Source organism: Stegostoma tigrinum, chromosome 16, assembly GCF_030684315.1.
Source record: "Stegostoma tigrinum isolate sSteTig4 chromosome 16, sSteTig4.hap1, whole genome shotgun sequence".
Lineage (NCBI taxonomy): Eukaryota > Metazoa > Chordata > Chondrichthyes > Orectolobiformes > Stegostomatidae > Stegostoma > Stegostoma tigrinum.
Genome location: NC_081369.1, coordinates 37577797 through 37866154, shown reverse-complemented (window position 1 = coordinate 37866154; position 288358 = coordinate 37577797). Strand labels below are relative to the sequence as shown.

The window sequence follows — 288358 nt, the reverse complement described above, 5'->3', positions numbered from 1 at the left end:
TTCCACTATAACTTTGTCCCCTGTCGCCCAGCCAGTTCTCTATCCATCTAGCTAGTACACCCTGGACTCCATGCAACTTCACTTTCTCCATCAACCTACCATGGGGAACCTCATCAAACGCCTTACTGGAGTCCATGCATATGACAACTACATCCCTTCCCTCATCTATCAACTTTGTCACTTCTTCAAAGAATTTTATCAAGGTGATAAGACATGGCCTTCCCTGCACAAAACCATGCTGCCTATCACTAATAAGCCCATTTTCTTCCAAATGTAAATAGGTCCTATCCCTCAGTATCTTCTCCAGCAGCTTCCCCACCACTGGCGTCAGGCTCACCGGTCCATAATTACCTGGATTATCCTTGCTACCCTTCTTAAACAAGGAGACAACATTAGCAATTCTTCAGTCCTCCGGGACCTCACCAGTGCTCAAGGATGTTGCAAAGATATCTGTAAGGCCTCAGCTATTTCCTCTCTTTCTTCCCTCAGTAACCTGGGATAGATCCCATCCAGACGTGGGGACTTTTCCACCCTAATGCCTTTTAGAATACCCAACACTTCCCCCTCTCCTTACACCAACTTGACCTAGAGTAATCAAATGTCTATCCCTAACCTCAACATCTGTCATGTCCTTAGTGAATACTGACACAATGTACTCAGGAAGAATCTCACTAATTTTCTCTGACTCCTCACATAACTTCCCTCCTTTGTCCTTGAGTGGGCCAACCCTTTTTCTAGTTACCCTCGTGCTCCTTATGTATGTATAAGAGGCTTTGGAATTTTCCTCACCCCTGTTTGCTAAAGATATTTCATGACACCTTTTAGCCCTCTTAATTCCAACTTTCAGATTGGTCCTACTTTCCCGATATTTGTCCAAAGCTTCGTCTGTTTTCATTCATCTAGATCTTATGTATGTTTCCTTTTTCCTCTTTGCTAGCCTCACAATTTCACCTGTCATCCATGGTTCCCTAATCTTGCCTTTTCTATCCCTCATTTTCACAGAGACATGTCTGTCCTGCACTCTAATCAACCTCTCTTTAAAAGCCTCCCACATATCAAATGTGAATTTACCCTCAAACAGCTGCTCCCAATCCACATTCCCCAGCTCCTGTTGAATTTTGCTACAGTTGGCCTTCCCCCCAGTTTAGCATTTGTCCACGAGTATTCTAAAACTTATGGAATTATGATCACTATTCCCAAAGTAGTCCCCAACTGAAATTTCAACCACTTGGCCAGGCATATTCCCCAATACCAGGTCCAATATGGCCCCTTCCCAAGTTGAACTATTTACATACTGCTCCAGAAAACCCTCCTGGATGCTCCTTACAAATTCTGCTCCCTCTAAACCCCTAAGACTGAATGAATCCCAGTCAATGTTGGGAAAATTAAAATCTCCCATCACCACCACACTGTTGCTCCTACATCTTTCCATTATTTGTCTACAGTATGATTCATATTCCGAGAAGTTCAGCATGGACTATTCTGGCTAGAGAGTGTGAACAATGCTCACAACTCTTTTTAATAGTGCATTGTTACATCAGAATGACTGACTGATTATTGGAATGAATGAGCAAAAGCAAGAAATAAGTTCACCTGGCCAAGAGGAGAAAACCAGAAGCCAGTGAATTGCATATCTTTTAGAATCATAGAGAGTCATAGAATCATATAGCACAAAAAAGACACCTTCAGCCCACTGAGCCTGTGCCAATTTATCTACATTAATCTCATTTTCCAGCACTTGGCTTATAGCCTTGAATGTTTTGATATTTCAAATGGTCATCCACCTACTTTTTACAGGTTGTGAGATTTCCTACCTCAACTATCCTCCCAGTCAGTGCATTCCAGATTCCCACCACCTTCTAAGTGAAAAAGATTTTCCTCAAATGCCCTCCTACCTCCTGCCCCTCACTTAACATCATGCCTGCTTTTTTGGCCCTCTGACTAAGAGAAACAGTAGCTTTCTATCCATTTCATCCATGCCTCTCATAATCTTATGTACCTTAATTAGGAGCCCTCTCAACCTTTCCTGTTCTAAATAAAACAAGCCAACATATCCAGCCTCTCTTTGTCCCTAAAATGCTCCAGCCCAAGCAACATCTTGGTGAATTGCATCTGCATGCCTCCAATGCAATCACATCCTTTCTCTAGTGTAGTGACCAAAACTGCACATAGTTCTCCAAACGTGGCCAAATCAAAGTTCTGCACTGCTCCAAAATAACCTCACTGATCTCCTAATCTATGCCTTCACTGACGAAGGCGAGTGTTCAAAATGCCTTCTTAACTACCCAGTAACCTGTCCTGCCAATTTCAAGGATCTGTGGACAAATACCCCAAGATCCCAAGTAGAACAGTGGCTTAGTGGTTATCACTGCAGCCTCACAGCACCAGGACCTGGGTTCAATTCAATCCTGGGGCAACTGTCTGTGTGAAGTTTGCACATTCCCCCCGTGCCTGTGTGGGTTTCCTCCAGGTGCTCCCACAGCCCAAAGATGTGCAGGTTAGGTGGATTGTCCATGCTAAATTGCTTATAGTGTCCAGGGATGTGTAACTTACGTGGGTTATAAGGGGATGGGTCTGGGTGGGATGCTGTAAGGGTCGACTTGTTGGGTCAAAGGGCCTGTTTCCAAACTGTAAGGGGTTCTATGTAAAATCCATCTATTCATCTGAGCTTTCTCCTATCCTTCTATTCAGTGAGTCCACCCTTGTCTTGTTACTTCTTGCAAAGTGTATTATATCACACTTTTCTGAGGATGGGTCACCGGACCCTGAAGCATTAACTCTGATACTTTTTCACAGATGCTACCAGACCTGCTGAGCTTTTCCAGCAATTTCTGTGTTTGAATGCTCAACACCGAGTTGACCACTATGGCCGGAACGATCATCTTATGAGATGGAAGGCTGACACTAAGACCACTATCCTAATACACAAGAATGATCTACCATCCTATCATTAAATGATACAGTGATGTAGACTTTGTGATTTATATATATTTATATATGCATATTTTATGCATTGCCATGAAGGACTCTCCTTGTCAACCTCTCCCTTCACCTGAGGCATGGCAACCCTTAAGGTTAAACTGTTATCAGTCATACCTTTTTCTGACAACAGCTCTACGGTGATTTTACCTTTTAACTTTACTTCTTTAGCCATGGTGATTTATTTTAAAATAGTTTGAGGATGTTAACTTTAGGGCTAATGGGGGTTTATTTATAATGTAGGAGCTTTACAACTGAACAGGATACACAAACTCCAGCATAGAAGGTCAGGATTTTTTCTTAAACTTAAGTGAAACATACATTGGTTGAATAAAAGAGTTCTTAATTTTTCAGTTTTGCACAGTTCTCCAGAAGTCTTTGAACAAAGATGAATTTACAGAACAATGCCCAGAAAAGTGGCAAAGACAAATTAGATTACCTTGTTTAATGATAGTCCTGGACCAGAGGGGAGTTTGGATAAAATCCTGAAGAGTTTATTTGAAGCTTAGAAGATTTAAACTCAGGCATATGACAGCTCCATGAAAAGGCAGACAGGGATTAGATTTAATTTGATTTATTATTGTCACATGTACCTAGGTACAGTGATAAGTTTTTGCATGCAGGACAGGCAGATTGTACTGTACAAAGTGCAAAGGGTAATAAAGCAGAATGAAGAATGCAATGTTACAGGTATAGAGAAGGTGAACAGAGAGCGTGATCAACATTAAATTTAATTGTGAGATATCCATTCAGAAGTCTAATAACAGTGGGTGAAAAACAATTGTTTTTGAATCTATTTGTACATGTATATACACTTTTATATCATCTGCCTAACAGAAGAGGGTGCAAGAATGTATAGCTGGGATGGGATTATGTTGTCTGCTTTCCTGAGGCAGCAGGAAGTACGGATGGAGTCAATGGATGGAAGGATGTTTTGCAGGATGGTCTGGGCTGTGTTCACAATTCTCTGTAATTTCTTGCAGTCTTAGAAAGAGAAGTTGCCAAATCATGTTGTGATACATCCAGATAGAATGCTTTCTATGGTGCATCTACAAAAATTGGTAAGAGTTCTTGTGGATATGCTGAATTTCTTTAGCTTCTTGAAGAAGTGGAGACATTGTTGTGCTTTCTTGACCATTGCATTGACATGGATGGACCAGGATAGATAGTTGGTGATCATTACTCCCAGGAACTTGCAGCTGTTGACCATTTCCACCTCAGCACCATTGTTACAGACAAGGGCATGCCCTGCACTCTGCTTCCTGAAATTAATGACCAGCTGCTTCATTTTGTTGACATTGACGGAAAGATTGTCGTCTTTACACCATGCTGCTAAGCACTCTATCTCTTTCCTGTAGTCTGTCTTATTGTTGTTTGAGATCCGCCTTAGCACAGTGGTGTCATCAGCAAACTTGTAAGTGGAGTTGGGGTGGAACTTGTCTACACAGTCATTAGTACACAGCCTTGTGGAGCACTGGTGTTGAGGATTATCATGGAGGAGATGTTGTCACCTATTCTTATTGATTGCAGACTGTGGGTCAGAAAGTCAAGGTATCTCAGTACAGAGTGGGGAGCCAAGACCTAGGTCTTCGAGTTTAGAGATGAGTTTGTTTGGAATTTTGGTGTTGAAGATGGAACTGTAGCAATAAGTATGAATCTGATGTAGATATCCTTGTTACCACAGTTGAACAAAGCCTGTCACGTTGTTAGAAAAGAAAGTAGAGCATCTCACCCTCACCCAGGCCCATTCCCCTATAAGCCACCTAATCCACACATCCCTGAACACTGTGGGCAATTTAGCATGGCCAATCCACCCAGCCTGCACATCTTTGGACTGTGGGAGGAAACCCACGCAGACATGGGGAGAATGTGCAAACTCCGCACAGATGGTCACTTGAGGGTAGATTCAAACCCAGCTGGCGCTGTGAAGCTGCAGTGCGAACCATCGAGCCACTGTGCTGCTCCTAAACCACGTTGCATGTCAAAGTTTGGTCTTTCATATTTTATCTTAATTTCTTTGGCTCATTGAATTTTAGTTTTATGTTATGCTACAACTAAATCTGCAGCATTGCTTTCTTAAATTTGAGAGAGAGATCTTGTTAAAACCAAAGTTGATCTACTAAGCCAAGTTTCAGTGTGGGTTCCAACTTGGCCAGTAAATACTATCAGCTGATATCATAACAATAACGTACACAGGGAAAAACTAAACACATGATTGTGTGAATTTCTGTATTATCAGGTTTCAATCGTCTTTTGGATAGAGCTGTCCACGACAGAGTGTCTCTAGGACCCTGTAGACTCCTTGACCAGTATGCACATCAGCTAACCCAGGTGGCTTTGGGTGTATCAGTGGAAAAAAAAGTACACAGCACAAGGTAACAGTAAGTGAAATAGATCGCAACTTTATTCGAAGACAGACGAGGTAAGAATAAAACTTGTACAGTTTTAATTTTAACAACTTTATTCCTAAGTGTTTAATTCTTCAGAAATTTGGAATACTTCCCAGATACTTGTAGCTTTTACCAGTTAGTTCAATGCTCTGGTTCGTTTCTCTGTCTTCACATGTCTCTGTCTCTGTCTCTGGGCAGCTGGAGATTTGGGGTTCCCCCAAGCTTTTTCAGGGCCTGGTTCTTATACTTTCCTGGCTACCATCTCAAATTTTCCAAGGACTTGACCAAACAGGGTCATCAAGTTAATTTTTTTATCACCTTGAAGTGCTGTTAATGGTTGTTGATTCCTTGCTGACAGTGAACCCTTTGTGGCTGCTTTGGAGCCTAGAAGTCTGTTTTTTTTTAACCAGAATATACACTTGTTTCCATTTTAACTGTTTCCATTTTAGATTAGATTCCCTACAGTGTGGAAACAAGCCCTTCGGCCCAACAAGTCCACACCACCCCTTGAAGCATCCCACCCAGACCTATCCCCCTATAACCCACACACCCCTGAACACTATGGGCAATTTAGCCTGGCCAATCCACCGAGCCTGCACATCTTTGGACTGTGGGAGGAAACCAGAGCACCCGGAGGAAACCCACGCAGACACGGGGAGAATGTGCAAACTCCACACCCTGGTCCACATCTCCTTCACTCCCAACTTTGCCGCCCCGATCTCCACAGCCTCATGGCACCTTCCCCTGCAATCGCAGAAGGTGTAACACTTGTCTATTTGCTTCCTCCCTTCTCAGTATTCAAGTGCCCAAACACACTTTCCAGGTGAAGTAGCAGTTTACCCGCTTCCCACAATCTAGTCCACTGCATTTGCTGTTCACAATGTGGCCTTCTGTACATTGGGGAAATGAAGCGTAGACTGTGTGACCACTTTGCGGAACACCAACGTTCTGTCCACAAAAAAGGCCCTGAGCTTCCACTTGCCCACCTCTTCAATACACCACTTTTTTCACTGGCGAATATTTCCGTCTTAGGCTTGCTACAGTGCTGCTTTGGAAGAACAGCACTTCATTTTCCACAAGGGAACCCTGCAACCTTTTGAACTCAATACCAGGTTCAACAATTTCAGGGCTTGAGCGCCTTTCCCCATGCTTTTCCCCACCCACACACTAAGCCTTGTCATTACACAGCCTTCTACCACACAATCCATTCTCAGTCATTCATTCCCCTAAACTGACCTTTAAGCACACAAACAAATTTGCTGGAAAATCTCAGCAGGTCTGGCAGTGTCTGTGATTTAACAGAGTTAATATTTCGGGTCTGGTGACCCTTCTGTATTTGTTCCTGATTTACAGCATCCACAGTTCTTTCTGTTTTTATGACCTTGAACCACTCCTTTGTCTGTGCAACTCTTTTTCTCTCTCTTTGGGCTCTATTTTCACCTATCGTTTACTCTCAATCCTCCCACTCCCACCCTATCTTCTGGATAAAAACCAAACTTTTCCTAGCTACCATCAGTTCTGAAGAAAGGTCACAGGATCCTAAACATTATCTCTGATTTCTCTCCACTGCTGCTGTCAGATCCGCTGAAATTTTCCAGCAATTTCTGTTTTTATTTCAGATTTCCAGCATTCGCAGTTCTTTCAGTTTTTTGGTCTTTTGTCTTATTGAGGCATGTCTGCCCCATGGATCTAATGTTTTTGTTTGTCAGGAAATGTTGAACTGCTCTTTCACACTTGCTAACATGTTCTGGTACTATTCTGGTTTTCAATGGTCTGGACTTGAGTGTTGCAAGGACCTGTCTTTCGGCAGAATTGCCTATGTGTCTCTATATCTCTTGGCTCAGGTGTTTCCAAAATACCTTGCTTTTTGGCCACTTTCTGTGCCCCATTTATTTCAGTTTCTAGCTTTTATTGATTTTTATGTTACTTGAGCAGGCACAACAGTTCGGTGTAGTCGCTGTTACAGGAATGCCTTTGGTGCCTGTGTATCTCATCCAGTTGGAAAAGCCAGCATCTGGATGCAGGGAGATGCCAGGATCCCATTCATCCATTTCAACCTGCTGTGTAATGGCCAACCAAAATAGTGCAATTTAAATGTTCTTTTTTCCCTTGGGGCCCACTTCACTGACCTAAAACTCCCGTGGGATCCACCCATTTTTGTTCTTTTTTTCTACTTTTTACAAAATAATTTTAGATTCGGTTTTAGTTGTTGGTTGGCTTGCTGTGCTGATTGGTTTTCATGCAAACGTTTTGCCTCCCTTCACTCCCAACTCCCTCCAATTCTGACATCGTCAGTGCTCGTAGCCTCCATTGAAGTGCTGTCGTTCTGTCCCGCTCAGAGTGTAAATGGCCCAGTCTGTCATGGTGGGCAATCTTGTTTCCAGTTTTGTACCACAGTGGTATGTAGATGGGGTCTCTTTCAACATTATTTTAAATTGCATCGGTGGTTGAAAACCAGGCCTCCAGTAATTCTTGTGCTTGTTTTTGTCTCACTTGTCCTAGTACTGTAACTTTATCCCTGTTAAGTGATGTCCTTCTATGTCAGAGTGTATTGAAATGAGGGAGAATTCGTCGTGCAATTTTGCTGCAAGTTGGTGTTCATGTATCCTGGTGTTGCGTTTCTGCCTGTCTATCCTATGTAGTGTTTCTCACTGTTGCTGTATGGTATTTTATATATCATATTTGTCCTGCTCATTGTGGGTATGAGATCTTTCAGCTTTGGGAGTGACTGGCGAAGTGTTGCTGTTGGCTTGTATGCTATCCTTATTCCAAGTGGACTTAGGGGTCTTGTGGTCAGTTCTGATGTGTCTCTAACATACGGTAGGGTGGCCAGTGTGCACAGTGACTTCTTGGTGTTGTTTGTTTGCCAGGCATCAGCATGTAAAGCTGTTAGGATAACCATTGTTTGCTAAGACTCTGTATATGTGTTCCTGTTCATTTTTGCACATCTCCGGGCTGTTGCAGTGAGTTAGCATTTGTTTAAATAGAGTCTTGACACAGCTCTGTTTCAGGGTGCTGGGATGGCTACTGTTGTAAATCGGGATTGGTTTTGTTTCAGGCTGTCTAAATCATGCTGGCTTAATTATTTGATAAATTGATTTGACTAATAGTTTTAAACTATATGTGTTGGTCTGATGGTATTTATTTTTCATTTATTTGGAAACACTGGAGAATGGGATCTGCATGAAATGTAATGAACAATATTTCAGAATTTTGGGTCCATTATTAAATATGGGTATGTAATCTTTTTGTGACACGTGTTATTGTACAGGTTTTGACTCACGGACAACTTAGTCTGTTTATAGAAATTGCCTTTTAAACATAAACACACATCTTGGGTAAACGCCAAACCAGAAGAAATTGCTAGAAGGGTGGAAGGGTCAGAAAAGAAAAGAGGTTACAATTTATATCTCATAGTTTGTTTTATTATCAGATGGAAGACAATGGATTACGTGAATTTAGAAAATATTATATTTTCCTTTTAAAAAGTTTGGTTGGTACTTGGAGCCTTCAGCCAATTATATAAAGTGCAGGGATGCACAAAATAGTTATGACATTACAGTGGCAGAAAACAGTTTTAACTGGTAAACTAATGGATTAGAGTTAGCCTTGAAAGCAAGACATAGGTGCTTCAAAGTTAATAGGAGGTTAACAAAAACAACATATGAGATGTAACTCTCCTCATATTGTGATTAGATATATAATAGGCACTAATGAAGATGCTCAAAATTAAACCAGCTTAAAATAATCAATTTATGTATCAGCTGAGACCAAAACAGTTGATACATTTTTGATTAATAATTTCCAGGGATAGGCAATTTATGATGGACGAGCCTGATAACAAAACAGACTGAAAGCAGGAAAATATTGTTATTCGAACCATGGTCTAATACATATTCATAAATATAGGGCTGAACCAAAGATGCATTAGATATATTTGTACAATACTCAAAGCAAGGAGGACACCAGCTTGCTCACAAGACAGCCGCATAATCTTAGCAAAGGCAGGAGGAGTCAGACAGCAATTTAAGCCTCATTTTGTCATATTTATTCATTTTCCCAGAACATAGTGCTTTATCTTTCTTCTGCAGTTCATTGCTGATGGCAAAAACCTGTGAATCATTTGAGGCTGCAGAAACAAAAGCCTTTGCAGGCCAAATTATCATATCAATTAATCAAATTAAACCTTCGCTGTTATTTACAAACTGAGTCTGCAGTTTCAATGCACACCATTAAATATGCCTTGTAGGAATCTTTGGTAATGACACCAGTTTCCAACACATTTCATAAAATAATTATCTGTCAAAGTTTTACGAAGCAATGATTATATACTTCGGTGCTCTGTAAAGCAGAAGCTTTTTTGAATTATTTTCTGTCTTAGTACTATCAGTTGATGTATTCCTTTCACTTGATGATAATTTAATAATTGTACTTCAACTCCTTGATTACACAAAATTAAAAAGACAGATAGTAAGAGTTTCAAATTGGAAATTTCATAGAACTATCACAGGCACTGACTTCTGACTTTCAAGGTTTCCATTGCCATCATGGCATCTATGCAGAGCATACTGGCAACCAGTAGCACACAGCTGCATCAGGTACAGTAGCCACATAGGGGGAGGATACAACCAAGGTGTTAGACCCATCTGCCTGCCTCACCCTTTTGTGGTTATGTCTACACCCTAGTGTTCCAGAAGAAGAGGCACGTGGTGCCCACTGAAACTTTTCAGATCAAATATGACTGGTGGAGACTGCAGCAGTTATTGTGCATTAGCTCGTCCCGCAATGAAATGTAATTTAAATTTAATTTATAACATTTAATTTTGCTGCAGTGCTGCTTAAGGACTTGAAATTTGTTAACTTGATTTGATGTGTTGATATGGACAGAGGAGCTAAACTCCACAAGAGGGGAAAGTGTGACAGCCATTGACATCAAAGTAGCATTTACTTGAATGTGGAATTAAGGAGGCTCAGCAAGAATACGTCAGTGTGAAAATTTTCCACTGTTTGCAGTTGAATCTAGCTCAAAGGAGAATGTTTGAGGTTTTTGGAGCTGAGTTACCTCAGTCCCAGAATATCTCAGGATATTACATACTGTTCAATCACATTCCTGATTTGTGCTTTGTTTATGCTGCATAGGCTTTGGTTGATCTAGGAAGTGCAGGATTCACTGCAGGATTCTTAGCCTCTGACCTGCTGTTGTAGCCAGAGTATTGTTATGGCCAGTCCAGTTCAGTTCCTTGACAACAATAATCCCAGGATGTTGCTAATGGAGGACTCAATAACTTTAATAGCATTGACTATCAAAAGGAGATGGTTAGATTCTCTCTTGTTTGAGATGTTTGTTGCCTACTGTGAGTATATCACAAATGTTGCCTCGACACTCTGATCCTGTGAATGAATAAAGGAAAATAAATGTAAGAGAAAAGTCCTAGTAGCTAACTACTCTGTCACCTTGCTGCTTATCAGCCCAAGTGTGGATATTGTGTAAGCCGTGCTGCATATGGAAAGGGACTGCTTCAGTGGAGTTGAGGCCAAAATGCCTACTCCTACTTTTTGTGTTCAGGATCTGAGGATTAATGAATTGTGTTGAATATTGTGTAATCATCACTGAACAACCCCACATCTGACCTTATGACGAGGGGATAGACTTTGTTGAAGAGCCTGAAGATAGTTGGGCCTAAGGCGCTACAATGAACTCTTGAAAAGGATTCCAATCCTTCAATGTGCAGCTGATGTGATATATAGTTTATTGTGCAGGTCAATGCCTTGTATTTTGACAAACAGTCATTCTGTCTTTGTTTTGTAGTAGTCCACTGTGTCATCTGCAATCCTGTTTTCCTTCAAGACCCAACCATCATTTGGTCAAAGATAGCAGGAACTGCAGAGGCTGGAGAATCTGAGATAACAAGATGTAGAGCTGGATGAACACAGCAGGCCAAGCAGCATTCGAGGATCTGACACTGTCTGGCCTACTGTGTTCATCCAGCTCTACACCTTGTGCACATCATTTGGTCAAAATGTTTTGTTTTTAAATTATTTTCTGCCGAGAAAGTTCATTTATTTTGTTCTTAATTGATGTGCATTTTCATGTGTCTGTGTCTGTGTGTGTGTTTGGGATTACTTAGGTAAATATTTATGACTTAGTATTTCAAATTAAGTGGTAATCAGCTTTACATTGTCACTGAGTAAGTTCTGTTTCCGCAATAATCAATAATTCTGTTGTCCCTTCAAAAACTTGGATGTTGGCATTCTTAATTTAAACCTAATATTGATAGAATATATAATTGGCAATATTAGTAACTGCATAAAGTATTTGATTATATGTTATGATTAATCAAGCAGCAGGGCCAGCAAGAGATAGCACCCCCCACCCCCAACCTGATTACAGCATAAAATTGGAAGCATGTGAGATAACGCAAAGCAGAAAAAGGAATTGGAAGTGTGGTAATGATAATTGAAAAGGATAGAAAGAAGGATGAGAAAAGAACTGGCTCCAGTCCACGACACACAAGGAAGTTATTTAAATTTATGTTGAAAAGATATCTGAACAGAGGAGATAGGCAAAAGAAAACTGGTATGAAAAGGCTGTAGGCAGGAAGTAGGCAGGACTCAAGAATTTTCTGCCATGCTTTCTGAGAAGGCATCTGCAGATTATAAACTGGCAAATAAAGACAATTTGCAGACCATACGAGTTGGTCACTGAGGCTGACAGGCATTATTTTCAGCATTTCCAGAAGCAGCCTGGGCAAACTTACTTAGAACTTGAGAAGGTGAAGCAAATTATCGTTGATTGTCAGATGTGGGCACTAGTGCTAGAAGCGTGAAATAATTCTCCTATAGCATTTTTAAAAAATCACTCTCTCCAATCGTAAAAAATGTTTTTAACTGCCAGACAAGCATCTGAGATGGCTGATATTTATGAACTTGTATACTTATCAATCACCCCAAACCCAAGAAGGGAGGAAGGGTGAAAAGTAGGTAAATAGCTAGGGATGAGAAGAGACAGCTGGGGATGCCGCAGGCTTTATACTCCAGGCCTGATTCGAAGATACTGAATGTGAAAGTGATATTTGAATACCCAAGTTTTTCTATTATGGCATTCATGCAAATTGCTGTCAGTCTGGAGTAAACGCATCAGATTTATTGGGGTGCACCCAATCACTGCAGAGAAATGAACCTTGACCAAGACTGTGACAGGCCAAGTTGAAGTTCTGACCACAGCTGGGGGGCTAATTCCAAACAATGCAGAGTTACAGAGTTACAGAGAATCCTTTACGGAAGGATCAGTGACTCCTGGAGGAGTGCATTGCCAAAGTGAAGCAGAAACTGCTCCCTCACCATTGCGTGTAAAAACCTGTTCAAGTATGAGGCACTGTCTTTTGTTGTACATAGTGTGGTTTGACCTATTCCCTAAAGCTGTGCTGTTTCAGTCACCCAAGCCATCTTCCACTTCATTTGCAAACCTAAAATAGACTGGAGTCCAGAGGCGCTCCATGCACAAAACTCTGGAGAAATGGGGGTCATAAGAACATGCCCAACATCTCCCTCATTCTGATGAACACTTGTATGTAGCTGTATCAAGCTGCATGTAGGCCAGTGGTATGTAAATGCTAAGTGTCACCACATACTGAGGTTCTATGTGTCCTCAGTGTTGTGAAGGATGGGACTTGCCTCGTTGCCACAGAATGCTCCTCGAATTTGGACCGTTCTGTACCATCTGTACCAGATAAATTTGCAGAGAAAAGCACCTTTGACCACAAGCCCATCAGGAAGTGGTCAGCACATAGTGTCCTTAAGACTCTGAGGGAAAAGGAGATGGTGGATCCTATCACATGGTTCCCTGAGCAGACTGTCAAAGCCATTTGGCAGAACACCTCATCACCAGAACTTTCCAACAAGCACCAAGACATTGCCTGGTTGGTGGTGAGAAAAGCACTACCTGTGAAATCCTTCATGTGTGCCCGTTCGGTCTGCACAACCACAGCCTTCGAAGCAACTGTGGGGATTTAAGACTGTCATACATCTCCTGCTGGAATGTGCCTTTGCAAAAAGAAGTGTGGAGAAAGATACACTGGTTTTTGTCAAGGTTCATCCTGAGCAGTTCCGTGATGCGGGACTCTGCGGTTTACATTCTGTGCGTGCACTGAAATAAACATCAACTGCACCTAGAGGACCACCAGCTCAGTGAAAGACACTTCTTGGTCTGTCTGAATCTTTGTGGTCTTCCAGAATAAAGAGTTGACCCTGACTGAGTGCTGCAGACTGGCACATTCTAAGGTCCAGGACTATGTGCTGAGGGACACACTAACGCTTGGGACAGCTGCCACCGAGGTGCAATTGGGAAAGACCGCTGTCTGAGATCTTCCTACTGAAGTTTTTGGACCTGCCTAGCGCCTGAAATGTTATGTAAGAGAAGTCTTAATTTTTTTTGATAGAGTTAAACTCCAACATTTGTTTGTTTCCTTGATATTCAACTGCACAGAAGTATGTTTGTGACTATGTGTGTGTGTATATATGCTATATTATATAGGATATATATACACACAAAGATATTTTTATGAATAAAATATATTTTTGAATAAAAAAGCAGTAACTCCTCATTCCTGAAATGAGGGAAGTAAGCTTATCGTCACACTCAGTGATTCATGAGATACCCAAGCAGTTTTGATGGTGAGAAACATGACTTTTAATGATATTATTGGCAGAGAGTTATGGTGTAACATAGTTAAAGTCATCAGCATATCACCTTCAGAAACAAGAGGCTTTAAAACGGTATCCCTCTGAACATGGTTCCTGACTTTGGATTGGTGGGGGTGTGGTTGGTAGAGACAGAAACCTTAATAAGGTTTAAGAAGTATTTAGATGTGTGCTTGTGATGGCATGTTGTACAAGACTATGGGCCAAATGCTGGTAAATCAAGATAGAATAGTCAGGTGAGAGCAGCGTGGTGGCTCAATGGTTAGTGACCCTTAGCACCAGGGATCCAGGTTTGAGTCTTGAGTGACTGTCTGTGTGGATTTTGCATGTTCTCCTCATGTCTGCACGGGTTTCTTCAGGGTAGGTGGATTAGCCATGGTTAATGCAGGGTCACGGGGATAGAATGTGATGCTGTTCAGAGGGTAGTGCAGACTTGGACCCAATGGCCTCTTTCTGCACTGTAGTGATTCTATGGTTCTATGATAATCAGACATTCAAAACGAGGATCTTACTCTGGAATATTGTCATGACTGGGACAAAGGGCTAGAATTTCTTTTGTTTGCCTTCTGGGATTCACTTAATGTTTCTATTTGTTTTAATCCTTTTTAATTAGTTTATGGAAAAGAATTCTATTGAAACATCTTTTCTTCCCAAACACTCTAACTCCCCACCCCTGTCTAGATTGCTGGATGGACCATCGCATGATTGGAGCCAGGACCAATTTACATATAGCACCACTGCAGCGGAGATAACAGAAGCAGTGCTGCAAAACATCCAACATTGAGGCACTTAACGACCTGGAAGTAATAGCCTTATAAAACCAACTCCTCTCCACAAACCTAGCGACTCCCAGCAATTCTGAGTCATGGGATCTGCCAGTCTCTGGTCCACCCATAAAACCGCTATCATCAATGCTTACAAAAATGAGACCCAGGAACAATTAAGCCGGAAGTGTGTGCCATTTCTGATTGTAAAACAACAACTGTGCTCAGAAGAGAAAAGGCAGGCCTACAGGCAACTGAAGGCTGACGTCCAAAAACAAACCCATGACAAAAAGAACAAGTGGTGGGTGGGGAAAACACCGGAGGCCCGATGAATGGCTGACAACCATTACATGTCAGGTTTACTCTGTGCTATCAAGACCGCATATGGACCCAACACCCAAGGCCCCACCCCACTGCTGGCCAAGGACAAAGTGACTCTTATCAAAGATAATGAAGCCATCAAAAACAGTGGGGAGGAGAAGCTCAGACCTCCTCAACCTGGTACCTGTTGTTGATCCAATTGTCCCTGAACAGACCCCATTGCATACTACATGCCATGAGGTCAGCAACACCCCAGCCTTACATGAAATAGAGAAGGTCACCCACCAGCTTAAGAACAACAAGGCTTCTAGAGCATACAATATTCCTGCTGAAGCACTGAAGTGCACCTGTTGTAGCTACGTGCCCTTGTCTGCCCAGTCTGGAAGGAGGAGAGCATCTTGGGAGAGCTCCGAGATGCCACGGTCATGAGTATTTTCAAAGAAAGGGAAAAAGCCCAACAGTGGTGATTGCAGGGCAATCTCCTTCCTGTTGACCATTAAAAAACTTAGGCAAGGTCCTTCTCAACTGTCTCCTCCCTATGGCTGAGGAACTCCTCCCAGAGTCACAGTGTGGTTTTCAGCCACTGAGGGGCACAATGGACATGATTTTCACCGCGTGACTGATGCAGAGTATTAGAGAAAGAAACTTACCCCTGTACGTAGCCTTTGACACTGTCACCATATTATAGAGTGTCCTTCTCTGCTTTGGTTGCACCCCATAAAGTTTGTCTCCATCATTTGCCTGCTCCAAGATGACATGGAAATCACGGTAGTGACAAATGGCTTCAACACTGACCCATTCCCTGTTCATACTGGTGTCAAGCAGGGCTACGTCAGCACCTCAACACTGTTCTAGATCTGTGTTGTTGCAATGCTGCACCTCACCGCCGACAAGCTCCCTGCTGAAGTGGAGCTAACCTACAGAACCTGTGGGAAATTATTCAACCTCTGCCACCTTCAAGCCAGAACCAAAGTTACCCCCATTAATGTCAATGTCAATTAGCTGCAGTACACAGATGATGCTTGTGTATGTGCAATCTCAGAGGACACAGTCCAGACCATCGTCATTATCTTTATGGAGGTATATGAAAGCATGGGTTTTGCCCTGAACATCTGCAAGACAAAGGTCCACCATCAACCTGGCCTGGTATTGTGGAGCATACCCCCATCCATCAAGGTCCACAGGGAGGCTTCAGAGAACATTGTGCACTTCCAATACCTCGAAAGTGCCCTGTTGGCCAATGTAGCTATTGATGAAGGGATCTGGCATCACCTCCAGCGTGCTAGTGCAGCCTTCAGCCTTCTGAGGAAAAGGGTGTTCAAGGGCCATAACATCAGATCCGACACCAAGATCGTGATTTACAGAGCTGCAATGGCTCGCGCCCTCCTATATGGCTCTGAGGTGTGGACTGTCTACAGCAGACACCTGAAGGCACTGGATCAGTATCACCAACACTGCCTGGACAAGATCCTGCAAATCTGCTGGGAAGAAAAACACACCAACACCAGGGCCCTTGACCAGGCCAACATCCCCAGCATCGAGGCGCTGACCACCCTTAATTGGCCACGATGGGCTGGGCACACCATCTGCATGACTGATACAAGACTCCCCGGCAGGTGCTCTACTCCCAGCTTTGAAAGGGCAGGGTAGCCCCAGGTGGACAGAGGAAACACTGCAGTGATATTCTCTAAGGCCTCACTGGTGAAGTGCAGCATTCTAACAGACACTTGGGAATCACTGGCCCAAGAACATTCAAAATGGAGGAGAAGCATCTGGGAAGGCGTTGAGCACCTTGAGACTTGCCATCGGGGGAAAAAATGGAAGCCACATGAAAACAGCAAAGGGAGCATGCTGCCACAATCATGTAACACCAACCATTTCCCATGACCAACTTCTGTTCCAAGTGTAACAATCGCCTCATCAGTCTGTACAATCACCTACGGACTCACAATGAGAGTGGAACAGAGTCATCCTGTTCTGTGGGGGACCTCCAATGATAATTATTGTGAATTCATTTTGCATACACCCTTCTGAGTGTGAGAGCATGAGAGAGAGAGAGAGAAAACTTGCGTTCTCAAAGATCCCTGTGTATTGTGACACTACTCTGTGTGTGGCAGGACACTGACTGAAAGTCACCTTGAACATTTCATGTAATTTCCTTTTTCTTTCAAGTGCTCCACTACTTGGCCGAAGTGTCTTTTTCAAAATTAGTCTCTGCAGTGAAAGTTATTAATTTATTTTCTTTTAATTGATTTGTGTGTGTTGGGTTTGTTTTGAGCAGGGTAGATATTTTCTCTGTTTCAAACTGTATTTTAATCAGCTTTACATCTTTGCCAAATAAGACCTTCTTTCACAATAAATCAGTAATTTTTTGAGCCTAGAAGAAACCTTGTTGATACTGTTTTTTGAAAATCTAACCCTAATATGGATAAATTAAACAATTGACTATAATGCTAACTGGGTAGAATTAATGCCGTAACTCGTGAAGAGGTGAGACGAGAGGGAGAAAGACAGTGCACTTCACCAGCTTTTAACTGTGCTAATGCAATGAGTGCAAGGCCTTCTAATGATGCTCACGTCTCATGAATAGAAAAATGAGGTTTATCTCTGAATTGTAGGTGTGAAATGTGACCAGCACAGATTGTTGCAAGGTATATGCTGGGGAATGTGGTCTATTGAGCAGCGTGTAGCTGTTGATGCATTTAATAAAATGGGACATTTGAAGATTCACTCACTCATGTAGACCATTCAAATGGAGTCACTAATCTTCTTAAACAGTGCATCCAGGTGCTGAGCCTAGCCTTCTGACAATGACAACCGCAATTACCAGATATTACACAGTTTGTTTGCCGGGTTTTCTGACACACAGTATTATTAGGTCACATGTTTCCTCGTCTCTACCTTCTCCATCAAAGCCTGTAGTGCAGCTTTGGAAAATCTTGGACCTTGTTTGTTGTCAAGTTGTGCTAGTTACCTGACTTTCTCATTATGTAATTACTTCTCAAATGATTTCCAAGATCAGGCAGTAAAATGCACCTTTTCTTCAAGGTGTACAGTCTGGTTTTGAAGTACTTTAGGATAGCTTTAACACATGCTGATCTTGTATGATTTTATGATCTTTTATTCAGGCATGTAGCCAGTCAACAGTGTGTTTGAATAATGACTGTGTGCTGCAACATTTAGCAGGCAGCATGAATTAAATTTCTAACTTGTACAGAAAGCAGGTGAATCTGACATCCCAAAACCTTTGATTAGGGCAGAGTGGTTGACGTTATCTACATGAGCTTTAGTAAAGCCTTTGATAAGGTTCCGCATGGTAGACCAATTATTTAAAGTTAGATAACGTGGAATTCAGGGAGAACTTGCCTATTGGACACAAATTAGTTGGACAGTAAGTGACAGAGGGCGATGGTGGCGGATTGTTTTTCAAACCGAGGCCTGTGTCCAGTGGGGTTCCACAGGGATCGGTGCTAGGTCCACTTTCATTTCTCATGCTATAAAATGATTTGGATGAGAATTTAGGAGGCCTGGTTAATAAATTTGCAGGTGACATTGAAATTTGGTGGTAGCGTTGACAGTGAAGAAGGTTCTCTAAGATTTCAAAGACATGTTGACTAATTGGGCCGGACGGCTGAGGAGTGGCAGATGGAGTTTAGTTTGGATAAATGCGAGGTATTGCACTTTGGTAAAACAAACAAGGACAAGATTTACACAGTTAATGGTAGGGCCCTTTGTAATGTTCAACAAAGAGATCTAGTGGTTCAGGTATATAGTTTGTTGAAAGTTGTGTCGAAGGTAGACAGAGTGTTTAGCACACTTGCCTTCATTGTTCAGACTGTTGAATCTGAGTTGGGACGTCATGCTATGGTTGTACAGGATGTTGGTGAGGTCACTGTTAGATTACTGTGTACATTTCTGGTTACTTTGCGATAGGAAAGATATTAAACTGGAGAGGGTTCAGTAAAGATTTACAGGATGCTGCCAGGACTGGAGTGTTTGAGTAATAAGGAGAGGCTGGGACTTTAATCACTGGAGTGTAAGAAGTTGAGGCGTGACCTCATTGAGGTTTATAAAATCATGAGGGGCATGGATAAGGTGAACAGCAAAGATCTTTTCCCTAGAGTGGGGAGAGGGGGGAATTCAAAACTAGGGGGCATATTTTTTAAGGTGAGAGCAGAAAGATTTAAAAGGGACCCGAGGGTAATTTTTTCACATACGTGGTGGATTGTATGTGGAACAAACTGCCAGAGGAAGTGAGAGATACAGGTAGAGTTTAAAAAAATTTAAAAGGCATCCGGATAGGTACACAAATAGGAAAGCTTTAGAGGGATATGGCCCAAACACAGGCAAGTGGGACTAGCTTAATTTGGGACACTTGCTCAGCATGGATGAGTTGGACCAAAGGGTTTGTTTCCATGCTTTATGCTTCTGATTCTATGATTCTGTCCCATTTTTGAAGGCTTTTGTAATTTATGTTCATTAATTGTTAGTTTCATAATCATATTTATAGACCTTGAAAGGAACATATGGTATCAATATTATACTCACTGTTCTTTTTCAGTCTGAGCCATTGCGATTACTGTTCACTAGAACTGTTGGGTTGGAATCTTGTGCTTTCTGAGGGGCAGTCTTGGAGATGGGAAATGTATTTAATTAGTTGGTGGTATAGTCAGATCTGCTGTCACTCTGCTTCCATTAGAATTAAATTCTGGGAGGAAGACCTACAATTGACCTACACACAACACTGCCAATTCAGGTACTAAAGTGGCCAATTAAAGAATATTGTAGGCCAACTGTCACTGGGATTAATCCATTTGCAGGTGGCTTGTTGCATGTGGAATTAGCCTGTGCGCAGCCTGTCACTGCAATGAGACAAGAGGCGATTCCTTGATCAAACAATCATCAAGGGACTGGACATCAGGGAGGCAGGTTCCTGCTGGTAAGTCTTCCTGTTCTGCCTCCTTCCATGCCTGTGACTCCCAATCTTATCCTTGCACATTACCAATTACCACATCTGATCATTTGGCATGGTCTTTCATCCTTTGTACCTCTGGACTCTGTTGGGATCCTTTCAGTTATCATGATCTACTCCATGGTGCTGCTGGATGCAAGTATTGCTGGCCTTTGAAGGGAAGCTCTTAATGGGTATGACTTCTGCCTCTGGAATCCTAATTCCAGGGAAGGCCCACTAGTGGCCTTAACAGTGCCTGATGGGCATGTGGCACAGCAGGCGTACCCTGGGTAAACAGTATGTTTCTGTACCAGCTCCTTAGCAAGCAGTGAAGTCCCCCTGTACCTCAACAAACGTCTGTATTTGGTAACATCTTCCCTTATTTGAGCCCCTGAATACCTTTTGATACAAGATAGAATTGTACTTCAACCAGCTTTTTGTACAATGACCAAAACATATCCTATAGTGCAAAACAAAATGTTATGGCTTCCTTACGTCTCCATCAGATGTGTCAGCCCTTTTAAATATTTCCTTTAACAGAAGTAAGCTTTGTGCCCAGATCTGTTTTGACTGATTTGCATGTCCTAGGGGGATATGAACTATAACAGTGATATTTGTTCCAAGATTAATGCAATTTTGAAACTATGAACATGGATCTAAGCCATAAATCTGGATTTGGTATATTTGATTCAGCTGAGATAAAATTGAGCTTTTGTCAGTTCAAGATTTGATATATTATTTATTTTTATTTTTAATAAAATCTATGCTTTTACTGATGGAATGTAATAGATGACTTATATGGCATTTCTGTTTCAAAACCTCATGAGATTATTGGATTCCCCGAACCTGACTCAAAGCCTTGGAAAAGACAGTACTATAGTGAGTGCATTTTTCTAAAATCAATTTGAACAGAGTTTTGGGAAGAAAATATACAGCAAAACCAACAAACCTTTGCTGAGAGGGTACATCAGGAGAATATTTGCTACTAGACTGAAAAGGGTAGGTTTTTCAATTGGTAATGCCAAGTTTCCAGGCATAAAGTAGACATTACCAACTGAAAAACAAGGTAGTCAGGACATAATTTAGAAAGAACATAAATTTCTGTTATTCTCATTCATGTAGTACTTATTCACATTCTCGGCTGCTGAATGTGGTTGTCTAGAATAGCTGACTACAAATGTAAATGACGAGATTTTGAGTGTTTTATCTGTAGGTTGCCATTTTCAGTCTTACATTTTCTTTTCTTTTTCTGCTGTTCTGTAATGTATGAGAGCGGGATTCTATTTAGACTGAAGGGTTTTTTAAAGTTAAAATTCACCATGTTTTCACTGTGATTTTCAAGACTGGAACTGGGCCTCAAAGATTGGCCAGTTTGGCCATGTCCTATACTTAGAAAGCTGCAAGAATTTAAAGGAACCTCATCAATTTTACCCATCAGTCATTGCTGCCTTGGAGCTTGCAACTTCAAAATTTCAACTTGTGACATCACTGAGGGTTGTGGCCCTCACTTTGGGAAACTCAGCTTTCAGTGATACTGAATGAAGGAAGGAATAATGTATAATACTTATCAGACCTCCAGGCCTGAACTTCCTACTTAACTTAGTCCTGGGTGTGGTCTTCACATGTTCCAGATCATTAAGAACCAGACATCCCTAACCTGTTCTTCCTCTCACCATCCCTTCCTCCCACCCCAAGCCGCACCTCCACTTCCTACCTACTAACCTCATCCCACATCCTTGACCTGTCCGTCTTCCCTGGACTGACCTATCCCCTCCCTACCTCCCCACCTATACTCTCCTCTCTACCTATCTTCTTTACTCTCCATCTTTGGTCCGCCTCCCCCTCTCTCCCTATTTATTCCAGAACCCTCACCCCATCCCCCTCTCTGATGAAGGGTCTAGGCCCGAAACGTCAGCTTTTGTGCTCCTAAGATGCTGCTTGGCCTGCTGTGTTCATCCAGCTCCACACTTTATTATCATGAAGTTTAAGAATGCATTTTTATGCTCATTATTTTCAACACTATTGGATAACATGATTCATATTTTCAGAAAGAAATCTTTCTTTTCTTGAGAGGTTGTTCATGTGTGTGTGGCAAACAAAATTTGAACTTTGAAAGAAAATCTAAATATTGATGCGCAAAGTGAATTGTTTAATTAACAGTCATTATGGATACGACCTTTGTACTGATTTTGGAGTTAATTCAGAGAATTCCAATAAGCTATTTGTGTGCCTCTTGTTCCATATCAAAATGTATAATTTCCTTTTTTATGCCCCTCAACACAATTAGTTGGGAAAATCAGGATGGAGTATTCATTGCAAAATAGCCCTTGGTCAGCCACTGGGAGGCGCATGAGAGCTGTAAAGGTGACTCGATCTTGTTTTCTCTCTCCAGTGAAGAACTCCCCCTAATGGGAGAGAGGAGAATCAATTCAATCAGAATTTGCCATTTTCTGCTATTGTGACTTAAAAGCTTCTGATAAAATATAATTTCTAAAATCTGTAAATATTTTGTTTTCTGATTAGTCTGAAACATACCAGCTAGATAACAGAAATATATAAAGCACAGAAATATTTAAAGATTTAATATGATAATAAGAACTGTATCTCTTATTTAAAGATCAGGAGCACTCTCATAAAAGTGAACTATACACTGAGCTAAGCAATCTAATAATGTTAATGAGAGGAATTTGGAATTAGGGTATAATTGCAATTCCTTGAAGTGATAAATTATTAAATCAATTTATTGATTGTGCTCGTGATAATAAACAAAGCAATGCACGATAAGGATTTAACATTGTAAACTCAGAAAAGATCAAGGGAAGTGTATTGAGCAACAGGTTACAACATTACAACCTTGAGTTTTGTTATGAAACATATAAAATATATCATTCTGTGCAAATAGAGACAGTACCCAAGGTTTGTATCCTTAAATTTAAAGAACAAATCATGGTTTCACTTTTGGAGTGTAGAAAATGCTCTCAAGGAAGACAATTGCTGCTCTTCTTGCCAAATCCAATCAGCAAAATTTAGTGTATTCAGCTGAAATCCATACGACTGTATATCAGAATTTCAATGCCTGAGACCATTCTGGGCCCTTTGGGATGGGAGGCAGGACAACTGGAAAAATGCCCAATCTTCTCCCAGCGGTATGACAGATTGACAGCACCAGGAAGATTGGTGGCTCCCATTCCTTCCCAGGTGCTAATTGAGCTAATTAAGAACCATCCTGTCTTCATGGGCATTTTGTTCATATTGGGAGAGCTTGATGCTGTTTGGGGAGACAGTTGGGTGAAACTGAGTAGCTTCCTGGGGGTTGGTCCATGGACAGTTGAGAAGTTACTCCAGCAGGAATTGGCTTGTTCGATTACTGCTGCTGGCACTCAAGTGACTTTATTCAGCATGGGGGTGACAGACAGACAGCCACCAGCTAACACAGCTTACCCATCTTTGAGCATGCCCGGCCATTCAGACACCCTTTTCCTGTAGCCATAGCATCAGGTGTTACTTCTGCTTACAGTGCTGCTAAAGCTAGCCCTCTAGTCCAGCAACTGTTGGACAGCGGACTTGGTGACAGACTTGTTATTGACTAGGACTGGCAAAATACCACCATTTGGTCCTGCTACTGGAGACAGGACTTCACCACTGACAGCAAAATCCAGACAGGAGCAGATTGGATTAGATTCCCTACAGTGTGGAAACAGGCCATTCGGCCCAACAAGTCCACACCGCCTCTTGAAGCATCCCACCCAGACCCATTCACCTATAATCCACACACCCTTGAACACTATAGGCAATTTAGCACGGCTAATCCACCTAGCCTGCACATCTTTAGACTGTAGGAGGAAACCAGAGCACCCGGAGGAAACTCACACAGACACGGGAGAATGTGCAAACTCCACACAGACAGTCATCCGAGGCTGGAATCGAACCTGGGTCCCTGGAGCTGTGAGGCTGCAGTGCTAACCACTGAGCCACTGTCTCGCCCAATACCTTTGCCTTAAACAGTTTAAAACCTTTTGAGCAAGACATTCTTGGCCACATCCACTCTTCTTCCAAGAGACTCTGACAAACAACAGAAAGCAAAGTCAGAGACCATGAGGGAGTCTGCTCCAGTGTAGATGCTGTTGTATTGGGCTCTGCGAGGTTAAGGCATAGTGTTACTATCAATCCTCCTTTCTGCTTTATTAAAATAAATAAATTAAACACCATGCTGACAGAGATCCACAGGGTACCATGTACAAACCCAATGGACACATACCAATTCAATTTAGACATAATTTGGGAGGGGGGTGAGTGTTGGAATAGTGATGCACCCATGTCCTTTCAGTACCCAGCCAGTTGCTGAAAACCGCAAATGCACCAGTAGATAATGCATGCTCCATTTCCAGAGACGTACGCTGGTGTGTATGATACCATCAAAGAGAAGCAGGCTGTCAGGCCAGTGAGCCCCTCCATGGCACTGTACTTGGGCCCAATATTGGTCACACTGGCCAGGAGCAGACCTATGGGGAGATTGTCTCAATCTGCACCATGTACCCAAAAATCAGGAATGTAGGGCTGAATTGCAATCAAAATTTTACAGTGGCTCCTTCTAAAAAAATATTTAAGAAGAGCTGAAGACTAGAGTAATCAAAGTCCATGGACTCCTCAAGACTGCAAAAATTACAGATGACCAGAGAGTCCATGACTCAAAACCCATTGGTGCACTGAGCTGCTTGTGCAACGTCTCCACCCCAGATCCGCAGAGGTAAGATTGATGCACAGACAACCCTCCATTGGGGACTTCTGCCTCCACTGGATGGCAAGGTGTAACGCCAGGTGTGCCTAGACAGTGGACGAATGTAAGTAAGTGAAGGGTGAGAAGCCAAAGCCTAAAGAGGAAAGCCCTGTTTTCCAAATGGAAGGACACTGAGAAAGTTCCTTGTGAGAGCTAAATTTGTGGGCATGGCACCTGGACAGATGGCCTGGGGCTAAAAAGTGCGCGTCAGTTCAGACAGAAGATCACTGCATGCTTGAGTTTTCTCAATAGGTTGGGTGCTGTCAGAGCTGAGTACTTGGTTTTAAGGCTCTGAATGGCTTTGGCTGTGCACTGGATACAAACTGACATCTGCTCAGTCGTGTAATATAGTCTGCTCCACCATGCAGCATGTCCCCAAGTCTTGTCACCCCCAGCAACCTGAACACTGGACAGTGGAGGGAAGATACCTGAATAGAATTTCTCTTTCATCAACTTCTCCTCTTGACAGGAGAGAGCACTGACATGAAGCAACCATGCTCCAAACTCAGATAACGTCCTGGTAAAGGACAGGCAACTCCCATAATGAGTTACAAGAATCAGGTTGATTTATAAACAGGAGCTGCTCACAACTGAAACTGTCAACCTGATAGAAGAAATACAGTGCCAGGGCACGCTACCCATTGAGATGACTTGATCTAAAAATCTGAAGGTGGCAAGTTGCTGCTTAAGTGTGAAGGCACACTGATCTCTGATTGTCCACCTTAAGCATAAGTCTCAGTACCTCAGTGACCCAAGTACTGCCATTTTTACCAGCAATTTCTGAGACCCTCCTCTACATTGTGGTGATAAACTCTGGGAGAGAGATCAAAGTGACTAACCATTATCACAACATGGCAGTGATCGGTTAGTTTATGACCAGCACGACTCCTATCGGACAACATGGAGCAGTCTTATCCAGTGCCCAAGGTATGTGGTAACTTTGGCCTCCAGCTCAGAGGGGCTAAACCAAACCCTCAAGTAGAGGAGATGGGTTATGCTCTAGGTAAAACAACTGAGCTCTCCTGCCAGGGATTTTACCCATCACTGGTCAACTAGAAGTCCAGGATACTCTCCCAGTATGTAACAAATTACACTTCATCGTTCGGGATGAGAACAATGTCAGTGGTATAAACCGGAACGATGACCTCCCTTCTAGGGCTGTGCAGACACAAACCAACAGCCTTCTGTGCAAGGAGCATAGAAATTGCTTCACGCAAATTGAATATAACTGGCCAGACAAGGGGAACTCTGACAAGTTCTATCCCTAAAGCAAAGGAGTGCCATCAAGACCTGTTAAACGTAATTTAGCACTCTGCTGTGATGTATAGAATTTGGATCCAGGTGGTAAATTGCATCCTGAACCCGAGCATTCACAGAGTCCCAAATAAATGTTCGTGATCCACCCTGTCAAATGCCTTCCCCTGATCAAGGCTGAAGAGGGAGCTGACAGACCCATCCTCTGGAAAAGATGGATATTGTCATTTACCGTCCAGACTGAGACAGAATTGAAGTGGTAGAGGTGGACCATGTGGTCCAGTAAGGCGCTAAGGCAAGAAGACATTGCCCTGGCAAAAATGTTGGAATCCATGTCATCAATTTTTGAGAAGATGGAGATCTCCCCTCATTGCCAGCAGAGCTAGAATGGACCTTCACCGTGAGTTGGGTATCTCACTGGCGTTAAACATTTAAACATTCATCCATGACCTGTGTATTGTGATCTCCCAGAGCATCCTAGACTTCCATATGGAACTCCATGGCCTACCATATCAAGGCTGCCTGTAAGCACCTATGCAGTAGTCTCAAAACATTTACAACACAGAAAGAGACCATTTGGCCCATTGTCTCTGCACCAGTCAACAAAGATCTGTCTCTACTAATTCCATTTTCCAGCTTTTGGCCCATTGTTTTGGTGGCTCAGTCAATACAAGTGAATTTCTAAATACTGCTTAAGTGTAACAGAAGTTTCTGGCTCAACCACTTTCAGGCAGTGTGTTCCAAACTGCCACCACCCTCTCGGTGAAACATTTCTTAACTCTCCTACCCCTTACCTTAAATCTATGACCCCTGGTCACTGACCCCTCTACTTATGGACATTGTGCCTTTCTATCTACCCTATCTATGGCCCTCATAATCTTATGTGCCTCTTTCAAGTCGTCTGTCAAAACCTCACTCTAAGGAAAGCAAATTGAACCTATCTTCCCTCGTAGCTCAGACCTTCCAAGTCCAGGCAACATTCTGATGAATCTTCTCTGCACCCACTTTAGTACAGTCACATCCTTCCTATAACGTGGTGACCAGAAAGCACACAGTACTCCAGTTGTTGCCAAACCAGTGTTTTATACTGTTGCAGCAAAACCTCCTTGGTGTATGCCATAACTGATAAAGGCAAGTATCCAATGTGCCTTCTTTACCATTTTATCTACCAATCCTGCCATCTTCAAGGCTGTGTGGATCTGCACACTGTGGTCCCACTGATATTCAGTACTTTCCAGGATACTACCATTCAAAGTGTAATTCCTTGCCTTATTAGCCTTCTATGTGTATTACTTCATACTTTCCTGGGTTGAATTCCATTTGCCACTGCGTTGTTCACCAAACTGGTCCGCTTACAGTTTTCTTCCTCACTGTTTACCGCCCTACCAGTTTTCGTGCAATCTTTTTGATTGATTTTATTCTCGTCCATTCAAGGAGAAGAGTACAGGAGTCCTGTAAAAAGTGTATAATGTCACACAAGGCACCATCTTAGGTACAAAGTACCTAGATACAGAATCTTAAGAACAAGATAGAAAGATGGAAACAAGTTAAAAGTTTAACACAGCAATAATTATAGTATAGCATAAAATATATGAAATAAAGTTAAAAGTTGCACGTTGAAGACAGTCTTGATTTTAAGTAGAAAATAATGGAATAAAGATGAAAGTTCAAACATTACAGTCTTCCTTAAGTGCTTAGCTACTGTGGGCCCAGAAGTCCACGCTGGGCCGAGAGACTGCCACGTACCACCAAAAGACCACTGTTCTGTGCCAAGAGTCCACCAGGCCATGCTGAGAGTCTGCTAGACCATGCTGAAAGTCCACCTCGCTGGGTCAGGAGGCTGTCTCACTGGATCTGCGCTGAGTCAGAGGCCAGGAGAAGAAAGTGGAAGGGGAGAAAACACATGAAAGAGAAGAAAACAGAGGGGATAAAAAGGAAATGGGCTCAATTGGAAGTATCCTGCTCCATCACCATCTTGAATATGTACTATGTACAAACTTCTTGATCATACCCCCCCCCTCCATTCAAGTCAAAATTGTTAATGTACACCACAAAAAGCAAGGGCCCAGCACTGAGCTCTGCAGAAGCCTATTGGAAACAGACTGCAAGCCACAGAATCATTCCTCAGCCATCACTCTTTGATTCTTGCCTTTTCTGCCAGTTTTGAATACAAAATGTCTCTTTGCCTTGGATCTTGTGGGCTGTTTCTTTCTTGACTATTATACCATGAGAAACCCTCTCAAAAGTCTTGTTAAAGTCCACATAAACTATATCAAATGCATTACCTTCATCAACACTCCTGGTAACCACCTTAACAAAGATTGATCATATTTGTCAAACATGATCTTCCTGAATGAGTTGGTGCATCTAGATGCTTGGTGCCCCCTAGGCTGATCTGTGGCATGTCCTTCCACAGAACCTTGTAAGCATCCTCACTGGATGGATCCAGGGAGAATAGAGCAGTGTAGTTGGCTCAGACTTGAGTGTTGATGCTATTCAGAACTGAGACAAGAGATCCATCAGCAGCCATCAGCTCTTTGTGCGCCTGGTTGATCGACACTCAATTTCTTTTTACTAGTGAGTAGAAGAGGAAACCACAATGTAAATTTTGCAGGAACTCTATCCACAACCTGATATACGCATCTTGGGACCTAATAAATAATAATTAGCATTTGATATTTGTCAAAGACAATACCATGTGAATTAGCTTTTGAAACCTGCACTCCTGTAGAAGCTGAGGACCCTGAAATGTTGGTGAACGTGCGTATCAATATTGGCCATTGGGCAATTGCACAATTTATTTGTAGGTGGAAGGACTCAGAAAAATTGTCTATTAATGCAGAATAGAAAAAAATTGTCCAGCTAAAGCACTCCTTAATGACTGAATACTGTAGCACTCTGACTACTACCAGATCTATCCAGACACAACACAATCATTACTCAAATACTTTAATGCTCTTTTTATGGGGGCTGTAGTTCAATATTAAAGCTTCCCGGGAATGCCAGAAACCAAGGACAGGCTGATGTGGTATACTGCTGCTCATCACACACCAGCGTACGTTAGCAGAGTGAAAATCTGATAGCTTCTTGACAGTGATGGAGTTTGCAAAAGCAGCAGACAATGCTGTAATAGTTGCTGCTCGCATGTCTTTCTTATGGAGAAGTGAAGCCTTTTTGTGTACTTTTTCTAGAGGACTGGAAGTACAGTGCTGTTAGCATTTAAATTGTCAGAAGATTAACCTTTGTTGTGAGCCAGTGCCTTTTATTTGCCCTACCAGTATCTGAACATCTGTTTGGTCCTTTAAAATTATTGTTGCTCCTGTTTGTTTTGCCAGAACACATGTGGAGATAAATAGGGTATTGACAGAAGTCCATTAAGAGTTTAGAACAGTCTAGGACAACTTAACACACTTTGAAATTATCTAGGTACAAAAGCTGCTGAAAGCAGCTACAAAAAACACTTTAATTATCACTGGAATGAGATACCTTCTGACTTCTACCACCCAACCTTTGCAAATAGAAACACAAGCAGATCCAAAATACAAAACATTTGCACAAAATACAGGAAAAGGCAGTGGTTCACAACAACGCCACCTAGTAAACTCATTAATGTGGATGCCATCTCTTTCCAGTGTAAGTCAGGACACCTAGGTTCAGGTCTGCATAAAAGCGAGAACCAGCGGACAATAAATAGTATATCACTGATTTAACTCTAATTATCATTTTGATCTCAAGACGACCTCTTTTCAGGTGCAAATGGGGTGGTTGGGAAATGAAAATTAACCACTCTCTCGTATCTGCAATTACAGGGCCAGGTATTGCAACAAGCTGTGAAATTCCTGCTCTTTTGGCCTTATACATGATAGACAGTTTATTCCCACGGCTGCTCTGCTTTTGATCCAGTGGCTTGGCAGCCCAGAAATACAGAGGTTGAATCGTCCTTTAACTTTCTGCTCTGCCCAGATGAGAGGCAGAGATTAGAACCTTGCGTCTGAGGTTGTAGCACATTAGTACACCACAATCCTCAAATACTGGCTGCTGTTATTTATCATTCTGGTGCATTCAGCTTTTCATGAAAGCACCATGAGAATAATGAAGACTGAATAGAAATTCTATGCTTATGACTACAGAATGTTATGAAGCCAACTTACATTGAGATTATTCCTGCAGTTATTGCAGTGAAATTCCTCTCAGCAAAATACTGTAGAATGATTGCCCTTCAGTTTCCATTAACTGAATTTCTTTTGTTGGGATAAGGGAGTCAGGTTTTAGACTGGAAATGCTGACAGCCATTTCCGAGATGGTGGTCTTTTGGAATCAAGCCATATGAGCAACTTTTATTGCAATTTCAAGGGGATTCTCTTAATTCATGTTGAGAATTATCAAATGTTCATAACTTCTGATCAGAAGAATCTTTCTCTCCATTTTTGATATACTGTCACTGTATTTAACTTAAGGAGGATTTTGCAAATATAACTATGACAAAGAAACCTATTCTTCAGAGTTTATATGATCAATGTCATCCAGCTAAAGAGAGAAAAAAATAATAATAAGGGGGAAAACATTAACAGGAAAAGGCCATTCAGTCCTTCGTGCCTTTCTGCATCTGTCAACTGCTTGCTTGCTCAAAGTAGACACAAAGAATCAGTTGGTTGCCTGTTTGAAAGCAATAAATGAGTGGCTGGAAGCTTCTGGTACTATTGGGATGGAAGAGTGGAGAGTGCTATGGATGTCTAAATCCTCCTGGCCCCACATTTACAATTCTACTTCTTCCTAACACTGTGCCATTCAAATACTACAGGGGTACTTAATACATTACAAAATTCCCAACAGTATTCCTGGCTCTGTGTGTGTGTATGTGTGAGAGAGATGGTAGTGGTGGTGGTTGAGGAGGAGTGGGATCTAATGGCTTCCATGATGCTAATCAAATGCCCACTTAAGTGCCTCATCTTGCCAGTAGTATTCACTCAGTGGCAGCCAGGAACCTGTCCACAAAGAAGCCTAGAAAGCAAAGCATAATCACTTCCAGAGAGTGGTCACTTTGTGGTCACGACAGCAACTCAGTGCCAAGTTTTTATGCTGCCGTGGGATGTGGGCATTGTTGGCTGTTCAGTATTTATTGCCCATCCCTAGTTGTTTTTGAGAAGATGATGGTAATCTGACTTCTTGAACCGCTTCAGTCTGTCTGTTGTGGGTACAAAGACAATGTTGTTTGGGAGGGAATTCCAGGATTTTGACTCAACAACAGTGAAGGAATGACGACATATTTCCAAGTCAGCAGTGTGAGTAGCTTGGAGGAGAACTTGCAGCTGGTGGTGCTTCTTTGTATCTGCTGCTCTTGTGCTTTTCAATGGAAGTGGATGTGGTTTTGGAAGATGCTGTCAAAGAATCTGTGACGAATTTCTGCAATGCAGCTTGTAGATGTTACACATTGCTGCTACTGAGTGTCACTGTTGGAGGGATTGTATATTCATGGAAGTGGTACTGACTAAGTGGGCCAACTTCTCCTGAATAACATCAATCTTCTTGAGTGTTGTTGGAGCTGCATTTATCAAGGCGAGTGGAGAATATTCCATCACACTCCTGACTTGTGCCTTATAGATGGTGGACAGGCTTTGGGGAGTCAGGAGGTGAGTTACTCGCTGCAGTATTCCTAGTCTCTGACCTGCTCTTGTAACCAGTGTTTATATGATGCGATCAGTTGAGTTTCTGGTCAATGATACCTTCCAGAATGTTGATAGTGGGGTATTCAGTGATAGTAACAATGTTGAATATCAAGGGGTAATGGTTAGACTGTCCCTTATTGGAGATGGTTATTGCCTGTCATTTGTGTAGTGTGAATGTTACTTGCCACTGCATTGTCCAGATATTGTCCAGATCTTGTTACATTTGAAGATGGATGGCTTCAGTATCTGAGGAGTCATGAATGATGCTGAATATTGTGCAATCATCATCAAACATCCCGACTTCTGACCTTATGATGAAGGGACAGTTAATCATGAAGCAGCTGATCAGAGGGAGTCTGCTGAAACCCACCTCCTTACACATTCTGTCTTCCACCCCACAACCCAGGATCGCCTCCTCTGTGATCCTGAGTCTCACTGGCAGCAGCCATCACCTTCCTGGCAGGCAAGACTTCCAAAAATTCTGAAATTTGGGACATACAGGAAGATACACTGTTTTAGCATCTATTGTTTCACTAAAGCCAACATAAAATTACTCATGGTCTTGAGGAAGATCTAAATGATAGCCAAATAATTGTGACTAGTTTGAGTGACGAAATACATCCAAACATTTGCAGTGAGTAGTATGAGAGAACAAGATGTAGAGCTGGATGAACACAGCAGGCTAAGCCGCATCAGAGGAGCAGGAAGGCTGACATTTCAGCTCTGGGCCCTTCTTCAGAAAATGATGCAGTAAGTACTACCAAGGCTGTGACCTGACTGGTGTTTTGTAGAGTTTTAGCAAGACCTCTCTGCTGTTATAGTCTATACTACTTAGGTTAGTAGAGAAGTTATTCCATTTGCCTTCTTAACCTCCTGTACATAATCTCTCTATTGTAAAGGAGCTGGAGAGAACTTCTCACAATATTCCAGTGTGACATTTCCTGAAATTCCCTTTTGTCCCACTAGCCCCTCTCTACTTTTATCTACAGCATAAAATGCATCACTTTTCCTCCTTTTCAGTTCCAAAGTGGAGTCATATTGGACTCAAAACAATAACCACGTTTATTTGTCCACAGATGCCACCAGACTCACTGAGTTTCCTTGGAACTTCCTATTTACATTTAGATCTCTAGCATTCCCAATACTTTAGATTTGTGTTATCTGCTACCTTCAAGGATCTGTGGACATGCACTCCCAAATACATTGTACAATTTTCAGTATCCTACAATTTATTATGTCTTCACCCGCCTTGTTTTTCCTCTCCAAATGCATTACCTACCCTTCTCCAGACTGAATTAAATTTATCATTTTTCTGCCCTGTGCTCCGTACAGCTGTAGTTTTTGTAGACCAGCAGAGAAGTGCATGGTTTAAATCTCAGAGATTCATTGAAAGGAGTTTAATATATAAATGTTATGAATGCCATGAGCATGGATAATTTTAAAAAGATTCAAACTTCCAGAAAAAGTGATGCAAGAAGACTCTATATTTTTGAACATTACTGAAAGAAATGATGAAAAGTATTATTAACTGAACGCTATCTTTGTTGGCAACTCATATTTAAAACTAGCAAATTGAATTTCCCTTCACTTTCTTATTTCTTAGCCCAACTGACAAGACACACTAAAACCAAAAGAACTGCAGATGTTGTAAACCAGAAAGAAAAATAGAAATTGCTGGAAAAGGTCAGCAGTTCTGGCAGCATCTGTGGAGAGAAATAAGAGATGATACTTTGGGTCGAGTGACCCGTCCTCAGAACAGTTCACTTAATCAGAAACATTAACTCTGATTTCTTTCCACAGATGCTGCCTGAACTGCTGAGCTTCTCCAGTAATTTCTCTTTAGTGACAGAACACATTTCACAGTTATACTTTACATTGTCCTTTACACACACTTCCAATTTTCCTACAACTAAATAAACATGATTTTTAGCTTCCAAGAGTTTGTTCCCATTCTCTCATAGCCTGGTATCTTGCAACTTTAGAACATTCTTTCATTGTGAAATTTTCTCTTCCTAGAGGCTTAGCCTGTAGCCCAAGTTACAGAATTCTTTCAGCTTTGCCTGCAACTTTCCACAAATTTGATTCCTTGAATTCAAACATGAGCTTCCATCCAAATTCCTGCGTGGTGAACCAGAGACATTTTCTTGGTTGCAGTTCCTCCCTTTTTCTGGAGCCACACAGACTCCAAAACACACACTTTGTCATTTGATGATATTCTAGGAAAATATGGAACCAGATTCTTTACAGTATCTTCTTTTGCATCCTTTCCCAAGACAATGTGAAGCACATCAGCCTTGCATCTTGGCAGAAATGTGAATTTGCTTTCCTTAGGAAAAGCTCCCTTCGCTTTTAGAAACAAATGGTTAGTTTAAAGTATCAGTATTTACAACCTGATAATTTTAGAGACTTTAGAGATAATTTGGAGACTTATTGGCCAAGACCTAACATAAATTTCACTTAGTGTGGGGTCAGGCATCTTCAGCAGTAACCAACTGAGGATGTTCCTCATCCACATTCTGTCTCACACGTACTCATGTGCATTGTAGGTCATGTCTCTAAATAATTTTTATGCTGTACTGATATAGATACACAGATAGAGCAAACGTCATCACAGCAACAAGCCTATGAACTGCTGACTGAGTTTTTGTTAAGCTACGTACGTGTCAGAGCTGTCAATGTAAAGACTTTTAGATAGAATTCATTGTATTTTGACAAATTTATACAAGCAGTAATTTTACTTTTTGTTGTGAACTCATGCCAATAGCAATGCATATTGTAAATCTGAAGTCTGTTTTGCAAGATTTGAAAGTGGTAATGTAGCACAAACCTGAATTTCAGAAATATGGTCCCAATTCAAGGCTCCCACTGGGGAATGCAATTATAATGGATTTCCACGGGTTATCACTTCAACTTACTTTAAAACATTTATAATAATATCAGTAATGAAACATCTTCTAAGCACTAAACTGTAGAAAAGAGTACATTATTCACACTTGATTCTTGCTGAAACATGCTGAAATATTTATTTAAGTGCACGTGCAAATATCATCTGCGAATGTACAGAAAGCTGCAAAGGCAAATTGGTCACTAAGTCCAATGCAAGTAGTTTTTAAGAATTTCTGTTGTGTGTAAAGTTGGCAAACTACTGTTGCAATATGTACACAATGCATTGCTTTTAAGCACAATGTGAATTGTTTGGTTTTCTACATAAAGATTTTAAAAACTCAGTCAATACATGTATACAATGCTGTAAAAAAGTATTTTTGGCTTATAATATCTGACATTTGTATGATACTGAAAGGCACTTTTGCAATACACTTACAAATTAAGACTGCAAACATTTTTGAACAATACTAAAATATATTTCTGAAATATGCATTGCACCCAAAAGTAAATTACCTAAATATTTTACAATATGAAATAAAATCAAACAGAATAAAGCACCTTTGATCTAAAATTTGCAGAACAGCTGTAACATACTCCAAATGTCTGCATCATAACTTCAGTGCATACATTATGTCTCCTTGATCAAGGAGTTCGTCGACAACATCAAATATCTTTTCTTGCACCTGAGTTTGTATTCTAAATGAATAAGCATTTAATTTTAAAACTTACACATAAGAAAAAGTCATAATATAAAATTTCAATTCACCGTAACAGCATATTGAGTTTCCAACAGGTAACTTTCCAATTATTTTGACTGAGAAAGACGTTGTTCACATTACAAAAATAGCACCAATTACTGTTTATGTTGTTCAGAGGTGATGTAAAGTCCACTTTTCTCATGAAGGAACAGCAAATATTTAGATGATATTTGCATCAACAGTGTCTGTGTGTATGTAATATACTAACTCAGAATTTTGGGTTTGCAGTGATTTAAAGCTTCATCACGATTAAATCACTAAGAATGCTGAAGACACTGAAAGTCTGCGGAGGGATATAGATAGTCTAAGTGAGTGTGCAAAGGTCTGGCAGATGGACTACAATGTTGATAAGTGTGAGGTCGTCCGTTTTGATAGGAATAACAGCAAAATGGACTATATTTTAAATGGTAAAAAATTGCAGCACGCTGCTGTGCAAAGGAACTTGGGTGTCCTTGTGCATGAATCGCTGAAGGTGGGATTGCAGGTGCAGCAGGTGATTAAAAAGGCAAATAGAATTTTGTCTGCCATTGCTTGAAGGATGGAGTTTAAATACAGGGAGGCTATGCTGCAGCTGTACAGGGTCCTGGTGAGGCCACACCTGGAGTACTGTGTGCAGTTTTGGTCTCCTTGCTTGAGAAGAGATATACTAGCATTGGAGGGATTGCAGAGGAGGCTCACTTGGTTGATTCCAGAGTTGAGAGGGTTGGATTATGAGGACAGACTGAGCAGACTAGGATTATACTCATTGGAATTGAGAAGAATGAGGGGAAACCTTATAGAAACATATAAGATTATGAAGGGAATAGATAAGGTGGAGGCAGGGAGGTTGTTTCCACCAGCAGGTGAAACTAGGACTAGAGGGCGTCGCCTCAAAATAAAGGGAATCAGATGTAGGACTGAGTTCGGGAGGAACTTCTTTACCCAAAGGGTTGTGAATCTGTGGAATTCCCTTTACAGTGAAGTGGTTGAAGCTACCTCACCGAATGATTTTTAAGGCAAGCCTAGATAAATTTTTGAAAGGTAAAGGAATTAAGGGTTAGGGTGAGCGGGCGGCTAAGTGGAGCTGAGTCTCAAAGATCAGCCATGATCTTATGAAATGATGGAACAGGCTCGAGGGGCCAGATGGCCTACTCCTCTTCCTAGTTCTTATGTTCCTAAATATAGAAAGGAGTACCAAAGTAACATCAACAGTTTCAGTAGGTGAAATGTACTCAAACAGACATATAAAAAGTATCATAATAGTTATCTCTTCAGTGGATTGATGTTGGTTAATACATTGCACTAATAATGAGTACAGGTGGCATTTACTTCAACAAGTTAATTTTCACCCATGTTCTCATAGAATTTTATGAAATCTTTTCTCTGGTATTGCTTTTTTTGGCAGATGCCTGATTTACTCTTTGCACTGGTTTGAGGCATGCTTGATGAACCAAAGGGAATATTTAGGTAGAGAAAAAAGATATTACAGTACTTCTGTGCAGTACTGCAAGCTGATCGCTGTTATATATAACCAAGATGTTGAATACATATGGAATTTTTTGTATAAAATGAACTTGAAATTCAGCTTGGACAAGAATTTGACCTACACTGAGCAAAAGGCCTGTATGGAGCTGACAGTGCAATGATTATGCTGGATACATATGCAGACAAACAATATTTTCAGAAGGTAGTTGAAGGAAGAAACAAAATCCAAGATGGCGGCGGTGCAATAAAGTACAGGAAGGCCTCAGTAAAAACTGACAAAGGTCAGACAGTCACAGAAGCTGACAATGATGACAGCACAATGATACCAAGTTAGCTTGATTACTTAGACTGATTGAATAGAAACGGAAAACGAGAAACATTTAGCAATTATGTAAATGAAATGCTGAACAATGTCTTACAAAACTTAAATAGATTTCAAACACTTTGTATCCAAATCTACATTTTTAGCATGCAATAAATTTTGTCAATCATTTTAAAAACTAGGGATTTCCATTGTTCCTTTGAACACATCCCAAATTTTTAATCACTTATAATAATAATCATGTAGCCATTTTAACAAACTATGTCTTATTTTTGAACAAAAATAGGTAGGATTCTAAGTGTTTCAGACAATGGAAAATAACTAAAAATGAAACTATTCCTTTATCAGACCCAATGAAAATGGATACAGTTTTAAAGATTGGCATTTTGAAGTAACGCATTTTATCAGTACTCTTGTAATACTCTGATGTTTAAGGCAATTACCCATCAGAACGCAATCTGTCCATGGCAATTACATTTTCTCATTATCAAAGTCATAATAGGTACGTGCCAAAGCAGTTGAATCAAAGTATTTCACAGAGACATTTACATAGGAACATTCCAGCTATACGCAGGAACAATGTTGAAGAAGTATAAGGACTTGATGATCTTTTCCTCAATTCTCTGGAATCCGATTCAGTTATCAATAGCACCATAAGTCTATTGCATAAATTCACTCTGCGGTGTCTTTTCTTAAAGGAATCTTGAAGCTGGTAATTTTTTGTCCAAATAATTGGCTGAGAAGATTACTCTGTGATTCTGCTGTCCGATAATTGTGTGATTCAGTAGGCTTTACATTCTGCATCAATCTATGTTTTCTAATTGAACTGCTCACAGACTGAGCTCCTCCTTTTGAATAAAGCAGCGGTTTTGAGATTAACTCTTTTTTGTGCCTGTATTCCCCATTGAATGATCGCATTTCCAGCTGTTTAGATGGACAGTAATTAATTCCATTTTTTTTGGATTGAGAACTATTTGTCCATGGTTTTGCCCTGGAGATCAACTGGTTACTTTTTGTCTCATCTCTGGAAGCGATAATACCTTGATTATCTTGTGGAATGTCAGTTTTCCTCATGCTGTCAGTTCTCATCTGTTTTCTCTTTCTGCTTCCTTCATCTGCAGTTATCCTGTAATTACTACTGTTTTTGATACTACATGTCTTGTGTTCTTTTCGCTTTTTGTGACTAAGTTTTGCCTCTAAGTCTATGACCTGTTTTTCTGAAGGCTTATTGTTACTGGAATTATGCTTTGCACTATCAGTAGCTGTTATTTTGATGTGGTTACTGCAAGACATTTTCTCCAAATCACTTGTTTGATTAGAACTGTCATATAATTCATCTTGCTTTGTCTTCTCATGTGTCATATGGTCACTTTGAACACCATGAATATGTGGTTTAAAAACACACATGTTCACTGAACTCATACGAGATGTCATATTGTAAAGTTGACTATGCTCATCTGGCTCGGGTGGAATGTCTAAATCAACAAAATCATTAGATAATGGATGACTAACAGCTGGGGAGAGACATGGTGGAGAAGAAGCAATATTTGATTCTGACTGCTCCAATTGTTCCAGAAACTCAGAAAAGTTACTGTCAATATCCCTATGTTTTGGTGTTAAATCATTTTGCTCTGTTGCTGTGTCATTTACTATGTCTGGTAAAAAATCTGGAGGCTCATTCTCTGATCCTTCACAAAAGCCACGAGTGGAAGGTGTAGTCAGGATACTATCTTCTGCATTAATTTCTGTCAGACCATCATGATTGACCTTCTGTTTTTTATGTGGTGGCAAAGAAATATTTGCACAGGACTGAGTTAGACTACCCTGTGTATCAGGAGTTCCGTCTTGCACAGGAAGATGTGGTCTCATCACTCCTCTAAATTTATGGGTCTTACTTCCTCCTGCTAGGTGCTTTTCCATGTGTCTATCATACTGTTCTTTTTTTGAAAATGTATAGTTACAAGTACTGCAGATAAAAGATTTTTTAATGACATGCATAACATCAGCACACAGCTCACATGTATATAGTGTTGTATGTTTAACTTCAGGTTCTTCTAGTACTTTGTGCTCATCTTTAAGATGGGTTCTAAGCTCCTTATTTTCCAAATAGAAAATGGGACATTTATAACATAGGTAAATTTTCTGCAAACTGTGAACAACTAAATGTCGCTGAAGTTTGAATGGTTTAGGAAATTGTTTTCCACAATGATGGCAATCTCTTGAAGGATCCTTGCAATCAGGGTGCATGGAAATGTTCTTTTGTGTTGGGTCAGTTTGCTGCATAAGCTCTGGATTTGAAGAACTAGACAGTTTCAGCGCACTTGTAAAATTCAGTTTATTTTTATCACACGTCTCATTTCGCTCTTTGGTTTTCCATGTTTGATCCTGATTTGCTTTTGGGAACTTGGTTTCTTTAATAAGAGACTTGGCCACTGAATCAACTGTTTTTGTTGACTTCCCATGCTTTTTATTCAGGAGTGTGTTGAAAAAACTTGTCATTGCACTGTCTTCACTGAAACAGCTGGGGAACCTAATCACTGATTTCTGAGCTTGTCCTTTCCGGGCAAACTGAGTGGCATGCTCACGCAAGTGCTCATTGTACATCCACACATCAGAGATTTCTTTCAGGCACATGCCACAGGTCCATACTCCTGCTTTATTTTTAGCATGCTTTTCTTTCAGGTGATCCCTCAGCTGTTCTCTGGAACTAAACTTTCGCTGAACACACATATAACATGTTGGAGGAGGAGAAGGATTATGAGAAAGTTTGTGAAAGTCAAGTTCTCCCAGAGTGAGAAACCACTGAAAGCAAACTTTACACTTATATTGCTTATCTTTGGATTTGATACCAATGTCACTACGATTCTTTGCCATTTTCCCTTCCTCTGATCTAACCTTGGATAATTTTGAATCCTGGCTTGTTTTCTCACTTGTACTTTCTGTAACATTCGAAATAGAAGACTCATTTTCAGTTGAACCAAATAAATGCGTTTCAGAAATTTCATAATTGTGGTCTAAGACTTGAATGTCATCAGCATCTAAACTTTTCAGAATGCACTCATCAGAACTCAAGCTATCATAAGGTTCTAACATCTGAGAAGATAACGATTCTGATAATTCCTGTTGACTCCGACTAACCGAAATCTGATTGTGTACTTCTGGTGCTTTCTCTGTGGACGCAGCAAATGAGGTAATGTCGCTGTGTGTTGAGTTGCTTATTACTTCTGGTGGATTGCTCCATATTGTTGAATTAAGAACAGCTTCAGATGCAGTTTCGATTTTGTTTTGATACAGCAAATCCATTATATTATTGCAATCATTTTCAGAAATTTCTGTATTTTTGAGATCATCTTGACTTTTGTATTCATGTGTTTCACCTTTAAATCTTTTAAGTTTGTCACAGGCAGAAATACTTTCATTGGATACAATTCTGCTTTCATGATTTGCATGCAACATAAGGGTATCATTGAATGAAATGGTTTTATAATGATCTGGTCTTTGGACATCATGAAGATCATTGCTGTAGGACACAGGAACTTGTCCAGTATCTTGCATCATGAAATTTGCAGAAAACATTCCAAATGTATCTGATTCTATGTCCACTTTACATTTTTTGTTTCTTTTTCCATAAACCCTTTGACATTTTTTTTTGACAAGTGTGTTTCCTTCTGGAAATATTTGTGAAATCGCATCACTCATATTTGAAAGACATTGTGATTCTGAATGTGGATGAATTACCTCTACAACAGGTAGTTCAAGGCCAGTAGAATATGGTTCATCCCAAGGTTTTGATACTGTGATAGTTTGCATTTCACCAAAGGAGTTTTCATTGTTGCTCCTACTTGTTATTGTAACATTGTCCATTACATGCAGACCCATCTCTGTTACCGGAGGACTATTCACCTGTTTGGGAACCGAACTGTCAGATATTGAAGGGATAATGTGTTCAACATGTTGGCGTTCAATGGTTTTTTGCAGTGAATTTACTTCTTTTTCATTTGTTTCTGGCTCTGTTTTTATACGGCTGTCATTTTGAGTGCTTTTATTTACGGAACACTTTCCGGTAACATTAATCTGAGATTCAAACCCACCATTCCACTCTTTTTTATATTGTTTTTCTTTCAATAAAACACTGATTAGGTTACATTCTTTCTCTTCTACAATTATTGTTTCATTATTTGAAAGTTTTTCTCGTGATATCCATTCTTTTGATGTGATACACATTTTGATTGTTTGGCTTGTTGATAATGCATCTTCTGTCTGCTCTTGGATCACTGAACTGTCATGTGATTTTGCCATTACTTGAAGCTGTAGAATAGGACTGTTCTCATTATCCTGTTCCTCACAACTGCTGTTTTGTTGTCCAAATTGTTTAACTGGATGCACAAAATCTGGACCAGTAACATTTTTGAAACATATCTCTGGATCATCTACCCCAATGTTGCTATTGTTTTCTTTTGTGAGATTAAGTATGCTACGGTTGTGTTCCTTTTCTTGCCAAGTACTATTTTTTGTGTCTATTGAATGTAATTTTGTTGAGTATCCAATGTTTTTTATAGATTTTGAGGGCAATTTAACTAGGTGCTTTATTTCAACGTTTTCTTTGCATGCTATCATAGCAGGTTGCTCACTAGATTGTAGCAGACAAGGTTTCTTTTCCTTTATGCTGTCATTGTGTATTTCATTCAAGTTAACAGCTACTTTGCTAAGATGTTGATTTTCTTTGCAATGTAAAACAGTTTTATTTGATGTGAATGTGGGGCTACTTCCCTTGATTTGTATATCACTTTCCTTATGTACAGAATTATCTGAAATATATGATGCATCTTTGTCCACTATGTAGATTTTCTTTTCTGATGTACAATGCAAGACATTTTTTAGATTTTGTTTCCAAACCGAATTTGAATCCTCTTCGGTAATACCATTTGCTTGAATTATGTTTGTTTTTTCTTGACTTAATACATTATCTTTTAAATGATGCTTGATGGCTTTGTGTCTTACTAAGCCTTGTTTAGATCTGAAAGATGCTGAACATATATTGCACATTAAGACAGTTGGTAGATTATTCTCTACTGCAGATGGCAAAAACATATCTAATTTCTCTAAATTGGTTCTTGAAGTATTTCCTGAAAAAGGAAAGTTAGCCACCAAATCTAAATGCTCACTGCTGGGAAAATCAGTCAGTGTCTTAGACAACAAGAAACTGCTCAGTGCATTGTCATCCCTGCACAAATCATCCTTTTCACCATTGTCATCACTTTCCAAAATATTCATGACTGGCTGTAATCTTTCCTCACTAAGATTAAATAATCCTGTGTTCCCACTGGCATCATTTTCTTGAACAACTTCACCTAGAAGCTCATTGGAAATTTCCACTAATTGATTAGGAGTCTTGCCATTTGAGCAGTCTTTCAGTTGTTTATTATTAATCGTAACTCTGGGTGTATCATGCTTCTGTTGATCAGTAACTGCGCGATCACATTTATTGTCTTCAGTTAACATTTCTGAATTGATCAGCATGCGGTCATGGTCAGTGAATAAATTGCCTTCTTCCTGTTTAATTCCATCAGGAAACAATTCACCTTTGTATACTGGTATGTTTTCTTCAAGCTTTAAAGGATTTTTTCCCGTATGACAGACTATCTCGGTATTTGAATCATTGCCTGATTCTCTTTTGGCAGAGTTGCTACCATTATTGCTGTCTGAGTGTCCTCTTAAGCTTTCCTCAGTAAGAGAACCAACAAGGAGTGAACAGTTCACATTTAAATCTTGAACATTCTTTGAAGAAGATGGTAGCTCAAGCATCTGGCCTTGAAAAGAAGAAAGTGCATTTTGACTGTGTTGTGGGTGCAAAGTCTCATCACAAGAATACTTAGAATGCTCTTGACTTTCTGCCAAATCACTTGAATCATTTGAAAGTGTGCATGGATTATTGATTTCCAAATGTACACTGCAAGCTGGACCTGATGTGGGAGATTTACTTAACATTTCAGATATAGTACAGTTATTAGATCTGCTTAGTATACAAGTGGGCAGATGAGTAAGCATTGATGCAGCTTGTTCAGGAAATCTGTTATCACTTCTAGTATCTTTTCCAGAAAATGATTGATTGTCTTTGCCAGCACTACTTTCGTCCAGATCCTTTGTGGTATAATCACTGGTTGTTATGGTGCTTGGCAATTCTTCATTTCTTTTAGCTAGTTGGATTATTTCATTAGAAATATGTTCTCCTGTTGAAGCACTTCTTAAAGCAGAGTGATCATCATGACCTTGTTTCTCTGTTGGTTTATATTCAAAGTCACGTTTAATTAAATTTTCCCGTGGTTCAGTTATACAATGAAGGGATTTTTCCTTTGTTGCTTCGAAATTGCATGGCAGATGCAGTAATGACAATGATTCTCTACATCTCTCATCCCAAGGAAAAAAATGGTTTTTAGAATTGATTGACAGTTTTTGCTGCTCACGTTTATTATTTTGCAGAAGTTCAATATTAGAATGATTTCCTGGTAAACTCAGAGACAGCTGTCCTGAAACGCTTTTCCTTCCAGAATAAATGGAATCTACTTCAGAAGACTGCATCAAATTACAAACCTCAGGCAAATGGTTAACTTTGCTAAACTTTGCTAAATTCTGATCAGTTGATGGCAATGTTTCATTTGTGCAGAACTGAAACATTTGCTTTTTCATTGGATCAGTAATACCTAATGTAGATTTGCATTGAGGGATGTTATCTGTGGGAAAATGTTTCACCAATTTATTCTTATTACAGTTATTTTCATCAGAATCTGACTTGGGTAGAGGACAGTTTGGCTGATTGAATTGCAATGTTTTTTGCAAAATGTCTACACACTGTTTCCCATTTTCTGCTGATTGCCTTAGAACGTCACTAGTTAAAACAGCAGAAGTTATTTTTTCTGTTTTTGCCTGCCCTTTGAAAGTCGGTAACACAGAGCTTTGATCAGGATTTTGTGAATTGCCTGCATCTTCACTTAACTGTTTCCCGTCCATCGTTGCTGGGTTTTCATTCACCATTTTCAGTGCTAAAAAACTGCACTGGTTTTCTGTAAGGTCAAGTTTGCCAATAACATCATCTTTGGTTTCTGGAATTTTCTTTAAATTCTGTGATCTAGAGATCTGTGGTGTTAATAGTTGATTTGCAACCGTAGAGTGTATTTCACTTTGAGCACATTCCTGAGAATTTGAATTTTCTTTGACCTTCTCAGCCTCTGTTTCAGCAATGTTTCCAGACACACATAGTACACTTGGCAAACAATCTCGATTCTTAGTGTCAGTATCAGTATCCAAGGACTGACATTCACTATTATTTATGGTTTGTACATGCATCAATTTGTCTTTAGCATTAATGGCATTTTGTGTATTGTGAGTGCTGTTGAAGACTTGTTCATTTTGCTCAGAATTGTTGTTACTGTCTGAAACCGGATTTCTTATAGTATCTAGTACTGGGCAACAAGGCACCATCATTAATTGTTCATTACATGGAACTGTTCTGTCAACAAGGAGTTGCAGTTGCTGCAAGGGGTTTTCAGTTGAATCTTGGGAAACATGTACAATTTTCTTTGTACAAATATATTGTTCAGTAGAGCTTGTTACAACAAATGATGAATTGCCATTACTATTTCCCCTTCCTTTATATTTCGTTGGTGGAGAACTTGTAGAAGAAGTAGTTGGATTTGTAATATTCAATGGTGGTTCAGCTTCTTCAGATTCTGAGAGCAAGGCAGATGTTTTGGTTTTGCCATTTAACTGGTTGCTGGTAGTACACTGTTGGTTGTGGTTTGAAAGTAAATTGTCTTGTGAATCATCAACGTGAACAGAACTGATATCATTTTCTGCTCCACTGGCAATTGCTTTCGTGGAAGGTGAGGGCGCAGTGTTGTTCAATGTCAGCAAACTTTTATTGTGCTTTTGCTCTGGATTTTTCTCTGCAACATTATGTTCAGAAAAAACACACTGAGAAGAAAGCTTGAACGACTTGTCATGGTCTGGAGTGCTACAATTGGAGCAGTTTTCATTTTTGCTGAGAATATGACATGCTCCTTCCCTATCTGGACTTTTTTCCAATGAATTGTTGCCTAAAACAGTATCTGACATTATTGCAAGACTTGCAATTAGATTTTCTGTGTAATGCTGGTTTTCTATTTTTTCTTCTGATTTTTCTGAGTAATTTCCAGAAGAGACATTACTTTCTCCTAGATCATTGTGTTTTGACTTGTTTTCTTCTGCATTTTCTGAATCTTGAAGGCCATTTGGAAAGCAGGATTGATTATCTTTAGGAGGAGAACATGGATTTTGACAAACTTTATCAGGTGTCTGGAAGTTTGGCTCAGCATCCAAAGACACAATCTGGAAAGAGCAAGTCCAAGTGTTTTCATTATCTTCAATACTCCCAACAGTACTATGTTCTGCAGAGTTAGAGACATTAGATATTTTATCAGTATTTCCACTGCTAAAATTATTATTTGGAATATAAATATTCTTTCTACTGCCATTATCTTGTTCTGGCTGCAGAGGTGTAGGCAGAGCAGTTGGATCTTTCAAATTTACATGCATGTACTGTTCAGAGCTGACTTGGGCAACAGAAATTTCATTGCTACTTTTAGGAGTCTGAAGCTGATTTTCCAACTCTGTCACTAACCTTTTTATTTCTAGATCATCATCTGTTAAAGTGAAGGAATTATTTTGATCATTAACTCTCTCATTTAAAAGTGGCAGAGTTTCAATGGGAGATGTTCCTTCAGTATGGGGAAAACTTTTATTCTGTACTGATTCCATAGAGAGATCCTCAAAATGTGAAATCTCTTCAGGTAAAATTGTGGTCATATCTTGCAATAAATTCCAATCCTTGTGCTCTAGCAGTGGCGGATATTGCAGATTATAGTCTGCTCTGCGGTCTTCTGTACCACAAGAAAATCCATAATAGTTTTCTTTATTGACTGAAGCATCTGTGTATAGCTGACTATCAAAGCTTGATATTGAGATGTCTCCAAATATCGCTGCTGTACTACAAGGAACAGGAGACTTAGCTTTGGCTTGGTATTTTTCTCTTGAGTATGGATTTATGTACTTCTTGACATGATTTTTCTGTAAGTAATTGTCACTACCTTCATTTTGATAGAAAAATATATCTTCCAGATGTGTAGAACCACCAGGCAGAGATTCTGAAAAAATGTCGGAATGGTGCTGATTTTCTAAATCTTTGTGCCCACAGTAAATTGTATTCATGCTGTTCTCAGCAGTATGATTTTCAATATTAAACCCAGATGAATTATCACAAAAACATTCAGCATTTGGCTCATAGATGACTATGGATCCACCCAGAGTGCTTTTCATTTTCTTGTTGATATCTGTTAATTGATCCTTCATGTCTGCTGTAGCTTCAGTGATTTGTATTGAACTGTTTTGACTTGCACTGGCTTTAGGATATTCAGTAATATTGTCTTCACATGAAGAGAAATTTTCCATAAGCCTCTGATCAAATACTTCAGTACTTGATGCTAAAGAAGCAGTATTTGTCATTCCAACATTTTTTTCAAAGGACTTGCCAGTTTGTGGTCTGCTTGCAGCATAGCAAAGCTCCATATGATTTGTGTTAGAACCTATTGTGTTCTGGTCCTCCATCTCCCCCTTTTGTGATGTGTGTGACTCACTGCAATAACCCAAATGCATCAAGCTACGTCTGGTTCTATGAGATCTTGGTCCTGAAAGTAAAAACTTTGCAGAACCAAATTTCTTTGCACCTCTTGAATGGGCTGAATCATTAATAAGACTGTCTTTTGCTGCTTTGCCTGTACAAGTGACTGTTACATTTAATTTGGATTGCATGGTGTGATTAGTACTGGAAATAAGAGTTGACTGTTCATTTTCAACAATATTTTTGCCTTTCTCACTATCTGCACTATCTGAGTCTGTTCTTTCAATGCTATTAGGGCTGTTAGTATTTTCACTTAAACTGCTAGTGATGTTGCTGCAGTCACTGCTAGTATAAGCTCTGCTGCTTCTCCTTCTGAACCTACTGCCATTGTATCCCTTTTTTTGATTGTAACCCTCTGTTTCTATGCTACATTCTGAGGTTTTTCTGATTTTAATGTATCTCCAGGATTCTTCGGCCTCAACTTGTCCACACTTGCTTTTATGTTCCTTTGCAATGCTGTATTGAGCCTGTCGATTTAAGCTTGGAGTTGGATATTTGCTGCGTTGAGGTTCTGTTTCTTGGTCTGAATCTGAAATATAGTCATATTCTCCCAAATTACTTTTGAGTCGAGGTTGAATCAACTGCTCAGTTATTTGCGGAACCTGCAATTTCTTGTTAGCTTTCACGTGTAACTTATGCAGCTTGTTCTTCTGCTGTACAATCTTGTGAATCAATTCCTTGCTCCAAGTTCTGCTACCTGATTTTCTTTTCTTAATATCCTTTACAGCAGATCTACATAACCTGGAGTTACTATTCAAAGGAACAACTTTGAAAGGAATTGGGTGAATGGTGGCTGGATTGTCAGAGTTACTTTTGTGCTTGTCTCTTTCTGTATTCTTTCGCAGACTTTGTGCTGGCTGAGATAAAGCCTCTCTTATTCTGCGATGAAGTGATGCATCAGTACTAAGTTTCCTTCCTCCTCTTGGTTTTCCGACTTTTTCACCAGTTTTGTTGTACTTGGAGGGATCAAAAGAAGCCTCGCGAGAGAAGTTCTTAATACGGAACTTATCCACCTTTTTGGTGTATGACCGGGATGAAAGAACTGTCGCCGAACCTTTTTCCTCACTTTTCCTGTTAGAATATTTGTTTCTCTCCTTTTTCTGGATGGTTCTATCCGCTATCCCATTATTGTGTATCATTTTCATTTGTACAGCCTGTTTATCTTCTGTTTCTGTAGACACGGTGTTAATTTTGTTTTCTAGTTTTACACAGTCTTTGGTCTTGAAAGATGATCCACTTACTGTGCTTTTTGTTGTAGAAAGCTCATCGTCTGCAAAAGCTTCAATGAAACTGCTGTCAATTTCAGCATTATCAGATTGATAATCAAGACCATTCAGAGTTTCATTGATTAAACTATCAAGTTTTGCATCATCAATCTCTAAATCAGAAGCTGTTAATGATATTGAACTGGATCCTGTTCCAGTAAAAATGTTAAACTTAAATGGGTCATCCTTTGGGTCACTTGCAGCTTCACTGTCTGATAGCAAGTCACAAGGCTTGCTTAAGCAAAGTAAAGGCTGATGTGGATCTACTCCACTACGGATTGAATGAAGTGCTGCTGTTTTTATTGATTCTGTTTGGAGCCTTCTACTGTCCACTATTCTGGGTATTTCATGCAGCTCTGTGTGACAAGCTGAATGAAGTCCACAATATTGACGGTGATCAAGAAATGAAGCAACATTGCTAAAATTTTGATCACACTGTTTGCATGTAAGAAGTACATCAAGTTGGTCAAGATTTGCACTGCTGAGTGAATTAGCTAAAAGCTGCTGCTCTAAGAAGGACTGCGATTCAGTATCAAAGGCAGTTGTGCATCGATTGCTCTCAGCATTCTGCTGTGACAATGAGTTGTCCTGGATGTATAATACATGATTATCTTTGGTTACCCTGGCATGATCAGCTGAAGAAAATGTGAATGCTCTGTGTGGATCACATTGCAAAAGGTCAGCATTAATTTGCTCAGATGAACTGAAGTTCTTCCCATCTTTAGTGTGATGGTGCTGATGATAGAGATTGGATAGTGTCGCTACAGTGGGTAACTGACCTTCTTCTGAATTGGAGTTCAGAGGACTGTTGGCACTGTACACAGTAGACACTGGAGAAAGAGATGAGCACGTGCTAATAGATCCAGGATTGAGAACAGGTGAAGATGGTGGTGACTGGTATGGAGAGGCTGATGCTGAGTTAAGTTTTGATATTGATAATGCTGTGTGATTACCAGCTCTTGTAGGCGCTGGTACAGCTGGTTGGTTCAAACCACAGAACGTGTTTGCATTTTCTGATTCACATAGAGATGGGTTAGAATTAACTAGACCGTTCTGAAATGAAAAAGCAGAAGCTGTGTTCAGGTTTTGTCTGCTCCCATCACTTCTAGCATTGTGAAGTTCTTCATTATGGGCATGGGTCTTATGATGAAAATTTACTGAATTACAAACAGGTACATTTTTCTGCATTTTTTTGCATTCTTGCCACTCTGAGCTGTCAGGTGTAAAAGCAAGCTGCTGGCTACTGAGTTGTCTTGAAAGTTCTATTCTATTTTGGTTTGGCAGCACAGATGTAAGGTGAATTTGCTGCCATGGAAACCTGGAAATACTATTTTTTGGGACATGCTGCCTGTGGTCAGCAAATGATAAATTAGTAACAGATTGACATGGATATGAAAATTGGTTTGCAGCTGATGAAGAGTAAGGTGCAGAACTTTGGTCCTTTGTCGGCAACATCTTGTTATTTCCTTCCCAAATTTGTGATGCCCTGGGATGACTGTGGATTTTATTTGAAATGTTCTTGTCAAAAGGCACTAAGCCACCAGGAACACTGCAGTTAGAAGAACCACCATAAATTTTATCCTGAAAGTGCATTTGGGGTAAAGAACTATGGGTTGTATTTCTCCTCAGGGCTTTTCCTTGAGTGACCAGTCTTTCAGTGTTTCGGTTGCCCTTTAAAGATAAGCACCTTTTATTTGTAGAAACAAATCCAACACCATTATTGTGCAAATTGACTGTGTCTGATGTACAAATTGTTTGGTTTTCTTGGAAAGTGCTGTGACTTTGCTCAATAGCACCAGTCGAGGTCGATATAGCACCAGTCGAGGTCGATATAGCACCAGTAGAGGTCGATATAGCACCAGCAGAAGATGATACAGTATCAATTGAAGATGATACAGCATCAGTTGAAGATATAATACCATTTATATCACTTGGATGATCTGTTCTTCCTTTGTAATGAGACAAAGGTGACTGAAGTTGAGTACCTTGAATAGATGGATGCATAAACTTTGTCTGATGGGAAGTCTGTGTGTAGCTTCTCCCATCTGATGGTGTATCATACCGACCATTCCTTAAAGATTCCTGTTGACCATCAGTTGAAAGCTGAAATATAAACCCACCATGTGCTATTTGGCTGTTAGGCAATGGGATATCTAAGTAATCTTGTTGAAAGTGACTTTGGCTGTTGTGTTCATTATTGAATGGTTCAGAAGCTGTCTCCTGCAACTGTGGGATTGGATACTGAAACTGAATTGATCTAAAGCTCCGTGTATTAGATCTGTTGCTTTCTGCAGTTACAGGAAAAGTGCTTTGTTTAAAAGAGGGCATTCCATAGACAGTACATGGAAATGTCCTGTCTGGACAATGCCAGTCCACTGAAAAAGGTGAGAAATTTGATTTATTTCTGTTTCCATGGAATTCTGGGCATGGTACTTGGCTATTGGAATTTGAACTATCTCTGGAAACATTACTGTTTACCTGTGATTGTGTTTTTAATGGTTGATGCTGACATGTGACCACTGTAGTGTGTGAGGTATAACTTGTGGAAGTATGGTTTGCAGAATCCTCCTGAAAACGTCGGCTGTAGCTAAGGTCTTCTTGATGGAGCTCTGCTTCTCTTTCTGGTATCCTGGGCACATTAAAACGATAGCTTCCTGTTACATGTTCTCTGTTTCCTTCTAGCTTCCTTGTTGATGTAACCTTTTGTTGTGGATATGCTATCCCAATGGTAGGGTTTGATCGTGAGTTAACAATATTAAGTTTATAAAGGTGAGGAGGCCCTTTCCCATACTTTTTAATTTTGTCTCTTCCTTTGTTTTTCCCGGTAGGTGATTGTGGACTACTTTTACCATTTGAACCACTGGATAAAGACCATGTTCTTTCACCTGAAAACTTTGGTCTGTTTTGAAGAGACTTAAAGTCAATTTTACCAGCCTGCTGTGGCCTAATCACAGCCTCTCTCTGGTTGTGGCTTTCCTTGTTCTTTTTGTGGAGATGGGAACTGTTTAAACAAGTATTATTCAACACTGTCTTGCAGCTTTCAGATATGCTATTGTTACTGCTGTTTAGTTTATCAGGATCTTTTTCACTGAAATGTTCAAAAACATCCTCCTTTTGCTGCTGTTTGGATTTAGCGTCTGAATTTTTAATTGCATAAACATGCTGTGCGTCTCCCGTCATGATATCAAAACCACAGCACCTCTGCACTAATTGGCTCTAGCTTCTTTTAGAGGCATGGCCAGTTATTCTTCTAAAATGGTAACATTCTGTAAGCCAAATATGGCTGAATCACTTTAAAACTCATATGTAGGGATAAATAGCTTTTAAGATTGAGCTCCATATCTTCTGTCATTACAGTCACATGCATCTGAAAAAGAAGAGAACATGTAGCATTTCAGTACATGAAACATATACTGAGTGTTTACAGCTGAAATGGTTAATAATATTCAAATGTAAAACTGATCTCTCAGCACTAAAATTGCTCTGATATACATTGAAGACTCAGCCTCACTACATTAAAATCTGTCATTATTTTTTGTCAGGTTCCATTAACTAACATAAGATCACAATGATGAAATATCATGATAATTAGGAATCTGAAAAAAAACATTTTAGCAGAATTGCCGAAACACTGTTATTTGTCTTTAAAGGGCATGCACACTTCAACATTATGTGACTGTGAGAGCAGCATTGTCCTGGTTTATTTGACGTAAAATCATGTCCAACTTCTCTGCAAAAGGTGTATGCAGAAACATCGCCACATGTAAGTTTTCTCATCGTTTGCACCACTTTGAGACACACTTGTCTGAAACATAATTATGCCCCACAAAAATTGTATCTTGGGCATGTTTCTCTGAGTTTTACACTTGTGTATATTTATACCCATCTGTAGAATATATTGCAGCAATTTGCCAAGGTTCTTCCCACATGAACATCCAACTCTATCTCTGTATCTTAAGATGGTGAGACTATAATGGGAACTGCAGATGCCGGAGAACTCGAGATAACAAAGTGTGGAGCTGGATGAGCACAGCAGGCCAAGCAGCATCCTGGGAGCACAAAAGGGCCTAGACCCTTCATCGGAAAAGGGGGATGGGGAGAGGGTTCTGAAATAAATAGTGAGAGAGGGGGAGGCGGATCGAAGATGGGTAGAGGAGAAGATTGGTGGAGTGGGGAGGTGGGGAGGGGATAGGTCAGTCCGGGGAGGACGGACAGGTCAAGGGGGCGGGATGAGGTTAGTAGGTAGGAAATGGAGGTGCGGCTTGAGGTGGGAGGAGGGGATAGATGAGAGAAGAACAGGTTAGGGAGGCAGGGACGAGCTGGGCTGCTTTTGTGATGCAGTGGGGGAAGGGGAGTTTTGGAAGCTGGTGAAATCCACATTGATACCATTGGGCTGCAAGGTCCCCAAGTGGAATATGAGTTGCTGTTCCTGCAACCTTCAGGTGGCATCATTATGGCACTGCAGGAGGCCCAGGATGGACATGTTGTCTAAAGAATGGGAGGGGGAGTTGAAATGGTTCGCGATGGGAGGTGCTGTTGTTTATTGCGAACCGAGCGGAGGTGTTCTGCAAAGCGGTCCCCAAGCCTCCGCTTGGTTTCTCCAATGTAGGGGAAGCCACACCGGGTACAGCGGATGCAGTATACCACATTGGCGGATGTGCAAGTGAACATCTGCTTGATGTGGAAAGTCATCTTGGGGCCTGGGATGGGGGTGAGGGAGGTGGTGTGGGGGCAGGTGTAGCATTTCCTGCGGTTGCAGGGGAAAGTGCCGGGTGTGGTGGGGTTGGAGGGGTGTAAATCCCCCCTCCCCCCCCCCCCCCCGCATCCCAAAACCAGCCCAGCTCGCCCTAAACTGTTCTTCCTCTGACTTATCCCCTCCTCCCACCTCAAGCCGCACCTCCATTTCCTACCTACTAAGCTCATCCCACCCTGTTGACCTGTCTGTCCTCCCCGGACTGACCTATCCCCTCCCTACCTCCCCACCCATACTCTCCTCTCCAACTATCTTCTCCTCTACCCATCTTCAGTCCGCCTCCATCTCTCCCTATTTATTCAGAATCCTCTCCCCATCCCCCTCTCTGATGATACATGTGCCCTCAGAAGCTTTTCTTTTTCATTTCTGTCCCACTATTTGCATGATGAAGGGCAGTTCTTGATTGGCAGTGTTTGACCTGGCACAGGTTGCCTTTAAATATGCTGCTGGCAGTGGAAATCTACAAATGTCTCGGCAATGTGAAGTACTTTTGCTGCTGGTGAGTGCGTGACAGCATGTGCAGAGTTCATTAGAGACACAGAATACATACATAACAGTGTACAGTTGGATGCAAAACCTCACTGGGGCTTACTTACCACACCAGTTAGTGCACCCACCTAGCCATCCACTCATTTGACATCTCACACATTCACTAATATTCATCTTGGATCATTAGACCCATTATACAGTAACCAGTCCCTGCCTTCTTTTAACTCTACAACATCATGACTAGTTCCCCAACAGATGCATTGTTTTGCATTTCTAATAAGGCCGGGATAAGAAGACCCAGCAGGAAATACAGAGCAGAGTTGAGGCATGGAAAATTCAGACAGAGCCACAATCTGATAATAATTGCCATTCCTCAGAAGATCCTAACCTGTGCTTCTTCAAATAAAACACAGTGGGCTTATTGAAATTATGAGAATTTTGGATTAAATAAGTATTATGTATAAATAACTTCAACAAAATAAACTTGGGGTGTTTGGCTAGCAGTGAAATTGTGTTTCAACTGCTTAAGCATAATTGATTATTTTTAATTTTTTTCTTCCCCGTGTTCAGCAGTGACTAATACTGTACTGAAAAGTAGTTTAATTTTTATAGTGATCACCAGCGTTTGTTTTTGATCTCAACTGGTTTGACTGGAAAAGCATTGGAAAAAGAAAAAGAATGAAAGAGAAAACTGAAACTGTGGTCAAGCAGACTTCTCTGCAGTCGCTGGTCATGAAGCAGAATTGCTCCTGCCTTAGGAAGGGAGTGATTTCATATTTCTTTGCTTTGAGAAGACGGCTCAGTAAGAAGATCAGCAAGAAATACGGAAATGTAAAATAAATTCACATATACATACAACTTAATTGAACTTTCTGAAGCAACTCCCATTCAAAATGGTATAGTTACGTTTATGAATGTAAATGAGGACACCTACAGGACACTGCAGAGATGACAACAACTAGAAATAGAGAACAGACAAATTATATTTGTTTTACAAAAATCATAGAATGGTTATAGTAGAAATGAGTTAATTTGGCCCCTTGCGTCCACGCCAACATTGAGTTAGTTGGTAAGCCCCATACCTTGCCTTTTCTCTGTAAGTCTGCAATATTTTTCACTAGCTAATTAGCCAATTCATTTAGTATGCCATGTTTAAATCTACTTTTGTTTTACTTTTTTAAAGCCTACAAAACACATTCAGTTTTTTAAAGCCAGAAATATGCCACAATTTTATTCAATAATTTGAAATGATGAATAACTCATTCTCATTGCTACTCTTGATTTATATAAAAAGTTCATGATTTTATGTTTCCAGTGCAATTTATATTACATGTCTGAAGCATACCTCTACCCTCCCACCCCACCCCACCCCACTCACCCCTAGCTTCTGCACTTCTTGCGTGGATTTTAAAAGTCAGCACTTTCTATTGCCATCAAAATCATAGTTGGTGAGATGGAGTTGTGGGAAAAAATAACATACATCTGAACATTCTTCACTACCAACTCTTCCTTCTTTTCCAAGGATGTTGATGCATATTACATTTGGCTGAAGACAAGCCTGCAATGAAAACACTTAAGGCATAAAATTCTAAGTATCTATTGCAGTCAGACTTTACAAGAATAAAAAAAATACTCTTTCTGAAAACCACATTCAAAATATTTAATTCCTTTCAACTAGTTTATCCGTTGTGATTGTAAACATGTCATTCAAATTCTAAAGCGTTGATAGAAGTAAGTATTCACATTTGTAGCCCCATCATCTCCAAGCAACTGGAGCTGTCAAACTATGAATTGACAAGTACTGTACAGTGACGATGAAAGATTGATTTGAAATAACAGGCTCTATTTTGTTTGAGCTTCAGACTGTTCAAAAGACAAACATTTAAAAAGCAGGAGGTTTAAACACCTCGAAAGTTAGAATGGGATCTGAATGCATTTACAGCCTGATTGTCCTACCATCAAGTTTAACCACTTTTCATGGATGCACACCTACTTTGGACAATCCCAAAGGTTACCTGACCTCTCCCTAAGGGTGCCTTACTTTGCCTAATGGTATACCTGAGACAAACATTTAAAAAGCAGGAGGTTTAAACACCTCGAAAGTTACAATGGGATCTGAATGCATTTACAGCCTGATTGTCCTACCATCAAGTTTAACCACTTTTCATGGATGCACACCTACTTTGGACAATCCCAAAGGTTACCTGACCTCTCCCTAAGGGTGCCTTACTTTGCCTAATGGTATACCTGACCTTTCCAAGAGGTAAACTTATACTCTATCTCTCCAAATAACTCCAGTAGCTTTACAGCTTTTCTTCATTCAGCTAAAGGCTATGAGTCATGTTTTACCATTCCTAATGAAACTGGTTTTGTTTGACAGTCACTGCCCTTTTCACACCTATCTGTTTCTATGAACCATGATTGTATAAAGTAACATCTGCCCCATCACATACTCCCCAATCCCCTGTAGAAAATGATGGGTGCCACTTTTTGTAAGCCAGAGACCCTCATCATACACACGAAAATTTAGACATTAAGAAAATAAGAAACAGACAATCAATGAGAATTGTCAAATTTGAGAGTTCAGTTATAAAATCACTCATGCTCACAAGAATGATACGATGACTGATTTGACTCCTATGTTCTGTTGTGAGAGATTGCCTGGAGGAGGTTGCCTCATGTCATTTCTGCTCGTCGCCAAACAAAACACAAACTCATTTTGATGTCAAGCAAAGCTTAAGAGCTCAGAAATCTAGGACTATCTGCAAACATTTTATACAGAGGCAGAGTTAATCCATTTAAAATATACTGAGCAGAGGCAGAGGTCTATGCATTGTTATACACACGCTGCATTCAAAATGCATCAGTTCAAATCCATATTAACTTATTGTTTACCCAGTAATTTAAGAGTTCATTGTCACTTAATCTAACAAGGAACCAATAACATTTCATTTTTCATGCTCCCATAAAATGTGCCACTTCGTTTTATCAAAACTTTTGAATTCTACATATCTAAACCTTAACATACTATCCATATATACTAATCAACAACACAATGTTTGTAAGATCACAATCATCTCTCAGACTTGTGCAAGATTGTGTGAAAATGAAACACAGTCCATGTGGATACTTTGGAAACTTATGAATTTGAATGGTAAATTCATTTTGAATTAATTACTTACCTAAAAACTGCAGTTTTTTTTGATTCAGTGCTTTTTGCTTAACCACTTCTATTAATGATCAAACACAAGCCTTTTCTGAAGAAGTTTATCAATTAGGTATCACAACAGGTAGTGTTTTTATTTAAAGTAATCCTCCAGCTGAATCTAACAATAAATTTGCATGGAAGAATACTTACAATATATGACAGTCATAAGTTCCTAATCTTTTGAGAATTTAACTCAAAGATGCATGAAAACAGTCCATCATTTGTTACATCACAATAGACAGGATTCCACACTTCACTGAATTTTTCCAAAGTTTATGGAGTATGAACATATCCTCAAACACAGATATTCTTCAGATACTTTCCTTTGGCTTTAGTCAGGTGCAAAGAAAAACCTAAGTTCAGTTAACAGATACCTCAAAAATAGCAGTATACATGCTCTCATTATTCAGATGCTACAGGCTACATTTTCGCTCTTGAATCAAAAGTGCAGGTTTGGGAAATTACCAAATTTCCCAATGTGCCCGGATTTTTGAACCTTTGTCTGGGGGGTTTGGTGACAACTGATGCGTGGTCTTCCACCCCAGAAAGAGTTTGGAAACAGCCAGTGTGTCAATGCAGTGGCCTGGTTAAAAGGGTCACCTCAGTGTTCTTTGTCGCAGCTACAATAAAAACTAGAAAATTAAAAAAAACCTTCTCATCCTTATTACACAATTTCTATGTTTCATTCATGCCAACTCATGCCCTCTGCATCTTCCCTCATACCTTCTATGTCAACCTCTGCCCCTCTGTCCCACTTATAGCTTTTAATAGCTTCTTTGCCAACTTAGTACCAACTCATTCTAACACGTACTGCTCCATCTTTGCAAAATAGCCCCCAAGCCAACTCCACCATGGGCAGACCTCAGGAGTTGAGGTGAGATGAAATAAAGTTTTAAGATTCTTTGTAACCTTCAGTATTTAAACACAAAACTTCATGATAACTCATTCATTGCATTTAAGTTGCTTCAATTGCTAAATCTCTTATAGAAGGTAAACTCTTCCATGACATATTTAATCCCTATTGAAAAAACACATTTGTATTTATAGACCCCGACGAAGTCTTTATAACTAGTTGGAGATCCCTCTGTGATAATCATATGTTGAAAAATCAGTCTTGCAGAATTAATTTTACAATTAAAGATTCCAGTTTATGTAAACAGACAGCTGATAAAATTGCAAATAGCCATAGCATGTTGTTTTATTTTTCAAGAAAACTTAAAAGGCTTGATAGCTTGACAGTTTGATTGACAGTATCTACTTGTTACACAGTTTCACAATCTACAATTATCTACCACAGAAAGGTACTTGGCCTATCCCAAAAGTCACCATGCATCTTTCATAAGGGTACCTTACCTCTCCTAAAGGGCACCTTATTTCTTACTTTAGGGTACCTTACCACTTAGAATAGAATAGCCTTTATTGTCGCATATACTCAATGCGTACCGTGAAAGGTTTATATGTGCTAATTATACCTCCCAATTAGATACAAAAGTACGTAGGCACAGCCTCTTTAGTTGCAGTTGGTTCTGATACAATGTGATAGTTGTGACCTTGCGCTATAGAAAATTGCGCAATAACCGCAATTTTGTAAAATTTGTGAAATGCGAAGTTTCCCTACCTGTGTTGGCTATAACGTGATTGCATCCCCATCTTAAAGTATGGAGATGGAATCACGTTATAGCCAACACAGGTAGAGAAAATTCACATTTTACAAAAAGCATTCTCCTATTCTTCAATCACATTATAGCCAATTTGCATTGAAGAAACATGCATTATATAAGAACCAACTGTACAAGATTTTAGACAATATATGAAATGTCCAGCGTTGCCAAAGTAAAAGTTCAATACAATAGACCAACACTGGCTCCAAACTTCCAATCCACATTCGGTCCTGGCTGTAGACTGTGCCAGCAACACACCACGCTGAGAGGCTGGAAGGTCACCACGCCATGCTGGGAAGCCATTATGGGAGGAGGCTGCTGTGCCAGGTCAGAAGGTTGCCACGCTACGCCAGGTGGCTGATGCGACATGTCACCGTGCCATGCCAGAGGCCACTAAGCCAGACCAGGAGGACAGCATTCCACAACAGGAGACCACTGTGCTGAGTGGGAGGATGCCACGCCATGAGGCGACTGCACTATGTCAAGAGCCATCACCGCAGGCCGGGAATCATTGCTCGCTGCAGGCCAGCAGTCATCAGAGGCCATGAGAGAAGAAGAAAGAAAAAGCACCAAGAGGAAGGCAAAGAAGAAGAAGAACGGGAAGAGTGGATGAGCTCCAGCTGGAGCATCCTCCTCCGCCACCACCTTGCAACACTTCACTCCAAATGTTCCCTATCATTCCAAATAATTCCAGCAAATTTAGGTATTTCTCTCAAATGTCTAAATTCCCATACATTGTGTCTGAGACATTCCAATAATAGAATTTCAACTGTTTGAAGGCACTTTTAAATGTGCGTGTTCCTCAATGAGCAACAGATGTCTGAAGTGTGACTTGTCCTTATTTCCCCATCTGGTGCAAATGATGGGTGCCAAGTGCAGGAAATGAATAGCTACATTTGAGTCTCCTGCACCATTTTAGTTAGGATGCAGAGCTATTCCAGCTTCATGTAAATTCAGGCTGAGGTGTGAATGTGATAAGAGCATAGAGTGAATATCTAAACTAGATGCATTTAATAACCAAGGTGAGCAAGCTGCCTTTTTTTTAAACAAGCAAACCACAAGATGGACATTCAGTGACTGAAATATATATTTCATAATGTAAAAATCTGCAACCAAATTAATTGATGTTTTGTTTGTAAATTATAGATGTATTTCACATTAGATCTGAATAATTGACAACAGAAAACAATTTTAAAACTACAATTGCCAACAGTAATGAAGTTTTAATATGACTTTGCAATAAGATTCAATCCTAGTTTCAGGATGTTTAAACTGGTTCACTGTTTGTTTGGACTTCAACCCCTGACATTTTCACGCGTTCATTTTTGAAGTGGTGATTGTGTCGTTTAGGGTTTTTTTTTTCTACAATGAATAAATTCATCATTTAGGTTTAACAGTTTAAGTGTTTAGAAATTCATTTGTAGCCTGCTTTTGTCCATACCTCTGGTTTTGTGGAGTAGCAATCCCACTATGGAATAAGTGATACACTCTCTTTTAATACCGGACAGGTAAACAGAAGTCAACTAAGCCTCAACTGCACAACTGCACTTATAATGATAAAACAAAAAGAGATTGGACATAAATGAATAACTGCTAACACAGGACACTAGTTAGTTCAACGTTTTCCTTTACTTACAGAAGATATTTTTATGATATATCCACAATAATTGAAGTAACTAAGCTTTGTTGATGCTTCACATTTTGCAAACTCCCAAAGAAAGAACTGGCTAATATGGACAAAATCTCACTTGCATTTTTATAAATAATAGAATTAATGATATGTTCTGTTTAAGATCACTGAAATCATTTGAGTGTTTAGCATTTTATACATGTTTTAGGATACAGAATAAACAGATCTCATTCTATTTCTTGCATTTCAACCTTAAGTCTTCTTGATAGTTAAAACAGTGAGAAGTTAAACTAGATATATGTTGTGAAAATGCTATAGCATATCACACTTAATATCGGACAAATTTAGTTCTTAATAATTTTAGTGGCTGACCAATTTGCTTTATCTTAATTATACTGAAAAGCATGAATTATCTGACATCACTACAAGAACATTGACTACATCCAGCTGAAGTTGTTAGTAACTTCATGAATTCATCAATAATGTGTTGCATAAACATGTAAAAATTGAGTTGTTCATTCATAAATATCCGTTGAATAAGTATATTTTTAATTCATTGCTGTTCATTAACAGAAAAGTTGGAAATGCATATAAAGAAGTTTTTAATGTTTGTAGTACACTTTCGATACCAATTATAGGCATTTTGATCTGAGGCCATGACAATGTCATGTTCACTGTATATTAAATTGTTCCCCAAATGGCTTCTGGCCTGTGCATCTGTTGTTCACAAGACCAATTATATAAGTAGACTAATTAAGCTTCTGTCTCCTGTCATGCCAGATATGCCTAAATAGCACAGCCATCACTCACCTAAATGAATGCTGAAAATGTTTTTATTCCTTTTAGTTATTCTTGGCTTTTACGGGGACTCAGGTTTTCTGAAATACTGGCTGTACCTATAGTGTTTATTTTATCAAAAGTGAAAGGTGTTTATTTACCTGCTTTATGGGATAGTAATCGAACACATTCACCTTAAGAATGTTTCATCAGCAAGATTTGCTTATTTTAGCAAGGATAATTGTAACCGAGCTATTGTATTAGTATCCCCTTGGAATTTCAGGTTATGGAGAACAGGAGCAAGGTCAGATGAATACCCCAACAGACAGGTGGCTAAGACCTGTCCTTGTGCTATAAATCTGAATTATATCTGAAATTCCTTGCAATTGGAGACAATGAGCAGATTTTAAGGTTTTTACATAGTAGTTGGATGATGACATCTGACTGTCCACCTTATGTCCTTTGAGCAGGACTGAGCCATTTTCATAGCCTGGTCTCATTCTATAGTACTGCAATTCCATCACAGGCAGTTAGCTATTAAGGATAAGTGAGGGAAAATAGGAAATCTTGTCATTCTTCTTTGTATTTATAAGTCGGAGGTAATCATACACCATCCGTTGATACCTGAAAATTGCTCAGGAATCCTAACCTGACAGCCTGAAAACAAGGATGAAAATTACCTTTATCAATCCTGAAGGAGACTACTATAGACCCTAATGCCATTTAGGGAAGGCAGTCGTGCCTGCACATGACCCACAGTAATGTAGTTGGCTCTTAACTACCCTCTGAAATAGCCTAGCAAACCTCAATCATAAAGTTTTTAAAAACGTATTTGATTGATGTGGGTGTTACTGGTTGGGCCAGCGTTTATCACCCATCCCCGACTGCCCTTGAGAAGCTGGTGGTGAGTTGCCTTTTTGAACTGCCGCATTCCACCTGCTGTGGGTTGGCCCACAGTCTTTAGGGAGAGAATTCTGGGATTTTGACCCAGTGATGTCAAAGGAACAGCGAAATATTTCCAAGACAGAATGGTGAGTGGCTTGGAAGGGAACTTGAAGGTCTGGTGTTCCCATGTATCTGCTGCCCTTGTCCTTCTAGATGGCAGTGTTTCTGGGTTTGGAAGGCGCTATCCCTGGATCTTTGGTGAATTTCTGCAGTGCAGAAATAGTAGATAGTACACATTGCTACAAATGAGCATCAATGGTGGAGTGAGCGGATGCTTGTGGATTTTGTGCCAATCAAATAGGCTGCTTTGACCTGGATGGTGTCAAACTTCTTTAGTGCTGTTTGGACTGCATTCATCTAGGCAAGTGGGGGGTATTCTGTCACATTCCTGACTGGTACCTTGTAAATGGTGGACAGGCTTTGAAAAGTCAGGAGGAGAATTACTTGCTGCAGTATTTCTAGCCTCTGACCTGTTCTTGTAGCGATTGCATTTATGTGGTGAGTCCAGCTGAGTTTCTGATCAGTGATAACTCCCAGGATGTTGATAGTGGTGGATTTGATGATAGTTACACCATTTAATGTTAAGGGATGGTGGTTAGATTGACTCTTACCGGTGATGGTCATTGCCTGACATTTGTGTGGCATGAATGTTACTTGCCTTGTCAGCCCAAGCCTGGTTATTATCCAGATCTTGGTGTCAAATCAAAAGGGGGATGTTCATTGATGATTTCACAATGGACAGCACCACTTGCAAAACCTTAGATTTCAGAGTTGATGAGCAGGTGATGCGTTGAAATTTGTATCTAACAGCTGAATTCTTCTCAATCTTCTGTGTGCTTGTATTTGCACTTCAGCCCCGTACAATTGATCTTAGGACCTCCAGTGCAGAGGGTGTGGGCAAGCCAATGGATCTCCTCCTGGGTAAAGTCAACTTTGCCATTCACAGGTACAGGCAACAGGGAATGAGCGGCATCATAGTTTCTGATTGCCTGCCCCTGTTCTGTAGCTACATTCAAGCTCGAGTGTAGTTGGCGATGGAACACATGGTGTTCATAGGTTCTTGTGATGCTTTTAGAGAAAGGTGGGTATTGCAATGGGTAGAGTATTATAACGTCCCTTCCATCTCCATTTTGAGGTAGACCTCTCCCTCTCTCCTTACCTATCCTTCCCCTTTACTGCGATGGCATTGCGATTCGTGAGAGCTGCATGTAAATTGAATCGATAAAAACATGGATGACTTAACGTTGGTGGTTAATAGCTGAAAGTTGCCATGGGTTTTTTTGGTGGTGGGAACAGACTTCCTGATATAAAAAGGAGATAAAGAAAACAAAAACCAAAAAAGGAAAAATATAAGAGCTGTGTTCTTGCCCCAGGGAGACCTCTCTATTCTCGAGTTTCCCACTTTCCATCAGGAGTCTAAGATGGAAGGCATTGCAGGTAGCAGTCCTGTAAACCGTATATTAAGATGGCTGACAGACTCCCAACCCAACTATTTATTGGAGGCTGTGGGCTATTGATATGTTGGTTGTGGGCAGTTGCATCCTGTTTTAGTTACTTCAAAAACCTTTCTGTTCTTTTGCGTGCCCTTCAGCCCCACGCTCCTGTTCTTTGGGCACTTGATGAGGTGGTGTGTGGGCAGGTTGCAGGACCTCTCCATGGGCCTGCTCCTGGGCCCAGCCATCAACAGGTCCAGGCAGCGGTCTGTGGAGGCGATTGTAATTTGTGACTGCCTGCCCCTTTTCCGTGGCTACATTTGTGCCCAGGTGTCCCTGAAGATGGAGCATGTGTTGTCCACTAAGAGCCTCGAGGCTTTCAACAAAAGATGAGAATCACAGGAGCTAGAATCATTTATCTCTCCCTGCACACCATTTTGATTTAACCCAGCCCATGTTTTTCCCTGCCTTCTGCTTTTATTGCTGTTGTTGCACTGTCTCTGTGAAATATTTTGTGATATATGTATAAGAAAATGCATTTGGCTTCAGGACTTCTGATTCCTACACCTCTGCCCCTGGTTTTCTAGGCCCCGTCACCATGTAGCATGCTTACAAAAAGGTTGCAAGGTCAGGTGCCATTCCCACTCAACATAATCATGGTGATATGCATGAAACAGCTGGGCTCTCAACCATTGTTTCTAGCACTGAAACATAAGAAAGGCTGTTTTACTTTTGAGGGTGGAGTGGGTGGAGAACCTGGTGTTCAACAAGAGACTCACCGTGGACATAACCTATTTCCTGATGGATCCACTTGAAGCCACTGCAATTATATCTACCTTCCCGCTGCTTATTGTCTGTGAGCTTCTCCTCTCCCAGTTAGGCCAATTGGCAGAGGTGAGATTAAGGATAATAGCCATCTTGCTTGGTGTAAGGGAGAGCAGCCTTCCAGCAAAGGATAAAAAGTTGAGTTCTTCCTCAATGAGGCATTGACTTCTGGCTCAGAAGGAAAACATGGAAACTGAAGCTAATGTTAAATGATAAATTTGCAATACAATTCTTGTATATCTCTGACAGTCTGTACTATACAATTCAAGACATGGTAACAATGAAGGCAACGTGAACTTAAGCAGTCTGTGTCCACATGAAGCAAAACCTGGACAATATCCAGGCTTGGGCTGATATGTAACAAGGAATGAGGAATGACCATCCATGATAACAGCAAATCTAACCTCCACCCCTTGATATTTAATGGTACTACTAATGCTGAGTTCCTTATAATCAACATCTTGGAGTTTACCATAGACCACAATTAGAGCTGGACTAGCCAGATAAATACTGTACCTTTGTGAGCAGGTGAGAGGATAAGAATTATGTCAGAATAGCTCATCTCCAGTCTTCCCCATGCCCATCTACTCTCTACAAGGCAAAGGTCAGGAGTGTGATGGAATACTCCCCACTTGCCTCAGATGTGTACAGCTCCAACAACACTCAGGAAGCTTGACACCATCTAGGACAAAACAACCCATTTGACTGGCATCCCAACCACCACATCCAGCATTCATTCCGTTTACCTTCTCCAGTAGCATTTTGCAAACATATGCCCTTCATCTGGAAGTTTAAGGCCGACACAAATAGGATTACTACCATCTCCAAGTTTCACTTAAAGCCAAACATCATCCTCACTGGGAACTATATTACCATCTCTTCAGTGTTGTTGGGTCAACATCCTGGAATTGCCTTCTTACCAGAACTGAGTGTTCCTCTACTTCAAAGACTGCAAGGCTCAAAGCTCAAGAAATGCTAACCCAGCCAGTGAAATCCACATCCCATGAACAAATCAACATATTATGGTAAAGAGATCCAGAAATCAATTCCATGATAATAAATAAAACATGACAGCTAACCTTAAACTTTGTGCATCGTTACATGTTTTCAAACAATATCTTGCCAAATCGCTGTACTTGTACAGCATAATTATATTCACATGGATACTGTTTTGCAGTTGTTTTGTTTGCCAGAGCTAGTCAGTTCATTTGTTTTCGAATTGGAAGCATGTCGGAATGGAAAAGACAATTTTGTTGACTCTCTAATGTGTATGGAACTATTGGTAGCACTCATGCCAATTGGACCTCACTGTGTAGATACTTTCCACTTTATGAATGTGAAGATGGTATGTCCACAGAAGTCATCACATTCATTGTTCTGCTATTAGCCATTGCCTAGTATTAACAATCAAGGATGTAATGGCATTTGTGCGCATAATCATATTTTGTACCATTTCAAATTAATTTTTTGATGTTTTATAGTATTAATGAAATTGAAGTTTATGAATCATAAAATATGTAGTATTGTGTGCTGTGTATTTTGCTCAATTTGCTTCTTTTTCAAAACTGCATCTTTGCATACCAAAGGGTTTCTCCTTCCAAGTGGTTTGGAGTGGGAGGAAGATGCTTTTATGGATATGAGGTTACATTCAGAGACAGCATCTGTGCCAGCTCCTGTAATTCCCTGCTCTGGGAAAATCCTTTGAGAAGCTTGGCAATTTGTGTGACAGCAGACTCTCAGGCAGCTCTGAGGTTGCTGATTACCTGAGGAAGAAGAACCTAGAGATATAAAAGGAATATAGTGGAACTTGGGAAAGGTCTGTGCCATCTGTTTGACCAGACCACCTTATTTGATTGTGTGAACGTGCAGCACCTTGTCACCTTCTGTTAGCAATGCAATCGATGCTTGTTGCATGCCACATTTTCTGGGCACTGGATATGATTCAATGACAGTTTGTTGAGAACACAGGCCATAACGCAAACTGTCCTGCGTGCTCTATCTGGAACACTAAATTTAGAGTGAAGTGCATTAGAGTGTATTTAAGATCATAAAATCAAGCCACACATTTCCACATTTACCTTGGCAACCAAACACAGGATAGCAAATTTCTTGCACACCTGCTGCCAAGTTTGAGGCGCAGGTGAAAGAGTATTTACTCTCTTTGTCTGCACTCTGCCTGCTCCATATTGGAAGTTAGTCAACATTTTATAAAGTTACACTTCCGCGCCAATGCCAATGAATAGTGCAATTCTCTTAACGTGTCTGCATTCAATCATTACCCTAGCCCCCCTCCTCCCCACACACATCCACCACTACTACAGCACGAAGCCACTTTAGGAATGATCTTTAAGAACTGCTACTTTTGGACAATCCAACTCCTAAAGTTATGGCAATCAAAATTCCAGATGTTCAACATGTCAAGATCACATTCATTACCCCAACTGCACAGTTCCTAAAATTCAGAAAGACAGTGTGAAGAAAATGACTCATATACATTCAAGTAAAGTGCAATGCAACATGTACTGCAGTGTGACAACCATGTTTTTACCAAGATAGTCACAGTACTGAAATTTTTGATCCTAACGTCCGGAATTGGGAAATATGTTCAATTAATATTGTTTGGAGTAATTCAACAAAGAACAGAATTCTTGATGATTATTATGTAGTGAAATACTTTCACAGACTAAAAGTAGCATCATAAAAATTATAGTAACGCTCATTTGTCACGTTTAAGTAAACATTTACAACCACTGTACCAGAGTGCCTTTACTTTGGATTGTTTTTGAAGAAGCATTAATAATGATGTATTATGACATATATAGTTCATAAAGATGTCTAGAACAAAAATAATAGAAATAAAAATACTGGAAAAGAAAATGTTTCATTTAAAGCAAACATATGGTTAAATTGATTTTGGCCTTTTGGCTCATTCTGAAGGGAGTTTAGTGAATGATCTAAAAGTTTTTGCCCTTTACTTTTTATCTAAACCAATTTATCTCTGCAAACATAGGAATGAAACTGTACCACAACAGAGCCATTTGATTATAATCTCAATTGTACATACCTTATTAGGTAAAATATCAGCAAACTCATGATCAAAGGAGTCCTTAAATTAGTAAACTCAAGTGAAGTACATGAATTTTGGAAGACTACCCAACTGAAACAAAAAAACTTACTAAAATCGCTGCAGCCTAAAGTGGCAATTTAGCAAGCTACCAAGATAACAGTACAGACATGGGAAAAGAAACCATTGCAGTTATTACTGGATAGACTGGAATTGAACCAGCTGAGTGCAGTCCCACTAATCTAAATGACAATAAATTAACCAAATATTCTGTAGAATGTAACTGTTGGGCATAAGAATAACCATTGGTTGCAATACGTTCAGATAAAAAAAAGCAAGCCCCAAACAAGCATTTTGTAATTTTCATTGAAATGTCATTGCTGGTTCTATTTGTGAAAACAGCAAACCACTTCCTAATTTCCAACATGTTGCAAAAAGAATTAATACACATTTTAAATGTGCCCCTCATGAGCACAGAGCTGAAATGAAATGCTTCCTTTGTAGAGAGAGGAGGTCATAACATGCCTTGTGCATTGCTTCTAAAGATTATTTTATCAGAGATTTAATAGAACTAAGTAATGCAAAATTCAGTTACTTTTATGAAGTAAATGACTTTTTGATGAGATTCCACAAGAAGTATATAATGTATATTTTTCTTCTTTCTGCAAAAGTCATATCGGTGGAATTGCAATTCATTCTGAACACACTCAATCACTTTTTATGAATAAAATGCCTATACAAATTACTTGCACTGAAAAGTACCACATTAAAAGATAAATCAATTTCAATTTAAATGAATACTCTGTTTCAGTAATCTTCAAATAATAATCAAATATTTACTTTAATTTTATTTGAAAAAGGATGATTTCATCTGACCATCAATTTGTTTCATGCTGTGGAAAATAGAACACTTTCCCTGCTTCTTCATGTTCTGATGCAATCAAACTTTTTTACACTTCCTCAACAATGCTTTTTTAAGTGAGGAAAACAAATTGCAATTGCATTAACATAATGGTCTGGATTTTATAGTAAGCAAGAAGGTACAGAGGTAAATCAAGTGAGAAATACTTCAAGAATTAACTAAAAATGTTGAACAAAAATATACTCTGCAGAAAAACAAAACTCAGCAAGAAAGATTCAATTGTAGCTTGTTATGCAAGATAAGGTTATTTGGATTCAAAGAAGAGGATTATAATATATTACAGAAAAGTGGTATGTGTGAGCATTGGGAGTGTTTTTAACCAGAGAAGAGCTATCAAAATGTAAGCAAAAAGAGAAAACATAGAATATGAGACAAAGCTGTCCAGGACTATAGAAAGATTATCAAAGCTTTTACAATGACTCAAGCAGGTAAAATAAATATCAGTCCCTTAGTGGCAGAGACAAGAGTATTCTGAGGAAGGGTCAAAGGACCCGAAACATTAACTCTGATTATTTCTTCACAAATGCTGCCTGATCTGAATACAGCTTTTCCAGCAACTTCTGTTTTTGTTCCTGATTTACAGCACCAACAGTTCATCTGGCTTTTACAAGGGAAACCATGGTAATGAAGAAAAATTTTGTGTCTGTCTTCAAAGTAGAAGACACAACCGACATTCCACAAATAGAAGGCACCTAAAAAGCTAAAAAGTATGGGTAATCTGAGATAATTTCATATTGCCAAAGAAAAAGCATTGAGGAAATTTTCAGACTACAGCATGACAAATGGCCTGTATCACAGGATTGTCAAAGACAGCTGTAGAGATAGCGAAAATACTAGTTAGGATTTTCCAAAATTCCTTGGAATTTTGAATGGTCTCAGCTGATTGAAAATTAGCAAATCTGACACCATTATCTCAGAAAGGAGGGCTTGAGAAAATGTCGAACTGCATGCCAGTTAGACCAATATCAATTATCTGGAAATTCTGGAATCTGTTGTTAATGATTACTTAACTATGCATCTTGGAACTCACAGTATGATCAGAAAAATATCACTGTGGTTTTATCAAAAAAAAAATCATTTTACAAATTTATTAGAGATTTTTGAAGGTGTCACTAGTAGTATAGATAAATGGAAATCAGTAAATATTGCATATCAAGATCTCAAAATTGAATTTGTTGAGGCGCCACACAAAAAAAAACGTTAGTACACAATAGTTCATGGAATTTAAGGGTCACTTATGAGCATACAATGAGGATTGTTTAATGGTTCAGAAGGGCAGAGCAGGAACAAGCAGATATTTTCAAATTAGCAGTCCCGTAATTGTATGTGCCAAAAGGATTAGTGTGTTTTAATTCTGTAGCAAGTTGCAGTGACTTAGATGAAAAGACTAAGAGTAATGTACCTATTTGCTGTCTGTACAAAGCTATCTGTGCATCTGAGCAGTGAGGAGGACCAGTGAAGCTATAAATGTTGTATACAAGTGAGTGGACAGCAAAGAGGTAGATAGAGTGTAATTTAGGCAAGTATGACGTTATTCACTTTAGTGTTATGAATAGAGAACCAAAACCTTGTTAAATGTTGATGTTCAGGGGCTTTGGACTTTCACATATTTGAAAGAGGAATACAGGAAGTTAGCAAGCAAATACAGCAAACAATTGGAAAAGTGAACAGCATTTTGGCCATTAATGCAAATGCATTGCAGTACAAAAATAATGAAACATTGCTATGATTGTGCAGGACTTTGAGGAGGCTAAACTGAAGTATGTTTTGATCTCATACTTAGGGAAGGGAGGTTTATCCCAAGAAGCTCAGTAAATTGAGCCTGTACTCTCCAGACTTTAGATGAATCAGAAATGATCTCATTAAAACAGACAAGACATTAGATTGTGTCCCTTAGCTGGGGAGTCTAGAACATGTCTTGGGACATGAGTCTTGGGATCCAGTTTCAGGATATGAGGTCAATCATTTAGGACTTGTATGAGGAGAAAGCTTTTCACTCAAAAAGTTTGTGAATCTTTTGAGTGCTGTACCCCAGAAGGTTGTGTATGCTACATTAACGAATTTATTTAAGGCTGACGTAAAAAGATTTCTATCCTCTCATGGAAACAAGGAACACAGGGAATATATAAGAAACTGGAGATTGGCAATGAGCAGCTCTGGTCATATTGAATGGTACAGCAGATTCAAGAGAGAAGTGGCCTACTCCTGGTTCTGTTTTTCACATTAGGAAGAAAGGTTGCCTACTATTGACATCAAAGAAATTTTTTTTAAAAGAGAGATCTATCTGTATACGAAGAACCTTAACTTTCTTGGCCTTCAATTAATTGTAGTGTAGATCATGGGAATTTGCAGAATCAAGCTGTAGTGATTTAATCAAGCTGCTCAAGTAGGCAATCACATCATTAAAGAATTTTCATGGACAGCTAGCCAGGAAATGAAAAGCACAAACTATCAAATCAGTTTTTAAAAATAACACAAAAAAATTGAGATTGCCTAACATAGAAGATAAGTTAATGGGGAGAAAACAAAAATGGTCTTAACTACACCACAACCGTCAGGTCATGCAACAAAAATAACTTGTACCAATACAGTGTTTTTAACATAGTAAAGCATCCCAAGGCTTTTCAAAGAATATTATCAAACAACATTTGACACCGAATCTCATGAGGAGACATTAGGATTGATAACAAAAGCTTGGCCAAAGAGATGCGTTTTAAGAAACATCTTCAAGGAGAAAATATGTCAGAGAGGTGAAGAGGATTAGGAAGAGCATTCCAGAACTCAGAGACTTAGTAGAAGGTGCTCCTGATGGAGTGATGAGAACCCTGGAGTCTCTAAAAACCTGAATTTGAGAAGGGCAGATATCTCGAAGGGTTATGTGGCTTAAATAATTTATAGTCTTGGATAGGGGAGAGACCAGGGAGGGATTTGAAAACAGAGATCAGAGTATTTAAATTAGTGCATTGCTTAACTGGGAGCCATGAGGTCAGTGGGCACTGGGTAATGACTAATTGGAACTAAGTGCAAGTCGGACACAGCTATCAACATTTTGGATGATCATAAGTTTACAGATGTTTAAAAGTGAGAAATGTATCAGGAGTTCATTGGAATATTTAAGTTAAGAGATAGCAAAAGCTTATGGAGGTTTTTAGCACTGGATGCACTGAAACAAGTCACATCTGCAATGTTGTATGTTGGAAATAAGCAATCTTAGTGTAGGTGCAGATTTATGCTCAGAAGCAGATCTTGAGTTCAAATATAATACCAAAGTTAAAAACAGTCTGGTACAGCCTCATAGAGTTGCCAAGGGGAGGGATGGAGTCAGTAGTTAGGGTGTGAAAATTTGTGGCAGACACTGAAGTCAGTGATAATAAAATGTGAGGCTGGATGAACACAGCAGGCCCAGCAGCATCTCAGGAGCACAAAAGCTGACGTTTCGGGCCGAGACCCCTCTCTGATGAAGGGTCTAGGTCCGAAACGTCAGCTTTTGTGCTCCTGAGATGCTGCTGGGCCTGCTGTGTTCATCCAGCCTCACATTTTATTATCTTGGATTCTCCAGCATCTGCAGTCCCCATTTTTCACTGAAGTCAATGACCTATGTTTTCCCAATATTTAGTTATTCAATGAAAATCTATTATTCATTCAATGACAACTTATTTTGATAGATTTTATCACTATATTTGGGAACACCTAAAGATAATATTCACTGATATTTGGTCTTGATAAATAATGTTATGACATCTGGACAAACCACAGCAGATGTTGACCAGAAACATTCAGGATTAATTAAAATAAACCCTATTTTGATGTCATTTTCATATGTGTGTTTTATCATAGCCACTTTGAAGCTGTTGTGATCAAACTCAAATGGTCTGGCAGTCAATGAATTTTGATTTATAACATACTACCTATATGAATTCGACTAATGTAAAAACATTTTTAATGATTATTATATTTGCATAGGATCAGTGTCAACCACAATTCCATTGTTAGAATAAAATCTAGATTATCAGATCTAAAAAAAACTGCACACAAAAGACATTGAATAATCATGAAGTTCTCTTAAGCCATCTGGAAAAATAGCACCATGTAGCCATGAAGTATTGCTTTACTGTATGGATTCATCCCTGTCAGTAAACAGACCAAAGATTAAATGAAAATCATGTATTGCTTCTTTTCTTTCTGTTTCCTTGGGGAGACCTAAATTAGATGTTGTGAGAAAAAGTATCACTTTAAACCTCTTCTCCCAATGTGATTACTCTGCTATTAAGTACCCTTATCATTGCCAGCAATAAATCTCACTTAATAACTTTATGTTGAGATGTCGATAAATTATAACTGTGTTTTTCAGCTGATTGTAAATACAAGACACGACCCCTCAGAAGTATTACATTCTCCACTATCCTGTAACATTCATCATTCTTTTGACATGGCAGACTGCCTGAGTCACAAGAATTACTGGCCTTCTTACAGCACTTCTGCTGCATGCTTCAGAAAATCAGAACTGCAATGGCATGACCTCCATAATCCACAAATGTCTAATTGTAAAACAAAACAAATCATCCATTAAGATATGCAAAATGTGCTGAGCAGGTCAGGGACAATTATGATTATGGCTGGACAGTGCCTGCAAGGTACATTCATTGAAGCACCAACACTTCATAATACCAGTTTCGTATCATTACTGTTTTGTTGAACTAAAATAATCCACCCATCTCCAAATTTTCAGTAAATAGGAATGAAAATACTATTCCTCATCTTTTGCTTCAATAGAAAAGTATAATTTTTATTCTATTACCATCAAAATTGACAAAAGAATGAAAATCAGACACTTTTTTTAAAAAAAAGAAACAAAGTTATGCAGTCTCTCTTTTGGGTGCTTCTTTATGTGCTGGTATACTAGAGCTCCATTAAAAAAGGCACTTAGGGAATTTCAGCCATATACTTCACAACCTATATATCCTCTAAGGTGCTACAACCTCTCAGAACTTATGTTCTTTCAAATTTGGCCTTATGCCCTTACAATATCAACTTCTTTCATAACTTTGAAATTTTCTCCCTAAATAGCTTTGCCGCTCCTTTCATCTTCAAGATGGCACTTAACTTCTTTGGCCAAGCTTGTAGTCAACTGTCCTAATACATCCTTTGATCTTTGCCTGATTACATTCCTTGAAACTTTTTTACTACATTAAAGAGAGTTTATAAATCCAAACTGTTGCTAATCTGCACCTGCATCTTTGCCACTATCATGTTAAGATTGGCCTATGAGTTGCTCCACATCAACCTGGATTGGCTCAACCTCCTTTTTCCTCTTGATCTCCCAGATCATACAGTGCAAACTGTAAACATAGAATCAACAGAATCACATCTGAAATAACTCCACAGAGGCCAGTATCCCGTCAGTAAGTCACCGTTTATTTACACGTGGCCAGCCCTTGACCCCTAGCACAGCCTCGTTAGAGTCAACATTCAGAGTGAACAGAATCTCTAACACTCCTGTTTTATCCGTTAGCCAGGGGTCCCTGTTTGGGCTATAATCTGGTCCAGTCAGGGAACTCTATTCTGGAAAGTCCAGCTGGCTTGCTGTCATTATAATCACTACAACATTCACAAATTTAAACCTTGCAATAGAGCACAGGTGTATCAAAAACTGTATTGGGGAAGTATTATTCGGGAGGGGGGGCAAAACATTATTATAACACATTTGTGTAAAGCTTCAAATATTTTTACTTAATTTTCTTTTCAAGTATTTAAATCAGAGGCTGTGTTAGGGAAGGTGCAGTAGAGCCGGAGATAAGCTGAAGAAAATGAAAATCCGGTTTAAATGCATCAAGACCAAACACTTTCAAATGATCAAAACAAATCAGATCAAGGGTTCATAAGATAATTACAGATTAGGAAAGCAAATCAGTCCAACTTAATTATTTCATCTGAGAAGAGACTAAACTCTCATCTGACTGCTCTTCCAATTGCTTCTTCAATGATTCTATGGTTTTCTCTTCCACAACTCTGTCGAGGTATCCATTCGATGTACCAATCACTTTTTCTGAAGAACTTGCTAACATAACTCTTCAAATTGCTTTTCACTAACTTCAACTGAATTTATTGTTGACATTATCCTTTATTAATTTGTGTGTCATGTGGCAAGTGCTTTGGACAGAATCTAATAGGGGTCTGGGCAATGCGAACTATGGCAAGGCCCAGGCCCACACAGGGAGCAATTTAGACTATCTTTTAAATATTCTTAATCTGTTCAAACAAATTTGTCACACTTTGGAGCAGATGGGACATGAACGCAGGTTTCTGACCCTGAGATATAGCAAGCGGCATGGCTTCTTGCTAGGCAGTGACAGGTTGCCAATTAAAGGAGATTATTCCTTGTTAAACACCTCATTATTATTCAGCTTTCTATTTTATCAAACTTACCAAACAAAAACCTCAACGTAAAACCAGAACATATCCCTCTAAACACTTTATATTCATATACCCATCTAGATGCCTTTTAAATGTTATAATTTTACCAGCCTCCACCACTTCCTCTGGCAGCTCATTCCATACACGCACCACCCTCTTGTGTGAAAATGTTGCCTCTAAGTTCCCTTTAAATCTTACCCTTCTTACCTTAAACCTATGCCCTCTAACTCCCTCACCCTGGTGAAAAGACCTTGTATATTTACCCTATCCATGCCCCTCATAGTTGTATGAACCTCTATAAGGTCACCCCTCAGCTTCCTACGCTCCAGAGAAAACAGTCCCAGCCTATTCAGCCTCTCCCTAGCTCTCAAATCCTCCAACCCTGACAACATCCTTGTAAATCTTTTCTGAACCCTTTCAAGTATCACAACATCCTTCCTACAGCAGGGAGACTAGAACTGCATGCAGTATTCCAATAGTGCCTAAACAATGTTCGGTACAGCCCTAGCATGACCTCCTAATTCCTATACACAATGTGCTCACCAATAAAGGCAAGCATACCAAATGTCTTCTTTCCTATCCTATCTCCCTGTGACTCCACTTTCAAGGAACTATGGGCACTGGCCACATGCACCCAGTATCCACAAACATTGACATATGCACCCTGTATCCACAACCTTCATGACACATTTCCGATTAACATACAGAACGGTTCTGCACTTCACTGTTTTACCTTAGACTCTACCTGCCACTATCAATGCAATGCTATAGGAAAAACACTGCACACTCAGGGACTGACTGGACCAGGATGCATCTTTGGTTTGTTTGTACGCTGTCACTATATTAACTCACTGATCCTACCTGGATGCTCACAGCACCTCTACCTTGCATTGTCTTGCTTCATCCCACTGCATCCCAATGTAGAGGAAGCCACACCGGGTGCAATGGATACAATATTTTGTTGCGAACCGAGCGGAGGCGTCAAATTACTCAAATTACTTCCGTCTTGCTGTTCAGTGCAGGCACAAAAGGAAGAAGCTTGTTGCGGTTATCAGCAGGACTCAGACAAGTCAATGGGGATAGCTTCCCCTCAGGGGTCCAGCACATTAAGTCAAGGATCCCTCCGATTCTGGTATAGGGGCTTGGAATCGGCTAGGCAACCAAACACTGTGGTCAAATCATGTTCTTCACATAAGGGTGAGATGCTGAATGTCAGGAAGTCCACTATCAGTCTTGATTCTTTCTGTCCTACTGTCTGTTGCTTTCCTCCTGGAATGAGAGAGGTTTGGGTATCAGGGAGATGAAAGTAGGTGGCGTAGCAATTACTTTCAGTAGTGATGGGGAGGTGTCCTGAGTGAATGAACAGGCAATGCAGAAGACATGCAGATTTAGTTGTATCAGAGTTTGGTGTGGATGACAGTGAGTTAAGATGTTGCAAGCAATAGTGAGAGTGTTAGAGCTTGGTGGGATGTTGGTACAGGAAGAGAGATATCATGAGTACAAGTTACGGGACAAAAGATGGTGTCACTTCTGCTGGCAAAGTGGAGAAGTCATTGATGTTCTTTCTACCATGCTGTACATTCCACCAGGTGGCTGAGGTTGTATTAACCTGGGTGGCAACCTGAAACTTGGCTGGTATAGCCTGGTATCCTGGCCTCCATTTCTCATGCCAGGGGAAGACATCCTTCAGGTCCCTGCCAGACAACTCTTTCCAGGGTTCCTGAGGATCAGTCCTTTCCCCCATACTCTTCCTCATTTACGTACTACTCCTTGATGAGTTCATCTGCACACTTGTGGTTATTATCTATACGTATACTGATGTTGTTCAGATCTGTAAGCCTGCATTTCCCTATTAAGCCTTCAACTCCCTTTGTGGACAGATTCATCACATGTCAAGACATGGATTAGCCTCAGCTTAGTTAAAAAAAAGGGAAGGTTTTAACAATCATGTTTGGCTTCAGCCCACAGTCCTGTGTCCTACCAATGTTTCCATTTCTATACCTGTCTCATGATGCATGAGGGGAGGACAAACCTCAGGAAATGAATGATGCCTTGAAAGCCCCTTTCCTGTCTTCAAGGCAGAGCCTAGCATCTGGAAGACAGTTGTTTGAGCATCCAGTAAATTTTCAAAGTTTTTTAACATTGATTTTTGTTATGTGGATTCATTTAAATATCATCACCAAAGGTGCTTCAGAAAGTTGATGCCTTGAGAGATGAAAGCATACTGTTAGAAGGCGGACCTCTTATATAACCTATCCAAACAGGGAATGGACAATGCTCTCCAAACTCCCAACTTAGTTAAAAGCATTAGGTTCATTGCCTAAAGAAAACTAAGGTGACTAAGAAACAATAAAAAATAAAGATTGAAAACGAAAAAGATACATTGGAAAGATCGCTTATAATTTTTTTGCAAAATTTTGCCTCTGCATTGACTTGTAATTTTCTTCAGCATTATCCCGGAAGTATATGTTACATCATTAAACAGATCAATGAATTTTCATGGTGTCACGGTGACTCTGCATAACTTTAAAATAGCAGACATGAAGTCCTGCACCCTTCTCTGATGGATTCCAGTTTTGCTGGTGGTTGGAAATCCAAACTCAGTAGGACCATTTAAACTGAGTACTGAGTTCAAACAGACCCCATCTTCACTGTAACAAGTGCCTTTTCCCACAGCGTGGGTGCAACAAATTTATGGATGAAAAATAAATGCTATTTGAGTGGCACGGTGGCTCAGTGGTTAGCACTGCAGCCTCACAGCTCCAGGGACCCGGGTTCGATTCCAGCCTCGGGCGACTGTGTGTGGAGTTTTCACATTCTCCCCTTGTCTGCGTGGGTTTCCTCCGGGAGCTCCAGTTTCCTCCCACAGTCCAAAGATGCGCAGGCTAGGTGGATTGGCCATGCTAAATTACCTGTAGTGTTCAAGGGTGTGTGGATTATGGGTGAGTGGGTCTGGGTGGGATGCTTCAAGGGGCGGTGTGGACTTGTTGGGCTGAATGGCCTGTTCCCACACTGTAGGTAATCTAATCTAATCTATTGAAGGTCAGATGACATATGTCATACAGTGATGCTGTGAAGTTTTGCAATCCTAAATTTTTCACTTATGAGAAAGAAACACTCCATATAGGCGAGTGTTGGAAAAAATAAACCTCAGTTCTAGCAGTTACAATAGCTTTTGTTTTAAACCATTACCCCAAGGGCTAACATTATACTATCATTAATGGTGTGGCATTTTCTACAATTTACAATTATTCCAACAGGAGGTGATAAATAATTATAAGTTGAACTGCCGTTATTAAAAGATTATTTGTTACGAATGAGGGGCTTATGAATATTATTTTGTTTGTCTGATGAGGAACTAAGTACTTGATAGGCTTTTAAAGATTTTGATTGGGTATTCATGAATGGAAATATTTATAATACCTAAAACCATAATAGATACTTAGGTACTTATTTTGTTTCAACTCACATCAGGTATGCCTATGGTGGATATTGGGTGAGTTGACATAGGAGGTGTAAGGGGGAAGGGTACTGGATGGGGTACATGGGGTGTCGATTGTGTTGGCATAGAAGCAAAAGGCCTCATGATGATGTGGAGATTCATGCGTTGGCATAGACAATACACAGGGCCATGGCTTTGAGATGGATGGAGCATAGGAATTGGTTGGGATTATCCGAGCACAAGATGATCTCATGTTAAAAAGTCCCAGAGAACTGAGGCACTTTGGCACTTGGCAGCTGCTATGGTCACCTCCAATCTGTATCCAGAGCTGATCCAGGTTCTTTCTGGCAAGTTAGGTTCACCCTGCTGGGACACCTTCTGACTCAAGGTACCCATGCTGGGATCAAATATCTCGCCCACAGTTCCTATATTTATGGAGATTTTCAAGCATGTGTGTACTTAGGATGTAGGAAGAAACTAAAAAAAAACATAATTTATGATATGGGGTGTTGTGAAAGCCAATTGTGAAGTTAAATGAAAACCCAAACAGGTTGCTGTAAAGTTGCACACTTGTACCATTGCCCACAAATATAGCTTCCACTGAAGTTATTTCATTTAAAGATATAATTTTCTTATCTGAACCTTTCTGAACATGTTCCATTGAGGTTTTAACAGAACTCATTACAAAGTGGAAACTTCATTTTCTCTGCTATCTTCATGTCTCAGCTATCTCTCACGAGAAGAAAAATTTCTCTGCGTCTTCCTTGTTAGATCCACTGAATTTTATATGTCTCAATATGATTACCTCTCATTATTACTGAGTTCTAATAACTATAAACCGAAGCTGCCTAACCTTCGTGCACGAAAAAAAACACCTTCATCTCAGGAATCAAAGTGTACCTAGGGCACTGCTGATGAATTCTGTGCACAAGTCAATACAAATTTAACTGTGCACGTTCTGCTTAATGTTCACATTCACAGTCAAAATCTTGAATTGACATCAGTAGTATTATCAAATCTAATAGATTGGGTGGGTAAGGGTTTTTTTAAATTCTCGATAATTGGAAAACATGTTTTACACACTGTTATGCAAACAATTCTAAGAAACCGAAAGATCCATCAAAACTGTTTTTACATTTAATACTAAATACAGTAATCAAATGGTGTAATCTCTTCCAAGTTTAAAATTCCTCAGGCTGTTCATCCCTGGTTCCAATTTTAAACCCATCACTAAAATAGTTGCTTTGACATCGATCATCCTGGGAATTCCCAAATGTGATTTTGAATATTGAATTATTGAATTGGATTTGATTAGATTTATTGTCACATGTTCTCACATGAGTACAGTGAAAAGTTTATAGTCACTGCGATACAGCGCCATCTAAAATACAAAGGTACCTAGGTACAGATGAAATTCCTAGGAACCAAATCAGACAAGTGAAAAATTAACTAGTCCAACTTTATAGGTCATAGGAATGCATCAGAAAAATAGAGTTCAGAATATCAGTCTTTCTGACTCAGTCCATGCTGGCAAGGAAGACCTCCATTGCACTGGATCCACCAATGTAGCAGTCGCCTCACTTTAGGCACCATCTCTTCACCACTGGGCCCACTTCACTGACTCGCATCAAGGGTCCCTGGCTCCACTGTCAGTCCAGACCGCTGCCAGGCCACAATCCCGCTTGGGCTGCAGATGTCCCCTTGCCGGTGCTGAGTCTCTGCTGCCAGTGCTGCTGTCCCTGGTCACTGGAGGAACTTTGCTATCACTGCCACTGGCCCAAAACACCAGGAGAATGAACTCACTGCCACTGGCCCCAAACAATGGGAGCACGACCTCACTGTCCCTTCCACAGGCCCTGAATGGCAGGAGAACACACTCACTGCCACCAGCCTCCTATCACTGGGAGAATCTATTCTGCAAGCAGCCTGCTCCCACTGCTAGTTTAGTGTTGCTGACCAACCCACAACAGAAAAGAAGAAAGAAAGACCAAAGAAAACAGAAAATAAAGCAGAAGAGAAGAACAGAAGCAAAAGTAAAACAAAGAAGGAGAGCAGATTGTAGCAGGCAGGCCCTGGAAAATAGTCTACATGCAGCTCTGTTAACTGGCCACCATCTTGCAAACCTTAAAATCGCAAACCATCTCACAATTCTTACAGAATTATTACAGCATAGGAAGTGTCATTCAACATACTCTGTCTACACTGGCTGGCCGAAAAACGAAATCCACCACTTTCTCCCCATAAAACACTGTTGGGCATGGACCTTCAAAGCCTACGCAACAAATAAAATTGAACAGAGAATGTTGTCTGATTTTCTGATAGTGCATTCCAGATCCTCATATGCTAAATGTGTAAAAAATGTTCTTTGTAATGCCACCTTGCTTCTAAAGCCAATTACCTTCAAGCAGTATAATAAAATGTGAGGCTGGATGAACACAGCAGGCCAAGCAGCATCTCAGGAGCACAAAAGCTGACGTTTCGGGCCTAGACCCTTCATCAGAGAGGGGGATGGGGAGAGGGAACTGGAATAAATAGGGAGCGAGGGGGAGGCGGACCGAACATGGAGAGTAAAGAAGATAGGTGGAGAGAGTATAGGTGGGGAGGTAGGGAGGGGATAGGTCAGTCCAGGGAAGATGGACAGGTCAAGGAGGTGGGATGAGGTTAGTAGGTAGCTGGGGGTGCGGCTTGGGGTGGGAGGAAGGGATGGGTGAGAGGAAGAACCGGTTAGGGAGGCAGAGACAGGTTGGACTGGTTTTGGGATGCAGTGGGTGGGGGGGAAGAGCTGGGCTGGTTGTGTGGTGCAGTGGGGGGAGGGGACGAACTGGGCTGGTTTAGGGATGCAGTAGGGGAAGGGGAGATTTTGAAACTGGTGAAGTCCACATTGATACCATATGGCTGCAGGGTTCCCAGGCGGAATATGAGTTGCTGTTCCTGCAACCTTCGGGTGGCATCATTGTGGCACTGCAGGAGGCCCATGATGGACATGTCATCAAGAGAATGGGAGGGGGAGTGGAAATGGTTTGCGACTGGGAGGTGCAGTTGTTTGTTGCGAACTGAGCGGAGGTGTTCTGCAAAGCGGTCCCCAAGCCTCCGCTTGGTTTCCCCAATGTAGAGGAAGCCGCATCGGGTACAGTGGATGCAGTATACCACATTGGCAGATGTGCAGGTGAACCTCTGCTTAATGTGGAATGTCATCTTAGGGCCTGGGATGGGGGTGAGGGAGGAGGTGTGGGGACAGGTGTAGCATTTCCTGCGGTTGCAGGGGAAGGTGCCGGGTGTGGTGGGGTTGGAGGGCAGTGTGGAGCGAACAAGGGAGTCACGGAGAGAGTGGTCTCTCCGGAAAGCTGACAGGGGAGGGGATGGAAAAATGTCTTGGGTGGTGGGGTCGGATTGTAAATGGCGGAAGTGTCGGAGGATAATGCGTTGTATCCGGAGGTTGGTAGGGTGGTGTGTGAGAACGAGGGGGATCCTGTTGGGTCGGTTGTGGCGGGGGCGGGGTGTGAGGGATGTGTTGTGGGAAATACGGGAGACGCGGTCAAGGGCGTTCTCGATCACTGTGGGGGGAAAGTTGCGGTCCTTGAAGAACTTGGACATCTGGGATGTGCGGGAGTGGAATGTCTTATCGTGGGAGCAGATGCGGCGGAGGCGGAGGAATTGGGAATAGGGGATGGAATTTTTGCAGGAGGGTGGGTGGGAGGAGGTGTATTCCAGGTAGCTGTGGGAGTCGGTGGGCTTGAAATGGACATCAGTTACAAGCTGGTTGCCTGAGATGCAACTTTCCCCCCACAGTGATCGAGAACGCCCTTGACCGCGTCTCCCGTATTTCCTCTACATTGGGGAAACCAAGCGGAGGCTTGGGGACCGCTTTGCAGAACACCTCCGCTCAGTTCGCAACAAACAACTGCACCTCCCAGTCGCAAACCATTTCCACTCCCCCTCCCATTCTCTAGATGACATGTCCATCATGGGCCTCCTGCAGTGCCACAATGATGCCACCCGAAGGTTGCAGGAACAGCAACTCATATTCCGCCTGGGAACCCTGCAGCCATATGGTATCAATGTGGACTTCACCAGTTTCAAAATCTCCCCTTCCCCAACTGCATCCCTAAACCAGCCCAGTTCGTCCCCTCCCCCCACTGCACCACACAACCAGCCCAGCTCTTCCCCCCCCCACCCACTGCATCCCAAAACCAGTCCAACCTGTCTCTGCCTCCCTAACCGGTTCTTCCTCTCACCCATCCCTTCCTCCCACACCAAGCCGCACCCCCAGCTACCTACTAACTTCATCCCACTTCCTTGACCTGTCCGTCTTCCCTGGACTGACCTATCCCCTCCCTACCTCCCCACCTACACTCTCTCCACCTATCTTCTTTACTCTCCATGTTCGGTCCGCCTCCCCCTCTCTCCCTATTTATTCCAGTTCCCTCTCCCCATCCCCCTCTCTGATGAAGGGTCTAGGCCCGAAACGTCAGCTTTTGTGCTCCTGAGATGCTGCTTGGCCTGCTGTGTTCATCCAACCTCACATTTTATTATCTTGGAATTCTCCAGCATCTGCAGTTCCCATTATCTCTGATACCTTCAAGCAGTGCCCTCTTGCTCTTGGCTCTTGCATGAGCAGGAACAGCCTATATCCTGTCTACTCTTTTCAGACCCCTTGACATTGAACACTTCTCCAAATCACCTCTCAGTCTTCTCTTATTCGAAGAAAATAGCCACAGCTTACCTAGGTTCATAACTGAAGTTCATCGTGAAAACCATTTTTTGTAATTTTTTTCTGCACTTTTCCCCAAGGCCTTCAAATATTTCCTAATGTACAGCAGCCAGAACAGGATGTAATACTCCAGATGAAGCGGAATAAACGTATTAAACAAGTTTAACAGAACCTTCTTGCTCTTGAACTCTCTGCTGATGACTTTTTGATAAATACTGTATCCTTTGTTAGCCACTGACTTGACAATTTGTCCAACCTTTGATAAATTACGCACATTTACATTGTCATACCTCACTGGAGTAGCACTCTGGAAATCAAGCCCTGCTATTCCTGAAGTCAGCGCAAAAGTTAATCAGATTAATCCCCAATTTACCTGTCATCTAGACCTAGGTTGTCAGAAAGCATGTCCAGGTTCTTATTCTTAATAAAAAATACTATCCATTAAAAGTAATTATATTCTAGGCACAGGTAAACAGCTATGAAACGTCAGTGTATGTCTCTGTTAATGAAACCATAAAGTACATTTAAACACCACTTTATACTCACAGACAGACATACACACACACGCTCTCTATCACACAGATTATAAACAGTAAAAAAAATCATAATAATATAGAAAGTACATTGAAACACCACTTTATACTCACACACACACACACACACACACACACACACACACACAGATTATAGTCAGTAAAAGAATAATATAGATTATGGATTGACAGCACACTGGAAAAGCAGATTTGCTGGTTTCCTTTTAAAAAACAGTCTTTGACCTGACAACTAAAAGTCACAGCTGAAAGAACTGTTGATGGAAAGGTAAACAGGTTTTCTTCAGATCTGAAATGGTTTATTGCACAAAAGAGACAGTTCCATGGCTGGTGGAAATGTAACGGTTTTTTAGTATGTTGTTGCCAGCCCAAAGCTATTTAGTTACCTGAGAGACAATTACATGGTTATTGGCAGCCTTTCTAATCATCACTAGCCACTGGTCCACAAATCAATCAGATTCCTTTGCCAACCAGAGCTCCTTCAGTACAGAATCCCTTGATTCTTGTTTGTCTGCAAACACTGCTGTAATCCAATGTGTACAGACTGTGTTCACAATGAGCATCAAATTACTTGGCTTTCAAACCATGCAGGAATTCTTGCTTCTTAATAAAAGTGCTTTTCTCACTTCATTCTAATCAAAGACCTCCCCAGCCCTGGCTATACTCTCTTATACCTGCTTCTACTGGGCAGAAGATATATAAGTTTGAATATACGTACAAACAGATTCAAAAGCAGCTTCTTCACGGTTGTTAGCAGAGTTTTGGATAGACCTCTCAAATGTTAATTCTGAGCTCTTGCTGCACCTTCTCTGTGGCTGTAACACCATATTCTACACTCTATTCTGCTAGCCTGATGCACTTTATATGGTACAATCTGCCTGCACAGCACATAAAACAACACTTTTTACTGTATCTCAGTACATGTGAGAACAATAAATCAAATTCAGACTCAAAATTAAAAGTCAGAAATCAAAGAGACATGAACTTTACAATGTCCAGGTCCCTCTGCTCCTCAACTCTTTCCTGAAACTCTTTTTGAATAGTACCCTTTAGTTTATTTTCTCTCCACGTTCTACTTGTCAAACTAAATCACTTCACACTTCTTTGCATTTAATTTCATCTGTTAATTGTCTACCCATTCCATAAATATGTTTGAGCTTCGAGCTTATAAAAACGTTCTACTCTATTTGTCTCATGATTCACATGCTTTCAAGTTTCATACCATCTACAAACTTGAAATTGTGATGTTACACCAAGGCAAGTACTTAAAACATATATCAGGAAAAACATGGGTTTCAATGCATATTTCAACTTCTGACCCATGGGGTTATGGGCTGGGATGGATGGAAATGAGATCACTAGAGTTGTTCAAAAGACTGGTGGAGAGGTGCTTAGTTACAAGATTAGGTTGAAGGACTAAAAATGTTGTCCTTGAAGCACAAATGAGCTTGAATGGGAATTTTAAAAGTGTGTGCGATATTATGACAGGCTTAAATGAGACAGGATTAGAAAACTCTTCTCAGGTCAACTGATTGTTCAAAAACTGGTAGACCCTGATTTAAGATTTTGCGTAAGTGAAACAGAAGTACATGAGGAAGAACTTTTTTTGTATATAATGTGTGGTGTGATGAAATCCTTTACTTGCATTTATTTGTTTACACTGAGCAAACCAGCAATTCACAATTGGTAATATTTACAGAACAGATAGTTCCAAGAGTTGCTAGGTGGTAACATTCAATTCTACCTACAATGGGGAAGGGCTCTTTATAAGGTTTTCAATAGGTCACTCAGGGCAATTCATGGGTGACTGAAGAGAAAAGTTCAAAGGTTACAGGCCATGAGTGGGAGAAGGAGTGAAAAATCAAACAAACAGATAAAGACTCCATCTTTTGTGTTAGCTGTACTGCCAGGAAAACAGCTGAACTACAGATTCTGTGGAAGGGTCTTAGTGAGGAGTCAAAAGCAATGAGTGGCTGAATGAGTGGTCAAATTGCACGAAGTAGTTCTTGGCAGTTATCTGCCATGAGAAAGAAGGGAGGTCACTGGCTCTGTGTTGGGAGATGCATAAGGAGGTGGTGGGGCGGGGGTGGGGGTGGGGTGGAAACCTGTGAACGTTATTACTTAAGTGCAATTAATGTGGGAGTTGAAACGCTAAAAATCCATAATTGTCTGATCCAACTGAGCAAGACTGGCATTGAGGGAAAGCTAGGTGAAGCTTGGTGAAGCTAGCCATCAGTTAAGAGCTAGAGTTATGCTTGTGACCAATTACTGGAATACATTTTTAAAATGTAGTGGAACAGAGACCCAGGAAGAGAGGGTTATGGATCAGAAACAGGACAGTCATTGAAGTGGTCAATGATGGAGTGGCTCTTAAGAAGGAGTTTCGAGGCCTGATCAACCAAAATGATGAATTGTAATTCCTTCTGAAGTTTATTGACATTTGCTGTCCAACTATGTCAACAATGTCTGGGAGGAATTGCTAAGAAAAACTGGGATCAGTCTTGATTGCACTTACTATTCGACATGTGACCAAGGGATGTTTGGCCATATTTACCACATGTTAATTCTGGATATTAGAAATAAATTGTACATGCTTTGTAAATGATATTAATGTTTGAACATTGCTTATTGTTGTTTGCTGAGCTCATAGAATGTTGTGGACTTATTCTCTTAGTAAGTCCCTTGGATCTTACACTTCATCTACTTCTGACATCATCAGTACTAGTCCTTAGAGTCACAACAGAGCTAACAATGTTGCACTCAATGTATGCAAATGTGGTGAGAGCAGAAATAATCAAAGGTTCCAAAAGGATTTTGGATGAGTACTTGAAGGAAATAAACTTTCAGGACCGTGGCAATTGAAGGACAGAATAAAACTGAATGAATTCTCCATAGGGAGTTAGCATGGACTCAAAGGACTGAATGGCCAGCTTCTGCACATAAATGACTTCACTACAAACATTCATCAAGTTTGAAAAATCTTCCATTAACCTCAACTGTCTTTTTACTATCATTTAGGAAATTTCATGTCCGTGTTCCCTTAACTCTTTGAGCTATAATTTTGCTTACAAATCCAACACGCAGCACTTTTACAAGTTCATGTACATTATCAATAACATTACCACCATAAAACCTCTCTGCTGCCTCTTCAAAAATACTTCAGCAAATTAGCTATTTGTCTTTAATGAATGGAATTTGGAACCGGAGGAATATTAGCTCAATTTTTACTACCTATCTGATCAACCATACTACAAAATGTCCAAACTATTTTTGCACATAGTAAATGAATGAAAATTATACATTTGCAAAGATTTTAAAAATAGCTAAACATTTCACATGCAATACTGTTGCACATCTTCAACAAAGTAGTAAAACATATGAGCATCAATTTGTTGCACAATCTTAATGTAATGAAAGGATTGGAGCAGCAAAATGTATTTACATCCAAATGAAAGAAAAGCTACACAGGCATTGACTAAATGCTTGAAGTAGTTGGGCCATTGCTAGGCTGGTTAAATGTAGAGTTGAATTGCCAGCAGACTCTTCCGCCAGCCAAACTTTGGCTCGGCTGTGAAAAATAGCACAGCATTGCGAGTGTCATTTCAAAGCCAACTGTTAAAACTTCCGTTAATCATACTGGCATTCAGTTAACTGTGAAACCATTTAGTGCACGCCACAGCTACAAGTTCTGCTTGATGCGGCAATTAAGGTCAACAACCAGAAATATGCATCAAGTTGAAGTAAATATAAGGGTTTGCAAGGAACTAAAATTATATTAGGAAATCATTCATACAGAACCCAGAACAAAGACGTTAGTGCAGACTCACAGATTCACTGCAGAAATAGCACCAAATTCCAACCTGTCAAAACTTCAGCAATTAGAAATATTTAAGTCCTGCTGTGCATTCCTCATTTTTACCTTGGGTTCTAGTGTACTCGGACAGAGTCCATGAGAAATAAAGGTCCAGTGTTAAAAGGAAGGAAAAAATATGAATGATTGTTTATTGATTCATCCGAATGGTGTAAGGTTCCATTTATTCTAGACATTCCACAGTCATCACTTTGCAAAGCAAAATTAACCTGATCTGCTGGTACAAACAATTAGTTTGTTAATTAACTGAACAGCAAGACAGTATGCATGCATTGCCTAAAAATTGTTCAGTATTGCTTGCCAAGAATCTTTCAGAATTTCAAAGATGTTTTTCCTGGTTTCATTAGCAACTTCTTTAAAAGGCGCATATTTTTTAAAATTCTTAGAACAATTATATTACATCATCTGAATATATAATCAAATATTTGCCCTCACAATAGTCTCATAAAATCAAACATAAAAGGTTCAAGTTAAGACTAAGAAAATTCAGAGAGCAGATTCCAATAGTTATGAAAGGTGACCAATGTGTTTCTTCTGAAGCAAATTTGTTACCATTACTTCTTATGAGACATAAGGATGCCATTTTAAAATTATTTCTGAAAGTCTCTTATCTAGATTAACTAAGATAGTATCTCAGGTCAATGACCCGTCTGTTTCTCCCTTCATATATACTGCCAGACTGGCTGAGAACTTGCAGCATTTTCAGTTTTTGTTTCAGATTTCTGACATCTGTTTTTTTTTAAATAATCTGGATTAATTGACATAAATAACATGAAACAATTTTTCAAAAGTAACATCATCTTTCAAATTGCTTGTGACTTTTTTTTACATTGGATTAGTCTCATCAGTTGTGCAACAGTATTATTTCAGCTTGTCTGTGATCTCATAAAACATAAATGAACATGCATATAATGCTAGTGGATTGCAATCTGGATGATTTTCAACATCAAGCACAAAGACACCAGTGTATCTTAATTGATATCTTAACATGTTTGCAGATGGCGTGATGGTGGCACTGAAAATTTGTGTGGAGAAATCTTAACTGAAGTTCAAAAGTCAGCTAAATGCTAAAGCTTTAGTTGAAGGCTGATAGGACAGGCCTAAGTTCTCTTTAAAGTCATTAAAATATCATTTAAAGCCATTTATCAAATTCTCAAACTTATTTGTAGCTACCCTGTTGCCCTGTTGAGGGGTTTTTACACCACTTGATTAAATTCAATTTGGGTGACTAAGTTAGACACTCACAATAAGATAAAATGTGCAATATCTTTGTCTTACCTCTACCTAAGATTTCTGAAATGTTGCCAGTACTCTGCAACCTTAAATATGCTGCTGTGAAAACAGAAATTGTAATTACATATCCTAAGGTCGATTTTGTGGCAAATCTGGGAGTAATAATTGCTTTACAAAGTTAAATTGGCATAGGATTTTAAAACTTCAGTTCCTTTCTCTGATGCCATTGAAAAAGTCTCAATATAACCTGTTTTCTTTAGAACAGTTTGGCATTTTCATAGCTTGGAGTTCATTCATTGCTATTTTTGTATCTGGTATTTAAAGAAATATTATCTTAAAACTGCTATCATGGGTTCTTGTATTCCCTAGGAGGCACTCAGTACAGCACAAAGGTGTGGTTGAACATTGTGTGTAAATACTGAATACTGTATATAAAGAAATCTTTGATGAATGACACTAATTTTGTGTGTGCTCCTTTCACAGTAAGTAGCCCACACACCCTTTTACTGTTCACTCAACTGTAATGAAATGCAAATAGAATACAGCTTTACATTATTGGGTAGGAGTTGTATTTTCATAAAGCCAATATCAATGTTGGCAGAGCAAACATGCCAGATGAAAGCTGTCTTGTATACCATCAAAAACAGACAGCACACTTCTGAACCACTTCTGAACCCTTTACAGCTATGCCTGTCTCTATGAGAAAAACTCCTAAATTGAAGACTATGAAATGTCACACTTCAACTTGCATTTAATCATGGATATTCCTTTACCTAGAACAAACTGCAGAATTTTGTAAACTTTATAAATATTGCAATTAAGAATACATCAGACATTTTCCAACTGTCAAAACAGATTTACACAGAATCACAAATATATAATAAACATTTAAATTAATTTGTGTTAGATTATTGACTGTATTCTTTTTGGTTCTACCTCAAAACATTTGGTGCCTTTGCTTAGAAGCAAACTGATATCTGAAATGTAGTTATGAAGTGCATCTTTTTCAGACAGTCATGCAGTTGGTCATTAGAAATGTCAAAAATCTAACTCAAAACACCATGGGAATGGTATATCCCTTTTTTCATTCTTAGCTTGTACTTTACAATGAGGTAGTTAGAATGATAGGCCGTAGTACTGAATATTAAATGGTAGTGGTCACAATATCATTTCTCTTCTCTACAATTACTGGATTGGATTGGATCGGATTGTATTTACAATAGTAATAATATCAACTTATTTTCTGAATTTTCAGTGCCATCATTTTTCTAATTTTAACTGTAAACGACAATGGAATTGTATTCCAGTTGTGCTTATAAATAATGAATAAAATTTCTGTACATTCTGATTAATGGCTTAGAGATGTCAATGTGCTTTAGGTTTCATTTATGTTCATTTTGTACTTTAATGTATTCATTTATATTTCTTTTAGTCATGTCTTCAAAAGTTTTAGTACTTAAACATTTTTGGATTTGGATATTCTACGTAAGCTGGGGTTTGCTGCATATTCTTAAACAGATCACAATGTTTTTCAAAGAAATATTGGCATGCTATGAGCAGACAAAACACAAGAACTGAATTGGATATTTATTGGACAAATTCTTTTCACCACTTGTACTTTATTTGCATAGTATTAGAAGTGATTTAAAATAAACACTAAATATCTATTGACGTAAACAAGACATCTGGATGTCAAACAATCAGTGCAAAAATATTAAGCAATGACTCTTTTTATTGTAACACAAAACCACAATATTATAGACTACAACCACTATACATTCCAAAAGATTATCCGAAACCACTACCACAGAAATTTCCCCTACCTTTAACCATTGTAGACTGAAGGCTAACAAAACTGCAGTGAGTTTCAACACTCACATTTGACTGCCTCTGGCCATCTACACCCAGAGATTGCAAGTCATATTGCTTCATGTCCACATGCTTATTCAACATGAATGATTCTTAATTCACAAATTTCTCAAGTCTGTCACTACTTCTTTCATCTCTGATGGCTTAGTTTTCGAGATTGTTATATTAACACTAGAGCCTAAGTAATCTTAAAATGTCCAAATCTTTCATTCTCTTTCTATTTGCTTCAGAAATTCTGTTAATCCTGCCTAAAATTATTTCATGTTGTTCAAAAAATAACTTAAAAGTTTCAAGAAGATTTGTAGCTCATGTTGTGGATAAAGTTGTAGACATCCTCGCTGAGCCGGCATGTTTGATTGCAGACGTTTCGTCACCCTGCTAGGTGACATCGTCTGTGCACCTCCGGTGAAGAAAAATATCTCAGTTAACAATGATGTGATATTATCATTTTATGGCTGATACATGGTCAATATTGTTCTCATACTTGCAGACAAATTCTCAAATCTTCTGATGTGAATATAATTCCCATAATAAGGTACAAAATTTCACAAATCGAAAGAATTTTGGCCAAAAGTGCTTAAGTACTCATAAATTATTGTTCCAACATCATAAGAAAATATAATTTTTACTGCAGAAGTGAGTAACTTAGTGGATTAAATAATTGATTTCAAAGCTAAATCTCTAATATTATAAAAGTGATCCTTTTCAAACTAAAAGATATCAAGAGATAGTTCCTTATATCATGTGCTTCATTGTCCTTCTGGACTATGTTCCAGCTGTTATTAATAACATTTAACTTCTTTATTGTTCAATGAATGATTCACCATTCATTAACTATCTACCCACAACTTCACTATTTAAAAAAAAGCTTCAAGAAAAATTAAATGGCATGTTGAATGTATATTTTAATACATTTCTTTCAATTCTTAAAAGAGGAGGATATTGAACAAATTTTCAACAGAGTTTTTAAAAGAAAGACTTTATTCTTGGAATTTGTAAAAGTACATACAAATCAAATTTGACATTATATAAAGGTGCAAACTAAATCATGTTCTTCCAATGCTGTTTATTATTCACTACGTTCATAATTACAGTTAATATCTGGAAGATTCATTTCACATCACATAGAACCAGAGGATTTTTACTCACTTTCCAATCCGTTTCTCCCTTTTCCCTTCCAGTTTAGTGATGGTGATGATGCATTTCTTCATGGATTCTGACATGTTGTTGGCAAAAAGCATACTGTTATCCACTTCCAGCAATTATGGGCCAATCCAGTTCCAGAGTTGAACACAACTTAGTCGGTTAACCATCGGCTTCTGGGTGCTTTATTCATTTTGAAGGAAATGACAGCTCTTCCAGCGTTAGAGATTTGTTCAGTCTTTCTGTCTTGCTGTCAGCTAAGGCAGAGGATAGGGAGGATTGGGAGGCTGTGTTGTCAGTGGGGTTCTTGTAATAAAATCCAGCATGAAAAGATTTATTGATTCTCAATATGTCAGACTTAGTTACCCAAGCATCTTCTTATTTCAGACTGTTTGTGAAAGAGGTCACTTCGTGTAGTTTTAGGAGAAAGAAACACAAGCACTTCACATCTTGTTCCATAGAGTGAACTGTAGATTGGAAGATGATTTTGGAGGCCTCTGAGGCAAACAGTGAAGCCTCTGGTTCCTCACACCTTGGAGACTCTTATTGATGTTGTAGCAGGACCAAATTGTGCACATTTTCTTGGAATAGGGGAATGTCCCCATCATCTCTTCGTCACCTTCTGGATATTTTTGAAGATTAAGAACCACTTGATGTTGACCTTGATTGCCTCCCACCAGTGCAATGTGAACTTATAGAAGGGTTTCATAGTTAGATATAGTGATTCCTTTTAAGTTTTTTTCCAGTTTTTTGGGTCGCAGTTTCACATTCAGCTTCTGTGCTCCACATTTGGTCTTCTAGTAAGTGACAGTCCAACAGTAGGAGGTAGTGGTCAGAGAAGACACCAGCTTAATATCTGTGTATGTGACTGTGAATGCTTGGGACATGAGCAGAACACCTATCTTGGAACATCAGGCCTCAACCAAGCGGAGCTAAGTCTGCAGTATTGCTGCAGACAGCACACAGCTTGGCATCCTTTAACATTTCCATCAGGGATGTGAAAGAGGTGTGTGCCATAAGCCCTGCTGGATTGTCCAGCTTCAGTCATGAAGCAGGTGAAGTCTCCACCTAGAATGACTGACCTAGACATCACCGCCATGGCTGACAAAGGACGTCAGGAAATGTATCAAAGAGAAAGAGACAGCCTATAAAGTGGCCAAGAGCACTGGGAAATCAGAAGATTGGGAAGGCTACAAAATCAAACAGAGGATAACAAAGTGAGAAATATGGAAGGAGAGGATCAAATACAAAGGTAAGCCAGCCAGTAATATTAGAAATGATAGTAAAAGTTTCTTTCAATACAGAAGAAAGAAACGAGAGGCAGAAGTAGACATTGGGCCGCTCCAAATTGATGCTGGAAGGCTAGTGATGGGAGATAAGGAAATAGCTGAAAAACTTAAAAAGTACTTTGCGTCAGTCCTCACAGTGGAAGACATGAGTAGTATCCCAACAATTAAGGAGAGTCTGGGGCAGAGTTGAGTATAGAAGGCATTACAAAAGAGAAAGTGCTAGAACAGCTAAAAGCTAAAAATTGATAAATCTCCTGGCCTCGATGGGCTACATCCTAGAGTTCTGAGGGAGGTGGCTGAGAAAATAGCCGAGGCTTTGGTTGTGATCTTTCAAAAGTCACTGGAGTCAGGGAAAGTACTAGATGATTGGAAAATTGCTGTTGTAACCCCCTTGTTTAAGAAAGGATCAAGGCAAAAGATGGAAAATTACAGGCCGATTAGCCTAACCTCGGTAGTTGGTAAAATTCTAGAATCCATCGTTAAGGATGAGATTTCTAAATTCTTGGAAGTGCACGGTCGGATTAGAACAAATCAGCATGGATTTAGTAAGGGGAGGCCATGCCTGACAAACCTGTTAGAATTCTTTGAAGAGGTAACAAGTAGGTTAGACCAGGGAAACCCAGTGGATGTTATCTATCTAGACTTCCAAAAGGCCTTTGATAAGGTGCCTCACGGGAGGCTGCTAAGTAAGGTGAGGGCCCATGGTGTTCGAGGTGAGCTACTGGCTTGGATTGAGGATTGGTTGTCTGACAGAAGGCAGAGAGTTGGGATAAAAGGCTCTTTTTTGGAATGGTAACTGGTGACAAGTGGTGTCCTGCAGGGTTCAGTGTTGGGGCCACAGCTGTTCACTTTAAATAATAATAATCTGGATGAAGAGACTGGGGGCATTCTGGCGAAGTTTGCCGATGATACAAAGATAGGTGGACAGGCAGGTAGCACTGAGGAGGTGGGGAGGCCGCAGAAAGATTTAGACAGTTTAGGAGAGTGGTCCAGGAAATGGCTGATGAAATTCAATGTGAGCAAATGTGAGGTCTTGCACTTTGGAAAAAAGAATACAGGCAGGGACTATTTTCTAAACGGTGAGAAAATTCATAGAGCCGAAGGACAGGGATCTGGGAGTGCTAGTCCAGGATTCTCTAAAGGTTAACTTGCAGGTTGAGTCTGTGATTAAGAAAGCGAATGTAATGTTGTCATTTATCTCAAGAGGGTTGGAATATAAAAGCAGCAATGTTCTTCTCGGACATTATAAAGTTCTAGTTAGGCCCCATTTAGAATACTGTGTCCAATTTTGGGCCCCACACCTCAGGAAGGACATACTGGCACTGGATTGTGTCCAGTGAAGATTCACACGGATGATCCCTGGAATGGTAGGCCTAACATTGGATGAACGGCTGAGGATCCTGGGATTGTATTCCTTTAAGTTTAGAAAGTTGAGCGGAGCTCTAATAGAAGCTTACAAGAAAATGCATGGCTTAGAAAGGGTGGATGTTTTGAGGTGGCATGGTGGCTCAGTGGTTAGCACTGCAGCCTCACGTCACCAGGGGCCCGGGTTCAATTCTAACCTCGGGCAACTGTCTGTGTGGAGTTTGCACATTCTCCCCGTGTCTGCGTGGGTTTCTTCCGGATGCTCCGGTTTCCTCCCACAGTTCAAAGATGTGCAGGCTAGGTGGATCAGCCATGCTAAATTGCCCGTAGTGTTCAGGGGTGTGTGGTATAGGGGGATAGGTCTGGGTGGGATACGTCAAGGGGCAGTGTGGACTAGTTGGGCCGAAGGGTCTGTTTCCACACTGTAGGTAACCAGAATGCCCCCAGTCTCTTCATCCAGATCATTATTATTTAAAGTGAACAGCTGTGGCCCCAACACTGAACCCTGTGGGACACCACTTGTCACCAGTTACCATTCCGAGAAAGAGGCTTTTATCCCAACTGCCTGCCTTCTGCCAGACAACCAATCCTCAATCCAAGCCAGTAGCTCACCTCTCATAAAGTTGTTTCCGTTAGGCGGGGAGACCAGGACCCGTAGGCACAGCCTTAGAATTAGAGGAGATCAATTTAACATGGAAATGAGGAGACATTTCTTCAGCCAGAGAGTGGTGGGCCTGTGGAATTCATTGCCACAGAGCGCAGTGGTGGCCAGAACGTTAAATGTCTTCAAGGCGGAGATTGATAAATTCTTGATCTCGCAAAGAATTAAGGGCTACGGGGAGTGTACGGGTAAGTGGAGTTGAAATGCCCATCGGCCATGATTAAATGGCAGAGTGGACTTGATGGGCCTAATGGCCTTACTTCCATTCCTATGTTTTATGGTCTTATAAACACACAAATAGATAAAGACAGACAGTACATAAACAGTCTTGGCCACAGGATTTGATGGTTGTTTTCTTTCTCTTTTTAATTCTTTTGTATTGACATGAAATTGTTTGCACACTGACACTCTCTTTCTTTCACTGATTGGGAATTCATAACTTTCACTGTCTTTGAAAGTGTTTTGAAATTCTTTCCTTCAATAGGGTGTTTGCAGAGAAAGAGGCATAGAAGACAATTAGCTGTTGCTGCAGATTTTCTAGGTCCTCCACACAGGAGTGAACGACACAGAGACAGAGATTTTTTGATGCTATCTCTTTGTAGGTTAGGTGGTTCTCTGCTGGACCAGCCCTACACACAATCCTTGGTCTTCTGATCAAGAGTTAACAAAAATGTTGTCAAGCAATTTTCCCTTAATTCCCTCTGTGGTGTCTGTTTCTGCTCTCACAGGAACATGCAACATTGTGTATAACTCACAGTGTGCTGCAGTAAACATCAATTTTATAACTGTAGCCATCCCTTTGTAGAGACTTCTTGATTTAAAGCAGTGTCTTTCTTTTATAGTTCACAATCTCAGAAGATGCCATTTTTACAGCAGGGAATAATACGGTAAATACCATTTCGCAAGAGTGACATAGAAATTTGTGTACTTTTAAACTTTTATTTTGACTAAATGCTTAAATGGGAAATTTCATGCCTTGTATAACTGAACACTTTCCTGAACTGATTTGTTATTTATTCAAGGTTTTTGAGAAGATATGTTATTTATTGTTATGTCTTTGGATATACTTTCTTGGTTCTTTTGTCAGTGATTCTTAAATCATGTTCTCTTATTACACAAGTCATGGTGGTAATAAAATATGTATTATTCATTCTCAAAGTAGCCTACTTTCAATGGCAAATTCTTTCATGAACCCTGAAATAGTTTTAAAAATGGGCTGAACAACAGACTTAAAATGGCCACAGCAATCACCTGACCACAGAGCTTGGCCAGGCTTCACCCTACACCTCTCCCCTCACCCCCATCCCAGGCCCCAAGAAGAACTTCCCACATCAAAGAGATGTTCATCTGCACATGTGCTAATGTGGTATACTGTATTCGCTGTTGCCGATATGGCCTCCTCTACATCAGGGAAACCAAACGGAGGTTTGGGGACCACTTTGCAGAACACCTACACTTGGTTCGCAATAAACAACTGCACCTCCCAGTCGTGAATCATTTCAACTGACCCTCCCACTCCTTGGACAATATGTCCATCCTGGGCCACCTCCAATGCCACAATGATGCCACCCAAAGGTTGCAGGAACAGCACCTCATATTTTGCTTGGGAACCCTGTAGCCCAATTGTATCAATGTGGACTTCATAAGCTTCAAAATCTCCCCTCCCCCAACTGCATCCCAAAATCAGCCCAGTTCGTTCCCGCCTCCCTAAACTGTCCGTCCTTCCTCCCACCTATCCACTCCTCCCATCTCAAGCCCCACTCCCACCTCCTACCTACCAGCCTCATCCCACCTCCTTGACCGGTCCGTACTCCCTGGACCGACCTATCCCCACCCTGCCTCTCCACCTACACTAAGCTTTTGTGCTCCTAAGATGCTGCTTGGCCTGCTGTGTTCATCCAGCTCCACACTGTGTTATCTCGGATTCTCCAGCATCTGCAGTTCCCATTATCTACACTCGCCTTTACTGGCTCCATCCCAGCCTCTTTGACTTGTCTGCCTCCTCTCCACCCATCTGCTCCTTTATCCATCTTCCATCTGACTTCCCATCTCTCTCTCTCTTTATTTCAGAGTCCCTTTCCCCTCCCCCATTTCTGAAGAAGGATCCAGACCCAAAACGTCAGCCTTCCTGCACCTCTGATGCTGCTTGACCTGCTGTATTCATCCGACTCTACACCTTGTTATCTCACAATTGAAATATTTGATGCTTCTGATCATTCAAGACACCAGTTAAACAACTGTAGTTTCAAAGTAATCTTACACCTTATGGGCAGCACAGTGGCTCAGTGGTTAGCACTCCAGCCTCACAGCACCAGGGACCCAGGTTCGAATCTACCCACGGGTAACTATCTGCGCAAAGTTTGCATATTCTCCCCGTGTCTGCATGGGTTTCCTCCGGGTGCTCTGGTTTCCTCCCACAGTCCAAGGATGGGTCTGGTTGGAATGCTGCGGGGGTGGTGTGGACTTGTTGGGCTGAAGGGCCTGTTTCCACACTGTAGGAAATCTAATCTAATAATGAAATCTCTAGGATATCCTTGTCATGACTATGGGAAACTGAAATAACTCCATAGAGGCTGGTATCCAGTTGCCAAGTGCCATTCATTTACATGTGCATAGTATTAAACACTGGTCCAGCTTCGTCAGAGCAAACAAAACCTCTGATACTAAAATGTGAGGCTGGATGAACACAGCAGGCCAAGCAGCATCTCAGGAGCACAAAAGCTGAAGTTTCGGGCCTAGACCCTTCATCAGAGAGGGGGATGGGGAGAGGGAACTGGAATAAATAGGGAGAGAGGGGGAGGCGGATCGAAGATGGAGAGTAAAGAAGATAGGTGGAGAAAGTGTAGGTGGGGAGGTAGGGAGGGGATAGGTCAGTCCAGGGAAGACGGACAGGTCAAGGAGGTGGGATGAGGTTAGTAGGTAGCTGGGGGTGCGGCTTGGGGTGGGAGGAAGGGATGGGTGAGAGGAAGAACCGGTTAGGGAGGCAGAGACAGGTTGGACTGGTTTTGGGATGCAGTGGGTGGGGGGGAAGAGCTGGGCTGGTTGTGTGGTGCATTGGAGGGAGGGGATGAACTGGGCTGGTTTAGGGATGCAGTAGGGGAAGGGGAGATTTTGAAACTGGTGAAGTCCACATTGATACCATTAGGCTGCAGGGTTCCCAGGCGGAATATGAGTTGCTGTTCCTGCAACCTTCGGGTGGCATCATTGTGGCAGTGCAGGAGGCCCATGATGGACATATCATCAAGAGAATGGGAGGGGAATTGGAAATGGTTTGTGACTGGGAGGTGCAGTTGTTTGTTGCGAACTGAGCAGAGGTGTTCTGCAAAGCGGTCCCCAAGCCTCCGCTTGGTTTCCCCAATGTAGAGGAAGCCGCACCGGGTACAGTGGATGCAGTATACCACATTGGCAGATGTGCAGGTGAACCTCTGCTTAATGTGGAATGTCATCTTGGGGCCTGGGATGCTGCTTGGCCTGCTGTGTTCATCCAGCCTCACATTTTATTATCTTGGAATCTCTAGCATCTGCAGTTCCCATTATCTCTAAAACCTCTGATACTCTTGTTTGCATTTGTCAGTCTGGGCTTCCTGATTGGACGAGGTTAACAGCCCAAATCAGGGAATGCATATTCTATTAAGTCCACCTGGCTGACTTTGTTACAATCACTACGTTCCTTCCCCTGTAAGTCTGGGGACATAAGGCTGTTTTTTTCTCTTGTAGCCTCTCCTGGGACGTTTTCACACTGGGTTAAGTTCCTCCAACTCAGCCTTGGATACAGACAGCATATACCGAATTGTAGCCTACCTCTTGCATCCCTAGTGTCTCAGAAGAAATTCATCCTCCTCTTCAGACAGTAAAGGTGTCAAGGCTGCAACATCAGCTGGGCCCTTCTCAGACCGACAGCCTTTATGGATGTTCTGAGAGACCGGGTATGTTTTGTTCCTGCCCCGTTTGAGATTTTGCAGCATTTTGTTCGCATGCTTGTTCAGGACCACCTCACCTACCCAAACTTTCTATTTCATGGGACCTGACCTCATGTCAACCATGCCTCTTCCTCACGCAGGGCCATTTCTGTGGTTTTGGCACCAAACTTTGTTCCCTGAAGGAAAGTGTCTCTCTCATTTAGAGGAGTTTTGTATCTGGCATTGTCATTCCTGATGCAATTTCACACCCCTCCCCTCCATTGTCCTGGAAGATCCTGGCAGGGGCTGTTCTCCCCATTAGCAGCTCTGCTGGAACGAGCCCTGTAGTTGCATGAGGGATGGTCCGCTAATCTAATATGAACCAGGACAGTTTGGTATCAAGTGAAGCTGGAGGCTGTTTCTTTAAGCCTGCCTTCAGTGTTTGGACTCTTTCCACTGGACCACTGGATGATGGATGGTACAGAGTTGTCCTTATAGTCCAAGTGCCATTTGACTTTAGGAAATACTTGAATTCTCTGCTGGTAAATAGTGGCCCATTGTCTGTGATCAACATTTCCGGGAGCCCATGTATTGCAAAAGATGCTTGTACCTTTTCTATTGTCGCCCCTGTTTTTGACATATGAACTCTATGCATGTCCAACCACTTTGAGTGGGCGCCCACGATGACCAAGAATGTTGAGCCCATAAAACAACTTGCATAGTTGTCGTGTAACTGAATCCAGAGTTTACCTGGTCATTTTCATGAATTTGGGGGAGCTGTTGGCAATAATTTTTGTCCTTATTGGCACTCTGGGCAGTGCCCCACTAATGTGACTATGTATGCATTCAGTCCTTGCCACCAGACAAAATTTCTCGCTAATGTCTTGATTTTGGACACCCCTGAATGATTGTGGTGGAATTAATCCAGTATCTGGCAGCAAGCTTTGCTCGGTGCAATCACTCTTGCTCCCCGCAATAAAATGCCATCCTCTACTGTGATCAGATCTCTCCATGTCCAGAAATGTTTCAGTTCAGGTTGTGATGACTTCTGTTTCCACCCCCCCTCCCCCGCACCAGCTGTCTGAATTTTGCCAGGACCTATCTTTTTATGTCCACGGTCTGATATTGTCAGCAGTGACTGGGTGTCCAAAAAGGTTAAAAACCAGAATAATCTCTTCCAGTGATTTATCTGCCATTGGGAGGTGGCTCCAGGCATCCACATTTGCTACTTGGCCTTCCAGACGGTGTTCCAACTTGTAATTGTATGCACTGAGAATAAGGAAATACCACCGAATTTGACCCAAAGTTACGGGTAGCAGAGCCTTTTCAGCTTTCAGTAGCACCAGCAGGGGTTTGTAGTCTGTTACTATTACAAATTACATCCGTAAAGGTATTGGTGGAACTTTTTTACACCAAAGATGACTGCCAAACTTTCCTTCTCCAGCCGGGTGCATTTGCACTCTGTATCAACCAAAGTCTGGGAGGCATAAGGTACTGGGCTTTCCTCTCCATTGGGCCATCTGTGAGCCAACACAAGCCTGTTCCATATGGCAGGCATGCATATCAGTGTCTGATCTCACTTAGGATCATTGTGGGCCGACACCTTAGACAATGATAGCTGCTTCTTCACTTCCCTAAAGGCTACACCTTGGTTATGAGACCATTTCTAAGGCTGACCCTTTTTCAATAGCAGATGTAAGGGTGCCCGGATGGAGGCCAGTTTACGTATGAATTTCCATAATAATTCACCAAGCCAAGAAATAATCTCAGCTCAGTACAGACTTGGGAACTGGGCCACTTTTGATTGCCCTCACTTTATCTTCCCCAACTCAAAGATGACTGTTGTGAGCAAATTTTTTCAGGAACATATTTTTTTCTATTGTCACCACTGAAATAACTCCACAGAGGCTGGTACCTGTCACCAAGTCACCCTTGTATTTACATGTGCATTGTATTTGATACTGGTCTGGCTTCCTCAATCAGTTGTCAGCCAGAGCTTCCTGATTGGACTAGGTTAACAGTCTTAATCAGGTAACTCATATTTCATGAGGTTCACCAGACCTCATGAAATCACTGCAGAAGCATGTGCTAGAATTCAAACCCCTTGTTTTCATGAGCTGTCACATTTGTATATGAGACCCATTTAATCACTAAAATGGATAATTTGTCTGACTTCAACAACATCCAGGGTGAAACAAACATACTTATCACTTGTTAAAAGATAATAAATTACTAATATACAAACATAAATGATATCCCCTTTAAATCTCAACACACATGAGCCTTTATTTACAAATAGGATAGATAAAACAGACAGTTGTGCAGAAACAGTACAGGTGGAAGACATGGTCAGAAAGGAACAAATTCTATGAATCAAGAGTAGAAATTGCAAGAGTGGGATAAGCTACACATCTCACAGTTCTTTTGATTTTTCGTCATGATTGCTATGTTGGAAAAGGAGGCATCAGCCCACTGTGCCTGTACCATTTCTATAACTTAGTGCCAATCTTTGGCCTTAACCCTCTAAAACATTTCTATCCAAACAATTAGCCAATGCCCTCTTGAATACCTCAATCAAATCTGCCACCAACATATTTCCAGGCAGTGCATTCCCATACCCTAACTACTGTGCTGTGTAAGAAAGTATTTTTCTTTATCACCTTTGCTTTGATTGAGCATCATTTTAAACCTCCATCCTCATATTACTTTTTTCTTTAATGAATAGGAACAACTTTTTTCTTTTATGAATGGGAACAGCTTTTTTCTTTTATGAATGGGAACAGCTTTTCTTTGCCTACTTTGTCCAGCCCACTCATGATTTTACTTAGCCTGCTTATGATATCATGTGGTTGTCAACTGTGGTGATCCTCAATTTGATAACTGGTCGGTTGAACCTCAGGATCTTCTGAGTTAGAAGGTCTTTTCAGAATCCTTGGGTGTAACTTCTTTTTCGCTTACAGTCGGGGGTGGGGGGGTTGTAGAGACATGTATAGGCGTATTGCCTTTCTGGAGGTTTCAGTGAAATGCTTCTCTCTCAGTTCTGTGACAAATGAAAAGTTAACTATCCAAAAGCTGTGCTGTTTCTGATGAAGGGTCTAGGCCCGAAACGTCAACTTTTGTGCTCCTGAGATGCTGCTTGGCCTGCTGTGTTCATCCAGCTTCACACTTTGTTATCCTGTTACTGTGCAGTTTTTTTTAAACCCAGCTATTCTCATTAAAATGTTACATGACTTTGTGTAGCCAATAAGCAACATTTCAATTTCAGTTCTCATTTTCATATTCCAAATAAAACATAAATAGTCTTTATAAACTAAAGACTTTAAATTATATATTATTTTTATCATTCTTTCATAATGGTCACTGTCTCTTCTTATCTTTGTGTGTTTGCATTTACATTTTAAGTCCTATCTTTATATTTTTGTGAGCGCTGACAAATAACCAAACTGCCCTTTCCTTCACTCAAGAAAACCTTATATCAACTCCACAGAGATACAGTACCCATTGGGCGACTACACTTTAATAGAAAGTGGTATAGCCTTGTGCTAAAAGGACATAAATCTTTATCATAGTTAACAAGGGAGTTTGATCCAGTCACAATTCAAAGCATTTTTATTCTTTCTTCTTTGGTGTTGGAGTAGGAAGAACAACATATTCCAAGTTTAATTTTTTAAGTGATAGCATTAATTTTAGTTACATTACTTACACAAAAGTCAATCCTTGGAAATTATTTGATAAATCATGGTGAAGTACTATGATATTTTTTACTACAAGGGGGCAGACTCCAAGTCTACCTCAGCCAAATGGCAAACAAATCGCATGCTGTTGGCATTAAACCGATCCATGAGCCTGCCTATTGAGCTCATTGGTCCCCCAGCTATGCTATGTGCTCCTGCATTTGACATTAGGATAATCTGCCAAAATAAACTATAATTATAGATAAATTTTGGCTCTAAGTGCAAACTTTTGGGCAGCATAACTTGAAATGTGTGCATTTGTTGCAGGGTGGGTTGAGAAGTTCCATAAAGGACTTTATGTAATATGAACATTCTTTCTAACTTTGTAGCTGTCACAACCGCATATTCATAGATTGGTACAGTGGTAATAAGTTGAACTTATAAATAGAAATGTTGTCTTTCAGCACACAGAGGGTGACTCAAAACAGTACAAATACTGACTGTAAGAAAATTACTGGTATTAGCCCAAGGTGTCAAAGTGAAATGTCTTAATTTTAAAATGGAGAATTCTTCAATAAATTAAACAAAAACTAAAGAAACAACATTCAAAGATTTTGAATATCATTTGTACAATCTTTTAATGTTTCAAATTTATCTTTTTTAAAATTTTCCTCTATATATTTTTTCATTTGAAGTCAAAGAATAAATCTCAACTATCTTGTAACTGATGTCAGTCTCCATCTCAGGCAACCAGCTTGTAACTGATGTCCATTTCAAGCCCACCGACTCCCACAGCTACCTGGAATACACCTCCTCCCACCCACCCTCCTGCAAAAATTCCATCCCCTATTCCCAATTCCTCCGCCTCCGCCGCATCTGCTCCCACGATAAGACATTCCACTCCCGCACATCCCAGATGTCCAAGTTCTTCAAGGACCGCAACTTTCCCCCCACAGTGATCGAGAACGCCCTTGACCGCATCTCCCGTATTTCCCGCAACACATCCCTCACACCCCGCCCCCGCCACAACCGCCCCAAGAGGATCCCCCTCGTTCTCACACACCACCCTACCAACCTCCGGATACAACGCATTATCCTCCGACACTTCCGCCATTTACAATCCGACCCCACCACCCAAGACATTTTTCCATCCCCTCCCCTGTCAGCTTTCCGGAGAGACCACTCTCTCCGTGACTCCCTTGTTCGCTCCACACTGCCCTCCAACTCCACCACACCCGGCACCTTCCCCTGCAACCGCAGGAAATGCTACACTTGTCCCCACACCTCCTCCCTCACCCCCATTCCAGGCCCCAAGATGACATTCCACATTAAGCAGAGGTTCACCTGCACATCTGCCAATGTGGTATACTGCATCCACTGTACCCGGTGCGGCTTCCTCTACATTGGGGAAACCAAGCGGAGGCTTGGGGACCACTTTGCAGAACACCTCCGCTCAGTTCGCAACAAACAACTGCACCTCCCAGTCGCAAACCATTTCCACTCCCCCTCCCATTCTCTAGATGACATGTCCATCATGGGCCTCCTGCACTGCCACAATGATGCCACCCGAAGGTTGCAGGAACAGCAACTCATATTCCGCCTGGGAACCCTGCAGCCATATGGTATCAATGTGGACTTCACCAGTTTCAAAATCTCCCCTTCTCCTACTGCATCCCTAAACCAGCCCAGTTCGTCCCCTCCCCCCACTGCACCACACAGCCAGCCCAGCTCTTCCCCCCCACCCACTGCATCCCAAAACCAGTCCAACCTGTCTCTGCCTCCCTAACCGGTTCTTCCTCTCACCCATCCCTTCCTCCCACCCCAAGCCGCACCCCCAGCTACCTACTAACCTCATCCCATCTCCTTGACCTGTCCGTCTTCCCTGGACTGACCTATCCCCTCCCTACCTCCCCACCTACACTCTCTCCACCTATCTTCTTTACTCTCCATGTTCGGTCCGCCTCCCCCTCTCTCCCTATTTATTCCAGTTCCCTCTCCCCATCCCCCTCTCTGATGAAGGGTCTAGGCCCGAAACGTCAGCTTTTGTGCTCCTGAGATGCTGCTTGGCCTGCTGTGTTCATCCAGCCTCACATTTTATTATTTTCTTGCTGGGGCTGTTAATTATTACAGTATTTGGATGAATGCTTCTTGAAAAGGTAATGTTAATTAAAAGATGTAAGAGCCAATAACAACAATGCCTGAAAAGTGTTATCAGACCATAAGAAGTAGGAGCATGAATTAGTGACAATAAAGTTAATTCATTCATTTACTCATTCATTCAGATTTAGGCCATTCAGCCCATCAAGTCTGCGATGTTATTTGATCATGATTGATGCTTGTTAACCCCGTTCTCCTGCTTTCTCCCCATAAACTTTGATCCCCTTACTAATCAAAAACATATCTATCACTCTCTTAAATAATTCAATGACTTGGCCTCCACAACCTTCAGTGATTATGAATTCCACAAATTTGCTACCTTCTGGCTGAAGAAGTTCCTTTTCATCTCAGTTCTGAAGGGTTGTCCCTTCATTCTGAGGCTGTGTCAAGGGGAACGTGGGATCTGTTGAGAGGGAGGAACTGATGGAAATCAGTATTAGTAGGAAAATGGTGTCCAGAAAATTGGCAAAAAATCTCCAGGGCCTAATAATCTACATTTCCACTGAAGGAAGTGACCCTAGAAATGATGGATGCATTGTTGGTCGTTTCAAGATTTTACAGACTCTGCACAGTTCCTTTGGATGGAGGGTAACTAATGTAACCTCACCATTTTAAAAAGGAGGGAGAGAGAAAATAGAGAACTATAGATCAGTTAGTGTGACAATGGTGGTAGGAAAATGCTAGAGTCCGTAAATGATTCAATAACAGATTACTTGGGAAACAGCGACAGATTTGGACAGAGTCAACATGGATTTATGAAAGTAAAGATTCTTGACAGATCAACTGGAATTTTTCGAGGATATAACTAGTAGAATCGATAAGGGGAAGCTAATGGATGTGGTGTACTTGGATTTTGGGAAGGCATTTAACAAGTTCCACATAAAAGATTAATATGTAAAATTAAAGTGCATGGGATTGGGTCATGCAGTCAAATGGATAGAAAACTGGCTGGTAAACAGGAAACAAAGAATAGGTGTACATGGATCTTTTTCCAATTGGCAACCAGTGGCTAGTGGGCACCCGCAGGGATCAGTGCTTGAACCCTGGCTATTCACAATATATATGTAGATGATTTAGATGAGGAAGCTAAACGTAATATCTCCAAGTTTGCAGATGACACAAATGGGAAGAAGGGTAAACTATGAGGAAGATGCAGAAATGCTACAGTGCAATTTTGACAAGTTGGTGAATACATGGCAGATGCAGTATAATTTGGATAAATGTGAAGTTTTCCACTTTGGTAGCAAACTTAGGAAGGCAGATTATTATTCGTATGGTAATATTTTGAAAGGGGAGGGTACAACAAGACCTAGGTGTGCTCAAACACCAGTCATTGAAAATAAGTATGCAGATACAGCAGATGGTGAAGCCAAATAGTACAATGATCTTCATAGCAAGGGGTTTTTTAAATACAGGAGTGTGGATGTCTTGCTGCAATTGTATTGGGCCTGGCTGAGACTAGACCTACAGTGTTGTGAGCAGTTTGATCTCCTTAGCTGAAGGAGGATGTTCTGGCTATTGAGGGAGTGCAACAAAGGTTTACCAGATTGATTTCTGGGATGGCAAGACTGATGTATGAAGATGGATTGGATCAGTTCAGACTGTATTCACTGGAGTTTACAAGACTGAGGGCAATCCTTTTGAAACATATAAAATTCTATCTTGACTAGTCAGGGTAAGCACAGGAAGGATGTTCCCAATAACCAGGAGTAACAGTTTAAGGATGTAGGCTAGGCTGCTTAGGACTGAGACGAGGAGAAATTTCTTCATGGAGACTGGTGACCCCTGTAATTCTCTGCCACAGAAAGTGGTTGGGGCTAAAACACTGATATAGCTCTTGGGGCTAAAAGGATCAAAGAAGAAAGCGGGAACAGAACACTGAGTTGTATGATCAACCATGCTCAAATTGGATGGCAGAACAGGCTTGAAGGTGCAAGTGGAATATTCCTGCACTTATTTTCTACGCTGTTTTTATTTGCTTTTGATTAATATTGAACATAAAAATCTCTGTTGGATTTTCTGATGTCTGCACTGACTACATCCAAAGACGATGCTGGGAATTCTGTGCTCACATTTTCCTGGAAGAACACTAGTTATAAATCAGAGCAATCTGTTCCTAGGAAAACTTTGCATTAATAATTCCATTAGTGCCTTTTAGCTGCTCAATTCCTTGTTAAAATAATGAGGTTTTCAAGGTTGCTGTTTGTTGCTGAAACTTTTCATCCAGATCTGTAGCACCAAGTGACTGTTCATAACCTAAGATTTGTTAGTATGGCTATATCTTTAAATTTAAGTTAATTGACAGGCATAATTTGACTTGTTTTGAAGACTCCTTGATGGTAAGTCTGGGTGGTTTGCTTGTTAGAGCTTAGAGGAAGGTTTAGATTGACTTACAGGGTTAAAAGGTGCAAGGTGTAGTTGGAACAGTGGTGGTGGTCATTTAACTCACGTTAGGCAGACTCTGAGTCTTGTAACATTTTGTAGTTATCGCCTTGTATTCAATTGTGCTACAAACTATTCATTTACTTCTAAAATGTGGAGTTAAGGTCAAGAACAGTTAATTACATTTCTACCTGGATGCAACATTAATGTGTTTTACCGTGGCAGAGAGGTCAGAGGAAAGCTTCTTGAAGATTTGCCTACAGGCTTCCCTGCAAGTCAATGAATCATAGAGAGACAGCGGTTCTGTGTAGTCAGCTAAAAGAAAGACTGTGTTGTCTTGTTAGCTATCAGAGCCAGATACAGGAAGGAAATGGTCTAAATTGAACAGAAGCTTCGTCTGCCCTTCAAAGGATACTGGGAGACTTATCCTGGTATGGTCGGGGAGAATTCTAATCAAAACAGGCTCTTGTCCTGTTGATGGACTTAAGAAACTCTTAAAAACTGAGGAAAGCACATTGAGCAGTCACTTGAAGTTATTATTCCTTGAGTAATGCACATCCATTGGAAGCTGATTGCAATGGTGCATTGTTTGTTATGAGACCTGTAATTCTATGGAGAGCATAACATGTAGCAAGTATGAAGGAAAATGTTCCTTTCTGTAGTTTAAAGTTTAAGGCACCTATAAAAGAAATTAGTGTATAGACAAAAGCATTTTTAGTCACTTATCTCAGTAAAACATCTAAAACGTGAATTTTTTAGTGTCGTTCTTTTTCAGCTCATAATTGGAAGATGGAATCTGTTTTGAAAGTGATTGGTCTGTTGGTGATTGTGATGGTCTTCAAAGACAGGCTGACATTTCTAAGATATCTTTATTTTGTTTCACAGCTGTATAAAACTCTAGTTAGGTCACATTTAAAGTATTATGTATACTCTGATTGCCATACTATAGGAGGCCTTATAGAGGGTGCAAAAGAGGTTTACCAGGATGTTTCCTGGATTGGAATGCATTAGCTATAAGAAGAGGATGAACAAATGTGGATTATTTTAAGTTGAATATCTGAGGCTGACAGTATAAAATTATGAAGGCATGGATTGAGTGAATACTTGGAGTCTTTTTCACAGGGTGGAAATGTCAATACAAGGAAGCATAGATTTGAGGTGACGGGAAAAGTTTAAAGGAAGTTTTTACAAAGCGGGTGGTTGGTGCGGGCAGTGTGCTGCTAGGGGAGATGGCAGAAACAGATATGGTAGCAATGTTTAAGAGGCATTTAGGCAGACAGAAACACAGAAAGGGAACAGTAAGATACAGACTATGGGAGGCAGATGCGATTAGTTTAGAATAGCATCTTGGTCAGCACTGACATGGTGGGCTGAAGGGTTTATTCCTGTGCTGTACTGTTCTGTGCTTGCACTTATTTCAGATTATGATTAGCTATTTATATGTTGTAAGCTTATGTTAATTACTGTACCACAAATCTTCCACTTCGCAAAATGGAAACTCAGACAAGGGAAAACAAACACATGAACATTGATATTTCCTTGCGGATACTTAACTGTGTGCAGCCTATATAGACGTTGTTTCCAGAAAAACCTGCATATTATGCAGTTTGGCGAGCAGGAGTACAAGAGTTATGTCAAACAAATGTGTTCTTTTTAAAGACAGCTCCGTCAACCCCTTTACTCATCCACTGAAGGAGAGCTTACTTCTGGCTCTCATGTCCCTTTGTACAGTCATTCTCCTTGTCCCGAGACCCAATTCTTTAAGAATCGATGGGAACACTTTGGTGACATGCCTTTCACTCACACTATCACAGTCTGTTCCTTATATCGATAGTAGCTTAAATCCTTTTCAAAGTTCATGGGTCATAGGACAAGCCTATTGTGACTGTAGCATTTCATCAAAGATGGTGTCAAGACTGTCCAATTAACAGGAATAGCCGTGAGAGAGAAGAAGACAGCTGTTTGGACCAATCACCTTCCACCAGCTCTACAAGCTGGTAACCGATGTCCTTCGGAGATAATGGGAACTGCAGATGCTGGAGAATCCAAGATAACAAAGCGTGGGGCTGGATGAACACAGCAGGCCAAGCAGCATCTCAGGACCACAAAAGCTGACGTTTCGGGCCTAGACCCTTCATCAGAGAGGGGGATGGGGAGAGGGTTCTGGAATAAATAAGGAGAGAGGGGGAGGCGGACCGAAGATGGATAGAGGAGAAGATAGGTGGAGAAGAGAGTATACTTCGGGAGGATATAGGTCAGTCCAGGGAGGACGGACAGGTTAAGGAGGCAGGATGAGGTTAGTAGGTGGGAAATGGAGGTGCAGGGGAGGGTATAGGTCAGAGGAAGAACAGGTTAGGCAGGCGGGGACAAGCTGGGCTGGTTTTGGGATGCAGTGGGGGGAGGGGACGAACTGGGCTGGTTTTGGGATGCAGTAGGGGAAGGGGAGATTTTGAAACTGGTGAAGTCCACATTGATACCATTGGGCTGCAGGGTTCCCAGGCAGAATCTGAGTTGCTGTTCCTGCAACCTTCAGGTGGCATCATTGTGACACTGCAGGAGGCCCATGATGGACATGTCATCTGAGGAATGGGAGGGGGAGTTAAAATGGTTTGTCACTGGGAGGTGCAGTTGTTTATTGCGAACTGAGCGGAGGTGTTCTGCAAAGCAGTCGGCAAGCCTCCGCTTGGTTTCCCTGATGTAGAGGAGGCCACACCGGGTACAGTGGATACAGTATACCACATTGGTAGATGTGCAGGTGAGCATCTGCTTAATATGGAAAGTCATCTTGGGGCCTGGAATGGGGGTGAGAGAGGAGGTGTGGGGGCAAGTGTAGAACTTGCTGCGGTTGCAGGGGAAGGTGCCGGGTGTGGTGGAGTTGGAGGGGAGTGTGGAGCGGACAAGGGAGTCATGAAGAGAGTGGTCTCTCCGGAAAGCAGACAGGGGTGGGGATGGAAAAATGTCTTGGGTGGTGGGGTCGGATTGTAGATGGTGGAAATGTCGGAGGATGATGCGTTGTATCCGGAGGTTGGTGGGGTGGTATGTGAGGATGAGGGGGATTCTCTTAGGGTGGTTATTGCGGGGGCGGGGTGTGAGGGATGTGTTGTGGGAAATGTGGGAGACACAGTCGAGGGTGTTCTCGATCACTGCGGGGGGAGGTTGCGGTCCTTGAAGAACGCAGACATCTGGGATGTGCGGGAGTGGAATGCCTCATCCTGGGAGCAGATGTGGCTGAGGCGAAGGAATTGGGAATAGGGGATGGAATTTCTGCAGGAGGGTGGGTGGGAGGAGGTGTATTCTAGGTAGCTGTGGGAGTTGGTGGGCTTGAAATGGACACCGGTTTCTAGCTGGTTGCCTGAGATGGAGACTGAGAGGCCCAGGAAGGTGAGGGATGTGTTGGAGATGGCCCAGGTGACCTTGAGGTTGGGGTGGAAGGTGTTGGTGAATTGGATGAACTGTTCGAGCTCCTCTTGGGAGCAAGAGGCGGCGCCGATACAGTCATCAATGTACCGGAGGAAGCGGTGGGGTTTGAGGCCTGTGTAGGTCCGGAAGAGGGACTGTTCCATGTAACCTACAAAGAAGCAGGCATAGCTTGGGCTCATGCGGGTACCCATGGCCACCCCCTTTGTCTGTAGGAAGTGGGAGGAATCGAAAGAAAAGTTGTTGAGGGTGAGGATGAGTTCGGCATGGGAGGGATCGAAAGAAAAGTTGTTGGGTTAAGGATGAGTTCGGCCTTACTTTGATGTCCATACTTTGTGAGAGGCTAAGATATGGCTCATAAGCCACCTGCAAACAGTAGCACCTCAGTTGCTCTGCAGCATCTGTCAGAAAGAATTATCCATGAGATAAGGTGTGATTGAGAGACAGAGGGAGCGATGGAAACCATGCAGAGTGTGCTATTATAGCCTGAGCATGTCTGTGCATTTGAAATAGCAGATTTGCTGGGGAACTGTGGACGTTACATCTGTCAATTTGCACCTGAATATTTTCTTAACCTTCTTAACTTTGCAGACTGTGGGTATGTTTAAATCAACAAAGGAAATGTACTGTTTACTCATTCTTGGATTATAAAACGTGAAATTCCTTTTTGTCCCATTCCTCCTTCCATGCCTTCTTCATGACATAGACAATTCTTTCTTGCAGATGGCTGTTAGGAACTGAGAAGCCAGCAGACACAGGTGGCTTTCTCATTTCCCAGAGATACTTGCACAGCTAATTCCTTGGGATTGCCCCAATTTCATTGCTGTAACTTTGAAGGAAGTCTGGATAAATCCTGTTCCTATTTGAAATCAGGTTTTTTGTTGAACTTAAAATTGGTATAGTGGAAGAAACACCAAGAAATTTCTTAATATGAACGTCTTACACAGGAAAGAGACAAAAAAAATTGGGAAATATTGTCACTAATAGGAATGCTCAGCTCTGATTCAAAGTAGTTTACATAAAATTAAGCATTTATTGTTTGAAAGGAATCGTTATGAAAAATACCATTGCTCTTTCATAACTGTTTTATGAGCATAAAGAGCTAAGACAAACTGTAATCTATTAATTTGTTGCATATTACCATCAGTCAATTGTTTGTCACATCTGTTTGCATTCAAGCGGTCATTGCCCTATTTATCAAACTTGTTTTGCTGAAGATTACAAAATAACTATAATTCAGGTAACTTATACTGTATGAAATCATATTATCAATTTATTACAGTTGGTCATTGTTAAGCTTCTTAAAAGTAAAGTGATGTTGAAGTCTTTAACTGTATTAATATTTTGTAGTGATTAAAACAGTCACTTGATAGGATTATCAACAAATAAATGGATTTGTGCTGCAATCAAGTCAACATTTTAACAGTTTCCTCTTTTGTGACATTAGATGTTAAAAAGGCTCTAAAAGCAACCTTTGAATTTACAATTGGTCTACCAGATTCTACAAGATCAAACCTATCATTTTAAGCAACAGGAGATCAAGCAAAATTTCCTTAAACAACCATGCCACTGTGGTCCAAGTGCTCAAATATATGCAATGCTATCTAAACGTAAATAACAAATTTAGCACAACTTCACAATAGAAGCACCAACTTCCCACTGGAAATTGTTCAATATATACATTTAATACTCACAAATGCACTTTAAAGTATTGGTAAATAAACATTGACTGTTAAAACTAACACAAGAATCCTGTATAAATTTATCTTCCTGAGGTTTTTGTACTAATAGCATATTCTCTCTGGTAGAAAACAGCGCCAAGCATTTCACAGTCAAAAAAGTTAACTTCAGTGTTGTCTTCCCTTGACATATCTGTAGGCCTTGGTGAAGCCTGTTTCACTCACATCAGTCACATAAAAGCACATAATAGCACTGCTTTCAAGAGATCCTAGAGATATATAATATTAAAGATATTCAGTATTCTTAACAAATTTTTATTGCTTTATTAATCTGCTCTTGTGATGTTACAACTGCATATGTTGGCATACAAAGTCAACAAAGACCAACTGTATTTTGTGTTTTACATGAAGACAGACATTTACTACAATGCGTAAAGCAGTAATACAGTCATTCCAAATATTGTATATGGAACTGATAGTGAACATTGTGAACTTCTGGGCACCATGCTACAGGAAAGTCATGAAAGATAAAAAGACTGTTCAGAGTTGATGAGGGCTTTCCAAAGTGAGGGTTGGAAACCCAAGTGGGATTGCAAGCTAAACTTTTGAGGTCATGAGTTTGAGGTAGCAGTGAACCCTGTGTAGTTCCAATCCAGTTACAAGAGCTGTGCTCATCTTCAAACAGGCATCCACACTAAAAGGCACCTTCCTCAGCCAGTCAGGTCTTATTGGGGATTCATGACAATTTTCTAACCTTCAGAAAGGGTCACAGCAGGAAACAGTTTGAGAAGCACTTATAACAAAGTTAATACCATAAAAGGGAAATTGTAATCATAAAGACAGTCTTGAGATGTACAGGGCAATTTCAGTGATTCAGTGGAGAAATTTTAAACTTGATAGTCTAAAAGGAATTGGGAGGAAAGACTTACTCTGGTTCGGGAGTTAGCAACAAAAGGGTCACTCAGTTAGAAAATGATGAGAAAGGTCAAAACCAACTAATTTACAGTACAGGTTTTTGAACTATAAGATGGCTGTACACAGGAAATGGTTAAGACAGAGAGAAATATTTTTTCAAAGGAAAACATGGGTAAATTATGACAGAGGAGAAGAAAGAGAGTTTGAGGGTAGCAAAGCAGTTTTGGATTGTTTGGTTGAAGAATTGTCAGAAGCACAATGGCCTGTGGTCCTCCGCTTCATATCCTGTTGCATATCAAAATAAGAATTTACAAAGGGATTAAAAAAAAGTTCTTTTCCAAAAGTACAGTTTAAATAATCGAACTCCAGGCTGATATTTCAGATTTCACAACTGGCGGTCAACCTGACAGGTGTACTCTGAAAAATTACTGATTGTTTTATTTGTGAATGGTCCCTCTGAGTTTGCAAATTCAGCTCAACAGGAAAGTAGAAAAACAGAACCAATTTCATAAATTTCTTTGCCAGAAATTAATTATTTGCAGCAAAAACTCAAGTTGACTCTTAGAATTCCACAGAACTACCACTGGTTAATTGCTTAAGAGCCTTTACTGTTAGCAAGTCTAGAAAGTCCCCGATGGACCTTCTCACCCAGCACTTTATTGCTGAGAAAATGGGATAAGTCTCAGAGTCAGCTCTGTGGGAAAACTGTAACCACTGCACTGCATACACTTTGCTTTGGGTGCAGTGCATAGCAAAATATAAAAAGCTCTCCTCCAACACACCATTAAGGTATCGTTGGGTACAAGAAGATTTCTCAGTAGGCCATCCTTGAGAGAGGGACAAAACTTACAATGTGTGAACTGTGACATGAATCTGAGATAAAGGCTAATGGAAACAAATGCATTCTTGGAGCACCACTCCTTGTGGGTTACCTTAGGACAGGCAGCACCAACAGCTGTGACTTGTGTAGTATTCTGCAATAATACTAAGGTAGTGCTTTGAGAACAAATTTCACCCCCTCAGACATTTTAAACATCTTTAAGAGTGCCCATTTTCAAACTTCAGAATTTAAATATGTGAAATTCTGAAATTTTGTTTTATAATTAAGCATTTATTTAAAAAGACCAAGGTTGTTCTGCTCTACACAAAACTATCATCTTCTTTTTCAGTTACACAAATAACAGCCATTAAGTGTTTAGATGATACAGCATAATTATCATATTTTCATCTGCCTGAAGGTCATCCTTTGAGAATCAGCAGAGATATTTACCTATGTTGCTATGGTTACTTTCTGTCTTACATCTTACACAGTCCACACTTCAGCCAAATCAATATTCCCTTTGATATATTGGAACAATCTTCACGTTGTTGAAATGATTGAATGATTTTGGGTGAAGACTTGAAGAAAAATTATAGTTTGATGTATCTGGGGTTAGTGGTGGCAAATTATATGTGCATGAAAATGGAAGTTAAACAACAGATTAACTCTTGCTGGAGTTACTGCAAGAAGTGCAGTGGAACATTACATCATAGAACAGTATTGTTGAAAGTGAAAGGATGTTGTGAGATTGGCTTTCTAATATAGTGGGGAAACTTGGCAACATCAAGGTGAGAACAATGGCTGGACACAAACAAGATGCAGATACTGTGATGACTGTTTAGAGAAAGGTCAAAATGTCAGCTACAGTATTAAAGGTAACAGATCCATGTTACTTAGGAGGACTATGATGGATCTACTTAGACTTAGTGATCCATTAGTTCACAGAATTACAGGCTGTCAAAAAATTACTTATCATTTAAATCCGGTAAATGATACAATTTACTCTTCTCCACTGAATGTTGCTCTGGATTGTGGGGCTGTGTTGGAGCTGGTACAAGGAAGCTATAGATAACAAAGTGTGGAGCTGGATGAACACAGCAGGCCAAGCAGCATCTTAGGAGCACAAAAGTTGATGTTTTGGGCCTAGACCCTTCATCAGAAAGGGTCTAGCCCCGAAACGTCAACTTGTGTGCTCCTAAGATGCTGCTTGGCCTGCTGTGTTCATCTAGCTCCACACTTTGTTATCTTGGATTCTCCAGCATCTACAGTTCCCATTATCTTTGATCACAAGGAAGGTATAGTTTTGGTTACGATCATTAAACTAAGTTAAGAGGTGATCATTACCAGTTGAGGCATGTTTGAAAGTCTCTGTTGGTTGTGAGTTCTTCATCTATTATGCACTGCCCTATTATTTTCTTCCTAGTGTAGTTACTCCATCTCTTGTTTCTCTGTTAGGAATTTAAACAGCTATACTTTCCGTAGTTTGAGACAGGAGGTCTGTTCATCTGTCCAAATCATTGTTATTGCTTCTTAATGTACAATTTTAGAAGTACAACTGCATTGAGTGACATAATTATTTTTAACACCAAATGCTACTGCAGAATACAGACTATTCATCACAGCAACTGGAACACAAAAGTCAAATGGCAATGATTTAGCAGCAATTATTAAGATGTGGTTTCACGGAGACAAGAAGTGGAAATTGAATCTCCACGGGTACTCTGATTTGGAAGGATAGCAGGAAGGAAAAAGAGGTGGTGTAGTTTTGTAAGTAAAGCAAGAGATCAATGCTATAGTGAGTAATTATATCAGCTGGAGACCAAGACGCAGAATCAGTTTGGGTAGAAGTAAGAAACAGGAAGGGACAGAAGTCCCGGTGGGAGTAAAAAAAAAGGCCCCCGAACAGTATTCCTGCAATGGGGCACAGTATAAATGAGAAAATACTGGGAACTTGTAATAGAAGTACAGCAATGATCTTGGGTAATTTAAAATGTGTATAGACGAATTAATCAAAGGTAGCTTTGACGGAGAATTCATTCAGTTTATGTAAAAGAGGTTGTTTATTTAAGCAATATGTTGTAGAATTAACCAGGGGGCAGGCGATTCTGGATTTGATATTGTTTAATTAGGTGGAATTAATTAATTATCTCATCATAAAGGATCCTCTGGGGAAGAGTCATCATAACATGCCAGAATATCAAAATATCAAGTTGAAAGATGAGAAACTGGACTGCCACACTAGCATAACAAGGTGTAGAGCTGGATGAACACAGCAGGCCAAACAGCATCAGAGGAGCAGGAAGGTTGAAGCTGCTTGGCCTGCTGTGTTCATCCAGCTCGACACCTGGTTATCTCAGATTCTCCAGCATCTGCAGTTCCTACTATCTCTGCCACACTAGCATTGTGGAGTTAAACAAAGGTAATTGCATAGGCATTAAGGCATATTTGGCCCGAGTGGGCTGGATTGGAAGCCTAAAAGCTAGGACAGTTGATCAGCAATGGCAAATGTTCAAGGAGATACTCAATTGCTCCAGACTAAAATATATTCAGGAAAGGGAAGAAAAAAGAAATTTTAAGAGGGTAAAAAACATTAATCATTCAGCAAGGAAGTTAAAGATACTGAAAAGACAAAAACTAAGATATATTATGTTGCAAAGGCAAGTGGCAAGCTGGAAGGCTGGGAAACCTTTAAAAGATCAACAAAGCATTACTTAAAAAGTAATGAAAAGAGCACAGGTAAATTAATGAAAGAAATTAAATCAAAATATAAACATCGACAGCAAAATTTTAAACAAGTTTATGAAAAGGAAGAGCGTAGCTAAAGTGAACAGAATAGAATAACCTTTATTGTAACATGCAGTTAAATGAGTGCAGTTTGTAATGTCACCACTTTGGTGCCAACTTAGGTACAGGGTATCTATGTACAGAATACTTAGGTGTTTGTTATAGATTATACAATGAAGCAGAAATAAAAGTTCAGCATTAGAACGAAGAATAGAGAAGTTCTCTTCTTAAACTTTTAGTCGACACACCAAGTCCCTGGAACCTGCCTGGACCCATTCCAAACCACCCCCACCCACCTATCAATGCCGGCCTGGCCTGAGACTCACTGGATTTTCTTCTCCCATGGACTCACCTCTAGGATTTGCCGTGCTTTCCACTCTCATGCCGGCTTGGCCTGGGACTCACCTCCAAGACTCCCCTAGACTCTCCACTTCCAAGGACTTGCCTCTGGGCCTTGCCCAACCCACATACCCATCTTTTTGCCAAGCCTGGACTCTCTGCTCCCACACCAGGGGGTTGTCTCCAGAACTTGTCACGACCTCCAGTCTGCTCCATTCATCTCCACTAAATTAAAGCTAGAAGTTTGAAAAAAAAGAGGGAAGGAGAAAGAAAAAGAAAGGACAGAGCAGAGGAGCTCTGATTGGAGCATCTTACTCTGCCACCATCTTGTTGAATGTTGGTCACTTGGAGATTGAGACTTGGTAGTTAATAGTGGGGGAAAACCGAGTGGTGGCTTCATTACATCAATATTTTGTTTCATGGTGGAGGACATTAATACCATCTCAGTAGTAACTGGTAAAGTAGAGGTAAGGGAAAGAAAGGAACTTAGAGCAATTATCATCACTAGGGCAAAAAGACAATGCAAACTATTGGGATTGAATGAAGACAAGTCTCCAAGGCCTAATAACTTACATCTTACGGTCTCAAAGAAAGTGACAATAGAAATAATGGCTTCACTGATTATAAAATTCCAAAATTTTGAGGACGTGTTCAGTGGTTTGGACATTTACTAATATAATACCATTATTCAAAAAGGGATGGAATGAGTAAGTGGGAAGCTATAAACCAGTCAGTTTCACATGTGTCATTGGTGTAGTGATTGTGACAAGGTCAGCCAAGAGGTGAGCTCCCTGATTGGACCAGATTAACATGCCCAATCAGGGAGCCCTGGCTGACAGATAAGAACAGGAGTGTCAGACATCATGAAACACTGAGAGTTAGCTATGAGGGAGGTGGATCAACATCAAGGACCGTCCACATGCAAATAAAGGGTCACTTGGTGATGGAATACCAGCCACTGTGGAGTTATTTCAATTGGGAAATTGTTAGAATCGATTATTAATGAAGTAATAACAGAACAATAGGAAAGTCAAAATGCAATCCAGCAGAGTCATCAAGGTTTTACAAAGATGAAATCATGTTTGACTAATTTGCTAGAGTTCTTTGAGTATGTAACAAGCAAGGTGGATAATGGGGATCCTGTAGTTGTAGTATATTTGGATCTCCAGAGGAATTTGATAAAGTGCTGCACACAGGTTAGAACACATGGAACTTGATAACTTGCATAGAGGATTGGTTAACAAACAGAAAGCAGAAAGTCAGGATAGATTGTTTTTTTCTGGTTGGGAAGATATAACTAGTGGCACACCACGGGGGTGGGGTCCTCAGGCCCCAACAATTCACAATTGATATTAATGACTTGAATGTGGGGATAAAACGTACTGTAGCCAAATTTGCAGATGATACTAAAATAGGTGTGAAACTAAATTGCAAAGAACAAGTAAGGAATTTACATATGGATATGAGATAACAAAGTGTAATGCTGGATGAACACAGCAGGCCAAGCAGCATCTTAGGAGCATAAAAGCTGACGTGGTTAAGGTGGTATATGAAGTTTAGAAGTTGATAAGTGACACGATCCATTTTGATTAGAGGAATAGAAAAGCAATTTATTACATAAGTGGTGAAAAACTTAAGAGTTCTTCAGTGTAGAGGGATCTGGGTTCCCTTGTCCATGAATCGCAGAAGACTAGTATGCAGGTACAACAGGTAATAAGGAAGGCTGATGGAAATTTGGCTTTTATTGCAAAAGCAAGAAGTTGTAAAGTAGGGAACTGTTGCTGCAACTGTACAAGGCATTAGTGAGACCACACCTGAAATATTATATACAACTTTGGCCCACTTACCTGAGCAGGGATGTTGTTGCATTAGAGACAATCCAGAAGAGGCTTCCTAGATTAATTCCAGAGATATGAAGTTCATCTTATGATGAGAGATTCAGCAGTTTATGCCAATAGTCCATGAGATTTAGAAGAACGGGAGGAGATCCAATTTAGATATATAAGTAAACATAGAGACAATGTTTCCTAATGTGAGGCAACTTAGAATGAGAGGCCATTGCTCCAGGTTAAGGGGTAGCAGATTTAAAAGTGAGAAGAGGAGAAATTACCTCTCTCAGAGGGGCATGAATATGTGGAATTCATTGCCTCACATTACGGTGGATGCCAGCACATTGAGTTCATTTAAGGTAGGAGAGAGGCAGATCTGAGGTTGAAGGATAATGGACAGCAGGCAGGAAAGTAAAGTTGACCCTAAGATGAGATCAACCATGATCAAAGTAAATGGTGGAGCTGGCTTGAGGGGCTCAATTACCTACTCGTATTCCTAGTTTAAATAAACAACCAATACTATCTAAATTATATCTAAATCTTATTAAGATCCAACTTCTTAGCGCAGCTTTAAAGCTCTATACCTGGGTCAATCCAGTTGTAGAACAGTATTTGATCACGTCGTCCCTGCCTTACTTTGACAACATTTAAAAGAAAAGCTTACATTAGCAATTATAATATGCAACCAGAGAAAGGAAGAGCACCCATATTGAATTTCATGAGAGAGCATGGCCAGGATCCAATTTTAACATTAATCTAACTCATCAAGGAGATGTGGCAATATTATTTCAAGTTTCCACAAAGTATCTGTTAAGCTGCCATGCTAGGTGCCATTCAAGCTAATACATTAAGAACAGTTAAATAGGAACAAGAGCACAGATTAATTTGGACCAGAGTGGTAGGCATACCTCAGTGCTCACCTAAATCCCTTAGCTCCCAATTTTCATTACTGGGTAAGATATGCAGAGGGGGAGAATTCCTGGATCTGCCAATCAGAAATCCAGAAGTGGCTGCCCACTCTTCCAATTTTCATTCCTGAGTGGGCTGTTTTGGAAGTGAGGCTGGACAACCACAGAAGAATAGAAAAGGCAATCAAGTTCCTGAGATGGGATGGGTGGAAAGCCTGCTTAGAGACTCTTCAAAGTTTGAAACAAAAAAGCATGATGTCTTTTCTGCTTTTACCTCCTCCCTCTTCATGCCCCATCAATGCCAACCCCTGCCACCTAATATGTTGTGGTCACTTCTATGCATACACCCTGTCCGTGCCAAACTACTCCCCTGCATCATAAGCATCCCTTGGGAGGCTTGTACACAGAAAATAATTTTTTTTGCAGATTAATGATTTCACTGTTGGAAAAAGACACATTTTCTTTGGTACAACAAAACACATTCAATACATTGAAATTACTTCAACGGACCCCTTCTGAAAACAAACATTTCCATTTTGTGAGCAGTTGGAGCTGTTTGTCAAATGTTATCTTAATAGGCATACCATGGTGAAAATGTTAATTTGGGAAAATAGTCGTGTAACACCAATCAAATAATGGCCATGTCAACAGGATTGCTGAGATATCTTGTCCTTTTTTAACTCCACACATATTTGGACAGTTCCATGACAGTTTTGGCAGTTCCTTGACAGCTTTGGCAGTCCCGATCATCATCCTAATCATCAGCAAATTGATGGAGGGGATCGTTGACCGTCAAGCAGCATTTGCTCAGCAATAACCAGCTCATTGATGCTTAGTTTGGATTTTGCCAAGGCCACACAGCTCCTAATGAGATTGATGGAGTATGATATCAAGAAACTCCAGCAAAACTAGAGTCACTGGGAATCAGGGGAAAACTCTGCTGTTCAGTGTCATACCTAGTACAAAAAAAATGAATGTGGATGTTAGAAGTCAATTACTTTAGATGCAGGACATCACTGCAGGAATTTCTCAGGGTAGCGTCCTGGGCCCAACCATCCTCAGGTGCTTCCTCAATCACCTTCCTTCTAGCATAAGTTCAGAGGAGGGAATGTTTATTGATGATTGTGTGATATTCAACAGCATTTGTTAATCATCAGACGCTAAAGTAGCCCAGGACAACATCCGAGCTTGGGCTGATATTCGGCAAGTAACACTCTTGCCACAAGGTGCTTGATAATGACAATCTCCAAACACAGAGTATTCAGTCATTCCCACTTGACCTTCAATGATATTATCATGAGTGAAATACTACTGTCAATACCCTGGGGGTCAACATTAACTAGAAACTAAACTGGACTAGCCATATAAGAGCGATGACTACAACAACAGCTGAGTAGGTTGGAACTGTGATTTCTGTGACAAGTAACTCATCTCCCCAAGTGTGACTCAACACGACCAAACAAAGTCATAAAACTGCTGAAAGGTACCTGCCCCCAACCAAAAGCTAGTGTACCCCCCTCAAAGGTGTCTGGGCAGTGTACCTCTAATTTTTTTTGCTTTTGTGTGGATGTCCAGGTTCTGTGCATCGCAGCAACTTACGGAATTGGAAGTCACTGCTGAGATCTGTGGCAGCCCGAGGAATCATGCAGCCACACAGCTTTGAGGGAAGGTGATCCATAGGTTACTTTACCTTGCCAAAAGTGTACCCTTGCTATCCAAAAGAAATGCACTGAGAACAGAGCTGCTCTTGGTTGGAATAATCAGCACACTTCAACAGCCATATCCTATGGACTCCAATATCTGACTTCTTTGAAAGCAGTTGATTATTTAACTGGCAAGCTGCTTTAGGAATCACACAAGCACCAGCTATGGGCCATATCTAATCCTTCCTCTGTGAACATTAGAGATGATATGTTTGGGGAACAGGACTTGGCAAGACTTCTTGCTTTATCATCACAGTGGAAAGACTCTGCAGCATGGCAAAAAATCTCGGCATTATAAGGCACTCCTCTTTTCATATTAGATGACACTATGGCATTAAGAGATGTATTCTGTCTTGTTTTTTTCTTGAAGAGAGGTTCCGTGTCATAGGAAACAAGCTGTCTATTTGAAGCCAAGAAAATAAAGAGTTTGTAAGGTCTTAGGTTGTTTTGAAGTTAGAACAACAGAAGCAGCATGAATGGAGTCAGGCTCCCACTGAATTGGGTTTTAGTTTAGCTTTCAGCAGTTGTTGGGGTTTTAAAGTTGGCTGTGGAAGCTGTTACGTCTCTCTCTGGTACAGCTAAAAGCTTGTGTTCTGTTTCTACTGCCAGAATTGCATGCGAGACAATTTATTTTACTGACTATGCCTTTGCCAAGGGTGTGTCTATGAGATGTTAATAAATTGGGACAGGTTGCTGTTTAGTAATTAAATAATCTATTATTCCGTTAATTTTTCCAATAGAGTTGTTACAACACTTCTTACTTTTGTTTGTATTTTAAGGTGGGGGGTAAGAATAAAGTGTGTTTCACTGTAAGCCAAGTAGTGTGACCAATCAAATTAATTCTGGAACACACTACCTTACACTTGCCTTTAACTGAGATATAATTTTGGTCGGGACTATCTCCTTGATTCATTTCCAGGGGATTTGGTCTGGTTCATAACAATACAGCAGCACTAACATAAAAATAATTACATTCACTGCTGTTTAACAGATGATCTCTTGAGATTTGGGGAGAAAATTGAAATTGAAGTAGTAAGGACAATGTCTTTTATGTCATTGATATGATCCTACCATTAAAAAAACTGCCCAAGGAAACAGGGAATTATTTAATGAAGGTTGACTTTAGTAACTAAAATATACTTGAAATACAAAGCTGACAAACTGTTGGCAAGATAATGTTTAAAGACAGATGAATTGTGGGAAAACCTAGGTAGACAATCAGCAGAAATCTTGAGAAAAATCCCAACACAAGTGATTTCAGTGTTTCCCTAACCAAATGGGTAACGAATGCAGTGATTTTCTCATCTTGAGAGGCATCTTTATTTATATGAGACATGATACAATATCATAGTTAGCTCAAATTCACTCCAGTTGCTAGGTTACTTACAATTTCTGGTTGCATTCTTGCCAGTTAATTTTTTTTCAGGCTGAAATGACTTCTTGGCTGATGCAGTCACAAACTCGAACCAAAACAGCTAGTTTATTAGTTTGGAGCAACTTAAGACCACTTAGCTGTAAAGCACATGGAGCTATTTAGAAGCTGTTTTTACTGGCTTCAAATGTTCTTTCTTCAATGCAGGCAAAAAATTTAATGGCCTCTTCAGTTTGCTAAGGTACTGAGGCTATTCACAATTGCTGCGAGTATAATCTTGCACCATTGTTTTCAGTCCCTGTTTCTCATGCCTCTACTGCAAGCAGAACTAACTATTTAATTGCACTTCCATTTGTTTGCATCCCCACCCTTGAGATTGGCTGCTACTCTCAACGGCTATATTGTTTGGCTACAGTAACTACGTGGTGCTCTCATCATGCCACTTATGTTCAAGTCCTTGAGACAGCTGAAACAGCCCCCGGTTAGGCCAAATACTAACCCACATTTACTCCTCACAAGTGAAGGAGGCACACAACAGAACCTAGAAGCTCATTTGAAGATCTCCCTCTGGGCAGACAGTGACATCAGCAATGACACTGCCATCAATGTAATTGGCAAAGAGTGGTGTACAACATTAATACAGCGAGGGTAAATTCCAGGATAGACTCTGTACCTAGCAGAGTATTTCAGTGATTTCTGTATGGTTTCTCTTTCTTTCTAATTAAATCTCACTCTCACAGTCAGCATTGAACTGATACTCATCTTGCATCGCATCCCTGTTGCTTGTTGTATTGGAATCAGCAATTAATGACAGTAATGCTGATGTTGAGCAAGTTAACAGCTTCATTTGATTTGTATATTTATCAGATGATCTGATCACTTCTTCCATTGCTGTTTGTGGACATCTGCTGTATTTGAATTGACTGCTATATTTCTTGCATCACATCACTAGTACATTTTAAAAACACTTCATTGGATATAAAATTGTTTGAGATGTCCTGAAGTTGTGAAGGGTGGTGTATAAATACAAGATTTCCTCTTTTCCCCATCTATTTCCATTAGAAGTTGCTTAACTCTCAGTCTGCCCAACAATTATAACAAACCACGAATCAACATTTTGTTGCACGTGCAATTTTGAACCAACTACCACCAGATTCTTAGTTATAAACAGGTCAGTGAGAATTAGTTTGACATCACTGAGACTGGGATTTTTGTTTTCTAAGTGTGAGGACAGGCAAGCAACCCCACCCCCTCCAATGACAAACCCCACTGGATCAAGTGCCGATCAAGCACTTAGGTTCGGACCTGCGGCTTTCTTGACCAATCGGATGCCATAGGAGGTAAGTCCTAATCTGCCACAAGCTACTAGGCCATCAGAGGTTGGTAGCCACTAAAACTGCCGAAAGACATTGGAAGCTGAGGCTGCACAGCTATGAAGACCAGGACCAGTGAGAAGGTAGAATTTATCGGGCAGGTGATTGCAGGGTGGGGAGTCATGAGAGAGGCAATTAGGGTATTACAGAAAAGACCGGAGCACAGGTAGAGCAATAGCCACCCTCCTGTCTCCCCATCCATGTTCCCAATTTACTCCAAATGTGGGCAAGTAGGGCCCTTCCCTACACCTTGGCATTAAAACCTCCCGTATTCTCTGTCAGGAAGGCAGCCTCCTTCCTTGCCTGCTTTGAAGACAGCTATTGGGCTAATGACAGATTAAAAGGCTGTTAAGTAGTTGTCAATTGATCAGCTAAGTGCTTTTACAAAGGATTGGCAATTTCACTATGGACCTTCCCGCTGATACTTAATAGCTAAGGTCATGGGAAGGGGACTGTGTTTCTCTGGTGCCAACCGGCCTAAGTATTATTTGCCGTCCCACCACCTGACTGTCATTTTTATGGACAGAAGAAGTGTCCCAAATCTATCTCTAGAATCCTGGTGCAGTTTCATAGTGGCAGCGTTATTAAAGCACAGGCTAATATGTCTTGATCTCAACTTCAGAATAACACATTGTACCACAGATATGCTCTCTTTTCTTCACTTCTACCACTCACACTACTCTGAATGGCATCAACATTCAATGACAATCTGTGGCAAATAGATTGGTAGTTTAGCAATGAATCATTAGGGTTTTCGTGATTATTTTTAAGTTTGAGCTCTGAATTCTAAATACCAAACCCGATGTCCTACCACCAACAAGATTCATTAGCAGGACTTTGGAAAGATTAAGATAGAAACAGGAAGTGCTGTAAATATTCCGGAATTTCAATTTTGAAGAAAACTCAATTTCAACTCAAAACATTAATTCTGCTCCTCTACAGGGATATTGTGGGAAAAGCTGAGTATTGTTTCCAGCACTTACTGCTTTCATTTCAGATTTTGATGAGCACAAGTATTTTTAATTTAGGAATAGTGAGATTTGGCTTAGTGGCAATTTTTGCAGCCTGCTAGCTCACATTGAAAGGTACTCATTGCTTGATCAAGGATCCAGCATTCAGGAGTGGAGATAGGGGTTGGTGTAGGGAGCAGATGAGACCTAACTACAGATTTCTATCAATGTAAACACCTTTCAGCCATTTGTTCCCCTTGGGATGCAATGCTATGAGAATCTAACATGTCAGGTGGGTGTCATATCAAAGTGTAAAAACAGAATTTGGTGGAGATGCTGCAGGAATGGCAGCATCTGTGGATAGAAAGCAAAGTTAACATTTTGACTCTGGTGGTCCTTCATCAGAAGGGTCACTAGACCTGAAACATTAACTCTGCTTTCTCTCCACAGATGCTGCCAGACCTGCTTAGTTTCTCCAATAATTTCTGATTTTGGTTCAGACTTCCAGTGTCCACAGTTATTGGTTTTATTATATAAATGCTAGGTTCATCTAAGTCTCCAGCCATTTTATTGCTGAAAATGATGAAACTAATGCAAGGCTCACAGAAAGTACTGATCTCCTGTGTAGCATTTAAATATGTCACTAGATGGGACTTGATTGAATACTCAATAACATGACCATTATTTCACAGAAACAGTTTCCATAATACGTGCTATTTTACAGTAAACATTTTAAACAGCTATAGCAAAATTTCAAGGTACCTAAACAAAATAATCAAGTAACAATTCTGTTCAAATTTAAGGTGCAGATTGCACAATGCCAAAGACAGCAAAACCATTAGCAGTCACTGACTTTACTTCACCAAAACTGGCAACAATTTTGGGAAACCACGTGCATGAAATACCTTGGAACTACAGGACATGTTGTCAGAGATTTCGTACATTCAGGCAAATGCACTATTGAGTTCGGCCCTAGACTAAAATAAATGCAAAATCTATGAATTGGTTAATACTATTAGTATTGTAAAAGGTTTTGGAAAAGTCACTACTTGTTAAGTAAAATGTAACTGGAATCTTGCTAGCAGACTGGCTTCATTACGAACTAATTACTTCACCGATCCTAAAAAATTATACTTATAATTGGAATATCAAATGTTTGCGATTTGATTTTTTAAAAATCCCATTTTTAAAAAGAACATGATTCATTCATTTATGTGATTTATGCATTCAACCATATATGATATTTTACCCAGTTCCTAAATTTAATCATAATCATTTATTTTGCTATCTGTAAAATTACTAAATTACATATTACTACAGCATGGTTAAAACTTAGTCGCATTTCAACAAGAACATGCAACAGTTCAGTTCTTTAATTTAACCAGTACCATTGTTCCTTTGAGTGTACCAGTAAACAATGTTTTTTACAACCTCCATGGAGACCTGAGAACTGTCTAACAATATGTTTGTGTTTTTGCTTAAGTATTGTTAAGGCCATCTTAGAACCTCTACATTCCAGGATTTAATATTTTTTGGGACATAAAGGTTTTGAAATAAGAATTTAAAACAGATTAAAAATCCACTCAAAACCCTGGTGGAATTTCACTTCTTGCTTAAGGGCTATATTTGTATCCAAGATTTTCAGTTTAATGAAGCAAGCCAGCGTCACATCTGGAATAGGACTTTGCTTGATATTTAAGAGACTCACTCATTTTCTGAAGTGCAACTTAGTAACTAATTTTTGAAATTTTAGCACAAGTGATCCCAATAACAAACTGGAAAGTATACTTGGTTCTGCTCGGCCCAGACAAGCAACATCTTTATTCAATCCAACATTAGCACTTGTCAAGAGAGGTAGAGAATGTTACTTAGCTCAATAAAATATTTTATTTTTGCCTAAGATAATTATAGCTATGCATAGTTCCAGAAGTGAAAATTCCTAATTACCATTAGGAAATACGTTAAAGTTGTGCAGATAATTCAAAGTGCCTGGTGAGGTGTCACGTTCAGAGGTAATATGAATTGGAGGTACAGCTGTCATACAGTAGTGCCAACTATCCAATCCCTACTCCTTGGAAGAATATTTCACAGGTGGGAGTACTGAATTTACCCTGTAGCAAAACTATTCTGGGAATTCCTTCTCATACTAAACTCAAAGATTCCCCTTGCTTATTCACATATTCTATATCACCTATGCACAGATAATTACATCATTTAAGAGTAGAGTGTAGACCTGCAAGCTATAAAACAAGTATGCTTTTCCTAGAATGTCTGGATGTTATTTCAGAGACAGTGTGAACTGTAAAAATTGCTTCTAGGTGAGGGAAAATAAACAATGCTTTGCTGCTATTCATTTCAAATTTTTCCTTGGCTGCTTCAGGATTTTAGTTATTAAAACATGATTTGTTGCATTTTATTCACCACATTCAACGGATATCACAGATGTGTTTATAATTTATTTCTGAATGTAAAAGCCAGCTTTTTTGGACTTCCATTATTTAACAATTTCTATCTTGGCAGTGGTATCAAGAAACATAAGTAATCTGGAAACAGAAACATATTAGCTAACTTTCATCAATTTAAAAAAACATTTAGTAAATATTTGTTTGTTGAGTTTCTATGCATTACTCAAACAAATCAGTTCTCAGTTATTCAGTGTTCTCACCATTTCATCAATATTTATGGCAAACACAACACATGGAGCTGACGTTTTTGGCCAAGACCCTTCATCCCGAAACGCCAGCTTTCCTGATCCCTAAGATGCTGCTTGGCCTGCTGTGCTCATCCAGCTCTACACCTTGTTATCTCAGATTCTCCAGCATCTGCAGTTCTTACTATCCCCTATAACACACGGAGCAGCAATTTTATAATGTGTTGTGGAAAATGTGCTAATAAGACAGCTAAAAAACTTGATCTGCCTTGTTCATGTTTGAATCCATCTTATTTTTTAAAAGACATATTCCTGTGTTAACCCCTTACATCACATTCCAATCATACTTATAAAAACAAGAAAGGGTTATAGTTGTTGCAAACTTCATTATTGAAGAAAGTAAGTTTCAAAAGATTCATGTCAACAAAATAATCCCTGGAGCCAATTCCAGAGACTTAGAAAATTATTCTAGTTCAGAAGCAACTCAAGTCAAAATTAATAATCATCAGAAATTCCATAAAGGTCAGTCATCCAAATTGGATTCCTATTCATTCAGAATCCAGAAATTTTGAATCAAAATACGCTCTTGTAAATATTTCATGTAGCTTGGAAGGCCAACAATACCTTTCATTACACAAATCCTAGTTTAAAAATGAATTTTTCCAATGGAAATCATCGCGTATGGGAATCCTTTAAACCAACTCCATACAAACTCTTCAAGACAGAAACAATTTATAAAGAATGGCTTTGACAAAAACCACAATGATGATCAGTTTTTGAAGTCATAATTACCATGTTGACATTTCTTTGAGTAGACTTTTTTATATCTTTAGAAACAAAACAAAAGTATTTGGATATGGAACCATGCAGCATAATTTCTCCACTGGTCCGTTAGGACCTCATAGCATTCTGTTTTCAACAATGAATTGCCCAACATTCATCTGAAGTACCAAACTCCCATTGTGACACCATTCCACGAGTGTTATTTGATCTCTGAATGAAAGCTGGATCACTGAGTTATACAGCACAGTAACAGACCCTTCAGTCCAACACATTTGTGCCAACCAGACATCCCCATCTGACCTAGTCCCACGTGCCAGCATTTGGTCCACATCCCTCTAACCCGTTCCCATTCATATAACCATTCAGACGCCTTTTAAATGTAAATTGTACCCACCTCCACCACTTCCTCTGGCAGATTGTTCCATACACCCACCACCCTTTGTGTGATTGAGTTACCCAAAGATTTTTAAATCTTTGACCTGTCACCTTCGACCCATAATTCCCACCCTAAGACAAAGATGTTGGGTATTCACCCTATCCACACCCCTCATGATTTTATAAACTCTTATAAGGTCAACCCTAGGTCTCTAATGCTCCAGGGAAAAAAGCCATAGCCTATTCAACCTCTCCCTATTGTTCAAACCCTCCTCTCCCAGCAACATTCTTGTAAATCTTCTCTGCGTCATCTCAGATTTAACAACATCCTTCCCATTGAAGGGTGACCAGATTTGTACGCTGTATTCCAAAAGTGGCCTCACCAAAGTCCTGTACAGCCGCAACACGACATCCCAACTCCTAAACTCGGTGTTACAATCAATAAAAGCAAATGTGCCAAATGCCTTCTTCACCACCCTGTCTACCTGTGACTCCACTTTCAAGGAATTATGCACCTGTACCTCAAAGTTTCTCTGTTCGGTTATACTCCCCAGGGCCCTATCATTAACTGTGCAAGTCCTGCCCTGGTGTGCCTTACCAAAATGCAACACCTCATTTATCTAGATTAAACTCCATCTGCCACTCCTTGGCCCATTGGCCCATCTGATCAAGGCCTTGTTATAGTCTGATATAATCTTCTTCACTGTCTACTGTACACCTGTTCTGATGTCATCTGCAGACTTACTAACCATACCTCTATATGCATATCCCAATCATTTATATGAATGATAAAAAGCAATGGACCCAGCACTGATCCTTGTGGCACACAACTGGTCACAGGCCACCAGTCCAAAACATAACCCTCCACCACTCTCTCCTACCGTCAAGCCAGTTTTGTATACATTTGGCTATTCTATCCAATTTGCATCACATTTATATATCAGTTGGTTAACAAGGCATTCAGCATGCTTGCCTTCATTGTTCAGACCTTGCGTTATGTTGAGGTTGTACAAGATATTGTAAAGGTGTTTTCTTAATTATTGTGTCCAGTTCTGGCCACCCTGTTATAGGAAGCATATTATTAAGCTGGAGAGGGTTCAAAAGAAATTTACCAGGATATTGCTGGGAATGCAGGGTTTGAGTTAAAAGGAGAGGCGAGAGAGGCTGGCAGTTTTTTCACTGGAGTGTAGGAGATTGAGGGGACAAATTTTTAAGGTGAGAGGAGAAAAATTTAAGAAAGACATGAGGGGAAATTCTTTTTACATGGACACTGTATGGAATGAACTTCCAGAAAAAGTGATGGATGCAGGTACAGTCACAATGGGGCTTTAGAAGACATTTAGATAAGTACATGAATAAGAAATGTTTGAAGGGAAATGGACCAAGTACAGGTAGGCGGAATGAGTTTAGTTTGGGATTGTGGTCAGCATGGACTGGTTGGACTGAAGGGTCTGTTTCATGCTGTATGACACTATGGCTCAGATCCCACATGATCTAACTTTACTAACCAGCCTACCATGTGGAACTTTGTTGAACGCTTTGCTGAAGTCCATATAGATAACGTCTGCTGCTCTGCCTTCAATCTTCTTTGTCACCTCTTCAAAAATCTTGATAAATAAATAAAGAAGCAGAGAAGTAAGATAATTAATTAATTTCCTTCTAGGAATGAACAATGCCTGATTAAATTATCTTACGTTAATCAGTTTGGACTAAAATGAAATTAATTCTCAAATAGGTAACCTCAAGCTAATATGTGAATGAATTATCTGTTTAATGCTAAAGTGTGAAGGAAGAAGCTAGACCACAAGTCTTGACTTTAATTTGTGATTAGCAACCAAAGTCAAACTCAAGAGGATTTAATAAACATGTATAAGTGTAATCATTTACGCAGTTGTGTAGAAAATTATTAATGGACAAGTATACTTAATAAATTGCGTATTAAAAGTTATTCAGACCTATTCAGTCTATTGAATCTTATACATGATATGTATTATATATAGCAGTCCGCAGTTATAAATTGGTGAGGCTCCAGAAGGCTATTCAGCCTTTCGAGTCCGCACCAATTCTGTGAGCATTTTAACTTTGTGGAACACTGGTTTTTCTCTATAACCATGAACACTATTTAAATAAAAACAAGCCAGCACCACCATTCAAGTAAATTGGCCTTCTTCACATTTTCAGATAGTACAAATCAGATTTCAGCTACATGCTACGTGGAAAAGTTTTTTCTCATTTCACATTTGCTTCTTTTGTGAACCTTTTTATTCACGTGCTCTGGTTCTTGATGTCTTCTTAAGGAGGAACAGCTTCTCCCTATCTATTCTGTCCAGAATCACATGGTTTTTAAAACTTCAATTAAAGCTGTTTTCAGTCTTCTCGCTTCAAAGAAAACAGTCCCAACTTCTCCAATCTTTTCTCATCCCTGGAATCGTTATTGCAAACTTTTGCTGCACTCTCCAAAATATTCACATTCTTCTTATAGTGTGGTGCCCAGTAAAATCACCACGTCCCAGGGAACCATAGGGTGGCTCCCTTATTACAGAGACACAACTGGTGGTGGTTCAACCTCCAGGCCACCATGCCTCAGGTGAGGGATAAGGTTGAGACGGAGAAACCTTCATGGTAATTCCAGCCAGTGCAGGAAATGACCTGTGATTACTTTGTATCACAAACCAGCCATCCAGCCAACAAAGCCAACTGACTGCATATAGTACTCCAGACCACTATGATCTTCAAGATACACTGTAGATGTTTTCCAAAGATTCATAGATAGCGCCTTCCAAATCTACAAACTCTCAGGTGAGGGATAAGGTTGAGATGGAGAAACCTTCATGGTAATTCCAGCCAGTGCAGGAAATGACCTGTGATTACTTTGTATCACAAACCAGCCATCCAGCCAACAAAGCCAACTGACTGCATATAGTACTCCAGACCACTATGATCTTCAAGATACACTGTAGATGTTTTCCAAAGATTCATAGATAGCGCCTTCCAAATCTACAAACTCTTTCATCTTGAAAGGTAAGGGTAGCAGACATGTGGGCACATCACACCTACAAGTTCCGCTCCAACCTACTCTCATCTGACTTGGAAATATATTACTGCTTCTTCACTGTCACGGGGTCAAAATCCTGGAATTCACTCCCAAAAGGCATTTTGGGCCTACCTACAGCACATGGACTGCAGTGATTTAAGACAGCAGCTCAACATCACTTTCTCAAGGGCAACTAGGAATGAGCAATAATTGCTGGCCAGCCAGCAACTCTGACATCTGAATGAATAAAAGAAACTTAAAAGTGATATCTAAGGGAAAAATGCTGCCGACAAATCCGCCAGGGAAATTCAGATTAAAACCAAAGTTGACCTTTATAAAGTCAATGATATTGTATACGTTTGAGTTGGTCATGAAAGTTCTTTGTGAAAGGTTGCAGAAAGGGTAAAAATTGCTGAACAGAAAAGAATGAGTACTTCTTGGTAGAGAAATGTCAGGATGAATATACCATTGTGAAGCCAGGGAACAATGGTCAGAATATTACCATTTCTAATGTTCATCAACAATTTGGATTCAGGCAGCAACTGATCAAATTTATAGACAATACCAAACCAGAAGGGTGCAATGGATTCAGAGGGGGTAGCCCAGACATTACACAATGAATTAAACAAAATATGAGTATGCTGAATGGTAACTAATTAAAACCAAAGAAAATAAATGAATGACACAGTACATTTATAAAAATAAATACTTGTCTTTAATTAACAGCTTTCACAAACGGAAAATGTGCAGTCGTTGTTGTAATATGGGAAACCTGGTCACCAATTTACGCACAAGCTCCCCTACTCAACAAAGTGGTAACTACCAGACAATTTGTTTTATGATGCTGGTTGAGTGATAAATATTGATAATGTCACCAAGGATAAATCACTTCCTTATCTTTGAAATAGTGATAAATAATTTCTGTATAGTAATGGAAGAGTAACTTGATTAGGTATCAGAATAAAGAAATATGTTATGAAGAAATAGTGGATGGTCTTTAGCAAAATTGTTTGCCAAAATATGTAAGTTAACTGCTATATATGTGTAAAAATAGGGGTTTTGCAAATATAGATATTATTGGATGGTACAATTGTTTAATAAGGCAGTAGAACAGACAGATTGCACAATTGGAGTTGATGAAGGGTCTAGGCCTGAAACGTCAGCTTTTGTGCTCCTGAGATGCTGCTGGGCCTGCTGTGTTCATCCAGCCTCACATTTTATAAAACAATGAATTAGGTTTTTTTGTCACTAAATACTTTTGAAGGCTGATTGCTGAAGAACTTCAAGCTTTTCTCCATGGCTTGATAAAATAACACGATTTTATTGAGCATCTTGTACTAAAAAGCAACCTCTATTGAGCAATGAAGTTTTCAATAATGAACATCAGAGTGATTTATCTCCCACCAAAAAAAATGACAGGGTATAAAAGATAAGGTTTGGAAGGGCTCAATTTACAGCTGGTGGTGAAGAGGAGTACTGTCAAGAACAGATTCATGCTGATGTTGGTCTAAAACCTATGGGCAGTTTTGAGATGTTGAGAAGAAGCAACGTACAAAAAAGAAAATAAGGAAAGGAACAGGAGAGCTTTCTGTTCATGTCAACTCTCCTGCCCAATCTCAACTAGTACAATGCTACCTGTCACAGTCATATGTTTTGCTGTTAGAGCAGTCAGGTGTGTCATGTCTTGAAAACCAATTAAACTCTATGTTACCACCATAGATAGGTTTTACATAAGACTTCCTGTCAGAGAGATGCAAAAGATGATAAGTATACCTAAACATTTCATTAGATTTGGGTCTAGACTACAAACAAATAGTACATACATATAGTGTTTCTGATGTTCTGCTCCTGAACTGGAAAACAAAATTGCATCGGCCACTCAGACGAATGGATTATCACAAAATGAGAAAGAACAGAATATCACCCAATTGTACCTAAAGGATCAGCCAGAATTAATTTTGAAAAACATATCTTAGAAATCTAAAATCTTTGGAATACCAAAAAGTAAGAGATGTACCAAGATTTTCAAATATTTGGAAAATAATACTCAACAATTATCTCGTGTTTACACACTGAGTATACACCAAAACAAGCTTCAGAGTTTTTTCTAAGATATTTCAATGAAAACAAATGATCACATTTGAGACTAAACTGAGAGAAAGTCCTGTTACATTACCTGAGTCTCAATATTTTTTACATCATATCTCACTTGTTGCCAACAGTAAACACATCAGAAACATATTGAGCTCAGTCATTTGACTCATAAATAATTAATTTGCATCAAGATCCAAAGCTTAATGACAGTATTTATAAAAACAATACTATGCAATGTAAACTAAATTAAAGAGATTAAACAAACATTTACAATATCATTTTTTATGGCACAGCATAATGATGATGGATATAATCATTTTAGAAAATAATAAGAATATTGCATCACAGGCCCCTACTAAATGTCCGTAAAATTATTTCTTCCTACTTTTAAACAAACACTGAAAGTATCTATTAAGTGGAACTGGAACCATTGAACAAGCAGCCAAGCTCAGGTTGTGAAGGAAAAGAATAGTTACAGTAGAAAACTTTGAGCAGAGTTTTCCAAGCCTAAATTAGTCTACAATGCATCCAATTACAGTGGTGGAAAGTTTTGATTCAAAACCACCTTCTCTTCCAAGCTTGCCACATGTACAATGGGTGGAATTTCCTCAATGTCTGAACAATGTGTGCAAATGTGAGTAAGATGGCAGAATTCACCAAGAATGAGAAAATGTGATTCTTGATATTGAGGAAAAGAAGTCCAAATTTCCCCTTAAGGTTTCAGCAGCTGGATGATAATTTCACCCACAAGCAGTGACGGCCTTTTGCATGTGTTAGCATTTCATTGTTACCTAATCTCACTTAAGTTATATGTAGGTTGCCAGCCCCCAAGTATTGGTGAGAAACTAGATGGTGCCAATTCCTTATTTTAAAGTCAGAGCTGTAACCTGGCAGCTGCGGCTTGCTGGCATCCACTCCAGACGACTATGTTGACCAGTATTTCCCAAAACCGCAATCTGTCAGGCAGCACATTCCAGACCGCTCCCAATCTCTGGGTGGAAAACTAAATCCTCACATCCCCTCTAAAGCTCTTGCCAGTCACCCTAAAAGTGTGTGCTCCCCCTCATTATTGACCCTTCAAAAAACAGGAACAACTGCCTTCTCTCCACCCTGTCCATGCCCCTCATATCTGTCTATACCTCTGTCAGGTCCCATCTCAATCTTCTCTATGCCAAAGAAACAACTTGAGCTTATCTAGCATGAGCAAAGCACCAGCTTAGCCACGTTATCATGGCATCACATGAACTAACGTATAGCATAGTTCAGCACTTCTTGACTACCCTTTGGAACTCACTGACAACTTATACTGCAATGTTGTTGCCTTTGCAGTCATATTTAGGCATGCATCAGGACAGGGTACATCTCAGGTCTCTTAGCTTGCTTTTAGCACTCGCTCACTTTGCACTTACTTTGACATTCATGACATCTCTCCCTTGCCATGCCGTTTAGCACAGGCAGAAAGCCAGGTAGCTTGTCATACTTAGCAGCACTGAACAGTCAAGGGAGTGGACATCTCTATATATATGGCACTGTGCTATGTCTAAGTCACACCTATAACTTGGACCAGAGGCTTATGTGACAAACACACTTCATGCGATTCAACGAAAGTGTACATGTCTGCAGATCCAAGGGGGTAGTCCTTAGTCTAGCACAGGAGTACTATCATCTGCCCTCTGCCAGGAAAGATGGTGAGGTGTCTGGAGTGAGTGAGTAGGAAGTGCAAAAGGCATGAAGAGTTAGTAATCTAGGAGATGGAGATAGGTGAGAGCCACTGAGGGAAGATGCTACATACAGTTTAATTGCCTGCATGAGAGTAATAAATCATGGACCTTGGTGAAGAGTTGGTGCAATAACAGAGTTTGAGAGAGTGTGAGTAGCAGGAAAAAGATCGTGGCACTTAGCTTGCAGAGCATTGAAGGACATTAGCCCATTCATGGCTAGAGGTTCCTCCAGACTGTGGATACAATCTAAAGGCCTACTTCAGACCAAGTTGGCAGTGCCTGATGCTGAAGTCTCATCTAGCTGTCATGGGGGAAAGGCCATGCTGTGGAAATGTCAGTGTTGGACAAGGTCAAAAATCACATGACATCAGGGTATAGTCCAACAAGCTTATTTGAAAAACAAACTTTTGGAGCTCGATGCAACAGTACAAAATCACTGAGCAGAGGCTGATAGCCAAGTTCCATACCCACGAGGATGGCCTCAATTGTGATCCTGGGCTCATGTTGCACTACAGGTGACCCAACCACATTGTGTACTCGCACACACACTCACACACACCCTCTCACACAAACACACTCACATAGACCCTCTCTCATATACACACTCTCTTACACACATACACTCACTCTATCTCCCTGACACACACACACACGCGCGCGCGCACATACACAGTCACAGATGCAAACATGATTTATTTCATCCAAGATGTTTGTGTAGTTGCAGATGCATTGTTAAGATAAAAAAAAACCTAATCCCAGTTTAAAATACAGACAGATTCTAAGCAAGACCTTACACCTAAACTGCATTCTGACCTGAGATGTTACCTCTGGTACACATTGGTAAAACCTTTAATTATCTTGGACAATGACGTGAAAGGAACCTGGATTTTGCATTTTAATCAGGAGTCTCCTTCCTAACCGTATTAAGATATAAAAAAAGGCAGCCTGTTTTAGGGTTGTTACCTTTCTGCTTATAAATTCTCTATCTTACATTCTTTCTCTCTCACACTATGCCTGAGGAAGGGGTAGAACTCCAAAAGCTTGTGTTTTCAAATAAAACCGTTGGACTATAACCTGAGGTCATGTGATTTTTCAGGTGGGGAGATAAAGGGTAGCTCTCTTCTGTATCACCCATCTACCAGGAACTCCAGATCACGGTACACAAGATGCCAACTTGCCTCTCTCAGCCTTTTCATTTGGAATTGCACAGCAAGACACTAGGGGCAGTTCATAGCCTGCAGCAATTGGAATGATGTGCAACTGGGGTTTAAATATAGGATTCACAGTGTGAATGTCATATCATTTCAGCAATGGTGAGTATTCTCACTGCCCCGAGCACAAGCCTGTGCACAAGTGGTACCACTGAGGCAAAATATATATTTCATAAGGTGAGCAGCAGAGAAATGCATGGAAAATCACCAGGACTCAGAGAGAGAAGCCTTCCATGAAACGCCCTAAAACTGAAACTTAGGTAAAATATGGGAAATTTCAACCCTATCTATACCAAATTACTCAATTACTTGATCTCAAAATATTACTTTCTGAAAGATGGGTATTTGATTTGCACTTGAATGAATTCACACCATATGCTTCCATTGTCTTTCAACAGCATCTGTTCACAAATAAATAATTTGTTTACTGAAGTACTGGGCTGGAAGATACCAAGATAGGAGCAAGGGGAGGCTATTCATTGTAAAAAGTCTGATCCACTGTTCAATTAGATCATGGCTGAACATCTGCCTCAAACATATTTTCCCACATTATCCCCATACTCCTTCATGCCGTTAGTATCCAGAAAACAATTGATTTCTGTCTTAAATATGCTCACTGCTTAAGCTTCCACAGTCCTGTAAGAGAGAGAAACTCCTCCTCATTTCAATTTTAATCTGGGTTCTAAACTCAACAGCCAGAGGAAACATTCTATCTACATCCATCCCATCATGCTGTGAAGATGGGATGATCTGTAAGTTTCACTGCAATCACCTCTCATTTTTCAAAACTCTAGAAAGTATAGGCATAATTTCATCAATCTCTCCTCATAAAATAATCACACCAACTCAGGAATTAGTATAGTGAACCTCTGTTGCACTTCCACTATGAAAAGTAAAATCCCTCCTTAGATAAAAAGACCAAAATTGTACACAATACTCCAGGTGCAGTTTCACCAAAGAACTACTATACAAAGCTAATGCGTTATCTTTACTTCAATTTTCAAAACCCCTATTGCAACAAAAGTCAACATACTATTTGTTTTCCTAATTGCTTGCTAGAACTACATGATAACTTCTAAAGAGTTACTAACAAGGACACTTCGGTCCTAATGTACAACAACACTTCGTAACCTCCAACTCGAAGAAATATTCTGTTTTATAATAACGTGAAACACTTCATACTTATTCACACCGCATAACTTTCATGCCCAACTTGCTTTGTATCATTAACAAGGCTGGAAATATTGTGTTTGATCCCCACAACCAAACAAGTCTGTAGGCTGTGAACAGTTGTAGTCTAAGCACTGATTTGTTCGGTACCCTACTCATAACAATGTGCCATCCTGAGAATAACTCATTTATTCTAATTCTGTGATTTTTATTTGTCAGTTAATTAATTCTCTATCTATGTCAGTGCTTTATGATGAATCTCATATGTGTTGTTGTTGTTCACCAAACTTCTGTGTGGAATCCGATCAAAAGTCTTTTGAAAATCCAAATGCACCACATCCGCTGTTTCTCCACTGGGGTCAGTTTAACTCATTTGGCTGGCCAGTTGATTTGCGAAGCAGTGTGATGCCAAGTGTGAGTTCAATCCCTGCACTGTCTGACCATGAAGAACTCACTTTCTCAACCTCTCCCCTTACCTGAGATGAGATGGCCCTCAGGTTCAATCACTACTGACTGTCTCTCTCTAATGAGAGTGCGGCCGTATGATCCAGTAAAACTATGGCGACACACTGATACTGGTGTCAAATATGATTTCCCCTTCACTAATCCATTCTGATGCTCATTATTCTCTAAGCATCTAGCTAGTACGTACACTGTAATAGATTCTAATAGTTTCCTGACTGCTGACAAGAAACAATTGTCCATTTTCCTTCTACCTTCCTTGTCAAATAGTGGGCCTAAAGTTGCCACTCTATCTGACTGTTCCATGCTACACAGAATTTTGAAAGATACTGCCAATGTATTCACTACATCTACAGCTACCCATTTAACATTCTGGGACAGAGCTTTTATGGTCCAGGAGAATTTATCAACTTTTAATTTTGATTTTTTTTAATAAAGTCCTGCTATTTGCATGTGCAACCTTCATGAATTTACATATCCATGCATGACCTACTGGAGACAGTTTCACTAATTTGAGTCCAGTCATTAACGAACCATTATTTCTGAGCCCACCAGAACTTATCAGTTGCTGAGAGATTAATTGGGATCACATCTTACATGAAGGCTACCCAGCAAACACTACTGGATTTCTCAGGAGTCTCCAAGGCAAACTGCACTTACACCGGTAAGGGCATTGTCACTGAAAGCCAACCACCCTCCTCCCCCCATTCTCCCTCCCACACAACTAACCCCCGATCCACAACTTCTGAAATCTTTCTTCCAAGATCCCCTGAAGAACCTGCACCATAATCACTTGTAAAGTCCAATGGTGGCTACATGTGCTTGAAGATCATTTGATTTCTTTGAACATCCCAAACAAAATTGAAGGTGGTTTCTTGTCCATTTTCCAATTAGCAAGCAGGTCATTCCAACAGAATCCCAGGCAATCTTTTCTCAGCCTAGCTTTGAACTTACTACCAATCAATCACAGGCCACTTTCTTTGGCTAGTCCTATTATTCTCAACCAATTCATCATGGTCTACATTTCTCCTACCTTAGATATACAAATGTAGCAACTGCATTGCTTCTCAACCTTTATTTTGATTTCATCCTTTCAAAAGCTGAAATATCCTTTCTTTATCAAAATCAAATTCTAACATACAAATTCTAATGTGAATGCATCAATTATTTATAAAGAGGAAGGCTTACCTCAGTTCATAATGGACTTTTGAAGATGTAACATAGTTTTATTTTGAAAGGAACAAACTGGTTCTGAAATTTACTCAATTCCATTTCATGACATTTAATTAATTATTCAATAACATTTCATTCTATTTTCCATCAAAAAAATGCCAGAGCAGGGAGAATTCTTGGCTGAATTCCTTGGATTACTCTGGAATACTTACTTTTAAATTACATGTTTTCAAATTGTTTCTAGGTTTAGAAATAAAAACACATCTATATTACTTATTACCTTTCGTAATTCCTCATATCCCTTGCAACAGTGATCTGGCTGGTTGAAAGAGGTTGAGGTTAGAAAGTTACATATCACAAAGTGATGTTTCATAGTCTCAATTTTTAGAAAACATTTTTCTGTTCATTGATTTTCTAATAGCTCCACTGGTGATCTAAAGTACCTGTGCTACGTGATTATTAATTCACATCCAGTCAGTGAACCTGAGTAGGTCGTTCGGAACAGTGTTAGGTGTGGAGTATAATGATAACTGGAAAACACAACAATGTCCACTCCTACCTGTACTCAATTCCACTTACTTCTTTTAATGAACAACACTCAGAAATAGCAAACATGGCTGATTTATATTTGGTCCTCACAATCATGAATTCAGGCACCCTTGTTACCATTCAGTTCATAACCAATTCAATCACTGGTTTATCAAACATACGGCCTTCCTGACCTGCAGTGCTTACTTACAGTTTGTGTAAATTTGAGCCATAGGGCAGTGTGTTTCATTGATCTGAAGGCCCACTGTTATTTGAAGCAACTCATTTTATCAGATTTGTAAATTTGGTTGTTAATAAGGTTTAGATCTAGACAGGGTTGTCAATTACCTGCAACTTAATTCACAGACAAACATCATTGTTTGAAGTACCACCTTCATGAAAATATATTTGGAAAATCATTTGTTTACAGACAGTAAATAACAAACTGTTTGTAAGCCAATGTAAAGTTTTCAGGCTTTTCTATCTTTGGAAACAATAAAAACCTTCCTCAACAATATTCTTAGATAAGTATTACATGAAAACTTATATGATTTAGAAATATTAATCCAGACAACTAACAGAGTCTACTGCAATCAGCAACAATTTCAGTGGCAGGAGCTTTGAAAAGAGATTTGGGCTCACCATGAGGGGATTGTGCAAATGACAGCTAGATCATCATGGAGCAGGGGGAACTCCAAAGAGAGCTGGGCCACCACTTGAAGGGGGGGAGGTGTGGTGGTGTGGCTGCAGTTGCAGTTGGAGACCATTGTGAGGGAGTGTGGAATGGGAGTCAGGCCACAATGAAGGAAAGAGGAGGGTCAGTGAATGAGAATCGACCCTATGCCTTAACAACATCAACAGATGCTCAAGTGCTATCTGTTTCTGGTACTGAGTGACAGGGAGAGTTCTGCCTGCCCACGAGAGGGAATTTTACCAATGATAGAAACCAGCTTCAGCTATGCTTCCTGCCAATAGAAATTCAAAAGTCTTATAAAAGTCAATTTTTCTGGGCATCACCATCTTGGCAACAGCAGATCCATGCTCTACTGAGATGGACCAGCCTTTCAGCACCAGCAGAGGTGGAAAGTTTTGTTTATTCAAAGAGGGGCAAAACAGGCAGGAAAGACCCCAGACCCGGTGATGATTGTTAAGGGAGGGGAGATACAGAGAGGTGGCAAAGAGAGGGAATTGCAGCATTAAAGGAGTAGCTGCCTGCTGGATGAGCAAGTGGCTGGGAGATGGGTGTATGGGTTCCCGCCCCAAAATCCTTTCCACAAAACAAGCTGAGAGAAGGCAAGCAGTTTTGAGCCCATTTTTTTGTGAATTCCACAGGGGCCAAAGTAAATGCTATTTAATCTAACACCTTTGCTCAGCCAGATCCCGCCACCCTTCCCTACTGTTCAGGTCTTGGGACTAGCCTTTTTCTCAATAGAATTACCTCTAAATGAAAGGGGAAGAACATATGTTTGATCAGTTAGCCATTAGAATAGCTATTTTTAGAAAAAGAAATCTGGATTTATGAACCTCAAATATCACTGTCCACTCTGGTGGGATTCAACCCCATGTCCTGAGAGAATTACAGATAGTAACAACTGCCAGTGCTGGAGTCAGAGATAACACAGTGTGGAGCTGGAGGAGCACAGCAAGTCAGGCAGCATCAGAGAAGCAGGAAAGTTGACATTTTGGGTCAGGACACTTCTTCAGAAGAAAGAAGGGTCCCAACCTGAAACGTCAACTTTCTTGCTTCTCTGATGCTGCCTGGCCTTTCATGTTCCTCCAACTCCTCATTGTGTTATCCCAAGAGAATTAGCCTAAATCTCTGGCTTACAGGTCTGGTGACAAGCAACACCTCTCTGTTCTACTGATTGACACTCTTTAATGGCCATTTTTATTAGTTATTCATTTAAATGCATCAAGTGAAATTCATTGCTTTGGTATTGCTTAAAGTTTTCTTGATATTCCTGTTCACTGTTATGGAACAGTATTTGCTATGTAATGAGAGAAAAAATGAAATGTGCAAAACAGGTTGGGCAGTCCTGATTTGGAGCTGTTCTGTGACCTTTACAAAGTAACAGGCCACCTTTCAATTGCTTTAATGTAATTTTGAGACCTTATAAAGTGGAGAAATGCACCAGCGGTGTGGTGCTTATTAAAACCTGGCAACCAAGAGATTTGGGTTCCAGAAGAGTAATATCAAAATACTTTGTTTGTGGTAGTAGTTGTGCTATTCCAAATTCCACATGAATAATTTGCAGCACAAGGCTACCTTTATGACATGATCAGCCTTCCCTTCACAGACCTACAGTCTTGCTGGCTGGTTTGACTTGTGGGTCAGATGATAATGTGTCAACCTGTGTGGACATGGTGCAGTGGAATGCTTTTCTCTTCATTTAGGTGTCTGTCCTATCTACTACACTGTCCATTCAGCCAATAGTTAGAATCACCTCCATGATATTTAATTTCCAATTTGCTAATAAATCTTTGTTCCACTGCTATTTGTGGATAAATCTTGCTATGGAAAGATTGAAAGTTAAAAAAAAGGTCGATAAGGCCAAAATAATTGCAATGCCATTTTAAAAAATACAATGTTTCCTGAAAGAAGCAGGATAATTAATTATCTTATACATCATCACTGAATCAGAAATGGCGCAACAAATTTTAGTTTGCATATTGCAGGAAATAAACTAATGTTGCTCTTATTAATTCAGCTACTCCGTTAAATGCAGAATGACGTAAAATTTACAGTAAAATGAGTCAATTCTGTTAATAATAGTAGTTTTAAAGTCAAAAGTCATGTGACACCAGGTTATAGTCCAACAGGTTTATTTGAAATCCTCAGGTGAAGTGAGAGAGAAGCACACAGAACACAGAAATTATGGGCAAAGAGATCAAAAGATCTTCTGGGTAAATTGTTTTGATCTCTCTACCTTAATTAGTTTGTACAGTTTTGGATTACTTATTACTTTGGCTAGACCCTTGGCATGTGACGCTTATACCTATAATGTTATTCCATTTCGTTTGTCTCCAACACCATCTTATTTTTTATTTTTTGCAATTATCTCTCTGCCTCATTTGATCAGATTATAGGTCATCCCTTCCCTTGTTATTCAGCTGTTGACACTTTACTTGCACCGTCTAACACTTCTGATCACCTGTAGAGATTTATTAGCAGCCATTTGTATGATCTTTTGATCTCTGTGTCCATAAATTTTGTGCCTATGTGTTTCACACTCACTTCACCTGGCAAAGCGGCTACATTTTGAAATCTTGTGATTTCAAATAAACCTGTTGGACTACAACCTGGTGTCGTGCAACTTTTGACTTTGTCCACCCCAATCCAACTCCAGCATCTCCGCATAATAGCCTATTGGTTTATAATATAGCCGATTGGTACTGAGAGATTTGGATCTGCTAAACTTTGATTCAAGTTCACAGCTTTTAACTTATTCTAACTGTTTAATTCATTACTGATTATGATTATGTGAGCAAGTGTCGTGGTCATAAACATTTATTAAACATCAGTCTACCTGAGGAATTTAACAGCAATTTCTGAACAGCAAGGGCAAATATTTGCTGACATTCACAATAACATTTGACCTGGGATTACAAATATCATAGTTAATAGACTGGATTGTTAAAATTGATAACCACATAATTTAGTTGAATTGCTGTAAGAAAGCATAAATTTTTCTGGGTAAGTCACAATAGTCAATTATTCCAGTAGAGGGAATGCAGCAGAGTTAGGTGAGTACCGAACTCACTTTAAGGAGAGAAAACAATGGCTCATATTCATTGGATATGCTGCAAATTGGTTACAAATTTTGTTTAGCAAGCCATGATCCAATTAGCAGTAACATACAGTTATCCAATAATTGGAATCCTTAGCTAACTAAATATGTAGTTAACAAAGTAAACAAGACACAGCTGTGGAGGGAGATAATGGGAACTGCAGATGGTGGAGAATCTGAGATAACAAAGTGTGAAGCAGGATGAACACAGCAGGCCAAGCAGCATCTTAGGAGCACAAAAGCTGACGTTTCGGGCCTAGACCCTTCATCAGGGAGTCCTCTGATGAAGGGCCTAGGCCCAAAACATCAGCTTTTGTGCTCCTAATATCCTGCTTGGCCTGCTGTGTTCATCCTGCTTCACACTTTGTTATCACAACTGTGGAGGGAGAGGGTTTAAGGATATTGGAGGACAGACATCATTTAGTCAAGTATCTGAAGATGTGGCATTCAGCTTTGAGTTCAAAGAACTGTACTGTGTCTAAACAGAAAATGGGGTATTGTATAGTGGAACACTGCAGCAGGCCTGGAAGTGATGTACGCGTGAAAGTGAGATGATTTACTGAAATGGAGTTGGGTTGTGACCAGGACCAGGAGCTAAGTATGCAGGCCGTGTCCTGCAGCGACAGCAGATTGAGCACGGGCTGGAGCGACGGCGAGAGCAGTGCTGGTGAGGAGACAGTGGTCAGCCTAACGATTGGTGTGCTGCCTATACCATTGTGGAAATGGGACATGTGACTTGGGACTCTAAGATCTGGACTTGTTTTTCTCTTGCTTACCTATTGGCTCTGTTAAACCTTTAAATTTTGGTTTTTGTAACCAAGTGGGCACCAGTTAATGGTGACTTTATGCACTTTTTGCTGTATTGCTATACTTAGTATGTGTGAGGAATAAATAAATCTAAATGTAAAGTATCACTTGAGGCATAGACAAAAGTACAGAATATCATTCATTGCTCAAAATTGTAGAAGTAAAAATATGATTATATTTTAATGTTTAAGTTGAACCAACTCTGTGGCTGACAAGTTTTATCAAGTGTCTTTTGGCCATGACAGACCATTTTGTCTTTTACAGGCTACAGTCAACTTAAGTATACTAACAAAGGTACAGAACAACAAGACCATAATTCTTTGTTGTCATATATAATGGGTTCAACTGCATTGATTTATTCAAGCAGCAATTTAGTTCTAGAGAGCATTTGTAGAGTGAGATCACATGTTAATGCTTCACATTGAGCAAGTTCCAATGCCCTTGCTGATTGGCTTAGCTGTTGTGTAAACAATGTTAGGAAATGCTAAAATGGATTCAATTATAAGTCAAGTTAATGGACTGGATTGTTAAATGCAACCTCAGCCTTATACTCCAACATGATGATAACCTGAAAAGTAATTTTTCTGCAATACATCCAGTAATAATAATCAGGGCAAGCACCTTCCCGTTGTGCGTAGACACCGCATAGAGTCAGAGTCACACACCATGGAAACAGACCCTTCAGTCCAACTCAGCCATGCCAACCAGGTTTACTAAACTGAACTAGTCCCATTTGCCTGCAATGGCCCAAATCCTTCTAAACCATTCCTATCCAAAAGATTTCAAATGTTGGAATTGTCCTTGCCTCCACCACTTTGTCTGGCAGCTAGTTCAATACATGCACCACCTTCTGTGTGAAAGTGTTGGCCCTAAGGTCTCTTTTGAATCTTTCCCCTCTCACCTTAAACCTATGCCCTCTAGTTTTAGACCCCCCTCCTCCTCTGGCGGGGGGGCGGGGGGAGAAACCTGGGCTATTCACCTTACGTATACCTCTCATGATTTTATGAACCTCTACAAGGTCATCCTCTCAAGCCTTCTATGCTCCAGGGAAAGAAGTCCCAGCCTACCACGTCCTTGTAACTCGAGCCCTCCAGTCTCAGCAACATCCTTGTCAATCTTTTTTTGTCCCCTTTCCAGATTAACAACATTCTTCCTATAGCAGGGCAATGAGAACTGTACACAGTATTTCAAATGTAGCCTTAGACAAGGGAAGGCCTCTTCCTCAAAGAAACTTGCATTTGTGTAGCGGCTTTTACTAACTCTTGACATTCATAAACACCTATGGCTAAGACAGTGTATTTACAGCAATGCAGGAAATATGTGTGCACACAGTTCCCACAAACTGCAATGTTACAACAGATAATCTGTTATAACAATATTTGTTGAAGAATCATTATTATTCAGCACACTGAGATGAACATTTTGTTTCCTTTCTGAACAAATCATCAGATCTTTTAATCTGATGGAGCAGGTGAGGCATTTATTTAAATATCTCATCTGAAAATGCTCACATCTCGACATTGTAGCACTACCTTCATACTGAAGGGACAGTTTGGAATACATGGTCAGAACTCTAGTCAGGGACTTTAGCCACATACTGTTTAACAATGAATTTAGAGCAGGTCATTTAGTGTACTGAGCCTGCTCTGCCATACAATGAGATCATGGTTGCTGTGAATGTGGCCTCACGTCCATGTTCCCAGCTACCCCAAATACCATTTTATACCTTGCTTGTCAAGAAATCATCATCTGCTGCCTTAAGAATATTCAATGACCCTGTCTCACCTGCTCAAGACCATTCCCAGTCAAGGTAACCTTCTCTGACTGTTTCTACTGCACTGATATTCCAAAAATTGTAAATCGTTGAATAGATGTGGTCTCACCAATGTTCTGAACAACTCTAGCAAAATATCCCCACTTTTATACTCCTAGCTCCTTCAAAAAAAATTCATTTACCTTCCTAATCATTCACTATACCTACATACTACATTTTTGTGACTCAGGTTTGTGTGCTACTGAGCAAAGGCTGGCACTTCTTTTTTATATAGAGAGTTACGACTACACAATCTTCATGTCAGCAAGTCCTGTCAGTGCAGTTTTATTTCTGCAGAAACTTCTACAAAGATGGATATTCCAGCATCATACATGCTAATACAGAAAACCAGCAAATGTCAAAAACACCTTCAGAACTGGCTATAATGCAACTCATAAATAGCTGCAATATGTCAATAAATAATAGTTACATTGCAAAGGAACACAGCATATTAAAACAAAACCTATGGTGCAGCACTTCATCTTTTCTGTTAGAACAGGAAATGGAAATAAAAATTAAGCATGCTTTCCTGTAGTGGTTAATGTAGGCATTTCCTAAGACAGGAGTAAGTGAAGGGGCAAAATTTATTTCTGTTGGGTTCCGCACTATTCTCCAGAAAAAAAAAAGATTTTTGATGCTTTAGTTATATTTTCCAGAACTGTGGAACATCCTGTAATTCTGCCTTCGTAGCCATGACTGACAGATATTTCAATTATGAACATATAGTCATCAAAACTCAATACAACATTATACGCTCCAATTCCTTCCATTGGGAATTAACCACAGATTCAGATACATATATCAAAACTTGTAGAATGCATCCAGAAGCCATATTATTCAAAATTTCTATCATGCTTACCACTTTCACTCCATAATTTTTTTAATAATATATGTTTTATCCTTTTGACACAAGTTCTACTGCACTGATTCTTACTGATTAGTTTCCAAAACTGCATAACTCATCCGCTCGTCCGGCGTTCTATTATAAGTAGATATAATGTGTAAAACAAGGCTATGAACAGGAATTAAAAGAGATAGTTGGCATGCATGCAACATCCATACAATATTTGCTTGAAATTAATCACAATGTGAGAAAGAATGAGATTTCCATTACCCTGTGGCAACTATGTATGGAAGGAAGGGTACATGTATTTCCTCAACAATGATTACTTGACAGTGATTTTCAACCATTAAGTGTGAATGCTGGCAGTTTGGGGATCTTTATGCCCAGCTGTTTCTATACTTTAGTCTACTGGACAATTTCAAAATAAAGTTTGAAGCTTGTATGGTTACATTTACCACACAACAGACTTGTGAGGAAAGCTATAAGTCATGGAATAAAAGAGAGAGTAGCAATGTGGATTCTGGTCATGGGAAACAAAACAAAGCATAATGGTTAATGCATATTTTTTGAACTGGAAGCAAGTGTGAGGTGGAGTTCCCCAGGGGCTGGTATTGGGAAGGTGACTGGCATAAAGTCAGAATACTTAGAGAGATGATTCTGACATGATGGGCCTACACCATGGCAATTCGATGATTTCAGGCATAGGGCAATTCCTCAGGTACAAACCGGAGTGAACATTTCACATTTGATAGCTATAAAATTGCACATTACATTGCATAATTTGCCACTGTTGGTGATGCAGTAGGAAATTTTATTTCCACTTCTTGATTGATCCAAATGTACAGAGTTAAGTGCAAACAAGGAAATATGGTTAAATTCAATTGAAATAGACCACTTGATTGAATGATCACATGGTAGATTAATCAATTAATTGTTTAAAAGAAATCAAGTTTCCCTGGATAAACAAAATAAATTGTTTTTTTTCCTTGAAAGCGTGGCTTTATCACTATTTTCTGTTTAGAAACAAAGTAGGATTGTCACAAATTTCAAAATAGTTTAGCTCTGTCTATTGTTGTCATTTTCCCTTTAAAATCATATCTCTTAAACTGTTAAGAAAGTACTAGGAGATGAAACAAATATTTTAATAAGAAAGACTTTCATACAATTAATTTCTTAACTTAAATTCGTTCAAATTGTAAATGGTACGCTGAGTTCATGTATTAGTTGTTATATATTTGATGAAGGATTCAAGTTTCAATTTCCTTATAATGAAACTGTGAACAAAAGAAAACAAAGGACAAAGTATCAGCATTTCAGATGTAATGGGAACTGCAGATGCTGGAGAATGCCAAGATAATAAAATGTGAGGCTGGATGAACACAGCAGGCCAAGCAGCATCTCAGGAGCACAAAAGCTGACGTTTCGGGCCTAGACCCTTCATCAGAGAGGGGGATGGGGAGAGGGAACTGGAATAAATAGGGAGAGAGGGGGAGGCGGACCGAAGATGGAGAGTAAAGAAGATAGGTGGAGAGAGTATAGGTGGGGAGGTAGGGAGGGGATAGGTCAGTCCAGGGAAGACAGACAGGTCAAGGAGGTGGGATGAGGTTAGTAGGTAGCTGGGGGTGCGGCTTGGGGTGGGAGGAAGGGATGGGTGAGAGGAAGAACCGGTTAGGGAGGCAGAGACAGGTTGGACTGGTTTTGGGATGCAGTGGGTGGGGGGGGGGGAAGAGCTGGGCTGGTTGTGTGGTGCAGTGGGGGGAGGGGAGATTTTGAAACTGGTGAAGTCCACATTGATACCATATGGCTGCAGGGTTCCCAGGCGGAATATGAGTTGCTGTTCCTGCAACCTTTTCAGATGTTATCAGTAAGACCATAAGACATAGGAGCAGAAGTAGGCCATTCTCTCCATCGCATCTGCACCACCGTTCAGAGAGATCATGGCTGATCTGATAATCCTCAGCTCCACCTTCCCGCCTTTTCCCCTGTAACCCAATGTGCACTTAAAATAAACAAGGCCTTTCTGTTTTCTTTCAGCCTTCTGTGTAGGAGACAATTAAACTTAATATGTTGCATTAAGAGAATTTATACCTGTTTCATTTTGACACAGTAGTAGTAGCTTGCAGACATTATGCAAGATATGAGACATAAACCATGGCCACTTCACGACTCTTATTCAAATGGTAATGTCTGTCTGGACTTCTTCATATTGTGCAGTCCTGCTAAATGATTAGCATGGAAACACTCAAAAGTTCTATTTTCTCCTGTTACAAAATAAGTTGAACTGATATGTCCTTGCGGCAAGTGAAAAACTGCCTTTGCTCCTAGCTCTGGATTTTGATCACATTGGTGAGAAGATGGTTTAAGGAAACAATGTAATGGGTATTTGAGGATGAGTAAATTGACTGGGGGGAGTAGTGGTTGTAATGAGATCAACCAGGTGGGTATCGTGGGATATGAGTTCCTTGATTGAGTGTGTGAATCTGGTCCAATCAGATATAAACAGAAATATCAAAGGTTCTATTCACTCTGAGGGAACTGGATCAGTGTCAAGGACCTTCGACTTGTAAATAAAGGGTGACTTGGTGACAGGATACCGGCCTCTGTGGAGTTATTTCAATGGCGATGAGAGAAAAAAGTGCTCTTGAAGAAATTCCCTCATAACAGTCATCTTTGAGTTGGGCCAAGCATTTCAGACATAATGCCATTATTTGGGAAGCTTGACTGATTTGATCCTGCTGTTGAGCCCAGTACAAGGAAAGAAAAATGTAATTCTCCCGATGGCTTGTGGCCCCACTGCTTTCACGCCTAACATTTCCTGAGGTACCAGATACTAAAAATTTCAAGAGTTGATGGGTTTTAATTAAGGAATATTACAACTGAAGCTGCCTCTAATTCTGAGATGCTATTGGTTTTGGTTGGCGTTTCGAGAATCAGGGGAATCCTTGTCGGGATTTTTGATGAGGTTAAGACGACTGGCAAAGGCACAAGTGGACTACAAACAGGTACCACGACTGGTTTTGACATTAGAAAACGCAGCAAGTAGAGCACACGAGTTACAGGGCATGCTCGTGGAAGTGGATAACCTCACCAGGCCAACTGAGCTTGGGGGACACCACATGAATGAAGGCAATTGCATGGCCTCCCTCAGGACATAAGCTGAACAGAGGGATGTTAAGTCACCCCACAGCAAAACTCCAAAACAAAACCATGCCTTGGCCAAATGGTTAACTATTTTCTCCAGGATCCAGGTCAGTAAGCCATCTTAGTTGCTGCTGTTATGTGAACTTGAGACAGCAGGAGAGTCCTAGGCCTAAACTGAGTAAGGAAACTCAGAGGCTAATATCCAGGAGTGCACACATTCTGGAAAGTCTACCTACATCTTGCTTGGAACAGTTAAATTGCTGAGCAACATCCAAATCAGAACTGATCAAAATAAGTACCTGATAAATAGTCACTTGGTTCCAATGGTAGCTGGTACAAGCACAGCTTTATCAGTCTTGCAAAAAATGTGCTCTGGACTCCAACTCTCAAGTTTGTATAAGACTTCGGCTAGACTGAGAACCTATACTGGGAACCTTTAACAGATTAGGATCAGCCTTTGAAATGGTCTCATAGCCAAGACATAGCCTTTAGGGAAGTGAGGAAGCAGTTATCATCACTTAAAATGTTGGCACATTATGACCCAAAGCAAGATCAAGTGTGAAGCCTCCCTGCTTTGCATCAGGACAGTGTTGGCTTACAGATGGTTCAGTGGAGATCACCTAACTGTATATGTTTCCTGGACCTTGGCTGATGCAGAATACAAATATGCCCAGATAGAGAAGGAAAGTTTGGTGATCATCTTTCCTGTGAGAAAGTTCCACCAATACCTTCATGGATGTTAAGTTTGTAATAGTAACAGACCACAAACCCTTGCTAGGGCTGCTCAGAGAGGACAAGGCTGGGCTACTCATAGATTCAGGTAAAATTCAGCGGTGGGTTGTCACTCTAAGTGTATACACTTACACATTGAAAAACTGTACAGGAGGCCAAATAGCAAATGCGGATCCCTCGAGCCTTCTCCTACTGCCAGACAAACCACCAGTGGTGCCATCACTGGAAGTGTCTGTCTTTGTTTTAAACTTCTTGAACATCCTTCCAGTCAAGGCTGATAATATCGGATTGAGGATGCAAAATGGTCCAGGCCAGGCAAAACTAAAACAGCTGGCTGTGATGGGGGAAACAAAAGTGCCATCACAACCAGACCGGAAACCTTTCTGGAGCCCGTGAGACCAGATCACCATAGAGGATGGTACTTTATTAAAGGGAACAAGAGTGACTGTCCTGAACAAACGTTGCCACCAGATATTGGCTGAACTCCACCAGGGACATGCAGGACACCAAAATGAGGATGTCAGTGAAAAGTTATGTCTGGTTGCTAGGATTTGATGCAGACATAGCCATGTTGGTGGGATAGTGCCCAGAGTGCCAACAAGGACAGAAATTACCACCTGCAGCACCCCCCGTCTACATTTGCAGGGATGGCCAGGTAAATGTTGGACTGGCTTATGCATCAACTATGCTGACCCTTTCATGGGCTCAATGTTCTTAGTCATTGTGGACACCCACTCAACATAGCTGGACCTTGATAGAGTTTATTTGTTAGAATGACAGAAAAGGTGCAAACATATTTTGCAATATACAGGCTCCTGGAAGTGCTGGTCACAGACACCAGGCCATCATTTACCAGCAGCGCATCCGAGTATTTCTAAATGTCAAATGGCATTCATCACATTAGAATAGCTCCATACCATCCATTGTTCAGTGGTCTGATGGAAAGAGCAGTCCAAACTTTAAAGACAGGCTTGAATAAACAGCCTACAACTTCACTTGATACCAAACTGTCCCAGTTGCTATTGGATTATCAGACCACGCCTCATGCAACTATCACGATTGCTGCAGCAGAATTGCTAATGGGGAGAAGACTCTGCACCAAGTTAAATTTGATCTTCCCAGACATTTGGAGAGAGGATGAAATGCATCAGGAACGCTAATGCTGGACATAAGACTCCTCTAAGAGAGAGAGACTTTATTTCAGGGGATGAAAATTAGTGCTGAAACCACAGAAATGGCTCTGCGTGGGTAAGAGGCATGGTTGACACGAGTCAGGTCCCATGACATAGAACGTTTGGGTAGGTGAGGCAGTCATGAACAAGCATTTGAACCATATGAAAGCTGCAAACTTGCAAGCAAGGCAGCAGCAAAATGTACCTGGCCCCTCAGAACAAGCTGTCAGAAGTTGTGGGTTCACCTGCTCCATCCAGCAAGGAAACCATGGAGTCTGAGAATGGACAGGGCAGATGTCACAGCTTGATACCTTTATCACCTGAAGAAGAGGATACATTTCTCCGAAGAGGCAGAATACGATCTGCTAGATGCCATATGTATCCGAGGTTGAGCTGGAGGAACCGGATCTGATGCAAAAATGCCCCAGGAGAGGCTACAAGAGAAAGAACAGATCTATGTTCCCAGACTTAGAGGGTGGCGATGTCATGATTGTAACGAGGTCAACCAGCTGGAATTATAGAAAATGAGTTTCCAGATTGGTTTACGTATTGATTTAGGTTTTATTTTCACTACTTAAGTACACACACTGTGCTTTCTTCGGTACAGAGATACTTGGGTACAAAAAACTTCAGTACAAAGTCTTAAAAGAAACAAAAGTTAAACTGTTAAGCTGGATGAACACAGCAGGCCAAGCGGCATCTCAGGAGCACAAAAGCTGACGTTTCGGGCCTAGACTCTTCATCAGAGAGGGGGATGGGGTGACGGTTCTGGAATAAATAGGGAGAGAGGGGGAGGCAGACCGAAGATGGAGAGAAAAGAAGATAGGTGGAGAGGAGAGTATAGGTGGGGAGGTGGGGAGGGGATAGGTCAGTCCAGGGAAGACGGACAGGTCAAGGAGGTGGGATGAGGTTAGTAGGTAGGAGATGGAGGTGCGGCTTGGGGTGGGAGGAAGAACAGGTTAGGGAGGCAGAGACAGGCTGGAGTGGTTTTGGGATGCAGTGGGTGGAGGGGAAGAGCTGGGCTGGTTGTGTGGTGCAGTTGGGGGTGGGGACGAACTGGGCTAGTTTTGGGATGCAGTGGGGGAAGGGGAGATTTTGAAGCTGGTGAAGTCCACATTGATACCATTGGGCTGCAGGGTTCCCAAGCGGAATATGAGTTGCTGTTCCTGCAACCTTCGGGTGGCATCATTGTGGCACTGCAGGAGGCCCATGATGGACATGTCATCTAAAGAATGGGAGGGGGAGTGGAAATGGTTTGTGACTGGGAGGTGCAGTTGTTTATTGCGAACCGAGCGGAGGTGTTCTGCAAAGCGGTCCCCAAGCCTCCGCTTGGTTTCCCCAATGTAGAGGAAGCCCACTGCACGACACAACCAGCCCAGCTCTTCCCCTCCACCCACTGCATCCCAAAACCAGTCCAGCCTGTCTCTGCCTCCCGAACCTGTTCTTCCTCTCACCCATCCCTTCCTCCCACCCCAAGCCGCACCTCCATCTCCTAACTACTAACCTCATCCCACCCCCTTGACCTGTCCGTCTTCCCTGGACTGACGTATCCCCTCCCCACCTCCCCACCTATACTCTCCTCTCCACCTATCTTCTTTTCTCTCCATCTTCGGTCCGCCTCCCTCTCTCTCCCTATTTATTCCAGAACCCTCACCCCATCCCCCTCTCTGATGAAGGGTCTAGGCCCGAAACATCAGCTTTTGTGCTCCTGAGATGCTGCTTGGCCTGCTATGTTCATCCAGCTTCACACTTTATTATCTTGGATTCTCCAGTATCTGCAGTTCCCATTATCTCTTAAACTGTTAAGCATTTACTTCATAGAATAAGTAGAAAAATAAATAAAAGGTAATAGTTAACATTAAAGTCCTCCATAATATAAACTAGAAAAATAAAGGAGTAATGTTAAAATTTCACAATCTTTGAGTCCTCCGCCTAACTTGTTCTTTGAGAGACCCCAGCTGCTTCTTCTCAGTACTGACTCCACAGATACTGGGGGACCTCTCTCAAGGGTTGCTCTTCCCATGTTGGGACACAATGCCATTGCTGCTGCTGAAGCCGCCACCTCCTTGATCTCCTCCTCCTGCCTCAGAATATGTCCGGGCAGGTCCCACTTGCACACTGAGATACCACAATGCCGGGATGAGAGACTGGGCTGAGACATCACTATGCGCCAAGAGATCACCATGGGCTGCCAAGACACCAGGCCAAGAGGCTACCACACCATGGGCCACTGAGTCACCCCACCAAGAGACCACCACACGGGGCAGAGAGGATGTCTTGCTGGCTCTGCCTTGAGGTTCAGAGTGAAGAAAAGAAGAAACTCTAGGAGAGGGAAATAAAGAAAGAAAGCAGAAAGAAACAGATGACCCCCAGCTGAAGCATCTGACCCTGCCACTATCTTGGTCTTGACAGGGCTGTTAGCCGAGTCCCATCAGGGAATCCTGGCTGACAGATATAAAACAGTAGCATCAGAAGGTCTGTTCACTCTTTGAGCTGGCACTGAGAAAACTAGACCAGTGTCAAGTACTATGCAGGTGTAAATAAAATGGGACTTGGTGATAGAACACCAGCCTCTGTGGAGTTATTTCCGGTGGAACATGTTGAAAACAGTCCGTTCCCACCCACACCCCGAATTCTTAGCTATTGCCACTCTCCTCCAAGAATCCCACAGATTGCAGACTAAGTATGAGCAGACAAGACTTTGACTGAAAACAAGTTTTTTCTAACTGTGTAAAGAGGTTCAAAATGTATAAAAAATTAGAAACCAGATTAGCAAAGTAGTGTCCAAGATAACAAAGTGTGAAGCTGGATGAACACAGCAGGCCAAGCAGCATCTCAGGAGCACAAAAGCTGACGTTTCAGGCCTAGACCCTTCATCAGAGAGGGCCCGAAACGTCAGCTTTTGTGCTCCTGAGATGCTGCTTGGCCTGCTGTGTTCATCCAGCTTCACACTTTGTTATCTTGGATTCTCCAGCATCTGCAGTTCCCATTATCTCTGATAGCAAAGTAGTGTCGTTGCTCGAAATGAAACAAACAATACATGCTTTGAACTCAAGACAAATAAAGTACTATATAGAGTGCTGCACACACCAAATCATTACATGGATTAGACAGGGAATGAATATTTACTGAACATTAACTTATTACCTTACTGTCTTAATTGTGTAAGACTGATATTGACCAGATGACTGAAACAAGCTTATTTTTCACAAGTTGTCAGTACACTATTAGGAGATGCCATGGATGTTTTTTTTAAAAATGTCAGGTCACTCCATTGCCACATTTTAATTTAAAAGAAAATTGTTGCTAACAAAAGCACCATATGATACAGGTGTAGGTGGTATGGATTATAATCAAGTATCAACCATATTTTAATTTTAATGAAACTTTTAAATGTAAAGTATGATTATTACCCTGGGGACAGGTACATGTTTCTTGATTAAATTTTAATACTAAGCATGTCAGTATTCACATGGATATGTCTCAACACTGGTGTCCAGTCAGAACATATACTTTAAGCAAAACTGTGACAAGGTAAAGTTTAATTTGAAAGGAAATTAACACATCTTTTTCAAAGGTGAAGATGCATAATCTAACAAAAAAATGGACCGAAGGGTCAAAGAATGTTATTAGAGCTGAGAATCTAACATTGACTTTATAATTTAGTTATTACAGTCATAATTAAACGAAAATACAAACAGAAATAAGGAGAAATTTGATTCTTCTATGCAGATATTATAAATTTTAGCCATCTCAGGCAATATCACTATCTTCATGGCTCTAGTGAATAAGGGTTTTGATCAGAGAGGGGTTGATAGCCAGCACGTTTGCGGTAATAGTCAGGTTGTGGTCAGCAAACAAACAAACCATCAGAATGCACATACAGCGGCCAACTATGAATTCAGCATGCCGGCACAACTACTTGCATTTATAAGCTACTTTGGCTGCAACTATGCTGAGCATCCCCATGGAAAGCATTTATCCTTCAATAAAATAACTCCTTCATTCAGTGAACTTCAATTTGCCAAGTTTGAGTTGTCAACTGTTACTCTTTGATAACCTAGCATTAGTTACTATTTTACTGCTACTAATCCATTCCGATGTTTTTTTTCCTGGAGGTATTGGTTATTAATCAGCAAGTTAAATGTAATTACTGTTTCTTGTCACCATGCCAATGTTGCTTTAGGTTGCTTGAGTTGGCGATTGTGCACTTGACCTGATGAACTATATAGCTGGAGGTAAATCTTTCTCCAGATCAATGCATTTGGCTGGATTTTCATCACCAAGGTGGGTACAGGGAGTCAGGAAAGGTTTCAGGTTTGCTTTTCTGCCTCAGAAGAAAGTGCATACGCAAAATGAATCTCCTTTGTCGATAACCCATCCAAGATGGGGGTGGAATAGCACGGTTGAGCTTGGGCTTGTCCGCTCCCTCTTGTTTTCTTTCTCTGTTTTTACCCTTCCTTCTTTTCACTTTTGCTCTTTATCTTACTTCCTTTATTTTTCATTAGTGCCTGGAGAGTGGCGGATGAAGGAGGAGGCCTCCAGCAGCAACAGGCTGGGCTGAGCTGAACTCCAGGTATGCAGCTAGGCCCAGGCACCTAAAGGAGTGGAAGTGTAGGCAAAAGGGATGACAGTGGACCAGCAGCAGCACCTGGAGGAGCGTGGGACAGGGAATGGGTGTATGGAACCTGTGCATCCCCAGGCCCGTGGCTTAAAGTAGATACAACAGCCGTGGGAATAACAGAGGCAGAGCCCTGTAATTGAGGCCCCACAGCCTGCTACAGAGACCCAGGCCGAGGCCAAGCAGCCACAGCAACAGCAGAGGAGGAACAAGAAAAGGAGAGAAAGATGGCACAAGAGTGTGGTAACACTTTTTGCGTATAACACACTATGCTTTTATATATGTGTGACAATAAATTTAAATCAAATCATCAAGTGAAGGGGGTATTTCCCTGCTGATCTGGGAGAGAGGCCAGAAACAGCATCAAGGGCTACCCAGGATGTTGAGGCACAATGTTTAATGGACACAATTACAGTTTAAAAAGGAAGGATGTCTAGCCCTTAATCCTGACACCCAACTTGCCCCATTTGCGTGCCCTTATGCTTAACTTTGTGCCACTGACTACCCCCATGGCAGCTCATGCTCCCATGACAGGCTAGCTTCCCACCCAGTGCAAAGTTCTTAATGCCAAGTTATGACACTTGCCTGTCCATTGACCTACCATATACTGTATAGAACCAACGAACACTTTAATGACAATAGGATGTTAAGTTTGTGTAAGTCAACATGTACAATTCACAGCAGAGATTAGTGCCTCTGAGCTGACAACTGAGCAATGCTTTTCCTAGGCTGAAGTATTCCAAGAGAGTAATTGGCTTCTGGACTCTTAAGTCAAGAATGCGTCATGATGCTTGGTCTCATCAATACTGTGTATAACTGAAGTAAGACATCTCTACTTCTGAATTCAAATATCTTTGCATGATGGTCAACATACCATTTGCCTATCCAATTGCTTGCTGCACCTGCTTGTTTGCTGTACTTTGATTGATTGATGTACAGAGACACATGGATGTACTTTCACATTTTTCACTATATCGACACTTAATTATTCTTTGCCTTTCTATTTTGCACATCTAAGTGCATAACTTCGCATTCCCAATATCTACATTTCTGAGATGCATCACTGATCAAAACTACTTGTGTTAACCTGCCAGTACTTCATTATGCTGCTTCAGCACCAATGGTGCTGAAATGCCTTAGGGTACCAGGTGTCCAGGCCCTCAGCTATGCATTATGGAGTTGCATTATGCACTATTATGCTGTTTCACAAATTGCCACAATTCTGCTTTCTCATGCGGAATCTTATACATAAAATATTAAATTAAAACTGATTAGTCTGTTTTGTTTTCTATTGAAAATTCTTATGTAAACATCTCTAAGGATTTGCTATACCTCTCTATTAAGCTTGTCTGGTAGCTTTTGCCATGAAGTTGAACAGTCTGTGATGACACATTTTAAGAACGTTAAATTTGCATGAAGTTGCTGGTCTTGGCCATTGGGTAGTGGTGTGGAGCATAAGACCATTAGAAACAGGAACAGCATTAGGCTGCTCAGCTTCTTGAGCCTGCTCCACCATTCAAAAGCAACATGGCTTATCTGACATCCACATTCCTGCCCTTTTCCTGTAACCCTTAAGTTCCTGTCCTGATCAAAAATCAATCTACCTAAGCTTTAAATATACGTAATGACTTTGCCCTCACAACTTTCTGTAGAAAGGAGTTCCAAAAACACTCAACACTGACAGAATAAATTCCTCCTCATCTCAGCATATGCCCTCTGGTTCTAGACTCTCCCATGAGGGGGAAAATACTCTCAGCATTTCCCTGTCACCCCCTTTAGAATCCTGTATGTTTTATAGTGATAACTCTCATTGTTCTAAACTCAGTGAGTCAAGTCCCAATCTGCTTAGCCTTTGCTTGTAAGACAATCTCTCCATCCCAGGAATCATCCTAGTGAACATTCTCATAACTGCCTCCCATGAAATGATATCTTTCCTCAAATAAGGAGACCAAAACTGCCCACAATACTCCAGATGTGGCTTTACCAGCACCTTGTTCAGTTGCAGTAAAACCTCCCTACGCTTATACTCCACCACTTGAAATAAGCAACAACATTCCATTAGCCCTCCTGATTACCTGCTGCACTTGTGTGCTATTTTTAAAATTTCGTACTCAAGTACTCCCATTCCCTTTGTATTGCCGTTTTCTGCAATGTTTCTCCTTTTAAATAACATTCTGTTTTTTGTTCTCCCTTCCAAAATGAACAACTTGGCATTTTCCCACTTTATACACCATTTGCCAACATTTTGTTCATGGACTTAACCTACCAATGTCTGTCTGTAAACTGCTGTGTCCCTCTTACAACCAATCTACCCACCTATTTTTGTGTCGCCTACAAATTGGTATGTTCTCTTCCTTCTTCTAACTCACTGATATATATTGTAAGCAGTCGCAGTCCCAGCACTGATCCCGGCAGAAGCCCATTGATCAGGTCTCACCAACCTGGAAGAGAACCCTTTGTTCCCACTTGCCAGTTCTCTATCCATGCCTATATATCACCTCCTACACCATGAGCTGTTAAGACTTAACCCTTGTGTGATACCTCATTGAATGCCTTCTGGTCAAGTCCAAATACAACACGTCTACTGGTTCCCCTCTATAAATTCTGGTTGGAAAACTCGAATAAATTAGACTAACACGATTCCCCTTTCATGAAGACATGCTGACTCTGCTTGATTAGATTATGATTTTCCAGATGTTCTGCTTTTACTTTCCTACTAATTGATGCCAATAATTTCCCACAATAGATGTTAGGAAAATTGGCCAATACTTACCCACATTTTGCCTCCCTCCCTTTATGAATAGATGTGACATTAGCAGTTTTTCCAATCCTGTGGTACTTCTCTAAAATCTAACAATTTTTGGAAAATTACAGCCAATACATCTACTATCTTTGTAGCCACTTTTAGGGTTCTTGGATGCAGACCATATGCTGGGAACTTGTTTGCCTGTAGCCCCATTAGTTCGTCTAACACTACTTCTTTAGTGATAGTGATGGTACTTAATTCCTCCTCCCTATTCTTTAGTATTAGTAGTACGTCTGAAGTATCTGTAAAGGCTGATGCACAGTATCTGTTCAAGTCCTCTGTCATTTCCTTGTTGCCCACAACAGTCTCTCCAGATTCATTTTTAAGGGCTCTATGTTCACGACGATTTTGCTGTTCCTTTCTATGTATATTTACAGAAACCCATTGTCAGTTTGTATAAATCCGACCCCACCACCCGAGACATTTTTCCATCCCCACCCCTGTCTGCTTTCCGGAGAGACCACTCTCTCCACAACTCCCTTGTCCGCTCCACACTCCCCTCCAACCCCACCACACCCGGCACCTTCCCCTGCAACCGCAGGAAATGCTACACTTGCCCCCACACCTCCTCTCTCACCCCCATCCCAGGCCCCAAGAAGATTTTCCATATTAAGCAGATGTTCACCTGCCCATCTGCCAATGTGGTATACTGTAGCTACTGTACCCGTTGTGGCTTCCTCTACATTGGGGAAACCAAGCAGAGGCTTGGGGACCACTTTGCAGAACACCTCCGCTTGGTTTGAAATAAACAACTGCACCTCCCATAAACAAATGCGAACCATTTTAACTCCCCCTCCCATTCCTTAGACGACATGTCCATCCTGGGCCTCTTGCAGTGCCACAATGATGCCACCCGAAGGTTGCAGGAACAGCAACTCATATTCTGCTCGGGAACCCTGCAGCCCAATGGTATCAATGTGGACTTCACAAGCTTCAAAATCTCCCCTTCCCCCACTGCATCCCAAAACCAGCCCAGCTTGTCCCTGACTCCCTGACCTGTTCTTCCTCTCACTATCCCCTCCTCCCACCTCAAGCCGCACCTCCATTTTCCACCTACTAACCTCATCCCACCTCCTTGACCTGTCCATCCTCCCCAGACTGACCTATCCCCTCCCCACACCCCCACCTATACTTTCCTCTCCACTTATCTACTCCTCTATCCATTTTCGGTCCGCCTCCCCCTCTCTCCCTATTTATTTCAGAACCCTCTCCCCATTCCCCCTCTCTGATGAAGGGTCTAGGCCCAAAATATCAGCTTCTGTGCTCTTAAGATGCTGCTTGGCCTGCTGTGTTCATCCAGCCCCGCACTTTGTTATCCTGTCAGTTTTTATATTCCTTGTTTGTTAGTCGTCGTAGTATATTTTCTCTGTCCTTATTATCTTTTCAGTCCTCCTTTGCTAGATTCTGAAATTATCCCAGTCTTTGGGGCTATCACTGACTTTGCCTTCCTGATGTGGGTTTCCTTTTAATAGTATAGTCTCCTCGACTTCCCTACTTAGCCATAGTTAGAATCTTTAGAATCAAATCTTTCTTGGAATCTTTCTTCTGGGATATATTTTTTCTAACAGTCATGAATTACCTCTTTAAATGTATGTTAGTGCAGGCTTATTGTCATTCCTGCTGTGTACCTACCCCAGTTTGCTTTAGCTAACTCTATCCTCACTGCATTATAATTTCCTTTAAGTCAAACACAGTTGTTTGTGACACAAGTTTCTCACTCTCAAACTAGATATTAACTTCTAGCATATAATGAACTTCCTAGGGCATCTTTTACTCAGAGGTCATTCATTAAACCTGCTTCATTACCCATTACCAAACTCAAGGTAGCCTGCTTCCTGACTGGCTCCATGATATATTGCTCAAGGAAAGTATCCTGAATGCACTCCATGAATTCACTGCCGTAGCTACCCTTTCCAATTTGATTAAGCCAATCGGCAAGAAGAAGAAAACCATCCATACTTATTGCTCTATTGTTTCTATCTGTTCCTATTAGTTATTGATTTATGGCCTTTCATAGACAGTGACAACTATTTGGGGGTCTGTGCAGAATTCCTAACTATTGTCTCATTCCCTTGCTTTTTTTAAACCTCTGATCAAATGGACTTTTCACCATATGAGCCTAGATCATCCCTCATAACTATCCCCATTTCATTCTTACTAATAAGGTTACCCCAACACCTTTTGTATCCCATCTGTCTCTATAAAAAAGTCAAATATCCCTGAATGTTAAGTTTCCTGTTTTGATCTCCTTGTAACCATGTTTTCGTAATGGCTATGAGATCATATTCATTTACCTCAATTTGTACCACCATTTCATCTACCTTATTCCAAATGCTTTGTGCATTAAGATACTAAACCTTTAAATGTGTTCTATTATCGAGTTTCCCTATACTTTTATGGATCCTCTGTCCAATCTGACATTCACATATGCTGTCCTTTCCTTTTTTTGGTAACAATCAACCCATCACTAATCTGCAAACCTACCTTTTTGTTTATCTTTGATTTTCAAATTTTCCAAGCAACTGAATCCATGTGCCCCCTCCCCCATGAATTCAAACCCGTTTCTCCCCCACTAATCTTTCAGCCATGCTTTTACCTCCTTAATCTTGCTGACCCTTTACCATTTAGCTCATTCCTTAGGCAGTATATGGAGATTACCACCTTTTTGGTTCTGCTTTTTAATTAAACTGCTAGCTACTCATATTCCATCAGCAGAACTTTTTCCTCTTTATACCTATATCATTGGTATTTACATGGACCACAACAACTGAATCTTTCCCCTCCTTTCCTCTGCAGCCCAGGTGAGAGATCCTGAACCTGGGCACCAGGCCGGCACACAGTCTTCAGGCCTCTCAATCCTGGCCACACACAACAGGAACTATTCCCTTGGCTGGACTGTAATAACTCAGGAAGCCTGATTGGAAAGGAACATCTTCTATTTTGAACACCAAAATAGAGCCACTACTTGTGGTATACATACGCTACTCCCAGATATCCCTGGGTCTGCTTTATTTTTATTTCACCCATTTTTCTAATCAACTATTTTACAGATGTTATTACACACTTCTGGAGCAGGTAGGATTTGAATCTGGGCCTCCTTGGTCCAGGGCAAGGGATACTACCAATGTGCCACAAATAGCAGAGGATGGTTTCAATCCATTGACCTCTAGGTTATGGATACAGCATGCACTTGCTGTGGCATTCTGCCCACCCTTCATGGTGACCTCAGGTAGTGTGGGAACTTGGGTTTACTTTTGTTTTTGTAATCAACCTGTTCAGAGATTTTATTACACGTGCCTGGAGCAAGTGGGACTTGAAGCCTCCTGGCTTAAGGTGGGGAACACTTGTCATGCATCACAAGTGCTCCCAAAAGTGATTTGTTTAAGTCATGGGTCTACTTTATAAAGGACTCAGGTGATGAGTTCCAGCCAGGCAAACTGTTGCCTGTCACTAAGGGAACTCATACTCAAAAATCGTTGGAGAAACTGAGGTCTGGGATGATCTGTGGCGTGAAAGTAGAGTTAATTTTTCAAGTCCATGAGACCCCTGTACTGAAGAAAGGTCACTAGATCTGAAACATTAATTCTACTTTCTTTCCATTGGGGTGGCTAGACCTGCTCAATTTCTCTGGCAATTTCTGTTTTTGGTTTGGATTTCCGGTATCTGTAATGCCTTGGTTTTTTTAAACTCATACTTGATGAGTACCATCGGGAAATTAATTAGATGATTCGCCATTGGCCTTAAATGGACTATCACATCCCTTGACGTCTGAGTCCAAGGGTTCCCCCTCACTCCTGAGACAATGGAGCCTCTTACATCCTTTTGCTCTTGGTCCCATTCCTGTTGCTTTCCAGGTCTGGCCAAGAGGTGTACAATAAGCAGGAGAATGTCTCTTCTGTGAAGACCGTCAAACAGTCACTGCCGTGGGTCTGCAGTCAAAGAATCACTGCTGTGGGTCTGAAGTCATATGTAGGCCAGACTGAGTAACGATGACTGAATTCCTTATCTGAAGTACACAACTGAACCAGATGGCTTTTTACCACAACCAAAGTGAATACATGGTCGCTATTAGACTAGTTTTTAAAAAAAAATTTCTAGATACTTTTTAACTGAATTAAAATTTCACCATCAACCATGGTGAAATGCGAGCCGGCATTCTCCGAACATTCACCTGGGTTGCTAGTCCAGGACATATCTGCAGGAGTTCCTCAGGGTAGTGTCTTAGATCCAATCATCTTCAGCTGTTTTCACATTGACCTTCCTCCGTCATATTTGCATACATCAATTAGAGGATGAGAGGAGGCAGTGTGCAGGCTTGTTAGAGACTTATTACAGCTTTTTTAGTTATTAAAGTCATTGCATTTTACTAATATAACATTTTTATTCATTTTCTTTCATTAACATTAAAAACAAAAAATATGCAGTTTTTTTCCCCTCAAACAGTTTTTTAAACGAGCTTTTCAGGGACTATAGTGAATGGCTTAAATATTTTCATTCAAAATTCATAAGTTAAAAAAATGTGTTTTAGCAGGGTTTCTTTTTTAACACTGCAAGGTTTTTTTTAAAAATCGGGTAGGTTTTTTTAAAATTAAGGAGTTGTGTTTACATTTTGGAGAGTCCTACATGTGGTCAGGTCTGGAGAAAGTTTGTTTTCTTCAGGGAAATTATGGAAGAGGAGTTTTTTTATAATTCAGTTAATTAGCTAATTGGTTGATTTTATTCAAGTTTTATATGTTTGATGTATTATATTTTTAATTTTTTCCATTTTAACATTATTTTCTAGAGGTAATGAAAGATTGTTTATTCTATATATAAGGTGTTATTGAAAGTTCCTTTCTTAGTCTTAATGTTATTAATGCCATATATGAAGTACAGAGGGAGATGGTTCATAGATTAAGAAACGTTATTACACAGCAGTATCAGTCAGATGGATGTGTGATTGTTGGGAAAGATAAGAATGTAAGAAAGGTGGCTATTCCTCTATCAAATTGATATTCAATTTTTGGAACTGTGGAAGGGGATAGTCTGTACGAGGAAAATGGAAGGGGCAGTCAGTTATGGACACTAGGAATGATTCTTATGTTAGGCAGTGTTTGACTCTGCTGTCGGAAGCAAAGACTGGAAGCCGTAAATTTAGGATGGCTTGTTGCTTTCCTGGTGCAAGGATTAAGGATGTCTCTAAACGTTTCATGCATATCGTTAAAGGTGAGATTAAGAAGCCAGAAATTATTGTATACTTGGTAGGAATGACATTTTTAGGGAAACATTAAAACAGTATAAAGTGAATTTAAGAGGTTAGGCAGAAAATTAAATAATAGAACCTTTAATTTCTGGTTTACTCCCAATGCCAAACTCAGACGACGGAAGGAACAAAAGGTTAAAAGAGATAAATCCATAGCTGAAGAGCCGGTGTATTGTTCAGGGATTCGGGTTTTTGGACAACAGTAATGTCTTTTGGGATGGAAAAGACCTGTTCAAAAAGTATGGATCTAACCTAAACAGGAAAGGGGCCAATATCTTAGCAGGGAGATTTTCTCATCCCATTAATGGAGACATTATACTGATGGAGGGGGAGTAGAGAAAGTCGAAGTAGCAGTGTAAACAGAAGGGTTGATGAAGAAGGTTCTGACTGTGAGGAGAGCATATTAATTAGAAAAGAAAGTCAGACACCTAGAGTATGTAGAACTCTGAAGAACTAAAATGCATTTATTTCAATGCAAGGTGTCTTATAGGAAAGGTTAATGAACTCCAGGCATGTTTAAGGACATGGGATTGGGAATCATAACTATTACAGAAACCTGGCTGAGAGGTGGATAAGACCAGCAGCTCAATGTTCCAGATTTTAGATGCTGTGTGAAGGATAGACAAGGAGGCAAGAAAAGAGTGGGGTGGTTTTTTTTCAAGGAATACATTACTGTGGTAACTAGGGAAGATATTTTTGAAAAATTGTTCAGTGAAAATATATGGGTAGAAATTACAAATAAGAAAGGAAAGATCAGTTTGATGGGATTGTAATTCCGGCTTTACATTGTAAGAGGGAAATTGATAAACAAATATGTAGGGAGGTCTCAGATATAAGTAAGCAAAATAATGTTGTAATAATGGGGGATTTTAATTTTCCAAACAGAGACTGGGGCTACCCTAGTGTTAAAGGTTTGGATGGTGAAGAATTTGACAAATGTGCTCAAGAAAATTCTCTTTATCAATATACGGATGCTCCAACTAGAGAAGGATCAAACCTAGACCTTCTTTTGGGCAATAAGGTAGGGCAGGTGACTGAAGTAAAAGTGGGGAACACTTTGGCTCTCGTAATCATAATTCTATTAGTTTCAAAATGGTTTTGGAAAAGGCTAAGCCTTCCATTTAATGGAAGTTTTTAATTGGAGTAAGGTAAATTTTAATGGTATGAGACAAGAACTTTCCAAAGTAGATTGGAGTACACTGTCCTCATGTAAAATGATGCCTGACAAGTGGGAGGTGTTCAAGAGTGTGATGACGAGAGTTCAGAGGCATTATGTTCCTGTTAGAGTGAAGGGTAAGGCTGTTAAATCTAAAGAACATGGATGAATAAAGATATTAAGGTTCTAGTCAAGAATAAAAGAGAATCATATATTAGCTATAGGTAACTTGATTCAATTGAATCTCTTAATCGATATGAAGACTATAGGGGCATTCTTAAGAAAGAAATCAGGAAGGTGAAGAGGGGAGTAAAGATAGCGTTGCAGATAAGGTTAAGGACAATCCAAAGAGATTCTATAAACACATTAAGAGCAAAAGTGTAATGAGAGAGGGGTTAGGGCCTCTTTAAGATCGAGGCGGTCATCTCTGTGTTGAACCCCAGGAGACGAGAGAGAGGCTAAAAGAATATTTCATGTCAGTTTTTACTGTGGAGAAAGAAATGGAATCTAGAGAATGCAGAGAAATAAACTTTTATGTTTTAAAAACTATTCGCGGTACATAAGAGAAAGTTCGGGAGGTCTTAAAGAATATAAAGGTGGATAAATCTCTGAGACCTGATCTAATATTTCAGTGTTGGGTCAGCGGTAGATTCATAGAATCCCTACAGTGTGGAAACAGACCCTTTGGCCCAACAAGTCCACACTGACACTCAGAGTATCCCACCCAGACCCATTCCCTAGTAACCCACCTAATCAACACTAAGGGAAATTTAGCACGGCCAGTCCATCTAGCCTGCACATCTCTGGACTGTGGGAGGAAGCCCACGCAGGCATGGGGAGAGTGTGCAAACTCCACACAGACAGACAGTCACACAAGGATGGAATTGAATCCAGGTCCCTGGCACTGTGAAGCAGCAGTGCTAACCACTGAGCTACTGTGCTGCCCAGAGCATTGTGGGAAGTATAATGTATCCTACAATGTATAATGTATCCAAGAACATTGTGGGAAGTAAGACAGAAAATTGAGAGACCCTTTGCAGAAATATTTGCATCATCTATAACTATGGGTGAGGTGCCTAATGACTGGAGGGTGGCTAATGTTGTGTCTTTGTTTGTTTAAGGAAGGTTGTAAGGAGAAATCAAAGAACCTTAGACCTGAGAGTCTGACTTGAGTTGTGGGTAAATTATTGGAGGTGATTATATATTAGAATTTATGGACATTTAGACAGGCAAAAACTAATTAGGGATAGTCAGCATGGTTTCCTGCGAGGAAATCGTATCTCGCAAACTTGATTGAGTTTTTTGAGGAAGATACCGAAAAGATTGATGATGGCAGTGCAGTAGACATTGTTTATTTGGATTTTAGTAAAGCCTTTGACATGGTTCCACACGATCCATAAAAAACTGGCTAGGAAACAGGAGACAGAGAGTAGTAGTGGAAGGGGGTTTCTCAAATTGGAGACCTGTGACCAGTGGTCTTCCACAGGGATCTGTGCTGGGACCACTGTTGTTTGTGATATATGTAAATGATCTGGAGGAAGGCGTAGGTGGTCGGATTAGCAAGTTTGCAGATGACATGAAGATTGGTGGAGTAGCAGATAGTGAAGGGGATTGTCAGAGGTTACAGCAGAATATAGATAGATTGGAGAGTTGGGCAGATAAATGGCAGATGGAGTTCAATCCGGGCAAATGTGAGGTGATGCATTTTGGAAGATCTAATTCAAGGGCGAACTATACAGTAAATGGAAAAGTCCTGGGGAAAATTGAAGTACAGAGAGATCTGGGTATTCAGGTCCATTATTCTCTGAAGGTGGCAAAGCAGGTCAATAGGGTTGTCAAGGCAGCATACGGCATGCTTTCCTTCATCGCACGGGGTATTGAGTACAAGAGTTGGCAGGTCATGTTGCAGTTGTATAGGACTTTGGTTCGGCCACATTTGGAGTACTGTATACAGTTCAGGTCGCCACGTTACTAAAAGGATGTGGATGCTTTGGAGAGGGTGCAGAGGAGGTTCACCAGGATGTTGCCTGGTATGGAGGGTGCTAGCTATGAAGAGTGGTTGAATAGATTAGGATTATTTTCATTAGAAAGACGGAGATTGAGGGGAGACCTGATTGAGGTCTACAAAATCATGAGAGGTATAGACAGGGGGGATAGCAAAAAGCTTTTTCCCAGAGTGGGGAATCAATTACTAAGGGTCATGAGTTCAAAGTGAGAGGAGGGAAGTTTAGGGGAGATATGCGTGGAAAGTTCTTTATGCAGAGGGTGGTGGGTGCCTGGAACGTGTCGCCAGCGGAGGTGGTAGACGCAGACACATTAGTATCTTTTAAGATGTATCTGGACAGGTACATGGATGGGCAGGGAGCAGGTTTGGGTCCTCTTCTGTTTGTCATTTATGTAAATGATTTGGAGGAGAATATAGAAGGATATAGCGTGTTTGCAGATGACACCAAAATTGATGCACTGGTATACAGTGAAGCATGTTTCTAAGATTAAAAAGGGATCTTGATCAAATAGTTCCAAGGGCTGAACAATCACAGATAGATTTCAATATGGATAAATATGAGGTATTGCATTTTGGTACGTGTAGGGCTTATACAACTAATGGTAGGGCCTTGGCCTGTGTTGCAAAACAGAGGGACCTAGGGACACAGATACATAATTCTTCGAAGCTGGTGTCACATGTAGACAGGGTGGTTACAAAGGTGTTTGGCTCGAGTTTACCGCTTAGTCCTTTTAGTATAGAAGTTGGGAAGTCAAGATAACATTGTACTGGACATTGGTGGCACTTCTTCTGGAATACTGCGTCCAGTCCTTGCCACCCAGTTATAGGAAAATATTGTCAAGCTGGAGAGGGTTCAGAACAGATTTAGCACAATGTTACCGGGCATGGAAGGTTTGAGTTATAAAGCAAGGCTGGATAAGGTGGGACTTTATTCACTAGAATGTAGGAGGTTGACAGGCGACCTGATAGAAGTTCATAAAATAATGACAGGTATAGATAGTGATAGTTGTCTTTTCCCTTGGATGGGGGATTTCAAGACTAGGGGGCACATTTTTAAGGTGAGAGGAGAGAGATTTGAAAAAGACATGAAAGGCAAATGTTTTTTACACAGAGGGTAGTTTGCATGTGGAATGAACTTCCTGAACTTCTTAGTGAATGCAGGTACAATTACAATGTTTAAAAGACATTTGGATAGATACAGGAATAGGAAAGGTTTGGAGTGATATGGGCCAGGAGCAGGCAGGTGAGACTAGTTTAGTTTGGGATTGTGTTCAGCATGGACTGGTTGGCCTGAAGAATCTGTTTCCATGCTGTATGACCATACGAGGTCAGAACTGGGGTGTTCTCTGATAACTGCACAACATTCAGCGCCAGTCATCACTTCTCAGATACTGAATTAGCCCATATTCAGATGCAGCAAGAGCTGGACAATATTCAGGCTTGGGCTGACAAGTGACAAGTAACATTCGTGCCACACAAATGCCAGGCTATGATCATCACCAATAAGAGACAATCTAACCACCGCCCCTTGACATTCAATGGCATTATCATCTCTGAATCTCTCACTGTCAACATCCTGGGGGTTACCATTGACCAGAAACTCAACTGATCGCACCACACAGACACAGTGGCTACAAGAGCAGGTCAGAGGCCAGGAATGCTGTGACTCACCTCCTGTTCACAAGGCACAAGTTAGGAGTATTACACGATACTCCCCACTTGTCTGAATGGGTGCTGCCCCAACAACACTCAAGAGGCTTGTCACCAACCAGGACAAAGCAACCCGCTTGATCGGCATCACATTCACAAGCATCCACTCCACCCACCACCAACATTGAGAAACAGCAGTGTGTACTATCTACAAGAATGTACCGCAGAAGTTCACCAAAGATCCTCAGACAGCATCTTCCAAACCCACAATCACATCCATCTAGAAGAACAAGGGCAGCAGACATATAGGAACACCGCCACCTTCAAATTCCCCTCCAACCCACTTAGCATCCTGGCTTGGAAATATATCATTGCTCCGTCACTGTTGCTGGGTCAAAATCCAGGAATTCCTTCCCAAACGGCATTGTGAGTCAACCCAGGTATACTGCAGCCGTTATAGAAGGCAGCTCACCACCACCTTCAAGGCAGCGAGGATTGGGCAAGAAATGCTGGCCAGCTAGTGACGCCCACATCCCACCAATGAATAAATAAAACTTACCACACCCGTACTGTCTCCAATTGAGGTAGACATTTAAACTGATAGCCCAAAACTCAAAAAAAAATTCTACTGTGAAAGAAAGAATGAGAAGAATGCACTGTCCATGACTAACAAAGAAAGTTAAGAATTACATCAAATTCAAAGGAAAATGTACAAAATGTAAAAATTAGTGGTTGCCCAGAAGGCTGGGACAATTCCAGAAACCACCAATTGATTAGTAAAAGAAAATGGACACTTTCAAAAATGATAAAAAGCTAGCAAGAAATATTTAGAAAAGTAAAAGGTTCTACAAATATCTAAGGAAGAGAATAGATAAAATAGGTACTGATCCTTTAGATAATGAGACTGGAGGATTGTTAGAATTGAGGATACTCGCTTGAGGCTGCTGTTTACCAATGATAAAGCTCAAAGCAGAGACTTCAGTTGGAATTTTTGTGTCAGGCATGTAGACAACGTTTCTCACTCAACACAGCTGCTTGGCTGTAACCAGTTTCTCAATGTTTGGGATGCAGGGTTGACAGTGGATCCTGATATTAGAGTCAATTCATAAACAGAAATTGCTGGAGAAATTCAGCAGGTCTGGCAGCTTATGTGGTAAGAAAGTAGAGTTAATATTTTGAATTGAGCAATTCTTCAGCAGTTCAACATTTTTTTTTAAAAGAGCTCCATGATCTACATTTCTTTGTTTTATTATACTGATATTGCGGTGCCTGTCATGTCACTGGATGTGCAGAATTTTGTGGTGTTATCATTGATGACATTTCTTTTGAGATTTGAGGTATCTGCTGTACATTGTTTCCAATCTATTCAGAAGAGCTGATAATTCTGGTCCCCTGTTCCTCACGAGTTTCAGTCCTTTGACATTGATTTTCCTGCAAAAGAGCTTCTTCCTCCTTTGCTGTTTTGGGTCAAGATGATCGAGACAGTGCATTGGAGGAGGTGATGATGAGTCCAATAACCATCAGCTCCTGTCATGACATGAGTGCTGTAAACATTCTTATGGTCCTTCACTTGATCAATGACATAGTAAAGCAGACACCAATGTCTGGAGCACAGTTGTGGCCATGAGGCATTGTATTTATTTTGCTGATAAAATGATGTATTCATTGTGACCAAATCATGCCCTAGGTATTTTGTTGGGAGAAAGAGAAGCTTAGACACAGATACCATTTTGTACAGCATCTGCACGCAACCAGCCGCAAACTGCAGGAGCAACACCTCACATTCCACTGTGGGAGCCCACAGCTTGATGGCCTGAAGAAAGAATTCACTAGCTTTAAAATCTCCCCACTTCCAGCCTTATCCCATGTCCAACCCACCCTCTCGTCCTGCCTCCTTGACCTGACACAAACGGTCCATCTTCTCTTCCACCTATCCGTCCTTCCCACTTTACTGACCAATCCCCACCACTCCGTCCCTGCACTCACCTATCACCATCCCACCTACCTTCCCCAGCCCCACCCTCCCCCGTCTATTTATTTTCCAGCTCCCTTCCCCCATCCCCATTTCTGAAGAACGATCCCGACCTGAAATGTCAGCTTTCCTACTCCTTTGATGCTGCCTGGCCTGCTGTGTTCCTCAAGCTCCCTATTGTATTGTCATCAAAATCAGAAGTAGCTAATTAACTAAATTTGCTAGACCTATGGTGAGGTGCTGCTGTCATATCATATGTTTATAGCAGATTATCATGCACTAGTCTCGCATGCAACAATTTCATAATTAAAAATCTCCAGACAACACTCCTCCCTTGGCTTCCTGTCTTCAGAGGCATCATTGCCTCACACAATCACCGACTCATCAATGCCCACAAGCTGGTCATCCATGCTGCACAACTACCACTCTATGATGAACTATTCAATCCATATAGAGCAATCTTTCTGAGCAAGATCTATCAGCAAATTTCCTTCAGTTCCAAGAATGGAAATACAAGAAGTCACCAAAAAGTTCCTTGTGATAAACCCCATCTGTCGAGTGGCACTATCATGATAACAGTGGTCCTTGTGGAACAAAAATAGAAAAAGCTAGAACCCTATGCATTCAACCTCAATAACTACATCTTCCATACAAGCCCTTTATGCACTGTGGAGGGGTAGAAACTATTTTGCACATTAGTAATGAGAGTCCCCTTTGAGGAAGAAGTAGCAGACTGATTACTTTAGCCTCAACAGATGAGGAGGCTAATTTGATTCTGGGAATTTGCGTTCTTTATATAATAATAGGGCATTTAGGAATAGACAACAAGTGCTTCCAACAAAGTTGTCACTAAAGGATCTGAACAGATACTTATGCTGCAGGCTTCATGAAGTGTAACATAGCCTCCATGTTTCACTGTATTGTTTCAATGCTCTATGTGATCACATGATTTCTGTTCAGCAATTTATATCATGGTAACATTAGCATATGCATCCATATGCCATCCTCCCATATGTATTTTTGCTTCCAACATTGAACATTCTTATATCTTCTGCACACAAGTGGTGTTGTGGTTCCAGGCACAAGAACTGGGAAAAAAACCTGCTATTAACTGAACTTTGTTTCTGTAACATTTGCAAGTAAACCAAGTGACTTTAAATGCAGAGTGTATTGCTGGCAATAAAAGATGGAAACCATAACTGCCAACCCAGAAAAAAATGGGAAAGTAACTGCTCCTAAAATACTGTACCCCTAATCTAAGACCTGCCACGAATTTTTATAACTCAAAGCATCACCTGCCAATTGTTGTAAATTATGAGGTATGGCACAGCAACTGGATTTGTCAGTGCATTTAGTTGATTATGAGTGTGCACCTCTACATGCTACAGTCAGGAAAAACAAACGTATTTCATGACACCTCAGAAAGCACAAAATAAAGTACAGTATAAAGAATGCATCCCAATGTCACTTGCACTGGTTTAAAAAAGATTAAATCGATTATTGATTTAGGAGACAAATTTTGGTCAATAATTTTTAAAAAATCATAGATTTCAGAGACGATTTTCCACTTCTTCAAATTGACTTGCAAAAGCCAAAATACTAGTAAATAGTAGGATGACAAGGATGACAGAACCAGAATCAGACATTTGACAAATGGCAAGAAACTGCATCCAAAATCACAGTTTCATAACGGCTGTTGTTTCAGCCATCACAATATTAGTACCTCGACTATCCACCGTAAGATTGCACACACATTGTGAATGAATTAACCATGGCACTGACAGAGGACATGAATATAGATGGTGCAGTAGATTAATTCAGGTTGGTGGCTATACATTTGATTGGAGGTAGAATAGATTTTGTATATAATGGCATTTAGTAATTTCGCAAGATACCAGATGAAAACACAGGTGCGGGATTTTCCAGCAGGCATCAGAATCCTGCTTTCATGGAACTGGGGCCTACGTTGTATGGAAAACAGATATATAGCTTGATCGTCCATGAATTAGTCAACTAATGGCTAAGAGGTAGAACATGGTTAAATCAAGGATGGAGTAGGCTGTCAACACTGGAAGCAGCAGGCTCACCAAGCTCGAGGTGTTAGAAGTTTCAATGTTTTGAAGCTTCCTTGAGGGTGAAAGTCTCCACAAGTTGGATGCAGCTGCAGCTGAGGCGGCCAGGAAGGGCTTCAAAACTCGCCATAGTGCTCAGGCTGTGCTGTTCCACAATACTTAAAGGCCTATGAGTAAATTTGAGCCTCAGACAATAGATCTTTAACTAGCAGAACTTGTTAACTAAAAAAAAGAAAGAACTGAGCATGCTGTAAATCAGGAACAAAAACAGAACTTAGCGGAATTATAAATCACTTATGAAGCTGTACTGAGCAAACTGTTGGAGCCGTGGACTGATCAGCTTTGTCTAATGTGACAAGTGGAGTCCACAGCGGTCTATGCAGGGGCTTCAACTTTGTACAATTTATGTCAGTAACTTAGATGAGGAGAGTCAAGCATGGTAGCTGATAAGTATATCGCAAGGAAGACATAATAAGGTTGCACACTGATGTACATCAGTTGAGTGAGTAAATGAGGATTCCTTGCGACCCTGACCATATATTCTAAATCTAATACATTTGTGAATTTCTGAAGAGTTATACTGGACTCAAAAGGTTAACTTTGTTTTTCTCTCCACAGCTGCTGTCAGAGCTGCTGAGCTTTTATCCAGCATTCTTGGGTGTTTGTTTCAGATTTCCAGCATTCAGAATATTTTGCTTTTATTTGGAATTCTCTGCTTCAGAAAGTGGTGGAAGTGAAGTCATTGAATGTTTTGAAGGCAAATGTGGATAGATTCTTACTAAACAAACAAATCACATATTGTTGGGGTAGATAGAAATATGGAATATGAAACAAACAAACAAGCCATGACCATATGAAATGTCAGAGAAAGCTGAGGAGCTAAATAGCTTGCATCTGCTCCTATTCTGTATGTATTATATCCATTCTCATCCACTATCCATAAATATATACTTTTCAGTACATGCTATGAGATATTGAACAATACCAGGAAAATTGACCAGTTTTTCTCTGATGATGAGGTTAATTATAAGGATACTCCTCTCCTCAATACAGTCCTTCCCGAGATTATGAATTCACAGTCAAACAATTGAAACTTTCATTATTTATGATCAAGTCTGAGATAGCATGATGAGATAAAGCATGTAATCTGTAGTCATTGTAAATTGACTGCAGGCAAATATATGGTTACCCAAGATACCGTCTTCTCTGGAATGAAAATAACACAACCAGCAGCAGAAATAATAACAGGCTAAAAAATACTGCAGCAGCCTCAAACTTAAGAAAGAAGAGAATCAATCCACATGGATAATTTAAATTTTTAACAAATGGGCAGGTAAAAAAAAATCCAATGAAAAATACATGAAAAAAACTCAATTTGACTTCTGGTAGCCTTCAAGACTATGTATGAACAATATAAGAAACATATTTGCCTCAAAGTTCAGAAACATTTGTTAGAACTGCCAACTGATGCGGCAATCATAACTTACGTAAGGGAATGTATACAAAAGCTATTTCTGAAAGTGAAAGAAGCTGTGTGTAAAAAGTTTTACACTAAGGAGTGATTTCAGTTCTGTTCTCTATGACTTGGTGTAGTTTTACCTTTTATGATGAATTATTTGAATTAATCCATTCAATCTAATCAATCAGTTTGAAATGAGCTATTCCACCCACTGAAGTGATTTTAAATTAACTAGTTTATGTAATCAAAATCCTCTATCATAACTATTTGTCATCTTTGTTAGCCCCAAAATTCTGTGAGGGCTTGTCAGCTACCTGCTCTCAAACGAACAGCATGATTGATGAAACTGTACTGAGTGAAGACAGAACTTACATTGGTTATTGTCACAGGGCTGGACAGCACAGAAACAGACCCTTCGGTCCAACTCATCCAAGCTGATATCCTAAACTGATCTTTCCCCATTTGCCACCATTTGGCCCATATTCCTCCAAACCCCTCCAATTCATACACCCATCCTGATGCCTTTTAAATGCGGTAACTGTACCAGCCTCCTCCACCTCCTCTGGCAGCTCATTCCATACATGCACCACCCTCTGTGTGAAAAGGTTGCTCTTAGGTCTCCTCCAAGTCTTTCCCATCTCACCTTAAACCTATGCCCCCTTGTTTTGGAATCCCCCACACTGGGGAGAAGACCTTGTCTATTTACTCCATTCATGCCCCTCATGATTTTATAAACTTCTATAAAGTAATTCCTCAGTATCCAAAGCTCCAGGGAAAATAGCCCCAGCCTTTTTAGCCTCTCCCTCAAGCTCAAACCCTTCAACCCTGGCAACATCCTTGTAAATATTTTCTAAACCCTTTCCAGTTTCACAGCATCCTTCCTACAGCAGGGAGACCAGAATTGAACGCAGTATTCCAAAACTCATCAACAACCTGGACGTCCACACATGACCTCCCAACTTTTATACCCAATGCACGAACTAATAAAGGCAAGCATACCAACACCTTTTTCCACTAACCTTGTCTGCCTGCAACTCTACTCTCAAGGAACTGTGAACCTGCACTCCAAGGTCTCTTTGTTCAGCAGCACTTCCCAGGACCTTACCATTAAGTGTTTACATTCTGCCCTGATTTGCCATTCCAAGGATGCAGCCCCTCACATTTATCTAAAGTTCTGTCATTCCTCGGCCCACTGGCCCATCTGATCAAGGTCCGTTGTACTCTGAGGTAACCTTTTTGGCTGGCCACTACACCACCAATTTTGGTGTCATCTTCAAACTTGTTAACCATACCTCTTGTGCTCACATCCAAATCATTTCTTTAAATGACAGAAAGCAGTGGACCCAGCACCAATCACAGAACATAGATTCTTGTGGCACACTGCTGGTCACAGGCCTCCAGCCTGAAAAGCAACCCTTCACCACCATTGTCTGTCTCCTATCTTTGAGACAGTTCTGTATCCAAATGTCTAGTTGTCACATAAGGTTTTCAAATATGCAAACTTTACACACTTTTTATGCAATTTCATATTTTAACAGTGATTGATTTTGATATTTGACTTAAGTCCCTTATTTCCCAGTGTTAAATTCTGTTCTATCATGCCAGAATGAGCATGTCCCTGAATGCAAAAGAATAGAACTGAGTCCCTGCCTCTTTTCCTCCAGTCACACTGGCATCGTTGGAGAAAATATCCCTGCATTATTAATGGTTCTACAGTGCCAATAAAAATGCTAAGAAACAGAACAACATTTATCTTCATTGTTGTGCTTTTCATTACAGATTGTCCACCAAATGTCATGGAAATCAATTAACTGTGGTATATAGAAAATCTCTTACTTCACAAAGTGTCATTTCACTCTGTGTATATGTGGCAGACTTCTCTTTTAAACAGGAAATGGTAGAAGCAAACATAGGATACTCAGGATGTGAGTTTGCTCGCTGAGCTGGAAGGTTAGTTTTCAGACGTTTCGTCACCATTCGAGGTAACATCATCAGTGAGCCTCCGACGAAGCACTGGTGTTATGTCCCACTTTCTATTTATCTGGTTAGGTTTCCTTGGGTTTCCTAGAAAGCGGGACATAACACCAGCGCTTCGTCGGAGGCTCACTGATGATGTTATCTAGAATGGTGACGAAACATCTGAAAACTAACCTTCCAGCTCAGCGAGCAAACTCACATCCAGAACCTCAACCTGAGCTACAAATCTTCTCAAAACTCGATAGGATACTCAATTTGGGTTGAATTTACAAATTGAGCAATTTAGCCTGAACTGACCTAATCCAGGTTACTTTAGGTTTGCAACAGATCAAATAGTTAAAATGGTGGACAGATCAAAAAAAAAATTCTGCTAAGTAATTTCTGTACAAGGAAAATTGTATGCCTGTATTCTGCTTATGGTAATTGAATCATCTTTAAAAAAATTCAGAAGGGAACAAATGCCAAAGTGCAGCACAAAATTTGCAAAACCTTAATTTTTTTTAAGCCACGGACTTTGTTGACCAGTCAGAATAATTCATATTATAATAAAATAGAACTGGCACTGTAATTTGAGGTTTTACCTACTTAGCATGAGATAACTGGAACTGATTTTCCCAGTTGGCATGAAATAGCTTTATCCAGGTTGACAAGCTCTAGGAAGCACAGCATCCCCACTGTAGATAAGCTGTTTAGTAAAGCTCCACAATGTCTTTACATTTATGAATCTCTAAATGTTTTGTGATGTCAACTTATGCCAAGATTCTTTCGGCTTCAGTGAACAATGTGCATTAGTATAGTGAGTTTTCACTTCATAATCCAATCAAACTCTAATGATTTGAACCCCTCAATAATTTGATTAGAAATTCCTAAGCTTAATGATGTATTTCATACATCTGAATTTGCTAAGCAAAAACAATGCCAAATGCAAATGCTAAGAAGGACCACTTGTCACCGCTTAGTGGCCTCTAAAAAAGTCTTCTAAAATTGCTTATGACAAGTTTGAAATGCAGAAAGTATTTATACACTCTTGAGCAATGAGGCAAAGTCCAGAAGCATTTTTCATTTGGAATCAGGTTTGCATTCTTTTTATCAAATTCTTACCAATGGTTTGAGAGGACTGGAAACACTGACATTTTTATGAGAACAGGAGTAGCATTTATGGACTTTCTAGTTCCTCGAGGAAGCTTTCATTCTTTCCTACTCAGTCAAGAAAGAAAGAAGAAAGAGCCACAATTATGTCTAGCAAAACATTCCTGCAGTAACTGTAACCACAGCATGAAACCACACGTCATTAAAAGCAATGGTTGCCAGGTCAGTCCAGAGAGCACAGACAGTTCTTTTCATAAGAGAACTATCTTTAACAATGGAAGCTACCAGTTGTGCATTTTTAAGTCCTGTAAAAGTCTACCTAAATGAAAAGCCACTTCAAACATTCCCATCAAGGAGTGAACATGATTAAATAAAGTTAATATGCATATGCAAGTAAAGCAACTTCTGCTTGGTTGGGAAAGTGCATTACATTCAATGCCAGGATAAATTCCATTTGTGTATTTTTCTTTCATCAGTGAGAAAAATATGAAAATGGAATATTTTAAGTCTGAATTTTTTATATAAATATTTTCCTTTCCTTACGTGTTCAGTTTTGGAAATACACTTGGATACAATAGAGAGGCACTGTTCTTTCATTCCCAGTCTGTAAAGTAGACAATGAAAATACGACTTACATTGACCCCAGCCAAAAGTTGTAGCTCAAAAGGTATAAACAGAGGTCAGCACTGCAATTTAGATGGAATGAGGGAAAGTTTTTTAAACTAATATGGGTGAGGTACAGATATCTCAACTTCTGGCACAGCACATGTTACTTAGTGGAGTGGCAAAGCAATTCTCTACAGGGTCCAGGCCTCCTCCTCCAATTTTAGTTGAAGAAAAACAGTGAAAGGCCATTTTCAAAGACTTAAAGAAATGGTGAAACAGCAAAGCTATTTTAATGGTAAAAGCAGTGATGCTACATGAACGTGCATGCTCGGCAAAAGTGGATTTTGGCACAATTTGGACTCGGCAGGAATAAACAATGAAGGTTATTGTTTATTTTCCACTGTCTGATGAGAATAGTGTTTGGGATCAGATTTATTACAAGCTTGAAGATTTGGGGACGCACAGTGCCTCTGCGGTTAGCACGGCTGCCTCACAGCACCAGGGACCCAAGTTTGTATTCCATCCTCAGGCGACTGTGTGTGGAGTTTGCACAGTCTCCTGGTGTCTGCGTGAGTTTCCTCTGGGTGCTCCGGTTTCCTCCCACAGTCTGAAGATGTGCAGGTTACATGGATTGGCCATGCTAAATTGCTCATAGTGTCCAAGGGCATGTAAGTTAGGTGGATTAGCCATCGCAAATGTAGGGTTACAGGGAAACAGGAGGGGATGGTTCTGGGTGGGATGCTCTTTGAAGGGGCTATGTGGACTTGTTGAGCTGAATGGCCTGTTTCCAAACAGTAGGGATTCTATGATTAGTGAGAGATTGAACTGTTGAATATATAAATGGTTTCCTTAAATCAAATCATAGTAAGCCACAAAACTGTGTAAGATATTGATGACATAGCAGTTTTAGCCTAGAGCTCATTAAGTACTTTTCATTCTAAATTTTGTGAAATTAATACAAGTGTGTTGATATAAATATTTTGCTTTGCAATATTAATAGCTCAATATCTCTGCAGCAGTTTGAATTTATAGACTGAACAGAACACTTCAACCGTCAGAACACAAACCAGTTAGCAAAGACTCTAGACAAAAAGCAAAATACTGGGAGTTAATTATTTTATGTACCTACTTTTCAAGAGAATTTAAGTACATAATACAAATCTAAGTTATGTAGCTTAACTAGGTAATAGAATTTAGTTAATCTGGTCAAAACCTACTGAATGCTGTCAAAACCTAATAACGGGAGTTGAGCTGTAAATCAATACACAGTTCAGAATAACACAAATTTAGCATTCCCAAGTTGTTTGCTAATATGTAGATTTGGCTTATTTTAAATTACGCGCATGGATAAATGTGCTAGTCTGTTTCAGTAAATAAAAGGTAAGCTGGCCATAGTCCGACCAGACTGTAGGACTGCTCTCTGTTTAGACAGTGAGGACCGGTGTGGCTTAACCTGAGGATCACCACTCCTCAAGTGAGAGGAGAGGAGGATATTTTCTATTGTAACCTCAGCCAGTGTCTCACTGAAGTCATCCAGCCGACTAAGACAACTGATGCCCAGTTCTGTACATAATTCTCCACGTCAGCGTCCTATAAGTTCATCATAACCTAAAAAGCTATTTAAGAATGATTCCTTAAGCAGCGCATAGTTGATATCTTTGAAGAGCCGGTTTATAATATTTAAATACAGTGGTGCAAATTCACAAAAGGTATAACTGTCAGTTACTACACTGATAAACACTTTTACCATCTTTCATAGTGACTTGAATTCACAGAGGGACAACGATTTTCATTCTTAAAAGTATTTTGCAAGTCCTTTCATTAGTTTCTTGCTACATTTATGCAACATAAAGAAATCCGTGTGATAGGATTCATTTATAAAATATTCCTGCAGTGATGTTCTTATTCCCTGTTTAGTAATCCGAAAATGTCTGTTTCCTGGTGGCTCAGGGGCATTGTGCATGGACTTTGGACTCTGTCATTTTAGGTTTCTGAAGCCAAAAATAAGGATAGAGAAAGCTAAATGTCAAGTTCCATCTTCTAATTTCCTATCACCTTTAAATATTTTCACATGCTTTTCAGAATAATTACTAGCAAAATTTAAAACTTTATTGTTAATTTGAGCAGATTAAAAAAAGAAACTCAGGGGGTATTTTTAAAAGCAGCAGTTTCTAGTATTTTGTGTTATTCTGAGCTCTCCCACTGCGAGAAAATGTTTTTCATTTTATTTTCGTTCCAGCAATATCTGTGTACTATGTCCAATGGTTACATACTGTTCTCTGCATTTTTCCCCCTCTTTATGTAGTCTAATACCTCCCACTGCTACATTTCCTTCTGCAGCCATAAAGATAAGGCTGCCGAATTCAAAAATTTCTATACAACTGCTGTGTAAGGCCTGATTAATTCAACACAGCAGGAATGATCTGGAATTTTTTAAATGCAAGCTTTTGAAAAAACTAATTTTTTTGCTGGACTCCTATTTATTTTAACTTTTTTATAGCTTGATAGAGAAATGAAAATAAGACCAGATGAAATTATTCTTTACAGTGGCTGTGTAGCTCAGTGGTTAGCACTGCTGCCTCATAGTGCCACGGTCCTGGGTTCAATTCCACCCTCAGGCAACTGTCTTTGTGGAGTTTGCAAATTCTCCTCAGAGTTCTCCAGTTTCCTCTCACAGTCCAAAGATTTGCAGGTTCGGTAGATTTGCCATGTTAAATTGCCCGCTGGGTGGAGAGGGTAGGGTAGGGGATGGGTCTGGGTGCGATGCTGTTCAGAGAGTTGGTGTGGACTCAATAGGCTGAATGGCTTGCTTTCACCCTGTGTAGATTCTCTATGAGTCTGAACCAGAATTGGAACTCTCAATCCGTAAGGATGGGATTCAAGTTGAGAAAGCTCACATTTTGAATTCAATGTTCCTCTCTTAGTTTCACCACCAAATTGGCCTTGCATCTTATACAGTAAATAATTGGTTTAAAAACAGATGGAAAGTTTGATCAAGAGCAACAAATGGATAGGAAACTACACATTTACTAAAATAGAGGAACAAGATTTTATGGCATTTTTTTCCACCATCTCTAAATGTGGCTGAAAGAAAATATAAGACTTGTGATGCAAGAAAATAGCATGTGAAATCGCAAAGCCAGCAATTCACTATTCTTTCTTTTCTGATTGTGTTAGAAGTCAAAGGATCTGGGACCTGAAATTTATATCTGTGCAACTAGATGTTGGGGTATGCTGGAATCATCCTACTTCAGCAATAATGTCAAAGATGAAACCACTCGCACTTTGCTATCAGCTCTGACTATTTAGTGCCCACTGTATGTTAAATCAGTTTGAGGAAAGATTTCTGTCTCCATCAAGTAAAGAATCTGGCCTCGTCGTGCTGCTAGCCATTTAAATACAGGACGGCTCTCTGGTCTCAGCAGTGTCATGACAAGCAGTGGTCACTGATGAGACCAAGTCTAGTCCCCAGTGGCAGTTGCCATACAGCTGTAGTTAAAGATATGTTTGGTGGGGAAGTGGTAGCAGGCTTGGAAGCCCCAGTGAGGTACATGGGCAACTAGTTTGGACAGGCCAAGAAGGAGGGGTTCTGAAAGGGGCTGGAGATCTTGGGTGAATAGATAGTCTCTTATGGGTACTATTCCACACAGTGAAAGGAACAGACATACAGGCATCATGACAGAGTTCTGTAAAATTCAGCCATTGTTTCACAGGAGACAGCACACGGAAGCAACAGGCTCTCCTTCTGTCACTTCCAGTGTGCAGTCTTACAACAGAAAATGTGCTTGTGTAGGTACTCATTGGAACTTTCTGCACTGATGCTGTCCTGATGCTACTCAGCCTAATTTGATGAACTTAATTATTTGTAAATTGTATGTAAACAGAAGGATCTTGTGCTTTGTTATACAAGGCAGAAGTGTGACTATATCTTAAATGGTTTGTGGTTTTGATTTCCTTATTTAAGGACGGATGTAAATTCATTGGAGGCAGTTCAAGGGAGGTTTACTCGATTGAGACCTGGAATAAATGTGTTGTCCTAAAACAACAACTAGGACAGGCTGGACCTGTTTTCACTTAGTTTAGAAGAGTCTAAAGAGTCTGGATGAATTGACTAACTGTCAGTCAATGGTCAATGAAGACCCGAAAATGTCTTGAAAAGTTGGATATAAAAAGAATGTTTCCATTTGTTGGTGAGACCAGAACATATGGGTCTATGCCTTAGAGCTGGGATAAGGATACTTTTTTTTTTCTCAAAGGACTGTTTGATTTTGGAATACTATGCCTCAGAAGATATTGCAGTCAGAGTCAATAGATATTTTTCAAGCAGAGATAGACAGATTATTGTTCGGTAGGGGAATCAAAGGTTATCAGGCATCGATGGGAATGTGAAATTCAAAAACAAAAATGATCTGACATGACCTTACTGAATATTGCAGCAGGCTCAAAGAGCTAAATTGGGGAAAGAATTTAAACAAAGAATTAAAAGGACTAAAAGGGGTCATGAAAAAATTGTTAGCAAACAGGGTTAAGGAGAATCCCAAGGCTTCTTATATAAAAGCAAGAGGGTAGCCATGGAAAGGGTTGGCCCACTCAAGGGCAAAAGAGGGAATCTATGTGTGGAACCAGAAGAGGGAGCTGAGGTCCTAAATGAATACTGTGTGTTGGTATTCATCAAAAAGAAGGAATTGATGGAGAATGATCTCGCAGAAGGGAGTGTCAAATTTCCAAACCAAATTGCTATTAAAGGAAGAGATGTTGTGCATCTTAAAAAAATATTAAGGTAGATAAGTCCCCAAGTCCTGATGGGATCTGTCCCAGAACATTGAGGGAGGCAAGAGAACAAATTGCTGGAGTATTGACAGACATCTTTGTATCCTATCTGTCTCAGAACATTGAGGGAGGCAAGAGAACAAATTGCTGGAGTATTGACAGACATCTTTGTATCCTCTTTGGTCACAAGTGAGGTCTCAGAGGACTGGAGAATAGCCAATGTTGTCCCATTATTTAAGAAGGGTAGCAGCGATAATCCTGGAAATTACAGACCTGTGAGCCTGACATCGGTGGTAAGGAAATTATTGGAAAAGATTCTCACAGACAATATCTACACACATTTTGAAGCAAATGGACTTATTAACAATAAACAGCATGATTTTGTGCAGGGGAAGTAATGCCTTACTAACTTGATGAAGATTTTTGAGAAGACAGTGTGGTTGATGTTGTCTAAAGCCTTTGACAAGGACCCTCATGGCAGACTGGTACAAAAAGGTGAAGTCAAATGGTATCGGGGTGAGCTGGCAAGATGGAAACAAAATTGGCTTAGTCATAGGTGGCAGAGGATAGCAGTGGAAGATGTTTTTTGGAATGCAGTATTGTGACTAGTGATGTTCCACAGGAATCAGTACTGGGACCTCTGCTGTTTGTGATCTAAATAAATGTTTTGGAGAAAAATGTAGCTGGTCTAAGTTTGCAGTCAATACAAAGACTAGTGGATAAAAATTGAAAGAACTGCAGATGCTGTAAATCAGAAACAAAAACAAAGTTGCTGGAAAAGCTCAGCAAGTCTGGCAGCATCATTGAAGGAATAAAACAGAATTAACATTTCAAGTCTGGTGACTCTTCCTCAGAAGATTAACGGAATTGTGGATAGTGAGGACGATTGTCAGAGGATACAGCAGGGTATAGATCACTTGGAGGCATGGGCAGATGGACTTTAATCCAGACAAATGAGAGGTGATACATATTGGAAGGTCAAGTATAGGTGGAAATTATACAGTGAATGGCAGAGCCCTTAGGAGTATTGATTAGCAGAGAGATCTGGGTGTGCAGGTCCACAGATCACTGAAGACGGCAGCACAGGTAGATAAGCTAATAAAAATAGTTTACGGCAAGCTTGTCTTCATTGGAAGGGGCATTGTGCTTAAGGATAGACAAATTATGCTGCAGCTTTATAGAACTTCAGTTAGGCCACACTTGGAATATTGCATACAGTTCATGGTTACCACACTACCAGAAGGATGTGGATGCTTTGGAGAGGGTACTGAAAAGGTTTAGACCATAAGACATAGGAGTGCAAATAAGGCCATTCGGCCCATCAAGTCCACTCCACCATTTAGATCATGGCTGATGGGCATTTCAACTCCACCTCCCTGCACTCTCCCCATAGCCCTCGATTCCTTCTGAGATCAAGAATGTGTCGATCTCTGCCTTGAAGGCATCCAACGTCCTGGCCTCCACTGCGCTTCGTGGCAATGAATTCCACAAGCCCACCACTCTCTGACTGAAGAAATGTCATCTCATTTCAGTTTTAAATTTACCCCCTCTAATTCTAAGGCTGTGCCCACGGGTCCTAGTCTCCCCGCCTAACGGAAACAACTTCCTAGCGTCCACCCCTTCTAAACCATACATTATCTTGTAAGTTTCTATTAGATCTCCCCTCAACCTTCTAAACTCTAATGAGTACAATCCCAGGATCCTTAGCCGTTCATCATACGTTAAACCTACCATTCCAGGGATCATCCATGTGAATCTCCGCTGGACACGCTCCAGAGCTAGTATGTCCTTCCTGAGGTGTGGGGCCCAAAATTGGACACAGTATTCTAAATGAGGCCTAACTAGAGCTTTATAAAGCCTCAGAAGCACATCGCTGCTTTTATTTTCCAACCCTCAAGATAAACGACAACATTACATTCGCTTTCTTAATTATGGACTCTACCTGCAAGTTAACCTTTAGAGAATCCTGGACCAACACTCCCAGATCCCTTTGTACTTCTGTTTTGCGAATTTTCTCACCATTTAGAAAATGGTCCATGCCTGTATTCTTTTTTCCAAAGTGCAAAACCTCACATTTACTCACATTGAATTTCATCAGCCATTTCCTGGACCACTCTCCTAAACTGTCTAAATCTTTCTGCAGCTTCCCCACCTCCTCAGTACTACCTGCCTGTCCACCTATCTTTGTATCATTGGCAAACTTTGCCAGAATGTCCCCAGTCCCTTCATCCAGATCATTAATGTATAAGGTGAACAGCTGCAGCCCTAACACTGAACCCTGCGGGACACCACTCATCACCGGTTGCCATTCTGAAAAAGAGCCTTTTATCCCAACTCTCTGCCTTCTGTCAGACAGCCAATCCTCAATCCAAGGATTACTAGGATGTTACCTGGTATGGAGGATTTTAATTATGAAGAAATGTTGGATAGACTTGTCTTCACTGGAATGCAGGAGGTTGAGGGGTGACCTGATAGAAGGTTATAAGATTGTCAATGACATGGATAGAGTGGAAAGTAGGAGGCTTTGTTCTGGGGTGGAGGGGTCAATTACTAGGAGAGACAGGTTGAAGGTGCAAGGGGAAAAGTTGAAAAGAGATGTGCAAAGCCAGTTTTTCACACAAAGGGTAGTGAGAACCTGGAACGTGCTGCCAGAGGTGGTGGTGGAAGCAGACACAATAGCAGCATTCAGGAAGCACCTGGACGAATACATGAATAGGAAGAGAATAGAGGGATACGGATCCTGTAAGTGAAGGCAGTTTTGGTATGGAAGGGCAAAATGTTGTGGCACAGGCTTGGAGGGATGAAGGGCCTGTTCCTGTGCTGTTTTGTTCTTGGTTTTGTTCTTGATTTTCTTCTGCTCTTGTTTCAAATGTTTGCATGTTACAGTACACAGCTAATTCAGTATGTTCACTTGGTATTTACCAAAGAACATGGGCACAGTAGCAAGAGGCACCTCACAGAAGTGTCATTTAAAGGGCAAGGCACTCAACTTTCAAGCGAGATGATTTACTTCTGTTGTTTCCAGTCTCTGGTAGTACTTGAACTGTTTTTGATGCTGTTGAGATGAATTCCTAGATTTTGCTGGAGAAGGTACCACATATTAGTAGGAATGCAGAGGATTTAGTGAACCATCCACTTCAAGGCTGAAGCAAGCATGCAGGCGCAGTGCCTCCAGGTTTACAACGCAACAGGGAGAGGAAGCAGAGGCTGCAGAGAGGAGAGGCTTTATTCAAGTTGGAATCACATTCCTCCATTCTACATATAGAATGGCAAGAGGATATCTGACACGTCAACCAACATATCCAACACCTTTTCCTCAGCGATTTTCTGGATTCTGTCACATTGATGCCTTTTATGGAGTTTCCCCGTATAGAACTCATCTGCAACGTTGCCCTTTACTAAACTGTCACAGAAACTATTTCTTTTTCCCCTCAGGTTTGACTGTGGCCCTTTCAAACTTGCCAACGTGCACAATCCAAAGTTATAACTGTTTCTGAGGTCTGTGCTGGTATCTGGGCTGGTGGCTGCAGAAGTCAGATCAGGTGATGAAACCCTTCTTCAGTGCTGTGCTGAAGCTGTCTTTGTTTTTCGTCAACCTGTGGTTGAGCAGACTGAAGTAATTCTTTTTCTCAATTTTTTCTCAGGAGGTTGGTATTACTACCAAGGCCAGTATTCTATTGCCTAATTTGGATTGAACTTTGTGGCTTTTAAGTCCGTAACAGATAGTAGAAGAATCAACCACATTTCTGTGTATCTGTATCACAGATTTAATAATAATTGTCATGGTTGTCATTACTGAAACTACCTTTGTATTCCAGGATTTATGCATCAAATTCAATTTCACCTAATTCCCATGGCACAATTTGAACTCATGTCTCCAGTCCATTATCCTGGGTGTCCAGATTACTAGTCCATATATATTACCACTATCTAACCACCTCCCAAAGTGCACCTCGGCAGAAAGACTTTAAGGGAAGGCTGTGCTAAGGAGGGTATGTTTATACCATTATACTTTGTCATCGTGTTAGATAACAGAATAAAGGTGAATAGAAAGGAGAGGAAGGTCATTAGGCAGGACCGTGCCATCATCTTCAGTGTTCACAATGACATTGCAGATTCTGCTGCAGCTACTCCTGGGGGGTAACTTCAGACTAAGCTGACAGGCTCTGGCACTTTGGTCTCTTCTGGCAGTCCTGAGAGAGGTGGATGGCCCTCCTCCGTTCCGCCCAGGGGCCTGGATATCCAGGCCCCTATTGATGAAGTGGGATGCTAACTTCCTTTTCTCAGCCATGTCCTTTAGAATTGTACAGAAAATCACTGTAAATGGTAGTTCCTGATTGTTGTGTTTGACCTGGTGCACTGCTGAGATTTAAAACTGTCAATGGTGGTGCAAATCCCAGAAGGTCCCTTTTGTGGCGTGTACTTTTGTTGCTGGCAAGCACCCAGTAATGGAAGAGATATGCTATAGAGTTGGGTACATGCATAATTAAGTGCACAGTGAAGGATTGCATGAAGTAACGTGTTGCAGCTCACTGAGAGAAATCCTGAGTGAAACACTGAAATTGACTTTTAGCAGATTTTGGTAAATTTCAGCCCTTTATATTTCCTTGACACTTTTTTTGTAACTTTATCTATACATGCAACCTTTTTACAGTTTCAAAATTGATCTAATTTCCCAAATCACTGATACAGCCATAGCTTTTGATATATTCCAAAATCAGATTTTGAGACACACACTTGTTATGAGCATGCATTTTCAGATAGCCTATGCCAGTTGAGAGAAAAAAAACTTGGACAAGTGCAAATTGCACACAAACTAAAATGTACATAAGATACGAATGAATAAATGTCAATTAAGAACACTGGCCAAAATTGTGTAAGTTGGTTTGTTGCCAAATATGAATGCTGAGGATAGGAGAGAAGGGTTGAAGATACACATCCTCAACAAATTCCACTTTAACTACAAATAAAACTCCAGATCAATCCGATTCTGAGGAATCTGTGCAAGTGGCTCTGTACCCCATATTGTCAATAGTACAAATGTGTACTAAATGCATAAGGAATGAATGAGATTTTCTATTTGTCAGTACTTAGAAGAGCAGGAGAACACTGTTACTCATTAAACATTTAGAAGTGATGTATTCAGACTCTCTGGTTTGCACACAAAAGGTATATCAGTACCAAAAGAGAAACCTATCTTTTTCAAATAAAGCTCTACATGGTTTGAATGGCATTTACTTACATTTTTAGATTTATTGCATTGATTAATTTAATTTCTTTTAACATTTTAGTTTCATTCACCGTTTATTCTCTTTTTTGCTGTTAATCAGGCTTATTTCACCATACTGTGAAACAACCTCTGTTAATTGGATAATCGTTCACATTGGATGTCCTCTTGCCCACTGCACGCTGGTAGAAAAGAAGGTATCTGGAGGGTTCAGCAAAGGGACATTAGAGCAGGAGCAGAGAATTCAGCTACTCAAGCCTACGGCATCATTTTAGATCCTGCCTGATCATCTACCTCATTACAATATCAATATTCCACCTGCATGTCCCTTGATTAGCTTAGTATCTAGAAATTAACTGATCCCTGTCTTGAACATACTTGACTGTGTTTCCACAGTCCTCTGGGCTAGAGAATCCCAAAGATTCATTCAGCTCTGAGTAAAGAAATTCCTCCTCATCTCAATACTAATGTTACCAAATGGATTGCCCTTTATTTTGAAACTCTTTCTAGATGCTGTACTCAGAGGAACCAACTTTCTGCACCAACCTAATCTTTGCCTTTTAAAGAATGTCATGTTTCAGTGAGATTGCCTTTCATTCTTCTGAGTTCTAGAGAGCCTGTCTCCTCAAAGTCTCCACACAGGACAATCCTACCATTCTGTAAATGAATCTGATGAACCTCCACTGCTCAATTCCTTCGGTAAGGGGAGCAAAACTACTGTAAAATCCAGGTGTGGTCTCACCAAGGTGCTGTACATTTGAAGAAAGAAAGCACCTGCATGTTCGTTTTCAGTTACCTCTAAACATGGACACCAGAGTCACCTTGCAGATTAACTGCTGCCAATCTCTCATTATCCAAGAAATACACTATACGTCTTTTCCACCAATCAAAGTGGATAACCTTATAATTGTCCACATAACAGTCTATCTGCCATGTTTTTGCTCATTCACTCAGCTTATCCAGATCTTGATTCCTCTTAGCACCACCCTCATTCCGTCCATTCCCATAATGGTTTTGTGACATTGCGAACTAGCCAATATTTAATTTGGTACTAGCACCCAAAGTCAGATTATAATGTGGTAAAAGTTGGGGCCCACACATTGATCCTTGCCTTTGACAAGGTGTTATGCAAGAGACTTCTTGATACGGGCAACAGCCCATGGCGTACTTACATGAAGAGAGGATTGGCTGACTAGCAGAAGGTAGACAGTGGAATAAAGGGGTCTTTTTCAGGATGGCAGCTGGTGATTAATGGAGTTCCACAGGGTTGAGTGTTGGGACCACAACAATGGCTGAGTACTCTGTGTCTGTGCTTGATGGGACTTAAAAGCATGAGGGGATGCCTCATTGAAACTTACAGAGTACTGAGAGGCTGAGATAAGGTCAACGTGGAGAAGATGTTTCCACTGGTAGGAGAATCAAGGACCTGAGGGCACAGCCTCAGAGTGAACGAGTACACTTTACAGCGGTTGGTGAATCTGTGGAATTCATTGCTAGAGAGGCTGTAGAGGCCAAGTCATTGAGTGTATTTAAGTCAGAGGTGGATAGGTTTTTGATTGGTAAGGGGATCAAGAGTTACAGGGCAAGGGCAGGAGAATAGGGTTGAGAAAAATATCAGTCATAATCAAATAGCAGAGTAGACTTGATGGGCCAAATAGCTTAATTCTGCTCCCACACCTTATGGTCTTATGGTCTAAATTGACATGGCCTGTCAACATGAGACTGGACAATTTATTCCCTCTCTCTGCTTTCTTTCCATTAACAATCATAATCCAGTGACAAAAGACTAATCTGAAAGGAAAAAAATTATAGGAAAAAAAGACAAAGTTATCTAGAAATGTAAAAAGATCATAGAAAGTTCTATACCTAATTTAAAGAAACTTAAGAAAATGAGCATTCATCCTAAAGGAGGAGAATTAAAAATAGAAAACAAGAAGGAGAAAGATGAATTCAATAGGCACTTGGCATTGTTCTACAAAGAAGGAGGATACAAATAATATCCCAGAAAAGCATAAAATCAGGAAATTAAGGTAGGAAGGAATTCAAGAAAATTGCAATCACTAGGAAAATGGTACTGAGCAAATTGTTGGAGTTACATGCCAACATGTTCTCATGGTCGTCATCCTTGGATATAAAAGGAAGTGGTTAGTCAGATAATTGTTGCATTAGCTTTAACTTCCCAAATTGCCCAGATTCTGTAAAGGTTTTATAAGATTGGAAAATAGCAAATGTAACTCTTTTATGCAAAAAGGAGACAGAAAGCAGGAAACAATTGGCTATTTAGAATAACATAAGTCATAGGGAAGATATTGGAAGCTATTATCAGAAGGTGTTAAGGCATGGCACTGAGAAAATTTAAAAGTGATCAGGTAGCGTCAACATAGTGAAAGGAAAATCACTGCAAACCATTTTATTAGAGTTCCTTGGGGAAGCAAGACATGCTGCAGATAAAGGGAAATTGGTGGATGTAGTGCACTTAACTTTCCAGAAGGGATTTGATATGGGTGCCATATCAAGGTTCTTGTGGAAGATAAAAGCTTGATTGTATAACATATTGGCCTGGATATAAGATTGGCTAGCCAACCACAATACAGTTGGCAAAATTGGGTTATTTTCTGGTTGGCAAGATGCAACCAGTGGAGTGTAATAAGGATCAGCATTGATATATCAACGTCTTAACATTTATATTGTTACAACACAGTGTTATCAAGCCAAACCTAATCAGCTACCCTATCACTGGATTTGCAATGTATTAAAGTTAAAACATTCAACGACCCTCAAAATTATTCAATTGTACTTAACTACACTTTACAAATAATAGACCTTGGACAACCAGTTTGTAATTTAAACAAAAATTTGTACTTTATTATGGACAATGTAGCTTTAGTTGAACATAGATGAATAACAAGACAATCTCTTTAACACTTATGATCTAGACCCAATTCCCTGATCATAAATCCCCGACTCACAGACAGGCAGACACAGTTAAGGGACAATTTTTTTTAATAAAGTTGCATAATTTGTCACTTCAATGACTGCTTCAATGATGAATATCAGGCCTTCATCAAAACCTTGGATGATAGGTTCCTGGTGGCAACCAGGACTCTATATCTTGTTTGAATTCCAAAGGCAATGATCAATGCAAACAGCTTATGTTTGGAGAGAGCAAAAGCAAGAGCCAAAAACACAGCCTTCCAGTCTAGCAGCTTCTAAAAGAAATCTGCCTCCTGCCCCAAAACCCAGTTGTTTTGTTTTGTCTTTTACAACATTCATTGTGGTTACCTGGCCAGGACCAGTTCATTCTTGACTGACCAATTCCACATCCAACCAACTGTCAGACACGCAGCATACCAGCATTTCAGTAACACATTGTCTGCAGTGTTCATATAGCAGTTACTAACTTGCATTATCTTTCTAACCCAGTTCCCAACAGCAAATATGTCTTTTGTTCTTGCTTTCTAAAAAAGAATAAAACTGCTATTCAGAGTTCAATTCTCAACTTCAATTTACAGCTCTAAACCAAAATGAGAAAAATAAAAATAAAAATAAAAATAGTGATGAGCTCAACAATATGAAAATGACTTGAATCAACAGACCAAAAGTTTGATTCCTAAATTTGCTGATGGCACAAAAGGCAGGCAGCAATTCAATCATGAGGAGGTTATGAGACTATGAAAGAATATAGATATGTTAAGTGAGTGGGCAAAAATTTGGAGTACAGTTGGGAAAATGTGAAATTGTTCATTTTGGCAGGAAAAATGAAAAAAAAAGCATGTTATCTAAATGGTGAGAGATTGCAGAATTTTGAGATGCAAAGAAAGCTCAGTGTCCGAGTTCATGAATTTCAAAAGGCTGGTATGCAAGTACACCAAGCAAATTAGGAAAACTAATAGGATATTATTGTTTTTTATGAAGTGAATATAATACAAAATTAATTAAGTTATATTTCAGTTATACAGGGCATTGAAGAGGCTCCATCTGAAGTACTGTTTACAGTTTTTGGTCTAGTGGTCACTGAAAATAAAAGGTTGCCCATTTAAGACAGAGATGAGGGTCGCAGATCGTTAGAATTCTCTTCCTCAAATATTTTGGCAAGGTAGATAAATTCTTGGTAAGTATGGGGATAAACAAGTTGTCAGAGAAGGGTGGAAATATGGAGAAATCAGTCGGCCATGCTCTTACTGAATGACAGAGCAGGCCTGAGAGGCTGAATGGCTTGCTCCTGCTCCTAATTTGTACACTCACTTTGGTGTGGGATTGAAACCCGGGGCTGTAACTCAGCCGCAGTGACCCTACCACTATGCTAACATTAACCTCTGTGACCAGAACACACACTGTAAATCCTTTTAGTATTTTATACACCTAGACCAGTTCATCCCTCCTTCAACATTGAAGGGAATACAAGCCACAATTGTTCATTCTGTCTCATAATTTAATCATTTAATCCTGCTGAGTCTGCAACTGGCTTTTCCAGAGCTAATATATCATTCCTGAGGTATTTACAACTGTCACGATAATTATAATGATTTAACAACAGCCAGCCAACAATAATGTTCAGTCACTTGGTTAACAAAGAATAAAGTGACCTACACAGCAGTTTTGATCTGTTCTCCCCTTAATTTGGCAATATAGTATACAAATATGATAGGAAAAAATTCAAACTGAGCCATGGTTTTTAGTGAACTGAAGAACAGTTATAAGAAATATATAGTTAAAGATAATTTAAGAACTGAAAATCAGATCCTGGATGGGATGACAATAAGGACCTTGGAATCAGTAACTGAATGCGGATTTTTGCCCAGTATAAATCACAACTTTTGTTACTATAAAAAAGGAAAAGACAATACACTGAAAAGTGGTGTGAATATACTTAAATGATACTTCACTCAAAATGTGAGCAAAGTTTTAGCCAACTTTGATATGCTGTAGATGTACAAAAATTGATTCATTACATCAATGTTAGATTGAAAACTAAAGATACGGATTTAATAATGTTGAGACCATCATTGTTTTTTTCTTTATTTTTCTCATTTTAGGTTTGGAACAGTGAGCTGAAGTTGAAAATCAAACTTTGAACATCAGCTCGTTTTCTTTTAATAAAAGAAACTAACCAATCTTAAATTAATCAAACTAATTATTTTTGTAAGAACACTGCTGATGTTTCGGCACCAGGATGAGTTGTTCTCAAGGTCTGGCAACTGGTTTGATCGTGCATTAGTCAGTCAAGGGAAGGTCCATGCTGACTATCCAATGACAGAGAATGTCGAAACAGAAAGAGAAACCATTGATTGAACTGGTTTTGACTTCATTCCTTTAGGCACAAGGCTGTGTTTGGAAACTGCTGAACTGGGAAGCTCCAAGTTTTAGTAAATATTCCTTGGAGCCTGCTGGAAACTGTGTGCACTAACTGGTGACTTCGGAATTCAAGCCATGTTCCTGTAATACAACACATCATTCAAGGATTCCATGAAGACCTGGTACTCATTGCTGAAACAGTTATTGAAGTGGCAAATTATAATTCTTTTATTTTATTTTAGTTTATCCCTTCTTTGTTTCTATCTGTTCATGTGTGTGAAAGGATGTTACGACCAAAGAAGATTGGATTTAAATCATAGACATTAATTAGATTACTGTCTTGTTAAGCTTCCTCTGCTTAAGTTACAGTATTAAGAATAAATTATTCAGTTTTGCTTAGACTATAAACTTGGTGTCCAAGATCTGTTCACAATGTCTGGTAATTTTGAATGTCATTCAATATCTTATTTTCACAATGTTGCAAATCCAGTGATAGTGAGGCTGATTTAGTCCCTGTATCAACACATATGATGCAAACAGCAGGCAAACAAAATGAAAGTAAATTGCTCTTGTTACACAATATTGCAAGAATGGGAAATGAAATAGAAAGTCAATCATGAGAAAGCAACACAGATATCTTCACAAAATATATAGACTAATTTTCTTCACTTCAGCTATGTTACTCAGACAACTTCGTCGTCTGCAGTACTTTGCCCACTCTACGTTAGAGGAATGCAACTTTCTACTATGACATTCAAAGATCAAGATTCAGACCCACTGCTCTCATAATCCTCATTAATATACTTCAGTCAGATATTCATAGATCTTGTAAGTTGAATTTTCTCCAACCCTGGACAATTGGAAAACAAAATTCAAGAAATACTGAACACCTTAGTAGAATAAGTGGGAGAAATTGATTTAAGATTTCAGGTCAGCGATCTTCCATCAAATATATCTTGGGAGCTTTAGTTTCATTTTGATAGATTCCAGTTTATTATTTAAGCAGTGTAACAGATGTAGATGTATAGTGGCATGAAATACTAGAATCAAATAAATCACTATTCTTAGAGATAGTGGTATGACATGAACATACCAAAAATAAGTTATGGATTTTATAATCAGTGGTAATGGGAACTGCAGATGCTGGAGAATCCAAGATAATAGAGTGTGAAGCTGGATGAACACAGCAGGCCAAGCAGCATCTCAGGAGCACAAAAGCTGACGTTTCGGGCCTAGTGTTGATGAAGGGTCTAGGCCCGAAACGTCAGCTTTTGTGCTCCTGAGATGCTGCTTGGCCTGCTGTGTACATCCAGCTTCACACTTTACTATGGATTTTATAATGCCTATTTTACTGCAGGCTCTAGCAAAATGGTTCAGCTTTGTGCTTTCTGCCATTCAGTTCCCCTGTTCAGTGTTATTCAAGGTACTATTTAATACAAACATAAGGAATTGTTGAAATAATTTATAATAGATTGTAGCGCTTGAGTTTAACTTGAGTTAGCTCAGCCAACCAAATGCACCAAGCTAAGCAACAACTTGATTGATTTGATTTGATTTGATTCATTGCCATGTGTACCTAAGTACAGTGAAAAACTTTGTTTACAAGCAGTACAGGCAGATCCTAGGATGCAAGGACAAACAGGTCATAGGGTGCATGGACAGAGTGAGGCATACAGGTTACACTGCCCAGTAGGAGCACAAAGCAAGATCAACATTAACAAGATCATCATTTTGCAGTGTCAGACCTATTTCAATTTTGCTCAAAATACAGAAAGACATCAAGGTGCATGATATTCTAGTGACGGTAATGATTTTAGTGACAGTAATAATTTTATCTGTAAACCTTTCATTGAGCCATTTATAGAGGCAGCGTATCTTTATACTCATAGAGGTCGGTTGATTAGATGGTTAGGATACAATGCAAAAATGGTGTGGGCTCAATCTCTCCATTCTGATTATGGTAGTTCATAGATGCCTTTCTTGCCTTGCCCCATACTTATGGAGTGGTACCCCTCAAGTTATACATAACCAATTGTCTCTCTTAAATACCTATGATCCTTTGACTTAGTACTTAGTACCTTGTCTTTACATAAACATGAAATCTATTGAAAATAAATCCTTATATATTTGTATCTTAGCAAAACATTGTAACTTGACTTACGCGTGAGATTTCTAAGGTGGCTTAATCCTCAATATCTTCTTGGCATTTCTGTGCTAACATTAAAGAAAATTGGTAGAAAACAGGGTAACATATTGGACACGAGTCCAAAATGTGCACCATGTTGGCAGTGACTGTTCTGCAAACAATACATCCCAGCTTGCTTGGACTCATCTGAATGTTATAAATGAGTTATAGGCTGCAAGCAATCATCATGCCATAATACGCTTGCTCAGGAGAGTGTTGGATGGTGCCATTGAGAGGCTTGAAGATCACAGATGATCCAGGACCATTCGATAGGACACCCAGTGCCTGACACAACTAGATGCACATTCAGCCTACTCCTCTCAACAATGTAAGACCTTCATTTGCATAGTTAAACAGCCCCTGTTGCTCAGTTACAGGATTGCGTGAAAACGGAGTGAGCTTTGAACATTACTTTGGAAGCAAAGATATGCTAACTTCCATTTCCAACTGATGGTTGCCTTTTATAGGCTCAAAATGGCCAACTGTGAGTTGATTTTTTTTTTCCTTAATGATTCTCCTTGCACAAATCCGTGCTTCAAAACAAAACAAACAACATCATCCAGTTCATTCTGACAACATCATTCTATGATCTTGGTTATCTAAATGATTGATGATTTCTGTGACAAGCTTCTTCAGACGACTCATTAGGATTACTCAAAGGAAGGGGTTCATTTCCAGGTTAACATCCAGTAGTTTTTTTTTACCAACAACCATATTTAAACTTTGAACCTTGCATCATTTATTGGAAAACAGCTCTGTGCACCTTTGTTAACTTTGGTTTAATTAGTAGCACTCTTGCACAAATTCACAAGGTTATGAGTTTAAATCCCTCTCGCAGTTTTAAGTGCAAAAATCAAGATTGACAGCCGATGATGGAGTACTGTACTATTAGAGGTGCCATCTTCTGGAGGAAGTGTTAAACCTAGGCTTGCGCTATTGGATGTAAAACGATCTCACAATATGAAAGATGTGCAGGGGTAATATCTCTGGTATCCTCGCCAATATTTATCACATTGCAGTTTGTGTGAGTCAGCTACATGGAAATTAGATGTCATGTTTTCTACATTACAGCAATCACAACACCTCAAAAGTACCTCATTGGCTGTAAAACATTTTCAGCGGCTGGTGAGACATCCAGTGAACACGAAAACTTTTGTATAAATGCAAGTATTTCTTTCTCCTATATCCAGTCTATTCAACATCTGGCAATATTTGTGGATGCATTGAACATTAACATGTATGTCCCTGCAAATAGTTATACTGCAATTTTTGAGTTACTACAAAGTAGTTGATATTTTTCAATGATACAGAACATATAAATCCAGATTAAGATCCCAACTCTGCTCTGCATCTGTGTAAACAGCATCAAACAGTTGTCTGACTTGGCATTTAAGCACCAAGTAATCATCCCACGCTCACAGTGTACAACCTTACTCAACAAGAATAAGAATCTGAGAATGAAGGTTCCAACCATGTGGCCATAATTATGTCCTGTACTCCTTTTGATGTATTCCCTTTGAGTCAGGCTTCCATGTTGGCATTAAACCACCTTGAAGCTATCTTAAAAGATTCTGGAGAAACCACAATAATCTTTACAGGTACAGTTAGTTTTTCAGATATATGCCAATAATATTTATCCGCAGAAAGCAATGTGTTAACATAATACCAGTAAATGTCACTGTGGTGTATTTATTAGCATTCTGCAGAAGGCAATGGATTCAAGCTCTCCTGCCTGACTCAATCCAATACTGAGGAACTGTACTGCTCAAGGCATAATCTTTTCAACAGCTGTTTTTCTTCATGTAATTTGGTGCCATCAAGTTCCTGTTTGGGCAGATGATACTTGAGTGTAAACTGTGGCTCCTATATCCATGTCATACACTATCTCAGGATTTCCTCCACTTACACGAGGCATTCATCAGCTGAGTTATGGAAGTGCCGATAGCACATGGGAGCTAACTTTCTGATAAGTGATCCTAATATATGAGGTACTGTACTAGTTGGTTATGTTCATAAAATCAATATTAACACCTAAATATTGATAAACATGTTATTTGTCTAAACTGTGACTTGAAATTACAGAATAAGAGCATTATAATTCCTTTTAAACATTGTATATTTAACATTTTAAAAGTTACTTCAAATTTCAATAGCATATAAAAAGGCATCAGTCCCCATCATTGTGAGCTTGCTTTTTAATTCTCCAGCATATCATAAACTAACAGAATAGGCAAGCAACCTTTACCCAGACTTGTATCAGTATTATGTTTGGACTTTCCACTAAAACATATTTGCATTAGACCAGAATGCCTGGACTCTTATTTTCTATACCTATCTATATTCCATTCAATGCCTCTTCTGAGAATACAACCACAAACAGGAAGTTACCTTCAGATTAAGGTTTCAGGTTAATTTTTAACCAGATCATTTCTCTCTGTCCCTTTACACTTCTCCCAACATCATTGATCCATGTCATTGAAGGAAATAATATTAATTGTGGCTGTTGACTGTTTCATTATTTTTATATGACAATTTATGACAAAGTATTCCAAATTCTGCCTTGAATTTTTTTTCAATTGCTTGGAAGTGCCTCTCATTCAGTTTCCTACCACACAAGGAAAATTTCATTGCTATATTTAAATACTTTTATAGTTTTGGTATAACATTCTTTTATGGAACCTAAGTAGATGATAAATTATTTTAAATGAATGTTGCTACCGTTTTATTTTATTTTAATAAAAGTAGCATGAGGATCATTACATGATAGAACAAAAATTCAGATATTCAATTAAACTTACTGTAGCAACCAAGTCGGAATGAAAAGGTATGAGAAGACTCTCCCTTTCTGGATCAGAGGCTGATGTTTGTTTTAACTAAATGTTCCTGACTTTTTATTCCAAAAACTAAACTTTGAAATAAAGGCTTACTTTGTTTGAAAAGAAACTGCAAACTGTTGGGGGAGGGAACGTTATTCACCATTTACAGCCCTGCAAGACTAAAAGAAAAGGAGGATGAGAATAGAGTGCTGAAATATTAACTACAGCTATTGAATGGTATGAAGGAAAATTTTTTATGTTATTGATTATACCAATCATGAATGTGGTACAAATAGCTCAATAATTTACATATGATACCTGAGCCTATGATCAGATTCTATCTATACCATGTGATTTATAACAATATCCCATCTATTGAGTGACTATTCTGGAATTTATTTAAAATAATTAACAATAATCAATGTAAACCTCAATATGAAATTAGTGCCCAACATCCCCATTATTAAAAACACATTATACAATTGAGGTATTTAAAATGCAAAGAAGCAAGTAAATATTTCCATCAGTTATCTGACTGAATTCAAGTTTTAAAAGAAATAGTAAAGCAATATATTTGTTACAAACAATACTTTACAAAATTGCTTGGTTAATAGGCAAAGTAATTCAAAGAACTGTTTCATAATTCTTTGAATGTTGCAGAGAGTTCTGACTTTAAACTCTTGGAGGAGGAATTCAAAGAAGCTCTGTCAAGCTGCTTGAATTCTGTCCAATGTCAAATATTTTAACACTTGGATGATTGTATTTAAACTGTGCCACATTTATTACTGTTTCAATCTTCTAATTTCCTTACAAGTGTTCCTCAGTTTAAATTTTAAGCATGTTATGGTTTCCTTAACATCTTCACTCATTACATATTGCTGATCTAGTGACTGCATTGCCCATGGTGTTTGATTATTTGGACAGTCTTTTTTTTGGCCTTAATAAATTAATATTGAATTCTATTCCTTTTTTTAAACCAGGTAATGGTATGTTGTTATGAAATTTGGTAATAATGTTAATCCATTCTATTAACAGTTTATTTCAATTTATTGCACTGATCTACATTAAAGCTTGGAATAGTTTATATAGTCTTGCTGTTTTGAAGTGAAACTGGAAGGCCACACTTCTAAAGCTGAAATGAAATGGCTCATTGTGCAGACACAGTGTTTCCTTTTAAAATGCTACTACAATTGTTGGTTGTGGTGTTCTGGTGGAAATCCAAACAATGCTTGCATTAGTCATACAGAAAATGATGCAGTGCAGCTATAGGCAATAGAAACTAATTATATGATACACCTGGAAATTTGGGCAGTTAACATAGATCTACTGTCAGTCACCACATACTATGGTAATATTACATCTCAATGCACAGAATATTTAAATAAAGACAAATGGAATTGGCTAATAAAGTATATGCAAAGCTTAATTTTCAGAATTTATTGGCAGGCCTCTGACAAGCAACAAGAAGGACACTGTTTCTTTAATTTTCAGCATTTCTAGTCACTTCCATACCTGTCATTTTTTGTCACATTGCCATAAGTAGCTGGCAGCATTAAATGAAGAGATGAATTTTACATTCATAACATTAACCATTGCTTGCCAGCTTCTTGAAAAGAATCACTGTGCTGTTCCATATATCATATTACCACAGTACTTCCTCAGGGTATGGAAGCAAGAACAGACAGCTCTGTGTGTTAGCTATGTGTGAAAAACTGGAAATCAAAATGGAAAACTTAATCAGAGGACAGAACACCATTCATTTTTCTTAAATTCCATGAAATAGCTTTTCAAAGTTAGCATTAGGCATCAGTATATTAAATTTTAAAAAACAGTATGAGTCATATCTTGCAAATAGAAAAACCTTTTTTGAAGGTTTTTAACCTGGCAAGACGCCAATAGTGAGATTTGCAGAGGTAAACTGCTAGATGCCTTCATGTTATATCTACCTCAACTGCACTTTTTTTAAAAAAATCAAGTAAAGCCTGGAAATGCCATTCCAGTTGCTACAAATAGGAAATCCAGATGATCATAGAATTGGGACCGAACTAACGCATGATCTGTCTGTATAAGGCAGATGTCAGCTTCAAACATGATTATCATCAAGGATCAAAGGTGAAAAAAATTTAGGAAGCAAGGCTGCCTAACTACACTTTGAAGTAACAACGTTTTGTCTGCATCTCAGTGAAATCTAATAATCTGAAAATCCCAATGTAGCAGTAGAGGAAAAGAAACTACTGAGCACAGCATTAAAATAAACTTTTTCAATCATAATACTGTCACATGAAGATCACAAACAATTCATCTGAGAGGCCAAATCTTTGACTGAACTATTAAGTATTTGATACAATGCAACATCAGTTACATTTGTCAAATTCCAAAATAGTCCTAAATGACTGGTGCTCAAAAATGCTTCATTCAACCAGATTGGCTGAAAGGTATTTCCATCTCTCACAGGGAGATTACTTGCTTGCTTAGAGCAAAAGAAAGAAAAAAAGGATATTTTCCTTTATTTGGACATAATTGTTACAATACTGTTCCAGATACACTAAAACTATCATTGATAGGTTGTTTTGCCTCTTGGTGTAAAATGGTTACAGAATGAAATTAACTTTGTAATCGATTAATTGTGGAAAACTACTATTAGGATGTCAGAAGCCATTTTCTGTATGTAGGTCTGACATCAGTGTTATATATACCTACAAGCTATACAGTAGCTTGTATGATGATTTTGAGGTGTATTTGTAACAGAAAAATTAAGGAACTGAACTTCCTGACAGTTTCCAGTGTAAATTATTCCTTATGTTGCATCAGTCTGCTGCAAATTTTGCATCATTCAACCATTGCTCTTTAGTGAATGCAGTTACAATGTAATCACAATAGCTCTGCATTTATAAAATCAATGCTAACACAAATTTGCTGAATTTAAGCCATGCTTCATGTTCCTGCTGCTCAGACTGAAAAATAATTATGTGGGGGACCTGAAACCAGCTGGATTTATGGACATCTGTTGTAAAAGTAAATTGTTTCATGATCATATTAAAAGACAAAAAAAAATGTTTTATTAATTCATTAGATGCAAGCATTGCAGACTGGGCCAACATTTATTGCCTATTTGATATGCATGCACTCCAGTTGCAAAACTGTCCTAATTTTAAATAACTTAAAATGACAAGAATATGAATTAATATAATTTATGTTAGAAGAGGTGCAATCCAATGACACAGCTGCTGTCACTTATAAGTGTGACGTTCAGTGCAATGGATGGGGTCTTTAATTATCTCCAGATACCATTGTATTTGATCAGTGTTTTGATAACACGTATATTCATTCTATATGCTTGACAACTTCAATTTACAACATGGTCTGAAGACAACTGTAAACCATGAGGTACCTGACTTAAAATCACAATGCCTTGCACCTACATATGTCAAAAATCAGAATCTTTCTGTGTTTGACATATCCAAGAATCAGTGACTGCTTCAGGTTGAATGATCTGCAATCTACCTGAACTGGTCAGTTCAGAACCATGGTGCCATATCTGACCTTGAAATGAACTTCCGAATACATATCTGCAGCATCACTGAGGCTGCCTATTTGTATCTTCACATCAGCCTTGCCTCAACGCATCTGTTAAAACCCTCATTCACGTCATTGTTTCTTGAATATTCCAAGACACCCCTGGCTAGCCTCCCAAGGTTCAGGCTTTGTGAACTTGAGAATATTCAATACGCTGGTGCCTGTGTCCTAGCTCTTGCCTGATTCCATTCACTCATCATCCTTATGCTTGCTCCCACTTAAGCATTGCTTAAACTTTAAATTCTCATCCTTCTGAATGAATCCCTCCCTGCTTTCATCCTTTCTCATTGCTGTATTCTATTGGATCTTGAAACTAAATAAATGTTTAAGAGCAAATGAATATCTTTATTAAATTGGGAGAAGATTAAAAAGTAAAAGGCCATGAAGTGTTTATCGGCAAATATCAGGCTATCTGTCTATAAGCAATGAAAAACTTAATAGTTGGATCTTTTTGCGATGTTTCCTGCACATTCCTATTGAAATGCATTTCTGTGTTTTCTCAATAGATGATGGTTTTCTGATTCTTTCCATTTAGCTAAGTTATCTATATTTTCCCATTTGACATGAACTGTCTGGGTTGTTATATTTGAGGAGTTATTTGAGACTGTTGATTTAACTGGCTCATACACAACAGGCCATCTGAAAGTCTTAACCACACTGAATACATATATGATAAAATATATACATATGTATCATACTTTTATAGTATTCTTCCTTATTTCACTCAATATAAATCAAGGCTATTTATCTTGCATTTGACATATTAATCAATTGCTGTCAGTGAGTTTGCAACCATTAAGTATTAATTGTTTGTAATGACAAAAGCTTAATTATAACAGCTGTATGAGGGTATATGGTATTAGCTGCTATCCAATAATGAATGGCTTATATGGTCATCTATTGGGACAACTGCATTACAGACAAGGATGAAGTTAGGAATGATGGAATACTCACATTTGATTGATACAGTTAGAACTTAAACAATCAAAAAACCCTACCCCTCCAGGGCAGAACCATTAATTTGGTTGGCAACTTTGTCACTGGAATCATTATTACTACATTACTAATACACATTAGCCACAGTACAACTTATAGGATGTGCTGAAGAAACTTATGAAGTTTACAGAACCTCCCTTTCCACTGTCATGAGTACTCAGAAGGTCCAGAGCAGTAATGTTAGAGGACCATCATTGTTCATACACACAACTTTACGAAACATTGTCATTACTTTTCATCACTCTTGCAATATTGTAGAATTGTATCTTATATCTTTCCATTGTGGAAGCCCCATCACTTACTCAAGAGGTGTGCTTTAAATGCGATTTTATTGTCGTATCCTTCCTAATGTGCAGTGACCATAACTGGATGCAGCACTCTTGGTATGGCTTTATTTAAGCTTATATATTTCACCCACAACTAAGAGCACATATTGAAAAAAAAGGTGACATTATTGTCATCTACGATACAGAGAGATTTATACTACTACAGGTTTTGACATTAGGGAAATTATAATGAAATCCTGTGAAGCTTCATGAACCACTGCTTTCTAGTTAGAGTTTTACTCATTTATCAACCTCTTCTACTTTCTATCTCTTCAATAGATTATAATCCAATTTACTATATTAACATTAGTTTAACTTGCTTTAATCTTGTTGGTAAATTGAGTGTAATATTATCAAAAATGTGAAAATCTAATTAAGAGATTATGCAAAAATTTGAGTTATGAATTTTCTGTATTGTCAATGCTCACATTCCCAATTCATTTCATTGAATTTTTAAAAAGTGGAATCATTTTCAATGATCTTTAGCTCCCAGACATGTATTGGTAAGACATCTGGAATAGAGACAAGTGCTTTCAACAGAAGTTATTTGGGAAGAGTGTGCAAAGACTGATGAACCTGAAGCTTCATGTGTATATATCTTGGAAGGTGACAGAACACGTGGAGATAGTAGTTAGCAAAGTGCTATGAAGTCTTGTGTTCATAAAAGGAAGGGAAGTAATGCTAAACTTTTATAAAGCTTAAATAAAGTCAGACCAAGAGTACTGCATCCAGTTATGGTCACTGCACATTAGGAAGGATACGAAGATCCTTGAGAGGGTGCACAGCAGATTTGCAGGAATGGTTCCAGAGATAAGAGAATTTAGCTGTACAGTTAAGTTAGGAGAAATTAGCATTGTTCTCTCTGAACCAAAGGGGTTTGAAACAGAAGACCGAACAGACGTGTACAGGATTAGACAATGAAAAATTATTCCCATTAGTCCATGGTATAACACGTTGGGGACACATACTTAAAGCATTTTGTAAGAGAGAGATGAAGCTTGTAAGGGAGAGCATTTTATGTAGTATGTGGTAATGACCTAGAAGGAAGTGAAGTCTATGAGGAAGTGAAAGTGGAAACAGTCAATTTATAAAAAGAACTTGGAAAGGCACTTCAGAGAAATAAACTTGCATGGCTACAGAGAGAGAGTGCAGAGTGCGACTGACTGGATGGCTCGACATGTATGAAATGGGACAAAAGGCTTCCACCAATGCTGTGATGACTCTTTATATCCAATGTTAAACGGAATCTTCAGGATGGCTCTATCTCTAAAACTGAAAACATCCATGGAGCTACCTTTATCATTATTATTCCTCTGATCCTGACCATGCTTCCCTGGTGCACTTTTCCCCTGTATTTCACCCAGAAAAAGTAACATCTGCTGGATTTAGTGGAATATATTTCTTCCAGTAATGATTAATTACTTGAAAACATAATAAGTGAAGTTCTCACTAAGAATATATATTTTACCTCTTGGAAATTTTAATTTAGAAATCCAGAGGAAACCAAAAATATTTATAATTAACAATGTTAGACATGTGTTCATAAAGGACTCTAAAACTGGCTGTGAAAGTTAAAATAAGCATTTTGGAAATGTGTTCAAGGTGATGGCTGAAGATGAACAAGAAACAAGGAGAATAGAAGACACATTGTATGTGACCCAAGCCAGAAATCAGGCTTATTGCATAACAAGGGCTGCTTTGTGAAAGCAACTGAACTGCTTTGGAAGAAACCTTAATTTCAATCCAACATTTCTGTGCATTGTTGTTGCTCAATGCAGAGAAACATTGGGTTGGCTATTACACCCCCTCACCAGCCTGTTTGGTCATGACATGGGTGACTGATAAAATATAGTGCAAGGCCTGCTTCCTGCTTTCCTGCCCATTCCATCAGCCCAAAACTAAATTTATGAAGAGGCAGAGGTATTGGATGGCTTGCGGAGACTTTGGTCTACTGACACCCTCAGGTGGCCACTTAATGGTCAGTTACACTCCATGGGAAGGCCCATGCCAAGAAGATTTTACTGGGAAATCTGGAGTCAGGCAAGAGGTGTACACCCCTTTCAGGATTCCCTGTGGTGACTGGAGGCATGTTCACCTCTGTAGTATGTGGTAATGACCTAGAAGGAAGTGAAGTCTATGAGGAAGTGAAAGTGGAAACAGTCAATTTATAAAAGAACTTGGATAGGCACTTCAGAGAAATAGCATGGCTACAGAGAGAGAGTGCAGAGTGCGACTGACTGGATGGCTCGACATGTATGAAATGGGACAAAAGGCTTCCACCAATGCTGTGATGACTCTTTATATCCAATGTTAAACAGAATCTTCAGGATGGCTCTGTCTCTAAAACTGAAAACATCCATGGAGCTACCTTTATCATTATTATTCCTCTGATCCTTCTTTAACCCTCTCTAGGGCCTGACAAGAAGGCTCCACCAATATCTCTGACTTCTTTCAGTTTGGCCTCCATAACTTTCCCTTCATCAGGGCTGGGTGCAGGTACAGCAAAAGACCGCTGCTCAAGTTTTTAAAATAGTATGTTCAGAGCCAGCTTTCCTCTTTGTGGGCTCTGGTGGGGGTGGGCATAGAATATAGCACAGCAGTTAATTAATCCATTACATAGGAAGCTTTCTATGGTGCATGAAGAGGCTATTTACCATATCTGTGCTGGCCAGAGAAAGGGCTGCTATTCCAATCCCAACTTCTAGCTCTTGATCTTCAACACCTGAGAGTGGCCCGTACTCAATTACATATCCAGATTTTTTTTACATGATGTGAGTTGAAGCTCTTAGGCAGTGAATTCTAGAACTCCACCACCTTTCTGTGAATGAAGGTTTTTCACATTTCAAGATCAACACCCTTGATCTTTTACACCTAATTTATCCCAGCTCATGTTTGGTTAGTTGAAATGCCATTCACGCCAAATTCAGTGGTGGACTCTAATACTAGGTGCATACAATTACAAGTTGGAACACCATTCAGGAGCCAAGCCAAAAATGTGGATGATTGAATCACCTCCCACTGACAGACATAGTGCCGGTGGTACTGTCACTGGAACAGTCTGTCATAGTTTTAAATCTTCTGGACACACTTCCAGTCATGGCTGACAATATCTGTATAACGCACTGACTTTAGCACTGATTCATAAATTGCTAGCTCATGTGTGGCTCTCACTGCATTCTGGGCACACAGAGTGTTGAATGGTCAGACAGGTGTGGACATGTTGACATGTTGCACTGAACTACATCAATTTCAGACCTACAGCATGTGCTTGCAGCTTACATGGCAAATGAACTGCATTGTACTTCAAGCAAGTGGTGATGTGTAAAAGTCAAAGGGAAACAGTTCTGAGTGATGTGAAGGGTGACTACAGTTAATCAGAGGTACAGCCACATTCAGTCAAGTGGTTCTTCTGATTACTGTATGAAGGAATTCACCAGTTGGTCAGGTGCTTGGGCCTACCAGAGTCTAGAAATCCACATCCTGGCAGCCCAGGGATTGGACCATGGTCAGTCCCGCAATTCAAGTGCAGACAACTGGGCATTACTGCTGAGACATCAGTCAAGTGGATGTGCCATTTTTTTCCTGCAATGAGACAAAGAGATTAGTTGAGTCTGATAAAAGTGAATGGAAGAGCAGTTAGTGGGGTGGCCAATGAGGAGAAGTAGCTATGAGATACTTCTTGAGTGAGTAGGAGATGCAGAAAGCAGGGTAGGTTCATAATTTGGGAGGATTAGGTAGGTGAGAGCGATTGAATGGATACGATGCTTGCACAACTGAAAGCTACAGTACATGAGTCTTAGTGATTTGGGTCAGCAGTGGAAGAGTTACACTGAGTGTTGACTCTTCGAGTGTCTTTTGCCCATGTCATGGGATCCATCTGATTGGCCTTTAGAATGTCTTCTTACTTGAGTTTGGGATGTCCTATGCTGCAGATTCCTGCACTCAGTTGGCTGTAGAAATTGTAGTTTGATACGTGAAAACCCTTCACACAAACTAAATCCACATGGCTGACAGTGTGAACCTGGGCTCTGATGTGAATGATCTCATTACAGGCATGTACAACTACCTTGTAAGAATTTGTGTGTTTGGGTTTATGTCCTTTTTCAAAAATGGATTCTTTAATTGGATGTGGATGTTGCTGACGAGGACATCACTTTTATTGCCATCCCTTGTTATCCTTAAACTGAACGGTTTGTTAAGCCTTTGCAGCAGGTGGTTAAGAGTTAATCATATTGCCAAGGCCTGGAGTCACATGTAGGCCTGACCTGGGAAGGATTACAGATTTCCTTCCCTAAAGAGCACTTGTGAAGCAGATGTCTTTCCCTATACCAAAACTGTTCATAGCTTCATGTCACCATTGCTAAGAATAGCCTCTTTTTCATATTTCTGATTTATTATTTGATAATAATTCCATCAGCTGTCATGTGAAACAAATGCCCCCAGAACATTATGCTGGCCTCTGGATTAATAATCCAGTAACATTATTACTCTACCAAAAGCTTCTGCCAGTTGATGCTGTAGATAGATCTTAAGTAGCCTGAGTGGAAAGTACCTACTTGCTTTAAGTGACATTAATAGCTTATCTATGTTTCACAGCCAAGAAGTAGTAATAGAAGAACCATTGATTGGCAGAGTGTCATCTTTGTTTTGAGACAAACTCCATGCTTGGCTGATAGCATATTACAAACATCTAGCACTGCATGACCTCTGCTCCAAGCCATGAAATTCCATTCAAACCGCAATTTCACTGTTCACACTAGTAAAACACTAGCCAACTGAAATCTGCATGGTACAAAACTAAATGATAAGAAAAGTCAGCCCAGAAACCCATGAGGTTTATTAAGAGGTTTAAAAGATCTCTATTTGGTAAATGAAAGCAAACCAATGAACAATCAGAAAATCTGCTTACACTCACTTCACAAAGCTTGCAGCAAATGCAAAGGAATCTTTAAGAATTAAGTTAGGATATTTCACAGTTTTAACTGGTGAGTATATAATGTATTTTAAACATCTTCACAATAATTTCCCTAACCTTTTAAAAAGATTACTATTGAAAAGTGCCACCTGTAACAGTTTGTTACCTCTCTTAAAGCAAAAGTCCAAAGTAGCTTTTAAGCAGTTCGATGCTCTTTTACAAGCAAAATAATGTTAGTTTACCTGCACCAAAAGCATAAAATTTGATTTATTCCTTGTAGAAATTATTTATTCATACTAAATATAGGATAGTAAAGTTTGTGGATCGGTTAGGCATATGACCAGATCACTGAGCATACAATTCTACAGTATTGTATGTTTATTTTTGGAAAGCTTGTTCTGCATAGAAACATTTGAATTCAATGACAAACTTTACAAAATTTTAAAAAGGCTTGGACCTACTTAGCACCATTCTCAACCTCAGCATATCCCGAAAGACTTTACAATCAATGAGGCACTTTTCAGATGTAATCACGTTGCAATGTTGGAAACACAGCAGCTAATTTGTCCCCTGCCAGCCAGCTCACACCAGAGTTTTCAGGGAAATCTATTTTTATAAGATTCCCAGGCTAAAGTCCACCTTCAGCGATTCACACCTATATAACCTACTCCAATAAATATCCAAGCTATTGCTTTCAATTATCTTTGGCCACTGTTATCAGCTTTGGCAATTGTCTAAAATTGAATCACTCCATTCACAATATGATATTGTATTTTGCCTGATGATGAATTTCCACCCTCAAGACAACCTAACATATTCCATAACATTACCACGATCTGCGCTTGCCTTTATTAATCTGCTGTTAAGATCCTTATCCACACTCTCGTTATCTTCAAATTTGACCGCTCCAATGCTTCCTGCACCATATTTCTCACAACTTAAGCATATGCTCATCCAAAAATGACACTATGTTTTGACATAGCTTCATCCCCTTTTGGTCACTAGACCCTACTAGAGGCCGAAAAACTTTTGAGATTCAAACTTTAAACACACACAGCTGCTTTGGCACTAGGTTTTGGAATTTCTGCGCTGAACCTCTCCACCTCTCTGCATCATTTAAGGATTGTTTAGACCTAATCTTTGACTAAATGTATTGTCATCTCTTCTCATATCTCCTCTGCAGTTTGCTTCTCCAAATTATATTGCTTCAAGGGCTTTGGGTGTTTAAAAGAATAAAGGCGTAATAAAGCTGCAGTCACTGTGGTACATCAGTGAGGTTCAGAAGTACATACAGCACGCTCAGAGACATGGTCACACCACAGGGTAGGAGCATAGTGACAGAACTGGACTGGTTGACAATCAGGCAGATAGCACAGGAGTCACCTGGGGTCCCATTTGCTAATTGGTTAATGTTGTGATCAGTACATTGTGTGTCGAGCATCTCAAGACATGGCATCGAGGAAAAGCGTAAGTCGGGAAAACAGCAAAAGAAGCATTTCAGAAATAGTAGGAACTGCAGATGCTGGAGAATGAGATAACAAGGTGTAGAGCTGGATGAAACAGCATCAGAGGAGCAGGAAGGCTGACATTTCAGGCCTAGACCCTTCTTCAGAAAAATGTTTTTCTCTGATGCGGCTTGGCCTGCTGGGTTCATCCAGCTGTACATGTTGCTATCTCAGCAAAAGAAGCGTGCTGCCACACCAACGGCCCACACACCTCTTTCCCATAACCTTCCCCAAGTGTAACAGTGCCTGTGGTAGTCTGATTGACCTGTACAGCCACCTGTGGACTCAACTTGAGAGTGTAAGACAGTCATCCTCATCTGCGAGGGACTGCCAATGATGATGACATTAGTAAAGAAGGATCTTAGAGTGAAAGACATAGATAATCAGTTTGGGTGAAGCTAAGAAACAGTAAGAGGTTGATTATTAGTTGAAGTAATTTTTGGTCACCAATGTAGTGGTAATGTTGGATTTCGTATAAGTCAGGAAATTAGAAATGCATGCAATGTGAGTAACACAGTAAATAAGTTTAATTTACACATAGACTGGGTTAACAAAATCAACACTAATGCTGTACATGATGGATTGTGAGAATATGCGTGAGAGGGGTTACTGAACCAGTACGTTGAAGAAGCAAGAAGGAATCAGGGTATTTTGGATGTAGTATTGTGTAATTAGAAGGGGCTATTTAATAACTTGTTAGATAGGATTGTTTATTGGGAATTAACAACCATAATATGATAGAATTTTGCATTATGTTTGTGATAGAATTCATTCTCAAAGTAGCATCTTCAATTTGAACAAAGGGAATTTTGAGTATATGAGGGGCAAGTTGACTTTAGTGGATTGGAAAAAGATGCAAGGATTTTACGGTAAACAACAACAAAAATTTAAGCACATTTTAAAAAAATACTACATGGTCTACAACAGATATACATTCATCTACAGCACAATTAACCAAAGAGAAAAGGTAAATCAAAAGTGACTTATAAAAGAAATTAATTACAGGAGAATTTATAGTGGAGAACAGGGAAATGGTGGAGAAACTAAATAGGTACTTTGCATCTATCTTCACAAAAGAAGATATAGAAAATCATTAGAAATACTCGGCTACCCAGGGGTTTGTAAAACTGAGGAACTAAAATAAATTAGCTAAGTTAGCAAAGAGGGATTACATAAAAAGTCAACTGGATTGAAGATTGATAAACTCCCTTGATCAGATGAGCTTCTTTCCAAAGTACTGAAGGAGTGGCTATAGAGAGGGTGAGTGCATTTGTGGTTATTTTACAAAAATTTATAGATTCTGTTAATATTCTTGAAGACTAGCAAAAGACATCCGTTATTTAAGAAGAGGAAGAGAATGGAGAACTACAAATATGTTAGTTTGATGTCAGTAGCTGGAAAAATGTTAGAATTTATTGGTACAGATGTGATAATTAGACATTTAAAAAATAATGGTAACACTTGGGGAGAGGCTGAGATTTATGTAAGGGAAGTCTTATTTGAAAAACTTGAGCTTTTCAAGGATGTAACTTGTCACATTGATAAACGATGACCAGTGGATGTGGTACAATTTCAAAAGGGTTTTGACAGAAATACAATTACGAAGCATGGGATTGGGGAAATATGCTAGCATGGACTAAGAACTGGTTAACATCCTGAAAGCAAAGAATAGAATTAGGTTATCCTCTGGAGAGCAGGCTGTTACTAGTCGGGTATTACATGGATCAGTTCTGGGTCCATAGCTGTTCACAATCTATATGGATGATGTGGATATGTGGTCCAATTTGAAATTTGTTCATGACGCCAAATTGTGTGGGAATGTAAGTTGTGAGAAGGATCGAAGGAAGTTTCAAGAGTCAGTTTAAGTGAATGGGCTAGACATGGTCCATGGAATATAATGTGAATAAGTTTGAAGTTATTTATTTTGGTGGTAAAAAATCAGAAAGACAGAATATAGTTTTAAAAGGGGAGAAATTGGAATGTCTGGGTATTCAAAGGGACCTCTTGGTCTTTGTTTATGAGTCACTTCAAGTTAGCATCCTGGTGAACCGAGTGTTTAGGATGGTACATTGGTATGTTGGCATTAAGTATAAGTAGATTTGAGTACAGGTATTATGATCTCTCGCTGTAATGTATACAACTTTGATGAAACACGACCTGGAATACTGTGTGCAGCTTTGGTCTCCTTATCTAATAAGCAGTCTACTTAATATGGAGGGCCTGCAAATAGAGGTTCACCAGGTTAATTCCTGTGATGACAATTTATGAGGAAATATTGAGGAGTCAGTATCTGTACTCACTCAAGTTTTGAGGAAAGACAGGTGACCGCTTTGAAACTTTAAAGTTCTTCAATGGCATGATAAGGTGGATATAGCCTGGATGTTCTCCTGGTTAGTGGGCCCAAAACCAGACTAAATCATTTCATCATAAAGGATAGATTATTCAAGACTGAGATTAGAGGAATTTCTTCGCTCAAAGCATGGAACATATTTGAAATCATGTACTTCTTTCTTTTTTCTTTAATGGTGTTTCCCTCTTGGAGATGTTTCCTATGCTTAATTGCGTGATTTAATGGTTATATATATCTCTTAGGACTAAAGGGAGCAAAGGTTAAATGAAGAAAATGAGAAGAGAGAATGGAATTGGGTGATTGACCATGATCATATTGAATAGTCAGCAAGCTCAAAGGGCTGATGGCTTCCCCCATCTCTGATTTTCTATTTTTCTAACTCAGTCTCAGAGGCAGGGAAGGGGGAGTATAAGACAATTAGCTACGATCCTATTAGTCGATTGCTTCAAAAGCAGATACTTGGCAACTATGCATCCTTAAATCATTTGTCTGGAGTTTAACTCCATTCTAGCACAGAGAGGGAGACATGCAAACCAAGTGTGTGGCTTAAGAGAGGATCAAATATTGCTTTTAAAGAAATAACGCCCATAGCTTCAATTTGTATAAATGTCTACAACCTTTTGTGTCCATCTATCAAACTCTTCAGCCAAACTATTATTTTTGTCCACAAAATTATGCCTTCAACTCTCAAGTGTGAGTTTCCTAGTCATATACTAGTCATTCGGTGTGAATAGAGGGTAGCAGGAGCAGAATGTATTTTTGCACTGTGTCCAGATTTTCATACAAAACTGAAAGCTAAGTAATTTCTGATACTTAATCGCATTTTTGAAAGCCTCACTGAGGTTGCATCGGTAATTTCTGATTTATTTGAATGAAGACTTATAGAATAAGAATAATCTGCATTAAAAACTGACAAGCTTTCCCGATTATAGATTTTTTTCCATGTTGTGACTTCAAATGAGCTCAAGCATATACTCGCACACAGAAAGAATACTTACATGGAGGGGTAGTTTTTAATCTGCAAGGAGGGATGGGCATTAGTGTGTGGAGGTTAAAACATCAAAAAGTGGCGGTGATTCTGAAATTCAACAGAAACCTGCCGATTTCTGCAGTTTGTATGTTTTAAGGCACAGGAAAGCCCATGGAAACTGCAAGTCTGCAATTTAAATACGCAGTAAGATAACTAAAGGAGGAATTAACCTGGGTTGTTGTCTTTAACTATCAATGGACAAGTTTTGCAAAAGCTGTCTGAAGCTCAGCATTTACAACAGGCACGGATATAAGAATACGGTAAGGAGCGATGGATAGGGAGAAAGCTGATGGGGTTTGAAATAGACAGATTGGAAAGTCTTTAAATTTTGAATGAGAATAGCGGCTTCTTCGACTAAGTGAAAGACCGTTGCTCACTGAACCAGTTTTGTGAATGTGTTTGTACTCCTTCAGAGACAGATTGCAAAATTTCGCAGATAATATGTGCACCCTTGGACTTTTTCTCACTTTGATCTGTACTTTTCATCTTTTCAGCATTATCAGCAGCATGTGTTAGTTTGCCCACTCTTTATCTCTGATGCAGAACAGAACCAGAACACCAAAAGCAGCAGGAACAGTACAAAAAGCAATGGTAACTTTTACCTTTTCCTTAGCCATCTGCTGTTCCCCTGGACAGAAGGATAAATGCGGAATTCTAGCTCACATGAAACAATGACCCAAATCCAGGTTGTAAAGGATAAGAAAATGTGAGGCTGGATGAACACAGCAGGCCAAGCAGCATCTCAGGAGCACAAAAGCTGACGTTTCGGGCCTAGACCCTTCATCAGAGAGGGGAATGGGGAGAGGGAACTGGAATAAATAGGGAGAGAGGGGGAGGTGGACCGAAGATGGAGAAAAGAAGATAGGTGGAGAGAGTATAGGGGGGGAGGTAGGGAAGGCATAGGTCAGTCCAGGGAAGACGGACAGGTCAAGGAGGTGGGATGAGGTTAGTAGGTAGATGGGGGTGCGGCTTGGGGTGGGAGGAAGGGATGGGTGAGAGGAAGAACAGGTTAGGGAGGCAGAGACAGGTTGGACTGGTTTTGGGATGCAGTGCGTGGGGGGGGAAGAGCTGGGCTGGTTATGTGGTGCAGTGGGGGGAGGGGACGAACTGGGCTGGTTTAGGGATGCAGTAGGGGAAGGGGAGATTTTGAAACTGGTGAAGTCCACATTGATACCATTAGGCTGCAGGGTTCCCAGGCGGAATATGAGTTGCTGTTCCTGCAACCTTCGGGTGGCATCATTGTGGCACTGCAGGAGGCCCATGATGGACATGTCATCTAGAGAATGGGAGGGGGAGTGGAACTGGTTTGCGATTGGGAGGTGCAGTTGTTTGTTGCGAACTGAGCGGAGGTGTTCTGCAATGCAGTCTCCAAGCCTCCGCTTAGTTTCCCCAGTGTAGAGGAAGCCACACCGGGTACAGTGGATGCAGTATACCACACTGGCAGATGTGCAGGTGAACCTCTGCTTAATGTGGAATGTCATCTTGGGGCCTGGGATAGGGGTGAGGGAGGAGGTGTGGGGGCAAGTGTAGCATTTCGTGCGGTTGCAGGGGAAGGTGCCGGGGGTGGTGGGGGTGGAGGGCAGTGTGGAGCGAACAAGGGAGTCACGGAGAGAGTGGTCTCTCCGGAAAGCAGACAGGGGTGGGGATGGAAAAATGTCTTGGGTGGTGGGGTCGGATTGTAAATGGCGGAAGTGTCGGAGGATGATGCGTTGTATCTGGAGGTTGGTAGGGTGGTGTGTGAGAACGAGGGGGATCCTCTTTGGGCGGTTATGGCGGGGGCGGGGTGTTAGGGATGTGTTGCGGGAAATAAGGGAGATGCGGTCAAGGGCGTTCTCGATCACTGTGGGGAGAAAGTTGCGGTCCTTGAAGAACTTGGACATTTGGGATGTGCGGGAGTGGAATGTCTTATCGTGGGAGCAGATGCGGCGGAGGCGGAGGAATTGGGAATAGGGGATGGAATTTTTGCAGGAGGGTGGGTGGGAGGAGGTGTATTCTAGGTAGCTGTGGGAGTCGGTGGGCTTGAAATGGACATCAGTTACAAGCTGGTTGCCTGAGATGGAGACTGAGAGGTCCAGGAAGGTGAGGGATGTGCTGGAGATGGCCCAGGTGAACTGAAGGTTGGGGTGGAAGGTGTTGGTGAAGTGGATGAACAGTTCGAGCTCCTCTGGGGAGCAAGAGGCGGCGCCGATACAGTCATCAATGTACCGGAGGAAGAGGTGGGGTTTGGGGCCTGTGCAGGTGCGGAAGAGGGACTGTTCCACGTAACCTGCAAAGAGGCAGGCATAGCTGGGGCCCATGCGGGTGCCCATGGCCACCCCCTTAGTCTGTAGGAAGTGGGAGGAATCAAAAGAGAAGTTGTTGAGGGTGAGGACGAGTTTGGCTAGGCGGATGAGGGTGTTGGTGGAGGAGGACTGGTTGGGCCTGCGGGACAGGAAGAAGCGGAGGGCCTTGAGGCCATCTGCATGCGGAATGCAGGTGTATAGGGACTGGACGTCCATGGTGAAGATGAGGTGTTGGGCGCCAGGGAATTGGAAGTCCTGGAGGAGGTGGAGGGCGTGGGTGGTGTCATGGACGTAGGTGGGGAGTTCCTGGACCAAAAGGGAGAAAATGGAGTCCCGATAGGTGGAGATGAGTTCGGTGGGGCAGGAGCAGGCTGAGACGATGGGTCGACCAGGGCAGGCAGGTTTGTGGATTTTGGGAAGGAGATAGAAACGGGCCATGCAGGGTTGGGGAACAATGAGGTTGGAGGCTGTGGATGGGAGGTCCCCTGAGGTGATGAGGTCATGAATGGTGTTGGAGATGATGGTTTGGTGCTCGGGTGTGGGGTCATGATCGAGGGGGCGATAGGAGGTGGTGTCGGAGAGTTGGCGTCTGGCCTCGGCGATGTAGAGGTCAGTGCGCCATACTATCACTGCGCCACCCTTGTCTGCGGGTTTGATGGTGAGGTTGGGGTTGGAGCGGAGGGCTGCCCGTTCTGCGGGGGAGAGGTTGGAGTGGGTGAGAGGGGTGGAGAGGTTGAGGCGGTTAATGTCTCGACGGCAGTTGGAGATGAAGAGGTCGAGGGAGGGTAGGAGGCCTGGGGGTGGTGTCCAGGAGGAGGACTTGTGTTGGAAGCGGGTGAAGGGTTCAGTGGAGGGAGGGTTAGGTTCCCGGTTGAAGAAGTAGGCATGGAGGCGAAGACGGCGGAAAAACTGCTCTATGTCCAACCGTGACTGGTATTCGTTGATGTGTGGTTGTAGGGGGACAAAGGTGAGCCCCTTACGAAAGGCTGACCGTTCGTCCTCAGTCAGTGGAAGGTCTGGAGGGATGGTGAAGATGCGGCAGGGTTCAGAATGGCTGTCTCCTCTGGGGTTGCTGGCTGTGGAGGTTGGCTGTAAAGGATAAGGACTGGTGTAATGAAATGACTGAGGAGGTTAAGGCTTTCAAGGCAGGTTTTGCAATCATTTATACCTTCCTGAGACAAGACCTCCTTCCATCGTCTGTTCTGGTGAAGGTCAGCATAACCCTGGATTACTTAGCTTCTGATCGCTTCCATGGATCTGTTGATGCTACACAATTTTACATCTGTTACACATCAGTGCATCTTCCAGATAATGTCATGCTTACCAGGACCAGTTAGAATGCAAAGATATGTTGCAGTGGATAGACTTCCACATATTGAGGGAATGTACACTTGTGGCAATCAAGGATATTTCGGACCAATGAGCAGGTTTTTTTCAATTAAACAGAATTTCACTCCATCAATGCTCAGCTGGTATGTGGCTACCAGAAGAGAATCGTGAATGTCTGTTCAAGAAACGGCCATGATCTTTAATTCTGCACTAGTGAAATCCTCCATGGATATTCATGCCTCCAAGCAAACTCTTTGAGAAGCTCCTTGAAAATGAGGCGTTTAAAGTCATGATGAATGATTCTGTGAAGGTACCCTAAACTAATATGCAGGAAAGGTGGAACAGAAATCACATGGATACAAGAGTCCACACGTCATTCAGCTTCCCGGACAGATGGGGAAATTCATAAGAATGTGTCAGAAAAGTGCCCAAAAGGACAGTGACCTATTTTGTCTTACATAACACTGAAGGGCAGGGAGGGCTAGAGCTGACAGAGGATGAACATGAGGAATGTTCTGTACCTTCAGTAGACAATGAGGGAGAAAACGACCACCAATGGCATCAGGGGGTGCCACAATTGATTTTGTAAAGCTAAAAAGATCTCTTCCTGTTCATGTCAAAGTCAATGGACTTGATAAAACAATTATTTATCATATCCAACTGCTTAAATAGTGGTCTTAAAATTATAAAGATAGCACTGTCAATTTTTGTTTCTAAAAAGGAAGCATTTTACAAGTCTTTCTCAATTAATTCTAAGTAGGGGGACATGGCGTAGTAGTGATAATGGCACGAAGGTCCATGGAATGCTCTAGAGACAAAGGCTCAAATGTGATCATGGCAGATTGTGTAATTTGAATTAAGTGAATAAATCTTGCATATAAAACTAGATAGTAGTGGTGACCAAACTATCTGCAATGTTGTAAAATACTGAACTGGTTCGCTAATGTCTTTAATGAACGATACCTATCATTGTTACCTGGCCTGGCATATATCCAGGGAGTCCAGATCCATAGTAATGTGGTTGGCTTTAAATTGCCCACCTGTCAAGCCATTTAGTGCAAGGATAACTATGGATGAAGAACAGATATTGCCTTGTCAGCAAATTTTCCACCTTTTTTTTACAGGTATTAGTCATACAAAATCCATCCTAATGATGAAATGAAGACACTTCACAAGATAACTGGTTTGACCATTTGACAAATTCCAAAGCTTGCAACACAACATCCAACATTAGATGTAATACTACAAATGAAGTTCATTTGCTGGATAATCCTGAATTTGTGAAGAACTATGCTGACAGCCAATCAGGCTCATGGTGTGGTACAGAATGTAACAATGTAACGATTACATATATAAATAGACCCTGTGCTCTACAGATAGAAAGAACATGTAAACTTAACATGAACATTTTCAATTTTTAAAAAATGACAGGTACATCCTGGTTCATTTCTCAAAGCAACACCTTGGACCAAAGTCAAGCTGCATATTTTAAAATTCAAACAAAGCCCGCTAATTAATAGTCAATCATCATTAATTAGTATAATCACTGTTGCAATGCCACTACCAATCAGAGTCCACTTATCAAAGAACCAGCATTCTCCTCTCAGACATAAATGTTTACTTTTCCCTTAAATTTATATTTTTTTCCTGAATTGTCCTGAATGCACGACGAAAATATTTGACAAAATGTGCCTTTTTCAGCAAAACTCCATTAAGAAATAAATAATTAGCAAACAAAGTCTAATTCAAAAATGATAGTGTATTCTGTCTCATGAAGCAGCAGTTTAGACCTTGTTCCAGTAGATGACAGCAGTCTCTTACTGAAGGAACTGATGTATATAAATAGGGATCTTCCCTTATTCCTTTCTTAGCGACAATTCACTGTTCACCTGATTTGTGATATCCTGACCTAGTACTGGAGTTAGTGCATTTAAACTCATCTAGCGTCACACAGTTGAGTCAGAGCCCAGCTCGTAGTAAAGCTGCCATTAATGTCCTCTTGGCATTTCAAATTCGACAGCACTGTTCAGCCATATTTCTATCTTGGTTTAAGTGAATCACATTTTCCTTTTCTTTATTTATACAGCTGTGCAAGAGACGATTTAATGAAGGCCTAATATCAGTCACAAAACATACAAGCCAAGAAAACCAACAGACTGTTTTGTAATCCAAGTACATTTGAAATAAATAGCCCATTAATCTACTTCACATTGTTTGTGGCTGCCTGTAAAGAGACATAGGCGGGAAGCTTATATATGTAAAATTTGAGAAGTTTGAGATGGTCCTGAGAGACTTACTTCAGCATTAATGGCTTTGTTCGACTAGTAAGTGCCAAATTTTAGCAGAAGAGGGCCTTCTAGATGAAGAAGTTAAACCATTATCTTCATACACCCTCCTTAATAAAGCAATTGTAGGAAGTCAAAAAAAATTATCTTAACCTTTCCTTTCTGTCTTTTGGTGATAAGCTTACATTTATTCCTTTAAAACTTTGGGGCTATAAGGTTATGAAAAGATCTACTAGGCATAGGGATGGAAGCAAAATTTGTAAAAGTGAAGAAGCATCTACAAAGGAAAGGACAGATTAGGCAGATTCTGGATGTGATTCCAATCCCACACGTCAAATTATCAAGGGCAAACATCACAGCCTGACAGCTAAGAAGAACTCAACTTCCAGATGTACAATGATTCTGGCTCAAAATAACTACTCACAGTTTTTTAATCCAAATAGTCACAATGCGAAATTCGCTTCCATAACACCCCACCCCCAATCAGTCTACTCTCAATCATCAGTAAAGTGATGGAAGGCACCATCAAAAGTGTCAGCAAGCAGCACTTACAGAGCAATAACTTGCTCACTGAGGCTAAATTTGGACTCTGCCAGAGCCACTCAGCTCCTGACTTCATTACAGCTTTGGTCCAAAAATGGACAAAAGAGCTGAATTCTGAGCTGAGGTCAGAGTGATTGCCCCTGACATCAAGGCCACATTTGATTTAGTGTGGGGTCATGGAGCTCTAGCAAAATTGGAATCAATGGGAATCGGGGAAAAGCTCTCTGTAGGCTAGAGTCATACCAGGCACAAAGGAAGAAGTTATGGTGTGTGAAGGTCAGTTATCTCAGGTTCAGGACACCTCTGCAGGCAATTCCTTAGAGTGGTTTCTTTGGCTGCACCATCTTCGGCTACTTCAATGAACCTCTCTCCATCAGGCTGCCTTAGATCTTGTATTGTGAAATTAGTCTGGCCACGTGATCAAAGTTTCAGTGGGGGAGCATTGTAGGAACAGTGATTATAATTCCACACATTTTACAATAGTTATGGATAAAGATAAGACTGGTCCTCATGTGAAGGTGCTAAACTGGAGAAGACAGAATACAACTGTATTAGGCAAGAGCTGGCAAAATTGTTTCAGGGCAGTTGTTTGAAGGTGAATCCAAACTGACATTTGGGTGTCTTCTACAAGTCAATTGACCAGAGTTCAGGACCCACGTGTTCCTGTGAGGATGAAAGATAAAGATGGCATGATATTGGAACTTTGGATGAACAGAAATGCTGTCAGTTTAGTTAAAAAGTAAAAGGAAGAAGGTACAAGGTTTAGAAAACAGAAATCAAACAAGACCCATGAGGAATATAAAGGAAGCAGAAAAGAACTTGAAAAAAAGAAGTTAGGTGGGCTAGAAGGGGCCATGATATGTCCTTGGCAAGTAGGATTAAGGAAAATCCCAAGGCTCCAGGAAGTGAGAAAGGAGGTTGCTAAGCCGCTGGTGAAGATCTTTGCTTCCTCACTCTCCAAGGGAGTCGTACCGGAATATTGGAGGGAGGCAAATGTTGTTCCTCTTTTCAAGAAAGGGAATAGGGAAATCCCTGGAAATTACAGACTAGTCAGTCTTGCATCTGTGGTCAGCAAGGTTTTGGAAAGAATTCTGAGGGATAGGATTTATGACTATTTGCAAAAGCATAGCGTGATTAAAGGGAGTCAGCATGGCTTTGTGAGGGGCAGGTCATGCCTCACAAATCTTATTGAGTTCTTTGAGGAAGTCACGAGACAGGTTGACGAGGGTCGAACAGTGGATGTAATGTACATGGACTTCAGCAAGGCATTTGATAAGGTTCCCCACAGCAGGCTCATTCATAAAGTCAGGAGGTATGGGATACAGGGTGATTTGGGTGTCTGGATTCAGAATTGGTTGGCTGACAGGAGACAGAGAGTGGTTGTAGATGGTAAGTATTCTGCCTGGAGGTCAGTGCTGAGTGGTGTCCCGCAGGGCTCTGTTCTTGGGCCTCGACTCTTTGTAGTTTTATAAATGACTTGGATGAGGAGGTTGAGGGGTGGGTTAGTATGTTTGCTGATGACACAAAGGTTGGAGGTGCCGTTGATAGTATAGAGGGCTATTGCAGGCTTCAGCGAGACATTGACAGTATGCCAAGCTGGGCTGAGAAATGGCAGATAGAGTTCAACCTGGATAAATGCGAAGTGATGCATTTTGGAAAGTCGAACTTAAATGCTGAATATAGGATTAAAGGCAGGATTCTTGGCAGTGTGGAGGAACAGCGGGATCTTGGTGTTCAAGTGCATAGCTCCCTCAAAGTTGCCACCCAGGTGGATAAGGTTGTTAAGAAAGCATATGGTGTTTTGGCTTTCATTATCACGGGGATTGAGTTTAAGAGCCACGAGGTTATGCTGCAGCTCTACAAAACCCTGGTGAGACCACACTTGGAATAATGTGTCCCATTCTGGTCGCCCTATTATAGGAAAGATGTGGAGGCTATGGAGAGGGTGCAAAGGAGGTTTACCAGAATGCTGCCTGGACTAGAGGGCTTGTCTTACGAGGAGAGGTTGCCTGAGCTCGGACTTTTCTCTCTGGAGAGAAGGAGGAAGAGAGGTGACCTGATCAAGGTGTACAAGGTAATGAGAGGCATGGATAGAGTCGATAGCCAGAGACTTTTCCCAAGGGCAGGATTGACTGCCACGAGGGGTCATTGTTTTAAGGTGTTAGGAGGAAGGTATAGAGGAAACGTCAGAGGGAGGTTCTTCACCCAGAGAGTTGTGAGCGCATGGAATAGTTTACCAGTGGTAGTCGTGGAAGCAGAGTCATTAGTGACATTTAAGCGACTACTGGACATGCACATGGACAGCAGTGAATTGAGGGGAATGTAGGTTAGGTTGTTTTATTTTTGGATTAAGATTATTCCACCACACAACATCGTGGGCCAAAGGGCCTGTACTGTGCTGTACTTTTCTATGTTCTAAATATATTAGTTGCAACAGAATGACTAGGGAAAGGGTAGGTCCACTAAAGAGAAAAGGAGGGAATTTGTGTACAGACCCAGAGGAAGTGGGTAAGGTACTAAATGAGTACTTTGCATTGATATTCAGCAAGGAGAAAATCATGGATGGGGGTGAGTTTAGAGAAGGTTGTGTTGATACTCTGAGATATATTGATAAAGGTGGTGGTGTTGGATGGTCTTGGAAATCATTAAGACAGATAACTCCCAGGATAATAAAGGAAGCAAGGGAGGAGATTGCTGAGGCCTTTATAGTGTCCTCTTCAGCTACAGGGGTAGTCCCAGAAGACTGGAGAATAGCTAATATCATTGTTCAAGAACAGCAACAGGGAAAATCCAGGAAATTATAGTCTGGGGAGATTTATATCAGTACTATGGAAATTATAGAAGATTCTTAGGGACAGAATTTACTTGCAATTGGAAAAGAATGGACTTATTATAGGTGGTCAACATGGTTTTATGCAAGAGAGGTTTTGTTTCACAAATTTGATTGAGTGATTTGAGAAAGTGACAAAGGTTGTTGATGAGGGTAAGGCAGTGGACATTGTCTACACGGACTTTACTAAAGTATTTAACAAGGTCCTTCTTGGTAGCCAGCCCAGAAGATCAAATTGCGTTAAATCCAAGGTGAGTTGGCAGAAATGAATTTTTTTCTATTGAAAAGAAAATCCACACATGTTTTGAACGACAACATTAGAATCTCACTGGTGAGTGTTGAGAGGCCAGTTTCAACCTTTTGCACATGTTGGCATGTCTTTATTAGCTAATGTCACCCTGGGGAGTGTTGTCACAGAGAGAGACTTAGGGGTGCAGATACATAGTTCCTTGAAAATGGTGCCACAGGTAGACAAGGCGGTTAAGAAAGCATTTGGCATGCTTGTCGTCAATGGTCCGAACAGAGTCTAGTTCAATTTTGGAAACCTGGTCAGCATGGATGAGTTGGTCTGAAAGGTCTGCTTCTGTGCCTTATGACTCATTAATATGCTGGGTTCCATTCTACTAAACCCCAAATAGAAATTAGATGGCAGTAATGCCCAACATGTAAATTACGCCAGGTACCTGCTGAGTCCAGCTCACCACTGGCTCTTCTGAGCCTCCATTTTGGACAACTCGGGGTACGTTCCATTAGCAATGACATTAGTGTTTAAACAAATTGTGGTTTGCTTAACATCAAGTAGTTTGACCAGTCACACTGCATCTAAAACATGGCACTTCATATCCACATTTAAATTAAGCAAAAGCTAGTGTCTAGGATACCTTCTTAAAATATATTAAGGGGGTCTCATCTGGCCCATAACAAAAACTTACTCAATGAAGATGCAATGACAGATTAAGATGCACAATTAATAACATAGAAGTATAAATATTTATCCCTCTAAATATCTTCAAAACAAAAACATTTCAGGAAAATAAAATAAACATACAAATGTTTCTCTGCAGAGATGGACTTTTCGAGCAGAAACACAATTAGACAATTGTTTATTCTTGAAGGCAAGAAAATAAAGTGCAGCATGCTTTGGAGTCTGTTGCTCTAATGTTCTTGCACATGTCCTCATGTGATTAAATATAGCTGTCTCTGAAGTTGTGCAGACTCAGCATGCTCAGGAAATTCAACCTTGAGACGTTAAAAAGAACAATAGATTTCACCCTAAACTCAGCAAAAGAGTTTTCTTCACCGAAATTAGAAAGATCAACTGGGTGGCTTGTTTTTACTAAGCTTTCCTCCAATTCAGCTTGCTCTTAGCAGGTTCACCTTCAGTTCAGTTCGGCTTTGGCAGGTTTTTATCCAAATCATTGATAATGGGAACTGCAGATGCTGGAGAATCCAAGATAACAAAGTGTGGAGCTGGATGAACACAGCAGGCCAAGCAGCATCTTTGGTGCTCCTAAGATGCTGCTTGGCCTGCTGTGTTCATCCAGCTCCACACTTTGTTATCTTTTATCCAAATCAACTGGTTTTTAGCAGGCTTTCCTGGAATGGAACCAGTAAAAAACAAGCACCTTCTCCAAGCTAGTCATTGCTCAAAAACAGGCTCAGCAGTGTTCCAAAGTCAATCAACAGTTATCAAGTCATAAATTCACAGAAAGCCTTGGTTTAAAAAAAACTACAATGCCTACAGTGAACTTTCAATGATTCTTTTAATGAAGCCACTCCAGGTATGTTCACAAAACTTCACGTAAGTCCATTTTTCACAATTCTTCAAAACCTATGTCCTCCAAGTACTATTAAATATTGTCTTTGTAACAATACAATCTCTCCTAATTAGTTGTTTTACTTCCAGCCTATCATTTTTCAAACATTTAATCTTAAAGTTCCATTTTACTCCAGACATTTACTAGAACTGCTTTGAAGTGGTTGCAAAGTATCTCTTCAAGTAGCCAGTGCCTGTCTGCACTGCTTTCAGGTGGAATCTCATCAGACCAATAGAAGCTGTTTTGGACGTGAATGTGGCTAGAGAATTTTTCAAAGATGCACATCAGTTTGGCTCCCTAATGTGAATGGTCAGCAATCTGATCTTGGTGGAATTAGGCTGCCATAGGCACTGGGAATCCACTCTAGGTATGTGAGCAGCCAATTAGGTCCATTACAGCCCCACTCAGAACCTAGTGTTAAGCAGGGACTCACCACACAGGAACCTGAAATGCAAACCCTGATAGGTTATTATTAGGCTTCTGGGGAAAGGGGGATATAGAAGCAAGCATTCAGTACCTGAGTGAGGGACCCAGCATTGGGAAAAGGGTCAGAATCCATTGAGAGCCTATTTCTGTCCTTTGTTTTTGGCTCTAATTCCCTCCAATTGGAATCTTCTCCCCCATAAGCCCGTCCCAGCATCACTCATTTGTGGCCTGATGCATTTGATGAACTTGGGTCCAGGATTGCTGCCCCTGGGGTCCTTAATTCTAAGAAGACCTGCAGCTCAATTAAATGCCTGATCAGTACTTAATTTGGCAGGTCTTCCTAAAATTGAGTGATGCTAAGTACTCACGGATTCTTATGCCAATGGATGAGTCCCCTATCACCAACATTAATTTCTTTGCTCCTAGTTGGTGTTTCTGGTTGGTTGTCAGGAGTAAATATCTTGCATACTTTTGTTGCCCTTCCCTATCATGAAAACAATTAGGCCAATTATAACAACACACAATTACTTGAACATGGAAAAGTACAAGACTATTCAGTAGTTGTAGTAGGGTGGCATATTTCTCTGCTTGGTTGCAATGTATTTAGTTAGAATCATCATGAAAACATGAAAGTCATTAATTTTAATGTCTTTTGTCGCTGCTGGTATGAAAATTAACACAGTGTGAATATTAACACACTGTGAATTCACCACAATATTTCTTAACATTTTTAGCATTGCAGTATCATTCTTAAGGTCATCTCTGTGTTCTCTTTTGGTCTTAAATAGGACATAGAACATAGAACATAACAGCACAGTACAGGCCCTTCGGCCCTTGATGTTGTGCCGACCTGTCATACCGATCTCAAGCCCGTCTAACCTACACTATTCCACATACGTCCATATGCTTGTCCAATGACGATTTAAATGTACCTAAAGTTGGCGAATCTACTACCGTTGCAGGCAAAGCGTTCATTCCCTTACTGCTCTCTGAGTAACGAAACTACCTCTGACATCTGTCCTATATCTTTCACCCCTCAATTTAAAGCTATGCCCCCTCGTGCTCGCCGTCACCATCCTAGGAAAAAGGCTCTCCCTGTCCACCCTATCTAACCCTCTGATTATTTATATGTTTCAATTAAGTCACCTCTCAACCTTCTTCTCTCTAATGAAAACAGCCTCAAGTCCCTCAGCTTTTCCTCATAAGACCTTCCCTCCATACCAGGCAACATCCTAGTAAATCTCCTCTGCACCCTTTCCAAGGCTTCCACATCCTTCTTACAATGCGGTGACCAGAACTGTACACAATACTCCAAGTGCAGCCACACCAGAGTTTTGTACAGCTTCATCATAACCTCTCGGTTCCGGAACTCGATCCCTCTATTAATAAAATCTAAAACACTGTATGCCTTCTTAACAGCCCTGTCAACCTGGGTGGCAACTTTCAAGGATCTGTGTACATGGACACCGAGATCTCTCTGCTCATCTACACTGCTAAGAATCTTACCATTAGCCCAGTACTTTGCCTTCTGGTTACTCCTACCAAAGTGCAGCACCTCACACTTATCCCTATCCTCCTGGATTTCTTGTTGAACCTCTCAGAAATGAAGGTTATAGACTCAAGGCAGGAAAAAACCTGGGAAAGATTGTAAACACAGGAAACTCCATCTGGGAGAGTGTTTAGGAAAAACCAGCACAAGTAGAGAGTGTGGATTTGAAACTGAATAGTTAATATTTTGTCCTGCTAAAGTCCTTTATTTCCCATGCTATCTATGTGAATTCCTTAAAATGTGATTGGACACCAGCAACTGATTGGCAGGAAGTGTGGGTACAGGCTTGAAGATTTGCCAAAGGTAAAGGTAGCTATAGTGATTAGCAATGGAAAATACAGTTAATTCAAAAAGAAACACGTAGAATGTTGAGAGAACCACATGGAATTCAGGAAGGTTCTGTTTTGGTGAGGAAAGAAGAGGCTTGGCAATAACCCAATAAACAGTTCATGAACCAGGACTTGTTTTGATTGATAAATTAAGTTGTAATTCACTGAATTCTTTACATACTACCAGAAAAAGAATGAAATATTTTACTTGGCCCATTGGTGATATTGAAACACAACTGAAACAACATTTACAAACAGTGAGCAAATATTACACAACTGAATACCATATGACCAAACATCAATAGTAACAAAGCGTCCCAATGTTTACTATTCTCTGTACTTAAATACAAGTGCAATTTTGTTTCTTCAATAACGTCAACACCATAATTTGTTGGGAATAACTAAAAATGATAATGCTTCGTAAGAGAACTGAGTTCATCCAAAGGTTCCTTCAATTGTTTTGGCATGAGGTTCGCCATTAGAATTGGTCTCTTTAATCAGCACTCTGGAGGGATTATGTTGAATGCATAAGAATTTCTACTCCATTCCACCTGAAGCTGATTTACCCTGCACATGTATGATGTTTGTGCACCAACAGCATTTGACTTCTGTCAACTTAAATGAAGACATCCTAAAGAAGCATTCACGAATTAACGTCAGATCATCCCACTGCAAAATGTTCAATACTTTCAAATGTTAGATTAAAAACTGGCACTTTACAGCAATTAAGTCTGGAAGAAATATTAGTAATTTTATAAATTTGGCTTTATTTTTAATCTTGCTTCCCCACATTATCACAGCATTTACATTGCAAAAAGTACCCCATTAACCATGAAACGCTTTGGCACACCACGACGCAATGAGAAACACTATCCAAATACATTTTACTTGTGTGTGGTTTGCATAAAGTTTGCATCATCTATATTGCTTTGTTTGTGCCCATCTAACATCATCTGGCACAGAGTATGTAGACTAAAATCCTTATTACTGAATCAGTTGGCTGTGACGCAGTTGGTATCACTTTTGTTTCTAGCTTAGCAGGTCATGGGTTCAAGTCCCAGTCCAGAGTATTAACCACAAATCTCAGCTGATATTCTATTGTGGTGATGCTGTATTGTTTGAAGGGCCATCTTCTGCGTGATTTTTTAAACCAAAATCTTAACTGCGCTTTCAAATGAATGGAAATATTGCATGGGACTACTTACAGAGAATAAGGGAGCACTTGACACTGTAAATGTGAATATTTATTTCTTGATTAAAAACAAGCTTTCTGCTCATTTTCGCATTGCTGTTATGGTGCATTGCTGTACTTAAGTAATTGCCACATCTCATAAACTACAATAATCAGGCAATTAGAATTACACCTCTATCTTCCTAAGTGGCTATAAAGCTCTTTGTGCCATCCTAAGATCATGAAAAGCTCCATTTAATCATAATTTTTTTTCTTTCCATTTGATTGCAAATTTGCGAGACAGCAATTTTGAAGAGTTGAAACAACCACTCATTGCTTCTATGGAATGACGCCATCTTCTTGACTCAGTGGATCAATCCAAAGAATGAGGAACATGAAGCTTTTTCCCTTCAGATGTACATGCCAAGCAATAGTGCCATTAATTTCTTTAAGTTCTTCAGTCTCATGAGATCCTTGATTCTCACCACTTCATGAAACAAATTTTATTTCTTCTACGATTAAGACAGATTTGTTTAAAAGTATGATTTTCCCATTTCCATTAATATTTCATTTGTCTCTGTGCTCAAGTGACCCATATTTACTTTTGTGAACTCCTTTCTTTTTACACAACTAGAGACTTTTACCAATGATTTCTCACTCTTTCTAGTTTATTCTCATACTCCCTCTTTGTTATTTCTAATTTCCTCATCATCCTTTGCTAAATGCGAAAATCTTCTCAATCCACAGGCTTACTGTTCCTTTAGACAAGATTAGAAGCCTATTTCTTTAAACAAATACTAATTTTAACTTTCTTGTTAGCCACAGTTGGCCTATTATTCCTGTGGGTTTATTTCCTTAACAGAATATAAATTTATTGCAAGTTGTGAATTAATTATTGTGTACCATTTTCCTATTTACCTTCATATTTTTTCATCAAGCTTCTCTATCTACTTCAGTCAGCTCACCACTTTTACCTGCACTATTTGTTTTGTCCATATCTGAAACTCTTGTTTTGGACTTTACTAAATCCCCTACAAACTAGCATAAACATCTAACAATTATCAAGCTTTCCTAGAAATTCTTTCGTAACAAGGTTATTAATTTATCATTACACAAATCCAGATTTATATTAGTCTATTGCCTAATTTCTTCTTCACAGTAAAAAAAAGATCAAATTAGCATCATAGAATCCCTATAGTGTCGAAGCAGGTCATTTGGCCCATCAAGTCCACATTATAACTGCATATTTGGTTTCACCCAGCACATGATCAAAGTTCCCCATAATTACTGTATTACCATTGTTATGTGTATTTCCAACTTCCTGCTTTATACCCTGCTTGACACTAAAACTCCCAGTGACCTAAAATTACGCAATTTTGGAGATTCCATATTTTGTAGAAACAAGTAATGACAAGGGACTTTAAGGGGGAAAAAAAAACTTCACACGTTGAGAATGTTCATCAATATTAGGCATAAATATCATGACAATCTAGGTGCTTTTGATGGTTCAGGGCAGAACACCATGCTAATGAAAACAACCTACACTTATTGACTGTTTACAGAGTCTATGGAGTCAATTTCAGGAAGTTTCACGAAGGATTTCTCTCTGTGAACCCTGGTTGGTAATCTCACATAATTCTCCACTGCCTAATTAATTCTGAAAGTAATTATGGAAGTGTTTGAGTACTTGTTACTGCTGGGGACCTTCCAGGATTTGTGTCACTCAGTCAAAAATACTGTCAGCCAATAACAATCCTTCACAGTCAATGTAGTTGGAGAGAAACGAAAAAGAGAAAAATTCTGAGGGCAGATAGGCAGCATGGGTAATATTTCAGTGAAAATAGAATCTCAACAAATAAATCTAAACGTCATCACCTGTCTGATCAATTCTGATAGAACTGCACCTACAAGAATGAAGCTAGAGACTACCCATCATCAACACCAGAATGTGTTAGAATGCTGTCTGAAGGAGTGCTGCTCCTTCTCGGCACCTTGTGTAGCATAGCATTTTGTCACTGTTCAGTGTAGGACTACATTATGTTGCAAAGCCTTCAAACAGTTGAAAAATGTTAACTTTTATTGAACAACAGGACACCTGAAAACAAAACAAAAAGAGCTGCATTCACTTCTAGGAATAAAATGTGCTGCTTGCCTTTGAAATGACAACAAATTTACAGTCAATGAAAGATGACTTCGCCCAACCCGCATCCATTGGAAGTGGGGGTTGAATTAGACCTATCTGACTTGCCACACCAAGCTTGTCACATTGAAGCTGAAACTGTCCTGCTCAATGTCCTCATCTTCCTGTTTGGATAACTACCGTTGCTAGCCTAGCTCATTGGTGTCCATTATGTGCCCTTGTTGCCTGTTGTAGTGGTGCAGAGCCCAGCATGCTAGGATTATGCTGTACAAAGCACATGCGGACCAATTATCTTCAGGAGTCCTTTCGTCTGTTCCACGATGGTTCTGGAGGAAGAATGGCCTGCATTATATCTACACTTGATCTCTGGTTGCACAATGCTGTCATCAGCCAATGTTACGGAGAAAAGCCCTTGTCTCTTCTTGAAAGGCATTCAGTCCTTGGAATGAAGCAGGACATGAGGGTTCTCAGAATATAGGTATAATGACAGTTTCAGTGGTGTTTGGCTCAGACCTCTAAGATGTGGTACTGATGATCACAGATGACATACATTTACTAAATGGAAGCCTCTTCAACTGATAAAGTGTACCACAGCAGTATATAGCTCTCCCAACATTCCACTGCAAACTGCACATAGAGACAAGCAACTGTTTTGGCAAAGCCTACTCCTCAGGCTGTAGCACTGACCTCATACAGGTAAACAAGATGAAGATGTACAACTGCACAAAATTCATTGGCGTTGAAGCATTTGAGGGTTAAGGACTATGATTTCACACAGGTCCCCAGTGGATCCTTGGAAGCAGCTAATTCTGTAGGAATTTAGTGCAGCTGTCACCTTAGTGGCTACCAGGACAGGATGGCTATACATCCTTCAAGTCACAAGTCCTGTTTCAAGAGAATACACAGTTCTGTAACAGTGTCCCAGGACATCTGCAGTCTGCATCGGATCTGTGACTCAGTCATCTGGAGGTAATAGCATTGAGGGCAATAGACTCTGACCCTCCTCTACCTCTAAAGAGATCTACAACTGTGACTTCTTCATATGGAGGCCGTTCAGCAGCAGCTGGAGGTTGCTGCTGGTCCTGGGGTTGTTGGCACATTTGTTCCCCCTCAATTTCTCTAGACCTCTGTTGCACAGTGGCCACAGTGATGATAACCCGTGCTGTGACTAGATTTATTGGTCCTGGCTCCAATGAACCTATGTGGAGAATATCAGAAACAGAACAGGTCCTTAGTAATGCGAGCAGTCAGCATTCACATCTCACAAAGATGACAGTTTAGTATGGTATTCTATACAGTGAGACATGGAGGACACTGACAAGAAGTGCTATTGAATGTTTGTACACAGAGGTTTGATACAGGGAACCTTATTGTGATGTGTGCAGCACAAGCCTCACTACACAAATGAAGTGAGATTGCAAGTGCAGTAGGATTACTGACAGTTTCATCCAATGTACCAACTTACATCACCCAAGAAAGATAGCAGTGCATATTGAGGTGAGAGCAAAAGAATCTCTGGAACTTTGTGCAGTCTATGAGTTCTTGGATCACCTTTCTGAAATGTGGATCGCAGGTTTCATTTTTAAGGTTGCCTGTAGTGACATTTGTTTCATGGAGCTGACTATGATTAGTTTGTATTGACCAATGACGTGGTCAAGATTGCATGTGACCAGAATTTGTATTCCACATAGCTGGTCACTGCGTGTGCTTCACTTGCAGAATTCTATCATTATCCTGTACTGTTTAAGTGGCTGATTAATGCAGCTGCCCCTTGAAGGCAGCACATCGCTCACAAGAGATAATATGGTATAGAGCTGGATGAGCACAGCAGGCCAAGCAGCATCATAGGAGCAGGTAAGTTGACGTTTCGGGCCTAGACCCTTCTTCAAGAAATGTCAGCTTTTCTGCTCCTTTGATGCTGCTTGGCCTGCTGCGTTTATCCAGCCCTACACGTAGTCATCTCAGATTCTCCAGCATCTGCAGATCCTACTATCCCTGAAACATCACTAACAAGTACAGCTTGTGTCCTCAGACAGAAGAAAACCACTTACTCTGCCCATTCCAGGTGTGATGTCAGCTGTGTTTCATTTCCATTGTACATCTGCGATGCAAATAAGGATGAAAGGCAACACTGGTCACACTTTGCAGAGTGAGACGCCGGCTCAGCCTCATAATCTAGGTGCTCCCAAAGCCTTCATGAGCCTTTCTACTTTGCATTCCCTCTGAATTCCATGAGTTCCGAGCTTCACCCCGTCACACTCAACGTTTTCAGTTGAGTCTTCAATGTCCCAACATTGCCCTAGAGCCCTGAAACTATAGATTAGATATGCTGTCTATTGTGCTGCATTAACTATCCTCCCTGCCTTGCTCCACGGAAGCCAGGGTGCTGGTGACCATCAAGCAGCTCCCACTCACAGCAACCTTAGTCTTCAGTGCGCTATCATATTGTTGCAATATGCTGAGTTGCCCCCATTCCTCACCGTTTGCCCCCCCACAATTACAATGTTATACTTTCTGCATTTGAGCCTGCAATCTCCACAAATGATTTTCTCAACTTACTCACCACAGCAGAGGTCCCTAACAATCTTTCTGACACTCAAAGATTGACTGTGGCCAAACCCTAACCAACCCTGAAATGTTAGCCCTGCCTGGTGAGTGACCAGAACCATGACTAGTCTCTGTGCAGCTAAGGACCACTTATTCCCACACTGATTGCACTGAAACTGCAGGGCTGACTGTGGTCTAATCCCAGAATTTAACAACATGAAAACCCTGTCCCTGACTGCCCCAAAAGGCCAACTCATCGTTCCCAAGTCCCTGCAGAAATATCAATGTACACCACTGACTTACTGTGCAAGTACACTCTGACTGATGACACTCCCCCTTGACATGACTGAGGTCCAGTTCCCTCAGATTTAGAGACATGGCCATTTGATTGAAACATGTGAAGTATGTTTGACATTGACGTGGCCCTGTGCCATAGAGCAACATGTCTCAACCTTTGACTGATCACTGCTGGCAACTATAACAAACTGCCTGGCTTTTTGACTGCATTAAACAGCAGGCAAGATAGAAGTACTGAGGTTGTACGTTCTGAATGAGATAGCAATGCGCAAAAGGGCAAAGGATGGCAATAGTGAGATGCAGAAGGCATCTAAATAAGTATACAGTGAGTGAGTACGAAGAAAACAAGCTGATAGCCTTGAAATCTACCTTGCACAAAAAAATGGCCTGGCAGCAGTATTGAAGTGCTCCAAAGTGCAATGTTGACATGGTGAATTGTTTTATAAGTGAGTTGCAGAGGTGTCGTGATGTGGTGAGGTTAATGGATGTCCAGTGCCTACCTTGGAGGATAAAGGATGCAGCTAGTCATTGCCCATTGAGTGCCTGAGATATTATGGAATGTTGGCCGAGGTAAAGACAGAGAGGAGCAAGTGGCAATCTGGATCTGCTAGGTACCCATTCAGATTTTAATATCGGGAATTGTTGCCATCTAGTACGCATTAGTACCTTGTAAAATAGCAAACTGCGTATAAATTAAATAAGATTAGATAATAATGAGATGGTATTACAGGCAAATGGGCCTCGCACCACTTACTGTTGAAATTCTCACCTTGCTGTTAAAATTTTGTATGGAAAATCTGACTTTTGTTGTTTATAATCTAATTTTTCTGATCTCACCAAATTTTCCCAGCTGACTTTCCAAAGCTCCTAGTGTTTAGAAATTGGGAAGATTCCAGTCACAGATTTGCAGGATCTCACTGGAACCTTATCCCCTCAGGTCCCAATTTCATGTACTCTGGCATCAGCTGATATCACTGATAAGGCACTCTGATAATCAGTTTGACAGCTGTTAACACCTTATGCTAGATTAGCAGGATCCACACAAGTTCCCCTATGTTTACAAATGTGTGACCAATAAAAGAAAGCACAACTGATTAGCAAGTCTGTTCACCTCAGAAAAGAAACCTGACAGAAATTCAATTGGCATCACAGCTTGCAGAAATGTGGTGGTGAGGAACACTGACTATTTTGGATGAGCTCCAGGTTTCTGGAGATATTTCAAGCACATTGTCTATTTCAGACTTGTAAAACAGGAGAATGCATCTCTCGCCTGTAAATCAAGTTGCAAGAGTTAGGAAATCTCAATAACTGTTTCCATAAAATTCCCACGATAAGGGCACATGATACCTTAAGTGTTTGCTCCTACAGATCACATCCTATTTTGAAATGACCATGGATCAAGCAAGAAAGAATGTGCATTTCCTTTTATATGGTGCCTTTCACAATCTCAAAAGACCAAAGAGCATGAAGTTCTTAACGAAACCAAAGGCACTACAAATGCCATAAATCAGAGACACAAATAGAAATTGCTGGAAAAGCTCAACATGTTTGGCAGCATCTGTGGTGAGAATCAAATTACAAATTACTTCAAAGGTCGGAAAAGCAGCAGGCTCTATTTGTTTCACTGGATCTGAGTTTAAGGGTTGGTCTTCAGGTCAAAGTGATTGCCCACAAGATTTTAATGTCACACCTGACGCTTGGCTTCCATCCAAACTTAATTTAATCAAACTCATGTCAGCAGGAACCTTTAACCAATTCTCATTCATTTTCTAACTACATTATTCCGTTTGTCCCATACAATGGTATGTATTTTGACTGCAGATACAAAGCATATGTTGCCTCCTCACACCCCCCAACCCATCATGGGCAGGCTCCTATTACCTTGCTTTTGCAGTGCCATTCATGTGTCATCTTTGTGACCTCTCTAAAGTCCACTCGACAGTACACAAATGTGCCATTACAGAAACAGAACGATTCTTTGCTATTTTGTCCCCACACTCCATTTGATACATCCAGATGAGCCAGAGAATACATCAATATGGCAGCTATCCTAGAACAGATAGCCAATGACACCTCTCAGGCCCTTGATAAGATTAATGCTGAAATGATTGTCCTACGAGCCACTTCTATGTAGAATCGCATAGCTCTGAACTGAATGTTGCTTGAGAAAAGTGGCATTTGTGCCCTCACAGGTCAGGAACGTTATATCCACATTCCTTATAGCTCTGAAAACATAACTAATCTCATTGGCCATATTCATAAGTGAGTTTTGAGAAGATGTGTAGCTCAGGTTGAGGTTCTGGATGGGAGTTTGCTCACTGAGCTGGAAGGTTCGCTTTCAGACATTTCGTCACCATTCTAGGTAACATCATCTGTGAGCCTCCGGTGAAGCGCTGGTGTTATGTCCCGCTTTCTGTTTATCTGTTTAGGTTTCCTTGGGTTGGTGATGTCATTTCCTGTTCTTTTTCTCAGACTATGGTAGATGGGCTCTAAATCAATGTGTTTGTTGATGGAGTTCCGGTTGGAATGCCATGCTTCTAGGAATTCTCGTGTGTGTCTCTGTTTGGCTTGTCCTAGGATGGATGTGTTGTCCCAATCAAAGTGGTGTCCTTCCTCATCTGTATGTAAGGATACAAGTGATAGTGGGTCATGTCGTTTTGTGGCTAGTTGATGTTCATGTATCCTGGTGGCTAGCTTTCTGCCTGTTTGTTCAATGTAGTGTTTGTCACAGTTCTTGCAAGGTATTTTGTATTATATTCAAACAGAAATGACAAAATTGAAACAACCTCGCACAAGTACCTTATAGAGCTGGACCACAGGATGGCTCGGCTTGTTGGGAACCTCTATTGTTCAAGGAATCATAAAGTTCCTTATTATTATCTTTGCTCCCTATGTTCTTGTCCAATGTCTTTGGTTAAGCCTGCTTCCTTAATCCAGCGAAGCTTCGACGTGGAAATTTCTGAGCAAATTCATACCATGTTAATGTTGTTGTACGTGCAGTGAATCAAAAGGGGGGAGTTGTGGGAGAAATCTTGATTGTGTTTAAACAAAATGTCTGCAGTTGAATATATATTGTACAATAGCCAAGTAGAATCTGTATAGCTGCAGAGAGCATGGACAGAATATTCTAGCATTTGGGGGTGGGGGGGGGTATGAAAGTGGCAAGCACTCCAGTGCGTGTGTTTGATGATTGGAGGAAAGTAAGGGGGGGGGGGGAAGGACGAGGGTGGGAGCGAATATAAAAGTATGAGAATGTGAGTTGGGGCAGGGTGGGGTACAGTTGCAATTGGAACGAAAGAGGTAAAGATCGACTGCTCATGTAACATTTGAAGTTCAACCAATAAAATTAATAGCTATCTATCCCTGGTGGTCTGATGTGCGCTTCATTACAAAAATTTAAGAGCCAACAACCTCCTTCCTAAAATTCACAAACAGGACTGATCGAACAGACCCATTGTTTCAGCCTGCTCCTGCCCCACAGAACTCATCTCTTCCGATCTTGACTCAGTCTTTTCTCCTGTGGTTCAGTTCCTGCCCACTTAAATCCATGATTCCTTGGATGTTTTAAGCCAGTTTCAGGATTTTTAGCCTGTGGGCTCCAGCCGCCTCCTTTTACCATGGTTATGCAATTCCTTTGCACGTCCACCCTCCACCAGGCTGCTGACAGGGCTCTCAGCCAGATCCAACCCATCTCTCGCACCTCAGCCCTCACCCCATCTGTTCCTTCCCAAAACAGTCTCTTTGTGGGATATGAGGAACATTCCTTGTTCCAGTCTTATTCTGGCCCCCACACACAACTCTCTCTCCGGTATATTGATGATATCATCAGTGCTGTTTCCTTCTCTCGTCCAGAATTGAAAAAGTTTATCCATTTCGCTTTCAATTTCCATCTCATTCTCACCTTCACTTCGTCCATCTCTGACTCCTTCCCCGACATCTCTGTTTCCATTTCTGGGGATGGACTAGCCACCACTATCTACTGTAAACACACTGAACCCCCTGTTATCTGGACTGTACGTCCTCACACCTTGCTTCCTCTAAAGACTCTTATTCCATTTTCCCAGTTCCTGAGATTCTGTCACATTTGTTCTGCCAATTCCAACTTCGACAAGGCAGGCTCCGAAATGTCTACTTTCTTTTTTAACTGAAGATTCCCCAGCACTGTTGTTGATAGGGCTCTCAGCTGGGTCCAGCCCATCTCCCACAACTCAGCCCTCACCCCATCTCTTTTTTCCTGCAAGAGTGATAGGGTCCCCTTGTCCTTACCTACTATTCTATCAGAATCTACATTAAGAATCATTGGCCACCATTTACACTACCTCCAGCGAGACGCTACCAGACACAAATTCCATTCCCCTCCCTTGTCAAACTTCACAGGCACCGTTTTCTCCTTGACACCCCGATCCACTTGTTTTTCACTCCCAACATCCCCCGACAACAGCTTCACAACACCTTCCATTTCAACTGCAGAAGGTGCAACACCTGCATATTCACTTCATCCCTCCTCAGTATCCAAGGGCCCAAACGCACCTTACAGTTGAAGCAGCGCTTTTACCTGCACCTCACACAATCTAGTCAACTGCACTCACTGCTCAGAATGTGGTCTCCTTTACGTTGGGGAAGTGAAGTGTAGACTGGGCGACTACTTTGTAGAACACTTGCATTGTGTTTGCAGAAAAAAACTCTGAACTTCCAGTTGCCCGCCAGTCAACACATCACCTTTTTTCTTAACCAACATTTCTGTCTCAGGCTTGCTACAGTGCTCCAGTGAAGTGCAGTGCAAGCTGGAAGAACAGCACCTCATATTCTGTCTGGGGACCTTGCAGCCTTCTGGACTCAAAAACGAGTTCAACATTTTCGGACTTCAGCTCTCCCATGCCCTTACTTACCCCTACCTCCATAACCAGGCCTTGTGATTCAAAATCTCCCCTTCCCCTACTGCATCCCTAAACCAGCCCAGTTCATCCCCTCCCCCCACTGCACCACACAACCAGCCCAGCTCTTCCCCCCCACCCACTGCATCCCAAAACCAGTCCAACCTGTCTCTGCCTCCCTAACCGGTTCTTCCTCTCACCCATCCCTTCCTCCCACCCCAAGCCGCACCCCCATCTACCTACTAACCTCATCCCACCTCCTTGACCTGTCCGTCTTCCCTGGACTGACCTATCCCCTCCCTACCTCCCCACCTACACCCTCTCCACCTATCTTCTTTACTCTCCATCTTGGGTCCGCCTCCCCCTCTCTCCCTATTTATTCCAGTTCCCTCCCCCCATCCCCCTCTCTGATGAAGGGTCTAGGCCCGAAACGTCAGCTTTTGTGCTCCTGAGATGCTGCTTGGCCTGCTGTGTTCATCCAGCCTCACATTTTATTATCTTGGAATCTCCAGCATCTGCAGTTCCCATTATCTCTTGTTATCACACAGTCTGCTATTACACACTAACAGTCCCCATTAATAGCTATTCACCCTCCCAGCCAGATTGTTATCCATTCCTTTGTCTGTCCAACTGCTCTTCTCTCACTTTGGGCTCTATCCCCACCTATCGTTTATACCTTAACCCCTCCTCAATCCTATGTTCTACATATAAACCAACATTTTCCTAGTTACCATCAGTTCTGAGGAAGGGTCTCTCGACATGAACCATTAACTTGGATTCTCTCCACAGATGCTGCCAGACCTGCTGAGCTTTTCCAGCAATATCTATTTGTGCATGAAATTCTTTCATATCTGCTATTGAATTGCACGAAATGCACTAAATAATTTACATAAAATGGAGTCCTCTAAACATCAGTGAGATATATAGACTGATAGTCTGTTTTAGTGATACTACTTAAGGGTTAACTATTGGCTAGCACACCAGGAAAGCTCAAATCTTCTCTGTGCTGTGGGAATCTTTGCACTGATAGGACAGAGCAGTAAGGATTTTATTTTCTTGTTTCATCCAAAAGATGATAAATTTGATAGCACTTATACGCTCAACATAGGCCCAAAGTATCAGCTTAAATGATAAATTCTAGTCTCTTGAGGGCAGTTTAGACTTACAACACTCTGACTCAGAGGTGAGCACATTACCAGAGAGCCAAGATTAATTTGATATTGGGATTCCCATGCCAATACCATGGAGCTTATATTTCTGTAGCAGAGTAATTTTTGAAATGCAGGGCAATTCAGCATTGCAGAAGTAATAACCATGTAAAAAAGGGTAACTTAAAATATCTTCACAAGACGATTTATTTACTATTTTGAAAACATTCCAAGACAAGAACATAATTTATTGACAATAGAACTAAAAACGCCCAAGACTGGATTTTCATTGCCTAGTGTGTGCAAATGGGGTGACAAAACAGGGAACTTAGCTTTGCTTTGCTGGAAAAACATTCAAACATTGGACATAAAAGCTGAGGTAGGTTTTCTGGTCCTTCAAGCCTGCTCCTCCATTCAATAAGATTATGACTGATCTGGTTATGATCTCAACACCACATTCCTCTCTGCAATCCATACCCTTGACTCCTTGTCAATCAAAAATCCATCTAATTTGCACTTGAATAAATTCAATTGCACAGCTTCCATTGCTTTCTCAAGAATAGAACTTCATGACTATACAAGAGGGAACAAAGACATCACCTCACTTTGGTATAGTTCTAGTTTCCTCTGCAAAATGCAACATCCTCACAGCATCCACCTCTACAAGTCCATCTCAGGATTTGACCTGTTTCAATAATATCACCTCTAATTTTCCTGAACTCCAGTGGGTATAAGCCCAACCTATCTAACCTATCTTAAAGAAGATAAACCCTTTATCGCAGGAATGCATCTTAAACATAGGAGGCCAAAACTATACATTGAGCAATTTATCCTCTACCTACCCAGCCCTAGACCATTTTAATGCAGTCTCTTCAAAGGTCTGGTAGGCCTAGTGTGAAAACATATGTAAACAACTTCCAATGTCAGGGTGCCTAATTAAGAAAACTGCATTTCTCTTGTGTACAATTTTCAATGCTGGTGAGTGATTTGGAAGCCCTAAATAACATACCTCAGTGAAGAGTGTGTAACTCCAAGTGAAGCCTTCTGAGGAACCAGAAGCATACTGAAAAGTAGGTGTAGATGTTACAATGTAGATGTGTTTTTAATGCAGTAATTCATCACAGGGATTTGTCTGCAAAATTAAGTTGACCCTTACATTGTGTGAATGCTCTTATGCACTACAGTATTTTCGCCGTGAAACAGCTGTAATGTAGTAAAAATGTAAAATAGTCCTATCAGTTTCTACTGTCCTGTTTTGTGCTGTAATTTAAATCAAATGAAAGGTTTTTTTTACTGTTATCTTAACCTGCTTCTGAAAGCTTACAAACATTTCTGTATCTGAACCATTATGAATGTCTGACTGGCTATCAAAAGCTTATAATAATTTCAGCTCAATTTGTAGTGTATCGATCAAGGAATTTTTTAAATGAAATAATAGGATGTCTTTGCTGTGACTTCTTGTTTGTTGACAAACCTAGGTGACCTTAAAAGATAATTTCTTTTTACACTGGAATAGTTATTTTGCAGTATCAATTATATGAGTTTGAATTCACAATTAAGTCAGATAGTGGTTTAATCTTTTCCAAAGATTTTTAAATAATTCTCATTGAGATTGTAAACTGAGAACTGTATATAGTGGATGTTGTGTGAATGATTGTAAAAGGGAGATGGTGGGAGAAAATGTGGAGTTAGCATGAAAAATCTAAGAGCACAGAATGACGTGTGTGTATGGTGTACTGTGGAGGTGGAATGGGCAAACTGAGGGAGCATGGGGGTAGCTTGGAGGGTGCATAGTTATTTGAGGTGTTTTTATGCAATCTTTAAATAATTTTGGAGCTGAAAACTGAACCAGGTTTTCTTCTTGGCCTGCCTTCCCTTTATACTCCTTATGCATTATATCATGGCTTAGAAAATGCAGTGCAAACCTAACCTCTGTGTGAAAAGACAAAAATCCAAGATAAAATTACGCGCAGGTTAGGCGTGTATCTTGGAAAGTGCTGAAGTGTTAGGGTCAGGTTTTCCTGAGCTCACAGGGAAATCTGGGCCTCAAAATTTAAAAGGCCCCACTAAACTGACCTTGGCTGCTCAGCATGGTGCACTCAAATATTTCAGCTCAGCCTGAGGGTGGAACTTCGCCCAAACTCATGAAGTTCAGTGTGGGAAATAATTTCCATAATTTAAACATTTATATGAGGTCCATAAGGGCTCACTTTCAAGCCAAAAGTATCTGTCACACATCTGATTTTATGAGGTTGTCCACTGCATATTAGACCCAAGAGCTGTTTGCGGGGCCTCAAAAAATCAGGGCTGTAGATTTTTCCTGATAATAATTACTAGGCAATTGCTTTATATTCTATAAACTTTCCAACTGTAAATCTTCAGTGTTTTTGATCGTCACAGTGGGCTCAATCCACACAAAGTGCCTATCTATAAATTGAAAGCAGCTGGACTAATCTCAATCTGTGGCGAGTCCAAACTCCATTGGTTCCATTTATGCTCTCTTAAAATCTTTGCATCTAAACAGACTCTTCTTGATTTTTTTTGGTTTTTGGTTTTTCTTATGTCTCATTGCATCTTCAATGTTGCTAAATAAGCCTTTATTATCCAATCACTGATCTCACTGTTTGCAGCTAAGCTTTGTTATGATCTTTTTCTAATGGTTCCTCAGTTCCAACAATTAATAAGCTTCAGTCTTGATATCCCACCACAATAACCAAACTGCTAGCCTATGCAAATGTTATTGCTGAGTTATTTTGTGCAGAAAATTTACAAAATGATCAAGAACTAACAATGCCCAAGATGCCTTCCTATTGTTTGAAAGTGATGCAGTTTTCAAGCTCGTTCTCTGCTGAAATCACAGCAGGCAAACACAGCTGAATACGGTTAGGCACCATTGGCAAAGCACTCAGTCATATCAGAATGTACAAAAGTCTCACTTGACTGAAACTTAGGCATTAAGTCAGGTCTCAATAAGTATACACATGGCCCAGCACTCCATGGCAGGTTCTGGGAACTGGGTGATGAAGGTGGGAAAGCAGGACTACAGAAGTCCTTAACTACGAGGCCATAACGTAATAGGAAATAAGAATAAGAGTAGACCATTTGGCCCCTCGAGCTTCTTTCACCATTCTGTAACATCACAACTAATCTGACACTTATCATTCTACTTTCTCGTCCTTATCCCAAATTCTTGATTCTTCTATTGATTAAGTATCTGTCTCAGCCTTAAATGTACCACAAGGACTCTGGCTCCACAGCTCTCTGTTCCAAAGACTCTCAAAAATCTAAGAGAATAAATTCCTCCTCATTTCAGTCTCAAATTGATGCCCCCTGACCTGAAACTTTCCCATGAGGGGGAAGGTCCTCTCAATATTTACCCTGTCAGGCTCCTTAAAAGTATTATATATCTGAATAAGACCACCTTTCATTCTTCTAAATTCCAATGAGTAGAATCCTGAACTGTTTAAATAAGACAATCCCTCTTTCCCTTTCTGAACTATCTCTAATGAAATTTTATTTTTCCTTAAATAAGGGGACAAAAACTGCTCATAGTACTCCACACATGGTCTCACCAGCACCATGTACAGTTGCAGTGAGACTTCCCTACTTCTATACTGAAATACCATTGACTTCAGACCCATGAAGTCTCATGGCTTTTGATCAATTATGGAAGGAAAACTCCCCCTGAAAAAATGGTATTCTACCCCAGCCAATGAATCAATATTCCTCCATGTCAAACACAACTTGGAGGAAACTAAGAGGATAGCAATGGCATTGAACATAGAACAGCACAGCATTGGGCCCCTAGGTTCACAATGTTTCGCCAAACATGATGCCAAATTAAACTAATCCCTCTGCCTGCCCTTAGTGTATATCCCTCCATTCCTTGCATATTCATGCGCTTATCTAAATGCCCCTATCGTATCTGCCTCCACCATCACTCCTAGCAGCATGTTCCAGACTCCTACCACTCTCTATGTAACAAATTTGCCTCTCATGTCTCCTTTGAACTTTCTCCCTCTCACCTTCAAGACATGTGCCCTAGTATTAGATATTTTAACTCTGGGGAGAAAGATTCTTACCGTCAACCCTATCTACGCATCTATAACTTTACAGATTTCTATCAAGATTTTCCTCAGCCTCTGCTGCTTGACTTGAGTTGAAACAACTTGAGTTTTTTCTAACCTCCCCTTATAACTCATACCCTCCAATCCAGGCAGCTTCCTGGTAAACTTCTTCTGCACCCTCTTCAAACCCTCCACATTCTTTCTGTAATGTGGTGACCAGAACTGAATGCAGTACACTAAAGTGTGGCCTAACCAAAGTCTTATAAAGCTGCAACATGACATCCTGACTCTTGTACTCAATTCCCCAACCAACAAGTGCAAGCATGCCATATGTTTTCTGTACCATTCAACCTATTTGTGTGGCCACTTTCAGGGAGCAATGGACGAGAACCCCAAGATCCCTCTGTACATTGATGCTGTTCAGGGTCCTGCCATTAAGTGTACACTTTACCTTAACATTTGATCTCCCAAAGTGCAGCACCTCGCACTAATACAGATTAAACTCCACCTGCCATTTTTCTGCCCATATCTGCAACTGAGATATATCTTGCTGCATCATTTGACAATCTTCAACACTATCTACAACTCCACCAATCTTTGTATTGTCTGCAAACTTACTAACCCACCCATCTAAATTTTCATCCACATCATTTACATATAAACAGCAGAGGTCCCAGTATCAATCCCTGCGAAACACCACTAGTCACAGACTGCCAGCCTCAAAAACACCCTTCCACCACTATCCTCTGCCTTCTGTGGGCAAGCCAATTCTGAATCCATGCAGCCGAATCACTGTGGATCCAATGCATCTTAATCTTCTGGATGAGCCTACCATGATGGACCTTGTCGAAAGCCTTACTAAAATCCAGGCAGGCAACACCCACTGTTCTACCCCCATCGATCTCCTTCATCATCTCCTCCAATAACTTCCCAACCACCAATGCGAGTCTCATCAGTCCATAGTTTCCTTGATTATCTTTACTTCCCTTCTTGAACAGAGGAGCAACATTAACTACTCGCTAATCCTCTGGGACCTCTCCAGTGGCTAGTGAGGATGCAAAGGTCTTGGTCAAGTCTCCAAGAATCTCCTCTCATCTATCTCAACAACCTGAGGTAAATAGTATTGGGCCCTCGGTACTTAGCCACCCTAAATGTTCTTCAAGAGATCCAATACCACTTCCTCCACCTTCTCAAAATGCCCCAGCTTGTTAGCATGATCCACACAAATCTCACTATCCTCCATATCTTTCTCCTGGGTGAGTGCCAAAGCAAAATATTCATATGATCTCAGCCAAATCCTTTGCCTTCAAGTAGAAGTTACCTCCTTTTATTCTTGAGTGGTTCTACTTTCTCCCTAGCTATCCTCTTGATTTTAACATATGAATAAAATGCCCTGAGTTTCTCTTTAACCCTACTTGCCAAGTTTATTTCATGGCCCCTTCCTACTCTTGTAATTCCATGCATGAGTTCTTTCCTGCTTTTCTTATATTCCTCACAGGCCTAGTTCAATTTTAGTTTCCTAAGCTATTCATTTGCTTCCTTTTTCGTTTTGACGAAATTCACAACCTCCCTCATTATCCAAGGTCTCTTACCTTGCCAAGCTTGTCCTCCCTCCTTACTGAAACATGCCAGTCCAGAACTCTCATTAGCAGATTTTTACACAATTCCTACATGGCAAATGTGGACTTGCCTGATAACAGTTCCTCCCAATTAACAATCCCTAGCTCCTGCCTAATACGGATGTAAATTGCCCTCTCCCAGTTTAGTACCTTCCCGCGTGGTCCTGACTTATCCTTATTTATAGCTATTTTAAAACTTAAGGAATGTGATCACGGTTTCCAAAATGCTCTCCCGCTGAAAGGCCAGTCAACTAGCCAGGCTCATTAGCCAATACAACATCCAGTATGGTCCATCCACTAGTTGGACTATCCACGAACTGTTTCAAGAATCCCCCTTGGATGCACTTAACAAGTTCTCCCCCATGTAAGTCTCTTCCTGTAAGGGAATGCCCATCGACATTGAGAAGTTAAAATCACCCACTATGACAACCCTGTTTTTATTGCATCTTTCCATAATCTGTCTACATACTTGTTCCTCAATGTCTTGGAAACTGTTGGGAGGCCTATAGTGTAATCCTTTCAGAGTGATTACACTCATCTTATTTTTGAGCTCTACCCATATTGCCTCAGTGGATGATCCCTCCAGTATGCCCTCTCAGAGTGCTGATGTTACATCAACCCTGATTAAAACATTGGAACATTGAGCAGCCAGTCCTGTTCCTCTCTCAACCAAGTCTCTACAATGACCACAACATGATAGTCCCTTGTACTGATCCTGGCTCTCGGCTCATCTGCCTTACCTATAATACTGCTTACATTGAAACAAATATACTTCAGCCCATTCATACCGTCACGTTCATTTACCTGTCGCTACCTGCCCTTCCTTTCAGATTTCCAGATCCTAACATGTACCTTCTTCTCAGCCGCTCCACTTGCTGCTCTGGTTTGTAGCCCCCTACCACTCAAATTTAAACCCTCCCGAGTAGAACCAGCAAACCTCTTTGCAAGGACACTGGTTCCCTTACAGTTTAGCGGTAATCCATCCCTTTTGTGCAGGCCACGCCTGCTCCAAAAGAGGACACAGTGATCAAAAAAAACTTGAAACCCTGTACCAGCTCCTTAGCCACGTATTCATCTAATCTATGATTTTAGTCCTTGCTTCACTAGCATGTGGCACTGGTAGTAACCCAGAGATTACTATCCTTGAGGTCCTGCTTTTCAACCTGTTTCCCAACTCCCTGTACTCACTCCGCAGGACCTCATCCCTCTTTCTACCTAAAAACCGAAAGAGCAGCAGATGCTGTAAAGATCAGAGTGAAGGGTCACCGGACCTGAAACATTAACTCTGAATTTTTTTCTTCACAGATGCTGCCAGTCCTGCTGACCTCTTCCAGCAACTTCTGTTTTTGTTCCTCTTTCTATCTATGTTGGTACCAATGCGTAAAATGACCTCTGGCTGCTCACCCTCCCCCTTAGGAATTTTGACCCTGGCACCAGGGAGGCAACATACCACATAAATGCCTGACTGTGCCCCTACCTAGTGAGTATCCTATCACCATCGCTCGTCTGGATCTTGCCTGACCCTGCTCTACAGCAGAGCCAGTTGTGGTGCCACAGGCCTGGCTGCTGTTGTTATGTTCCCCTGAGAGGCTATCCCCCCTCAACAGTATCCAAAACAGTATACCAATTAGAGAGGGGAATAGCCACAGGACACTCCTGCACTATCTGCCCACCTCTCATGGTTGTCACCCATCTAATTGACTGAACTTGTGGTGTGACCACCTCCCTGTGACAAGTGTCTATCACACTCTTTCTCCCTCCCACGCAGTATGTTCCTCAGCATGTCAGCTGTCGCTTCAACCAAACAACAGTCTGTGAGGAGCTGCAGCCAGTCACACTTACTGCAGGATAATGAAATGTGAGGCTGGATGAACACAGCAGGCCCAGCAGCATCTCAGGAGCACAAAAGCTGACGTTTCGGGCCTAGACCCTTCATCAGAGAGGGGGATGGGGTGAGGATTCTGGAATAAATAGGGAGAGAGGGGGAGGCGGACCGAAGATGGAGAGAAAAGAAGATAGGTGGAGAGGAGAGTATAGGTGGGGAGGTAGGGAGGGGATAGGTCAGTCCAGGGAAGACGGACAGGTCAAGGAGGTGGGATGAGGTTAGTAGGTAGGAAATGGAGGTGCGGCTTGGGGTGGGAGGAAGGGATGGGTGAGAGGAAGAACAGGTTAGGGAGGCAGAGACAGGTTGGACTGGTTTTGGGATGCAGTGGGTGGAGGGGAAGAGCTGGGCTGGTTGTGTGGTGCAGTGCGGGGAGGGGACGAACTGGGCTGGTTTTGGGATGCGGTGGGGGAAGGGGAGATTTTGAAGCTGAAGTCCACATTGATATCATTGGGCTGCAGGGTTCCCAAGCGGAATATGAGTTGCTGTTCCTGCAACCTTCGGGTGGCATCACTGTGGCACTGCAGGAGGCCCATGATGGACATGTCATCTAAAGAATGGGAGGAGGAGTGGAAATGGTTTGCGACTGGGAGGTGCAGTTGTTTATTGCGAACCGAGCGGAGGTGTTCTGCAAAGCGGTCCCCAAGCCTCCGTTTGGTTTCCCCAATGTAGAGGTAGCCACACCGGATACAGTGGATGCAGTATACCACATTGGCAGATGTGCAGGTGAACCTCTGCTTAATGTGGAAAGTCATCTTGGGGTCTGGGATAGGAGTGAGGGAGGAGGTGTGGGGGCAAGTGTAGCATTTCCTGCGGTTGCAGGGGAAGGTGCCGGGTGTGGTGGGGTTGGAGGGCAGTGTGGAGCGAACAAGGGAGTCACAAAGAGAGTGGCCTCTCCGGAAAGCAGACATGGGTGGGGATGGAAAAATGTCTTGGGTGGTGGGGTCGGATTGTAGATGGCGGAAGTGTCGGAGGATGATGCGTTGTATCTGGAGGTTGGTGGGGTGGTGTGTGAGAATGAGGGGGATCCTCTTTGGGTGGTTGTGGCGGGGGCGGGGTGTGAGGGATGTGTTGCGGGAAATGTGGGAGACGCGGTCAAGGGCGTTCTCGACCACTGTGGGGGGAAAGTTGCGGTCCTTGAAGAACTTGGACATCTGGGATGTGCGGGAGTGGAATGCCTCATCGTGGGAGCAGATGCAGCGGAGGCGGAGGAATTGGGAATAGGGGATGGAATTTTTGCAGGAGGGTGGGTGGGAGGAGGTGTATTCTAGGTAGCTGTGGGAGTCGGTGGGCTTGAAATAGACATCAGTTACAAGCTACACACTTAATGCAGGTTTTGTCAGCGACACATGACTGATCCCTGGTCTCATGCATCTGGCAGGAGGAGCACACCATTGCCCTAACTGCCATTTCTGCTCCTTTACACTAAGAAAGATAAAAGAATCCTATCTTGTCTATACCTTATTTGCCCTACTCACTGAAGCCCAGTATTCACCTAAGCCCGGACTTATACCAACTAGCAGCACTAACTGGTTACTTAAATTAAAACGTAATCTTTACAAACAGACCAAATACCCTCGAGACTACAATAAACTTCTAAACAGCCTCTCTCATTCTCTCCTTTTTTTTTGGTCAGAGGAGTAGGGAAGGATGGAAACACCAATAGAACACACTCTGGATGGAGAATTCATTATCCATCACTTGGGGGCAGGGGGATAATCTCCTCCAGAGGCCCTGTAACTCTGCATCATACAAATTCTAAATAAACACGTAACAACCGAATCAGCACAGGATTAAATTATTGACACTTGTCTTCTCATAAACTTCAGAACTCCACCAAAACATCAAAATAGGAAAAGATTACATAAAATAAGCAAAAGCAAAAACAGAACTGAGGTAAAAAAAAATCAGTCCATTATCTTTTTTAATAAATGACACTATTTGGTTTCAAATGACACTTGTAGCGTGATTATGGCCTAAAACGTCAAAGAAAACTGTTGATAGTTTCCTGATTCTTTAAAAAAAATCTATATTCCATTGATAGGATATGTTATTAGGCAGCAAGTCTCCAAGTGGAAGGTCCCAGTGATTGAATTTTCAACTTGTAAGTGGAGAAATCTGAGGATGTGGATATTTGGCAATGCAAGATGGCTGACTGACTAACTAACCGCTCTTTGCCAGCACTAAATTTTGAAAATCTCTAATTTAACCCCGACGTGCAATTTCAAAGATTTTCATCAGCATTTTTTTTGAGCTCAATAATTTGACACTTCCCTGGGGCATCGGAGGTTGAGCGGTGACATTGTAGAGGTTTATAAAATCATGAGGGGCATGGATAGGGTAACTAGACAAGGTCTTTTCCCTGTGGTGGGGGAGCCCAAAACTAGAGGGCATAGGTTTAAGGTGAGAGGGGAAAGATTTAAAAGGGACCTAAGAGCTAATTCTTTCAAGCAGAGAATGGTGCATATATGGAATGAGCTGCCAGAGGAATTGGGGGATGCTAGTGCAATTACAACATTAAAAAAAAATCTGGATGGTTGTATGAATAAGGAGGATTTAGAGTGATATAGATCAAATGCTGGCAAATGGGACTAGATTTATTTAAGATATCTGGTCAGCATGGACAAGTTGGACCGAAGGGTCTGTTTCTGTGCTGTACATCTCTATGATTCTATGTTCTAAATCCTTAAGCTTGAGACAGTGGGTCTTAGAAATTGAATGGTGCCACTGTATTGGCAAATCACTTATTTTAATGACTTTTAATCTGCAGGAATTTACTTCTAGGGTTCTCTTGAAGTCCATTCATGGCAGTGGTTTTACAGAATGCAAATTAACCAATAGAATTCCTCACTCTTTAAGCTTAATGGAGTTTCCCTGGCACAATCAGACCTGACTAAAAAGTTTACAAAAAAATATATTTTAACCTAATAAGATTAATTCAGTGAAGAGCTCATACTCTACCATTTCCTTTTGCACAGTTTAATTCACAAGAGAGGGTGAATTCTTCAGAAGTTGAATCTCGTTAAGAAGTACACTCCACTTGCTTTCTCTGTTGAGGCTGTACCAATTACTTTGATCATGCCTTAGAACAGAGCTTCCACAAATAATTCAAAACTTTGAATAAAGGCAGCTCATTTAGAAGTGTATCTGAAAATACAAAAGTTATATAGATGCCTGTTCGAAAAATTTTCAGTTTGTTGATGTAAAGTCAGTTCTTTTTGAGTTGCCCTCTGCACTATACCAATGATAAAATCAAGGTGTTTTATTAATCTTGACATTTTTAGCAATAGTAAAGACGTTTTATTTTCCTAAAATAAAATCAAATGTCTTTTCAGAATACAATTTGATATAAACTGAGACAATATACAAAAAATTGGAAATGATTTTTTTGAAGTGGAGCAATATACATATATTTGGAATTGATTTTTGTTTTAAATTGACTGAGATCATAGCAATGCATCCACTGTACCCTGTGTGGCTACCGCTACATTGGGGAAACCAAGCGGAGGCTTGGGGACCGCTTTGCAGAACACCTCTGCTCGGTTCGCAATAAACAACTGCACCTCCCAGTCGCAAACCATTTCCACTCCCCCTCCCATTCTCTAGATGACATGTCCATCATGGGCCTCCTGCAGTGCCACAATGATGCCACCCGAAGGTTGCAGGAACAGCAACTCATATTCCGCTTGGGAACCCTGCAGCCCAATGGTATCAATGTGGACTTCACCAGCTTCAAAATCTCCCCTTCCCCCACCGCATCCCAAAACCAGCCCAGTTCGTCCCCTCCCCCCACTGCACCACACAACCAGCCCAGCTCTTCCCCTCCACCCACTGCATCCCAAAACCAGTCCAACCTGTCTCTGCCTCCCTAACCTGTTCTTCCTCTCACCCATCCCTTCCTCCCACCCCAAGCCGCACCTGCATCTCCTACCTACTAACCTCATCCCACCTCCTTGACCTGTCCGTCTTCCCTGGACTGACCTATCCCCTCCCTACCTCCCCACCTACACTCTCTCCACCTATTTTCTTTACTCTCCATCTTCGGTCCGCCTCCCCCTCTCTCCCTATTTATTCCAGAACCCTCACCCCATCCCCCTCTCTGATGAAGGGTCTAGGCCCGAAACGTCAGCTTTTGTGCTCCTGAGATGCTGCTGGGCCTGCTGTGTTCATCCAGCCCCACATTTTATTATCTTGGATTCTCCAGCATCTACAGTTCCCATTATCACTAAGACATCAGACAACTTCTGTAGTGTACGAAAAGACAGCCATATCATAGAAGACATTGGAAATTGCACCATTTGTAATTTAAATGGACTGATTTGTGCGAATTATTTTGAGAATTTACAAAGAGATTTTATAAACTGTGATATAATCACGTCTTTCTTCATAAGATCCTCAAAATTTATTATCTAACTTGATATGTCTGAAATCTGTATTTTAAACTCAAAGCTTATAATAGAATCCGGAAAAGTTTTTCCACACTTCAGGATAGCCTGCACTTCTCTCTTTAGCCATCAGGCTTGAACTTCTCACCTTTTCTGTTTAACACATGTATGAAAACATTAGGCCCGATTTCTGTTACCGAGGTTGGTAGCTGGAGTTGGGGCATTGCCTTAATCACTGGACTTCATAGATATAAAGTACCCAGAATTATGTGAATTTCACTCCAGGAAGAAGTTGGGCCCACTGACTCCAAAAAAATTAAACCTTACAGAATTCTGAAAGAACTGGATAGAGCCGTCATAGAGGTGTTTCCAAGAGTGGGAAAGACTAGGAAACGAGGGAACAGCTTTAGCGTGAAGGGATGACCTTTTAGACCTGAGATGAGGATGACTTTTCTCAGCCACAAGGTGATGAGTCTGTGGAACTTATTGCTGTGGAAAGGCTGTGGAGGCCAAGTTATCAAGTGAATTAAAGAGAGAGATAAATAGCTTCTTGAAAAGTAAGGGGATCAAGGGTTACAGGGATTAGGCAGGAGAATGGGATTGAGAAACTCATCAGCCATGACTGAATGGCAGAGCAGGCTTGATGGGCCGGGTGGTCCAATTCAACTCCAATATCTTATGGTCAAAGCATAGATGGCAGCAGAGCCGGAAGTGTCAAGGTGACTGTGTAGGAGGCCATCCTTAGTTCTCTGGGCAATTGTCGCAACTGTTTCAAAAGCTATTAGGCCTTCATAGCCCCTCACCCATCTTCCACGACCGTTGCCCATTAATACTTTTGAATGCCAACTCAGTGTCAATTCATGCTCCATCCTTATGACCCTCATATTCTCATGCCATTCACTGCCAATATAGTTTTATTTTTAATCGAAGTACTCAAAAAACTAAAAAGGTGCTATAAAGGAACTGTACAAACTCACATTTAAGGATCACACTGTGGACACACTTAGCATGGTTGTGACCACAGCCTTTCAAACAATCAAACTGTGAACTTAGAATCCCTTACTGAGATAATTGAAGCTTTAAGAACTCAACCAAATATTTATAATAACATAACAATTACAGCACTTTGAGAAATGTCAACAAAGGACTCAGCTGCAACTGCAAAACCAAATTCAGTTCTTTTTCTAGATGCAACCAATGGTTTGTCAATTGAAGTGGTCCAACAGTACTTCTTAAACACCCTCAGTGACACCTGCAGCCTATTTTTTTTAAACATAAACATCTGGGTATTTAAACACCATCAAATCATGGCAATTATACAGAAATACCTGCCCTTCAACAGTTTTTACAAACACTGTATCAATTTGTAACTCTCACACCGTAGATAGAGCTCCTTGCAAGGTTGTGGAGCTCAAATCATTAGGTGAATTTAAGATAGAGTTAGATGTGAAAGGATTTTTGTGCACTCAGCAATGAGTTCAAATAGCTCTGTTGCATTTAAATTTCCCTTCATGCTGCATCCTGTTTTCCTTACTGGCAAAAATTGCATCTGTTGGAAATAGGCGTTGGACTCTGCAAGTGGGTACTTGACTGCCTTTATTAAAAGTCTGTGGACAGTTATCAACTTTCTGAATACGTTTCTTTTTCAGTACAATAAATTATAATTTGAATACCAAACCTATATTTGTATCATCCTCAAAAGTTTTATTTTTCTAATCACCAAAATTTAGGTTTATGAAGAAATGAAATAAAGGCTGCAACATAGTCACTCCAGTTACCTGAATCAGAATAGACCTGATTGTGTAATTCTCCTGTTAATCATGGTTGAAAGACAGTTGTAAGAGACTAGGATTGATTTTATGCAGATAACTTTTATGAAGTAACTAAGCTTCGGTCACTGTATTTTACTTGAGAAATAAATTGGTTGCAATTGGGATAATTGAAGAAATAGACTCTATTAAAGTTTCTGAGCAAATTTAAACGACCTCTCGTCTCATTTTACTAAGAATGATGCCAACCTTCTAGTCACTTCCATTTCAGTACACCATTTTGCTCTCACGCTACCATTCCTCTCCCAGGCCAGCTGCTGCGACCCAGCTAAACCCAATGCAAGCTCGACGAATAGCACCTAATTTTCTGCGTTGGTGTTTTACAGCTTTCATTGAACTCAACAACTTAAGATCATGAACATTGTCCTCCATTTGATTATACCCATTCTCCATCAATTCCCACACCTACCCAAGCATTTTGTTTGCATGGGTTTGCTGTCAACAGAGCTGACCTACTTTCTGCTATCAACACCCATCATTATCACTTAATCTGTATTTATATTTCTCCTCTACCAAAATTAAAACTTTCCTTCTCTTTTGAACTGGGGTCCCTCACCATCTGTTTCACTTGCTTCTTCACACCCTTTTTCAACAGCATAAAAAGCATAATTTTTCAGCTAGCTCCAGTTTTAAGGATGAGTCACAATAGACTCAAGGCACTAACTGCTCCTCTCTCCACAGATGCTGCCAAACCTGCTGAATTTTTCCAGCAGTTTCTGTTTATTTCACTTTTAAACTCATTCATTGACATAGCTGTGGTCAATTATAGAATCATATCATAGAATCCCTACAGTGTGGTAAAAGACCCTTTGGCCCAACAAGTCCACAGTGAACCTCAGAGCATCCCACCCAGACCCATCCCCCTATAACCCACCTAATCTACACATCCCTATGGGCAATTTAGCATGTCCAATCCACCTAACCTGCACATCTTTGGACTGTGGGAGAAAACCAGAGCACCCGAAGGAAACCCACGCAGGCATGGGGCTGGAATTGAACCCGGGTCCCTGGTGCTGTGAGGCAGCAATGCTAACCACTGAGCCACCGTGCCGCCCCTAATGTTCAATGTACAATTAAAAAGATGATACAAAAATGTCGACTGTTTTCTAGATGACTTTTATTCATCATGCTCTGTGAGTAACACTGTAGGTATTTGCCTAGTGGCATAATCCAGAGACCCTGGTAACGTCCTGGGGACCAAGGTTCGAACCCTGACATGGCAGATGGTGAATTTGAAATCAATTAAAAAGAAATGTGGAATTAGAAGACTAATTATGACCACGAATCCATTGTCAATTGTTAGGGGAAACCCCATCTGGTTCACTAATACCCTTTAGGGAAGGGAACTGCCATCTTTACCAACATGTGTCTCCACACCCACAGCAACATGGTTGATTCTTAACTACACTCTGGGAAGGGCAATAAATGCTGGCCTAACTAGTGACACCTTCCTTCCATGAATGAATTAAAAAACATAATCAATTCAAGTTGGTGGATTGTATTACTTATATTTCTTTTTGCTAATTGAAAAGGAAAATCAATAACTTTTGAAGGGCGTTCCAAGCCAGCAGCAAGACACCGTAACGTCAAATCTAAACTGGCCTTTGACCTGAACCTCATAGACATTTAGGAAAGAAATTAAGCTGATCACTCCTTTGGGAATAATACTACCATTCCAAAGGATACTTTTAAGTTAATTATTCCACAGTAAGTTAAAAAAGAGTCCACCCCCTTTAAAATCACAATATGAACCAAAACATTATTGAGAAAAATGATTACAAATGTGACTTTGAAAGTAGAAGGTATCTTTACTTAAAACCTGAAGCTAGATTTTGTGGATCTCACTCACTGGTAAGATAACAGGTAGGAACCCCTGCAGACTAGTGAGATTTGAAGAAATCAAGCCTCTCTTTAGTCTGCTCACCCACGGCTGAGTTACCAGGAAGAAGAATCACTCCTGCTCAAGGCTGTCAGCCGATCAGAGGGCACAGGAACATTGCACCCCACTCCTCCCCTACCAACAAACCAACCTAAGTGACAGTGGGAGGGAGATAACAAAGTGTGGGGCTGGATGAACACAGCAGGCCAAGCAGCATCTTAGGAACACAAAAGCTGACGTTTCGGGCCTAGACCCTTCATCAGAAAAGGGGGATGGGGAGAGGATTCTGAAATGTCTTCTAAGGAATGGGAGGGGGAGTTGAAGATGACTTTACACATCACGCAGATGTTTACCTGCACATTTGCCAATGTGGTATACTGCATCCGCTGTACACGGTGTGGCTTCCTCGACATTGGGGAAACCAAGCGGAGGCTTGGGGACCGCTTTGCAGAACACCTATGCTCGGTTCGCAGTAAAGAACTGCACCTCCCAGTTGCGAACCATTTCAACACCCCCCCCTCCCATTCCTTAGACGACACATCCATCCTGGGCCTCCTGCAGTGCCATAATGATGCCACCCGTAGGTTGCAGGAACAGCACCTCATATTCCGCTTGGGAACCCTGTAGCCCAGTGGTATCAAAGTGGATTTCACCATCTTCAAAATCTCCCCTCCCCCACTACATCCCAAAACCAGCCCAGCTCATCCCCACCTGCCTAACCTGTTCTTCCTCTCACCTATCCCCTCCTCCCACCCCAAGCCGTACCTCCATTTCCTACCTACTAACCTCATCCCGCCCCCTTGACCTGTCCGTCCTACCCGGACTGACCTATCCTCTCCCGACCTCCCCACCCATACTGTCCTCTGCACCTATCTTCTCCTCTATCTATCTTCAATCTGCCTTCCCCTCTCTCCCTATTTATTTCAGAATTCTCTTGCCATCCCCCTTTTCTGATTTAGGGTCTAGGCCCGAAATGTCAGCTTTTGTGCTCCAAAGATGCTGCTTGGCTTGCTGTGTTCATCCAGCCCCACACTTTGTTATCTTGGATTCTCCAGCATCTGCAGTTCCCATTATCTCTGACAGTGGGAGGGAGCTTAGCAGTGTGCTTTGCAGAGTGGGAATCATAGCAGCAGTCACAGAACAAAGGCAGAGTGGAGGCTACCTTCCCTTCCTGATGCTGAAATTTTCAATGAGGCATTGTACCTGAAAACATCCCACCCCCTCCTTTGGAAGTCCTTGGCAAATGCAACAAGGGGTTTGCTGGGCAGTCTTCAGGAGGCATGGGGAGGCTGTGTAATTCTGATTAGCAGTTCACTATTGTTCTATAGGGAAGGAACGTCAGTCTGCCTCACCTCCTCTGGCCTGTGTGTGACACTGGATCCATAACAATGTGGTTAACTCTTAAATGCCCTCTGACTTATCATAGCAAGCTACTCAGTTGCATTTGATCAGTACAAAATCTGATGAAAGAAACTAAAGCTAGGTGGACCACTTGGCATCAACCAAAGCACTGAAATTTACAATAACATGTGCGCACACCCCATCAGCTTTATAGTGCCCTCCTCATCAACATCTGGAGACTTCTGCCAACATTGAAAGTGCTGCCCCACTGAAAAACCAATGGCATACAGCTGGGAGGAAGTTGCTCTTGGAGGCCTTGAAATAGTTTGTGTTGGAATGCGGCAAGACCTGGACAATATTCAGGTTTGTTCTGACAAGCGCCAAGGAATATTTGTGCCAGACAATGATCTTTTCCAACAAGACACAATTTAACCATTTAATAGCACATCAAATGCCTGAACATTTAATTGCATTGACACGCCTGAATTCCACCATCCACGTTTTCCCATCAATACCCTGAGGTGTTACAGTTGACCAAATCTAAACTGCCACATAAATCCTCAAACTACAGAAGCAGGTCAGAAGCTGAGAATTCAGCTGAGATCTTAAAATCGATGCAACATCTACAAATCAGAGGTGTGATGGAATACTCTCTACTTGCTCTGATGAATGCAGTTCCAACAACACTTAAGAAGCTAGACATCATCGAGAACAAAGCAATCCATCTGACTGTCATCCCATATAACATCTTCAACATTCACTTGTTCTAGTACCATTGCACAGTTGCAACAGTGTGTACCATTTACAAGATACACTGCAAAAAACTCACCAAGTCACCTTAGACAGCACCTTCCAAATCCACAGCCTCTACTATCTAGAAGAACAAGGGAAACAGCTACAAGGGAACACCACCAAGTGGCCACTATGTTCTGTCCAAGCCACACACCATCTTAACTTCGAGATATGTGATTGTCCCTTCACTGGGTCGAAATCCAGGAGCTCACACCCTTAGGTCAGTGGGCGTATCCACATCAAATGGACTGGAGCAGTTTGTGAATGTAGCTCACCACTACGGACAATGCCCATCATGTGAATGAATAAAAAAAAAGACAATTCTAAACCAGCATTGGACTCTGGTGGTAACAAGGTGTAGAGCTGGATGAACACAGCAGGCCAAGTAGCATCTTAGGAGCAGGAAGGCTGACATTTCGGGCCTAGATCCTTCATGGGATCTAGGCCCGAAACATCAGCTTTCCTGCTCCCAAGATGCTGCTTGGCCTGCTGTGTTCATTCAGCTGTGCACCTTGTATCTCGGATTCTCCAGCATCTGCAGTTCCTATTATCTCTTGGATTCTGGTGGGTTCAGCAATAATGAGCCAACTGAGTTCCATTAATGAGCCTAATGACATCTCACTGGTAGTCAACAGGTATCGCACATCAGCCCCTTCCACCCTCCTACTTAATTGAGGAGGTTCTCCTTCTACCAGGGGATGGCCATTGGGCCTCGCTTGTGATTAGGTGTACCTGACCTCCGTGATTCCTTCCACAAATGTTACATTAACTCTAGGTCCTTAAATCACATTGCCAGACAGAAATTAAGGTCTTATACAATAAAAGAAAATAAAGTAAAATAAATTTCCGACTAAAAGATACCATTTTCAGAATGATACTTTATACACAACAACAGCAATTTAAAAAACCAGTGCTCCATTCAAATGAAATCTTTCATTTTGATTTAATAGAAACAAAATGTGAAAACACGCACAAATATCTAAATTAATCAATACACAACAGTTCATTGGAATAAAACCAAAGTGCTCTGAAAATGGGATCAGAGATAATGGGAACTGCAGATGCTGGAGATTCCAAGATAATAAAATGTGAGGCTGGATGAACACAGCAGGCCAAGCAGCATCTCAGGAGCACAAAAGCTCCTGTGCTTTTGTGCTCCTGAGATGCTGCTTGGCCTGCTGTGTTCATCCAGCCTCACATTTTATTATCTTGCTCTGAAAATGGTGTTACTTGTTTTAGTGGGTTTATTCTTACACTATCCACCACCATTGCCAACTGGTCTTAGAAATGGCTGGCATGTGCATCTGCTTGTTTCACTTAGATGCTTCATTAAGACATTCAAATTTGGTCTTGCAAACTGCCTTGTGCCTCAAGCCAATTTTCAGATTCCAATGGTCAAGGTAGTGCTAATTCCCCAGCAGTAGGCATACAGCAGTATAGCCAATGATCTTTAAAGAACAGTTTCAGGCTGTTTACAAAAAATGTTACACTTCTATCTTCACAAATTGCATTTGATGAGGCAAGAGAACCCTGAAGGCTCCCCCTCTGGTCTCATCAAAATCATCTATTGTCAGTATCTCAGTTACCCATTGCCTCCTACCTCAAATTCCAACTCCCGGTTTGACTTGTTAAGAGGAATTATTGTATTTCTGAGGTTCCCTATCACTGAAGAGTTAATCAAATGCTCACTGTTTGCCCTTTAGATGCAAATGAGGTCTGAGCTTTTCAATGATTTTGTCAGCATTGTTATACTGTCCACTGGCAGCTCAGGGATCATCATTGATTAACATTACATTTTAATTGGAGCAATTACGGAATGCGCTTGTGACCCAAAAAAACATGGTGCATACATTTTCAACACTTCATGTGCTCCTCTGAGGTATCCGGTTTTCATTCAGTACCTATTGCTGAACTTTTCCAAAGGATAAGTGAATAGATTTTCCCACAGACTTTTAAGAATATTTGTGGTAAAACATTTTAACCAGATGGCTTTATATAAAAAAATTGTTGCAAATAGTTTCCAGATCAGCTGTCACTTTATACTTCAACTGTTGCTGTTTTTATTATAAACAATTTTGTCTGATTGTGTTGCTGTCAATGCCAAAGTGCTTACCCTTTCATAATCTAAAATATCTTTCCTGCTTTTCTTTTCGATCACATCTGCCAAACAGATTTTCAGTATCTTTTCATAATTAGCTACAACACACAACTATGATAAATGTACAGGCAGCAAATTCAGATGTTTTTAAAACTAAAACAACAAGATATGTTCTGAATTTTGTGAAATGCTGTTGTAATTCTGAAAACTGTTAAGGTTGTAAAGTCCAACTGTCGCAAAATTTTTGTGCTTTAGCTTCTGTCAGCTTCTTTTGTCTGCATAAAACCATTAAATAATCTGTTTGTCAATTTCAAAGATTTTTGGTAAACTAGTTTTAATACTCCTCTGTACGTTCCTTCATCACCTTTTGTTGAAGAACAAATACATAATCAGCTGCCAAACTTTCTGATGTCATTCTTGATCCAATGCAAAAACAGAAAGGTTTAGATTATTCAACTGGTGTCATTTTAATACCAGCACTGAAGTATTGATTGTAAAATTCAGCCTAAATATTTTAATCTGCATTCCAATTCCTTTAACTCTTCTTTTGGCAGACACCAAGCCTCTGCTCTGAAAATGACTGTGTCACATTCCAGCGATTCTTTTAAATACATTTTATTTTGAGGCTATGGTAAGAGGTTAGACCAACAGGGAAAACCTCAAAATGTGAAACTGTAGTTCAATTCCACAATTGTGCGTGAAGACACTGACTAAAGGTTTAGCAATACCCTGTGGGCTGTGAAAAATCAGATGTGTTTCGCCAGGATACATGGTCAAGCAGCAAGCGCAGAGAGACAATGGCTCAGGGCTGATACTAGTTTAGTTGCTCAACTGCTCTCCATGTCATAATCAGTGAGGCCTGGAAGCAGTAAAGAGATCATATCCACAAAAAAGTATATATATCACACAGACTGAATAAGATAACAGTTTCAAAATTCACTGTTATTACTTTATAATGAGAAAACAAATTGGAATTATATAAATCAGATTTAAGATGGTTTCAGTTTACTTAGGTCAGAATAGGGTCCGCAGGATAGTGAGCTAACTGGCCATTGCCCTGTACACTCAGTTATTCCATGGGGCGAGTAAAAAGGAAGGTTTGGGATAGCAGGTTATCACAAAGTGAGGGAATTGGTACTGTTCTCTGCAGCAAACAGCAAATATTCAAAAGGTGTGTTGTTGCTTGCTGCCTGGATTTGGGTATTTTCCTAGATGACTACTCCTGGCATCTTGTGATAGTTCCATCTCCACCACTGTGTTGTACTGGGTAAAGTTGTTTGAGGACGTTTGCTGTTATTCACCTCCGTTTGTCTGTGTTTTGACTTGGATTTATCCTATGGTTAGTACTAAAGGACACACCACATAAGGTCTCAATAGAAGATGCATTGTTCTCAGATCACAAGGTAGTTGACTGCATGAGTGCCACTACAATTTGCTCAGGCTTAATTACTCAGACCTTTAGAAGTTGGTACAGATATATTGTGTGACATCAACAGAATGGGTGGAGCCAATTTAACATGAACACCGTTCCCTTCAGAACCATTAGTTTATAAAACAGAAGTTTCCTTGTGTGGCAGAATCTAGAACTAGGGGGCAACCCTTTTAAAACAGATTTGAAGAGATTTTCTTTCTCACAGAGGATCATGAATCTTTAGAATGCTCTTCGTCAAAGGCATTGAAAGAAAATTTAATTAATATTTTTTAAGGCAAACATAGACAGATTCCTGTTAAGCAAAGAATGAATGGTTATCGGAGGTACATAAGCATTTGCAGTTAATATTACAGTCAGATCTTGCATAATGTTATTGAATGGTGGAATAGGCCCGAAGAGCTGTATTGCCTACAGATGCTCTGAATTCGCATGTTCATATTTATGTTCACAAAATGATCTGATCAAACAGCCAGATCCATAGATTGTTATTCACTGCATAAAGCAACACATTACACCATAGAAGCCAGGTGAGCAACTGGTTAAAAAATTCCAAAGCCAACAAAGTTGCAAGATGAGCACATATGAACCACACAATGACACAATAACAGCATTTGTATTAATTCAAATTTTGGATCACTAAATAACCAGTTTGGAAATTCAGCAGAGTATAGCCCCATATTTTGTTCCATTCCACGTGAGGTGTTTGCATTCCTGTTTTTTTTATCTTACATGAGTAGGGATATAAATGTGACAATTTCAAAAGGTTTCCAAAATAGTAACTTATCAATAATCAAAAATAAATTTGAACATGTATTGGAACCACAGAAAAGTGTGGCAATATTTCATTATTTTAAGAAATCATTCACAATTTGTTTCTGTTAATGATGTAAGTTCCTTAAACTGATTTGTGTTACTTCAGACATTTTTTCTTGTGTCCAATACAAAAAGCAGCCTCCACAGACATTCCCTGCGCTCTTTTGACTGAACCAAATGTTGTGTGTACAGTTTCTGCAATGGTACGTCCTCAGCAAACAACATACTTGTTTCTTGCTGATTGAATTACTCATAGGATTTCTATTCTGCACTTTGTCACTTCAGGAAATGACTAATATCAGTCAATTCAGACAGCAAGCTAACAAATAAACGAACAGCTGGAGTCATTCACAGAAGTAAGTCAATATTTGATATTATCAGTCAAAAGATCCACTTGAATTGAACAGAAGAACTTTTTTGTAAATATGAATAAAGCAGAAAGTGGCAAATCTTATATACAGACATAAAGGATCAATTTTTGGAAGACCTAAATCACATTTGCAAATCATTTTAGGGCAGCAGATTAAACAATCTGATTTGTGACAAATTGAAATGGTACCTTTGCTCTGCAGTTGGCTAACAATGTGAAGTGTTCACAGATTTGCTGACTATCGTAGTTTTTATTCCTATACTGCCCACACTCATTCACATACATTGGATGCATTTCTGTGTAAACCTCCTCTTACATTTCTGCTGTGGATCTAGGTTTTGCATTGTATCTAACATGGTAAATGCATCTTTGCGGAAATCCAGAAAAAGGAACTGTTACAAATTTTCAAAGGGTAATTTACTTCACTAGAAGTATAAAAAATAAAAAAAACAGAATACTACTTTGTTCTTAAGGAACTTTACCATATAATAAAAGTTAAGCTTCACCACAGGCTAAAGAAATAAATGTAAAATACTTTGGGCTTTTTATTCTTGCAGTTACTTGCCTATTTGGCTCGAAAACTGAGCAACAGCCCAGCAGATACAATGAACTTAAAGTATCACACAGGGGATAGGCATTATTTGCAAAGAACCACACCAAAAAAACACTTGGTTCCATATGGTTTTGTAAAATTGTGTCCAATAGCAGCCCTTGTGATCAGGAAATAAGATTTGTAAAGTCTAGCAACTTTCAGCACTCGCGGCTCTAGAAAATGATCTTCCTTTTGTATTTTTATGTGCATCTTTAAATAATAACTGCAGTGTAATAGGATTTCATTAAAATTCATCATTCTACTGGAAATAACAGTAACAGTTTCAAACATCACAGTGCAGCATATAAACAGATTGTGCATTTTTCAAAATAATAAAAAAATTGGAAAAGAACAAAACATGGTCTGTTTTGAGGTAAAATTTCTATTCAGTGGCATAATTCCATCCAGCTTTCCTTAATTTCCTTCCACAGCTGTTCATCTCTAAGCATCTTTTCTTCCACTGGAGAGTTGACAAACTGGCCAGATGTATGACTTCCAATGCAAATAGGAACAGCAATTCATGACTGGACTAAGAACAAGGACGGTTCTGCAGGGTATAGCATTGTATACCACACAGGAATCTGACCAACCTGATGCCCAAGAACTTGAAATATTTAGCATCACGACGCTGGTTCTGTGACCGTTTAAACATGAAGAAAACATCGTGAACATTCTGTGAAAACTCAGCTAGTCTGACACGTGTGGGAAACAAAGCAGAGTTAACATTCTGAGTTTGTTCACTCTTCACCAGAACTTGAGTCACCAGACCTAAACTTGAATTCTGCTTTCTTCTTATTGATGCTGCCAGACTTGCTGAGTTTCTCCAGGAATTTCAGATTTTGTTTCAGATATCCAGATCTGCAGTTCTCTGCGTTATTCTAAATATTCTGGCGCTCACAAAGTGTTCTATTGTGCAGCCCTCTTTGAAAGTCATCATAAATATTCAGAAACATCACAAGATTCCCCCAAACCGAACGAAAATGTAAAAAAGTCAAAGCACAATTCAACAAACATGTAAAGATTCTTGACTGCTGGTTAACCCTTATTTCTTTGTATTTGGACTTTATCTGATGTCAGTGATAATCAAATGCCGTGAATGTAATAGAACCCCTCCATTAGGAGGCAGACTGTATGGCCAAGCAGGCAATTCTGAGCTCAGTCTCCAACCACAGAGCAGTCAGCTTTCACTATATCTATCCTACATTGGTAGCAAGAGAGATATAAAGATTAAGAAGATAGGTCTCTCAGAATAAGTGCAAGTAATAGTTTTTTGTGTTTGGTTTATTTTTGGGGGCAGTTTAGTGGAGAATTTGGTCTTTTGCACTTTGGTATTGGAGCTAAACTGCAGTTGGCTCTTTTCCTTGCACTGAGTTTTCCTTGTCTATTTAGGAAAACAAAGAAATATGGGCTACAAAGCAACTAAGACGTAAATCTGGTGTGCCTAACACTGTTCAACTTCACTGACAGTGAAGTAGATACACTCATGAACCTAGCCATTTTCTACTGTACAGTCTGCTCAGTGGAGCAGGATGAGTCAGAGTTAACGTTTCAGTTTCGGTAACTCTTTCTCAGAATGAGGAAAGTTCTGAGGAAGGGTCACTGGACCCTAAATGTTAACTCTGAGTTTTCTTCACAGATGTTGACAGATCTGCTGAGCTTTTCCAGCAACTTCTGTTTTTGTTCCTGGTTTACAGCGTCTGCAGTTCTTTTGGTTTTTATTCAGATAGTGCCCTGAGATCAGGAGCATGAAGGAAGAAGGTGGTTTGATGTCATTACAGCCTGATAATGTTAAGAATAATTAAATTCTTAAAGGCTGCCATGTCCTTCAGATGAATGAACTCCCAAAAGTGATAGCGTATGAGCAGAACAGCATTGCATTGGGTGGGACACCAACCTGCAGGAAGTGAATGAGTCTGTATTTCTGGCTAGCAGCATGTCTAAACCTAAGAAGGAAGGTATCATCACCCTCATCTACACACAGTAAGGGGAGTAGATGGAAGTGCAAAATTGGCAGATGATTTTGCTTTTAATGTGAACTAAAAATTCTTTCCAAGGACCGTCACCAATTAAGTAAAGCTCTGGAGTGGGTGATCCATGTCCATACCTGTGCTGCATTTGGCTCTGGTTGCCTTGTGCCATTCAGGGATCCAGCTATATGCAGGACAGGGGATTGGACACTTACACAACTACATGATACATATCTCCAAAATGGGGTTTCAGGAGCTAATCTTAATTGGATTCAACTGTTCAAACATCAGTAGCTCAGTTTCAATCAATAGAAGAGAGTTGTTATGTTGGTGCTTTCTATAGAACCAGAAAATACATTCCAGTTAGACAAATGCCAAATCTGAACGGGAACACTTTATAGATAATGCTCACACCCCCACAGCTGGTTCTAGACTGAACCAAAGCTCTCCAATATGGGTTTGAAAACTGCGAAGGATAAGAGAGAAATCTGGCATGACCATCCCATTTTCTAAAACACTGTCCATCAATCACTGTACTGATCTAAAGTCTAGGAAACACTTCGGCAGTGCAATGATGAGTCACTGCTTAATACAAACGCTGTGGATACTGCGAAGATGTCTGCCATTAATTTCTTCTGCTCTTTTTTTATTAGACCATAGGTTTCACTTGTTATAAACATATTTGTCACACGACAAATAATGAATCCAAACACAGTGGATTTTACACAGAGGGATTTACAAAGAGGTTTCCAGAAACAATTGGTTCAATCTTAACTCTGTCTAGTTACTAAAGACCATAGAGTCTGAAATAGACACAAGTAATTATCTGAGACAACGAGGTGTAGAGCTGGATGAACACAGCAGGCCAAGCAGCATCAGAGGAGCACGAAAGCTGACATTTTGTGTCTAGACCCTTCTTCAGAAAAGTAAATATCCATTAACGTGAAAACTAATTATCCATAACAGAATGTTGTTTTAACTTGGTCTTCAATGTTAACCTGCTCTTCCTACTCACACAGAAAACTGACAGGGTCTACCTTCAAGTATGTACATCAGACCCTTACTACATCGTTGGAGCACAACTATTGTCTTAAATGGAGGACAGGACAGGAGTGTTCCTCTAGGCTTCACAAAGAACTTAAAGACTATAATGCTCTAGGCTTCCAACCAACACAATCCCAAAGTCCTGCAGAAACTACCACCCCACATCCTCAATCATTTACCAGAGTGGTAGAAACTGTTCTTCAGCCCTGACAGTAACCTCTTGGTGTCCACATATGATTCCCCACCCAAAAACGCTGGGTCTCTTAAGGTGTGCAACAAATTGGAAAAACATTGTTAGAATATCCACTGGAATTTATGTTAATCAGCTATTGAAGATCTGGAAACAAATGAGTGCCATATTTTGGCATGCCAAAGAACACTAGATGTGAAACATGAACTGTGTTTTTCTTTCTACAAATGTTGCCAGACCTGTTGAGTTTCTTCAGGACTTTCTGTTTTGTTCCACGAAAAAGAACCTCCCTTGATTGGCACCCATCCTTCACCTTCAATATTTACTGTCTTCACAAGTGCAGCAATCACAGAAGCTTCTTTGTCAGCATCTTCCAAACTTATGACTTCCACACAGGGCCATGAAGGATAAAAACAGCACTTATTTGGAAACATCACCATATACGAGCTTCCATCCAATCTACACACCATCCTGACTTGGAGCTATATTGCTGTTGCTGGGTTAAAATCTTGCTAACAGCACACTGAGTAGACCTACTGCAGATATACTGTGGTGGTTCAAGAAGGCAAGTCATCACTTAAGGACAATAAGGATAGGTAATAAATGTTGGCCTTGCCAGCAACCCCATGATAAACCTGATTCTGTTCAAATTACCATAATCCCTCAATCACTTCCAGCAACTTCTAACAACCAGCTCTCATATGTAACACTCACGTACTTCATCTCTTCCAAACATAGTATTGGTCTCAGCATAACCCAGATTCCATGGCTTGCATAGCCTGCCAATCACATCAGTCAGATAGATTTACAACACTCACAGACACATTTCCTCCCCTTTTGCTCGCCAACAGGAGTAGGAACAAACTGGGAGCAAAGAGGTATGCCAACAAACCCTAAACCCCATAAAGAATAGGATGTTCGCCATTATTAGGATGGCCATTGTCACTGGCTATGCCCCCAGCAAAGCTAAAACATCTGGTAATGTTAGTATTCTCATTAGTGATTCTCCCCCATATTGTCCCTATTCCACACATCTTGATTTAAAAGCTCCATGTGGTGTCAGCACGGACACTTTCCCCAACTATAAACAAACCCTCGTGCATTTTTCCTTTCAGGTAATCAACAACTACTGTGTGACCAATTAGTGGAGCAAACCAAAAGACACAATTAATGAGCATGTAGTGCCATCACTTGATTTCATACTCACAGCCACCAGTTCAGATACTGTGTACATATGAGAAGACAAATTGGATTTGGAATCAGTGGATGATAAGACAAGAAGGACGAGCCGTTGCAAAACAACACGTGGCAAGAATAGCGTGGGTGCCACTCCTCAGAGGGCAAAGTCATACATAGAAGCCGATTGAAACAAAGATTTTGATAGAGTGGCCAACAGAGTACATTGTTTTATTCATTCGTGGGATGTTGGCATCACTGACCAGGCCAGCATTTGGGTCTGGAGTCACATGTAGGTCAGACCAGGTAAGGACAGCAGTTCCCTTCCCGAAAAGATTTGAGAAAACTAGATAGATTTTTCCCAACAATCGACGATGACTTCATGGTTATCATTAGACTCCGAATTCCAGATATTTATTGAATTCAAACTCTGCCATCTGCCATAGCATGGTTTGAACCTGGTCTCCAGGACATTATAAAGTGCTCTGGATTAACTGTCTAATACTACTAGGCCATCACCTCCTCTTACTTATGGTCCATGTGCAACAAAATTCTTGATGTACTGTGAAGATTGCAGAAAGCCTGCAAATGTCAAGAAGCATGGAGGAGTTGAATATGAATTTGGTACAGGACCACCGTGCAGTATTTGAAGGTTGATGTTTCAGTTTCCATTGCAGCAGAAGAAGCCGTACACAATATTTGTATGCTGTTGTGTGGAAACTCACATCTGCTTTCATGGTTGTGGGTTGCATTGTGCAAAGGGACTTACAGGGTAGCATAGCAGCCTAGACATTTGTTCTCTCAACAGGTTACTGGGATTGCTGAGCTACTGATCCAGAAAACTGCTGCCATGGACCACAAACTCTTTCAGGATGACAACATTCATCTTTCTATCACAGCAACACTGCAACTTGGCAGCATTTGTGAAGAAAAATATCAAAGTTAACGTTTCGGATCCGGCGAACCTTCCTCAGCCACCTTCATAGATGCTGCCCAGACCTGCTGAGCTTTTTGAGCAACTTCTGTTTTTGTTCCTGATTTACAGCATCCACAGTTCTTTCAGGTTTTAAAGAGGGAAGTGGATAGTTTTAATTTTCAAGGATAACATCAAGGCCTGGAAAAAAAAGAGATGCAGTATGACAAAAATAATATCTATATAGATATAAACAATAAATGATCAATCTTGTTAATAGGCATATTCTTTAGAAGTAAAAGAAAGATATAATAATGACTACTGAGCTTGGATTTCAAAATGGTAAGACTTGCTTGACTAAATCTCTTGACCTGAATCTTCTGTGCAGCACCAATGATAAGTGAATTGCTATGGCATTTGGAGATTCTCCTGACCCCAGGTTTCTGTACTTCCTTCCGGCATCTTCTGATCCCAGCTTTTAACGTAATGCACAGCACAGCTTTCCTTGGGAAAAATTCCAGTAAAGAAGAATAGAGTTGGGGGAGGTCAAAATGAATCCCTTCTCATAGCACTAGCTGCCATATAAGTTTAAAAATGCAGGGCTGAACTTTATAGGAGTTTGGGTTGTGTTGCAGAATTGGGCAACGAGTAAGTGAGGTCCATCTTGAAGGCGGGAGCAACTCATGGCAGCTTGCATGCTTTTCACAAGTGTCCTGATGAGATCCTCATTAGGCAGATGGTTTTTAATAAGGATCAGTGCTGGGACCACTGCTGTTCGGAATTTACATGTGGGATTTGAACTCTAGAATTAAATAAAGGCTGCTAAATTTGCAGGTGACATAAAAGTTTAGTGGGTGTGTTGCTAGAATAGTCAATACTGAGAAACACTTGTGGTAAGTTACAGGTGGAGTTTGCAAAAATGGTCAAAATTATGTCAAATATCATTTAACACACATGTAACATGGTGCGATAGTACATTGGTGGGAAGAATTGGTCGATCAGTTAATTGTGAACCAAGGTTGAGTAGAAGACAACAAAGTCTTGAAGTACAAAACATTAATTACCGAAAGGTGGGTCACAAGTTAGCAAGACATTAAACTGCATACCAAACTCTAGGCTTTAAGGTGAGAGGTATAGAACTGACAAATCTAGAAATCATGCTACACCCAAACTGAACCTTGGTTAGACCACACTTAAGAGTGCAGGTCTGGTCACCATCCTATAGCAATGAGACAGGCATTGGAGACAGTGCAGAGAAGAATTACAGGGACGAATCAAGTAATGTGGTTAAACATATCAAGAAAGAATTGACAGTCTGTATTTGCTTCTCTCTTAAAAAAAGGCTGACGTGTGACCGATAAATAATCTTTAAAATTGCACAATGCTTTTTTGTAGTGGATATCGACAAATTATTTCCCCTTATCATGAAGCAAATAACTAGAAGCCATCAATATAATATAATCCTGAACAAATTCAAAAGAAACTTCTTTCTCAAGAAGTATTGTGAGAAAATGAAATACGTTCAACAACACAATGTGGCTGAAATGAACAGTATATACGTACTGGTAGGAATTGGAATAGAAAGGCTAGGCATGCCTATGAGGGAGAAGGGAATAGAGGTTATGTGCTAGATTTAGATGGAATAGAGGGAGCATACCATCCCATATATTACTGCATGTTGTACAAAGCATACTTGAATATGTAAAGGACATGATTTAACTTTATAAATTCAGTTTGGAATTTTTAGCTTTTGATGACTGTTTTTCTATTGTTATCAAGTGGATGCTGTGATTATCAGTGAGAATGGGAAAGTGAGGGATGCGGTTGTGTTTCATGGGATGGCACTTGGAAGAATTCTTTAAGCGTACGTTAGATAGAAAGAGACTGGCCAAGCTTCCTCCATCCTTCCCTTTCCTCCTCATGCTTCTCATCCTTAATGTTCATTCTATAGATGGTGACCCTCATGCTAATAAGATTATGTAATATGTGGCAGGCCACCAAAACACTTGACAACTTGTCTTCCAAAGTTCCTGCTATTTGACCAAGCAGAAAATCCTCGGGTGTGCAGCCATTTCACATTCTGTGAATGGATTCAAGTCTCTGCTTCATGACTGCTAATATGTCTGGGACATTTGCCTTTAGATAGACTGCCAGAATCATGATTGTGTCATTTCATGCTATACCTAGAAATGTGGCACAGATAGGCAAGATAGAAGATACTGAACTTCCTTTCTTATGGACAGAAATTATCACTTGTAACCTGCATATCAGTTGCTGAGAGCATGACATTAACCTCCCATATTGAAATTAAGCTACAAAGATTCCTGATTTGGTCTCTCTTGTGCCTGTAACTATTGTTCCTCACTGTAAAAAAATTAAGAAAATGGGTTATTATGGAATGTGTTGGTAGAAGGATGCTGCAACTATTTTTCCTACCTTAACTGGATCTGACACCCTCTTTGGTTTACAGTGTTAAAATGAGAACTTCTAGTAGGTCTCAGCAGAAAGCAGCTCTTATCATTAAAATGTATTTAGCTGTATGACAGCAATTAGTTACAACTCACAATAGCAAGGTAAACATTGTTACCAAGACTTTTGGCGCACAGAGATGACACTTCTATCCCCTTCAAGATCCAGAGTCATACTGCCAAATTTCCACCAAAGTTATTACAACATCATGTGATTAGATGGAGGTTAGCACACTCTCAACATTAACTCTTTCAGAACCATTGCCTTGTACTACATCTCTCTCCCAGGTTTATTTTCCCATTGTTAACCTTTGCACATTCATATAGATTATTACATTAAATGCAATTCCATCTCTCCTCTAAGTTTTTGAATTCACAAATTCAAGTGATTGGAGGTTTTACAGTTCTACCAGAGCACATTTTCCTTGGATTTGAAAGATTGGAAAGTCCTTGGCTTTAGGATTGTTGACTTTGATTCTGTTCTTGACTTTATGTGGTCTGTAAACTGTTGCTCTACTGGATCACTTGGATGTCCTTTGCAAAGATGCTACTCCTGTTAATCCAGCAGTTCGCCCATATACTGTTTTTGTGGGGCTGTTAATCTCCTGAATATCTTCTGCAAGGTAACTCTTCTTGGCTTGCCCATTATGCCGTCTGGCAGATCTTTAAACTCAGGAATTTCTACTAGTGGTCCCTTGACAAATTTGATGACAACAGTTTGTTCTTGGATGAGGTGTTTATTGACTGGCACCTCTTGGAATAAACTTGGAATAACTTCATTTCTCTTGACTGGTTTGCTGCTGCTTCAAATGAGTGAAACAGCTGCGACCTCAAGGATATTGTGGACAAGACAAAAGTGCAAGCTCAAAACTGAGAAGAGCCAATTGTAAATCATGTACAAAACCCTCTTTAGGCCCCACTTGGAGTACTACAAACAGATCTGGACACCACACCTTAGGTTGGATATATTGCCCTTGGAGGGAGTACAATGTAGGTTTAAACGAATACCTGGATTTCAGGGGTTAGGTTATGAGGAAACATTATTCAAATTGGGACTGTTTGCTCTGCACTTTAGAAGGTCAAATGGTGATATGGTCAAAATCTTCAATATATTAACAGGAAAAGATAGGGTTGATGAAGAAAAACTGTTTCTAGAACCAACCAGCATAGTCTAATAATGAGGGCCAAACCATTCAGGAAAGATGTTAGGAAGCACTTCAACAGACAAAGAGGGTGGTAGAAATTTGGAACTCTCTTTCACAAATGGCAGATGATGCTAGATCCGTTTTTAGTTTCAAATCTGAGATAGATAAGTTTTTGTTAAGCAACGATATTAACAGATATGGACTAGAAGTGGCTATTTGTAGTTAGGCCACAGCTCAGCCATGATCATGTTGAAAGGTAGAACGAGCTTGAGGGGCTGAATAGCCTACTCCTGTTCCTATATGTGTTATATATTCTAAATTCTTTTACATGCTGTATTACAGAGTGTTTGTAAAATACTATTCATGTTGAGATTAAAGCCTCACACTATCTGGATCGTATAACTTCATCTCTGCTGCTGTAACCTTTGTTCTTTTGACATGATATTTAAACTAATAAGACAGTAACATTGGCTCCTGTATAATGCTTCAAATGAATGAAATATCCATTGATGTAAATGGGTTATCACACTTGAGTCACGTGGATCACAAATTTACCCCAGGAATGCACTTGGTATCTTTTCTGACACTGGTGTTTCTAATTCATTATCTCCGATATATGAGTAGGCATTTGACTCTTTGCTGCTTTGAAGCCATATTTTACTACTTTCCAAGCTCTGAAAGCGACTAGTAGTTTTACAGGTGGAGCATTCTTTTGCAATAGTTGGGCACAGCCTATACATGAGAAGCTTAGATCTATAATTTGCCCCACTTTTTGTTGGTTTTTAATGCATTTCTTTGGAGTATTCATACCTTATAAAGTAGATCGTTTCTGTTGGTCTCCCATGATAAGGTTGACATTCACCTCAAGGTTTGTCTGTGAATGTTCCTGGTTACTGCTTTCAAGAAAATCTGAATACCTTTCCAGTCTGAAGAAAATTTGACTTTGGAGAAAGCGGCTCCATATCCTAAGAACTGTTTTCTCCCAGATGTCCAATCCTGTTTTCTTCTTGTACCATTTATGTTATTAAATATTGTTAGTAGTACTGTTTCCCCTGCCATGTCTTCCAATGTGATTATTTGCTCTTCTTAATTTACTGCTTTTAAATCCTGCAACATCATATTTGTTGAAAATTTTTATTTTTGTAAACAAAAATACTATTATATTTTCCTGCATTTGCAATTTTTAAACTGTGTAGTATAGCAATGCTAATTATTTTCCTTTATTCAATGCTTTCAATTCTGTTCCATTGATATGCTATACAGTCAATTCTGCTATAGCGAGTGTTCCATCAATGCAAATTGGGGAACATTATTTCGAAAACACAAACTTGTGTTGGCTATAACATGATTCCATTGGTGCATGGAGGAGTGTGCATCAACATCACATGATCATTTCATAGGCTTTGTCATGAACACTTACAATGTCAGCACTGAGAGAGTCTGTGTGCCAGCATCATGTGATCATTTCACGGTCTTTGTGGTGAAGTGCTTTCTGTGAGAAATACTGTTCAACCTCCTCCCCCATCAAGTCACCTTGACATTTTTCAAGGTGAAGTGTTAAATTTACTTTTATTTCAACATATGATATGAATTAAACATTAAATTATGCTATCCTTTGTGTTAGACTTTTGGGTGACTTTTGAGTGATTTTGCGTGATGTTTTTGGTGGACTGCTCCTATACCACTTTTTCTGCAGGCCACATTATTCTATAGTGCAATTTCCTATAACACAATGTTGCACAGGAATGCAACTATTACGTTACAGCAGAACTAACTGCATGACTTTACTGTTTACTGGGCGTTTTGTGATCAAAATGGTGGTCTTCTGACCTCTGCAGGCAAAATGGAGGTTTTCTATTTTTCCCTGGGCAAAATAGATGTTTTCCACCTTTCATGGCCTAAAGCAGAATGTATATCCTTTTTTGTGAGATCAAAGTATTTCCTCTTGCCCAACAAGGATTTTTAACTTTACTTGTGGTACTTCGATGAATTTGCTTCCTAGCCAAACCTCAACCTGGGAATGTTCCTAAAGATGTTTGTTTCCCAATGGAATCTGTAACTGCCATGTCTGACTAGTCTAAATTTTCTCTAGGCCACACTGCTTTTACTGTGCAGGTCTGAAGTAAATTCTTTTGCTTGGAGTTCTGTATCTCCCTTGTTGGTCTTTCCCAGAGTTCCTGCTGACTGCTTATTTGTTCAAGCACTTGCAGCTACTGACTGTGTGAGTAATTGTTAAAGTAGTGAAGTCTTTAACACTGTAAATTCATTTGGTTTTCTGGAACTTTTTTTCTCCTGAGTCCGATGCATATTTTTTCATCTTTGTACCTTGTTTAAAGAAACAACAGCCACCACTGGATCACCTTGTGATATTTGTGGATAGAAGGATGCTGCAACAAATCTTCTTTCTTTGGCTGAGTTTAAGGACCTATTTGGTTTACATTGGCGGAGGAATTATCACTAGTCAATAGTAGCACAAGGATCCTCTTTCTGAACAGGACATAGTTTATTTAATCATTAGGTACAAGTTAAATTAACTAGTTAGGCATCATTGCCAGAGCTATCAGGAGACACGGATGACAAAACTGTCTCCTCATTGGGAAACCGAGAGGAATGTCCAGTAGTTCAACAAAGCTGTGAAACAGTCTAGGAGGAGTTTATAGGATGTAAACTGGGAAACCAGATCTGAGTGAAAAGGCAGTGGTAGTTGGAGATAAAAAGTAAACAATGGCAGACAACCTCTTCAACCTATTTCTAACTATCAGATTTAAAGTGTGAATCACAGGAAAAAACAGGTAGGTGTTCACTGGGCATTTCAGAGTGAACTGAGCATCTAGAATTCTTTACTCCAGGTAGCTGTAGAAATTAGGTCACTGAAAGTATCTAAATAGAAAGCAGACTGATTTTTGAAATATTGAGAAGTTGAGGATTATGATGAACTTGGATGAAAGAAGTGTTGACGCCTGGGCAGATCATCCAGGACTTTGTGTAATGTTAGGCAGGCTTGAGGAACTGAATGACCTACTCTGCTCCTTTTTCCTACGTTCACAATCCAGAGCTCATCTTCCAATTTCCCCATCAAATACTGTATGACATCAACACAATACGGTCTCCAACAGTAACTATTTAAGAAACAATGGCTTACAGAAAACCTACAGTGGTGGGTGAACAGGGGTCCTTTTCAATTGTCAAATTTCTGTTCAACTGTATGAAGTTAAGAGAATCCTTTTCCTGAAGCACTGTGTACCGAAATGACAACAATGGCATCAATCTGCATGCAATGTAGATTGGCATCATGGCGCACCCTTCTGTGTGCATAAACAACTATTTAGTACATTGCCAGCACGAATGCACTACTTGATGCAACTCACCCCTTAAGTAGCCAATCAACAGGTACTAATAATCCCAATTTCGCACTTCTTCACAATCTACAGCCAGCTCGAGCTATAGTAAAACATTGCGCAGTAAATAAGCTTACAGTACACAGGGCTCACTTGGTCTTTATGCATTGTATGGTTCTCACTCCATGAAGTTCATTCTAAACCATAACAATTTGCAACTGAAATTCTATTCATCAGGAACAACACCATTTATAGAACAGCCAGGATGAGTCTCAGTCTTGGCCTATGAATTCAATAAATAAATCACTTTGAGGCAGTAACAATAATTAACTGCAGGAACGTTAAATGGTTGGTGCATTAGACTTCCATCCGCATTTAACACTTCAAGGAGTTGTGATGATGATGAAAAGAACGTAACGGACATGGATTTTCTCACTCCAACATAGCTTGCTAATAAGAGAATAATATACATTTAAAAGGGTATGTGTGAGTATTAGAAAATATTACAAAATGTGAGATCTGCTTTACCACAGCACACAATGAATCTTGAGGCCTATTGAAGAGGCAATAATTAGTTATGACAGGCTCTCAGTTCAGCTAATTAAACAGTTTGACTCTGGAAGACATGCCAGGAAAGCTCTAGGTATAGTCTGCATTTTAATCTAGAGCAAAGTTTTCTTATTGAGCACGCTAGCACATAAACCCTAAATCTGACCAGGCATGTCTAGCATTATACCTTTTCTCAAAGCAAATACTTACTTATAAAAATAAGAAAGTCAAAATCAATCAATGATAGCTTAGCTGTCACCACCTATTCCTTTAAGGGCTCAGAATTTAAATTCAAACTCAAAAGGCAAAGAGAAATTAAGCAGAAACTTGGGTAGCCCAGTAATATAAACACATCTATTTAATAGTCGATGAGAAATATCAATAAGAACCACAAACAAAACTGTTTCAAAAATCAACAATATCCACCATGGAGGATACTATGATTGATTTTAGGTTCCAGTTTAAACAAACTGATTAGTCCAAAATGATAAATTTCTGATCACTATTAATGGGGCATTAACAACCTCTGGATTAAGATCATTTTTAGCTCCTCCTATAGTCAGAGTATCTGGAGAAATAAAAACCTAGGAACAAACTAAACTCTGCAGAGCCACCATTCTACTGACTAGACCAAAAAAAACTGGAGCACTGTAGATATTTACAATCTGGAATGCCATGATCATGCCATCTTGATGTACTTAATGCACAGCAGCCTTGCCAATCAGGAATTTAATATTTAGTCGATATTGTCTAGCACATGGAATATAGTGAAAGTTCTTCACTGCAGTATGAAAATGCACTACGCTGAATGAAAATGACAGCAGTCGTACTTAAGATTAACTATGCAGCAGCTGAATAAAGCTTTTTTGTCGTTTTCTGTTAAAAAAGGACAAACAATTCTGCTACTATAAACCTGCAGGAAGGATGAAGATGACAGGGATATCTAAACATTATCACAAAGACACCAGAATGTGGCATGACATCACAAATGAAAAAAAAACAGAAATATTTCGAATCTTTTCCATTAAGTAATTTCATTCTTTTCCCCCAAAGCAGAAAGAAGCTGCCAAGTTTAACTAAACTGTTTGCAGCCGAACAAGCTCTAAGGATTTATAGACCATGCTGTTGCACTTTTAAGATGTTTCCTGTTCAGTGCAATCAGTAGTTAAAAACTTAAAAAGCAATGCGCTTACCTCACTGTTAGCCGGCTGGATGTGAGAGATGCATTTCTATGTTGGGAATGTAATGAACTAACAGGACTCCTGCCCTCCACAGCCTTTCAGCAGTCTGTGAAAAAGAAGTCTACATTAGTGACCACAACCACAAGAATGAAGCTCACGCCCCCCAGCCTCTGTAGCCAGTAGCACAGGATTTTGCATGGAAGTGGAAGCCAAGCAAAGACAACTTGATTTATCTGCCTGAAATCCAGCCCGAATCTTGGCAACAAACTGACAAAAGACTTGCTGCCTATTTTAAATGGATACTAATGCCAAATACCAACAGTGCTGCTTTAATTAACTCTCTAGGGAAGGTTTTAAATTAGAACATGTCAAATAATGTGTGATTAAGCAGGGATATGAAATGACAAGCTTCTAGTTTTGATTGAAAGAGGAAACAGATCAGATTTGAGGCAACCTCAGCACCATGTTTATTTCAGCTTCAAACAAATTGTTTATGCATATTTTGTTCCTGCCAATTGGCAGTGTGAGGACAGTATGCTCCTCTTTACATGACAATATCATTCATTCAATAAGCAGCATTTTGTCAATACGCTCTAATAATCCAACCACTATCACTTGAAGTTATATTGGAAAAAGACATTAGTTATTATATAGCAAAAAGTCAGAGAATCATTCGAGATTGTTAGTCACTGTTCCAGACATGTCGACAAGCTCAACTCTGACGTTGGCTCACTTACTCAACTTAAAACAATAATGACACTTTTAAGAATATTTTCTCTAAACATCTGAATGGAGTAACAACAACCAAACTTAACAATACTTGGATCATTAGCAGCAGGCATCAAAATTAGTTAAGAGGCACAAATGGGGACAACCATCATCATTAGCTGATTAAGAAGCTGGCATCTTTATACATTGATACATCACACATTTGAGTAGTACTCCCTGCCAGAATACTAATTTGAACATAGAATGCCATCCAGCTAGCCTAGGGATTAGGCAGCATTTTGTTCAAAGCTGGTTAAATCAGGAGGCAATTAATAATTTTCCAATTTAAATATACAACACACCTTCCAAATTCATATTTGAACAACTGTCTGGGTGTGAACTTACACTCAGTGTAAATGAAATTCATGATATTCCAGTCACAAGGAAATGTCAATAAAGCATTTCCTGAAAAGAAGGATTATTCAAAATATCTAACTCATGGGACTGCTATATTCTAGTTCCCAGCATGTCTCATGTCACAGATAAAATATCATTTACTTGTGACTTCCACGGTGTGCTTCTCCATGGATAATCAATACAAACAGATGCCCATATAAGGCTAAGTATTAGCTTTGGAGCCAGTATCGATTCAGCAACTTTCCAATGTTTACTCAGCACTTAGCATGAGACTAAGAGAAAGGTATTTGCCAAGTAGGACACGGCCAATCTGTGCTGAAGGAGCAGAATTGGTGAACTACCAATTTCCAAATGGAGGTTAATATGCAGGTCATTTGTTATGCCTCAAAGGTACTCATGGCTCATTCCTGAAATCTCTCACGATAGAAGAGAAACCAAATGAACAGATGCACTTTTTAAAACTTCAGGTAGCCAGTGTAAATCCTATTTTAACAAACAGAAAGAATGTCAAAAAAATTGCAATGTACAACTAAATATGTAATACCATATGAAAACAGGATTTGAAGAAAGGAGAGGAAAACATATTTTCTTTAAAAGACCAACTAGAAATATTTTCTGCCTTCTGCTAAATCGAACACTTGAGACATAATCGTCCATTAGTGAAAGTAGCCTGCAAGCAGCATATTTGTCCCACTGGAAACACTGTCTGCAGACTGCTGTGGCTTCAATAGCCAAAATGGCCTTTGAATTACTGAGCTGCTCACTCAGGGAATCCTGGTAATGAAAGAAAAACAGAAGAGCTTGCAAGTGTAAGCCTGGGGTGTGGTAATTCAAGAAGTCAAAGCTTTCGGCAATGAATAAAGTCTTTCAGCACAGCCCAGTAAAGGCAGGAGCATACAAGAATTCCAGGTCTACTCTCTGGGTTAGGCATTGGACAGTTGAAGAGAGACCTAAATGTCAACTTTCCTTACTTTTTGGTAAAGTTCATTAACAGAATTTAATATATGCTACAACAGTGAAGCAAAGACAGTTTTTAATACCACTTATTTGAAGATAATAATGAATCTACACAAAAATTCAAGCCTCAAAATAGTTTACAGGATGACTGTCAGTAGTGGAATAATACAACTAAACAAAGCACGGAAAAACTGAGCAATGCTTAAGAAGTGGTGCATTATCCTTCGATCAAGCATATTACTGGCCACTCGCCTTACTGTTAACTTTAATACCTTCTTTCATTAACTTTAGTTCTTGCTCTGACTATGGTAGGAGTTGATGATATGGATAGGTGTATCACTGCTGCAGTGAGGGAACAAAACAAATCGAGACTCAAAATCTCAATCAGAAACCTATCACAGCATGAAACTTAGAAACCAGTGAATTCCTACATTAATTTGTTTTGACACTCTCCCAGGTAACTAGGCAATAAGAACTCATACCCCTTTTCTACTCTTTAAGCCCTGCTAGTCTGTAAAGAGCAAAAATGGAAGACATAAGATGGTTAAAGTGAAATTAAAATTAAGAAATAGAAAGTACAATGAGATAAATAAATATTTGAGAGACAACAAGAATGTATGAATGGCAGGCATGTCTTAGCTGCTTAAACGTGAAGTTTTAGAATTCTCTCCCTGAGCCTCTCAACCTCTCTGCTTCTTTAGGACATTCCTTAAACAATATCACTTTAACCAAGATTTTGGGCATCCATCCCAAAATTTTCTGTTGCGAATTTTGTTTCGTCATGCTCATTTGAAGGATCGTCGTCCATCTTATTGTGTTTGTTAAAGGTGCCGCAAAAATAAATTTTGTTGAAAAGGGGTGAGTGAGGGGAGACAGATCCATACAGAGGCAGAGATGATGGGAACTGCAGATGCTGGAGAATCCAAGATAACAAAGTGTGAAGCTAGATGAACACAGCAGGCCAAGCAGCATCTTAGGAGCACAAAAGCTGACGTTTGGGCCTACAAACGCTCTCTGATGAAGGGTCTAGGCCTGAAACATCAGCTTTTGTGCTCCTATGATGCTGCTTGGCCTGCTGTGTTCATCCAGCTTCACACTTTGTTATCCATACATAGGCAAATGGTTGATACATGACTAAACAGTCTGCCATCCAACACCCTATCTCTCCTGCACTGAAATGTGCATATAGTGTCATAGAATCCCTACAGACTGGAAGCAGTCTATTCAGCCCATCAGGTCCACACTGACTCACTGAAGATCATCCTACCCATACCCAACCCTCTACAACCCTTCAGTTCCCTGGCCAAACCACCTAACCTGCACATCCTTGGACTCTGGGAGGAAATCCATGCAAACAATGGGGAGTGCTCGCAAATTCCAAACAGACTGTTACCCAAGCATAGAATCAAACTCAGGTCCGTGGCACTATGACGCAGCACTGCTAACACTGGGCCACCATGCAGCCTACATATGGCAAACTAAACACAGAAACTGAAGAATTTCAGGACGAATATTGGGAAAGTAGGACCAACCTGAAACGAAGAATGAAGAGGGCTAAAAGGGGTCATGAAATATCTTTAGCAAACAGGGTTACAGAAAAGCCCAAAGCCTTTTATTCGTACATAAGGAGCAAGAGGGTAACGAGAGAAAGTGTTGGCCCACTCGAGCACAAAGGACGGAAGTTATGCGAGGAGTCAGAGAAAATGAATGGGATTCTTCATGAGTACATTGTGTCGGTATTCACTGAGGAGAGGGGCATGACAGATGTTGAGGTTATTGATAGATGTTTGATTACTCTAGGTCAAGTCAGCATTGGTGGGATTGTTGGGCATGCTAAAAGGCATTAGGGTGGACAAGTCCCCAGGTCCGGATGGGATCTATCCCAGGTTACTGACGGAAGCAAGTGAGTAAATAGCTGAGGCCTTAAGAGGTATCTTTGCAGCATCCTTGAGCACAGGTTAGATCCCAGAGGACTCAAAAATTGTTGATGTTGTCCCCTTGTTTAAGGAGGGTAGCAAGGATAATCCAGGAAATTATAAACCGGTGAGCCTGATGTCAGTGTTGGGGAAGCTGCTGGAGTAGATACTGAGGGATAGGATCTATTTACATTTGGAAGAAAATTGGCGTATTATTGATAGGCAGCATGGCGTTGTGCAGGGAAGGCCATGTCTTACCAACTTGATAGAATTCTTTCAGGAAGTGACAAAGTTGATAGATGAGGGAAGGGTAGTCGATGTCATATACATGGACTTCAGTAAGGCGTTTGATAAGGTTCCCCATGGTAGGCTGATGGAGAAAGTGAAGTCACATGGGGTCCAGGGTGTACTAGCGAGATGGATAGAGAACTGGCTGGGCAACAGGAGACAAAGAGTTACAGTGGAAGGGAGCTTCTCAAAATGGAGAACTGTGACCAGAGATATTCCACAGGGATCCGTGTTGGGACCACTGTTGTTTGTGATATACATAAATGATCTGGAGGAAGGTGTAGATGGTCTGATTAGCAAGTTTGCAGATGACACTAAGATTGGTGGAGGAGAAGATAGTGAAGGGGACTGTCGGAGAGTGCAGCAGAATATAGATAGACTGGAGAGTTGGGTGGAGAAATGGCAGATGAAGTTCAATCCTGGCAAATGCAAGGTGATGCATTTTGGAAGATCCAATTCAAGAGCAAACGATGCTGTAAATGGAAAAGCCCTGGGGAAAACTGATGCACAGAAAGCTCTGGGTGTTCAGGTCCATTATACCCTGAAGGTGGCAATACAGGTCGATACAGTGGTCAAGAAGGCAGACGGCATGCTTTCACTCATCGGACAGGCTATTGAGTAGAAGAGCTGGCAGGTCATGTTGCAGTTGTATAGGACTTTGGTTCGACCACATTTGGAATACTACGTACAGTTCAGGTCGCCACATTATCAAAAGGATATGGATGCTTTGGAGAGGGTGCAGAGAAGGTTCACCAGGATGTTGCCTGGTATGGAGGGCGCTAGCTATGAAGAGAGGTTGAGTACATTAGAAAGATGGAGGTTGAGGGGGACCTGATTGAGGTCTATAATATCATGAGAGGTATAGACAGGGTAGATAGCAAGAAGCTTTTTCCCCAGAGTGGGGAACTCAATTACTAAGGATCATGATTTCAAGGTGAGAGGGGAAAGGTTTAAGGGAGATATGTGTGGAAAGTTCTTTACGCAGAGAGTGATGGGTATCTGGAACGCGTTGCCAGCGGTGGTGGTAGAGGTGACATGATAGCATCATTTAAGGTGTATCTAGACAGATACATGAATGGGCAGGGAGCAGCAGGATACAGATCGTTAGAAAATAGGCAACAGGTTTAGATAGAGGATCTGGATTGGCGCAGGCTTGGTGGGCTTCTGGGGGCTGTTCCTGTGCTGTAATTTTCTTTGTTCTCTGTTCTCTTTGAATTGAAGTCACTTGGTAAATTGTTGCAAGACAGCAGCACAGTAGGACAACAAAGTGTGGAGCTGGATGAACACAGCAGGCCAAGCAGCATCTCAGAAGCACAAAAGCTGACGTTTCGGGCCTAGACCAAGGGTCAGCTTTTGTGCTCCTGAGATGCTGCTTGGCCTGCTGTGTTCATTCAGCTCCACACTTTGTTATCTTGGATTCTCCAGAATCTGCAGTTCCCATTATCACAGCACAGTAGGACAGTCTAGCTGGAGCTCATCTGTTCTGCTCAATCTTCTTTTCTTATTTCTCTTCTCTTTTTCTTCCTCCTAGTGTTTTTTTGCCTTCTTCTTCTTCTTTTCTTCCCTTTGACTCCTGGCCTTTGCTGACAGCTCCTGGCCTCTGGCAAGGATTCCTGGCCTGGCACAGCAGCCTCCCACAGTGGCCTCCTGGTGTGGCATCCTGCTGATCTGGTATCCTCCCATCCTGGTTCTGTGGCCTCCTGGGTATGGTGTGGCATCCTCCCAGCCTCCTACAGCAGCCTCCAGGTGTTGGCATGATGACCTCCTGCCCTGGTGCAGCAGCCTCCCAGCAAGGCATGGCATGGCGACCTTCCAGCCTACTGGTGTGTAAGTTGCTGGCATGGTGTGGATTCAGGGCCCGGTGTAGACTGGAAGCAAACTGCCAGCACGGTCTGCCAGTGAACTGTTTTCTGTAATGGTGGACATTGCATTTCTGTGACAAATCCTGTAACAGGCACTTCTGTATCTATGTCAGTGCTGTTATTGGCACCGTAATGTTACAAAAACCAGTCAGCTCAGTGAACCAACTAATAACTCCAACCACAACCTGAGATACAGATCTTCACTAAAACACTAAACATAAAAACTTTACAGTCATTGAATTTACGTGATAATAAAGGCTATTCTATTCTAATAGAAATAAAGGAATACAATTTCTTCAATTAGATCTACTCTAAAATGTGGATTCAAAATGCAGCAACACAAGGGCACTGATGTTGTATATTTCTTCTAGCCTTTTCCACCAATTCTGTCCCATGGTTTGATCTCATTTACATGATTAAACACAGGCAATGCTCTATTGTCTTCATTCACACTGTAACTAGCAGGCATAAACCAATACAGTGAAGTAACAATTTGTAAATAGCATTCACAGAAGGCAACATTGCATGCTGCTGCCGCTGAAATCTGATATAATTTTGAAAGGGTAGATGGAAGATGGCCAGTGGAGGGCTGGAGAGAATTCTGAAATGCACATTCCTTCATTGATATCATTTGATGAGCTTATTCGCAAAGTATGGATGAACAATTTTGGACCTTCAGCTGACAGGCACACAGAATTTGTACTGTCCAGTTGAGGTTGGAGTGGAACTGACGTGAATGCAGTGGGAAACCACCAGTTCATTAGATAGACTGGTCAACTCATTTAGAAGGGGGAGAATAAAGCTTTGCACACAACCAGTGGCACACAGTCACCATTACCTGTCTTACATGACTCAGACTTGTCAACCATGACTAGTGGAGTCTGAAGGGCAATATTAACTGCTGGTCTCATGTAAGTTGCAAATACTGGCAGAAGAATCCTTGAACAGATAACATCAGCTGAGGGAGTAGAAATAGGAGCAGGTTGCTCTGACATTGGAAATTAAGATCTTCAGAAGAAGTATCTTTCTGGTCAAGCTGGGGGAAGAAGAGCTGCATGAGAAGGAGGTACTATTCAAGACATCAATCAGCAGTACAGGAGCCTGAGCTTTTGCATTGTTTGACAGGCTTGAAGTTCTTTCAATTTATTTTGTTGAGAGTGATGGCTGCAGGATCAATGACCACAACACATACATGAAGCAGTTCAAGTTGGGGGAAGCATAAATGATTGCACTGATTTCCATACTGTAGGGATTCTATGACTCTATCATTGGTTACTCTGGTTATTATGGTTACTCTGTCCCAGTTAAATTAATGCCCTTCATTGTCTGAATATACAGACATTAAGGAGAGTTTGTTGTGCCATTTTGCTGCTAGCTGATGTTCATGTATTCTGATGGCTAGTTTCCTTCCTGTCTGTAATGTCAAAGCCAAACGTAGACAGTATTGGAATTCCTAGAGGCATGATTCTCCACCCATACTTCAATCAACAAACACACAGAATTGGACCCCATATACAAACCCTTACACATCAAAACTGGAAATGACAGTACTCACCATGATGGACTAAACAGTATAAATTCCAAGTGGAGTAGAATAACTGCTTCATCGGAAGTTTCACTGTTTATGACACCTAGCATGGTGACAAAATGTTTGTACAAAAGCAAGCCAGCTCAGGAAGAAAGTCAACAACCTGATCTATACGCAACCTGAAAAAATTAGATTGGCAGTCGTAGCTGAGATGAAGGGTGCATGGAATGCTTTCAATGTAATTTCTTACTGCAGGCTTTCTAGAAACAAACACAGAGCAGGCTATAGATAATAAGATGTGGGGCTGGATGAACACAGGAGGCCAAGCAGCATCTTAGGAGCAGGAAAGCTGACGTTTCGGGCCGAGACCCTTCATCAGACTGAAACGTCAGCTTTCCTGCTCCTAAGATGCTGCTTGGCCTCCTGTGTTCATCCAGCTCCACATCTTGTTATACTAGATTTGGTATTGTGTCACATGATAACATTAATTACTAACCTCAGAAAAGGTATTCAGGGTAGTTATGAAGACAACATGATTGAATTTTATATATAGTTTAAAAGGGAGAAGATTGAGTTTCAGACAGTATTTTAAACTTAAATATGGGTTACTGTGTGAAAACAAGTATGAAGCACTTGTTAATCACTGGTTGAAGTGAATTGGGATACCATGCCAGAAGATATATCAATACAGAATCAATGGCATATAATCATTAAAAATTGTAAATATGTGTATTTATCGATATTTCATTTTTAAGAATGTCATGTCCTGTGCTCATAAAATATTGCAACTCTTAAAGTGAGTTAATTTGCTTTGAATGTGCAAACTGCACACACAAAAGTCAATTGGTGTCTGCTTCAAACATCATAAATGTATTTTACTGTTTCAACTCAATTAATTTATGGAGTCAACCAATCCCTGATGAGTGATTGATTATTAGACATTATCATGAATATACCATCATGCTGATTGGACCTGTTGAAACAGTCAGCAAATTAATTTACATGTCATTAAGTCATCAGACTTAAACTGTGCTAAACTGCATGAGACAACTGTTGATTACTTTGTTCAAAAAGTGTCTGAAAGCGTGAGAACACAGCTGCTGTTAAGTAGACAACTTTCTATTGAGAAGCCAGTTCAACTCACATGAGAAAAACAATTGATCAGGGTGTGAGCCAGATTTAAAGCAAACAAGGGAAGGTCAAAGCCATGTTGTCAGAATGTCCACAAAATTTGCTGGTTTAAATTGGAACAAGCAGACATCTGCCTAGAATTTAAAATGTTTAAACAGCTTTCAGAGTTGTCAGATTAAACTTCTGTATTCAGTCTTGAATTCATGATATTTGGACAGAAGCTGATATAATCCAAAGACTGGTTTGTCGATACAGAGAAAAGTGCCGACAGTATGATTGCATTTACTCTTATTGAAGCTTTCTAGAAAAATTTGAGATAAACCAAAGAAATGTAGTGTGAAGAGCTACTAAAGTATGGATTCATGATGAAAATTCCTTGCAGGTCGATGAATTTTACAAGTCCTAAGTATAAACTCAGCAGTTGATACAATCGCTAGAATACCCAAAAGTAGCAAGACATGTAGAAGTTATGACCTTCTGAATATATTAAGGAAATGTCAGCTTTTAATCAATTTTGTGAGGCACGAGGCACAGGGAAAATCAGGTTATTCATAGAGGGAGTGTACTAGTTCAAAGGCTAATATAGCTGCAAAGACCCATGAACTGACCCTAAGAGATAGTGTAAAGAGTATCTTCCAACTACAATAAAGACCAACTGGTATCCTGCCAGAGGCATATAAATGAAATGATCAACAAAATAGAATCTGATGGTGTATATGATGACACAAAGAGTGATAAGCACATGCTTCACATTGCTAATCCCATGGAAAACATCGATATCAGTACATTATCTTAAGTGTTTACAAAAATTCGATGATTTGTCCTTAGAAAAACTATGATTGATATGAGGCAAGTGATATTATACGACACCTCCGAATTTTTTTTCAAAAAAGGTACCTGCAGATAAGGAAACCATGGAAAAGTCTATCAATATAAAACTTTCTCCAAATAATGGTTCACCATTTCCATATGCAAGATCAATAATGCTGGAATGCAAAGACAATCAATCCAGTTGGACACTGCAGATGCTCTACATCATGGATATTGCATGGAGCAACAGTTACAAGTATATCAGCATGCCATGATCTCACACGAATCACAATGCATGGAATCAATCAAACAGAATCTTGTCGTACATATCCACACATCCCTGAAAGTAGTTAAGGAGGTAAAGAAGCATGTGGGATAGATGCCTGAATTAACCAAGGCATACAGTACAATAGCAATGAGGTGTTGATGGAACTGTATAAAATGCTGGTTAGACTACAATTGGTGGACGCACGCAGTTCTGGCCAACACAATAAAGAATGGATGTGATTGCAATACAGAGGGTGCAAAGGAGATTTGCCAGGATGCTACCTTGGGTAGAGCATATAAACATATAAAAAGATTGTCTAGGCTGAGGTTGATTTCCTAGGAGCAGCAAAAGTTCAAAGGGGACCTGAAACCAGGTATAGAGTTATGAGAAGCATAGGAAGACACTTTTCTATTAGAGGAGTCAATAGCTGGGGGCAAAGGGAATAAATTTGGTGCAAGAGGTAGTAAGTTAAGAGGAGAGTTGAGGACAAATGTTTTAACACAGAGGGTAGTTGAGGTGTCGAACTCAGTGCCTGAAAGGTTGAATCAGAAACTCTCGTAACATTTTTAAGCTGTATTTGGACATTCATATGCATTGCCATAGTCTCCAGGGCTATAAACCAAATCTGGAAAATAGGATTATTGTCGTCAGATCTGTTGTTCTGCACTGTAAGTGTCTCAGAATCTGAGATTATCACAGGCTTGGCAGAAACTGCAGAAGTCTATTCAAGAAACACTGGGAGAACCATATATGAAAGGAGAAAGGAACACCACTTTTCTTTGAGCTAAAATCTCAGCTGTCTGCTGCTGAGAGAAAATGCAAGTTCAAGAAATCATTAAATAGCTAAGTCAGGATCAATCCAATTTCGGAATGCCATCTCTGAGATGATCTCCTCATGTGCCATCTGTTTGAGTCAATGTATGGCTCTTTGAAACTGCATTAGTCTTCGCCCTAGTGCATTTTAGGGGTGCCTTTGTTCAGTCCACAAAGATGAATGAAGAGCTGGAGAGGAAGCAGGATGAATTGCAAACTCTGTATCATTAATCCAATGAAAAGATTGATTCCTCGCAGGAAGCTCTGGAAGCACATATATGTAAAACAAATCAGGTCACAGGAGCAGCAACACAAACAATAGAAATATTGAGCTCAAGCAATATTGGAGAAAATGGCAGACGTACATAAATAGCTGGAGAAGCACCGCGCACACAGGAATCTGCAAATCACTTGTGTGACAAACCTTAAAGAAATAAATACTAGCAATGATGCTCCAGTTAAATAACTCAACCAGGACATTAGAAGAAACTAAACAAACATTGAAGTAAATGGAAGAGGTGCAGGCTTCAAATAACATTAAAAACAAAGAGGTTAAGTAGTTATTGGAACCATTTATAAAGAAGAAAAGTATATTGGAACTACACACGGCTACAATTTTGACAGAATTAGAAGACACCCATATGTTAAAATCAGAAGGTTCAAAAATTTATGTACATAATTATAATTAAAAGTAGAAATTTGTGCCAACACTAAATCAGGAAAAATAGTCAGCTTACAGTTCATCATTGGTAGTCTGAACTGGCCTACAAATTTTACAGACTTGTGGTTCTCAATCGATATGATGTTTCAAGAACTGGCTTGAGTGCAAATGCCCCTTTCTCTTATGGCAAGGTGACCATGAGAAGTCAAGGGATTTTCCTGCAAAATTCTCTGACTATTTACAAGGAGATTGATACAGTTCATAGCTCATCAGACGTGGCTTGAAGCTTAGCTAGTAGACTGAGGAGGCAGCGTTAAAGAGAGAAAAAGCTGCTTCTCATCAATCCTTATAGTATTTTCTCCAAGCTCAAATCCAAGTATACAAATAAAAGTTGAATGGACACATGACTACTTTCGAACTGTTGTTCGATGTTAAAAAATTCATTCAATATTCCAAAAGCTAGGGTTAGCTCGCATCTGCAGTTATTTTAGCCGTGGTTGTGATACCAGTTTATGGTACTAGGTTTCAATGTTCTGTTGCACACTTTGAATT

General features: G+C 40.4%; 1 protein-coding gene across 1 annotated transcript; it reads right to left on the bottom strand.

Moving 5' to 3' along the window:
• Positions 1-48541: 48541 nt before the first annotated feature.
• Positions 48542-266930, bottom strand: LOC125459947 (uncharacterized). Its single transcript, XM_059651533.1, has 3 exons — positions 266885-266930; positions 48666-51576; positions 48542-48577 (listed from the first exon to the last, which is right to left on the bottom strand). The coding sequence occupies exons 2-3, from the start codon at positions 51387-51389 to the stop codon at positions 48542-48544; spliced, it is 2760 nt and encodes a 919-aa protein (XP_059507516.1). The 5' UTR covers positions 51390-51576; positions 266885-266930.
• Between the last annotated feature and the right edge of the window lie 21428 nt (positions 266931-288358).

What these genes read in the sequence shown, in the direction of transcription:
- LOC125459947 (XM_059651533.1), bottom strand. Translation starts at nt 51,389, where the DNA reads ATGACGGGAGACGCACAGCATGTTTATGCAATTAAAAATTCAGACGCT. An exon ending in CAAATCTTGACCAACTTGAT is followed by an intron (nt 48,578 to 48,665) that starts GTACTTCTTACA and finishes GACTTCATTCAG; the next exon opens with CTTGTCACACAGAGCTGCAT.